Below are 241,515 nucleotides of genomic sequence, written 5' to 3'. Positions count from 1 at the left end.
TTTCAATGAGTCAGCCCAGGGCTAGGCCCTGGGGACATAGTCACAGCCCTTGCTCTTGTGGGGAGCACAGATGCTAAATAAATAGTCCTACAGATAAATATGCAACCATAAGTGTCACTTGTGCTCTAAGCACAAGTATGGAGAGTCAGGAAGACATTTTCGAGAGGAAACATTTGGTTTGAATAGATAGGGACTTCCCTGGTGGTCCAGTGGGTAAGACTCCTCCACGCTCCCAATGCAGGGGGTCTGGGTTCGATCCCTGGTCGGGGGAACTAGATCCCACATGCATGCCACAACTAAGAAGTCCACATGCCGCAATTAAAGATCCTGTGTGCCACAACTAAGACCCGGCACAGCCTAAATAAATAAATAAATATTTTAAAAAATAGGTAGGAGTTAATTGAGCATAGGATGAAGAGGCAGAGAGAGACTGAGGGATTGGTCTCTTTGGAATCAAGGTTCCTTGGCAAAATAAAAGACTCTAAAAGACTCAGTCCTGGGAATCCAAGCTCATGGGATGGGAGAGGCTCCAGGACATGACTGAGTTTGTGTGTCTATGGTAAAGGGTACTAGAAGTAGAACTGCTGGATCAAAGAACATCCATGTTTTAAATGTGAAATTGCCAAATTACTCTAAAAATGGAGTACTGACTTATGTTCTCTGGAATGGTGTCAGGAAGGCCCTTGTCGCCTTTTTCTATTGACCCCCTCCCCATCATCTGTACAGGGTAAATCATTTTCATTTTTACCTACCGATGGAATATTATGTAGCAGTAAAATGAAATGAACTATCAAACCATGAAAAGACATTCAGGAGGGAACCTGAGTGAAAGAAGCCAATCCGAAGAAGCTACATTTAGTATGATTCCAACTATATGACATTCTGGAAAAGGCAAAACTATTCAGACAGTAAAAAGATTAGTGGTTGTGAGAAATGGAATATTTCCTGCCATATCAGTAAACAAAGGATGTCACAGCCACCAGCGATTGCAGCAGAGCTGGTGAGCCCTGAGGGAACTCAGGAAGGAAAGAGTACCCGCCATCTAGCAGCCGTCAGACTGCAGCCACTCCCCGTGGTGCACCCTGAGGAAACCCAGGATGTGAAAATGCAGGACACTGGCCCCAGACAGCTGAGGTGCACATCAAAGGAATGATTTCAGTGAGCCCAGGCTCTTTCATCTTCCCATACATAGAAAAGCGCTAAATTCCTTAACTTGACATATCTGGTTTCCCTAATCAACAGTAATCTTTTGATGTTCCCGACTACCTGCCCCTTGTTGCAAAACTCCTGTGTATTCTAGCTCCCCACTCGCCTCGTTGGAGCAGTTTCTCAGAGCTATCTGAAATGCTGTCTCCTGGGTTGCAGTCCTCATTTTGCCCTGAATAAAACTTAACTCGCAGCTCTCACGTTGTGCATTTTTTTTTAAGTCAACAGTTGCCAGGGGTTGTGGGTGGGAGGGGAGGGATAAATAGATGGAGGATAGAGGATTTTTAGGGCAGTGAAAATACGCTGTATGGTGCTCTAATGATGGATATATGCCATGGGTGACATGTACATATAATGATGGATATACATTTGTCCAAACCCATGGAATGTGCAACACCAAAACTGAACTCTAAGGTAAACTATGGACTTTGGCCGATTATGATGTGTCATTGTAGGTTCATCCTTGGTAACAAATGTACCATTCTGGTGGGAGATGTTCTATGAACTGTGTGAGCGCAGAAGGTATATGAGAAATCTCTGTAGTTCCCTTTCAATTTTGTTGTAAACCCGAAGCTGTTCTAAAACATAAAGTCTTTAAAAAACAAAACAAAACTAGAGCAAAAGCCTTAGTAGCCTCAGGAGGGTACAGGAATGCTGCTGAAATGAGAGGAGTTGGCCAAGAACACAGAGCCCACCACAGCCCGGACTTTGAATTTTCCCAGGGTGGCAAGCCCTTAGGGCCAGCTGAGTATTTTCTCCCTTGGGGTTAAATCTGGAGAACCTGGATGGCCATGCAATTCTGGTGCTGTCCTGATCCCCGTCTTCAAATCCTCCACATCTCCATTCATTCATTCAACACACATTATGGATTGAGCACCAACCAGTTCTAAAGGGAAGGATCCTGGGGATTAGGAATGTCTGTGTGCAGGGGTGTGAGTTGCAATTTTTAATGGCGTGCTCAGTGTAGGTCTCATTGTGGAAGTGACATTTGAGCAAAGTCTTGAAGGAGGTAAAGCAGTTAATTTAGGGATAACTATGGGTAAATCGTCCTGTAGAAAGAAATAGGTAATACAAAAATCCTAAGGAGGGAACATATCTGGAGTATTGGAAGAACAGCAAGGGGCTAGTGAGTTTGGTGTGGTAGGCCAAAGGAAGAATTCTAGAAGATGGGGAGAGAGGGGGTCAGATTATGTACGACCTTGCAGGCCTTGTGAGGACTTTGGCCTTTATTTGGAGTGAGATGAAGGGTGTCCAAAACCACTTTTGTTCTATGGCCCTACTTAGTTGAATAAATAAATATAAATATAATGTCATATATATGTGACATAATATATATTTATAATGTCATAGATATTAAAAAAAATAGAACAAGTACCCAAAATATTTCATTATCATTTTACTGCCTATGTTAATATCCTGAATTAGTATATTGTTAGTTTTGCAAGTTTTTGAACTGGATTTAAATTGAATCACACTGTGGCCTTCTTTTCTCTGCAACTTAGATTTTCCCCTCAAGTTTACATTCCTGGGATTCATCATGTTGTTGTTTGCAGCTTTAGGTCATTTCTTTCCACTACTGAATAGTATTTTATTGAAAATAATACAATTTTATTTATCCATCTCAGTGAATACTTGGCTTGTTTTTAGTTATGTACTGTTACAGTGCTACTAGGAACAATCTTGTCTGTATCTCCTGGTATGAATGCTATAGGATATTTACCTGGGAGTGAAATTGCTAGATCATGAACATCTTCATTCAACATTATTCCAGATGGTTATATCTGTTTACACCTCCAGAGTTCCAGCTGCCCTGCAACCTCAGTAACAATCAGATTCTCAGACTTTTAAATTTTTGGGTGTTGGGTGGTTGACAAATGATACCTCATTGTGATTCATTCTGTGTTTCACTGATTAATGAGGTTAAGCATGTTTTCCTGGTTTTTTTGGCCATTTGTATTTCTCTTTGATGAAGTACCTATTCAGGTCTTTTGTCTCTTCATCATTTTCTTATTGATTTTTAGGAGTGCTAAATGCTATTCCTATGTCAGTTATACGCATTGCAAATATCTTCTTCCAGTTTGTGGCTTGTCTTTATACTTTCTTTGTGGTAACTCTTGAATAACACAAGGTCTTAATTTAAAGTAATTAAATTTATCCATCCTTTCCTTCATGGTCTTCGCTTTTTGTATCTAGTTTAAGAACTCTTTCACCATCATGAGACATAAGGATATTCAACATTGCCTTCTAAAAGTTTTATAGTTTTGCATCTCACTATAAGTGAAACAAGGAGGGTGTGGATGTCTAAAAAACAAACAAAAACACCTAGTTTTTGTTTGCTTTATATTTGCTTCATAATTTTCTTGCAGGTTTGTGTGTTTCCTGGAGTTTGTATTGTTTTTCAGTGTTTTCCCATTGAGAGAAGAAACAGGTACCTTCTTCACCCTGTCCTTAAAATTTTGTGATTAATGATTTTGTCTATAGCTGAAATCAATTCCATTATTTTTCCTGAGGATACTCTTTCTTCTGTTTTAATCTGGTTAGTTGGCTGCTAAGACTTGCACAGAAGTCAATCTAACACTCCTGGTTAAATCCACCATTCCTTGTATTGCCCATCTTTCTCTTTCTTAGTCATCACTCTTTTACTTCACTGGAGTACATACTCAGCTTCCTTAGAAAGAGCACATATGGGACTTCCCTGGTGGCGCAGTGGATAAGACTCTGTGCTCCCAGTGCAGGAGGCCCGGGTTTGATCCCTGATCAGGGAACTAGATCCCACATGCACACCGCAACTAGGAGTTCACATGCTGCAACTAAGGAGCCCACCTGCTGCAACTAAGACTCAGCACAACCAAATAAATAAGTAAATATATATTTTTAAAAAAGGACACATGAAACATACATTCTCTGAGTCCTGCAAGTCTAAATGGCTTTTCAGAAATTTCTCAGTTCACAATCGGACTGAGGATAGAATTCTAAATTCAAAATAATGTTTCCTAATGTGATACATTATTGATTGTTATATAAGCTAAAAATAATTGGTTTTTCCACTTCTTATACACTCTGCTAGTCTGGGAATTGTACCAAAAGACAGCATTGTTAAATATTTCATGACTTTTGGAAATACTATTTTTGTTTTAGAAAAGTTTCTTGGTTGATGCAAAATCCCAGTTGTAGGGTTAGAGAACTGGCATTAGAAAGCTTCCAAAACAAAGACTTTCAAAAGGGAACTCTAATAAACAATGTTGCTAATGTTCTTGAATTCAAAGGAAATATTACAGGGCTTCCCTGATGGCTCAGTGGTTGAGAGTCTGCCTGCCAGTGCAGGGGACACGGGTTCGAGCCGTGGTCTGGGAGGATCCCACATGCCGCGGAGCAACTAGGCCCGTGAGCCACAGCTACTGAGCCTGCGCGTCTGAAGCCTGTGCTCCGCAACAAGAGAGGCCGCGATAGTGAGAGGCCCGCGTACCACGATGAAGAGTGGCCCCCGCTTGCCGCAACTAGGGAAAGCCCTCGCACAGAAACGAAGACCCAACACAGCCAAAAATAAATAAATAAGTAATAAAAATAAAGGAATTCCTTTTAAAAAAAGGAAATATTACATATTTTGTGCACGATGCTTTTTTTAAAAAATAAATTTATTTATTTATTTATTTTTGGCTGTATTGGGTCTTCGTTGCTGCGTGGGGGGCTTTCTCTAGTTGCGGCGAGCGGGGGCTACTCTTCCTTGCGGTGCATGGATTTCTCATTGCGGTGGCTTCTCTTGTTGCAGAGCACGGGCTATAGGTGTGCGGGCTTCAGCAGTTGCGACACGCAGGCTCAGTAGTTGTGGCTCGTGGGCTCTATAGCGCAGGCTCAGTAGTTGTGGCGCACGGGCTTAGTTGCTCCACGGCATGTGGGATCTTCCCGGACCAGGGCACGAACCTGTGTCCCCTGCACTGGTAGGCAGATTCTTAACCACTGCACCACCAGGGAAGTCCCACGATGCTTTTTACTTAATTATTTTTTAATTGAAATATAGTTGACCTACAATATTACATCAGTTTCAGGTGTACTACATAGTTATTTGACATTTGCATATGTTACAAAATGATCACCACTGTAAGTGTAGTAACCATCTGTCCCCAGTTATTACAATATTATTGACTATATTCCTTATGTCCTTATATTCCTTTTTTGTTTAAAGTGAAGTTTTCCCCCAAAATCATTTCCTTCCAAATATTGAAGGTATTGCTGCATTGTCTTCCAGCTTCTTTCACCTGACTGCTGCACCATCTGATTCTCATTACCAGATGCATATGTATGTACGTATTTATTTATCTTCCTACCTACTACCTACCTACCTACCTACCTGTCTACTTGCATACCTACCGCTGTCTGTCTACCTATCTACCCACCCACCCACTCACCCACCCGTCTATCTATCTCTCCCTCCCTCCCTATCTGTACCTAAATTCCTTTACTTTCCTATAGGTGGCGCTGCAGAGGAGGGCAGAGCAGAGCACGCCCCACTGTAGCAGGAGAGACTTCCCCAGTAGGGGGCGTAGCCCATTGGTGCTGGGTCTCGGAGAGTCGTACGCAACGTCAGGGGCGGGAACAACTCTCGCCCCGCCCCTGCCATCTGAGGCGCCCTATGATTGGAGGGAGGAGCCATCACTTGGCAGTGCCGTTGGGGTGGGAGGAAGAGGGTTTCGGCCGAAGGTGACGCTGAGGCGACGGAGGTGCGGAGAGCAGAGTGGGCCGTGAGTGAGAGCGAGCCACGGCAGCACCTTAGGCGCTCTCCCCCACCTCTCTGCGGTGAATGGCGGCGGGATGGAGCACGAGGGGAGCGGCGACAGCGGGGGGTCGGCCGGGCTCCTGCAGCAGATCCTCAGCCTGAAGCTCGTGCCGCGCGTGGGCAACGGGACCTTGTGCCCTAACTCCACTTCTCTCTGCTCCTTCCCAGGTACCGGCCCCACCCCGCGCCTGCGCACTGCGTGCCACGCCGCGGCCGCCCGGCTGCGCGGCGGCGCCCCTTTCCCGGCGAGCAGACTGGCACCCCGCCGTCCCGCCCGCTGGGGGCTGTTTTCCTCTTGGAAGAAGGTTCCCTCTCCCTCGGCCGAGAGCTGGGGGCCTTAACCCCTCCCCCCGTCGCTTCCTTGCCGGCCCCTCGGGCCAGGCCACCCCGAGCCCGCGCTGGGGACCCGTCAGTGAAGGGAGCTCAGTCACCGCCCGAACTGATCTTGCTCTTAGGAGTTTCCAGACGCCCCAGGTTCAGACATGAACTCGGCAGAGCCCTGTAGGCGGCCGTCCCTCCTTGTATGGGGCACTGGAGGCGGTCATCCCCGCCCAGCCCCTTTCGTCCGCGCCGGCCTCTCGGCTTTCCCAGCTCGGACAGCGCATGGTCCCGGCCGGGCTGAGGGCCGTCAGTCAGAACTCACACACCCTTTGTTTCTAGTGTAGCCCAACCCCTTTACGAGGGGAGGAGGTCTGCCGATCGCTACCACCCAAGTTCAAATCCACCCCCTCCACCAGCTTCTCTTTCTAGGAATCACTTTCTGAGACCTGTTGCCGAACCTCCCACTCATGCGTTCGAGGTCTTTGATGCAGCTTCTTTTTGATTCTTACACCCACTGGAGATTCTGCTGGGCCTGGGAGCAGGGTTTTTAAAAATTAGAAATCGAGATAGAAAGCTATCGTGTTCAGAAAACTGAGAGGAGGAGAAATTACTTGGGAAGGCCGAAAATAAAGCCTTTGACGGGAGAGCATGGTTGTGTGTTGGCCCTTTAAAGGCAAGAAGGCTGAGTTAGGGGTGATTGAAGGGTGAGGTTGGGCTCTCCCGCATAGCTGGCAGATACCTTGACTCAGTAAACAATGCGAGAACCGGCCTGAGACCTGCAAAGGAAGGAGGGTTGGATTACTGACTGCAGTTGTAAACAAGGCACCTGTGATTTCTCTTTCGCTGGGCAGCGACTGCCAGGCGCCATTCAGCGGACACCAGGGACTTGATGTGTATTACCTTCCTAGTATTTTCCCGGACAGGTTTGTGAAATAGTTAATAAGAAAACCGTGTTGGGGCAGATGCAGATGTTAGCTTGAAATCATGCCTAAAACGATAATCTGGCAAAAGGTATCAAAAGGTACTAAGATCACATTTGACAGTGACAACAGAAATATATGGCATTCTGGAGACACTGTCCAAAAAATGAAATGTTCATGCAGTCTGGAGGCAGTACTGAGCTGGATCGGTCTGCTTTCATTGTTTCCTTACTTTTCCCACAACTCTTTATTTGGAAAATTTTCAAACCTACTGAAAAATTGAAATGATAGTATAACCAATATCTATATGCCCTTTACTTAGATTCATTATTAACATTTTGATTCTTTCACTTCCTCTCTAAATATATATATGCATACCCATAACATTTTTACTTTCTGCGAGCCTTTTGAAAGGAAGTTACAGAAGTGACAACGCTTGACGCCTAATATTTCAGCACGTATCATTTAGAATGAAGACATTTTCTGCCACAACAAAAAAAACACATCACACCCAAGAAATTTAACATTGATAGAATATTATCTAATATATTGGCCTTATTTAGATTTTCCCAATTTTCCCAGTTGTTCAAATAATGCCATTTTTAGCTTTTTTCCTTTTTTTTTTTAATTTATTTTTTAATTTTGGTTGCGCCAGATCTTCATTGCAGTACGTGGGACTTCTTAGTTGCGGCATACAAACTCTTAGTTGCAGCATGCATGTGGGATCTAGTTCCCTGACCAGGGATCAAACCTGGGCTCTCTGCATTAGGAGCATGGAGTCTTACCCACTGGACCACCAGAGAAGTCCCTCCTTTGTTTTTTTTTAAATTCCAGGATCTAATCAAGGGTCCCACATTGCATTTAGTTGTCATGTCTCTTTAGTCTTGTTGAATCTAGAACAGTTCCTCCATCCTTGTTTCAGTTTCTTGGGACAGACATTTTTGAAGTCCAGGCTAATTGTTTCATAGAATATTCCATAATCTAAATTATCTCATTTTTTTCTTCGTGATTAGATTCAGATTAAATATTTTTGTTCAGAATGCTGCCTACACAGGTGATGTTGTCCACTTCCCAGGGCACCTCATCAGGAGACATTTAGTGTCAGTTTGTACCTTTATTGATAACACTAGGTTTAATCATTTGGTGAAGATGGTGTTTATCAGATCTGTCCACTGTAAGGGTACCTTAATCCTTTTGTAATAAATCATGTGAGGTGATACTTTGAAACTGAATATTCTGTTCAATCTGTCTCGCTTTTAGTTGCCTTTTCTTTCTCTAAGAAAAGATTGAGATAAGTGGATTTGGAACAATAGTTTTAACATGTCATAGGAGAGAATCTGTAGCTAAGTGAATTGTTTTGCTTTCAGCAATTGTTCTGAAATATTAAACTGCAGTATGTATTTGAGTTTATGGGAACTTCTTTGAATATATGACTTGGGGGTGGTGATCACCAGGGATCATTCATTTAGCAGGTATACGTTGGTCAAGTGCAGGCTCTGGGCTGGGGGTATAAACATGCATGAGATAAAGCCCTTGACCGCAAGCTGATCAGAATGTGATGGGTAAACACATTGGGTAAACACACAGCCTCCCTGCTATATCTCTTCTTTAGCTGGAATGGACAGTAAGTGCATGAACTGTAATCCCTTTGGAGGCACCAAAGCCTGCTGACAGTGAATGTCGTTCACTGCCCTGATTCTGGAATTGTTTCTATTTTGGCCCCACAGAAAAGGTTCCTTGCATTTTATGCCAACTCGATATGGCAAAATCATTGCTCTGAAATAGTCTGCGGTTTATCACTGTTAGGAAGCTTTGAATTGATTTTTTTTTAAACCTGCATTTGCAATTTAGCTATTTAGGTTCCTGCCTAACCCTCCTTATTGCAAGTTGTTCAGATTTCTTTTGTTGTTGGTGGTGTCATTTTTAACAAATCTGAGTGCTATGAAAGGCAGATTTTTTTTTTTCCTGTATCAGGAATAACATTCACTTTCTGAAGGTGTGAATTTCATTATACCTTCAGTGTCAAAGTGTATCTTCTGATAAACTAAAACTCACTAATGTTTTGGTTGTGCTGTTGTTGGAATCAAGAATAGGTCACACTTGGATCAGTCATTTACTCATTCAGTCAACAAATATTTACTCAGTGTCTATTGTGTGTCTGTTGTTTTCTAGGCACCAAGTAAAGGTGTGTTAGTAAACAAAACAAAAGAACTTTCTTTCTAAAGGGGAAAGAGAAAACAAAATTTAAAAGTATGGAAAAGACCAACATAACATTGTGAAGCAACTATACTCCAATAAAAAATTTTTTTTTAAAGTATGGAAAGGAACAGATGGTGGTGAGTGTAAGACAGGGTAGGGGGATAGTAAGTGGCAGGTGTTGTGTGTCAAGTGGAATGCTGTTTTACTTAAGGTCACAAGGAGGCCCTCTATCATGGTGCCATTGGAGAAGAAATCTGAAGGGAATGAGGAACAAGCCCCGCAGCCGTTGGGAGAAGAGCCTTGTGGGCGAGGGGCAGCAGGTTCAGAGGCCCTGGGACCGGAGCTTGTTAAGCAACATGAAGGAGGCCAGTGCAGTGGGTGGAACAGGGTGGGCAAGGCAGGGAGAGGAAGTGAGGTCAGATCCCAGAAAGCCATATTAGAGGGTTTTGAGCAGAGGAAGGATGATCTGACTTACTTTTTTTTTTTTTAAAGTATACAATTTAATGATTTTTTGCAGAGTTTGCAACCATCACAAAAAGCAACTTTAGAATATTTTCATCACCCCAACAAGAAACCTTGTTCCCATTAGCACTGACTTTCTGGCTTTGTGTGGAGAATAGATGGAAGGCCAGATCAGGACAGATAAGATCTAGCCAGGCTAGGCCCAAGAGACCGCTGGGATTGAGGCAGGCCAGAGGGGCACACAGAAACAAGGGATGAGTGGGCAGTTAGGCAATGGCCTCAGGAGAGAGGTGGCAGCCCACTGCTGGTAGTCCTGGGGGGCAAGTCGTCATTGTTAGGAGAGGAAGAGTGTCTAGGAAAAACTCGCTGTTTTCCTTTACTCTCACACTGCTGCTACACTCAAACACTTCTGGCGCCAGATGTGTGGTTTTTCCATGCATCAAGCAATTCTGGGACACCAGTTGGGTGTCCTACAATTCGATTCAGTTCTGACACTGGCTACCTGGAGTCAGCATCCAATCCCACAGGTTAAAGGCTCAGTTCCACAAGACTGCCCCAACCCCGAACTTCAGATGCCAGTCAAAAGTCCAGGTTGTCCCATGTGCTTCTGACCAGCTGAGGTTCCCATGTCCTCCTTCTCGTTCAATTATTTTGCTAGAGCAGCTCATAGAATTCAGGAAAACAGTTTACTTATTAGGTTACTGGTATATCACCAAGGATATTAAAGGTTGGAAATGAACACCAGATAGAGAGGTACATAGGGTGAAGTCGGGAAGGGTCCCCGAGCACAGGCGCTTCTGTCCCTCTGGAGCTGGGGGGGGCCACCCTCCCAGCACATAGATGTTTTCACCAACCCAGAAGCTCTCTGAACTCTGTACCTTTGGAATTTTTACGGAGGCTTCATCACCTAGGTATGACCGATTATTAACTCCCTTCTAGCCTCTGTCCCCTCTCCAGAGCATGGAGGGTGGTGCTGAAAGTTGCAAGCTTATGGTCATGGCTTGGTCTTTCTGTTGACCACCCAGGAGCCCACCAAGAGTTGCCTCATGAGAACAAAAGACACTCCTGGAAATTCCAAGGGATTTAGGAGCTCTGCATCAGGAACCAGGGTCAAAGACGAAGTGTTAGAACAAAAGATTTTCCTAGCACCATTATCTACAAGGGTTTTAGGAGCTCTGCGTCGGGAATCAGGAGTAGAGACCAGTATATATATGTTAGTATTTCACAGGGGAACAGACGGATCCCCTGGCAGGTAGGTGGGGTTGGGTAAGAGAGGGCTCTCACAGCGGGCAGTGTGGACAGGTGCAGGCTGATGGCAGTTAGCATCTAGGCGGTCCGGCACCGAGTCGCAGGACTGAGTAGGACTGCAGTTCCCAGGACCGAGGCGGTTTACTTAGAACCCTGGCCTCAGAGGCACTGGCTGTGCTCATACAGTTGTTCGACCTGGAACATAAGGCAGAGTGGGGCCAGCTGAAAGGATGGCTGGGTGCCAAGCCTCACGAGTCCCATTTCCATTTCTGCTGATTGGGGCCAGGTTGGTCTTGAGGCCTTGCTTGGAAATGAGGTGACTCAGCTGTGGAGGCTAGAGGGCTGGGGAGCCAGCCGTTACAAACCCCTTTTGTTAACACAGGACTCACCTAGAGGATTCTGAAATCTGTGTGGCTTTTCTCTTTAACTCAAATATCTGTCTGAAAAATATTCTTAAAGATACAAACACCCTGTGGGCGGGGATCTGTGTCTTTTTTAAATTTTTGTTTTTGTTGTTCACTGACGTGCCCGGCATATGGAATGGGCTCAGTAAGTATTATATTTGCTGAATGAATGAACTCCCAGTGCTTGTGTTAGTTTGCTGTTGCTACTGAAACAACTTAGGACAAATTTAGTGGCTTGTCATCCTACGGTCCTGGAGGTCAGAAGTCCAAAGTGGGTCAGCAGAGCTGCCTTCCTTCTGAAGGCTCTAGGGAGAATTTGTTTTCTTGTCTTTTCCAGCTTCTAGAGGTCACCTGCATCCTTTGGCCTATGGCTCCTTCCTCTATCTTTAAAGCCAGCAGCATAGCATCTTCAAATCTCTCTGACTCTGACGCTCTTACAAGAACCCTTGATTACATTAGGCCCACCTATAAAATCCAGGCTAACCCCCACCATCCCAAGATGCTTAATCTAATCACACCTGCACACTCCCTTTTGTTATGTAAGGTCGCATTTTCATAGGCTCGGGGGTTGAGGATGTGGGCATCTTTGGGGCCTCTTCTGTCACCAGTGCTTAGTCTGATTTCCCCTTATAATCTTTTTTTTTTTTTAATGAAACCACTTCGATGGCAGTTTCTCTTTTTTTAAATTTATTTATTTACTTTTGGCTGTGTTGGGTCTTCGTTGCTACGTGCGGGCTTTCTCTAGTTGCGGCGAGGGGGGGCTGCTTTTCATTGCGGTGCGTGGGCTTCTCATCGCGGTGGCTTCTCTTGTGCGCTCTAGGTGCGCGGGCTCAGTAGTTGTGGCATGTGGGCTCAGTAGTTGTGGCACACGGGCTTTGTTGCTCCGTGGCATGTGTGATCTTCCCAGACCAGGGCTCGAACCTGTGTCCCCTGCATTGGCAGGCAGATTCTTAACCACTGCTCCACCAGGGAAGTCCCTCTCCTTATAATCTTTTATTTCAGATTAATAACCTGATTTATTCTTCAACATGGGGAAATGATGTGACTTTAGCTGCCAGAGTAAACAAAGCTGAAGATAATGCACTTTATTTGAAACAGTGAACAAGGAAATACTGTAAGATATGTAGACAAAGATTTTTGACCGTGTGTTGACCCAGGGGAATGAAAAGTACTATATGATAATCAATAAATAGCTATTAAATAGATGGCAAATTAAGGCGCAGTAGATTAAAGGGAAATCACTTAGTTTTTAAAAAATGTTTTATTGATTGAGGTTTGCCTTAGCTGTTACAGTCCTGTAATAATCCCATCCATCTGAAAAGTGTTTTATAAATTGTACTACTCATCTAATGTAATACAGCCTTTTTTTCCTACTTAGAGTGACTTAAGTGATGCGATATAAAATATGTAGGCACTGAGCTAGCTGATGGATGTAGCTCAGGGTTATAGGAAGGTGCATGGTGCTTCTCCTTCTCAGAGACTCAGGGAGGAGCGGACCTGCTGTGCCAGATCTTGTTTGCAAACAGATTCCTTTCAGCTTTCAGGAAAATCGAGATATGAGTTGATAGCCCAGCAGGCCTCCTTGGGCAGGTGCTGTGCTCCAGAGAAGTGGGAACAGCTGAGTGATGTCTGCTAGGGCTGCTAGAACAAAATACCACAGACTGAGTGGCTTAAACAACAGAAGTATATTTTCTCACAGTTCTGGAGACTGGAAGTCCAAGATGAGGGTGCCGGCATGGTCAGGTTGTGGTGAGGCCCCTCTTGGGCCACCTTCTTGATATGTCCTCACATGATGGGGAGAGAAAGAGAACAAGAGACAGAGAGAGAGATCAGAGTCTTCCTCTTATAAGGCCACAGTCCTGTCGGATTAGGGCTGCCGCACATGAATTCAGTCCATAGCAGTTGAGTAGAACACCCGAGTGTCCAGACCCACTTTTACTGAAGTTACCAACTTAGTGTGTCTCTGGCAGATCAAGGCCTCACCTGCCAGTTCACTGCCCCGATGGTTCTGTGGCAGCCAGTAAGAAGCCAAGCTCCAGTAGTGCCTTGAGTTGCTGCGGAAAGCAGTGCTTGTCTCTCAAATTTGGGGCGCTCCAGCAGAAGCCCCGTGACAGCTAGGCCCAGGAGTGGTCTCATGTCATTGGTGGCAGACAGCAGCCAAGACGGCAGCTGCTCTGGGGTCTTGGAGGCAGGTTTGTATCCCGTTTGTCCACCCCTGGGTAGTGGCATTCCTGGTGTCCTTATAGAGTTCTGTGCACACTGGGTGGTGTAATGGAGTTCAGAGTCTCTTAAGTGATTTGGGGAGGAGCTGGGAAGGACTGTGGGATTGAAGACGGGGTTACTGCTTTAGCAGGGAACTGCATGACGCTGTCCTGTGGCTTGGGGATGAGCTGGCAGTGGGTGGTACACAAGGGGGCCTTGGGCGGGGGAGGCCAGGGTGCAACAGCAGCGGCCCAGGCAGGAGGGATTTATCAGGGAGGGGCAGTACCTGAACACCAGACTCTGCAGCCTCTGGAGCTGCTGCCAAGAAGAGAGGGCAAGTCTCCTGGGCTGTGGAAGCAAGAAGGGCTGGTGCCCGAGGCTGGAAAGTAGGCTGCAGTGGTATCTGGTAGAGTAAGTCCCCTACGTATGAGTTCCGTTCCGAGAGCACGTTCGTAAATCTAATTTGTTCGTAAGTCCAACAAAGTTAGCCTAGGTACCCAACTAACACAATCGGCTATGTAGTACTGTACTGTAATAGGTTTCATACAAATAATACATAAACACAAAAAATAGAGACAACATTTTTAATCTTACAGTACAGTACCTTGAAAAGTACAGTAGTGCAGTACAACAGCTGGCATACAGGGGCTGGCATCGAGGGAACAGGCAAGAAGAGTCACTGACTGGAGGAGGGAGAGGAGGTGGGAGATGGTAGAGCTGAAGGATCGCCAGCAACAGGAGACGGAGGGCAAGCTGCAATTTCACTCACGCCTGATGTTGATGGAACGCATGTTCGCATCTTTGAAAGTTTTCAACTTCAAGGTTCGTGTGTAGGGGACTAACCATACAGGTTTGTTCCTGAAGACGATGGGGACCCAAACCCTGAGGATTGAGAATCCTGCCCACAATTTCTGATAGACACTATTGACTGGAAAGGGTTTTTTTGTTTATGTGTGTGTGTGTTTGTGTGTGTGTGTGTGTGTATGTGTGTGTGATTCTTTTGGTGGAGGAAGAGCAGTACTTAGTATACATATATTATTTTACATATTATACATATATTCGTTTTTTTATTTTATATATATTTAAGTTTTAAGCTTGGGACATTACTGTTTAATCACTTTATACTCCATATTACATGATTTAGACTTGGTTTAACAATTTGCTAAACACCATCAAACAGAATAGACAAGTTTCGACAGTATTATAAAATTATTCTGAAGATGTATCTTGTTCAGCAGAAAGAAAAAGAAAACTCATACCAGTGGTTTGAAACCTTTTGTAGCTATCTGATAATTTGTCACCAGAACAGAAGTACCAAAACACCCTCAGTCGTTTGTTATTTTTAATAAGCATTGAGCCCTAGATGAGGTGTCCCTGATGCTTTTATTGAGAGCCTTCCATCCAAAACAAGAGCGAGGGACTTCCCTGTGGTCTAGCAGTTAAGACTTTGCACTCCCAATGCAGGGGACCTGGGTTCGATCCCTGGTCAGGGAACTAGATCCCACATACTGCAACTAAGAGTTTGCATGCCACAACTAAAGATCCCGCACGCCGCAACGAAGATCCCACATGCTGCAACTAAGACCTGGAGCAGCCAAATAAATAAATATTAAAAAAAAAAAAAAAGGACTTCCCTGGTGGCGCAGTGGTTGAGAATCTGCCTGCCAATGCAGGGGACACGGGTTCGAGCCCTGGTCCGGGAAGATCCCACATGCCACGGAGCAGCTAAGCCCATGCGCCACTACTGAGCCTGCTCTCTAGAGCCCACAAGCCACAACTACTGAAGCCCACATGCCTAGAGCCCGTGCTCCGCAACAAGAGAAGCCACCACAATGAGAAGCCCGCGCACCCCAACAAAGAGTAGCCCCTGCTCGCCACAACTAGAGAAAGCCCGTGCGCAGCAACAAAGACCCAATGCAGTAAAAAAAAAAAAAAAATTAATTAAAAACAACAACAGCAACCAAGAGCGAGACATCCTAATCTAGGTGTATGTAGAATATGGTATTAATTGAAACTTTGACTTAATATGTGCAGAGAATTAGTGCAGCCATCAGTGAGAGTGTGGAGGGTGCCTGGTGGGGATTTGGCCCCACCTCTAATCACCCCTGGCTCTCTAACCCCTCCTCCCCTCCTCCCAACAAGAGTAAAAATAAATTGATTTGGGAAAAACCACACACAACAATGTGCTTACAACTCAGACGCAGCTTCAAGAAAAGCCCCTGGCCCTCCCCTTTGCCACTCTCCCCTCTCCCCTCTCCCCTCTCCCCTCTCCCCTCTCCCCCAGCCCACTGATGCTCCTCACTGGTCGCTCTTTTTTTTTTTCCCCCGTTTTTTGGCTGCGCCCCATGGCACGTGGGATCTTAGTTCCCTGACCAGGGATTGAACGTGCGCCCCCTGCATTGGGAACGTGGAGTCTTATTCACTGCGCCACCAGAGAATTCCCAAGCTTTTTTTTTTAAATTTAATTTAATTTAATTTTATTATTTATTTTTGGCCACATTGGGTCTTTGTTGCTGTGTGCAGGCTTTTTCTAGTTGCAGCGAGCAGGGGCTACTCTTCATTGCGGTGCGCAGGCTTCTCTCTCATTGCGTTGGCTTCTCTTGTTGAGGAGCACAGGCTCTAGGCATGTGGGCTTCAGTAGTTGTGGCACACAGGCTCAGTAGTTGTGGCTCGCGGGCTCTAGAGCGCAGGCTCAGTAGTTGTGGCACACGGGCTTAGTTGCTCCGCAGGATGTGGGATCTTCCCGGACCAGGGCTCGAACCCGTGTCCCCTGCATTGGCAGGCGGATTCTTAACCACTGCGCCACCAGGGAAGCCCCCGCTTTGTTTGTTTTATCAAAGTAAAAAGTGAATGGTCATAAACCCTCCCCCAGCCCATCCTATTCTCCAGAAATAACAATTTTCTATATCTTAATATACAGTAAGAGGTGGCACAGAGGGTGAGGGCGTTGCTTCCAGCGTGGGTCAACCTGGGCTCTGCCTCGTGCTGCAGTGTGGACTCCAGCAAGTTTCCTCACCTCCCTCTGCTTCTGTTTCCTCATCCAAGAGTCAGAGATATTAATATGTGCTTCATAGAGCTACTTTGAGAATTACACGAGTTAATATTTGTCAAACACTTAAAACAGTGCCTGTGCATGTTGTAAATATTTATTAAATAAACATATGTCCAGATTTTTCTGAGTAGACAGAAGCATTTACACACATTTGTTTCTTTTGTTTTTTGTTTTCACAAAAACAGGATCTTATTCTACATACTATTCTGAAACTTATGTTTTTTTACTTCCCAATGTGGCTTGGGCATCTTACCCCATCAGTATTTAAAGAGCTGCTCCTATTTTTATTGATTGTGTAACGTTTCATTATGCGGATGCACCATAACATGTTTCACAAGTCCTCCATCGACAGACATGCAGTTGGTGTCTAGTTTTTGCCAGTACAGACAGTGCTGTCAGGAACCTCGTGACCTTGTCCTTGCCCTTGTGTATTCCTGGAAGTAAAATCACTGTGGCAAAGGGTATGCACAGTTGACTATTTTGGATACACACTTCCAATTTACCCTCCAGAGATGGCTTTCTAGTTTGTGTTCCTACTGGGAGTGTAAGGTGCCACCTGTGAAATACTGTGCTGACAACCCTTTACTGCTCAAAAAACCTTTGATGGTACCTTCTAGGGCTTACATGTTGAAGTCCTTAGTTTGGCCTTCAAAGCCCACCGTAATGTGACCCCATCTATCTTTGCGTCCTTAACTACTGTTACTCTTATAAACTCTTTGCTTCAGTCAGGTCAGCAGTTTTTAACCAGGGTAATTACGCCCACAGGGGTCGTGTGACAATGTCAGGATATTGTGGTTGTCACAACGGGAGAGCGTGCTACCAGCATCCAGAGGGTAGAGGCCAGGGGTGTTGCTCCACATTCCTGCAGTCGACAGCCTCCCACAACAAAGAGTTAAATGGTTCAGACGTCAGTAGTGCTGTGGTGCAGAAACCCCAGTTGAGCTGTTGACTGATTTTTAAAATTGCCTGTTACTTACCTGCCTCAAGTGCAGGGATGGACAACAGATTTCATCTAGTGTGACACCTTCATTATATCCATATATGGGTAAAGAGCTCTCTTGAGAATTCTGAAGCCATGCCTGGGCGCACTGGGGGAAAATGTTATGTCTGCCATTTGCTAAATCGTAAAGTCATAAGGGCAGGATGGTATCTCTTCCTTTTTTTGTATTTTCCAAGATATCTCATGCATAGGTTTGTATACATAGTTGTTGGACAAATATTTTAATGTTTCCTGAGTTACTGTCACCCTAAGAGGGACAGAACCAGCTCCTCTTCTAACCTGCCCTCTCACTTGCCATTTGGCCTTAAGCGAAACATTTACATATTCTGGTATTTATTTCATGTCTTAAAGAGCTTTGATACCCTAATAGGAGATGATGGGTTGATATTTACTGCATTGTCTTGAAAATGATTGTTGAATGAATGTAATTGTATGTAGAGCTTTTCCTTTTGAGATGACTGAATAATCAAGAAGGCAGGGATGGTCGTCAGGCATTGACTGCATAGCACCCTATCAGTGGTACTTACATTTGTCCTTATGGGAGGGAAATCATTTAAGTGAATTTTCAAATCTGAGTGAACCTTTTCTTCAGTGTTTGGGAGTACAGGTAGCTTGTCAGGGGTTGGCCAACCTTTTCTGTAAAGGGCCAGATTGTAAATATTTTAGGCTTTGCAGGTCATATGGTCTCTGTCACTGTTTTAGCCCTGCTCTTGTAGCTTGAAAACAGCCATAGACAAGACTTAAATGAATGGGCATGGCTGTGTTCCAGTAAGAGTTTATGTATACAAACAGGTGGTGGCCATAGTTTACTTATCCCTCCAAAACCATCAATGTTTGGATATTTGACTGATGAACCTTCATTGCAACTGAATGGTTTTAAAAATGAAATAACTGGGCATAGTGGCTACCCCTTTGTAATGACTGCACTGGGAAAGGCGGTGATGTACGACCTTTCTTTGCTTTCCCTTGTAGAGATGTGGTATGGTGTGTTCCTGTGGGCACTGGTGTCCTCTCTCTTCTTTCATGTCCCTGCTGGATTACTGGCCCTCTTCACCCTCAGACATCACAAATATGGTAGGTTCATGTCTGTAAGCATCCTGTTGATGGGCATCGTGGGACCAATTACTGCTGGAATCTTGACAAGTATGTTAGACATTAAAATACAGTCAAAATGTTTCATTTGACTAGTTAGTTAATTTTAGGAACCGCTTTAGAAACATGTCTCAGTGAGATGAAGAAGAAAGAGTGATCTTTAACCACAGATCCTGTTTTTTTTATGTATTGTTTTTTTCTCACCCCAGTGCCCCCCTTATTTGGCTAACATCGTTGACTTACTGAGTCAGACTTTGTCTCGCTGGCTTCGGGGAAGCCATGTTAAGCTTTGTGAGACAGATCTTGTGAAATAGGTCACTAGCAAAAGAAGATATTTGTCTTTTTGGAAGCTACTCCTCCTTTCTCTTCAGCTGTCACTTCACTGATTTGTGACCTTGCAAGCTGGTTGACAAATTACTTCCACTCATCCAGGTGTAGTTATTTTAAGGATGGAAGAATAATTCTAATGACAAGAATTATTATTTAGAAAAGTACCTGGTTGTTTTTTCCTCTCAGGACTTTCTGAATAAGAATTGGAGTAACATTCATAATTATAAATTATTTTTACCTGTCTGGTGTTTTTTTGGGGGAAGGTGTGGCTTTTGCTCATGTCGAAGGGATGAGAGTAAGTTTAAATCATTTTTAAGCTCATAATGAAATATAAATAACATGTATATTCTATATAAATTAAAAATTATAAGAAAGCAAAACTAAAAATCCTCCATTACTGCATTCCTAAGTGGTATCCACAGTTTGCATTTTGGTGTATGCTTTCAGACTTTTTTCTAGGTATACATGTAAACATAAATTTTTTTCACTGTGAATTTAAACCTTGAGCTTCAAGCAGAAATCTCCCTCTCTGACTTGAGGGATTTTTTGGGGGGACAAGGTGGCCTAGTTTCTCTGTGTTCCATAGATGATGAAACCTTTGTGATAACACGGGGGAGGAGGCCAGTTTTCTCCTGTTTGCATTAAGGAGTTTCCATAACTGGCCTTAAAAAATATTTTTAACTATATCACCTACTGCTATCTTTAGAGACCCTCTGCTCCAGTTTCCTTGCTGGATTACTGTTCCCCAGGACCTGTTTCAGATTTCTCATCAGTAAAATAGGGATGCTGTGTGATGACTAATTGAAAAAATGTGAATATAAAATACTTAACCAGAATATCTACCACATAGTAATTGTGCAGTAAATGTCGTGTTCATGTCCTTCTTCGACTCTAGTGCATACAATCTATTCCCTTCCCATTTGCTGCTCCTTCTGGTTTGCTTTTTCCTGTCTTCCCTTAATCATCCAAATCCCACTTTGGGACCCAGTTCAACTTCTTTAAGCTTCTTCCGACTCAACCCACTTTTTTTGGAGACAAATTACAAAGGGGCCCAATGGAACATGTGCCTTTCAGATGTTAGTAGCACAGTGTTTGTGCATTGCCTCTGGCGGTGGGCATTTCAAAGTCACAAATGTTCCTGGCAACCAACACAGGTATTGATTAGTATTGTTCTTTCTTCTCCTTAAAATATGTCAATATACCATCACATCACATTTGTAAAAGATGTAGACACTTGATTGAAACACTATATTTCATCTTGCATTACTCAGAATCTGCTTCATGTTTGTGTTTCTGTCTTGTGTCTCCAGCTAGCTTCTGTGATCAAGGAGAATTCCGTTTGGAGCATTTTGAGGTGGGGCGGGGGGCGGTTGGGCAGTCATCTGAGATGTTTGGATCTGTTATTTTCAAACTATTGAAATCTTGACTTTCTTTGTACAACGCTGAGTCCCTGTGAGCAATTCAGGGTACCTGGGTAGAGAGAGATGTTTGTTTTGTTTTGTTTACTCAATTTCTAGGAAGTTACAGTGACTAACATAATAAAAACGATTAATGATGTGGGTAACAGAAAGGACTCCCCAAGTATCCCTCACCTCTCGCCCTTTGAATGAATAGCAACTTGATAGGCTTAGGGTCCCCCTCTTTTCCTTTTCCCACCCCTTTCTCCATCCATTTCTTGAGGGGAACTCTGAGTATAGTACAAAGTAGAGTGGGGTTTCCCTGTGGCTGCTCCTGAAATATTTCTTGCTCAGTCCCACAGGGAAGATTCTTTGTCATTTATTGCCAAGAATTTGTTAGGTACCTGTTAAATGCATGCGGAATAAGAGATGTTTTTGAGTTTGTAATCAGGTTACGTGGAAATTGCCGTCTTTGTGATTTCGGCTATGACTTCCAGGTGATTTTATTCAATAAATCTAGGAGACTCTCAGTTTAAAGGATTCACTTTTCAACACCTAAAATCACTTGTCAGTGATTTGCAAACCATATAAGGAATACTTAAAACCTAGAGTAGTCAGCAAAAAGAATAGACAAAACAAAACATTTCTGTAATGTCTAAATTTTAATGTAAAAAATTTAGAACATTCTACTGGTAGAATTTTAAGTGCTATATTTTCCTGATTATATTAACCTTTTTTTTTTTAAACATTCTTGAATTTTTGAACAGGTGCAGCAATTGCCGGAGTGTACCGAGCAGCAGGAAAGGAAATGATTCCATTTGAAGCCCTCACCTTGGGCACTGGACAGACGTTTTGTGTAGTGGTGGTCTCCTTTTTACGGATTTTAGCTACTCTATAGCACATACCCTTGTGCTATGATGGCGAACCTAAGTTTCATAGAATCCTCAAAAAGAATACAGTATGGAATGTGTTTTCTTAGTTCTTCAAACGGGAAGCAACTTGGATGAAAAGGTATATGAAGAACATTTCAGTCCTTTCTTCAATTTGAAGCTCCAGGAATTAAAGATCTCTTTGGACTCATTGTTCTCAACGAAAACAAATCAAGTTTCTTTTCTTTCTTTCTGATGAAGGTTGGCATCCTTCACACTGAAATTTATAATGTTCTGTGAGAAAATGCAACGTTGCATATTTCAGAGAAACTATGGATCATATTAGTTTATTTCTGAGCAGAGTATACTGTACTAAAATCTAACTTGATCTAATCTTGATTAAAATTTGGCAAACTCATCTCTTGCTACATCTTCATGACAGTAAGTGCCAAGTAGGTTTTGGTTGAATATAGTGTTGTGAACAAATTTGGTGAAATTTGTTGCACACACAAAAAATCTATAACTCAAGTAGTGGCTTCGATTCCACTGTTTAAAGAAAAAGGAGCTAACTACTGAATGATGTGACATTTTTATGGATAACTATCTTGACCTCTGATTATTTAATATATTTTAAGAGATGTGAATTTGTTTTTTTGTACATTTTATCAAAATAAGCTAGATAATTGAGACTTTTTCCCCCAAAGCTCCTGTACTACCTCTTCCTATAACTTTTATTCTATTGCTTTTATTTAGTTTAATTGGAAACATACCCTATTAAATAGTTGGGAGTTGAAAATTTTCACCCAGATTGTTTAGGACACTCTTTGAACATTGAGGCACATGCACAAAAAGATACTTTAAACATTCTGTTACTGTTTTTCTTAGTGACTTTGGTTTACTCATGGCTCTTGAAAAATTGTATAAGTGCAGCTTAAACTAGAGTTAGTGGTTATGGATTTCCTAGTCTTAATGTGGTTACCTAGTGGTGGGTCTTCAGCTCACTTTTACAGTATTGGGTATCACTCCCAGAAAGTGCCTAAAGTTTAATTTTCAGATATGCCTTCCACTGTGCCCTTTACATTTTCCTTCAAGAGAATTTATATCCTTAAAGAGAATTAAATATCAGAGTTTTTTAAAACCCAATTTTAGCTATTTTAATTTTTCTTCTAATGCCTAACTTACTTTTTCATTTAAAGGCCTGAAAACTGTAACCTTCAAAAGAAAAAGGATTGCAAAAATTATCTAACTTTATCCTTACCACCTAAACTGTTCTGTATGAAATACAATCGATGTTATCTGTTTTCAAAATAGTTTCTGGTAATTAAATCTGACATTTTTAAAGGAAGGTTTTCATTGTGAGTGTAAGGCTAACTGCCCATGAGGTCGTGTGCAATTCTATTTGATTTAAAGCAATATGCACTCTGGCTTCTGATTAAAAACAGCCAGGAGTACCAATTTACCAGGGATAGTCAAAGAGAAAAATTACAAAGGATCACAAAAAGTAACTGGACATTTTCTTTTAACTAATCGTCCATTAGACCACTTATCAAAATTATAGTGTTATATACACATAGACTAGGTGGAAAATTACAGGAGTTGGAATGTAGGCAAATGTCTTTACAAATTCCCCAACAAGATTACTCTCCAATGCTCAAATCTTTCTTTCAAGCAAATTTTTAAGTCTTTAGTTGAAGACTCCATTTTTCAGTTCAGTGAGCTGGATTTGGAAAAGTAGCCCTTCAGTTTAAGAAATTTGTTGTAGGAAATTATTTTAATTATCTCTATTGAAGGATGCCTCTTAGCATTCTCACCTAAAACATTCCTTTGGATAGAATTTCACAAATTGAACATGGGCCAGTGGTCAGTGGGCTCCTCCCCCTAAATACTAATTTTTGAACATACTGATCCATGATTTATTTGGTTTATTTTTCTTTTAGAGCCAAGACACAAAAATTAATGCATTTTGAAAGTTGTCTTTGTTTTCATCTGTTTCTTGTTTGATTATCCACTCTTTTTAAAAACTTCAAATATAAAGTGTATCTTCAAATTATTGAATGTTTCATCCATCCCAGTCTGTGAACATTCTCCTGTGAATAAATGTATATAGACTTTATATAGCTTGAGATTTGTGGCTTGAAATATTTTCAGGGAGAAACTATTTGAATGATAAGGAATGTCTATTCCCCCTTAGAGTTTATTTTTCTTTTTAATTTCTCATCTCAAATACACAATTAGTTGGGGGTGGTGGCCCAGATGAAAAAATATTGGCATTTGTGTTGAACATTTTATCTTATCACATATAGCTTCTGAGAAGTTTTGCCAACTACTGACTTTCCTAGAGACACGTGCAACCACCCCTCCCTTAGCTGTGCATCACTTTTCCTTTTTTCTATGAGTGGGAAGGAGGCAGCCCCAACCATAAAAAGCTGATTTCTGGATTCTTTAATATTGAGGTTTTAGGGTAAAGGCGTTTCACGTAAACTTAAATCCGTATACAAATGAGTAATGAATATTCCAAGATAAAGATGTCTCTTTGTGCTGTTAACTCATTTTTTTTTTTCAGCAAAACATTACCTAGGATATGTCTAAACTAGGTGAGAAAAAGTTCATGCAAATAATTATCTTTAAGCCCTTATGTTTTCTAAGTCTTTAAATTGTATGTTAGCTTTTGATTCCAAAAGCTGCTCTGGTTTGAATTAAGTTCTTATTACAACTGCAGTGCATACCAACCTTCCCTAGGAGACCATTTCCTGGAATGTGAAGTCCTGGTGCCATTAGCTGTCCACATGCAGAAGGTTCTGTGTACGTGCATTTCTTTTTTGTGCACTCTGTCAGGCTGGTTGTGGCTAAAATCAGCTCAGCTTTTTGTATTAGATTATTTCACCAAATGCTACAGTCAAAATGATCTAATCTTTGTACCATAGAAAATTATTTAAATTTTATTTTTCTACTGACATTTCTAATTCTGGTATATATGTTTATCAATAAAGAGTTACTTTTAATTCTGTGAACTAGAACTGTTATTTCTTTTTCAGTGGCCAATGAGTTTAATCTTTCGTAATAAGGTTTTCCAACTTAAGTTTTTTTTTAGTACTTAACATATATGCTTAACTGTATTTCTTTTATGTTCAGCTCACTAGTTTATGGTAAAATTTTTGTCCAAAGATCTGATTAAACTGTACTTACATGTGAACTTGAGTCTCATTAACTCCACTTTGTGAGCTATATATTACCATCAAGAAGCTTTTGTATGATTACACACTGGAATGGCTGAAAGCTGATATAGTTTGTGAAAAACATGTATTATTTCAGTAGTAAGTCCACATGAAGAGAGGCTCCGAGGTTGGTTTAGTATTCTGTGACATCATAAATCTTTTTCTGCTCTGCCATTTTCAGTAAATTGGATTGTCTGATTTGGGTAGCTTACCCCCCTGTTCACAAGATAACTGCTGCAGTTCCAGGCATTGCAGACAGACATACAATGTCTGGTAGGAGACTACCCATCCATTCTCTCTCTAATTTTTTTTTAAATTGAGGTGTAACATACAGTAAAGTGCACAAATCTTAAATGTATAGCTTGATGAATTTTTATGTATTTATACACTTAATGCGGAGTGGTAGCACTTCGATCAAGATACAGAATGTTTCTAGCACCCCTGAAGGATACATGCAAGAGTTCAGCCAGAAGCCCCCAAGATACGTATCCAGGACCGAACAGAGGAGGATCTCTTCTAAAAAGGTGATAACCCAAGACAGTGGAAAGAGACTATGGTGGATGAGGGGCTAAAGATGCTGAGTTTGGCAGGAAGGATCCCATAAATTATTACCAAGACAACACGGCAATAGTGAACCAGGAAACTTGTAGGGAGTTGGGATTTGTACTGTGGCCAGCTGGAGAGATTTGTCTAAAGGCTTTGCTCAGTTCCAGCCTATTTCTGTTGATATTTTGTGGGATTATGTGCCCAGTGTTGCCGGATTCTCCAGTTTTTCAGAGGAATTGGAAATTAGATTATTTGAAATCTCTTAATTTTTAAGTGCTGTTATATTGGGAGTTCCCCAAACCAACAAACAATTCTTGGACACCAAAAGTGTGTCCAACAATTCAACTCAATTCTGACACTACCCAGAGATAGCACCAGATTCTACAGGTTAAGGGCTCAATCCTACAAGACCGACTCCCACTGCACCCCCTGATTCGAGAGGCTGGTTGCAAGTCAAGGCTGTTACCTGTGCTTCTGACCAACTGGCTATAAATTGGGTTCAATTAATTTGTTAAAGTGGCTTACAGAACTCAAACATTTTACATACTAGATCACTGGTTTATCATGAGGATATAACTCAGGAACAGCCGGATGGAAGAGATGTACAGGGCAAGGTATAAGGAAGGTGAGTGGAGCTTCCATGCCCCCTCCAAGGGAGCCACTCTCCCCGAATTTCCACGTGTTCAACTGGGAAGCTCTCAACCCTGTCCTTTTGGGGTTTTATGGAGACTTCATCACGTATGCATGATTCGTTAAATCACTGGCCATTGGGAACTGATTCAACTTGTCGCCCCTCCCCCCCTCTCCCCAGAGGTGGGGCAGGGGAGGGCTGTGCGGGGATGTGGGGACTGAGTTCAATCCTCTAATCACACGGTTAGCTGTCCTGGCAACCAGCCCCATCCCTAGGTGCTTCTAAAAGCCATTCATACAACACAAGACACCTTTACCACTCTCAACACTTAGGAAATTCCAGGGGCTTTGGGAGCTGTGAGCCAGGAACTGTGGATGAAGACCAAATATATATGAGAAACACATTTTGGTCATCTGAGTGACCAAATGTATATTTCTTCGAAATCATAATATCACAGCTGGCCGCTAATTTAACTTCATGTAAAATGCTTTTCAGGTCGAACAATGCATGTCTTTATGCTGGATTTGGCCGGCTAACCAATTTTTGACCTCTTTACTAAACTATTTGACACAACAGAAAATAGTTCCCTGGTTACCCATAAAGTGGTCAGAAACTTTGTAAATTTGAACCAATGTGTGGAGTGCTAGTAAGCTGTAAAGAGGAGAGTGGGAGAAGTAGGGTAATGGAGGAGAGAGTCTGCTGAAGAACTCTGGGGTATCCTTTTCCCCAGACTCAGACCCCAGGGATGGGGCAAAAGGCTACATCCCAGTTTGTCACTGTAGGGTTTATTTATGCTGTCCAAGGAAAACGAGGCTGAGAATGGTGAAGTCCCAAATACTGGGTCCTAATTTCACATCTATTTTTCTGTTATTCTCACATAAGAAAGATTTACTGAAATGGGTCATAGACCTAAATGTAAGAACTGAAACTGTAAAACTCTTAGAAGAACACAGGAGTAAATTTTGTGATCTTGGGTTAGGCAAAGCCTTCTTAGATACAACCCCCAAAGCAAGAGGGACATTAGACTAAAACTAGATAAACTGGACTTCATCAAAATTAAAAATTTTTATGCTTCAAAGGATGCCATCAAGAAAGTGAAAAGACACCCACAGAATAGGAGGAAATATTTTCAAATCATATACTTTATAAGAGACTTGCGTTTATAATATATAAAGAACTCTCTCTTAGAACTCAATAACAGAAAGACAACCCAATTTAAAAATGGGCAGAGGGGGACTTCCTTGGTGATCCAGTGGCTAAGATTCTGCACTTCCAATGCAGGGGGTACGGGTTCAATCCCTGCTCGGGGAGCTAAGATCCCACATGCCTCACCGCCAAAAAACCAAAACAAAACAGAAGCAATATTGTAACAAATTCAATAAAGACTTTAAAAATGGTCCATATCAAAAAAGTCTTTAAAAAAAATGGGCAAAGGATTTGAGTAGACATTTTTCCAAAAGAACATATACCATGACCAATAAAGACATGAATAGATGCTTAACATCATTAGTCATCAGGGAAGTGCAAATCAAAACTATAATGAAATGCCATTTCACACCCACTAGTATGGTTATAATCAAAAAGATAGAGTGTTGGCAAGGGTGTGGAGAAATTGGAGACTTCAGAAATTGCTGGTGAGGGTATAAAATGGTTGCTTGTTAAAACAGTTTGACAGTTTCTTGAAAGGTGAAGCACAGAGTTACTATGCGGTACAGCAGTTCCACAGGTATATACCTAAGACGAATGAACTTTGAAAATGTGCTAAGTGAAAGAAGACAGTCACAAAAGACCACATCTTGTATAATTCCATTTATATGAAATGTCTGAAATAAGAAAATATAGAGAGACAGAAAGATTAGCCTAAAGCTGGGGATTGGGGAGAAATGGGGAGTGACTGCTAATTGGTCAGAGGTTCCTTCTTGGGGTGATGAAAATCTTCCAAAATTGACTGTGGTGATGGTTGCACACGTCTGTGAATATACTAAAATGATTGAACTATGCACTTTAAATGAGTAAATTTTGTGGTGTGTGAACTATGTTGCAATCAGGCTGTTTTAAAAAGCTTGTTGGCATAAAGGCACCATAATGTCCTTTTAATCACAGACATGTTTCATCTATTCCTTGATTTAGATAACACTAAACTGGGTGACACAGACCCTAGTCCAGAGTATCAACAGGGAGCAATTATCAGCTGAAAAAACCCAAACCTGAACAAATAGGATGTTAGTCGATGATATCTCATTTGCATCTGATTACTGCCTCCCAGAGTTGGATTATAATTAAAAATTTTTAATCTGACAAAATGACAAGCATTATATATGGTTGTATTTCCACATGGATTAACTTGAAGGAAGGACTGGTGTGGATGATGTCTGAATTCTAGAATAGAGCTGATCCTTGTCGTTCGCAGAACTTATATCTGTAAGGTCACCGTGCACACTCAATTAGCAGAAATACAGGGTTGAGTTTCTGTGGGTCTCTGCTTGTACCATTTTTGTCAACTGATCAGTACATAACCTTGCTTTATGTGTGTTTCTGTTCAAAGACACTGAATTTAATCTCTTTCTTACAAATAATGATACGCAGTGTTGATAACGAAACAATTATTTCAATGACAGCATGTTTGTGTAATGTACAACACTGAGATTGTACTACTTTAACTTTCCCCCTCAGTCATACACACACACAGACACACACTACACATATAGTACTCATGTACAGTAAATGCATACAGCACTGTAAACACATACTATATAGTGTGCAGTAATGCAAATAAAGTCCCCCAAAAATGAAAGATTTAGCGTTTAAAGTTTTATAAAAACGTTAACTAAAATCTTACTGTTGATAGAGCTGCAGGCTGCGTGATGGCACAATGCACGGTGTGGTTAAACCTCTCGACCTTGGCTTGCCCCACAAAAAGCAAGGGAGATGTTGGTGGAACTCATTCTGCAGAAGAGGAAGAGGGTGGCAGGTTGACATCTGTCAGTTCAACCTCAGAGGTTTGGCTCTCACCACTTGTTGATGGAGTCGGCAATTTTCCCTCCCAAACTGGCTCCAAAAATTGGGTCAGCCCCGTCTGCCTGGCTTTTTGCCTCAAATCTTTAAGCATCTCGGCATAGGGGGCAAACGCACAGGAGGTTAAGCGCTTAAATTTGAGGCTGCGATCAAGCATAGGGTCACACTCTTCCATGTCACTGAAAATTTTTTCCAAGGCAGAGTTCCATTCTGATATTTTGGCCGCTGTAAGAGGGACAATTCCTGGACTCTTAGGCTGACTTTCATCACCATCTTCATCATCACTGACTCCAACGCCTTGTTTTGCCATCTCGTCCAAGTCTTCGTTGGTGGGTTCTACTGCTTTCTCTGCCAAAATTTCCTCCACATCTTCTTCTCTCATGTCATCAAAGCCTTCTCCACTTATCTGCCATGCGATATGCATTATGTTTTTGACATTGTTCTTTATACTTTCTGTAACACCTTCAAAGCCTTCAAAATTTTCTACGCAGTCCGGCCAAACATTTTTCCAACAATTATTGATAGTAGCCTGCTTGATGTTGTCCCACGCTGTGCCAACATAATCAATAACGTTGCGTATAGTGACTGACTTCCAATAGTCCATCATGGTAGTTTCCTTGTTGGCTCTGAGAGCCTCAAAAGCCTTGCTATAAAGCTCCCTAGTATAGTGCGCCTTGAAGGCTTTTATTATGCCCTGATCCAGGGGTTGGATGAGAGACGTAGTATTTGGGGGCATGAAAAGAACTTCTACGTTGGGGTGGGCATTTCTGAGTTCTTCACAGCAATGGACTGGGGCATTATCCAAAATTAACAAAATCTTGAAGGCAAGGTTTCTGCCGTGAAGATAGTATTCAACTTCTGGTATGAAGCAGCTGTGGAACCAATCAGAAGTCATCCATGCTTTTTTGTTCCACCTCCAATGCACCGGCATATGATTCACGCTTTTCCCTTTAAGTGCTTGTGAACTTGGAGCTCTGTACACCATTAGGGGTTTGCATTTAAAGTCGCCCTTGGCATTGGCGCACAGAAGCAGGGTTGCATAATCCTGGAATGATTTAAAGCCAGGGGCTTTGGAGGCCATTTGCGTTATATAGGTTCTTTTGCCAACGTCTTTGTAAAATAGGCCAGTCTCATCAGCGTTGAAAACCTGCTCTTCCACGTACCCCTTTTCCTGTATAACACTTAGCAGGTATTTTTTAAATTCTTCCGCAGCCTCCTGATCTGCAGAACTTGCCTCACCTGCAAGCTTAACATTACTCACACCATATCGTCTTTTGAAACGTGCAAGCCAGCCAGCGCTAGCCGAGAAGGGTTTCACGTTTTTCTGACCCTGGGTAACGTGACCGTAAATTTCTTTGGCTTTCAGCCTCACAACAATGCTGTCCACCACACCTTTTTTATCGGTTGTCATCTCATGAATCCACAAATTGAGCCGCTTTTCCATCTTTTCCATAGCTTCCTCACGCACTATAGATGTCACTTTAGCACTTTCCGGAGCAGCCTCACGTACAGATCGGCGAATTTCCTTTTCCTTTTTCTTGATGTACCGGATTGTTGACTCATTAACGTTGAACTCACGGCCAACAGCACTACAACTCATGCCTGAACGAAGCTTATCTAACACACGTATTTTCTCCATAAGGCACATCACAGCCTTCTTGCGCTTAGGAACACTAGGCAGCACCGCAGCACTACGCTCAGGGGTCATTTTAAACAGCGAAATCACCAACAAAAAGCACAAAAAATGCAAAAAACGCGGCACTAAACAGATTGCGAAGAGGACACTTATTTAGAGTACGAGAGCCGAAGCAAGATAGCGGATCATCTGCCTCCAACGTCGGTACAAGCCACCACTGGTTGACTCAGAATTTTCACTCTCTGCGCATGTCCGCGAATAACCCCAGAAAGCACCGCGAATACTGATTTTTGGGGTGACAGTAAATTTTAACAAGTAAGCGAATACAAAAATAGCAACCTGTTAATAACGAAGGTCACCTGTATTCCCGTGGACAAAACAAATTTCGTTTAAGCATATTTACTAAATCAAAGCGTCTGGTAGCGCTGGAGACTACAAGTTCCAGCATGCACCGCTTCAGCACGGAGCCCGTGTTCCGCCAATCGCCACAGTAGTGTCAAGCCCGAGGCTTTGGCCCGGAAGTGTCGCATTTGGATCACGTAGCACTCTTTGCGCCTGTGCAGACGCTGCGGGGGCCGCCCCAGCTACCGCCGCCCCTGCAGCAGCTCTATCTATGGTCTCTCCCTAGAGCTTTGCCGTTGGGGGTAGCTGCTGCGGGCTCTGTTCGCCCCGCGCGGCAGCGACATGGAGGAATTCGACTCCGAAGACTTCTCCACCTCAGAGGAGGACGAAGACTACGTGCCATCCGGTGAGCGATTCCACTTGGGGCGAGAGGCGGCTTGTCCCGCCCTGCGCCTCACGTGAGGCGCACTTTGCCCGGCGAGCGTGGGCCCAGTGGCCGCGTGGCGCGGGTCTCAAGCGTCCCCGCCCCGCGCCCTCGCCCGCCTCCTCGCGCCGTGCGGCCCCCGTGGCCCAGGAAGTGTGCACGGGGACGTCTCGCGCAGCTGCTCCTCACGGCCTGGCTTCGGCCGCCGCCCCCTCTCGGAGCGCGGGAACCGGCACGTGAACTCCGCCCTGCCTCTGGTGAAGCTGGCGGTGGTCGGTCATCGCGTACCCTCACCAGCCCTGAAATCTTCTGAAAGGCAGTCTTATCGCCAGGCCTTCCGTTCCCAGAGAATTGCCAGCTAGCATCACGTTCCAGATAGGTCTCTTCACTTTCTGTCCTCAAAAGGGATCTGGTTGTTTAAAAGTTCACATAATGATGCCCTTTGCCTCTTTGCAACGTCTATACCCATTGCTCTCTGATCAGACCTTTGATTTTTTTGTTTTTGTATAGGCTTCTAAAACCGAACCGGGCCAAAATAGATGTCACCCAAACCTACCCCTTCCGCGCTCCTGCACCTTCCGCACGCTTCCCCATCTCATTTAGAGGTATCTGCCCGTACAATAGCTCAGGTTAAAAACAAAACCAAACCTTGGGAGTTGTCGTTATTCTCACTGTTTTTGGTCTAACCAATCATTAAGTTCTGTTTGTGTCTGCGTAGAAGGTTAATTTCTGATCAGTTCCTCACCAATCTCGCTCTTACTGAACTACCATTGACACTAAGACTCGCCATAGCTTCCCAGTTGGTTTCCCGGGTTCCATTCTTATCCACCAACATTGGTCTTTCGGTATCGGCCAGTGTGATCATTTGAAAACTAGTTTTCATTTTAATCAGAGTTATGCATGCGCCTGTTTCAAAATAGTCAAATATTTTTGAAAGGCTTATTTTTGAAACTGAACCGTTTCCCTCACCCCTCATACCTGTCAATCCTCCCCAGAAGAAACTGCTTTCTACTTTTAAAATTTGGTACTTCCATTGTCTGTTGACTTAACCCATCCATGTTAGGTGTTATTTTAACACCCTCTTTAGTCTCACCGTTTCACCTTCAGACCCTCTCCAACTCCCCAGCCTGCCAATGTTCCTATGTCTAATTTGGGTTAGATTGGTATTGTGTTTCCTTTTTTTGTCATTACTTTGTGGACATCTTGTTCAGGCCTGACCATGTGGTATATACAGTTATTGCTTTTCCTGCACTAGTTTTCTCTGGAGTTAATAATTGCCATTTTGTTGTTGTTGCTTAGTCTATGTACTTACTACTGATTTGATCCGGAACTTTCAAAATTGTCTAAATCATCTCCCAAGATATTTAGATCCATTAGATAATCTTTCACTTTTTGAAGTCCATCTTTGCCGTCTGACCTGCTCCAATTTGTCGTGGTTTTACCACTTTGGAACCTAAGATTCTCCATCATCACCACCACTCTGGATGTTCCTTTTACCTCCATTTTCTCTTGGATTCCCTGTTCCTTGGGTCCCATGATGTCTTCTTTCTTGGTGTGTTCCACCAAAATGAGAATAAATCCTCAAATAACTTCTTGAGGAAAGATGCATTTTTTTAGAAACATTTTTTTTGAGACCTCGACTATCTAAAAATAGTGAAATATTGACCCTCAGGCATGATTACTAATTTAGTATAGAATTATGTGTTCTATAATAGTAATTCTGCATCCTATAATAATTTTCTATCTGAATTTTAAAGGTATTCCTCCATTATTTTCTAAGTTTCCAGTGTTTTTATTAAAAAGTCTCTTTTGTCACTAATTTTTCCTCATTTATATAAAATTTGTCTCTGGAAGTTGATAGAATCGTCTCTTTGTTTCTGATATTTTCTGATATTTCACAGTGATATACTGTACCTTGGTATGAGTCTATTTTCATCCATTCTGCTGGGCCTTCTGGAACTTTTTTTTTTTTTTTTGGCTGCGTTGGGTCATTGTTGCCACGCGGGTGCTACTCTTTGTTGCAGAGCACAGGCCCTAGAGCACGCAGGCTTCAGTAGTTGCGGCGTGTGGGCTCAGTAGTTGTGGCTTGCATGCTCTAGAGCGCAGGCTCAGTAGTTGTGGCACCCCGGCTTAGTTGCTCCGCGGCATGAGGGATCTTCCCGGACCAGGGATCGCACCCGTGTCCCCTGCATTGGCAGGCGGATTCTTAACCACTGCGCCACCAGGGAAGACACTGCTGGAACTTTTTAAATTTGGGGGGGACAGTTTTCTCCATTTTATTTTTTTGGAATCATCATTATTTATGTGTTGAATCTTATGTTAGACCTTATGGACTGGTTTTACTTTCCTGTACTTTTTTTTTTTTATAAACTTAAAAAAATTTTATTTATTTATGTATGTATGAATGTATGTATGTATGTATTTATTTAGCTGCGCCGGGTCTTAGCTACAGCACGTGAGATCTTCGTCTCCGGGTGCGGGATCTTTTAGTTGTGGCACGCGGAATCTTTCAGTTGCAGCATGCGGGGTCTTTAGTTGTGGCATGTGTGATCTAGTTCCCTGACCAGGGATCGAACCTGGGCCCCCTGCATTGGGAGTGGGGAGTCTTAACCACTGGACCACCAGGGAAGTCCCTTCCTCTATTTTTATCCTCTATTTTCTAACCCTTTGACTTCTTTTTCACTTTATGGGAATATTTCAGTATTTTACCATCCAACTCTTCTGTTGAGTTTTTTTTCTCTTTACATATTTTTTCCCGAGTTTTATGGCTTTTATTAACACAAATGCAATGTGTACACGAGCTGTCTGTTCATTTTCTTTGCTGTGCAGCCTGGCATTGGGATTGGGGACTCAGATGGCCAGGTGGGCTGCTCTTTCCGCAGTGACTTTGGGGTTCTTGGAAGAGATATTGGGAGTAGTCTCAGCACCGTAAGATTTGTTGCCCATCAGCCGCACTTCAAGCTCTTTGACATAGTGGACCAGGAACTTCCAGAAGCCACTGGGCAACATGTGCTTTGTTTTCTTGTATCAGTGTTGGATCTGGCCCTTGGATATTTTTAATTTTGAGTAACTTTTTTGTTTTTTCACAAATTTTAAATAGCATCATGTTCTTGTTTCATGTGTGCAGTATCTTATTGCTCTGTGGATATTAATAATGCTTTAAGGCCTCTTGCCTTCTCAGATGGCCCACACTCTGTGGAGTGTGTTTCTCCCATGACTGCTCTCACTTTCCAAGATGACCCCATGCCCTGGGACCGCTCTTGCCTTTAGAGATGGTCTGCATTCTTCCTATGGAATGTGTATCTCTCTAAATAAATCCATTTCTTACCTATCAAATAATAATAATAATAATGCTTTAAATTTTTTTACTTTTAACTTATGCACGGTAAAATTCATTCTTCATTATACTGTTCTATGAATTTTTGACAAATGCTTAGAGTTATGTAACCACCGCTAAAATTAACAGTTCCAAGGCCACCTTTACCCTCCCCTCCCCCCCAAATTAGATCATATTGTCTGTGTATAGAAACAGTTTTATTTCCTCTCTTCCAATAGGCATACCTTTTATTTCTTTTGCTTGCCTTATTGTACTTGGTATAGACTTCCAATGTAATATTGAATAGGAGAGGTGAGAGTGGATATCCTTTCCTTGTTCCCAATTTTAAGGAGAAAGCATCAGTGTTTCACCATTTGGTATAATGTTAGCTATAGGTTTTTCATAGATGCCTTTTGTGTGTGTTTTAAGCACTTTACATTGTCTAACTCATTACTAACTCAATCACATAACATTATCAAGTATGTGCTATTGTGCTCTCCACACATGAAGAAACTGAGGAACCCAAAGTCACTCAGCTAGATAGTAGATGGGCTGGGATTTGAATCCTGGCAGTCTGCATATACTGCCCCTAATGTGTTTTATTAGGTTAAAGAAATTGCCTCTATTCTTAATCTGCTGAGAGGTGAATTTTGTCAAATGTTTTTTCTCCATCTATTGATTGTGTGGTTTTTCTTCTCTTATCTGTTAATGTGATGAATTACAGTGATTGATTTAAAATTTTTGAACAGCCTTTTATTTCTGGGATAAAACTTACTTGGTCATGATGTATTATTCTTCTTCTACGTTACTGAATTTTGTTGAGGAGTTTTGCATCTGTTTATGAGGGATGTTGGTCTGTAGTTTTCTTGTAATTTCCTTGCCTGGTTTTAGTATCAAATAATGCTAGCCTGATAGAATGAGGAAACAATCTCTTTCCGCTAAGGTGATTTTTATTCACCCTGTACATTTGTGTTGGGCATTATTATGTTAGACACTTTCTCAGATTTTTTTGGTGACTCTTAGTTGTTTGACTCATATTTAAATTAAGCATGGGGGACTGAAAAGGTGATGGAAGCTCTGAGTCTTTGGAGCTTCAATTAAAAAAAGATTTGTTAGATAGCTAGTGGGAAGCAGCCGCATAGCACAGGGAGGTCAGCTCGGTGCTTTGTGACCACCTAGAGGGGTGGGATAGGGAGGGTGGGAGGGAGACGCAAGAGGGACGGGATATGGGGATATATGTATAGCTGATTCACTTTGTTATAAAGCAGAAAGTAACACACCACTGTAAAGCAATTATACTCCAATAAAGATGTTAAAACAAAACAAAAAAAAAAAGATTTGTTCATTTTGTGCTTTCTTTGTCTATAGGGTTGTTATTCTGTTTCTTACTCTTATAGTAACTGCATGATTTTTGTGGTTGTTTGTGTAATTTAAAATTTGCTTTTCTCTTATCAGTGATATTGAGCATCTTTTTTCATGTTTAAGATCCAGAGCCATATGCATCTCTTTGTCTGAACTGTCTGCAACATTCACCCATTTTTATGAAGAAAAATAACTTTATATTATTACAAAAGCAGTGCATGAACTTCGTAGAAAATTAGAAAATGCAGGCAATTAAACATAAAAAATCAGAATCATTACATTCCTACCACCCAGAGATTATCAGTATTGATCCCTTATTGAAACCCACTCTGATCTTTTTTCTATACCCAGGTGTAGTTATTTGTATTTTTCCCCAACCTGAAATCGTAGTTTTTTCATGTTACTTTGTAACCTGCTCTTTTCAGTGAACATTCTGTCCCTGTCCATTTCAGTAAACTTTCAGCTCGTCTAATATACAAACCATATTCAAGTTTTCCCTTTTGACTCAAAAATGGCTTTAGCTTTTTTGTTTAAATCACCGTTGAGTTCAGGACTACATGTATCATCCAGTTGTTCCATCCCTGAAATATGTTTTAATATAGCACACTCCTGTTTCTGTGACTTAGATTGGCTTAGGAGATCAGGCTGTATGTCCTGCAGAATGTCTCACCTTCTGATTTTGTTTGGTTGCTCCCTCATGGTATTAGGTTGTTCCTTCGTCCCTTGAATTTTCGTTAAATTGGAAGTTAGATCTAAATGCTTGGTGGATTCAAATGAAATAATTTTACCTAAAATAAATTATAGACAACTTGAGTGTTTCATAATGCATAACATCAGAAAACACAAAATACCTGGTTAATTCCCATGGTTGTGACTTCTGGATCAGAATGATGAGAGTTTGATCCTTCTATTGTGTAATTATTTTTTCTCTTAGAACTGGAAAGTATTCTGTGTGGTAATATACTTAATTGTTAAAACTTAAATTGTTTTTAACATTACTTGATAATCCTTGCCTAGATTACTACTATCATTACAGTGTGAGAGTGATGGTTTTCTAATTTTGTGGTTCTTCTACATTTATTGTTTGATGTTCTTCTGAAAGTGTAGCTTTTCCTCGTCAGTGGGGCAGGATAAATGTTTAATTCGTTTCCCTTAATTTCCAATTTTCAAAGTAGGGAGTAATCTTAATAGTAACCTGAAATGGTACAAATATTTTTTTTAATTAATCTATTTAATTTATTTATATTTGACTGTGTTGGGTCTTCGTTGCTGTGTGTGGGCTTTCTCTAGTTGCATCCAGCGGGGGCTACCCTTCACTGAGGTACACAGGCTTCTCAGTGCGGTGGCTTCTCTTGTTGAGGAGCACAGGCTCTAGGTGCACGGGCTTCAGTAGTTGTGGCATGTGGGCTCAGTAGTTGTGGCTCACGGGCTCTAGAGCGCAGGCTCAGTAGTTGTGGCGCACGGGCTTTGTTGCTCCACAGCATGTGGGATCTTCCCGGACCAGGGCTCAAACCCGTGTCCCCTGCATTTGCAGGCAGATTCTTAACCACTGCACCACCAGGGAAGCCCTGGTACAAATAATTTTTTCTGTCTTTTTTTTTTTTTTTTTCACACACACACACACACACACACACACACACACACACTGTATTTTATTTTTACAAGAGATAAATAGACTGACACCAAGCATTGTACATGGATGACCACAACAAAAGCAACAATGATTGCAATTACCAAACATGAAACACACTCATACTATGTCATAATATTGACATTCAGTCCAGTAATCCTCCACTGTAACAGCTCCTTTACTTTGCAGTGAAAATTGATTTGTATATTCTTTGCCTCTGAGTCCTTGTGGGATTTTTTTTTTTTTTAATTCAAACAGAAAGTCACAAAAATTATACTCATCCTCATCAGTTCACTCAGTCCCATGTAATTAATTTTTTTTTTCATCTTGATCTTTTGTTAGCACTTTTATGAGTTCATCAGTTTTTCATTAGAGTTATGAAAATGCTTATTCATTCAGTTCAGCAGTACAGTTACCAGAAACCTGTACTTGTCAGAGTCTTTTCCATGAATTTCTTGAAGATGAAACCCTTTTATAGGAACATATTTGCAAAAGCATCAGAGTACACCCAGAACTGTCTGTAAATGACAAAAGACTTAAAAATGACCACGGTTAAAGATTTGATGAAAGTTCATAATAATGCAGTTGACAAGAAAATTAGTTATTTCTGAGATATACATTTTAAAGTAATAACTAGGATTATGACTTATAACATTATACCAGAACATATAAGATTTTTAGAAATTTCATGTAATGTCTGAAACATTTATATTAACATATTTCCATACAAATAACCCAATGAAAGTTTAGTATTAGTTGTTTTGTTTGTTTTTTTATACTGCAGGTTCTTATTAGTCATCAAAATATCATAAAGTTGTCACAGTTTTTTATCGATTCAGTGTGTTTCAGTCTAACAGTTATTCGTTTTAATGGTCAGGTCATCACTTTTGGACAATAAAAGTTCTTTCAGGCTGGATCTTATATCCTTTTAACGTGACCCATTATTCTTAAATAACTTCCTTGCTTTCTGGCACAGCAAAATGTCCCCATTTCACCTTGTGCTTTCCTTCCCTCAGACTTGAAATTAGCTGGCCTTTTCAGGGAGCCATTTTTGTGTTGAGTCATATCAAAGAATACAATCTGAACTTTAAAGAAATGCTCATTGCTACTAGAGTGACATTGATTCTATGCCATTTCAGTGAACAGAGCTAGAAAATATTCATCTTAAAAAGAGTTGACTGCTGAATTTTAAGTTCAGTTTTAACATTTGTTTTCATTTAATTTCTTAATTTCTTTGGTTTTATAATTGTGTGTCATTTCTTACTCTGATGTTCTGGATTCCTAACATGATTAGTAGAACTACTGAACTTTCTTTTACCTATAATAAAAAGAATAGTTTCAAAATACCAACACCGATGTTACTACTAGGAATAGAACTTTCTTGGTCTTTAGAATGCATCTTGCTAAGGATGAACAGTCAAAATACTGTTTCTAAAGTTCTTGGAGGGGCTTCCCTGGTGGCGCAGTGGTTGAGAATCCGCCTGCCAATGCAGGGGACACAGGTTTGATCCCTGGTCTGGGAAGATCCCACATGCCATAGAGCAACTAAGCCCGTGTGCCACAACTACTGAGCCTGTGCTCTAGAGCCTGTGAGCCACAACTACTGAGCCTGCATGCTGCAACTACTGAAGCCCGCGTGGCTAGAGCCCATGCTCTCCAACAAGAGAAGCCACCGTGATGAGAAGCCCGAGCACTGCAACTAGAGAAAGCCCGCACACAGCAACGAAGACCCAACACAGCCAAAAATAAATAAATTAAATAAATAAATTTATTAAAAATAAATAAATAAAGTCCTTGGAGTAAATCCTTTCTTTGTGGCTTGTGTTATCAGTTTGGTTATGTTTATATGTTTATTTAAACTTTGCTCAATTTAAGGGATTTTCAGAATTCTGCGGAGCAATAAACACAGAGAACTCTTGCTTTTGCTACCCCTGCTTACCCCACTGCCTTCTGCCCTGACCCTTACAGATAGCGATTTTCATTAGTTTTCTGTTTTTCCTTGTAATTTTGCCTTTTTATATTCTATTTGTATAAACAACTACAGTACAGCTGGGTAGCCACCACTGTGGGTTTGTCTTTTAAAAGTCCTTTTGTTGTAGTGATTTTACTCAGGTTTCAGGAGGAAGCAAAATTACATTTGTGTGTTCAGTATCTTCATGAAACACTTTCACTTACCACTTGGTGTCTAAGATGCCAAGTTTGCTTCCATTTTGGAACCCTTATATTTACTATTCCGACAGCCTCAAATGCTTATTCTCCAGATTTTAGTAGAGCTGGCTCATTCTCATCATCTTTGTTCTTTTTCTTTTCCTAATTTCTGCTATCATATTTGTAGTTTTCAAGAGTTTTATAATGATATTTTTCATTTTCTGAAAATTATTGAGTCATCTTATTCTTGTTTTGTGGATGTCTCTTTGAGGATATAAATTATAAAGGTTTTTTTTTTTCTAATTTTGTTTCCTCTTAATTCCTTTCTGTTTGTTTTCAGTCTTGCCTTTGATATTGGACGCTTTCCTCAATGTTTGGTGGTCCTAGTTCATTGTGAGTGAAATATTTAAAAACTAATTTGATGTGCAAGAATATTCAAAATAGCCCTGTTTGTAATGGCCCCAAACCAAATGTCCATCAACAGAGGAATGGATAAATAAATTGTGGTATAGTCATATGATGAAATAATATTAGGGATGAGAATGAATAAGCTACAGCTACATGGAAGGAACTGGGTGACTTAAAAATAGAATGTTGAGTGAAAGAAGCTGGACGCAAGAGTACATATTGTAGGCTTCTGTTTAAGGCTCAAAAACAGATGAAACTAATTTATGATGTTAGAATTCAGGATAGTGGTTACCTGTGGGATGTGGGTGGTGGCTCTTGATTGAAACGGGGCCTTCTGCAATGCTGGTCATGTTCTGCTTTTTCAGCTGGGTCGTATTTATACAAGTGTGTTCACTTTGCATAATTTCGTTGACCTGTACATTAGTTTGTGTGCTTTTTGGTGTGTTATACTTCAAATAAAAGCTATGTGAAGTAAAAAAGAAAAACACAACTGGTTGAATCTCTGTGTGTACAGGATTTATTGACTGGTACCCATAGAATGTGGTCAGACTGGGCATTCAAGCAACACTTTTGTTGGGGACCCCAGAATGTCAGTGTCTGAAGATGGGAAGCAGATGTGTTTGTTTTTTTCTGCTATGTCTAACTTGAAGTCTTTAAGCCTCTTTCTAAACGTCTTTTATTGATAAGACAAGGTATCCTTTGCTTACTTTTGAAAGATATCCAAGATGAGGTGGAAACATGAATTTCTTTTTTGAAAAGTACAGTGGTCAGTTTGCAATTTCTGTTCATTCATTCAGCATATACTTCTAAAGACATGCGGATCCATGTCCTCATGGTGTGTGGAGCATAGCAGAAATTGCAGACATTAAATATAAGTGGGGTGCGTTAAGGAGGGAAATATGGACTGCCCTGGAGGCCTAGAATAGGAGAACTTAGCCTAGTCTTCAGGAATAGGGAAGATGTCCCTCAGGAAATGATATTTTAGTCCGGTGAAGAACAGAGGAAAGTACTAGATTTTTTTCCTTAACGAAAATGTCTCATCTTGATGTGAAAATCTTTATTCCTGTCTGTCTGACCACCCTGTTATGTGATTTCAGGTGGAGAGTATAGTGAAGATGATGTAAATGAATTAGTGAAGGAAGATGAAGTGGATGGTGAAGAGCAGACACAGAAAACCAAAGGGAGAAAAAGAAAGGCTCAGAGCGTTCCGGCCAGGTGATGCTGCCCTCAAGGCCCTTAGGAGTCAGGGGCTGTTGTCATAACCTTCCAGATTGCTGGGATTGGTCTGATGATAGATTTCTTACTGCCAGGGTTTCTAACCTTTTTCTCATTGAGGGAAATATTTGGTGACATTTTAGGATTAAATTCTTATTCTCTGGCAAGCTTTAAAATTTTTTGAGCTTTAATTTTAAAAAGTTAATAGGTAATATGTGCACCTGGTTTAAAATTGAAAACCTGGGAGTTCCCTGGCAGTCCAGGGGTTAGAACTCTGCCTTTCCAATGCCAGGGCCTGCGTTCAGTCCCTGGTCAGGGAACTAAGATCCCACAAGCTGCGTGGTTTGACCAAAAGAAAAGAAAAATGCAATTGCTTCAAAAAATATGTACCCCATCTCTAGCCCTTGTTGCTTTGTTTCAGAAGAATTATGTTACCAGAGATAATTCTGTGTATGTACAATCATGTATATATGTATTTCCTACTTTTTTTTTTTTGGCCATGTGGCTTGCGGGATCTTACTTCCCTGACCAGGGATCGAACCCACGCCCCCTGCAGTGGAAGCATGGGAAGTCCTAACAACTGGACCGCCAGGAATTCCCTATATTCCCTACTCTTAAAAAAAAAAAAACGAATAGTAGCATACTCTGCATATCATTTCTCACTTTCCTTATTTCACATCTTGGAGATGATACTATGGCCGTATATTTAGCTATACCTTTTTCTTTTCAGTGACTGCATAGTGTTACATTACTGGACAGACGTTACTTTATTTAAGCATTCCTTTATTGAGAGACCTTTAGATTGTCCTCATCTTTACTACAGCAAATAAGACTGCAGTGAATATTCTTCGTATGTGTCTTTGTACACATGTATATTTGTAAATTAGATCTGTAGAAGTAGAATTGTTTGACCCAAGGTTATATGTAGTAAGAAATAAAATAAAATTTATAGGTATAGACAAATTATCTTCTATAAGCCTGGTACTGAATTGCACTCCTACCAAAAATTATGAAAATTCTGACAAGTTATTTAACTCAAAAAGGGAGTCTTTCAATGCAAGTCTTTTATTCTCTTTGATTGGTGTTTCTGTCTTCCTGGACATTGAAGCAAAAAGCAGAGTGTAGAAAGAGAATTTTGAGTATTAGATGATTCACTTGAAGTCAGAATAGTCTTAAGAAGCAGTTTACTCTTTTAAGTCTTGGACCCAATTCTTTTATCCTTGGCTTTTGTATATTCCAGCTTTCATATCTTCAGAAGGTGGGAAGAAACATGGATTCCCCGCTCCCCACCCCCTCAGAACTCTGGGAAGAAACAGTGCAAATAAATCTGAGGCTCTCTTCAGTCTCTGTTCCCCAAATGGAGTGACTTTTAAAAAGTCAAAAATACCGGGCATATGTATGTTATTAGGACCCTCTTTCTGAACAGATTGATTCTGTGAGGTGATTTTGGGTATTTTCTTGGTGAAAACAGCTGGTCCTAACTTAGAAGTAGAACACTGTATTTTGATTCTAAATGCTTTGGGAAAATGCTAACTGTAAGAGCTCAGTTCTTTTTTTCTTCCACAAAATCTCAGCTTACCTCTCCCACTTCCCCTATCAGGCGTGTTAACCAGTAGTCCCCAGATTTAAAAGTTTTCTGATATTTGCAACATTATGTTTGGAATTCAGGAAGGGATAACTGAAATTATTTTGCCTGTTTGTCTTGTCTTTCCTTTTCCTTGTGACTGTTGGTGATTAGGAAGAGAAAACAAGGTGGCCTCTCGTTAGAAGAAGAGGACGAGGAGGATGCCAACGAGGAATCTGGAGGAAGTAGTAGTGAGGGGGAAGATGCAGCTGCAGAGCCAGGAAAAGGCATTGAGTCAGAGGATGCAAGGAAAAAGAAGGAAGATGAACTGTGGGCCAGCTTCCTCAATGACGTAGGACCAAAATCAAAAGTGCCTCCGCGTACACAAGTTAAAGTAAGTTAATAGATGAATGGGATGAATGCTTCCCCAGAAATGCCGGAGGGTCCCCAGATAGATTTTTTAAATTTACAAACTGAGATTTGAGGCTTACAACAGAAATCAGACTAGATGCCTTTGAATAGTAACTCTACTAAGTGAAAAGCAAAGCATTCCCTATGGTAGGAAACACAAGCCTTTCTAATTAAATAAATTTTCAATAAGCATTTAACTGTTTAGAGATGAAATATTTAAGAATAGTTGGAGACAACATGTTTGGATGGATCTTTTAGTTTTCATCCTTAAATGAAACTGATTACACTTCTTTTTTCATAGAGAGGAGAGGAGGCTGAAGAGACAAGTTCAAGTAAATTGTTGGTCAAAGCAGAAGAGCTAGAGAAACCTAAAGAAACAGAAAAAGTTAAAATCACCAAGGTGTTTGATTTTGCTGGTGAAGAAGTCAGGTAAGATGACATTAACAAACTTCAAAACTAGTACTTTTAAAAAGGAGCATCTTTCTAAATGGTGTTAGACATCTGTCCTCATTCCAACCCATCTTAATATTTTGGAAGATTTATATTTGAACTCAAGGAAAGCAGTGGTTCCATTGATTATCAGGGAATATGAGAAAGGTCCTTTTACATATGGTAATGTAGTTGGGGGCATTATGAAGTGGTTGGCTGAACAGAAACAAGAAAACGTAAGAGTTAAGTATTTGGTTTCACTTACTCATGCCGTGCTTTGTGACTTTGGCTATTTCTCCCTTTATTACTTCCCTTAACTTTGACGTATAAGCCCCAGTGAAACCTTTGAAATCAGGTGAGAATTGAAAGTACTAGGAGAGAAATTTGATTCTGATATTATTTCCTCATCTTAATATTATTTTTTTAATTGATTCATAGGTTTGTTACTAGTTTAGAAAAACATTATAGGCTTAATACTCTTGGCCGTTCTAGATGAGAGCCACATGCCCAGAATTTCTTCTTCCCATTTATTTAAAATTTTAATATGAAAACAGCAGATCTGTAATTTAGAGCTGGACAAGAACAGATGAAGTGCCTGCCAATCAGTAATTTTATAGATGGTCACATTTATTTTCCTTGACAGTAATTAATTAGACTTGTTTACTCTCTGTAAATATAATTTCCCCTAAAGTTGATACTCTTTAAAATAATTTCTAGTTTCCAACAATTATTTCATCTAGTGAAAATATATCTTAGAAAAAAGTTTGGCATTATTAGTTTTTGTTTGTTTGTTTTTAACATTTATTTATTTATTTATTTGGCTGCGCCGGCTCTTAGTTGCGGCATGCGGGATCTTCATTGCAGCGTGCGGGATCTTTGGTTGCAGCGTGTGGGAACTTTATAGTTGCAGCATGCGGGATCTAGTTCCCTGTCCAGGGATCGAACCTGGGCCCCCCTGCATTGGGAGCACAGAGTCTTAACTGCTGGACCACCAGGGAAGTCCCGGCATTATTAGTTTTATAAATGATGTGAAGCAAAACTTTTTATTATTGTTATTATTTGTTGTTGTTGTTGGTGGTGGTGGCTCTTTTTATTTTTTACTTTTTTTTTTTATTGGAGTAGAGTTGATTTACAGTGTTGCGTTACTTTCTGCTCTACAGCACAGTGAATCGGTTATAGATATACATATTTCCACTCTTTTAGTATTACTTTTTTTCTCCCCAAATTTTTTTTCTGAAAAATTTTACACTTATAAAAATGTTGCAAGAATAGTATTACAGTGAACACCCATATACCTATCATACTGATTCACCACTTGTAAATGTTTTGCCCCTCTCTCCACCATCTGTTTCCGTATTTCTCTCTTTTTGTTTTGGCTGAACCATTTGAGAATTGTAGACATCATGACACTTCACTCTTAAATACTTAATCATTGTTTCCTAAGAACAAGGATCTTCTCCTTTGTGACGCAATATAACTCTCACATTCGGTAGATTACACATTAATGCAGATTGTTATCTAAATTCTCTGTAGTGAAGGACCCTGATTTTAAATTTTCAACCTGTTGCAGACCAATACTTTTGTAAAACACAATAAATAGGAATTATTAGAGAAGTAAATTAAGAAGAGATACAAAATACAAGCGCAAACTTTTTAAAAAATATTTATTTAGGCTGTGCTGGGTCTTAGTTGGTGGCTCGTGGGATCTTCGTTGCGGCATGCTGGCTCTTTGTTGTGGCATGCGGACTTCTTTTTCTTTTTCTTTTTTTTTTAAAATAAATTTATTTATTTTTATTTTTATTTATTTTTGGCTGCGTTGGGTCCTCGTTGCTGTGTGCAGGCTTTCTCTAGTTGCGGCGAGCAGGGGCAACTCTTCGTTGCGGTGCGCGGGCTTCTCATTGCGGTGGCTTCTCTTTGTTGCAGAGCACGGGCTCTAGGCACATGGGCTTCAGTAGTTGCAGCACGTGGGCTTCAGTAGTTGTGGCTCGCAGGCTCTAGAGCGCAGGCTCAGTAGTTGTGGCACACGGGCTTAGTTGCTCCACGGCATGTGGGATCTTCCTGGACCAGGGCTCGAACCTGTGTTCCCTGCATTGGCAGGCGGATTCTTAACCACTGCGCCACCAGGGAAGTCCTGTACCTCTTTTTAATTTATTTTTCTAATAATTTCTTTTTATTGTGTTTTAAAAAAGTATTGGTCTGCAACAGGTTGAAATTTTTAAATCATGGTCCTTCACTACAGATAATTTAGACAATGATCTGCAATAATGTGAAAGTAATGAGGATGGAAGTGTGGATTTTAAAGCAGTTTCATTAAGTTCAGGATTTTCATTTTTACTTTTTCCAAACAAAGCCAGTAATAACTATATTTTCTTTTTTTTCCCTCCAGTTTTATTGAGAAATAATTGACATACAGCACTGTATAAGTTTAAGGTGTACAGCATAATGATTTGACCTAGGTACCTCATGAAATTATTAGTAGTAACTGTATTTTCAGAGTTCATCTTCAGTGCTTCATAAGTAGTCAGTTCCAGTAATTTATCCTGTCAAGTTATAATTAAATTTAAGTTATATTTCAGTGGGAAAAAGGAATTCTGGATGCATGAATTTCCTATGTGTGGATTTTTTTAATGGAAAATATAATTCAAAACATTCTGTGAAACATGTTAACCTATAGGAACTGTTCTTCAGGCTTTTAACTTTCATTTTTACTCTTAGAGTTTATTTGTTTCTGAAAAATATGTTGAATTACTTCCTTGTGTGAAAGTACTAAGATTATTAAAAACACCAAACTGGGAATTCCCTGGCAGTCCAGTGGTTAGGACTCCACAGTTACACTGCTGAAGGCCTGGGTTCAATTCGTGGTTGGGGAACTAAGATCCTGCAAGCTGCTCAGCACGGCCAAAAAAAACACCAAAAAAATACCAAACAAAGCAGGCAAATAAGCATGTTTTACTGTCTAATTGAGATCTTTAAAATTGGGGACCATATGGTTATTGTTTTTCTTTTAGAAGTACTAAGTTTATTTTGTAGTTCATCATTCTCAAGGCACTTTCTTCTTCATAACCATTGTACTTCAGCATGCATTATAACATATGCATATTTATGATCAACTTTCAGTTGATCAAAAATAGAGTCATTTAAATTTAATGCATTAGCTTTACATAATTCACAGTTTTTACTACTGTACTAAGAACAGTGGGGGGTTTTTTATGTGGTAAGAGTTTTCTCAATGAAGGAAGCAGTGTATTAATTTATGTTCTAGCACAAACTCCTTAATCTAAACTGTTTCCCTGTCTTGCAGCTGTGCCATTGGAAGATATTCTTCTAAACACTTAAACTTCATATCTCATCTGTTGACATGTGATCCTACTTTTATTATACAGATCAGTGTCAGTTAATGTTTGTCAGCAAAAAACTGATAAAAAAGAATCCTTTATATCACCCTCATGATTAAATCACATATACTAAAATAATTTTCATATTAGCAATAATCTGTTGTTCTTCAAATTGCATTGAAGAAACACTTTGCTAACTTTGTTAATAGTTTCTCTATCATAAGCCAGATCCTGAATACTTTTAAGCCATGGTATCATTGGAAAGTTGTACTTGAACTACCTTCTTTGTCAAGATTTCCAAGCAGACACCTTTGATATAGTCTTTTACTAATGTCCTGGGAATGGTATATGTTTTTCTTAGTTAGCAACCAAAAGTACTCCTTTCTCAGAAGGCCACAATGCTAACGTAGGGAATTTTGTATCTTTTTATTGACTTTTTAATTCAGTACTCTTTCTTTCAAAAAATTATTTTGATTTTGAACTTATTTCTTCATGTTTTATATGTAAATGCTGCAGAAGTTTTGGTGGATTTGTTGCTTTATTAGCCAAAACATCTCTGCAAAGAACTCACTGTGGTTTTAGTGCTGCATGATCAAAACCCAAGCCCAGTGTATGAGGGCTCATAGAGTAAAAGCAGTTTGACCTTGGTTGTCCTTCATTTCTTCAGAGTCACTTCCGTCATCATCATGTGGTTTACTACTACTGCTGCATTCAGGAAACGTGGGCTTTTTTGCAGAAGCGTACAGTGTAGGTTGTTTTGCCATCAGTAAATGAGGATTAAAAAATAATACCAAATTTCCTTTCTTAATTTAGTTATTAAACTATAAATTTTAAAAGTCACACTTGGTCAAAAATTAAAATGATTGTAAAAATTTATAAAAAGAAATGCTTATATTTTATCACATTTTTGGGTTTTAATTGATAAAATAACCCTAAACTTTCATACACACTGTAATGTGGTCTTACTGCACAAGACTAATATCACATGTGACCATCTTGCAAGTTTGACAGTACCTGAATTGGTCTATGTTCTGTTTAATGCAATGAGTCCATCATTCATGTCTTGAATATTGTGACATTGTTAAATTGCTAAGCAAGTTTCTAAATACTCAAAATTTTTGTACCTATCTTGTCTTAGACCAATAACAGGTAGTTTTGCAGGCCACATTTTTGGTAGCTCTATATACAGTTCTACACAAATCTTTCCCTAGTTATTCTAAAATGTTCTTTTTTTAAAAAATAAATTTATTTATTTTTATTTTTATTTTTGGCTGCATTGGGTCTTTGTTGCTGTGCATGGGCTTTCTTTCGTTGTGGCGAGCGGGGGCTACTCTTTGTTGAGGTGCGCGGGCTTCTCGCTGCAGTGGCCTCTCCTGTTGCGGAGCACGGGCTCTAGGTGTGCAGGCCTCAGTAGTTGTGGCACGCAGGCTCAGCAGTTGTGGCACGCGAGCTCTAGAGCGCAGGCTCAATAGTTGTGACACTCGGGCTTAGTTGCTCCGTGGCATGTGGGATCTTCCCGGACCAGGACTCGAACCCATGTCCCCTGCGTTGGCAGGCGGATTCTTAACCACTGTGCCACCAGGGAAGCCCCAGAATGTTCTTAATAGCTATATTTCTTGTTCAGTCCAACCTCCAATCCAAGATTACACTCTGCGTTTAGTCTTTTATTTATTTATTTATTATTTTAATAAATTTATTTACTTTATTTTATTTATTTTTGGCTGCGTTTGGTCTTCATTGCTGCGCCCGGGCTTTCTCTAGTTGTAGCAAGCAGGGGCTACTCTTCGTTGTGGTGCGCAGGCTTCTCATTGCAGTGGTTTCTCTTGTTGCAGAGCACGGGCTCTAGATGTGCGGGTTTCAGTAGTTGTGGCTCGAGGGCTCTAGAGCACAGGCTCAATAGTTATGGCACACGGGCTTAGTTGCTCCACGGCATGTGGGATCTTCCCAGACCAGGGATCAAACCCGTGTCCCCTGCATTGGCAGGCAGATTCTTAACTACTCTGCCACCAGGGAAGTCCCTGCATTTAGTCTTTTTTTTTTTTTTTTAATGGACTTTATTATGTTGAGGTAGGTTCCCTCTATGCCCACTTTCTGGAGAGTTTTTATCATAAATGGGTGTTGAATTTTGTCAAAAGCTTTTTCTGCATCTATTGAGATGATCATATGGTTTTTATTCATCAATTTGATAATATGGTGTATCACATTGATTGATTTGCGTATATTAAAGAATCCTTGCATCCCTGGGATAAATCCCACTTGATCATGATGTATAATCCTTTTAATGTGTTGTTGGATTCTGTTTGCTAGTATTTTGTTGAGGATTTTTGCATCTATATTCATCAGTGATATTGGTCTATAATTTTCTTTTTTTGTAGTATCTTTGTCAGGTTTTGGTATCAGGGTGATTTTGGCCTCATAGAATCAATTTGGGAGTGTTCCTTCCTCTGCAATTTTTTGGAAGAGTTTAAGAAGGATGGGTGTTAACTCTTCTCTAAATGTTTGATAGAATTCACCTGTGAAGCCATCTGGTCCTGGACTTTTGTTTGTTGGAAGATTTTTAATCACGGTTTCAATTTCATGACTTGTGATTGGTCTGTTCATATTTTCTATTTCTTCCTGGTTCAGTCTTGGAAGGTTATACCTTTCTAAGAATTTGTCCATTTCTTCCAGGTTGTCCATTTTATTGGCATAGAGTTGCTTGTAGTAGTCTCTTAGGATGCTTTGTATTTCTGCGGTGTCTGTTGTAATTTCTCCTTTTTCATTTCTAATTTTATTGATTTGAGTCCTCTCCCTCTTTTTCTTGATGAGTCTGGCTAAGGGTTTATCAATTTTGTTTATCTTCTCAAAGAACCAGCTTTTAGTTTTATTGATCTTTGCTATTGTTTTCTTTGTTTCTATTTCATTTATTTCTTCTCTGATCTTTATGATTTCTTTCCTTCTGCTAACTTTGGGTTTTGTTTGTTCTTCTTTCTCTAGTTCCTTTAGGTGTAAGGTTAGATTGTTTATTTGAGATTTTTCTTATTTCTTGAGGTAGGCTTGTATAGCTATAAACTTCCCTCTTAGAGCTGCTTATGCTGAATCCCATAGGGTTTGGATCGTTGTGTTTTCATTGTCATTTGTCTCTAGGTATTTTTTGATTTCCTCTGATTTCTTCAGTGATCTCTTGGTTATTTAGTAACGTATTGTTTAGCCTCCATGTGTTTGTGTTTTTTACGTTTTTTTTCCCTGCAATTCATTTCTAATCTCATAGCGTTGTGGTCAGAAAAGATGCTTGATATGATTTCAGTTTTCCTAAATTTACTGAGGATTGATTTGTGTCCCAAGATGTGATCTATCCTGGAGAATGTTCCATATGCACTTGAGAAGAAAGTGTAATCTGCTGCTTTTGGATGGAATGTCCTATAAATATCAACTAAATCTATCTGGTCTATTGTGTCATTTAAAGCTTCTGTTTCCTTATTTATTTTCATTTTAGATGATCTGTCCATTGGTGTAAGTGATGTGTTAAAGTCCCCCACTATTATTGTGTTACAGTTTATTTCCTCTTTTATAGCTGTTAGCAGTTGCCTTATGTATTGAGGTGCTCCTATGTTGGGTGCATATATATTTATAATTGTTATATCTTCTTCTTGGATTGATCCCTTGATCATTATGTAGTGTCCTTCCTTGTCTCTTGTAACATTCTTTATTTTAAAGTCTATTTTATCTGATATGAGTGTTGCTACTCCAGCTTTCTTTTGATTTCCATTTGCATGGAATATCTTTTTCCATCCTGTCACTTTCAGTCTGTATGTGTCCCTAGGTCTGAAGTGGGTCTCTTGTAGACAGCATATAGATGGGTCTTGTTTTGTATCCATTCAGCAAGCCTGTGTCTTTTGGTTGGAGCATTTAATCCGTTCACGTTTAAGGTAATTATCGATATGTATGTTCCTATGACCATTTTCTTAATTGTTTTGGGTTTGTTTTTGTAGGTTCTTTTCTTCTCTTGTGTTTCCCACTTAGAGAAGTTCCTTTAGCATTTGTTGTGGAGCTTGTTTGGTGGTGCTGAATTCTCTTAGCTTTTGCTTGTCTGGTAAAGCTTTTGATTTCTCCATCAAATCTGAATGAGATCCTTGCTGGGTAGAGTAATCTTGGTTGTAGGTTCTTCCCTTTCATCACTTTAAGTATATCATGCCACTCCCTTCTGGCTTGTAGAGTTTCTGCTGAGAAATCATCTGTTAACCTTATGGGAGTTCCCTTGTATGTTATTTGTCGTTTTTCCCTTGCTGCTTTCAATAATTTGTCTTTGTCTTTAATTTTTGCCAGTTTGATTACTATGTGTCTCGGCATTTTTCTCCTTGGATTTATCCTGTATGGGACTCGATGCGCTTCCTGGACTTGGGTGGCTATTTCCTTTCCCATGTTAGGGAAGTTTTCGGCTATAATCTCTTCAAATATTTTCTCTGGTCCTTTCTCTCTCTCTTCTCCTTCTGGGACCCCTATAATGCGAATGTTGTTGCGTTTAATGTTGTCCCAGGGGTCTCTTAGGCTGTCTTCATTTCTTTTCATTCTTTTTTCTTTATTCTTTTCTGCAGCAGTGAATTCCACCATTCTGTCTTCCAGGTCACTTATCCATTCTTCTGCCTCAGTTATTCTGCTATTGATTCTTTCTAGTGTAGTTTTCATTTCAGTTATTGTATTGTTCATCTCTATTTGTTTGTTCTTTAATTCTTCTAGGTGTTTGTTCTTTAATTGTTGTAGGTCTTTGTTAAACATTTCTTGCATCTTCTTGATCTTTGCCTCCATTCTTTTTCCGAGGTCCTGGATCATCTTCACTATCATTATTCTGAATTCTTTTCCTGGAAGGTTGCCTATCTCCACTTCATTTAGTTGTTTTTCTGGGGTTTTATCTTGTTCCTTCATCTGGTACATAGCCCTCTGCCTTTTCATCTTGTCTGTCTTTCTGTGAATGTGGTTTTTGTTCCACAGGCTGCAGGATTGTAGTTTTTCTTGCTTCTGCTGTCTGCCCTCTGGTGGATGAAGCTGTCTAAGAGGCTTGTGTAAGTTTCCTGATGGGAGGGACTGGTGGTGGGTAGAGCTGACTCTGCATTTAGTCTTAAGAGTCCCTCTGTGTTGTAGAGTGTCTCTCAGTTTGGGTTGTTGCATTGTTTCCTCATGGTTAACTTCATATTAATCACTTTAGACAAAAATACTACATTGATGATGTTTTGTCCTCCTCAGTACATCTCATCATTGACACCGATTATTGGTGGCAATAAGTTAGACTACTTAGGCAATATGTGTCAGAATTCTCCATTGCAAAGACACCCTTTTCCCATATAATCATTTTAGGGATCCATTAAATAAATCTTGATGATGTGAATTAAGAATGTATTTTGCTGGGCTTCCCTGGTGGTGCAGTGGTTAAGAATCCGCCTGCCAATGCAGGGGACACGGGTTCGAGCCCTGGTCTGGGAAGATCCCACATGCCGCGGAGCAACTAAGCCCGTGCGCCACAACTACTGAGCCTGAGCTCTAGAGCCTTCGAGCCACAGCTACTGAAGCCCACGTGCCTAGAGCCTGTGCTCCGCAGCAAGAGAAGCCACCGCAGTGAGAAGCCTGCACACAGCAACAAAGACCCAATGCAGCCATTATTTAATTAATTAGTTAATTAATTAATTAATTATAAAAAATAAACAGGGAACTCTCTTTAAAAAAAAAAAAAAAAAAAAAAGAATGTATTTTGCTGCCAGAAATCATACTGGGAACTATTGAGCTATCCAACAGAGGTTAGTAGAACACTGATAGTGAACCAAAGTCCTACAGAAATAATACAGAAAGTGTTTAATATATCGTTGGGAATATAGGTTTTAAATTTTTGGAAATTTTTCTTGGCTCGCATTATTTCCCATGTGTCATATAGGATATCTAAGAAAGATTTATTATAACTTCACCATTGACTTTACATAGAGAGTAATGAGAAAAGCTGGTGAATAACTGTCGTTATGAGAAATCATTAAATTTCCTGATCAAATTAAATTTTGTGGATTTATTAATATTTATAAATATAGTTGACTGACACAAATTTTCTATTTCTTTTTTTCTTTTAAAAAATTTTTTTTTTCTTTCATTTTTTAAAGCAAATGGATGATGATTTTAAATACTGGATGAGTATTCAGAGAACCTGCTGTTTCCATCATTTGTCAGAAGAGGGCAGCACCATATCTATCAAAAAAACAGCAGTATGAATAAGGAAACACTTTTTTTTCCGTAAATATGCACACTCTCACGCACATATATTTTATACTCAAAAGTAATATATGCTTATTACTTTAAACACATACGTGCAGAGATATATAACATGACAAGTGAAAGTTCTGTGTAACGCCTTCCTCCTAAAAAAACCCAAAAATTCTGTTAATAATTGTCATGTTGGCAGGATTTTTTTAAAAACTTCAATTATTTATACTTAAATTTAGGTATTATAAGGAACCCTCATGTAGGAACTTGGAGGGCCTGAATTTTGACAACCAGATGCAAAGTTGGTAAATGGATTTGAGCATGTCTTTTAATCTCTTGATGTCATTATTCTGCTTTTCCTTTTTGTCTTTGTATCAAGTTAAGAAATGTGAGAAAGAGCTACTGATGACTGGGAGGAATTTGTAAGTGTAAGCATAAGGTAGTGTTAGCACAAAGTTAGTCTTTTGGGTTTTTTCTAATTATGTTTTACTTGTTAAATTTAGGATTTTTACCTTTTTGTTTCGGTTTTCTCCCACTTGAAAAATGTGTAGCTTATTAACCTTGGTGAATGAGGAAATACAGTATTTTTTATCCTTCCCTATCATATAACCAGCTGAGCCAGTTAGCTCAGAATTTCCTAAATGATTCACCTTTTGGAAGAGGCCAGTCATGGAAAGTTTCTGCCTAAATAAAGACTTCTCAGGAAGTTCTGATTAAGTGAAAATGAAGTTAAGATGGAATTCCTTCTGCTAGCACTTGAATTAACTGTTGCTAATGATGGGCCTTTTCCTGTCAGGGTTCCCTCTTGTACATTAGGAGTGGTCTATAATTTAACTGTTCTCCTACTTGAAGATATTTTGATAGCGAATCCTGCCCCCCCTCCCCCCGTCTGCATCTAGGTCAACGCCTGACTTGCAGGATCTTAGTTGCCTGAACAGGGATTGAACCCAGGCCCCGGCAGTGAAAGCACCGAGTCCTAACCACTGGACCGCCAGGGAATTCCTGCGAATCTGTTCTTATTGCTTGTTAAAAGTGGAGTTCTTCTAGGCATATTCTCAGTATACAGTAATCTGCTTATTATTACTTTGTGTCATTTATCAAAGTCCCTGAGAGAAATATTCCAGTTTAAAGAACTTGTTTCCTAGTGAATATGAATAAGACTTTTTTTAAAAAGATAAATTTATTTATTTTATTTTTGGCTGCATTGGGTCTTCGTTGCTGCGCATGGGGTTCCTCTGGTCGCGGCGAGCAGGGGCTACTCTTCGTTGTGGTGCGCAGGCTTCTCACTGCGATGGCTTCTCTTGTTGCGGAGCACGGGCTCTAGGCTCGCGGGCTTCAGTAGTTGCAGCATGCAGGCTCAGTAGTTGTGGCTCGTGGGCTCTAGAGCGCAGGCTCAGTAGTTGTGGCGCTTGGGCTTAGTTGCTCTGCGGCATGTGGGATCTTCCTGGACCAGGGCTTGAACCCGTGTCCCCTGCATTGGCAGGAGGATTCTTAACCACTGTGCCACCAGGGAAGTCCATGAATAAGACTTTGACAGTAAGAAATTAATAGAGATATTCCCACAACTTATACTTTTTTCCATGCTTCCTTTATGCCACTTACTATATATCATGTTTTGTTATGATTTGTTTTCATGGTTGGCTGTCCTGATGGACTGTGAGCCAGTCAGGGCAGAGACCATGTCATATCTTTTTATATGTCTCATGTTAAACACAGTGCCTGCATCTAGGTCGCTTTTCAGAAAATGTCCACTGAATTGTCTTAGGTTGCTGGTAGAAAAGTTTTGTTAGTACTGTGGTAAAACAAGTAAACAAAACATACTTTGCATAGTCTTCTTTTACTTTCCCTATGATTTGGGCCACTTGATCTTTAACTTCTCTCATCACCAGCATTCTAAAGTTTCATAATGATGTGCCTTTATGTAGATCTTTTTAAATTGCTGGGTCATGGCAGTTCCCCGGTGGCCTAGTGGTTAGGATTCAGCACTGTCACTGCTGTGGCCCGCATTCGATCCCTGGTCGGGGAACTGAGATCCCACAAGCTGCGTGGTATGGCCAAAATATTTTTAAAAATAAATAAATAAAATAAATTGCTGGGTCAAATATTCTGTGGAACAATCATTTTGTGGAAACTTCTAGGAAATTTTTCTTTTTGTTCATAACTTCCCATATTTTCTTATTCTGAAATTCCTATTGGTTAAATTGATGTAATAGTAAGGCTCTGCTAGGCTATGCTGGGGTAACAAATAAACCCAGAAAGTCCGTAGCATAACACATATTTATTTCTTACTGGTACAAAGTCCAACACAGGTTGGGTAGCACTACATCTTACAACTCAGCCGTCCGAAACACGTAGGAAACACATAGCCTTTGAGGTTGCTGTGGCAAAGGAAGAGCGAATAGATACATCTTCATTTAATTTGTCTGTTTTGAGAATGAGACTTCAGCCCTGCCATCTGAATCTGGAACTTATGTGATTTTCATTTCTCCAACGAGTAATGGGTTCTGGGTTGGGTAGGGGTCAGTAGCCTGTGGTATAAGGTAGAGAAGGGGATCTGGGACCTAGACGCTCCTGATACAAACTTTCAACTAGTTTTAGCCCCACTCCTCTCCCCGACCTTCAAAGTTTCCTGGTATCTCAATTTACTGAGCCTTTCTAGGATACTGCTTGCTTGTTGGCCATTTCACATGGTTACCAACTTGAGAGATTAGAGCAAAGACTTAAGTCAACTATTACTTGTGTGTTTGCTTTCTACCGTCAAAAAATTTGATTGACATCTTTCTCCTATTATACCTGTTCTTATCCTTGTGTAGTTTTGCCTTTGTAAATTTGTTTACCACTGTTTGGCAGGGTTTTGGTAGGGAGTAGAGTTCAAACCACCATTTCCAAGTGGAAGTTTCCACTTGTTCTTCATAAGCCATCTCAGGTCTGCCCCAGATTCTACCCAGGGCAAGGAGATTTAAAGCAACTTTCTAGGCCAGTACTCTGGGACTCTGCATTAAGCCTCAGGTTTGGATGTAGGTTTATTTTGGTTGTCTCTATAGCAGTGTAAGTAATCACCCCAGAATTTAGCAGCTTAAAACAGTTGTTTTATTGTAATTTCTTGTAGTTCCGGGGTGGCTGGACTCAGCTAGATGGTTCTTGTGCAGAACCTCTCATGCAGTTGTAGTTAGTGGCTGGGTCTGGGGCCATCTTGAAAGTTTATTTACTCGCATGTGTGGTGCCTGGGCCAGGAAGAAACACCTGGGGTCTGGAACGGGCTCCTTAGGTATCTCTCTCTCAGTGGTATTCCCATGTGTTCTCTCCAGCATGGCGGCTTCAGGGCAGCCAGACTTCTTGTGTGGTAACTTGGGGTTTCAGAGGTGCATTCTTGAGAGAGAGCCACCTGGAAGCTCTATCACCTTTTCTCAGTGAGCCTTACAAGTCATGTAGTGCCCCTTCCACTGAACGTTGTGAGTCGAGGCAGCCACAAAGGCCCACCCAGTTTCAAGGGGGGTGACATATACTCTCCCTTTCACTGGGGTAGTGTCAGGTTCTGGAAGAGCATGGGGGTTGGGAAATTTGTGGCAACCATCTTTGGGAAATATTTACTGAAGGGTTCTCTCTAGCATTGCTACTTAATCTCTAGATGAGAAAAAGTAACTTAACCCCTTAGATATCAGTGTTCTCGCTCACGAAATGTAAATGTGTTAGCTGCTGCTACAGAAATGCTACAGACCATCCCAAAACACAGTGGTGTACACCAATAAGAATTTATTTGTTGAACATGTGTTTCTGGATATCTGGGGTTCAGCTAATCTAGGCTGGTCTCCAAGCTGCTTGTTGGGTTCAGATCTGCAGCATGTGTCTTTCAGCCATCTTGGACCAGCAGCTCCCTGAGGCATACTGTTCTTATGGCTAAAGGGAGGAACTCAAGGGGCAAGTGAAACAGCACAAATACATTTAAAGCTTCTTTTTCTGTCAAATCAGCTAACATCTCATTGACTGTTGAAGCAAGTCATGTATCCAAGCTCAGCATCGGTAGGGTAGGGGAGTATCTTCTTGGTCCACAGGGAAGGAGTGAATATTTGCTGAATGGTGGTCTAAGCTATCATATAAATTCTTCTCTTGTTTTTGACTCTTGACTCTTAGTACTGAGAGGTTTACCTAGGAGAATAGAGGGACACACAAATTAAGCCCAATACAGAGTAGGAGCAGATTTGGGGGGGACCTTGATTTGGGGGGTTCAGCAGTTTATATTTGATCCTCTGAGTAACAGTGAGCCATCATAAGAACTTGAGTAGGGGAGTAACAGAGTGCTCGTTTGTTTGTTTGTTTGTTTGAAGTCATCCTTCAAGATTAAGGCAGTCTTTGCCAGTGAAGATTCTTAATGTAAAACTCTCAACCTCTTATTTTGTGCCACTTGTGTGGGTGACACAGTACTGAGTGCAGGAGTGAGATGGTTCTTAACGAGAAAATTTGGTTCTGGTCCTAAGAAGCCTAGAAGGAAGAAGAGAAAAGACAGAGACTTCTATTCCTGCAAATCTAGAATTTATAGGATTCGTCTGTCATTATGCTGAATGACCTGTTTGAACACTAATGGTAACACAGTGACCATAATCTTGGACCCTCCGACAGACAGATTGGCATTTAAACAAAATTCCTCAGATGTTTTTATTGACTTGTCAAACCCAGGCCAGCATTAGGCATTTCGCTTCTTTATCTGAAATTTCAGGCACCATTAATACTTTTATTTGATTCTTTAGGACTCAGTTTTGTTTGTTTTGTTTTTTTTTTGGAGAATTACGTTTATTTGACAGACTTGATGAGGACTTAAGCCTGGAAGACAGCCTCTCAGATGACTCTGAGGGACTGCTCTGAAGAGGTCAGGGAGGAGCCAGGATATATAGGAGATTTTGCAAACCAGGTAGTAGGAACATCAAAAGATTATTGTTAATTAAAGAAAAACAGGGACTTCCCTGGTGAGGACTCAGTTTTATTGAGAGCATTTTTTCCAGATTTGAAATTGGACAGGATTCTCAATCGTGTCGCTTTCTTCCACTCCTAAATCACTGCCTGTTTGGCCGGTTTTAAGGAATTTTGTTCCATCATTGGGTTGTTAGGTATAGAACAGGAGCCTTCTTTAGAGTATTCCCAATTGTTTATACGGTTGCTTTTCTCCTTGAAATCATGCCAGTGTTTTTCTCCCAAATACTCCATCTCCCCATTCCAACTTTTACTTAAGTGTGACCACTAATCTGCGTGTGAGGTGCAGTGGAAGAGCCCTTTTCAGCCTTCACATTGGTGACCCACATGGGCTGTGATTCAGTGGTGACTATCACGCTGACAGAAGTAATGGAGGGGATTTGAGAGACATCAGACTTACATATGCTGTTGTTTCATTTGTTAACTTAATAAGGGGACAATGTCTTTATCTAGAACTGTTACAGTACACTTTAATCATAAAGCTCAGCAGCCAGAATTTATAGAAAGCCCAGTGGGTTTTTCCTTGTTGTTATTTATGTCCTTTTCTTAGATTTTGTTTCTTTCTTTTTATTCCTCTTGTAAACTTGGTGTCTCCTTCCTTGGTACAGGGTGACTAAGGAAGTGGATGCTACATCTAAAGAAGCCAAATCCTTCTTCAAGCAAAATGAGAAAGAAAAACCCAGGCTAATGTCCCTTCAGCTCTGCCGTCACTTCCTGCCGGGTCAGGGTGAGTATTCTAGTCTCAGGTCCAGGTGTACCTGGCACGTTGGAGAAGCTGTTTTCAGTGCAAGGACACCCTTCACCTGTAGCTCTCGTGACTCCTTTCCTGAGAGAAGGAATTCTGCTGCTGTTGTGCCTTTGCTGAAATATTTGCCAAAATGGGGGAGGCAGAGGAAAATTAGCCATAGGCTTCTTGTTTGATTCTGAAAAAAGTCCTGATACACAGTGTTGGCCACAGAGCTGAAGACATAGTAGACTTTACATTTAAAAAATAATTTTTTTTTAAAGCATGACATTTATTTATTTGTTTGTTTATTTATTTATTTTTGGTTGCGATGGGTCTTCGTTGCTGCGCACGGGCTTTCTCTAGGTGCGGCGAGCGGGGGCTGCTCTTCATTGCGGTGCTCGGGGCTTCTCATCGCGGTGGCTTCTGTTGTTGCAGAGCATGGGCTCTAGGCGCATGGGCTTCAGTAGTTGTGGCACATGGGCTCTGTAGTTGTGGCTCGCGGGCTCTAGAGCTCAGGCTCAGTAGTTGTGGCGCATGGGCTTAGTTGCTCTGCAGCATGTGGGATCCTCCCAGACCAGGGCTTGAACCCGTGTCCCCTGCATTGGCAGGTGGATTCTTAACCACTGTGCCACCAGGGAAGTCCCTAAAAAATAATTTTTGAATGAAAATATCAGCAGATCATCAGAACTTGTAATAAAGATTTGGGTTGAGTACTTGCTTCCACCCCCAAAGACCTCGTAGGAACAGAAAAAGGTCAAAGCTGACTTACAAATAATTTTGTTAACACATCATCAAGAACTTAATAGTTTTTCTCCCTTCATATTTTCCATACTACATGGGCTATTTTTAGCTGAAGACTAGAATTCTTTCTTTGGAGGAAATAAAAATTCCTTTCTTCTTAACCTGTATGTAAGATGGAAAGCATCACAGTAAGTATGAGGAACCAGGGCACTAGCCTACAGAGAAGTGAACATGGACCACACCCGTTGTAACACTGATCACCTGCTGACTCCTGAGGGGGAGCTCTCTGTCCTTGAGGTGTTTGGGGTAGAACAAGTCATCTGTAGGGGCTTCGCTGATCCTTAAGTCAGTTTGTTGCTTCATCCTTCCCTCCCAAAACACCGTTTTGTTTTGTGTTTTTACATTAAAAAAAAAAAATCATTGGTTTTCCTGTCAGGTTACGAGCTTTTATAGGACAGGCCTTTCTCATCTTTGCAGCCCTGGCTCCAAACAACACTGTGTTACACTGGTGTGCATTTACCCAAAAGCAAACCCTGAGACAAAGGTTTGAATGCAACTCATTCGTGTGGGAGGTGATTCCAGGAAGCCCGAGCAGGGAAGTGAAGAGGCGTGGGAAGGCAGCCAGTGCGGGGTGTACTTTCCAGCCGCTGCTGGTGGTGGCTGCTCCTCAGTCCTGCTGGTAGACTTGGCAAGGGCGAGGAGGCTGGGATGTTTACCCTCCAGCTCCCGTCCGTGCTGGCTCAGCTGCTTCCTCGGCGCTCAGGCCACGAGCTGCAGGTGTTTGCAGTGACGCTGCTCTCAGGGTGCCATGGCGGTGAGTGCAGGGGCGTGTGGATGGCCTGTGTCCACATCGGCTCCATACTTTTTATCTGCTTCTTAATCCAAGCATTTCTCTCCCACTGGAGCAACTAGGTGGCAGAAGTCGTGTAGTAGTTACACAGGAACCTGAGAAGGAAAAGGGTTTGAGTGCTTGCTACCACAGTGGAAATTAGGCAAACACCGAGGAAGGCATCTGTGAGAGGAGCAGAGTAATGCGAACAGAGTTCTCCAGACTGACCCTCTTAATACTCTAGGCCAGTACTTTTCAAGCTGTGGTTTGCAATCATCATTTAAGAGAAATGAAATAGAATAAATGTCATAGTACATCATGTGGTAAGAATAAATATTGTTTTCACAAAATTTTTATTTCAGTGTGGGTTTTGTTTGTTTGTTTGTTTTCGGTTGTGCCCGCGGCTTGCAGTATCTTAGTTCCCTGACCAGGGATCGAACCCAGGCCGTCAGCAGTGAAAGCACCGAGTCCTGACCACTGGACTGCCAGGGAATTCCCTATTTGGTTATAAATGTGCTTGTACAGGGTGACGAAATAAACTATATTTTTATGAGGGCTGATATAAAAAATATGAGGCTCTTGCTGAAGCAACATGCTTTTAGCCTTCTAATCATTATATTGTTTGACAGGGATTTCTTCATACCAGTGACTTTCAAACTTTATTGACTGCAACTCAAAATAAGGAGTACATTTTACATTATGACTTAGTATACCCATAAATATAGGTATGTTAAAAAGTGAAATAAAAATTTGGTGAAATTATATTTACCTTTACTATGTATGGTGAACTCTTCTATTTTCTTTCCGTTAGTATGTAATTATTATGTGTAGTATGTGTCATTTAAAAAAATGTTATGACCCATTGAATTGATTTCACAGTCTGTTACAACCTGAATGTGACAAATACTGCTCTAGACTACTTATAGAAGTAGCCTTCTGCAGGCTTGTCTTTGGGTTACCAGGCTTTTATCTGGTATTATTAAACAGCGTCTCTTGGCATTTATTGAAAGTGTTACTGTAAATTAAGTACTAGATTAAGTACTAGATAGAAATAAAGGCAGAGTTTCTTCTGCCTTAGGTTTCTAGCATAGTTAGTTTCAACTAGCATAATTTTTACTTCTGTCTTCCTTGTGTGTTCTTAAAATAATCCGTATTAATGCTTAGAGATTTCTACTTGGAAACAATGTGTTTCAGAAAACACTGTTACCATAGTTATGGAGATAACCAGAGGAGGAGAAGTGGTAGCTTGTCAAGGTCACCTTGTTTAAGTCACTAAGTCACTCATGGAAATCTCACTGTATTCTGTATTCATGCCTTCTTTTCTTTTTTTTTTTTTTTTTGGTATTTTTTTTTTTTTTCTAAGTAAGCACTACCTACAAATACAACCCTGTTTTGTTTTTTAAAAATTTACTTATTTATTTATTTATTTATTTATGGCTGTGTTGGGTCTTCGTTTCTGTGCGAGGGCTTTCTCTAGTTGTGGCAAGCGGGGGCCACTCTTCATCGCGGTGCGCGGGCCTCTCACTATTGCGGCCTCTCTTGTTGCGGAGCACAGGCTCCAGACACGCAGGCTCAGTACTTGTGGCTCACGGACCTAGCTGCCCTGCAGCATGTGGGATCTTCCCAGACCAGGGCTTGAACCCGTGTCCCCTGCATTAGCAGGCAGATTCTCAACCACTGCGCCACCAGGGAAGCCCCATGCCTTCTTTTCTTAGAAAGAGCTAATAGCCTTTGGAAGATAAGAAATCTGCTATGATGATATCTGTATTAGGGGAACCCAGCAGGAAACAGATGGCATCCTCAAATTAGGATACCTTGAGGAGAGTTTAATAACTCACAAAATAATGAAAAACCACAGGGAGAGGGACAGTATGGTGTCTCTGGGCCTAGTAATAATGAGGCTCCATCACCACCCCTAGACCTGAAGGGGCAAGACAGGGAGCAGTTTATGGCAGTGAAGATAGGGTGGGCCTCCTGTCAGGAGCTGAGAACTTCACTTGACTGATGGACCATCTAGGGGGAAGCCAGGGGAATAAATATCCAAATATTCCGTTCCTCCCTCCATCCCATCTCTTGCTAGGGCACTCCATTGGCCACTGAGGCTTATGAAAGAAAAAATTATCCTGGTACTTGTTAAAATGGTAAGGAAGACCTATTCAGGATTATTGCAGTAGTTGTTAATGACTATCACAACAGGGGGGAAAGATCAGACTTAACTTTGAATACAGCAAAGACAGCTGGGGATTTATAGCCAGGGAACAGAATTGGGGGTGGGAGGATGATCAGTGGATGGAACAGTGCTGAGGGGAGACATGAGAAGTAGGGGGATTCTTGCTGAGCTGACCTAACAGGGTTCTTGCTGAAGGCAGGCCAAGGACTTATACATCAGAGGTGGCAAATGAGGAACTTGATCATATGTCGAGAGTGATCAGATATGAGTAGGCAGTTCTGTTTAAACTGATTTAGCAGGATTCTTGCCAAAACTGAGCTATGCAAGCCCGTCAAGGATGGGGCCAAGATTGAGGCTTAGTCGAGAAAGAGGCCTCAAAGGAGCCTGACTAAGGTTGGATAAAGGAGAGAGTCTTTTGTCCATACAGGACAGCATCTGGGGCAGAGAGCAGCGTGAGAAGGACGTAGAGGAATCTAGAGGGGTCAACCAATGACATATTCTTTTAGTAGATTAATGAACGACTGACTCCTTTATAAAGGGGTAAGTGAAATTTGAGCAAAATCAGTTTCTTTGAAAGCTATAATGGCACATAACAGATTACAAGGATATGTCTGCTCAGTAAAAGAAGTCCTCACAGTTTGTACATGCAAATGGGGACAACATTTAATTATGATACATGTACCTTGAATTTCTGAATAAATCCAGAAGATGACCTTCAAGGTTGGCATGATCATTTTTCTGATATTCATCTCAAAAAGCTTCCACAGTTGTAGTTGTGCTTGGGAAAAGACAGGCTCAAGAGGAATTCATTTGATCTGGGGTGTCTAAGTGCACACATTTATCAGTGCAGACATTAGTATGTGCTGCAGGCTGCACATGCGTGGTATGCAAAGTTTTCAGGGGAAGACTCTACAGGAAATATCTAATTTATTAAAAGAAATTATTTTAATGCAGTAAAATATTTTTTCCACAGACTCTTTTCATTTTCATTTTTGGAGTTGCGTTAGTTTATAGAAATTGCCCAGCAGAAACACTTTGTTTATTTTTCTTCTCTAAACAGATTTAAGCAATACAGGAAAACCAGAGCAGGAGAGTAAAACATCCTGTCCCACGTCCTTTGCTAGCAAATAAGAATCACAGGAGCAAATGTTTGTAACTGACAATGCATTTCTGCACATGTTTTAAAATAGCACACTGCTTTGGCTATAAAAAGCCAAAAGTTTATGCTTTGGGATGGAGTAAACAAAACACCCAATCATTAGAGGCTGGAGTCAGAAATGACAAGAACTCTACGATTGGTAGAAAAAAGCACCGTGCTCAGCCTAATGTGTCTGAATTCCTCTAGTTCTGTTAGTCTAAGCTCTCGATCCACTTCTCACCCTCCACTCCCCTCCAGCCTTGCTACCAATACTGTTGGCCACTTGAATCCAGCTTCTACCAGTGTTTGTGGGTGTCTGGCTGGTACATTTTACTGCTTGCCTTCAACCCAACATTTATTACTTACTTTATTCCAACAGTGGGCAGCCGTTAGTTCCACTCAAGTTTATATCTTACCCATAAGCGTTAACTTGTTTAATGAAGGGCTTTACTATTTAGTTGCCTCCTTGTAGATTGAGAGTGACCTAAAGCAATAAAACATAAGGGTGAAAAACATCATTTTCCCATGTAACTTTGTCTTGTCTTCTCGGTCTATTGAGCAAAAAAAAAAAAGAGGCTTTATTGTTGAGTCTCAGACAACATCCTGGGTGGTGTCAGTTTAGCAATGTTTGCCCCAAAGATAGAAGAGATAGAATTCCTCACAGTGTCACACTGAAGGTAGAAGACCTGTTGGTACTCAGTGTATTTGAGCAGTCAGTCCCCAGGACCTTTAATTTGTACAACAGTCTTGCTGTCTGAGCAGTTGATCTGATGTCTCCCAAGCTCCTCGGACGTGAGTTAATATGACTTTGTTGGCTTTTAAGTTTCAAAATATAGTCTTTTTTATACAGAGATCATTGAGCATTTCACTTAAAGTAACAGAAACCAGGGCTTCCCTGGTGGCGCAGTGGTTAAGAATCCGCCTGCTAATGCAGGGGACACGGGTTCGAGCCCTGGTCCAGGAAGATCCTACATGCTGCGGAGCAACTAAGCCTGTGCGCCACAACTACTGAGCCTGTGCTCTAGAGCCCACAAGCCATAACTACTGAAGCCCACATGCCTAGATCCCATGCTCCGCAACAAGAGGAGCCACTGCAATGAGAAGCCCGCGTACTGCAACGAAGAGTAGCCCCTGCTCGCCGCAACTAGAGAAAGCCCACGCACAGCAATGAAGACCCAATGCAGCCAAAACTAAATAAATAAATTCATTAATTAAAAAAAATTAAAAAATAAAAACACTGACGAGCATTGCATACACAGCAGCCCTTAAAAAAAAAAAAGTAACAAAAACCAGACATAGCCACAGTACTGGGTGGAAATGTTTCTAATTTTTTATCAGAATCTCTTGTTATGAAGATCAGTTAGACCTCCGACCTATGTTGACTTATTTTTTAGGCCCTTTTACTTTTAAAGGAGTTGCATTCCCCTTGAGAGGAGCATTTCAAAGCTAGATCCAATTATATTTCAAGTGTTTTGACTGACAGGGAAGAAAGGACCCTCAGCTTATTCACAGAAAATATATTTACATCAACAACAAAAAAGACAGGCCACCTCAAAAATCTGACTTCACCTCCTGGTTTGATGCTCTTGTGAAATGCCTGGTCAGGTGGTATGTGCCTATGAGTAGATATACATGGTGAGGTTACTGAATGCCTAAAATGGCCATTTCAGGAAGAGGAGAATCAGCTTGTTTCAAAACCATGAGTATCATGAGTAAGTGCTTATTGGTAATTATTATAATTAAGATCATTAGAAGAAAGTGGGCATTCTAGACATGATCTGTGATATTGTTTGGATTGTCTTTAAGAGAACAAATGGTATTAGTCTATTTAATAATTTTAAATTGGATGTGCTTTTTTCCTCACTTTTAAAAAATAGCTTTACTGAGCTGTTTTTATTTATTCACCTATTAAATTATATAGTTCATTTATTTTTTAGGTGTATTCAGAGCTGTGCATCACTCCCCCCAAAATGCAGTCACTCTCCATCTTTATCCCCATTTCTCTCCCCCACCCCCAGGAAAACCACTAGTCAATCATCTGTGTCTAGGTTTGCCTATTTGGACATTTCATATAAATGGAATCATACAATATTGTCCTTTTGGCTCTGGCTTCTGTGACTAGCATAATGTTTTCAAGGTTCATTCTTGTGTCTGTACTTCATTCCTTTTTATGGCTGAATAATATTCCATTGTATGGATGTACCACATTTTATTTATCCATTCATTAGTTGATGGGCATAGGATTGTTACCACTTTTTTTGACTATTACAAATAATTCTTCTATAATCATTCATATACAAGTTTTTGTGGAGGACATGTCTTTTCATTTCACTTGGGTGTGTACCTGGGTGTGGAATGCTGGGTCATATGGTAACTTGGACATGCTCTTGGAATGGGACAGTGAGCCATAAGGGAAAAATCCAGGAGTGTTACCAAGGGGTTCCTTCCACCGTGATTTCTTTTAAAGCATGTATAGTTCTATATGTAAGCTCCTGCTGTAGGAAAAAAGAGATTGGTGGAAAACTGTAATGTCCAGTAACACTATAAAAGAAATGGCTAGAAAAAAGATAACGGCAGTTTCCTTTTGTCATAATTAATGTTAGAAGTAAGGAGAGGGAGTTAAGCCTTTTGATTTGTTCCCACAGCCAGCTCTAAGCTTTCTACTTAGTGATATTTCCTGTTTGATGATAATTTGGGGTTTTAGTTTAGTTGACTCAGGGCTGGCCCTGTCCTTATTTTGTTACTGTTTGTAAATAGATGTTCATGACTCTCATTAACTTTTTTTTTTTTTTTAAAGTGGTACACTTTTATTTATTTATTTATTATTGGTTGGGTTGGGTCTCATTGCTGCGCATGGGCTTTTTCCCTAGTTGTGGCGAACGGGGGCTACTCTTCGTTGCAGAGCACAGGCTTAGGTGCACGGGCTTCAGTAGTTGTGACTCATGGGCTCTAGAGCGCTGGCTCAGTAGTTGTGGCGCACGGGCTTAGTTGCTCTGCGGCATGTGGGATCTTCCCGGGCCAGGGCTCGAACCCGTGTCCCCTGCATTGGCAGGTGGATTCTTAACCACTGAGCCACCAGGGAAGTCCTCCTCATTAACTTTTTTTTTTTTTTTTAATTATTATTTTTTAATGCTATTCTTGTCTGCTTACATTCTTTTTATTTATGTATGTATGTATGGCTGTGTTGGGTCTTCGTTTCTGTGCGAGGGCTTTCTCTAGTTGTGGCAAGCGGGGGCCACTCTTCATCGTGGTGCGCGGGCCTCTCACTATTTCGGCCTCTCCTGTCGCGGAGCACAGGCTCCAGACGCGCAGGCTCAGCAGTTGTGGCTCACGGGCCGAGTTGCTCCGCGGCATGTGGGATCTTCCCATACCAGGGCTCGAACCCGCGTCCCCTGCATTGGCAGGCAGATTCTCAACCACTGCGCCACCAAGGAAGCCCCTCATTAACTTTTGAATTTAACTTTGTTACTCTTAGTGAATGTGGTGCTGCCAGTAGGAGGTGTTCAGAAACGTGTGGTGAGATATTTTGGTGTCACATGACTTGAGACCATTGGTACTTAGTGGGTGGGTTTCAGGGATACTAAATATCCTGCAGTGCTTAGGACAGTTTGTACAGAGAATTTTCTTTTCCAGAATGCCAGCTTTGTGACATGCTGTTTTAGGGAGCTGGGGTCCTTCAGTTTCCAGATTGAGACTCTGCTCCAGGTTAGACATTCACAAACTGGCAGTTGATGGATCAGATCTGTCCTTGTATGTTTTTATTTGGTCAGTATTTAAAAATCAGGAGAGTTGACATAAAACTCTGGATTACTGGTTTTTCTTCAGAAATGAGAAGTTGTGCCACTGCCCTCCCTCTTTCCTTACAGCAGCAGGGAGCTGGAGCAGAGTAGATGGGTTGCGCCTGTTCCTGTCCCTGCTCCTCATTTATGCTACCCGCTTGGTTCCTGTAGTCAGGTGTTTCTCACATGCTAGAATGCCATGTTTCCCTTTAATGACCAGGTTAATTTCCTTTTGGAACCAGTTTGTTCTCTAGATTAAGTATGACATACTATCTTCTCATGCTGTAGGTTAAATGTTTCTCTATCCGTTTTAAAAGAATAGTTTCTGTTTATTGACAGTTTACCAAATTTAAGGCACCGTGCTAAGTGTTTTACATGTATTATTTCATTTATTCTACATAAACATTTCAAGAGATAGGTGCTAACTTTGTGCCCATTTCACAGATCAGGAAACTGAGGCTCAGGGAGGAGCCCTTAATTTGTTAGAATTGTATAGTTGATGGATGGTGGAACCTGGATTCCAGTCCAGTTCTATTTGAGACTAAAGTCTGGGCTCTCAGCCCCTGTGCCTTACAACCACTCTTTCTTACCCTCCTAATTGGCCTTTTTTGTTAAAAGTATCTCTTCAGCTTTATAACTTATGAAGGACTCTTTGAAAGCTATTTTGTGTTTTGTTATTTTTGAAGGAAGTGAGATGACTATTTACTCCCATTTCCTTTGTAAGCCTTTTCCTCATTAACCATGGCTACTCTGGGTTTCCTGTACTATATTTTAATCTCATCCTTATCTCATGAAATTGAAGGAGCTAGCACATTTTTTTTAGTTTTTTTTTTTTTTACTTTTTGAGAAATTAATTTGAGTTGAGATATTTTTGAAATACAAAAATTGGTTGTGTTTTTTAAAGGTATAATTCTTGTAGACATCTGTGGTTAAAAATTTGACTCTGCTTTTTAAAAATGGTCGTCTATGTTTTGCACTTGAGATTTGTGAAAAATAAAGTTTCTGTGGGAAGGTGACCTCTGGTTTCCTGATCATGGGAGGGAGGTGGTTGTCTGGCGCTCGGCAGCTCGGGACTAGGTTTCCGGGCCACCTGCCCGCCCCGGGCTGGGGGAAGGGGACCTCGTCTCCCACCTGTCCAGGTGCTGAGAGCGGGACTCCCACCGAGCTGGGTGGCACCTGAATAGACTCGTCTCACTTGTCATTCTGATTGAAAGCACAGCAGAAGCACCAGCACGCTCCCTTCTCATTTGTGAAGGTCATAACTGAATCCTCCTTTGGCGCCTACCAGGGAACAGATAGCAATGGGCAGCTCTTCCAAGCTCAAACTTGGGTACTTCTGTCTGCCGCAGCAAGTCGGGGAAGCCCAGGTACTCTTAAGAGCAGAGTAAAATTACTGGCATCCTCCCTGTAGCCCTGCCCTCCACCAGTCTGGATAATTAGGGCTGAATAGCTAAATTGTATTTCATTTTTCCAGAATAACTGTATATGTAGCCGCGAGAAAGTGAGGCTCAGATTTAAACTCCTTAATAACTTGTCCCAGAATGACTAACATGGAGCCTTAAATAAATGTTGATTTGTGAAGAAGGTTAAAAAAGTAGCAAAATCCAAAAATAGCACATTTTAAAAATGAGTTGGAGGTGTGTTTGTACTTTGATAATCTGCCAGCAGTCAACAGTGAAGCTGTGGACAAGATGTGATACTGGGGAGTAATGGCTGTTACCGTTTCTATCTGGCAATGGACTCTCTTTTTTTTTTTTTAACATCTTTATTGGAGTATGGCAATGGACTCTTACTGAGGTCTGAATTCTACGTTGTAGAAAGCTTATGTGAGGGTGTTGCCAGGGGACTCAAGTAGGAAATATCCTTGCCCAGCTTGTTTTAAGGTCATTTCTTCTAGCAGCCATTTGTTCCAGAATAGGACTAGCTAGAAATAGCTTTTAAGAGGAAATGATTGATTCTGGCAGCCTCAGTGGTACTGCTGTTACTTTACTTATCAGCTCCAGAATGATGCTGTGTGTTGGGGCAAGAAAACCCTGTACTGACTTTCACCTTCATGTTCTTCAATGGATGCTTATACTCTGCCTCATTTGGTTTTAGCTTATTCTTTTTATTTTTTTACTTTTGGCCACGTTGGTCTTCGTTGCTGTGTGCGGCCTTTCTCTAGCTGCGGCCAGCGGGGGCTACTCTTTGTTGCGGTGCTCGGGCTTCTCATTGCAGTGGCTTCTCTTGTTGCAGAACACAGGCTCTGGGCACGTGGGCTCAGTAGTTGTGGCTCGTGGGCTCTAGAGCGCAGGCTCAGTAGTTATGGTGCACGAACTTAGTTGCTCCGCAGCACGTGGGATCTTCCTGGACCAGGGCTCGAACCCATGTCCCCTGCATTGGCAGGCGGATTCTTAACCACTGCGCCACCAGGGAAGTCCCTTAATTTATTCTTCAATTGTTTTTTAAGTATACCTCTACCGGTGTTGCAGGTACAGAGTAAGTGGATTTGAAATTGAAATTAAATAATTCTTTAAAGATTTCCCCATGAATACTTGGAATATTTTGAATTTATTAAAGGTGATCTCATCTCATTCATTCTTTTTTTTAAATTAATTAATTAATTATTTTTGGCTGCATTGGGTCTTTGTTGCTGCACGCGGGCTTCCTCTAGTTGCGGCGAGCGGGGGCTACTCTTCGTTGCGGTGCACAGGCTTCTCACTGTGGTGGCTTCTCTTGTTGCGGAGCCCAGGCTCTAGGCATACAGGCTTCAGTAGTTGTGGCTCCCGGGCTCAGTAGTTGTGGCTCCCGGGCTCAGTAGTTGTGGCGCATGGGCTTAGTTGCTCCGCGGCATGTGGGATCTTCCCGGACCAGGGCTCGAACCCGTGTCCCCTGCATTGGCAGGCGGATTCTTAACCACTGCGTCACCACGGAAGTCCCTCATTCACATTCTTGATTTGAAGAGATTGTTCCAGGCCAAGCTAGAAAGTGAAAGAATTATGAATGGAGAGATTAGTGATTATTCTCCGCCCCCGCCCGCCCCCCATCCCCCCTGTTCCGCTTTTTTTTGGAGACTCTTTGACATTTGGATCAAGCAATATAAGTGTCTAAATGAGATCCCAAACATAGAAAAGCTTTCAAAGTAAGAACATTTTTCATTTGCGGTCACCAGGATGGGATTGAATACCTACAGCAAATACTGTGAATCTAGGAAATGTCCCTTTTGGTTTTCAGTGTTGCCCAGAGTTGAACAAATTCTAGTCTTCTTAGAAAATCCTGTGAGGAGTTGAACTTTATTACACAGAGCAGCCTTCTTTTTTCCTTTGCCCTTACCCTTGAGTTAAAGTGCCAACAAGTTCCAACAATCTATGAGTTTAAGAGCCAGGTGCCTGTATGTGTTATAAAATTTTAAACTTTTATTTTGCTATATTCCTATACCCTTGGTTGTGCCAACTTTTTCTTGGTGTGAAATAGGTGTCAGGGAAGTGCTTTGGGTGCTTCTTGGTAGTGTAGGGAAGAATGGAAAGAATAGGTAGCTGAAGCTATGACTTTCATAAAGTTTACTCAGTACGATAATAGGAAATTGATTTGTAAATAAGGATACGGAGACATTCATTTAAGGAGAGGATTGTGATGCTCTAGGAATGAAGTGGAAATATTTTGGTTATAACACGAATTTATTGATTTACTTTGAGTGCTTTAGCTTCTTTTAGTGTACACTAGAGGGCAGAGTCCCCCTGAAAAGATAGCTTGTCTTTGGCAAGATCCCAGGAACATGAAGCATCCCTAAGATTTGGTATATAAGTGCTATACATTTTTCTCGAATTAGATTATTCTCTTAGTATGAGATTTCTATGTGTTATACAATTTCTTCCATCTTTCTCTTATTAGAATTTGTTTTGTTTTAAACTTCACCATTGTGCTTAGGAAAGTGGAAGATGATTTTCTTCTCTCATTTTTTTCCTTGAGATCCAAAAGCTTTTACTGTTGTTTTTTGAATTACAAATAAGAAAGTAAAAATGACCTGTAGTCCTGCCACTTAAATTTTTTTCAGAAAGAAGGAAGTGAAATTTCCTTGCTACCTGCCTGTTCTCTTCATTCCCAGCCCCAGAGGCTAAGAATTTTAGCTGGTTATCAGTTATGTCCAGTCCTTCCCTTACTATGCTAGTATATTGTAATCATATAACATTAAAACAAAAATGTACTCACTCTTCTCCATTAATCTGCAACTTGTATTTTTACTTAAACAGTCTATCTTGGGCATCTTTCTAGGTCCAGTATAAACATCTACATTTTTTTATGCCTGCATGATATTCTGTTGTGTGAATATTCTATAATTTGAATAACCATTCCCTTATTGGTGAACATTTAGTTTTCCAAATTTTACAGTTATGAATAGTTCCATAATAATCCTTGCATATATTTTTTTATGATCTCATGCTGTTATTTCTGGAGGACAGATTCTTAGAAGTGGGATTGCTGGCTCATCAAATGTGTGCACCTTAAATCATAATAGACAAGAACAATTTGAAATCTCTCCAGTGTTACATGAGAGGGAGGGCCCATTTCCACACAGCATTACTAGTAATCAGGGTTTCTCCACAATCATTATGTTAACTGAATCTTCATAACCTGCTGGTTTGCATTGTGGCTTAAAATTTCCCCTCCTTTGAAAACCTTTACCAAAAACAGATTTTTTTTTTCAAGAATTAATCTAGTGCTACATTTTTGTGCATTTGTCAAATGTTAAAGAATAAATTAAGGTTTGGGTATCACCTATAGGTAGTCTCCATATTGTATCAAATCATGAAAGTTAATTCTCAGTCATTTAAGAGTTCAGGTAAAAATCTGAGTTTTATAAACACTGAGAGCAATCGTGAGCCAATCTAGGGACTGTATATTATAGATTATTTAAAATGCTGTGTGTTATTTCTCTCTTTATGTCCATAGTGTTGGAAGTTACTATCCCCCAATTTTTTTTTTTTAAACATCTTTATTGGAGTATAACTGCTTTACAATGGTGTGTTAGTTTCTGCTTTATAACAAAGTGAATCAGCTATACATATACATATATCCCCATATCCGAAATGTTTTAATGTCAGTAAAGAATGTCATTTGTCCTAAGTATAGCAGTCAGTGATTCTTTTTTTTTTTTTTTTTTTTTTTTAGCAGTCAGTGATTCTTATGTTCTGATCACGTTTTGATACAGGTATCTTGCTGCTGTTTGGTGGAAGGTTATGATTATATAGAAAGATGCATATTTGATAAATATTTTAATTTGGATTGGGGGATTTTTCTTATGGGAGAGGCTGAGAAGCTGTGTTCTGATTATTTTGGTCAGGGATTGAAAATCAGGCTGATGTGAGGTGCAGCACTTACTATATTCAGTTACTAGCTCTGGATTCTTGCCAAAACCCAGTTATCCAAGGGAACCTATGATAAATTTCAGCTGAAAGAACTTAAAATTTCTAACCTAGGCTAATATTTCTGTATCATTAAGAAAATGGAAGATTCTGAACAATCATTAATCTTTAGATATAGTAATTCTGGATGCTTATGACCATAAAAAAAGTCACAACCTTTTGAATGTTAGACTTTCCTTGAATTTGAAATATTTACAATTAGTAGCTGCTTATTGAGAATGAGCAGGAAAAACCCACACTTTGCATTGGCTTTTGCTTTAAACCGGGATCATTTAGCCCCAGCTGCGTGCAGAATGGTGAACTGTAGGAGGCAGGAACCAAAAGAGAAGAGTGTGACATAACTTATTTGGACCAGAAGTGAGAGGAAGGATCTAAGGGATCCCATGTACAAAACATTCTTGATCTTGGGCTCTTGTCTAGTGTAACTAGTTTCAAAGAAAAGATGTGAGGAAGTTCCCTTTGGAGCACAGTAACCACAAGCATCATGTCTCCTTCCCAGCCATGTGTCTGTATGTGCTGTGGGTGAGCTAAATCCAAGTTTTTGATAGCATTTCAGAAAGTCATTCTGATGTAGCTTACATTGGACCTGTTTGGACCTCAATTCTCAGTCTTGTTGTGGTGAAGCCAACTTTCCTATTGACTAACGTGGATTAGCTATGTGTTTTATAGTATCATTCAAGAATGAGCCAGACAGAATTTCAGCATGAAGCCTTAGATTATGAGGTATCTGTCTTTATAAATTGGAGTTATATATTTTTAAAACTCCTTTGAAGTAGGACTTTGGTTAGCACCATAATGAAAGCAAAGGATCTGTGCTTCCCAGATATAGTAGGGAAAGTTCATGATAAGGCTTTTTTTCCCTTACATTTTATCAGTCCTTGGGGAATTGATTAGCAATGGAAAATGGCACACAACTTCTTTCTCCCAGTATGGTATGTCATGTAATTATGATACACTATCTCAGGACACCCCTTCCTGATAAGACTCTAAGCTTATCCACTGCCACCTTTTCTGCATTTGTGTAGGGTTTTCTCAAGATTCACAGGCCTCTGCTCTTTATGCATTTAAATAATGTCATTCATCTACTCCAACAGCTTTAACCATCTCTTCTATGTTGGTGGTTCTCTGTCCTTCCAGAACTGCCTTTCTCCTGAGCTCCAGACCCTCACTGCATATTTCTCACTGCTTGCTGGAAGTTTATTCTGAATACCCTTGACACCACAGTGGTCCAACATTTAATTCATTTTCTCTTACTTGTTCCATTTTACAATGCTGGAGAAACGGAGCCTGTGTAGTTAAGTAGCTTGTCAGAGAGAGTACCTAAATTAAAGCTTCTTTCTATTCCAGTGTTCTTATCTGCTGGGTCACACTGCCGGTCTGTCTCTGGAGAAAAAATATACCACCACTATTTCCTGAATCACTCAGTCCCAACCTCAGTGCTGTCTTCTTCCCTTTCTTTTTCTTGCCCGCCCCCCCCCCGCCCACTGCCCAATCCATTAAGTCCTTTTAATTCCACCTTCAAAATGTCTATAAATATTCATTTATATTCTTTCCCTCCCTCTCCTCCCCCTCTTCTCTCTATATTTCATCTTCATTCCCATTGCCTTTTTTCTGGGTCTTTCTTTCTGCAGATTCTCTCTGTGGTAATTGGAATATTTTCTAAAGTCTTTTGAAAAGCTTGGACTATTAGAATTGTTTCCTAAGTTTACTTAAAGGCAACAGTCCTTCTTCCTATATGCACCCGGGGTGCCGCTGCTGGGTAAGAGATTTTTGGCAGAAATTCAGTTTAGATCCTATCACTTGCTCAAAAATTGATCCTTGTTACCTACTATTAAGTTCAAATTCTTTAGCCTAATATTAGTGAACAACATACTACTTTAGTTCCAGCCAACCACACTTTTTTCTGTTACTCTGTTTGACAACCAGAAAGAAGTCCTTCCCTTTGCCCCATATTTTCCTCCCTCAGCTTATTCAGACTCCCCACTCCCACCCCCAGGTGCCCTCATCTCTCCCCATCTATGGGAATCCTGCCCATTTTCAAGTCCAGCTCTGCCCTCCCACACTCTTTCCTGATACAGGTCCTCTCTCTCTACTGCTGTTGTGCTCATGACCCTTTAAACATTGGAGCATGAAGTATAGTTATTTTATCTTTCTTATCATGCCTTAAAAAGAATAAAGCTCTTTTAAGATCTTTCTTTGACTTTGGATTTCTGCAGTTTCAATACAATGGAGATGGTATGGATTTAGTTTTGTTTCTTAAATCTGAGGCTTCATGCCTTTTGAAAGTTCTGAAAATTTCTCAGGCATTATCTCTTTTTTTTTTCTTTTTCTTTTTTTTTTTTCATTATCTCTTTGAATATCGTCTGTTTGCATTTTATTATCTCCTTTTAGAACTCCTGTATGTCAGATCTTTTCATTTTGTCCTCAGTATCACTTCACTTTCTTCGGTATTTTTCACCTCACTATTTCTCTGAGTTGCCTTCTGGCTGTCTCCTGTGTTCTAGTTCTTTACTTTTTCTTCAGCTGTGTCTAATCTGTTTTAACTTGTTCATTGAGTTTCATCCAGTGACTATGTTTTTTTTTTTTTTTTGTGACTACGTTTTTTATTTTTAGAATTTTTATTTGATTTGTTTTCAAATCTGCCTGTTCTTTTTCATAGGATCTCATTCATATGGTTTTTAGGTTTTCTTTTATATTCATAATCATTTTAAGTATACTTCCTTTATAGTGTCCGTCTGATGGTTCTTTTATCAGAAGTTCTTGGAGTTCTAAAGCTGTCTTTATTTCATTTGTTGTCTCTCCTTACAGTGGATTATTTCCTTTTGTGTTTAGTATTCTTTACTCATCTTTAGTAAGGTTTTGTCTTGGAGTGATCTCATATGGCCTAGTGAAGCTGTATTTCTCAAAAGTGGAGATGAATTCTCTACTAGGTGCCCTGGCGGGGGCTACTATTTATGTTAATTTTTTTGCTTTGAAGTTTCTAGAAACACTCAGCTATTACAATTGAAGTAATTGTGAACCCCAACTCCATGTGATTGAAGGCCCAGGGTTCCAGTTCTCAGGAGATACTTTTTTCCCCCTTTTCCCTACTGTCCAAGCAGAGAAAAGTTTTCTTGTCTGCTCCATGGGCTGTTAGGTGAATTTTTCCTAGTCTGTCCTCTCCCTGAAGATAAAGTAGCTTCTACTTTATTTGAAGTTTTAGTTCTAGTGTTCCAACTTTTATAAGTCCAAGACCAGTCCTGTTATCATGTGGATAACAAAACCCAGGGCGGAAGTTATTGAAACTTCTTCCCCACCCCATTCACCCCCTTGTAGCCACTATATCAACTTCTATGCTACCACTGTGGTTTTCAGTTCCTTCTTTGATCCAGGCACTCTGGGGGTTTCCCTTTCTTTCTTGTGGGTTCAGCTATACATTTAAAATAATTTTTGGTATATTTTAATCTAGCATTTCTAGGTCTTTATCTGGAAAATGTTTAGGTTATATTAAACATTCATCTTGCCTGAACTGGAGTGAGTTCTTTAAGGTCAGATACCCTGTATTCCTCTTTTAAAAGTGTTTCCCTGCAACTAGTACGAAGTTGTTCATTACAAGTGGTGAATTTGAGTAACTCAAAGGAAATATTTCTGATCACTCTGAGCATAGGAGGAAATACCCAATACTCTTTAAAAATACATTTGATGACTTATCTTTCATATCAGATATGAACTGATGCTTCTCCTAAAACCTATTGATTTTCACCATTAAAATACTTTGTATCTTAAATATCTGATGCTTTTCTTTTCTCTTTTGAGGTATTATTACATTGTTCCCATTGTTGGTTTCCCTGTTCTGTTCAGAAACAAATATCTGGGAATATTTTTTGATACAATTTCTAAAGCATCCATGAATTTTCTTATGTGAAATTCCCTCATATCTGTATCAGTCTATTTGTAACTCCCCCTTTTAGCTCCGTCTTTTTTTTTTTTTTTTTGGTTGCGTTGGGTCTTCGTTGCTGCGCGCGGGCTTTCTCTAGTCGTGGCGAGTGGGGTCTACTCTTTGTTGCGGTGTGCGGGCTTCTCATTGCGGTGGCTTCTCTTGTTGTGGAGCACGGGCTCTAGGTGCACGGGATTCAGTAGTTGCAGCACGCGGGCTCAGTAGTTGTGGCTCGCGGGCTCTAGAGTGCAGGCTCAGTAGTTGTGGCACATGGGCTTAGTTGCTCCGCGGCATGTGGGATCTTCCCGGACCAGGGCTCGAACCCGTGTCCCCTGCATTGGCAGGCTTATTTATTTTTGGCTGTGTTGGGTCTTCGTTTCTGTGCGAGGGCTTTCTCTAGTTGCGGCAAGCGGGGGCCACTCTTCATCGCGGTGCGCGGGCCTCTCACTATCGCGGCCTCTCTTGTTGCGGAGCACAGGCTCCAGATGCGCAGGCTCAGTAGCTGTGGCTCACGGGCCCAGTTGCTCCGCGGCATGTGGGATCCTCCCAGACCAGGGCTCGAACCCGTGTCCCCTGCATTGGCAGGCGGATTCTCAACCACTGCGCCACCAGGAAAGCCCTGGCAGGCGGATTCTTAACCATTGCACCGCCAGGGAAGTCCCTGGACCTTCTTTTTGTCTGTCTGGTCTCACCTCCTTAGAGATCTGCAAGAAATTTCATAAATGCCACCCTTCATGGGAGGCAAGGAGCTGAATATTCAAAACTCTTGATTTCCCAGCACCCTTTGTAGCTAGTTTTCAGTCAGGAACCTTGGCTTCATGAATCAGCTGTGTGCCCAGCATTTTGAGTCCAGGCCTAGTGAGGCAGAGGCAGGGAACCCCAAAAATCTTCTTGGGCCTACGTCAGGGTGCCAGCTGCAGTATGTGGATGGTGTCCATGACAGCAGCATCCTCATCAGTCTAGGTCTGCAGTGTGATTTGGGGGCATTGTTTCTGGCCTCTGAACTTGGTTCTTGAATCCTCCTGGATTTTGATGAGTAACCCAATACCTTTTTTTTTAATTAAACTTTTTATTTTGAGAGATTGTAGACTCACATGCAGTTGTATAAAATAACACAGTTTTCTTGACTCCTTGACCCAGATTCCCCTTATGGTAACATCTTACAGTATCACAAATAAAGTTTTACAAATATTTGTGTACAGGTTTTTGTGTGAATGTAAGTGTGTGAGTTTGTGTGGGTTTTTTTGGGGGGGCGGGGGTGGGCCTCGTCACGCATCTTGCAGGATCTTAGTTCCCCAACCAGGGATTGAACCCGGTCCACAGCAATGAACGCACTGAGTCCTAACCACTGGACCACCAGGGAATTCCCATAAGTGTGTCATTTTTGTGTGAACAAGTTTTCTATTGCTACTATAACAAATTACTACAAATGTAGCTGCTTACATAGCACAAGTTTATTGTCTTAAAATTTTGCAGACTGGAAGTCCAACACTGTGGTCTCACCATGCTAAAATCAAAGCAGGTTCCTAGTGAGTGTAGGACTAAGGTCCTCATTTTCTTGCTTTCAGCTATGGACCTTCCCAGCTTCTAGAGATCATCCACATTCCTTGGCTTATGCCCCCTACTGTTTTCAAAGCCAGCAGCAACTGGTTGATTCCCTCTCAAACTGTGAATGTCTACTCCTTCCTTCATCTCATCTCTAACCCAGCTGAGAAAAGGTTCTCCACTTTTAAGGACTCCTTGATTAGATTGGGCCCAGATTGGTAATCGAGGATAATCTCCCTGTCTCAAGGTCCATACCCTTAATCACATCTGCAAAGTCCTTTTTGCATGTAAGGTGAGATAACTAATTCACCAGATTCCAGGAGGGTAGGAAGTAAATATTTTTTTGGAGGGGTGGTAGTCATTATTCTGCTCACCACAATAAAAATTTCATTTCTCAGAGGTAAATGTTCGGAGAGGGGTCAGTGCTGGGTCATGTGGTTATTGAATGTATAGTTTTATAAGAAATTGCCAAACTTTTCCAAAGGGGCTGTACCATTTTACATTTCCAGCAGCAGTGTGTAAGGGATTTTAGTTTCTCTGCATCCTTGTCAACATTTGGCATGGTCATTATTTTTTATTTTAGCCACTCCAGTAGGTGTGTAGTGATACTTCATTATGATTTTAATTTATATTTCCCTAATGGCATGTAAATATATTTCCCTAAGGTGTTAAATACCTTTTCATGTGTTCTTCTGCCATATATATATCCTCTTTGGTGAAATGACTGTTCATGTCTTTTGCCCATTTTCTAACCGGATTGTTTGGACTTTTGAGTTTTAAGAGTTGTCTGTAAATTCTAGATATTTGTCCTTTATCAGATATGTGGTTTGCAAATCCTTTCTTCCAGTGTGCAGCTTGTCTTATCCTTTTAAGAGGATCTTTCACAGGGCATATATTTTTAATTTTGATGAAGTCCAATTATCAATTTCTCCTTTTATGGATTTTACTTCCAGCGTCAAGTCTAAGAATTTTTGTATAAGGCATGATTTTAATTTTTTAATTTAATTTAATTTATTTTTGGCCTATGCTGTCCTATTTCTAGCGCCATTTGTTGAAAAGGCTGTCTTTGAATTGCTTTTGCCCTTTTGTCAAAATCAGTTTGGCTTTTGGTTCTATCTATTTCTGGGTTCTCTGTTCCATTGACATGTGTCTATCCCACAATCTTGATTACTGACCTATAAAGTAAATCTTGAAATCTGGTAGGCTGATTCCTCCCACTTTATTATTTCTTTCAGTAGTATTTTTTTTAAACAATTTTAGTTCCTTTGCCTTTTCTTATAAATTTTAGAATAATTTTGTCTGTATCTACAAAAACTCTGGGATTTTGATGGGAATTGCATTAAACCTTATTATGGACTGAATTGTGTCCCCCTCGCCCCCAAAATTTATATTTTGAAGCCTTAACTCCCAGTGTGACTGTATTTTGGGATAAGGTATTACGGAGGTAACTAAGGTTAAATGAGGTCATAAGGGTGGGTCCTAATCCAGTAGGACGCTGTCTCTTTATAAGAAGAGGAAGAGGGACTTCCCTGGTGGTCCAGTGGTTAAGACTCCGGCTCCCAGTGCAGGGGGCCTGGGTTCAATCCCTGGTCAGGGAACTAGATCCTGCATGCTGCAACTAAGATCCTGCGTGCCGTGCAGCTAGGACCTGGTGCAGTCAAATAAATAAATAACTATTAAAAAAAAAAAAGAAGAAGAGAAAGAGACACCAGAAACCTCTCTTTCCAAACATTCACAGAGAAGAGGCCATGTGAAGACACAGTAAGAAGGTACCTGTTTGCCAGCCAGGAAGAGAGGTCTTACCTTGATCTTGGATTTGCAGCCTCCAGAACTGTGAGGAAATGCATTTCTGTTGTTTAAGTCACCTGTCTATGGTATTCTGTTATGGCAGCCCAAGCAGACTAATACAAACCTGTATGTCAATCCAAGGGGAATCGATATCTTTACTGTACTGAGTCTTCCAATCAGTGAACATTGTATGTATCTCCATTTATTTAGATCTTCTTTGTTTTTTTATCAGCATTTTGCAGTTTTTAGCATTTAAGTCCTATACGTGTTTGTTAGATTGTACCTAATATTTCATTTCTTTTGAATGATTATAAATGGTATTGTATTTTTTTAATTTTTTTAAATTTAAAATTTTTTTTTAAATTTATGGCTGTGTGGGTCTTCGTTTCTTTTTTTTTTTGGGTCTTCGTTTCTGTGCGAGGGCTCTCTCTAGTTGCGGCAAGTGGGGGCCATTCTTCATCGCGGTGCGCAGGCCTCTCACTATCGCGGCCTCTCTTGTTGCGGAGCACAGGCTCCAGACGCGCAGGCTCAACAATTGTGGCTCACGGGCCCAGTCGCTCCGCGGCACGTGGGATCCTCCCAGACCAGGGCTCAAACCCATGTCCCCTGCATTGGCAGGCAGATTCTCAACCGCTGCGCCACCAGGAAAGCCTGGTATTGTATTTTTTTAATCAATCTTTATCTTCAGTAACATTTTTCTGTTCGACAGTCTATGTTGTCTGATAACAGTATAGCCACTCCAGCTCTCTCTCTCTTTTTAATTGACTTTATTTATTATTTTTAAAAATTCGGCCATGCTGCGCAGCTTGCAGGATCTTAGTTCCCCAACCAGGGATTGAACCTGTCCCCTCAGCAGTGAAAGTATGGAGTTCTAATCACTGGACCGCCCGGGAATTCCCTGGTATTGTGTTTTTGTTTTTTTTTTAAATATTTATTTATTTTTTTATATCTGGCTGCATCGGGTCTTAGTTGCGGCACACGCGATCTTACATTGCAGCACTCAGGCTCTTCGTTGAGGCATGTGGGTATCTCTCTAGTTGTGGCATGCAGGCTCCAGAGCATGCAGGCTCAGTAGTTGCGGCGCAGGGGCTCTCTAGTTGTGGCATTCGGGCTCCAGAACGCATGGGCTCTGTAGTTGTGGTGCGTGGGCTCAGTAATTGTGGTGTGCAGGCTTAGGTGCCCCGTGGCATGTGGGATCCTAGCTCCCCTATCAGGGATGGAACCTGCGTCCCCTGCATTAGAAGGTGGATTCTTAACCACTGGACCACCAGGAAAGTCCACTGGTATTGTGTTTTTAATTTCAGTGTCCACATGTTCATTGCTAGTATATAGAAATATAATTGATTTTTGTGTGTTTATCTTATATCCTGCAACCTGTCTGAACTCACATATTACTTCTAGGATTTTTAAAAATAGACTCCTTGGGGTTTTTAGGTAGTTAGTCATTATTGCAAATAGGGACAGTTTTATCCTTTATTCTATCTGTATGCTTTTTCCTTTTCTTGCCTTATTACTCTGACTCAAACTTACAGCGCTGTGTTGAATAAGAGCAATGAGGGCAGACATCCTTGCTTTGTTCCCAGTCTTAGGGAGAAACATTCAGTCTTTCACTATAATGTATAAGTTAGCTGTAGGCTTTTTGTAGATGCTTTTAATCAAGTTGAGTAAGTGCCCCGTCTGTTTCTGATTTTTTTCAGGGTTTTTATCATGGGTGGGTGTTAAATTTTGTCAAGTGCTTTTTCTGTATGTATTGATATAGTCAAGTGATTTGTTTTCCTTTAGCTTGTTAATATGGATTATGTTGATTTATTTTTTTTATTGAGCCTTATTGTCATGCAATTCACATACCATACACTTCACCCATTTAAAGTGTACACATCAGTGGTTTTTAGTAGAGTCACAGAGTTTTGCAAACATCACTGTGACCAATTTGAGACAATTTTCATCTCCCCAGAAAGAAATCCTGTACCCGTTAGCTGTCTCTTCCCATTTCCTCCCCATTCCTTCCACTTCCAGCTTAGGCAACCACCAGTCTGTTTCTTTCTCTATGGATTTGCCTATTCTGAACATTTCATGTAAGTGGAATGTATAATACATGGTCTTTTGTTTCTGGCTTTTTCACTTAGCATAATATTTTCAAGTTTCATTCATTTTGTAGCATATTTCAGGATTTCATTTCTTTTTATTGCCACATAATAGTCCATTGTATGGATATCCATTCATCAGTTGATGGACATTCAAGTCAGTTTCCACTTTTTGGCAATTGTATTTGCGTACAGGTTTTTCTGTGGACGTGTGTTTTCATTTCTCTTGGGTGGGAGTGAGTGGGATCATATGGTAACTGTGTTTAACTATTTGAGGAGCTTCCAGACTGTTTTCCAAAGTAACTGCATTGTTTTACATTTCCACAACGGTTCTATTTTCTACATCCTCATCAGCTCTGTCTTTTTGATCATAGCCATCTTTGGGGGTGTGAAGTGCTGTCTTATTGTAATTTTGATTTGCAATTCCCAGGTGGCTAATAATGTTGATCATCTTCATGTGCTTATTAGCCATTTGTATATCTTTTTTTTGAGAAGAGTCTATTCAAATCTGTTCCCCATTTTTTAAAAAATAAATTTATTTATTTATTTATTAAATAAATTTATTTATTTTATTTATTTTAGTTTTGGCTGTGTTGGGTCTTTGTTGCTGCGCACGGGCTTTCTCTAGTTGCGGCGAGTGGGGGCTACTCTTCGTTGTGGTGCGCAGGCTTCTCATTGTGGTGGCTTCTCTTGTTGCGGAGCATGGGCTCTAGGCTCGCGGGCTTCAGTAGTTGTGGCACGCGGGCTCAGTAGTTGTGGCTCGCGGGCTCTAGAGCACAGGCTTAGTAGTTGTGGTGCATGGGCTTAGTTGCTCTGCGGCATGTGGGATCTTCCTGGATGAGGGCTAGAACCCGTGTCCCCTGCATTGGCAGGCAGACTCCTAACAACTGCGCCACCAGAGCAGCCCCTAATAAATTTATTTTATTTATTTTATTTTGGGCTGCATTGGGTCTTCATTGCTGCGCGCGGTCTTTCTCTAGTTGCAGTGAGCGGGGGCTACTCTTTGTTGCGGTATGCTGGCTTCTCATTGCGGTGGCTTCTCTTGTTGCAGAGCATGGACTCTAGGTGCACAGGCTTCATTAGTTGTGGCTCGCGGGTTCTAGAGCGCGGGCTCAGTAGTTGTGGCGCGTGAACTTAGTTGCTTGCGGCATGTGGGATCTTCCCGGACCAGGGCTCGAACCCGTGTCCCCTGCATTGGCAGGCAGATTCTTAACCACTGCGCCACCAGGGAAGCCCCATTCCCCATTTTTTTTTTTTTAAATTTATTTATTTATTTTTGGCTGTGTTGGGTCTTCGTTTCTGTGCGAGGGCTTTCTCTAGTTGCGGCAAGCGGGGGCCACTCTTCATCGCGGTGCGTGGGCCTCTCACTATCGCGGCCTCTCCTGTTGGGAGCACAGGCTCCAGACACGCAGGCTCAGCAGTTGTGGCCCACGGGCCCAGTCGCTCCGCGGCATGTGGGATCTTCCCAGACCAGGGCTCGAACCCGTGTCCCCTGCATTGGCAGGCAGATTCTCAACCACTGCGCCACCAGGGAAGCCCTCATTCCCCATTTTTAATTGGGTTGTCTTTTTATTATGGAGTTGTAAGAGTTCTTTATATATTCTAAATACAGGCTTCTTATCAGGTATATTATTTATAGATATTTTCCCTCGTTCTGTGGGTTATCTTTTCACTTTCATGTCCTTCGCAGCATAGTTGTGTGGTTTTTTGTTTGTTTTTTTTTTAATGAAATCCTTAGTCTTTGTTATTTTTTTGTCACTTGTGCTTTTGGTGTCTTAGCTAAGAAACTGTTGCCTAACCCAAGATCACAAATATTAATGCTTAAGTTTTCTTCTAAAAGTTTTATAGCTTTAGTGCTTACATTTAGGTTTTGCATAATTTTGAGTTAATTTTTGTGTATGGTATGATGTAGGAGTCCAGCTTCCTTCTTTTGCATGTGGATATCTAGTTGTTTCAGCACCATTTTTTTTTAAAATTAATTTATTTATTTAATTTATTTATTTTTGGCTGCATTGGGTCTTCCTTGCTGCGTGCGTGCTTTCTCCAGTTGCGGTGAGCGGGGGCTACTCTTCGTTGCGGTGCGTGGGCTTCTCATCGTGGTGGCTTCTCTTGTTGCGGAGCACGGGCTCTGGGCGCACAGGCTTCGGTAGTTGGGGCACGAGGACTCAGTAGTTGTGGCTTTTGGGCTCTAGAGCGCAGGCCAGTAGTTGTGGTGCATGGGCTTCATTGCTCCGCGGCGTGTGGGAACTTCCCGGACCAGGGCTTGAACCCTTGTCCCCTGCATTGGCAGGCGGATTCTTAACCACTGCGCCACCAGGGAAGCCCTCAGCACCATTTTTGAAAAAAGGTATTTTCCTATTGAATTGTATTGGTACTTTTGTCAAAAATTAATTGACCTTAATTAGGTTTATCTCTGGGTTCTGTTCTGTTGATCTATATATCTGTCCTTATGCTAGTATACATTGATTAATTTTCAAATGTTGAGCTTTTATCCCTGGAATAAACCCCACTTGGTCATGGTGTATAATTCTTTTTATATATATTGTTGAATTCTATTGGCTAATATTTTGTTAAGGATTTATGAGGGAATGTTGGTATTTGTTTTCTCTTCTTTACTCTCTTTATCTGGTTTTGGTATCATAAAATGAATTTGAGAAGTGTTCCCTTCTTTTCTGTTTTCTAGAAGAGATTGTGTAAAACTGATGTTAATTCTTGTTTAAATGTTTGTTAGATTCTCCAGTGAAACCATCTGGGCCTAGAGATTTTCTTTTAAGTTCTATTTCCTTAATATTTACAGAGCTTATCAAATTATCTCTTTCATAGTGGGTGAGTTGTGGTAGTTTGTGTTTTTAGAGGAATTGGCCCATTTTGTCTAAGTTGTTAAATTTATGTGGGTAGGGTTCTTTGTGGCATTGTCTTATTATTCCTTTGATGTATGTGGGGTTTGTAGTGATAAGGGATTTCATTCCTGGTATTGTAATTTGTGTCTTCTGTTTTTGTTAATCTTGCTAGAGATTTGTCGATTTTTATGGCTCCTTTCAAAGAAGTAGCTCTTTGCTTCCTTGATTTTTTTTCTCTGTTGTCTTTCTGTCTTCAATTTCATTGACTTCTGCTCATTATTATTTCCTTACTTCTTCTTGCTTTGCATATATATTACTCTTTTTTTTTTGGCCACACTGCACCCCTTGTGGGATCTTAGTTTCCCCACCATGGATTGAACCGAGGCCCTCAGCAGTGAGAGCACAGAGTCCTAACCACTGGACTGCCAGGCAAGTCCCTATATTACTCTTCTTTTACTAGATTTTTGAGGTGAGAGCTTTAGATTGATGATTTAGACTTTCCCTCTTTATAATGTATGTATTCAGTACTACAAGTTTCCCTCCTGCACTGCTTTAGCTGTACCCCATGAATTTTGTCATGCTGTATTCTGATTTTCATTCAGTTCAGTATATTTTTAAATTTCCCTTGAGACCTCCTGTTTGACGCATGCATTATTTAGAAGTGTATTGTTTCGTTTCCATGTGTTTGGAGGTTTTCCTGTTGTCTTTCTGTTGTTGATTTCTCATTTGATTCCATTGTTGTTAAGGAACACACTCCTTATTATTTCACGTCTTTTATTGATTGATTGATTGATTGCTATTCTGATCTGTCTATCTACGTATCTATCTATGTATCTATCTATCTATGTATTTAGGCCACGTCATGTGGCACATGGGATCTTACCTCCCTGACCAGGGATCGAACCCATGCCGCCTGCAGTGGAAGCACAGAGCCTTAACCACTGGACCGCCAGAGAAGTCCGTCCCCCTCACCTCTTTTAAATTTGTTGACATTAGCTTTATGGCCCTGGATATGGCCTAGCTTGGTATGTGTCCTGTGGACACTTGTAAAGCCCGGTATCTTTTTTTTTTTTTTAATTTAATTTATTTATTTTTGGCTGCATTGGGTCTTTGTTGCTGTGCGTGGGCTTTCTCTAGTTGTGGTGAGCTAGGGCTACTCCTTGACGCGGTGCGCAGGCTTCTCATTGTGGTGTCTTCTTTTGTTGCAGAGCACGGGCTTTAGGTGCATGGGCTTCAGTAGTTGTGGCATGTGGGCTCAGTAGTTGTGGCACACAGGCTTAGTTGCTCCATGGCATGTGGGATCTTCCCAGACCGGGGCTTGAACCTATGTCCCCTGCATTGGCAGGAGGACTCTTAACCACTGCGCCACCAGGGAAGCCCCCCGTATCTTTTCTTTTCCCCCAGTATCTTTTAAATAAATTCCTTTTCTGTCACTTTCAGCCAGAGTCAGTGTCTGTGTCTTTCATCTAAAAACTTTAACTAATATCCCTTTCCAATGCTTCTGTTAAAAGCCTTTATTGCAGCACTTGCTGTACTGTACTCTGTCAGTTTACATGTTGGTGTGTACCACTACACTGTGAGCTTGAAGGCATAGGCCTTGTGTCTTTTTTTTTTTTTTTTAATGTCCACTCTGGTACATGGAAAATAATTTATAGGCATTTATTGGATGCATTAATAAATAGCTTTTATTAATGATCACCATTTTTTAAAAGCCTTAGGTAAACTTAGATCTAAGGAGATTTCATTCTTATCTTTTTGGTTATTTGTATTCTCCTATCAGTCTTAATCTTAAAAGGAGAGTGTTTTTGGTTCCACACCTTGTGTTCAGCAAGTAACTAACCCCGGAAACAGACTGTAATGTCTATTATGTGATTAGAATGACATTTCATTTCAGCTTAATCATGCCATACTTCAAGCATAGACATGTGGGAAGTTCCTCACTCATTACACAAGACTTATTTCACCACTCCTGCTATTTCCTTTATTTGAGGTTGACTTGTCCTCTTGTTGTAGAAGTGTTGTTTCCACAGCAATACATTTCACAATGCACATCTTAAGGGAATATACTTTTTTTGGGCTGCGTTGGGTCTTTGTTTCTGATGTGGGCTTTCTCTAGCTGTGGCGAGCGGGGGCTACTCTTCACTGCGGTGCACGGGCTTCTCATTGTGGTGGCTTCTCTTGTTGCAGAGCACGGGCTGTAGGCGTGCAGGCTTCAGTAGTTGTGGCACGTGAGCTCATTAGTTGTGGCTCACGGGCTCTAGAGCGCAGGCTCAGTAGTTGTGGCACACGGGGCTTAGTTGCTCCACGGCTTTTGGGATCTTCCTAGACCAGGGCTCAAACCCATGTCCCCTGCATTAGCAGGCAGACTCTAACCACTGCTCCATCAGGGAAGTCCAACACAACGCACATCTTTGCAGAGTGAGCAAAAGCTCTGATATGTGCCTGGAAGCCTTGTTTTCTAGTCAGGAAGTACATGGTATTCCCTCAGCCTTTCCTGCACTTAACTTTGTGTTTCCTTTTGGATAACTGTTTGGTTGTTTTCTCCATTTAGTATAGGTGCTGGGTTAAAATGTACCTAAGGGATTTTGCTGTATAATATGCACCATTATTAAAGTATTCAGGCTGTGGCTGGTGACCGCCAGCAAAGTTGCTGTGTGCTGCAGTAAATGGAGTAGATATAGGAGATGTTATAGAGACCTGAGCTAAACATTCTGCCACTTGGCACGATATCCAATTTATTGCTAAGGCAATTTGGGGTGACTACCTCTTTGTTGCTTTCAGGGATTTTCTTACAGCTTTTACTGCAAGAAAAAAAAAAGAACTGAATGAACTGGGGATGGCCAGTGGGGAAAAGACTTTTTGAAAGATTTCCCTGACTTTCAATTATGAGCATATTTAAAGGCTTCATGTTTTTCCTTCTTTCGAACTAAATTGACTAGATTGTACTTGAATACAGGAAGTCCTTCATCTTTGCTCATATTTAGTTTCTTCACTTCTTTGCCATCTTTTTTCTTTTCTTTTTTTTGTTATTTCAGCTAGATGCCTTATTATATGGATATACATTGAAAATATTCAAGAAAGGGGTGAGATATAAATAAGGCAGGATTGCAGAGAGAGAGGATATCATTTTAGTTGTGGTTAGCATGCCTTCATCTCATTTATAAATAATAAAACTAGAAGAAAATACGTTGAAGAGATTCGTGTGGACTCACATCAAGAATGATAGAGAGCATTTTAGTGATAATTCCCCATATTCCAAGCTTCGTTATTTTCTCAGTCTTCATCTATTCTGAACATGTATTAAATAGCATCCACTGAGTGCTTTTTGGTTCCCCATAACATTTGACTTTCTTGACAGGGAATAGGTTAGTTATCACAGGAGCTTTAGTGTCAGTTCAGTGAGTTTTAACGATTGTATATATCCATGTAGCCACCACCTGAAATAAGGTGTAGTATGATTCCATCACCCCAGAAAGCTTCCTCATGCCTTTTTCTAGTTGGTTCTCTTCCCCAGCCCCCTCGCACCCTCTGCCCCAGGCAACCACTCATTTTTATTATGATAGATTAGTTTTCCTACTCCAGAACTTAATGTAAATCAAATACGTTGTGTAACTCTTTTGTACTTGGCTTCTTTTACTCAGCATAATGTTTTTTAGACTCACCTAAGCTGCTGTGTCATATTCATTCCTGTTTATTTCCATTGTATGAGAATATACCAGGTTATCCATCCTGTTGATGGGTTGTTTCCAAATCTTTTTGAAGACATATGTTTTTATTTCTCTTGGGTAAATAAATACCTAGGAATAGGATTTCTAGGTCATAGGGTAGATGTGTGTTTAATGTAAAAACAGACTGCCAAACAGTTCTCCAAAATGATTGTATTATTTTATATTCCTGCCAGCAGTTTATGAGAGTTCCACTTGGTACATATCCTATACGTGTTTGGTTTTGTCAGTCTTTTTTTATTTTAGTGGGTGTGAAATGGTATCTCCTTCAGTTTTCATTTGCATTGCTCTGAAGACTGATAATACTGACGTCTTTCCATGTGCTTATTGGCCATTTGTATATCTTCTTTTATGAAATGTCTCCTCCAGTCTCATTTTTTATTCGGTTGTTCATCAGTCTGTTGTTGAATTGTAGGAGTTCGTTATATATTCTGGATATGTGTACTTTGTCAGATATAAATGCTATTATTGAGTATTTCTTTTTATGGTGTGTTTTGATGAGCAGAAATTTTAAATTTTGTTCAAATTTATCTCTTATTTTTTCTTTTATGATTAGTGCTTTTTGTGTCCTAAGAAGTCTATCTATCCTGAGGTTGAGATGATTTCTCCTTTTCTTTCTTTCCTTTTTTTTTTTTAAAGAACCCGTATCGTTCTGGCTTGTATGTTTAGGTTTTTGATCTGTCTTGATTATTTTTATATTTAAACATATGCTTAAAAAATTCAAACAATGCAGAAAAATATAGAAAACAAAATGCAAGTTAATAGTTTGATGTTTCTCTTTCTAGGCCTCCTCTGTCCAGTACAGTCCTCACTAACCGTATGTGGCTGCGGAGCATTAAAATGTGGCTAGTCTAAATTGAGATGTGTTGTAAGTGTAATGTATGCACTAATTTTTGAACAGTTAGTAAGAAAAAAATAAGCAAACTCTCTCAATTTTTGTACCAATTTCATTATTGAAATGGTAACATTTTTAATTTACTGGGTTAAGTAGAATAAATGATTAAAATTCACTTCACCTTTACATTTTTAATATGGATACTATAAAATTTTAAATTATATATGTGACTCTCATTTGTTGTTTCCATTATATTTCAGTTGAATAGCTCTGTTCTAGACCTTTCCCTAAGCATTTAGTAATCTTTGTATATGTATCTGTGCTGGGAATTTTTTTTCCACATATAAAAGGTGGTTTTACTTACAAAAATGGAGTCATACAAGCCTGTTTTCCTGAAATTTGTCATTTTTGCTTAAAAACACAAATACCCACTGACACATATCATGATAGTGCCTGTATTGATAGATTTATCTGATATTCCTGTTAATGGCTGCATAGTGTTCTGTATTGGATGTTCTGTAATTTATACAACCATTTCCCTATAGGGACATTTAGTTTATTTACTGTTTTGCTTTTTGGTAAACAGTGTGTTTGTAGACACTGCTTCATATTTAGAAAGGTGATAAAAACTCATTAGAGTTTTCTTCTCAAATAGAAATGGTTATCGCAGCTAGGATGGGTGAATTGTGTAGAGGAAGTCAAGGTTCCCTTGTAAAGGACAAAATGGCTTCATAGCTCTAATCAGAACAGTCTTAGGGGAGCAGACCCTTTAAATATAGTGTATTTCTCCTGCTGGAGTTCAAACTGCCTCTCTTTTGTTCATGATCAGTTAGTTACACAGCAAGTTTAGGCTGGATGGAAGGTTACAAAGAAAAAGAAGCCAGAATTCTGTGCCTTGGCTTAGGAGAGTTTTTAATGCCCACTGTGTAAAAGTTCTTTTGAAAAGCTCTTCTCTTCTGCAATTATTTTCCTTTTTTTCTGAGCAAAACAACTTTCCTAATATTTATAAAACTTATTATATGGCCAGTCATTTTGTGGGAAGAAAGTCCCGTAAGAGAACCAATTAGTAAGCATTAGCAAGAACGAGTGAGATGAGATTATTTAAATATACTTTGGTCAGTTTAACATCTGTTTGTGAGTGTTGAAATGGGCCAGCATGTTATTTCCATAAATGTGGCCTGGGAAATGTGCCTTCTTTTCAATTAGCACATGTAACTAACTGATAAATCCAGACCTTGAAGTAGCTTCTAGAGGAAGGGAGGGAAGTGGACGGATGGGAGCAGCTGCTCCAGCAGAGGTGTGTCAAGCAATTCATCACCGTTTTATCTCCAGGCCAGAATTGTTTCAGTTCCTAAACTGGGAATTGAGTCTATGATCTGACTCCATGCCTAGGAATTCCTTTAAAACAACAAGGTCATGAACTTTATCTGAAGACTGGTAAAGTTAATTTCCCTTTTCAGTTAGCAGTTTGCCTTTATAAAGAATTTTGGAACTAAAATGTTTCCTTGCTGAGGCTTTTATTTTCCCCTTCCCTGACACATCTTCTGGCTTATTTAGGATTCAAAAAGGCTTTTGAAGGGTGTTTGAATGTGTGTGTTCTTTTAAATTTGTGGGGTACAGAGGTGCCAGCAATAAAAGTTAGCACTCCCTTGTGTTAAAATATGATGATTTTATTGTATTTTTCCATGAAACAAAACCTGGAAGGAAGTTTTTGTTTTGTTTTGTTTTTTTAATTTCTTGGTTGCGCCGCACAGTGTGTGGGATCGTAGTTCCCTGACCAGGGTTCAAATCTGCCCCCCTGCAGTGAAGCGTGGAGTCTTAACCACTGGACCGCCAGGGAAGTCCCTGGAAGGAAAAGTTGAATGAACTTTGCAAGCAGTTTAAAAAGTAGAGTTATTTCCAGACCTTAAACCCTGGATTGAGGCACAACTAGTGTGCTTCTATTAGATTTTCTGTTGATTCTTTCATGAAGGTATTTGATGCTCAGAGCCTGGTCTGAGTCTTTTTTAAATTTCTAGTTCTGATTGGATTTTGGAACCATTTTGCAGGCAACTATATATCGCTTCCTTAGAGAACTGGAAAGTTCCACTGATCTGGATCCTTTGGCAGTAAGTTGACACTTTGTTGAGGCTAGTCAGCACTCCTGGCTGGAGTCTTGAAATTGTGGGTGTGTGCCTCCTGCCCAGTGTTGAGTTATTCGTGAACAAATAAAAACCATATACATCTGAATTTTGTTACCACTAGATTGTATTCACTTTTCTTTTTATTTATTTGAGGATTCTTAGCTCTTGGTCAGACTCTTCTTATAGCTTTTTTTTTTTGGCTGTGTTGTGCCTTCGTTGCTGTGCACGGGCTTTCTCTATTTGCGGCGAGCGGGGGCTACTCTTTGTTGCGGTGTGCAGGCTTCTCATTGCAGTGGCTTCTCTTGTTGCAGAGCACGGGCTCTAGGTGCGCGGGCTTCAATAGTTGTGGCACGTGGGCTCAGTAGTTGGGGCTCGCGGGCTCTAGAGCTCAGGCTCAGTAGTTGCGGCGCACGGGGCTTAGTTGCTCCACGGCTTGTGGGATCTTCCCGGACCAGGGCTCGAATCCGTGTCCCCTGCATTGGCAGGCGGATTCTTAACCACTGTGCCACCGGGGAAGCCCTATAGCTGTTATTTTGAGCATCTTGTATTTATAATAGAGAGAAGAAAATACTGTCATGAATATTCCTGTTGCTGGCTCCTTCTTTGCAAGTAGGTAGAGTATAATCATGTGCTTTTGACTTGGGCAGTTCTGCCATGAAAATGCAGTTTTCAGCTTGAGTTGTAGCCACTCCATGCCACAGGGACTCTGGCGCGTGCCCACAGGCAAAGCAATATAACTGGGCTCTCTCAGCCGCCTCCCTTCTGGCATTTGACTCCACTCCAATGTCTGCCTGGTTTTTGTTGCTCTTTAGTGCCTTTAAATACTTGTTTTTCATGTTTTGTCCAGAGTTTATCATTGTTATCTGACTGTGGGAGGGTTAGTCCAAAAAAGACACTCCACTATTACTGTGTTATTTCATTTAAAAATAGCTTCTCTCTTTACTGTCCCACCACAGGTATGTGTTTAACCTTGCCATTCAACTTCATCTATGACAGGGACTTCCCAGGCGGTCCAGTGGTTAAGACTCCGTGCTTCCAATGCAAGGGGCGCGGGTTCGATCCCTAGTTGGGGAACTAAGATCCCACCTGCCACGTGGTGTGGCCAAAAAAAACAAAAACAAAAGCAAAAAAAAACCTTCAGCTGTGACATATACATTATAATTACTTTCTGAAAACTCTTTATGGGCTTTGAGTAGTACTGCATACTAATACATTAAATGTTTAAGGTGCTGTAGAAAAACAACTAGCCAGTCACCATGGTGAAATTTGTGTTGTGTTGATGGCCAAATAACCCACAGCACATTGTAGCCACAAATAAGTAACTTGGTTTCCATCTCATTGCCAATATACTCCAAACACACTGTAAAACATTTACAAAAATGATTAAAAAAAAAAAAAGATGGTACTGATGAACCTAGTGGCAGGGCAGGAATAAAGACGTAGACATAGAGAATGGACTTGAGGACACGGGTGGTGGGGAAGGGGAAGCTGGGGCAAAGGGAGAGTGGCATGGACATACAGACACTACCAGATGTAAAATAGATAGCTAGTGGGAAGCAGCCACATGGCACAGGGAGATCAGCTCGGTGCTTTGTGCCCACCTAGAGGGGTGGGATAGGGAGGGTGGGAGGGAGACGCAAGAGGGAAGAGATATGGGGGTATATGTATATGTATAGCTGATTCACTTTGTAATAAAGCAGAAACTAACACACCATTGTAAAGCAATTATACTCCAATAAAGATGTATTTAAGAAAAATGATGCAACAGATGACCAGGGTTTAGTAGGGTTAAAAGTGAACAATTGACGTACATTTATAAATGCCTAGATTAGTGGTTCTCAAACTATTTGGTTTTAGGACTTCTTTACATTCCTAAAAATTACTGAGGACCCAAGGAGCTTTTGATATCTGTTACTGTATTCGAAATTAAAACTAAGAAATTTAAAACATTTATTTTCAAGTAGTAATAAACTCATTACATGTTAGTAAAACTAGCATTTTTATGGAAAATAAGTATATTTCCAAAACAAAAAAAAAGAATTCAGAAGAATGGCCTTGTTTTACATTTAGTTTAGTATTATCTCTAGAAAGATACTTAGGCAACTAATAACAGTATTTGTCTCAGGGGAGACAGGATTTGGTAACTGGAAGACAGGAGAGAGAAGGGAGACATATTTTCAAATACTTTTTGAATGTTGTGCCTTGTACATTGATTACCATTTTTTAAAAAGTAAATTATTAAATAAAGCCCTTATCTTCTGGCAGAAAGGTGCTTAAAATAATAGATTTTAAAAAATTATCTTGGGCTTCCCTGGTGGCGCAGTGGTTGGGAGTCTGCCTGCCAGTGCAGGGGACACGGGTTCGAGCCCTGGTCTGGGAAGATCCCACATGCCGCGGAGCGACTAGGCCCGTGAGCCACAATTGCTGAGCCTGTGCGTCTGGAGCCTGTGCTCCGCAACAAGAGAGGCCAATAGTGAAAGGCCCGCGCACCGCGATGAAGAGTGGCCCCCGCTTGCCGCAACTGGAGAGAGCCCTCGCGCAGAAGCGAAGACCCAACACAGCCATAAATAAATAAATAAATAAAATTAAAAAAAAAAAAAATTATCTTATTTTAGGATATATTTATTTAGAGGGGAGAAGAGCCTCAGGAGACACTTCTTGGATCTAAATTCGGTTCCCACTGTCTTTATCTCTCATAGCCCCTTTTCTAACAAAAGAATCTTACAAAATATTCTTTTCTTTTGTAGCACTTACCTCAATTTGTAATTACATGGATTTTCTTGTATATTTTATTTTTTCACCTCTCTGCTCCCTCACTAGACTGTTAGCTCCCTGAGGGCATGAATCAAATCTGTTCACTATTCTCAATCTAGTACTTGGTTTATAATGGTTTGTCAGTATATATTTATAAAATGAATGAATGAGGATCTGTGAGAAACTCACATCAGTTTCCCATTTGTCAATGCTGAGCATTTCGGGACAGTTGCCAGAATATAGATATCCTGCCCAAATACCATTTTTGTGCGGATAAAAAGCTTCCTGCATTTGTTCAGGCTCCCCATAGATTGTACACTAGATGAGCAGTAAGTATTTAGTAAGCATTTTAAAAGGTGAGTGTCACAAGAGGGGGCCACAAAAAGGTTTTGTGCTCAGACTTTCATACGTGAAGCCATTTTGCTATTTTAAAGATTTTCTTCTCCATCTCATTCTTTGATTTGTTATGTTTTTCTCTAAATAAAATAAACATTTAAAAAAAAAAGACCAAATCTAACTCTAATGCGGAATAAAGAGCATTACACCATACGTTTCTTCATGCCTAGATGAAGTTGGCCAAACGTTTCATCTGTTTCCTTGTGGTGGTTCTTTTAGTATTCTCAGCTCATTCGCCGCTGAGTTGTCGGAGGCAAGCAGCTGGATTTCAAAGCCAGCAGTTTGTTCATACAGCTACAAGACCCTCCATTGCCGCAAGATCTCCCACTGCCACAGTAATAAGAGCTAGTGCTTTTGCTGTAGCCATTGAGGTCCACTCCTGCCCTTGCCTCAGGTTCCATGTAATTTCATTATTTATAAAAAGAATTATCGCCTCTTCTATGCAAAACAGTGGAGCAGAAGGTTTATAATCATTAGTAGGAAGATGCACAGTGAACGGTAGTTTCATAGTAAAGTAATTTGTTTCCCTTTTATAAACAGATCTTTAACTGAGGTTTGCTTAATAAGTATAGGAATGAAGAGCAGAGTGTACTCTTCTGGAAGGTACCTCAGCTCATAGCTTGTTTTATAGATTGTGCCAAACTTTTTTTTTTGAGCTATGGTGAGCATATTTTCCAAACCAAAAATCAGCATACCTGCTCCGACATTATTTTTTTTTTAATTTGTAGATTTACTTACCAGAAGAGTTGTACAGTGGTATAAAAAATAAGTCAACAACATGGATGAACCTGAAAGGCATTATGCTATGTGAAATAAGCTTCGTGGGTTTTTGTTTTCTTTTTTTTCCTAAATGAACACCTTTGCCCAAAAAGAAAAAAAGAAAGTCAAATGTAGTTATACTTTAAGGAGTAAAGTAAAAAAGTTGGGATGGGATTGTCCACGAAAATCCAGGACATAGGGATGCCTTTCCTAGAAGGAAGACGGGAGGTTGACTCTTCAAAAGAGTGGAAAGCTGTATTTTAATTTCCACTTTACTGATCTTTCAGCACAATGTTGGCATGAACACTCCTAGAGCTGCAGCCTGGCCCCACCTCTCTCCCCAAAGTAGGATGCTACACCACAGACTAGGCAAAACCATTGGTCCAGATAGAGACTTGCTTTCTGTTATGAAGAACATTTTTGCCTTGAAGGCTGTAGGGCAGACAAGTAAAAATAGAGTATAGTAGTGACCCAGGACTGTCCCACAGCTGTCATCACCTAATTTGTAACGATCATACACTCTAGGAAATAGCAAGTGTTTGATGGCGGCAAAAGCACCTCTGGGAAAGAATAACTTCGTTGAATACTTGGGTTTTTCTGAGTTTCTTCATCTTATACAAATAACTTCCTGTAGGTATGGGAATTATTGGTCAAGACAGGCTCTTTTGCTTGTTTTTCTAGGCCTTACTTCCAGTCCCTGCCATAGTTGCACATTGCAGAATAGGAGAAGGAAGAGGGCAACGAAGTAACAAAAGTTCTGAAAACAAATACAAGGAAACTCGGGGAACCAAAGAGGAAACAGACATGAGAAATTCAGAAAGAACCCAGACTAGTAGAGAACATACCCATGTGTTATTTTCCATGGTATATTTATGGAGGCTACAGGTGCCTTGGGAGTTCTATTGTCTATTGTAAATGTTTCATTCTCTGAGCTTTTCTAATCATTATCCCTTTCTAAGTCTTTGTAATATCTGACCTAACATTCTGTTTGAGATGGGATTTTTAGTTCCTCCTGGACCTCTTCTTGTCCCAAAGTAGCGAAGTCTAACGCTGATAGCAATATCACTCTGGGATCATTTATGGGGACCTGAATCTATGACTTAAACCCAGAATTTCACCTGTGAAAGTTCTCATTACTGGGTAGTGGTTGGGTATTGTCATTGTGCACAGGGCCATGTTTATATGATGAGGTCATAAGCCCCAAGACAGTGGGAACCCAGTCTGCTTGGTTTACTTACCTCTGTATCAGCAGCACCCAGAAGAATTTATGTTAGAAATAGGCACTCAATAAATATTAGTTGAATTAATGAATGATTTTAGGAAGGAGATTAGGGAATGGGTGGTAGGATATTTGAAAGGACAGCCAAAAATGCATCTTAGCACTAAAGAATTTGGATTAATATTACTGGAAACCATGTGGACAATCAACTGCTATTTCTTACTTTTTAAAAAAGAAGTCTTAGGACTTCCCTGGTGGCGCAGTGGTTAAGAATCTGCCTACCAATGTAGGGGACACAGGTTCGAGCCCTGGTCCGGGAAGATCCCACGTGCCTCAGAGCAACTAAGCCTGTGTGCCACAACTACTGAGCCTGTGCTGTAGAGCCCGTGAGCCACAACTACTGAAGCCCACACACCTAGAGCCTGTGCTCTGCAACAAGAGAAGCCACCGCAGTGAGAAGCCCGTGCACCGCAACGCAGAGCAGCCCCTGCTCGCCGCAACTAGAGAAAGCCCGTGCACAGCAATGAAGACCCAACACAGCCAAAAGTAAATAAATAAATTTATTTAAAAAAAAAAAACTGTCATCTCTAGATCCTCTTAAAAAAAAAAGTCTTATATGTGACATTTTAACTATTTTACCTGTAATATTTCTGTGGTTTCATAGTAAATTATTTAATTTCTCTATTGACAATGTTGTTTAAATATTAAACGTTAACTAAAATTTAATGTGGCTTGTTCTTTTAAACACTTTAAACAACTTAACATAAAATATATTATAAATGTGATCATTATAAAACTTACTGAGACTTCCCTGGTGGTCCAGTGGTAAAGAATCTGCCTTCCAATGCAGAAGACGTGGGTTTGATCCCTGGTTGGGGAACTAAGATTCCACTTGCTGCGGGGCAGCTAAGCCTGCATGCCACAACTACTGAGCTCGACCGCCTCAACTAGAGAGCCTGCATGCCGCAAACTACAGAGCCCACGTGCCCTGGAGCCCGCACGCCACAACTAGAGAGAAGCCCGTGTGCTGCAGCTAAGACCCAACGCAGCCAAATAAATAAATAAATAAAAACACCAAGATTTAAAAAAAACAACAACAACTTATTACTATCTGGTTTGGAGTAAACTGCTGGCTAATTTCCAGTTATCTTGATTTTTTTGCAATTAATAGAAAACTAAGAAAGGGGGATTTTAATCAGCCACAGAAAAGTTATTGTCATATCTGCTATTTTTGTCTTTACCTTATGCTCCCTATGGGTGTTGCTGAGAAGAAGGAAAGGGGTTACTACTATTCCTTTCCACGTACAGAAACCCATTTTAGACCCTCTGGACGTTCCATTTGTAATGCTAAATTATTTTTACAAAATTAGTTTGATTTATGCAGTGTCGCAGTCTGGCTAACAGCATAGTCTTTAAGCTGACTGTTTAATCCTTTCAGCACAACTCTGACAGACTTAAAAATATCCTTGCTTTCTGGCAGTGCTAGAAAGTACCAGAACAGTATTGACTGTGTTCTTGCCCCAGGACATGGAGTCATCTCCCATTCAGTCCTGTTTCTTTTTAGTGGAGAGTAATAGTAGAGATCAAAACCTGGGCTTATGAATGGTGGTGACCAGCAAAAGTACTGCTGTTGCTGTTACACTAATTTTAGTGACAGAGCTTTGTTTTCCTATTCATTGTAAGATATTGCCTGCATACAAAAAACATATACGTAATGTATACCTAAGAAATACAAACAAAACAAACATCCGTACACTCATTACCCAGCTTAAGAAAGGATGCATTATTAAACTTCAGAAATTCCCTGTGTATCCTTCTGTTTTGCATCCCCTTTCAACCCCAAAGAGGTAACTACCATCTTAATTTTTATTTTTGTCATTCTCTTACTTTTCTTTAGTTTTTTTTGTTACCATGTATGTACCCTGAAACATTTATTATTTAGTTTTGCTCATCTTTGAACTGGAAATATGTTGTCTTACAGTATGTATTCTTCTTTGACTGATTTTTTTTTTCCGTTAACCTTACTTTGAGATCCACATTGATGTGGTAGCGTTAGTTCAGTCATATTCACTGCTTTATTATATTCCATAGTATGCCACAATTTTTGCATTTTCCTCTATTGTTTCCCATTTTTTGCTCTTGGAAAAATATTGCTGTGAACATTCCCATACACGTTACCTTATGCACGTGTGTAGGTGTTTCTCCAGGTCATTGTTTTGGGACATGTTTTTAACCATGACCCCATAGTAAGAAATATAATAAGGCAAAATGCACTATTTATGTGTAATGAGGTAAAAATATAACATTTTATTCCATTCACTTTCATTAAAATAAAATACTGGTTGTGACCCACTAAATTGATTCATGATCCATTGGGTTAAAACCAGCAGTTTGAGAACTGCCTGCCCTAAGAGTGAATTTGCTGGGTCTAGAATATGTTTAAATGTTAACCTAAGAAGATCATGTCTTTGTTTTTCAAAGTGGTTGAACCCATCTAGCAGCAAGTGAGAGTTCCTATTGCTCCAATCCTTGGCATTGGCAAACTTCGGAATTGCCAGTTTCATGAGTGTGAAATGGTATATCCTGTAGCTTTAATTTGCATTTCCCCATTACTGATTGAATTATCTAGTGGGGAGACAATTTTGTTTACTATTAGAGTGCACTTTGATGTTCATCTAAATGTAAAGTACGTCTTAACCGTTCTTGGATCTTGAGGTTTTTGAAAATCTGATGAAAGTTAAGGACCTACCTCCTAGAAAAATTACACATATACAATTATACGTAAATTTGACATACAATATCAGAGAGTTCTTGACCATTTTAGGACCTTTAGAGGAAGAGATAGCTGGTAAAAAGTTCCCAGGGACTCCCAGCAACACAGATGGCTGATTTCTCTGTTCCATCTGAGTCATTTACTGTTCTGGGTTGAGGCTTCCCTCCTCCACACCAACACCCTCACCTCCATCCTGAGGCTTTCTGGAGAAGTGTGATATGGCCTGCAGCTTTGCATTGGTGGCAGAATTTGTTGTTGTCTATCATGGGGTACCAGCATACGTAACACTGTGTGTATAGACTGTGTGCTAAAGATGAGTGACAGAGCAGAGGCTATAAATTCAACACAGCCCAAAAAATTGAAGCTGAAAGCAACAAATAAAAGACTCTAAGAATATCCAGAAGAGAGTGGGCGGGATACATGTTTTTTCTATATGAGATGATAGACTGAACCAATTTTATTTACATCTTAATAGGATAGTCCAGTAGCCTTGAGGCTTTGGTGATGCCTTGGTAACTGATAAGAGTTACATGGACCCCACTTATAGTTAAAATTATTTGTATTATGACACAGTTAATAAGTGGATATAATTCTACATGTGTAAATTGATCTTCAGAGAAAAATGGTTTTGCTTTCCTTATCTTCCAGTACCGTAGATATTTTTCTGCTTGATTTTCCCTAGGGCTTTTCTTACTCATTTAATGCAGGATTTAGAATTTATCCCACTACTTTGGCTCCAAGGAACTTTATTCACTCACTACCCAGCCAGGTGACTCAACACCCAGTCAGTGGTTAAGACTAATTAGATGCATTATTCTCTTCAGAGACACCTCCAGCTCTTCCCTGACTTCCACTCCAAAGTCCCCAAGTCTGTGAAATAAAGCTGTCTTGTAGTATAAGGACACTTGTGTTTACTTTCAGAAGGGACCTCCTTCCAGAAGACATTTTTTATTTGATTGGATAAGAGGTATGTGTGGGTAAGTCACAAAATGGCTATTCCAAGCTCTTTTGGGAGACCAGCATCTGAAAAGGTAGAAAGTACACAAGATTCAGCCAAATAGAAAACTAGTTGTCTCTCTGGCAGATCATTTTCAGCTTTCTTTGGAGTGTATCCATTAGCAATGCAAACGTGGGGTTTGATAGCACAATAAACAAAACATTGAAAACCTTAGATGGTACTAATGAAATTGACTCTAGTCAAGTAGACAGTGAAGCACATCCCTATTGGGCCAGAGGTAGTTATCCCTTTATTCTGAATTCAAAACCAGTTACTTTTAATGGTCCTGAATATGTCTCCCAATTTGCTTAGGACTGTTATCCCCGGGGAAAAGATAGGCGAATCTGATAGAAGGCAAGCCACTTGCCTTATTACTAGGTGGAGGTGGTGATGGTCAGAGAAACTAACAGGCTGCAAAGGCATGGAGTCTCAGGAAAGACTGGCTTCATGGTTTGGCAAATCCAAGGCATGAGATTTGGTGGTTTTGTTGTTTTGTCTTACTTTTTTGCTCGTTAAGATTAAGAGTCTTTGGGTGGGGGTGGGGGGTACTTCCCTGGTGGCGCAGTGGTTAAGAATCCACCTGCCAGTGCAGGGGACACGGGTTCGAGCCCTGGTCCAGGAAGATCCCACATGCTGCGGAGCAACTAAGCCCAGGCGCCACAACTACTGAGCCTGCGCTCTAGAGCCCACAAGCCACAACTACGGAGCCCGAGTGCCACAAGTACTGAAGCCCATGCACGTAGAGCCTGTGCTCCACAACAAAGAGAAGCCACCACAATGAGAAGACCGCGCACCACAATGAAGAGTAGCCTCCGCTCGCAGCAACTAGAGAAAACCCATGCGCAGCAACAAAGACCCAACTCAGCCAAAAATAAAAATAAAGAAATAAAGAAATAAAATTTTTCAAAAATAGTCTTTTGGGAGAAAAATTAAATGCACGGACTAACTAAAACTTCAACACTTGATTCACTACACAGGATATCAGCCTCTGCAGAGCTTTGCTATTTTGGAGCCAGTGGTGTGAATGATTCCCTGTTAATAAGAATCTGGCTTTTTTTTTTTCCCTATTGGAGAAAAATAGCTTGTATGCATGTTACCCTACCTCGGCAGTTCTCAAGCTTTTTGTTCTCAGGACCTCTTAGCACTCTTCAAAATTATTGGGTGCTAGTGGGGGGCGGGGGATGAATTGGGAGATTGGAATTGACATATAAACACTGATGATACTATGTGTAAAATAGATAACTAATGAGAACCTACTGTATAGCATAGGGAACTCTACTCAATGCTGTGTGATGACCTAAATGGGAAGGAAATCCAAAAAAGAGGGGATATATGTATACGTATAGCTGATTCACTTTGCTGTGCAGTAGAAACTAACACAGCATTGTAAAGCAAAAAAAAAAAAAAAAATTTATTGAGTTGGTTATAACTGCCATTTATAGTATAAAAAGTTAAAACTGAGAACAATTTTAAGTACTTATTAATTCATTTTCAAATAACAATAATGAACTCTGATACATGTTAACATAATATAAACAAGTAACTACATACTACTACTAAAAATTGTTTTTATTGTGGTAAAAGACATAATATATAACATACTATTTTAACCTTATTTAGCTGTACAGTTAAGTGGCACTAAGTACATTCACATTGTTTGGCAACTCTCACCATCATCCATCTCCTGAATTTTTCACCTTCCTAAACTGAAACTCTGTCCCCGTTAAACACTAACTCCCCATTCCCCGTCCCCAGGGGGCACCTTCCAACATACTTTCTGACTCTGAATTTGACTATTCTAGGTACCTTGTATAAGTGGAATCAAACAGTATTTGTCTGCACCTAATGTATATGGGAATGCGTTTTTAAGGTTAACTTAATATATGTCTTGCAAACAGATTGTACCTTCTTTTTTTTTCCCCCTATACAGTAGGCCCTCACCAACCGTCTACTTTGTGCACAGTAGTGTACGTACGTCAATCCCAATCTCCCAGTCCATGCCACCCACCCCCCTCCTTGGTGTTCATACGTTTGTTCTCTACGTCTCTGTCTCTGTTTCTGCTTTGCAAATAGGTTTGTCTGTACCATTTTTTTAAATTACACATATGTGTTAATATACGATATTTGTTTTTCTCTTTCTGACTTATTTCGCTCTGTATGACAGTCTCTCGGTTCATCCACGTCTCTGCAAATGTCACAGTTTCGTTCCTTTTTATTGCTGAGTAATATTCCATTGTATATATGTACCACATCTTCTTTATCCATTCCTCTGTTGATGGGCATTTAGGTTGCTTAGTAAGTAACTATATTTACCAAAAGATTAGAGTCATGGTGTGATTTTGTCTCTTTAATGTCTGGTTTAATAGAAGATAGCTGGATTCTCAGGTCTGCTGCTCCTTTCAGTCTTTTTTTTTTTTTGGCTGCGTTGGGTCTTCATTGCTGTGCGCGGGCTTTCTCTGGTTGTGGCGAGCGGGGGCTACTCTTCCTTGCAGTGCGCGGGCTTCTCATCGCAGTGGCTTCTCTTGTTGCAGAGCACGGGCTCTAGGCGCGCGGACTTCAGTCGTTGTGGCACGTGGGCTCAGTAGTTGTGGCTCGCGGGCTCTAGAGCGCAGGCTCAGTAGTTGTGGCGCATGGGCTTCGTTGCTCCGTGGCATGTGGGATCTTCCCAGACCAGGGCTCGAACCCGTGTCCCCTGCATTGGCAGGTGGATTCTAAACCACTGCCCCACCAGGGAAGCCCTGTTCAGTCTGTTTTAATATGTTATTTTGGTTGAATGATATGAAGAAAAGCCAGCCTCATACAGATACATAGTTGGAAAAGGAAGGAGTATTTTAATAGCTGTTTAGATAATTTTGGATATCATTTTGTGGTACTACACCAAAATATGAATGATGGTAGTTTCTTTTCTGTAAGAAAGTTTATTACAACTTTTTTTTGTTTTGTTATAGCAAAACTGAAGGGTCTAAATACCCATCAATATGTGACCAATGAAATATAGTATATATACACAATAGAATATAATGCAGCTATTAAACATTGAGGTCAGTATGTACTTATGGGGAAAGCCTCTGAAGTACATAATTTAAAAAAATACAGGAGACTAGAAGTGGCAGTTTAGTGAGAGGTTAAGCCAGCAGGAGCCTAGCTTCTTGGCTTCAAAGTCCAGATCTGCTACTTCCTAGTTATAGACTACTGAGAAATGTCTTAACTTCTCTGTGCCTCTCCTACTATCCTTTGCTTTGAATGAACTCTCTAGCTGACCCTTATTTTTCTGAGATCTGTAACTCTAAATAATGGTCTCAATTCAGTAATTAAAATGTCCAGAACTCCCACATTCCCAGTACCTACAACAAAAGAAAGAGGGAGAGAAGGTTCTTTTGCCTTTGGTAACTAGGACATCATTGGTGACCTCCACCAGGTGGTTTCAGAGGAGGAGTAAGACAGAGCCCAAATGCAGTGGGAAAAGGAAGGAGTGAGGGCTGTGGAAGGGGTGGAGCAAGTGAGGGCAGACTTTTGGAGCAGCTACAGAGGGAAAAGCTAAAATAGTGGAAAGAGGTGTATTTAAAGAAGTGAGGTTGCTGAGGAGGTGGGAAAAGATGGATGGAATTCTCAGCTCAGGGGCGTGCATTAGTTTTGGAATAGAAGCTATGAGAATACACACTTAGAGCCTCCATGTAGGGAAAATGACCTGGAAGTTAAGAGGGTTCCTGCTTGATAGCTCCTATTTACTCCTTACAGGAAAGAGGAGATGATGTTAGGGACTCAAGGAGTGTGGTGGTGGTTGGGACGGTCTCTGGGAAATGGGAAAGGGGAGCTTCCTAGAGAGTCACTCCCTAGGATTTCTGAGCAGCTTTAAGAGCAAACAGGTCTGAGTTTGGAAATTATAGGTTTGTGGGATCTGTGTAGCTCTGTGATTTTCCCTGGAAGCCTCAGAAGCAGGGTTGCAGGCATAGAGCATGCCTTCAGGGACATGCTGCAGGCTGTCTCAGAGGAACTCCAACACCAAAAGGGCCAAAGACAACATCAGCCCTTCCTCATTATTTTGCTGCAGGCAAGCTTCATTAGGCAGCACAATCCATCAAATAAAGAGAATATTTTATATAACTCCCCTCTTGAAAAAGCAGCACCTTGATTTCTATATTTAAAAACGTAATACTAAACATCGACTAGCTTAACAAAACACAGCCACTGTGGGTGGCTTTATGCATTAGCACCTAACTCATCAGCACACCGAATTCAGACACTTGAGTGTCTTTATTTAATACGTGAAGTTCTCCAGTGGTAGTTTATTTTTTTTCCTAAGGTTGATTTGTTTTGTTTTTTTAATTTATTTTTTTGGCTGCGCTTGGTCTTCATTGCTGAGCACAGGCTTTCTCTAGTTGCAGCGAGCAGGGGCTACTCTTCGTTGAGGTGCACGAGCTTCTCATTGCCGTGGCTTCTCTTGTTGTGGAGCACAGACTCTAGGCGCACGGGCTTCAGTAGTTGCAGCACGTGGGCTCCTAGAGTGCGGGCTCAGTAGTTGTGGTGCACGGGCTTAGTTGCTCCGCAGCATGTGGGATCTTCCCAGACCAGGACTGGAACCCGTGTCCCCTGCATTGGCAGGCAGACTCTTTTTTTTTTTTTTTTTTTTTTTTTTGATTTATTTTCGGCCGCGTTGGGTCTTCGTTGCTGCGTGCAGGCTTTCTCTAGTTGCAGTGAGTGGGGGCTACTCTTCATTGCAGTGCACAGGATTCTCATTGCGGTGGCTTCTCTTGTTGCGGAGCACAGGCTCTAGGCGCGTGGGCTTCAGTAGTTGTGGCACGCGGGCTCAGTAGTTGTGGCTCGCAGGCTCTAGAGCACAGGCTCAGTAGTTGTGGCACACGGGCTTAGTTGCTCCGTGGCACGTGGGATCTTCCCGGACCAGGGCTTGAACCCATGTCACCTGCATTGGCAGGCAGATTCTTAACCACTGTGCCACGAGAGAAGTCCTGGCAGGTGGATTTTTAACCACTGGACCACCAGGGAAATCCCTCCAATGGTAGTGTCTTAAAGTTTAGTTGCAATGTGGAATCTGAAAACTGATCAGATTTTGTACTATTACATTAAAATCTTTGGTCTTGCATTTTGAATGATTTTTTTTTTTTTACCAATATGCATGATTTGTAACACCATGCATTTAGTTTTTTGGAAAATACTAGTTCACTGGGTTATACAGATCTAATGTTGACTAATTTCATTAACAAGTTACATTCATTAATAGCACCACCAATCTCATCAGAAAGTCTTTAAGTACCGAGAAGCTGTCCAGCTCACAGTGGTAGATACAAGTTTTCCAGAATTTTAAAGCTCAAAATTATCATTGGCAACAAATACTGTCAGTTGTTCTCCTTCAAATGACAGACTTCTTTCATTTTTTAGAAATGAGAAAATGTCTGCCAAGTACCCAAGTATGAATAACCATAGTTTATCTGGGAAAGCAGATTTAGCTTGCAACTCAGTTGCACAAATGCTTTTCCTGGAGACCACCACTCTTGGCAGGAGAGTTTTATGCTTACTTCCCATTTCATAAAATAGAATATTAAAAAGATATCTAAGAATTAAGATTTAATAAATTAACCTCATTTTTAATAAAATTGTATGTATTTCATTACAAATACAATTATAAATATGGTATATAGAATATTTACTTCACTTAATTTTTATTTATTTATTTATTTTTGGCTGTGTTGGGTCTTTGTTCCTGCACATGGGCTTTCTCTAGTTGCAGCAAGCAGGGGCTACTCTTTGTTGGAGTGCGTGGGCTTCTCATTGCAGTGGCTTCTCTTGTTGCGGAACATGGGTTCTAGACACATGAGCTTCAGTAGTTGCAGCACATGGGCTCAGTAGTTGTGGCACGTGGGCCCTAGAGCACACGGGCTTTAGTAGTTGTGACGCAAGGGCTCTAGGGCGCGCGGACTTCAGTAGTTGTGGCTCGCAGGCTCTAGAGTGCAGGCTCAGTAGTTGTGGCACACAGGCTTAGTTGCTTCGTGGATGTGGGATCTTCCTGGACCAGGGATCGAACCTGTGTCCCCTGCATTGGCAGGCAGATTCTTAACCACTGCACCACCAGGGAAGTCCTCACTTAATTTTTACTGCTTTGGGTTTTTTTAATAAAAGCAAGGGTCTTATTTTAGAATAATTTTATAGTGAATAACCTGAATAGTTTATTTCAGACAAGTTGCTAAAATGATAGAGTGCTCATGTATTTTTCATCCAGCTTCCCCTAATTTTAACATCGTACATGACCATGGAACATTTGTCAAAATTAAGATATCAACAGTGGGACAGAACTCTTTACCAAACTCTAAACTTTATTCCAGTTTTCCCATGAGTGTCCTTTTGCTCTTCCAGGATCCAATCCAGACTATCCCATTGCATTTAGGCAGCAATTTTTTAAATAATACTTTCTCCTTTTCTCTACCACATTTAAGGAAATAAATAAACGTAAGATTTATGGAAGAGTTGCAGAGATAGAACAGAGAATACCATGTACCCTCCACCCAGCTTCCCCTAATGTGAACATCTTGCATAATGACTGTGCGTTTGTCCAAAACTAATAGACCAACAAGGCCGCCATGTTTTTATACCATCATGGGGACACCTCCCCTGTAGATATGTCTTAGATTTGGGGGGACCTTCACATCTGTGAGCTTCTCACTCTCATGACTTCAAGCTTGGAGTCAGGCAGACCAGGGCTTTGCACCCCACCCCAGCCATGTCCTGGAGTGTGACCGCCCTAATTTCAGCTTCCTCCTCCACAAATGGGCAAATGTAGTGCTCGTGGCAGACACTCAGCAAACTGCTGCTTTGTTCTTAAGTGAAACTGCCTTTTTTTTCTTTTTTCTTTTCCTTCCTTCCTTCCTTTCTTTTCTTCCTTCCTTGCTTTCTTTTTTTTTATTCTTTTTTTTTGAATTTTATTTTATTTATTTTTTATACAGCAGGTTCTTATTAGTTATCTGTTTTATACATATAGTGTATATATGTCGGTCCCAATCTCCCAGTTCATCCCACCACCACCACCCCCCTCCCGTCGCTTTCCCCCCTTGGTGTCCATACGATTGTTCTCTACATCTGTGTCTCAATTTCTGCCCTGCAAACCGGTTTATCTGTACCATTTTTCTAGGTTCCACATATATACGTTAATATATGATATTTGTTTTTCTTTTTCTGACTTACTTCACTCTGTATGACAGTCTCTAGATCCATCCATGTCTCTACAAATGACCCAATTTCGTTCCTTTTTATGGCCGAGTAATATTCCATTGTATATATGTACCACATCTTCTTCATCCATTCATCTGTCGATGGGCATTTAGGTTGCTTCCGTGACCTGGCTATTGTAAATAGTGCTGCAATGAACATTGTGGTACATGACTCTTTGAATTATGGTTTTCTCAGGGTATATGCCCAGTAGTGGGATTGCTGGGTCATATGGTAGTTGTTTTTAGTTTTTTAAGGAGCCTCCATACTGTTCTCCTTAGTGGCTGTATCAATTTACATTCCCACCAACAGTGCAAGAGGGTTCCCTTTTCTCCACACCCTCTCCAGCATTTGTTGTTTGTAGATATTCTGATGATGCCCATTCTAACTGGTGTGAGGTGATACCTCATTGTAGTTTTGATTTGCATTTCTCTAATAATTAGTGATGTTCAGCTTTTCATGTGCTTCTTGGCCATCTGTATGTCTTCTTTGGAGAAATGTCTATTTAGGTCTTCTGCCCATTTTTGGATTGGGTTGTTTGTTTTTTTAATATTGAGCTGCATGAGCTGTTTATATATTTTGGAGATTAATCCTTTGTCCGTTGATTCATTTGCAAATATTTTCTCCCATTCTGAGGGTTGTCTTTTCGTCTTGTTTGTAGTTTCCTTTACTGTGCAAAAACTTTTAAGTTTCATTAGGTCCCATTTGTTTATTTTTGTTTTTATTTCCATTTCTCTAGGAGGTGGGTCAAAAACATCTTGCTGTGACTTATGTCAAAGAGTGTTCTTCCTTTGTTTTCCTCTAAGTTTTATAGTGTCCGGTCTTATATTTAGGTCTCTAATCCATTTTGAGTTTATTTTTGAGTATGGTGTTAGGGAGTGTTCTAATTTCATTCTTTTACATGTAGCTGTCCAGTTTTCCCAGCACTACTTATTGAAAAAACTGTCTTTTCTCCATTGTATATCCTTGCCTCCTTTGTCATAGATTAGTTGACCATAGATGTGTGGGTTTACCTCTGGGTTTTCTATCCTGTTCCATTGATCTATATTTCTGTTTTTGTGCCAGTCCCATATTGTCTTGATTACCGTAGCTTTGTAGTATAGTCTGAAGTCTGGGAGCCTGATTCCTTCAGCTCCATTTTTTTCCCTCAAGACTGCTTTGGCTATTCGGGGTCTTTTGTGTCTCCATACAGATTTTAAGATTTTTTGTTCTGGTTCTGTAAAAAATGCCACTGGTAATTTGATAGGGATTGCATTGAATCTGTAGATTGCTTTGGGTTGTATAGTCATCTTTAGAATATTGATTCTTCCAATCCAAGAACATGTTATATCTCTCCATCTTTTTGTGTCATCTTTGATTTCTTTCATCAATGTCATATAGTTTTCTGAGTACAGGTCTTTTACCTCCTTCGGTAGGTTTATTCCTGGGTATTTTATTCTTTTTGTTGCAATGGTGAATGGGATTGTTTCCTTAATTTCTCTTTCTTATCTTTTGTTGTTGGTGTGTAGGAATGCAAGAGATTTCTGTGCATTAATTTTGTATCCTGCAACTTTACCAAATTCACTGATTAGCTCTAGTAGTTTTCTGGTGACATTTTTAGGATTCTTTATGTATAGTATGTCCTCTGCAAACAGTGACAGTTCTACTTCTTTTCCAATTTGGATTCCTTTTATTTCTTCTTCTTCTCTGATTGCTGTGGCGAGGACTTCCAAAACTATGTTGAATAAGAGTGGCGAGAGTGGACATCCTTGTCTTGTTCCTGATCTTAGAGGAAATGCTTTCAGTTTTTCACCATTGAGAATGATGTTTGCTGTGGGTTTGTTGTATATGGCCTTTATTATGTTGAGGTAGGTTCCCTCTATTACCACTTTCTGGAGAGTTTTTATCATAAATGGGTGTTGAATTTTGTCAAAAGCTTTTTCTGCATCTATTGAGATGATCATATGGTTTTTCTTCTTCAATTTGTTAATATGGTGTATCACGTTGATTGATTTGTGTATATTGAAGAATCCTTGCATCCTTGGGATAAATCCCACTTGATCATGGTGTATGATCCTTTTAATGTGTTGTTGGATTGTGTTTGCTAGTATTTTGTTGAGGATTTTTGTATCTATATTCATCAGTGATATTGGTCCGTAATTTTCTTTTCTTTTTTTTTTTTTTATCAGTCATCAGTTTTATACACATCAGTGTATACATGTCAATCCCAATCGCCCAATTCAGCACACCACCATCCCCACCCCACCGTGGTTTTTTTTGTTGTATCTTTGTCTTGTTTTGGTATCAGGGTGATGGTGGCCTCATAGAATGAGTTTGGGAGTGTTCCTTCCTCTGCAGTTTTTTGGAAGAGTTTGAGAAGGATGGGTGTTCGTGCTTCTCTAAATGTTTGATAGAATTCATCTGTGAAGCCATCTGGTCCTGGACTTTTGTTTGTTGGAAAATTTTTAATCACGGTTTCAATTTCATTACTTGTGATTGGTCTGTTCATATTTTCTATTTCTTCCTGGTTCCGTCTTAGAAGGTTATACCTGTCTAAGAATTTGTCTGTTTCTTCCGGGTTGTCCATTTTATTGGCATAGAGTTGCTTGTAGTAGTTTCTTAGGATGCTTTGTATTTCTACGGTGTCTGTTGTAACTTCTCCTTTTTCATTTCTAATTTTATTCATTTGAGTCCTCTCCCTCTTTTTCTTTTTTCTTTTTTTTTTTTTTTAACTTTTTTTAAAATTTATTTATTTATTTATTTATTTATGGCTGTGCTGGGTCTTCGTTTCTGTGCGAGGGCTTTCTCTAGTTGTGGCGAGCGGGGGCCACTCTTAATCGCGGTGCGCGGGCCTCTCACTGTCGTGGCCTCTCTTGTTGCGGAGCACAGGCTCCAGACGCGCAGGCTCAGTAATTGTGGCTCACGGGCCTTGTTGCTCCGAGGCATGTGGGATCTTCCCAGACCAGGGCTCGAACCCGTGTCCCCTGCATTGGCAGGCAGATTCTCAACCACTGCGCCACCAGGGAAGCCCTCCCTCTTTTTCTTGATGAGTCTGGCTAAAGGTTTATCAATTTTGTTTATCTTCTCAAAGAACCAGCTTTTAGTTTTATTGATCTTTGCTATTGTTTTCTTTGTTTCTATGTCATTTATTTCTGCTCTGATCTTTATGATTTCTTTCCTTCTGCTAACTTTGGGTTTTGTTTGTTCTTCTTTCTCTAGTTCCTTTAGGTAGGTGTAAGGTTAGATTGTTTATTTGAGATGTTTCTTGTTTCTTGAGGTAGGCTTGTACTGCTATTAACTTCCCTCTTAGAACTGCTTTTGCACATCCCACAGGTTTGGGATCGTCGTGTTTTCATTGTCATCTGTCTCTAGGTAGTTTTTGATTTTTCTCTTTGATTTCTTCAGTGATCTCTTGGTTATTTAGTAATGTATTGTTTAGCCTCCATGTGTTGCGTTTTTTTATGTTTTTTTCCCTGTAATTGATTTCTAATCTCATAGCATTGTGGTCGGAAAAGATGCTTGATATGATTTCAATTTTCTTAAATTTACTGAGGCTTGATTTGTGATCCAAGATGTAATGTATCCTGGAGAATGTTCTGTGTGCAGTTGAGATAGTGTAATTTGCTGTTTTTGGATGGCATGTCCTATAAATATCAATTAAATATATCTGGTCTATTGTGTCATTTAAAGCTTGTGTTTCCTTATTAATTTTCTGTCTGGATGATCTGTCCATTGATGTAAGTGATGAGTTAAAGTCCCCCACTATTACTGTGTTACTGTCAATTTCTTCTTTTATAGCTGTTAGCAGTTGTCGTATGTATTACTGAGGTGCTCCTGTGTTGGGTGCATATATATTTATAATTGTTATATCTTCTTCTTGGATTGATCCCTTGATCATTATGTAGTGTCTTTCCTCGTCTCTTGTAACATTCTTTATTTTAAAGTCTATTTTATCTGATATCAGTATTGCTACTCCAGCTTTCTTTTGATTTCCATTTGCATGGAATATCTTTTTCCATCCTGTCACTTTCAGTCTGTATGTGTCCCTAGGTCTGAAGTGGGTCTCTTGTAGACAGCATATATATGGGTCTTGTTTTTGTATCCATTCAGCGAGCCTGTGTCTTTTGTTTGGAGCATTTAATCCATTCACATTTAAGGTAATTATCGATATGTATGTTCCTATGACCATTTTCTTAATTGTTTTGGGTTTGTTTTTGTAGGTCCTTTTCTTCTCTTGTGTTTCCCACTTAGAGAAGTTCCTTTAGCATTTGTTGTAGAGCTGGTTTGGTGGTGGTGAATTCTCTTAGCTTTTGCTTGTCTGGTAAAGCTTTTGATTTCTCCATCGAATCTGAATGAGATCCTTGCTGGGTAGAGTAATCTTGGTTGTAGGTTCTTCCCTTTTATCACTTTAAGTATATCATGCCACTCCCTTCTGGCTTGTAGAATTTCTGCTGAGAAATCATCTGTTAACCTTATGGGAGTTCCCTTGTATGTTATTTGTTGTTTTTTCCCTTGCTGCTTTCAGTAATTTTTTTTTGTCTTTAATTTTTGCCAGTTTGATTACTATGTGTCTCAGTGTGTTTCTCCTTGGGTTTATCCTGTATGGGCCTCTCTGTGCTTCCTGGACTTGGGTGGCTATTTCCTTTCCCATGTTAGGGAAGTTTTTGACTATAATCTCTTCAGATATTTTCTCTGGTCCTTTCTCTCTCTCTTCTCCTTCTGGGACCCCTATAATGCGAATGTTGTTGCGTTTAATGTTGTCCCAGAGGTCTCTTAGGCTGTCTTCATTTCTTTTCATTCTTTTTTCTTTATTCTGTTCCACAGCAGTGAATTCCACCATTCTGTCTTCCAGGTCACTTATCCGTTCTTCTGCCTCAGTTATTCTGCTATTGATTCCTTCTAGTGTAGTTTTCATTTCAGTTATTGTATTGTTCATCTCTGTTTGTTTTTTCTTTAATTCTTCTAGGTCTTTGTTAAACATTTCTTGCATCTTCTCGATCTTTGCCTCCATTCTTTTTCTGAGGTCCTGGATCATCTTCACTATCATTATTCTGAATTCTTTTTCTGGAAGGTTGCCTATCTCCACTTCATTTAGTTGTTTTTCTGGGGTTTTATCTTGTTCCTTTATCTGGTACATAGCCCTCTGCCTTTTCATCTTGTCTGTCTTTCTGTGAATGTGGTTTTTGTTCCACAGGCTGCAGGATTGTAGTTCTTCTTGCTTCTGTTGTCTGCCCTCTGGTGGATGAGGCTATCTAAGAGGCTTGTGCAATTTCCCTGATGGGAGGGACTGGTGGTGGGTAGAGTTGGCTGTTCCTCTGGTAGGCAGAGCTCAGTAAAAGTTTATCCACTTGCCTGCTGATGGGTGGGGCTGGGTTCCCTCCCTGTTGGTTGTTTGGCCTGAGGCAACAACAGCACTGGACCCTATGCGGCTCTTTGGTGGGGCCATTGGTGGACTCTGGGAGGGCTCACGCCAAGGAGTACTTCCCAGAACTTCTGCTGCCAGTGTCCTTGTCCCCACGGTGAGCTACAGCCACCCCCCATCTCTGCAGGAGACCCTCCAACACTAGCAGGTAGGTCTGGTTCAGTCTCCTGTGGGGTCACTGCTCCTTTCCCTGGGTCCCGATATGCATGCTACTTTGTGTGTGCCCTCCAAGAGTGGAGTCTGTTTCCCCTAGTCCTGTCGAAGTCCTGCAGTCAAATCCCACTAGCCTTCTAAGTCTGATTCTCTAGGAATTCCTCCTCCTATTGCCTGACCCCCAGGTTGGGAAGCCTGACGTGGGGCTCAGAACCTTCACTCCAGTGGGTGGACTTCTGTGGTAAAAGTGTTCTCCAGTTTGTGAGTCACCCACCCAGTGGTCATGGGATTTGATTTTATTGTGATTGCGCCCCCCCCCCCCACCGTCTCATTGCAGCTTCTCCTTTGTCTTTGGATGTGGGGCATCTTTTTTGGTGAGTTCCGGTGTTTTCCTGTCAATGATTGTTCAGCAGTTAGTTGTGATTCCGGTGCTCTTGCAAGAGGGCGTGAGCGCACCTCCTTCTACTCCACCATCTTGAACCAGTCAGTGTCAATATTCCCTTTCCAGTCAGTGTCAATATTCCCTTTCCTTCCTTCCTTCCTTCCATCCATCCATCCTTCCTGCCTCCCTCCTTCTCTCCCTTTCTTTCTTTCTCTTTCTCTTTCTTTCTCTCTCTCTCTCTCTTTCCCTTTTAACTGCCTGGCAGTGAAGAATATTTTTGGCAAAGTGTTATGCTAGGGATACAGAGAAGGAAGAAAAGGGTATCTGCCCTCAAAAGACTGAAATCCTAGTGGGGAAAGAGAAGTACCCCTACAACTAACTCTGTAACAAGTTATTCTTAGTTGTAAATCTGGAGCAGTCATCTCTAGCCCAGTTAAAGAGTGATTTGGCTTGTGTACACCCCTATCTGCTCTTTCGTCACAGGTCACCACAGTTCATAGCAGAGCTTCGTCATATTACTCCTCCATAGGATTGCCTCTTAAAGGCAATAGTTTACTATTTCTTTGTGGGCCAGTATGCCTTTCTCCAGCTCTAGTAGACATTCTGCCACCCCTCAGGTACTGGAAGCAGTAACGGCTTTATATCCTGTATTCCTTCAGCAAGCCTCAGGAGAGGGTGGTAATGATAGTTATCATTTGGTGAACCCCCACCATGGCTGCTTCATGTATATCGTCTCTAATCCTAGGGAATTGTTTTATTTTACAGATAAAGAAACAGGTTTAGATAGGTTTGTTCATTTGCCCAAAGTAATAAGAGGCAGAAACCAGATTCCCACCCAGGTTTGTCTGAGTCCAAGGTCTGAGCTCCTTCCACTCTATCATGATGCTTTTCCAAGGAGATGGAAGCGAAGAAGGAAAAGATAAACAAGGGTGGCAAATAGGTTTCCTGACACCTAATAATACTAATCTGGTTATCATATTGCCATGAAGCTCTGTGGAGATTCAGAAGGAAAGAAGGAAAGAAGTGATTGATTACTGATGTCTGCTGTGGTTGCGGGAGGAGGGACCATGGACATGTTGTGAGGTGCCTGCTGTTCCCACTATAGGCAGTAATTTTCCCTTTGTATATTTGCTCTGGCAGTTTTCTAAATGAAGGTTTTCGTTCTGTCTGGACTTTAAATATTCTTTGAGAAACAGGAATTACATGAAGGCTGAGATCCACATTTAACTCTTCTTATACAGTTGGCTCTCAGTATCCACAGGTTTGAAAATATGCAGAAAAAAAGATTCCAGAACGTTCCAATAAACAAAACTTGAATTTGCTTAGGGCCAGCAACTATTTACATAGCATTTACATTGTATTAGGTATTAAGTAATCTAGAGATGACTTAAAGTATTCAGGAGGATGTGTATAGGTTGTATACATATACTCTGCCATTTTATATAAGGGACTTGATCATCCACGGATTTTGGTATCCAAAGAAGGTCCTGGAACCATTCCCCCTTATACTGAAGGACAACTGTATATTTAAATAGTTAACCTTTTATATTACTTAGAGTAAAAAAAAAAATTTTTTTTTATAATATTGGTATAAGGTAAATACCTGTTTCATTGGAGACATGATTGGTATAATTAAGATTCTTTAGAGTGGGTTTTTATGGTAGTTTCTGTGGATATTCTTCTTTTAGATGTAAAAATTAGTTATAGTAGAGGGTATAAGCATTCTACTTCAATTACAAATAGTCTCTTCTGTTCCCAGAAAGAGGCATAGGACAGAGATCCAGTAAAATGATAAAAATCTTTAAAACTGAAAAAAGAAAGAAAGAAAGGTTTAAGAACTTTGTTGGTAAGGAATTTTTAAATTATTATCTCTCTAATAGCATGGTCCATTTTTTTTCTTTTTTTAGCCCAGCTTCAATAATTAACCATTAGTACCCAGTCTTACTTCGTCTGTACCCCTGTCTAGGCTCATCATATTATTTTGAAGCATATCTCAGATATATGAGTTTACTCATAAATATTATTATATATATCTCTAAAAGAAAAATAAAAATATTTACCAATAAATATTTCAATATGTTTCTCTTCTTTTTAAACAGAATCATAATACCATGTCACACCTGAAAAAAGTAAGTGTTTTCATAATATTACCAAATATTCAATCATTGTTTAAATATCCAATTTGTCTCATATGTTTTAGTTTGTTTGAATCAGGATTCAGTAAGGTTCAGGCATGATAATTGGCTGATATATCTCTTAGTCCCTTTTATTTTATTTTATTTTTTTAATAAATTTATTTGTTTTTAATTTGTGGCTGCGTTGGGTCTTCGTTGCTGTGTGCGGGCTTTCTCTAGTTGCGGCAGGCGGGGGCTGCTTTTTGTTACGGTGCACGGGCTTCTCATTGCGGTGGCTTCTCTTGTTGCGGAGCACAGGCTCTAGGCGTGCGGGCTTCAGTAGTTGTGGCACATGGGCTCAGTAGTTGCGGCATGTGGGCTGTAGAGCACAGACTCAGTAGTTGTGGCGCACAGGCTTAGTGGCTCCGTGGCATGTGGGATCTTCCCGGACCAGGGCTCAAACCCATGTCCCCTGCATTGGCAGGCGGATTCTTAACCACTGCGCTTCTTAGTCCCTTTTAATCTTTAGGTCTCCATTCCATCTATTTTTCTTATGTTTTTGTTGAAGAAACTAGTTTGTCCTGTAGAGTTTCCCACATCCTGTTTTATATTCAAGACTGTATCAGAGTGATGTTGTATTAGGAGACAGACACATAATGTCTGGTTTTCTCTTTTTATGGTGTTATGATCCTAGATCCTAGATCCATTCACGATTGCAAACTGGAAACTGTTTTAGTCCATTCAGGCTGCTGTGACAGATTACTATACACTGGGTGGCTTATAAACATTTCTGGAGGCTGGGAATCCTAAGACGAAGACTCGGGCAGGTTCAGTATCTGGTGAGAACCCGCTTCCTGGCTCATGGACAGATGTCTTCTCACTGTCCTCTCACAGTGGAAGAGGTAAGGGAGTTCCCTAGGGCCTCTTTTTTTAAGTATACTAATAATCCCACTCGTGAGGGCTTCACCCTCATGACCTAATCATCTCCCAAAAGCCCCACCTCCAAATACCAACACACTGGGATTGTTTCAGTGTGCACTGGAGAGAGCAGGGAGACAAACTCAACCTATAGCAGTGACAGTGTCATTCTCTCTTCATTTATTAGCTGTAATACTCATATACATATCAACTCTTCCTCATCTGTTTGGTCCCAATTCGTATAGGAAAGACAGGATAAGTGCTTGTTTCTTTTTTATGTACCCATTTTCAGTATGAGTTGATTCACTGACATCCTCCAGTTAAATACAAATTAGTATTTTTTATTATGAACTCATGAATTTAAACATTTGATATTATTTCAAATCAATCAAGGGTATTGCAGTCATTACCCTTATTGATTCCCAAATTGTTTCATCTGGTCAGTGAGTACTTCTTCAAGTAAGGTCACAAGTCCTTTTGACAGTAACCCTAATACTCTTTGATAGCTTCCGGGTTATCTGGTATGACAAAATATCCCAGGCTCATTTTGTACATTTGCCCCAGACCTGGTGTAAGTTATCTAACCTAGGACCCCTGTTGCCTTTTAGTGGGAAGCATTATTTCAAGACACTAGGGATAAGGAATGTTAGCTGCTAGTGTTACAAAACAAAACCCAACAGAGTAAATTTGAAGATCTTAATGACTTTATTAAGCAATTCATGAATCGAGCAGCATCCCATCTACCAAATATTGATAGAAAGGTGCTCCTTACAAAATGGAAAGTTTTTATAGGCAGAAAGAGGGTGGAACAAGGAAATTTAAAAAGTGGATTATTTCAGGTAAGGTACCTTCCTTTAGGGGAAGGCAGGGCATTTTAGGTAGATTACCTCTCTAGTGCTGACTAAGAAATTTCAGACTGGTTGGTTTATAATTCCACTCCTGGGAGAGGTGAAACTGCAGTTAGGTTAGTAGTATTAAGTTTTTGTGGGGCTTAGCATAAGTGACTCCATTTTGGGCCTGTTGTTTCTTTTTAGCACTACTGAGTTGGTTGTTGTCCCAAGGACTTTTCAGTACACAAAGAGTTTTGTTTTGTTTTATTTTTGTTTCCTTTCTCTAAAAGCAGTACTGCTCCTTCTGAAACAAATTTAGGACTCTCGGGTTATCTTAAATCTGAAACTTTTATCGTCCTAAACTGAGAACAAACAGCAGGATTGATAGAATATCACACAAATACCCATTTGCTTTATTTCACAATATACACATAATAGTCTCAGTACCACCACCAAGTAGGATCAGTACAAATAGTTTAAGTTACGTTTTTTGTTTTGTTTTTGCAGTTTTTTTTTTTGTCCTTAGGGTATATTTCACTAGAAATGTATAGCTAAATTACTGTGATCTAAAGTCACCTGGAATAGTATTTCTTTTTGTGATGCTACCAGCTAGATACATATTAAGTTCATTTGTTTTATTTCATTTTTAATTTTTAGAGATTGCTTTTGTTTCTACTTAAATTTTATTTTGTACTTAATGCAAAATCTATAAAAGCAAATTTTCAAATAAGTTCAATTTCTGTCTCTATTCCCTCTACCTATTCTCTCTTTATACTATAAGTAATCCTTTTTTAATGATTTATCCTTCCATTGACAAAAAAAGATACATTTATTTCTTTTTACTTAGATTAACAGTAGTATCCTATATACAGTTTTCTCTGCCTTGCGTTCTTACTTAATACGTTCTGGAGGTCACTTGATAGTAGTACTTAGAGAGTTTCCTCTTTCATTTTTTTCAGATGCAAGGTATTTCATTGTATGAATGTACCAGAGTTTATTCAGTTAATTTTGTTCATTAAACATTTGGGTTGTTTCTAGTCTTCTGGGTTTTTTGCTTGTTTGTTTTAATCTTTTTATTTGGCTTCATTGGGTCTCAGTTGGGACGCATGGGCTTCTCTGTAGTTGTGACGAGAAGGTTCTAGAACGTGCAGGCTTAGTTGCCCCATGGCATGTGGGATCCTAGTTCCCCGACCAGGAATTGAACACACGTCCCCTGCACTGGAAGGCGGACTCTTAACCACTGGACCACCAGGGAAGTCCCTGTAGTCTTCTGTTATTATAAAAGAGTCCCGCAAGGAATAGTTTTATGCATATGTGTTTTCGTGGTTTCTGGCAAGGATTTCTACATGATTTAAGGCTATCCTTGCTTAAGTTGCGTCCAATTAAATGTCTGCAATAATTTTAAAATAACATTTAATTAAAAACTTGCAGTGCATAATTATTCATTGGGGACATGGAAATCAAACCACAGTGAAGGGGCTTCCCTGGTGGCGCAGTGGTTAAGAATCTGCCTGCCACTGCAGGGGACACGGGTTCGAGCCCTGGTCTGGGAAGATCCCACATGCCATGGAGCAACTAGGCCCGTGAGCCACAACTACTGAGCCTGCGCGTCTGGAGCCTGTGCTCCGCAACAAGAGAGGCCGCGATAGTGAGAGGCCCATGCACCGCGATGAAGAGTGGCCCCCGCTTGCCGCAACTAGAGGAAGCCCTCGCACAGAAACGAAGACCCAACACAGCCAAAAATAATTAATTAATTAATTAATTTTAAAAAAAGATGGAAATAAATGTTGGTGAGGGTGTGGAGAAATTGAAACCCTTGTATGTTACTGGTGGGATACAGCATGCTATAACTGCTTTGGAAAAGATTTTGACAGTTCCTCAAAAAGTTAAACATAGATTTACCGTTTAAACCTACAGTTCTATTCCTAAGTATATACTCAAGAAAGCTGAAAACAATATGTCCACACAAAAACGTACACAAATGTTCATAGCAGCATTATCATGGTACCCAAAAAGTGGAAACAACCCAATGTCCATCAACTGATGAACAGATAAACAAAACGTACATCCATTCTGGGGTGTCTTCCAACACCAACCAATACTGTGATTCTCCAGACACCACCTAAGTGTTCATCAATTCAGTTCAGTTCTGACACTGCCCAGAGTTAATGTACACCTCATAGCATAAGGGCTCAGTCCCATAAGAATACCCCCCACTTGAGACACCAAGTGCAAAACCTGGGCTATCCATGCTTCTGACTAAATAATTATAAATCAGGGACTTCCCTGGTGGCACAGTGGTTAAGAATCCGTCTGCCAGTGCAGGGGATACGGGTTCGAGCCCTGGTCCGGAAAGATCCCACATGCCGCGGAGCAACTAAGCCCGTGTGCAACTACTACTGAGCCTGCGCTCTAGAGCCCGCGAGCCACAACTACTGAAGCCCGAGCGCCTAGAGCCCGTGCTCTGCAGCAAGAGAAGCCACCGCCGTGAGAAGCCCGCACACCACAACAAAGAGTAGCCGTCACTCGCCGCAACTAGAGAAAGCCCGTGCGCAACAACGAAGACCCAACTCAGCCAAAAATAAATAAATAAATTTATTTTTTAAAAAAGAAGATTAAATAAATTATAAATCAGGGGTTACACGATCCCCTCCTAAAGTTCAGTAATTGGCTAGGATGGCTCACAGAACACAGGAAAGCATTTTACTTATGTTGACCAGTTTATTATAAAGAGTACAACTCAGAAACAGCCAAATGGAAGAGATGCATAGGGTAAGGTATTGGGAGCACTTGCCCAACACCTCAGTGTGTTTACTAACCCAGAAGCTCATCACATTTTGCTCTTTAGAGGTTTTTATAGAGCTTAATCTCTGTCCCTCCTCCCCTTCCCAGAGGTCGATGGCCTGTAACCATTTGGTCTTTCTTGTGACCAGCTCTGTCCTGAAGCTATCTATGGGCACTATCCTAAGTCACCTCATTTAGCATAAACTCCAGTGTGATCATAAGGAGCTCTTGCTATGAATACAAAAGATGCTGTTAGCACTCAGGAAATTCCAAGGGTTTTGGGAGCTGTGTTCCAGGAAACTGGGGCCAAATACATTTCTTATTATATTGTATCTATACAGTGGAATATTAATCACTTGTGAAAAACATTAAAGGAGTGAAGTACACTCAACAAACTAAGAATAGAAGGGAACTTCCTCAACCCAATAAAAGGGCATCTATGAAAAACCAAACCACAGCTAACATCATACTTAATCATGAAAGACTGGCTGTTTTCCCCCTAAGATAGGAAGAAGTCAAGGATGTCCCCTCATGCTATTTCTATTTGGCATTGTGCTGGAGGTTCTAGCCAGGGCACTTCAATAAGAAAATGAAGTAAGAGGCATCCAGATTGGAAAGAAAGAAGTTAAATCTCTATTCACAAATGACATGATTTTTATATAGAAAATCCTCATTAATCATCTAAAACTATGAGAAGTAGTAGACAGATTCAGCAAGGTTGCAGGATACAAATCAGTATACTACAAAAATCAATTGTATTTCAATAAATTAGCAATGGACAATCCAGAAACAAAATGAAGAAGACAATTCTACTTACAAAAGCATCTAAAAGAATAAAATACTTAGGAATAAATTTAACAAAAGATGTTTAAGACTTGTACACTGAAATCTATAAAATATTATTGAAAGAAATTAAAGATCTAAATAAATGGAAAGACATCCATTTTCACTGATTGGGAGACTTCATATTGTTAAGGTGGCTGTACTCCCAAAATTGATCTACAGATTCAGTGCAACTCCTATCAGAATCCCAGCTGGCTTCTTTATAGAAATTGATAAGCTGGTTCTAAAAACCATATGGAAACTTAAGGGACCCACAATAGCCAAAACAGTTTTGAAAAAGAACAACAAAGTTTAAGGACTCACATTTCCCAACTTCAAAACTTAGTACAGGGACTTCCCTGGTGGTCCAGTGGTTAAGAATCCTCCTTCCAATGCAGGGTACATGGGTTTGATCCCTGGTCAGGAAACTAGGATCCCGCATGCCACGGAACAACTAAGCCTGCATGCCGCAACTACTGAGCCCGCGTGCTCTGAGGCCTGTGCGCCGCAACTACTGAGCCTGTGTGCACTGGAGCTCGTGTGCCGCAACTATTGAGCCCGTGCACTCTAGAGCCCAAGTGCCACAACTAGAGAGAAGCCCACATGCTGCAACAAAAGATTCCGCATGCTGCAGTGAAGATCCTGTGTGCCGCAACTAAGACCCAACACAGCCAAATAAATAAATACATAAATAAATTTTTTTAAAAACTTACTACAGAGCTACAATAGTCAAGACAGTGTGGTACTGGCATAAGGACAGATGTATAGATCAGTGGAATTGAATTGAGAGTTCAGAAATACACCCTCACATTTATAGTCAGTTGATTTTTAGCCAGAATGCCAAGACAGCTACATGGGGAAGGTGTAATCACTTCGACAGATGGTACTGGGGCAACTGGATATCTCTTGTCCACACAAGTACATATTCATAGCAGCCAAAGGGTGGAAACAACCCAAATGTCTATCAACTGATGAATGGATAAATAAAGTGTGTAAAACCCATACAATGGAATATTATTTGGCCTTGAAAATGAGTACAGTACTGATTTGGGCTACAACGTTGATGAATCTTGAAAACTTTGTGCTAAATGAAAGAAGCCAAACACAAAAGGCCACATATTGTATGGTTCTACTTATATGAAATGTCCAGAATAAGCAGTTATAGAAACAGAAAGTAGGTTAAAGGTTGTCAGCGGCTGGACAGGATAAGGAAGGGCGGGTGACTGCTAATGGGTACAGGGTTTTGTTTGCGTTTCTTTTTTGGCAGGGTGAGGGTCAATGGAAATGTTCTAGAATTAGATAGTGATGGTTATATAGCTTTGTGTCTTTACTAATAACCACAGAAAGGTACACTTTAAAAGAGTACATCTTTTGACATACACATTATATCTCAATACCAAAAAAAGAGCTTGCAGTAAATTATTACCTCGGTAAAGGTTTTTTGTTTGGTTTTTTTTTGTTTGTTTGTTTTTGGCTGTGTTGGATCTTCGTTGCTGCACACAGGCTTTTTCTCTAGTTGCGGTGAGCGGGGGCTACTCTTTGTTGCGGTCTGCGGGCTTCTCACTGCAGTGGCTTCTCTTGTTGCGGAGCACGAGCTCTAGGCACACAGGCTTCAGTAGTTGCAGCACGTGGGCTCAGCAGTTGTGGCTCGCAGGCTCTAGAATGCAGGTTCAGTAGTTGTGGCTCACGAGCTTGGTTGCTCTACGGCATGTGGGATCTTCCCGGACCAGGGCTCGAACCTGTGTCCCCTGCATTGGCAGGCAGATTCTTAACCACTGTGCCACCAGGGAAGTCCCCTCAGTAAAGCTTTTTTTTATATGTAAATTTATTTATTTTATTTATGGCTGCATTGGGTCTTCGTTGCTGCGTGCGGGCTCTCTCTAGTTGCAGCAAGCGGGGGCTACTCTTCGTTGTGGTGTGCGGGCTTCTCATTGTGGTGGCTTCTCTTGCTGCAGAGCATGGGCTCTAGGCACGTGGGCTTCAGTAGTTGTGGCATGTGGGCTCAGTAGCTGTGGCTCGTGGGCTCTAGAGAGCACAGGCTCAGTTGTTGTGCCGCACGGGCTTAGTTGCTCCACGGCATGTGGGATCTTCCCGGACCAGGGCTCAAACTCGTGTCCTCTGCATTGGCAGGCGGATTCTTAACTGCTGTGCCACCAGGCAAGTCCCACGCTCAGTAAAGTTTTAATGAAGGTAAGCCAAAATGGAAAAAACAACGTGCAGTTTACTCCAGTCTTCGACTTGTTCATGTTAGATGAACATTTCTTTCCCATTTAAGACAAGACAGTGACCACCAAAGCAGAGTTCAAGAAATTTTAGGCTTTGGGCTTAAATTGTTGTTGTTATTTAATTTTTATTTTGAAATAATTTTAGATTTACAGAAGAGTTGTAAAGACAGTACAGAGTTTCCCTGAACCCTTCATCCAGCTTCCTCTAATATTAAAACATCTTACATAATGCTGATTCATTTATCAAAATTAAGAAATTAACCAAAAGTGAATGCTAATGAGTCAAAACATTTCTGGAAAGATAAACAATAACAGATCATAAACTCAGTGTCATGTGAGTTTAGGGAAGTGGGAGAGTGAAGGAGAAAAGAATCATTTATGTATATCCATATGTATCTGTTCAAATATTTCTTAGGAAAAAAATAGAAGGGTTTATACCAATTGAAAAATTTAGGAAATCACTGGTAAAATTTAAAACATAGAGACTTCCCTGGTGTTGCAGTGTTTAAGACTCCGCACTCCCAATGCAGGGGGCCTGGGTTCAGTCCCTGGTTGGGGAGCCAAATATCACATGCGTGCTGCAACTAAAAGTTCGCATGCCACAACTAAGGAGCCCATGTGCCGCAACTAAGTAGCCCACATGCCGCAACTAAGGAGCCCTCGGGCCACAACTGAGGAGCCAGTGAGCCGCAACTAAGACCCGGCATAACCAAATAAATAAATAAATAAGTTTAACACACACACACACACACAGAGACACACACATTAGAAATTGATTAACAAATACAAATAAGAGAAAGAAATATGAGGATTGCCCATGAATTAAAAAAAAAAAAAGAAAGAAAGAAAAAAAAACCTTAAGAACTTAACATTGGGGGCTTCCCTGGTGGCGCAGTGGTTGAGAATCCACCTGCTAATGCAGGGGACACGGGTTGGAGCCCTGGTCCGGGAAGATCCCACATGCTGCCGAGCAACTAAGCCCGTGCGCCACAACTACTGAGCCTGCATGCCACAACTACTGAAGCCTGCGCTCCTAGAGTCCGTGCTCCACAACAAGAGAAGCCACCTAAATGAGAAGACCACACACCGCGACAAAGAGTAGCCCCCGCTCGCTGCAACTAGAGAAAGCCTGCACAGAGCAACAAAGACCCAATGCAGCCAAAAAATAAAAAAGTAAATTTATAGAGGAAAAAGGAAAGACGTTAACATTGGTATACGATTAACTAAGAAACAGACATTATTTGGATTTCACCAGTTTTCCCACTAATGTCCCTTCTTTGTTCCAGAATCCAAACCTTGATTCCACCTTGCAGTTAGTTGCCATCTCTACATTGTCTCCTCTAATCTGTGACAGCTTCTAAGTCTTTATTTTTCTTGACCTTGATACTTCTGAAGAGTACTGATCAGGTATTTTGTAGAGTGTCGCTCCATTTGAGTTCTCTTCATGATGAGACTGGGATTATGGGTGTTTGGAAAGACTGCCAGAGAGGTAATGTGCCCTTCTTATCACACATGATATCAACTTGTTGCTAGTGATGTTAACTTTGATCATTTGGTTAAAGGGGAGTCTGCCAGGTTTCTCGACTGTAGTTACTATTTTTTTCTCTTTATCTTTTTTTTATTGCTTTGTTCTTTTCAGTTTTTCCAAGTCACTTTGGATTTGTGTTCTATTGATTAACAAAGGAATACTGACACCTGTTACTGAACTTGAGCTCCCAAAATGCATTGTGGCACCAACTACTTGCTGTTACTCAGGAAGGGTAGATGAGACCATCAGCATTTTTTCAAGGAAAGCTCTTTCACTTTTCGGGGGTGGGGTGGGGAAGTCCTGATGACTGACTGGATTTTCAAGTCTTTATTAGGCAGCAAAATACTACCTCAGAAGAGAGGAATGGAGCAGGGTTATTTCCAGAGTTTGGATGGCATACCAATCTCTTTCATAGGGAGTGTTGACTTTTTTTTTGAGTGGAAGTTTTTAGAGTTATCTTGGAAAACCAAAGCATGCACCGTGTAGAATATCTAGAAATCTTGTAGTTTATTCTTACTTCCTTCATCCTATCTGTACATCTGCTACTATGCGCAGTAGGGCATGTACTCCGAGAGAACTTTGGCAAATTAAAAGTCCTGGTCCTTGGGCTACTTAAGTTACATTTCACCAGGAGCTTTCATGTCACAATCCAGGGCATAATCTCACTACCGTTCTGTTCTTAACACTAGACGGGTACTAGTAAGCACTGTGTACAGCGGAATTTAAGCAAGGCGGGTCCTCATGGGAGATGCATTGTGAACACTGAACCTTTACATTGGAGCTGTCATTCAGTGTTGCTCACACTATCATCCATTTCTGTTATTTTTCTCTTAATGGACATTTCCGCTTTCTTCTTGGGTGGGAACCCAGAAGCCTCCAGACCTCATCACAAGAAGGCCTTGATTATTCCCTGGTGCAGCTTCAGTGCAGTCACTGATTACTTGACCAGGTCTTGTGGCAGCTGGACACCAGCTTAGAACCAAATAACCTGTGTCTTAAAGAGATCTAACAGTTCCCAAGATTTTAAAGTTCACTCTGGCACATTCCTTATATTCCTACTTCCACATTAGTCTACCTCAAACCAGTCACAAGAGGGACAAATGATTTTAATCTCCTATTACCAAACTCTCTCACAGCTTTTAGGGACATTCTTTGTAAATTATATTGCTCCTGGGCTCTTCTTAAAGATCATTATTTTCATTCAGAGATGTATTTTGAGTAGTCTTTCATTCAGCTTTCCTTCTTTTGTTGCTATTCTTCTCATGTGAATATATGTCTACTATAAAACGTCATCTGTACACGAGCTATAATATGATTGTTTGGTTCTGAATTGTATCATTAATGTTACAGGTATTTTTCTAATAGGGATTCTCTCCATGATTTTGTTTTCTAAAGTAATTAAAGTGGTTTAAGTCCTGATTCCTCTGTTTTCTTATTGAGGTGAAATTCATGTAACATAAAATGAGACATCTTAGAGCATACAATTCAGTGGTATTTAGTACATTCTCATTTTTGTGCAGTCATCACCCTGATTCCTTTTTATGTTTGTGTATAACAATGAAAAACCTTATATAGGCCCCAAAAGCCTTGTATATGCTGACAGGGCAAGCTTTTCATTGGCTTCAGAATTTGTGCGCCACTGCTGGAGGTTAGTTAGTTTCCTCCAACAGCGAAGCAATGGTCCATTGGGTTTTAAGTAACTATGGCTTATTACGGCACATTGTCCTACCATAATTACACTAAATAAGAGCGCTAAAATTATTCATGCTGCTTTAATTTGGGGATAAGGGGGAAATTGTTTGTTACTCAGATTCTTTTTTAATAAACTTATTTATTTTATTTATTTTTGGCTGCATTGGGTCTTCATTGTTGTGCATGGGCTTTCTCTAGTTGCGATGAGAGGGGGCTACTCTTCGTTGCGGTGCGCGGGCTTCTCATTGCGGTGGCCTCTCTTGTTGTGGAGCACAGGCTCTAGGCGTGCAGGCTTCAGTAGTTGTGGCACGTGGGCTCAATAGTTGTGGCTCACAGGCTCTAGAGCACAGCCTCAGTAGTTGTGGCGCACGGGCTTAGTTGCTCTGTGGCATGTGGGATCTTCCCAGACCAGGGTTCGAACCTGTGTCCCCTGCATTGGCAGGCGGATTCTTAGCCACTGCGCCACCAGGGAAGCCCCCTTACTGAGATTCTTGAAATGTCCTTATAATTAAACAAATGCTTTTTTAAAATTCTGCAGAAAATGTCACACACTCATCTGTTGCCCAGTCTATACAAATATCAAATCATCCACCGAATTACTCCCTTTTCTTTGCCTCCTTAGGAAATTAACCTTGCACGAGCTGATCTTTCATTGATTAACTGATTTAAAGTGATATAGCAGGAAATAGTAGGGTTAGTCAATATTAGGATATTGATGATTTTTAGCTCATCAGGCCACCTTTGAGAATTCTACTTAGTGTATGTACTAGCTAAGGCAGTTCCAAAGCTTATTGCTTAGTGTCTATTTGGAAACTTTTAAAATAATTGAACTAGTGATGAAGTCATGAACTCCCTCCCAGGCTTTCCTCATGTGCTCTGGGGCCTCATGCTTCCCTATAGACTGCGGGAATTGCCCCAGCTGTTTTGTCATATACATATATTTTCTCTAAAATTCCTTTCCTTCTTGGAACAGTTCCATTAGCATTTGCTTCCCATCTACATGATGCGGATCAGCGCCTTTTTTGCTGGAGAAGAATGGAGTCAGCACATTAGTGTGAAGGAATTGTAGCCAGGCTGTACCCAGGCCACTTGAGGACTGCTCAAAGGTAGAATCCTCAACGAAGGAACTGCCATGAAACAAGAGAGAACATGTGCACACAGAGAAAACTGGCTACCTAGTGCCACCCTCGTTTTGTTCTCTAGCCAGCTAAAATGTGAAAGGGTTTTGCTGAATGTTATTTAGAAATGTTTAGTATCATGCAGTAGAGTCTAAATTCAGTCTAGAGACTTTTTTGTTCTCCCAAGCCAGTCTCCATCTTCCCAAGAACAGCCAGAAGTTGGAGCTCATAGGGATTGTTCACTGATGGACCAGATGTTAAATCTTGTATGTTTCCAAGGAGCTCAGTGCGCCGTGTCAGGGAGACTGCTGTCGTCATTGCAGCAGAGCTGCTTCCTGGGATGGAAGGAGTGCTGTTTCGCCTCTGGCAGGGCTTCTCAGCCCCTGCCCCCCTCACATTTGGGCTGGATATTCCTTTGTTGTGGAGAACTGTCCTGTACATGGCAGGCTGTTCAGCAGCACCTCCAGCCTCTGCCCCCTGGGTGCCAGTCATGCCTCTTCCCCTCTCCCCAGGTTATGACTACCCCGATGTCTCTGCACATTGCTAAATGTTCCCTGGGGGCAAAATTGCCCATGATTGAGACTCACTGATCTTAGGTTTCTTCCAAAGGCAAGATGAGGTTCCTGACTCTTAACCGAACCACCTAACCTCAAAGTACTTTTTCTTCTTCTCCCAAGTAAGAGCCAAGAAAAAGAATTCTTCTGCTGCTTTCATGTGCAGATAGAGAAACAGGTACTCTGATACACAGGAATCTGTCAGAACCTGAACTGCATTTGGCTTTGGCAACCACTGGGGATGGGAAGTGATGAGCCAGCAGTGACCTCCTTACTACCTGCCCCTCTTGTTCTAATTAAACAAACTTTTACCGTCTTTCTGTGAATGAGTCAGCTGGTAAAGAAAACACTCTTCTTTTGCCAAAGCTTTTAGGAAGCAGAGACATAGCAGAGTTTTGTACACATAAGTTCCTGTTGTACTGACTTTTTCCACCTGGGGAGTGGGGAAGGATATCAGTGAAAATAGAAGTGCCAACATGGATTTGTAGCTATAGTGAGTAATGGTTTTTCAAAAATCGAAGATTTTCTTCCCAAAAATAACAATTAGAAAGCACCACTATTCTCTACATTTTATAATAAAAAGTAAATTCTGATGTCAACAGAGGATTATAAAACCTCTAGTGCAGCAAACTCCACAAATTGGTCCTGGCAGTGGATTTTGTGGCAGCGTGCTAGCAACTGGGAACATCCTTGGCATGGCCTGTGATATGCAGGCACCTGAGGTGCGTATCTGAAGTGTTTAGCTTGGAATGTGTGTGCTGTACAAGTATTAGCAATTAAGAAAACGCCAGTAGAGCTTTAGAAATGAAAAAGACCATGGGAAAGGGAGTTCAGAGAGGCTAAGAACCAGAGCAAAGTCCGAAGACCTAGAGCTTTTGATGCCTCCAGCCAGGTCTTTTCAGTTGTACCATACTGCCTCCCAGACTAGCTGCTGGAGAAGAGCAATAGAATGAACACAGACAGGGAGCCTTAGAAATGGTGGCAGATGCAAAACAATAGAGGTGGAGAGAAAGCACAACAGCTTTAACTCCTCCAGAAATGCTGTGGCTGCCTTTTCTTGGAGCTGTGGAAGGTATGTCAGCATTGCTGGTTCAGGGCTGTGAGGGGAGGGTGAGAAATCGGGTCTTTTTTTTTTTTCCCCCTCTTCCCTGCTGCAACCTGCTGTTTGCAGCAAGCCTTCCCAAAGCTTAATTGCCAGAGCAATGCCAAGTGCACGGGAGCTCCACTTACAATTCCCCCACTGAGGGATTTTACTTTGGAGTTTTGCTTTAAGCTCTCTGCTAATCCAACCAGTCACGTATTTTGGAGAGAAACTACCAGTCTTCTTTTGACAGCACAATGATTGCTCAGTTTTTCATGGTTTTCTTCCTCAAGGTAGATGCCAACCTCAACATTACAGAAGAAAGCCTTTCTGAACATTATAGCAAAGCTAGTTGGGTTTCCATAGGGTTATTAATAGCTTTGACTCCATTGTGGACTGTGAACAGTGGGCCGCAGGCAAGAACAGCAGCCGCCGGAGAGAACTGTAGCTGACGGTGTGTGGGCAGGTGGACGGGCAGGCGGCTACTGCTAACACATGCCTAGTTTACAGATAGTAACATGTACATAAAAATTCATTTAAAAACCAGTGCCTCGTTGGCGAAACCCAGTGAGGTTATACATAGCATCATTGCAACATAATTAAGTGGGAACAAAAAAGCATTAGAAAGTGCTCTGGGAGTAGAAGCCCCACGCTTGCCCATTGTGCCTTTGAGCCAAATGTAACACCAGCCTGAGAAAAGAATCGTCATCATGAAAATATTTTCTTTCCTTCCAAGTCAGGAAACAGACTCACAATGGAGTCTACTTCTCCATTCTGAATTTTGAGATGTGCAGGAAACAACCAGCCATTACCAGCTGAGGTTTTCCTGCTGATAAATGAACCCTGAGGCCACAGTGACCTGTCTTGTTAATGAGTTAATGAAGAATCTGGTCCTTGCATTGACCCTCTCCTTAAAAGCTTTCTTTGGAGCTGAAACAACATTCCTCTAATTTATGAGTTAACTCTTTCTTACTTAGCAAATGAGAAACAGAAGGGGAGGAAAGAACCACGTGGCAGAGAAGTGGAGAATCCACCAGGGGGCTTTGATTTCTGAAATTTTTTAATTTGAACATTAACTTCACTTGCAGATAGAAATATCATTCAAAGAAATATTTTCCTCTTATTGAAGAACCTTAATAAAAGTGGTCTTATATTTTTTATGTTGCATTTTACCCCAAGGCAATGACATTTTATTGAAGGAATTCCCCACCCATTACTCTGACAAGAAAGTGCTTTGAATTGAGCAACGGAAGTATTTGATTTTTGTGTAAACATTTCAGTACAGAAAAAAGCAAAGGAATGTTTACTTCTGTAAGTAAATGTTATGAACCCAGCACTTATTAATGGAGGCAGATCCTCTCTTCAGCTTATTGGAGAAAGAATAGTCTCCTTTAAGTTAGGTTATCTTTAAGAGCCAGACATTATTTCTTCCTCCAAATTATTTTTTCTTTTAGCGATTGATTGTGATGTTCTATGATTCGAAGGTTGTTGTAGATACCTCTGTTACAGGATCATTGCTCAGCTTTGCAGTTCTAGAAATGTGATTTTACTAGTTGATTAGATTCTGATGAACTGATTCATGACTCATTAGGCTAGTGTTACATTTGGTTTAGAAAACCAAAGTGCTTGTTTATTAACTTACAGTTATTATTTCATTAACCAGAAGAATTTGTCCTATTGAGGCATCCCCAAACCAGTACCTGGAAAATCATAAAAAGTGATAGGAGGTTTTGTAAGGAGGTAAGCAAAGAAAAGAAAATAGATCAATCATCTTCTCCATATGCCACTTGGAGACTTCTAAGGAGTCTCTCTCCTACTGTAAGGCATTTATCTGTCAGGCACTTGGTATTGGTGGTTCGTATTTAAACACTCTCTCCCTGGTCAGGGCTAAATGGCCACTGCTAAGACGGCTCGAGATGGTGAATTGAACACATGCCGCCACACACTTGCCCCAAGTTCCTAAATATATCAGAAAGATACTTGTTTTTAACAATGTTGGAAAAAAAGAATGTTCTGGATAATCTAGAAGTTTGAGGAATTCCTGAAGGACAGAAGGCAGATGGAATCATATTAAAGGTAGAAACCGGAATCCAAAAGCCCTGAATGTCCCACCCCTCCCATGTAATTACTGGACACGGCTGTGGTGAGTGGTTGCAGCATTTACACACTGGGGAGCTAGAACATCACTTGAACTAGCACAAATCAAACCACAAGAAAACCAGAGTCATGAGAGAAGCTCCAAACTCAAGAAATTGAAAAGCTAACATTGGAGGCTCCAAACACGGTAAATAGAACGTAAAGGAGACTTAAAGGGAAGTGTGTTTATACCCTGAAAGGAATAAAAAGAAAATATTTCATTCATGAAACGAGAACAGACTCTTATGGGAAAGAATGAATTTTATTTCCTAGATCTTGGAAATAAAACATGATTGTTTAGCTAGAACCTCATTAAAGGGACTCCATACAGCTAAAGGGAATTAGTAGTGAGCAGAGGAAAGAGCCAAAGAATTTTCCTAGGTTATAAAATAATAAAGAGATAGGCTGACAGAAAAGTAACTATAACAAAGGGAGTCATTTCAGAAGTTTTGGGGTTCATAGAATATGAGTTCTGGGGGGTAAGAGAGAAGAAATGGAGGCGGGAACAAATACCCACAGAAACAACGGAAGAAAATTTCCCAAACAGAAGAAAATAAGACCCTTAGAATGAAAGGGCCCACTGTGAATATATCAAGTTAAGAGGGCTTACTTATATGTTTTACATATATAATGGAAGTCTCAGAAGACTAGTATAAGGAAAAATCCTAAAAGCTTCCAGATAGAGAAAACAGTCCAGCCTATAAAGAAGCAAGAATCATGTTGGTATCAGAGTCTTATTGGCAACTCTGGATGCAAGAGGATGATGGAACAACATATTCATAGTTCTGAGAGAAAATACTGTAGAACCTAAGAGTCCCTACCCAGGGAAGCTATCCCTCAGGTATTAAGGGCCAGTGAAGGCATTTTTCACATGTGCAAGAACTCAGTTTCCCACTCATGATTCCTATTTTATAGAATTACCAGAGGGATGTTGTCCAGAAAAATTAAAGGGGGAAACAAAAGAAGCATTGATAAAGGGGGAAAAAAACTCAGCAGAAAATGCCTTAGGTCAGTAATCTGGAACTTGAGCAGCTGTATGCTCCTGACAGCAATGACATCTGTAGACCTTGGCAAAAGCAGCCGCCCAGAGGTCCTCAGTCACGGTCTACTCTGACATCCACTGTGGATACCACCACAAGTCCAGGCCTCCAGATCGTGCTCATCTTTGAGATGCTTATCCCCACCATGTCCCTCCCTATCCTTTCATACCCGCATGTAGTTTGAGCTCAGTGACCTCCCTTCAGTTTTGTAGGAGTGGAAAAAATCTCCCTTCTTCCCTCCTAGATCCTTTGGCTAGTCTAATAATTAAATTGACATAAGACTGATTAACAGGAGAAAAACAAATTTAATTTTGTATGTACCAGTGCCCCACAAAAATATGAGACTCAAAGAAGTGACCAAAACAGGAAGCTTTTATACCTTTTAGATAAAGAAACAATAAATTTGTGAAGAACTGACAAGACAAAGGGGTTTGGGCTTGGGGTAGTAAATTGGTGAAGAAGTAACAAGGTTTGTTTATTCAGCATTCTCGGCCCTAGATTCCCTATATCTGGTGATAAGGATGCCCTCTACCCCTCTGGTACCTTTCCCGTGGGAGGTTATCTCCTGCTGATTACCGGGACAAAGGAGGATCAGTGTCCTTCTTTTACTGGCTATTTCTCAAGTACCTTTAATTCAACATATCAATAGGCCAAAGTGGCATATTTTGGGGAGACACATTCTGAGCCCCTGCTGATTCAGCTTCCTTGATGAATAATCCCTTTACCTTATGCCTTCACTGAAACTGGGCCAAGTGGTCCCCTGGAAACACTGCTTCCCCTACAGCAACCTCAGGTGGCTGCTGTTTTTTCTCCTACACTTTTCATTTCCCAAGACCTGGAGTTGAAATAAATATCTTCCTTGTACCCCATCACTGCTTCCACATTCTCTTTCCTCCTTCTTCCTGGATTTGCCATTGAAGTTAGTGGAAGTACTAAAGTATTTGAGCCAAGAACGGTAAGAGGAAATGATCAGAGAGTAGAACCGTTGAAGTAAAGGTTGTGGAGGTTTGTTGGATTATCAGAGAAAGCCTATGCGAATAGGTGGCTGAGTTGGACTAAAGAGAAAGTTACCTGACTCTGAGAAATTTGAAAAATTGAGAGAACAAGTTTGGATCATCTGTGGATATTGAAATCATCTGATAGAGGCTAAGAACAAACAAGCTGTCAGTGACAAGGGAGTGATTGGAGAAGGCAGTAGCTGGTGACAATAAGGAGGGACAACGGGCAGTAAAGCCTCAGGACCCGTGCTTCAAAGTAGGACAGTTTACCCCGCACCCCCCCCCAAAAAAAAAGTAGAAAGTTTAGAAGCAGCAGCTCCACCATCCGTCCAGCGCCTGTACCTGTGGATCCTGCCCTTCCAAGTACCGTATTCGTCCCCCGTCCACGGCGTGCCCTGCTCCTCTCGGTGACCTTGCCCGTTCCTGCATTTATCCCCTTAATCCCACACCGTCGTCTTCTCACTTCAGCTGGATCATTCCCCTCGGCAAACAGACCGTTCTGATTTCACCTGCCTTAGTAGGGAAGTCCATTTTAACTAAGACACAGCACAGTTGAAGTTTTATTTTATTTTATTTTATTTTATTTTTATTGAGGTATAGTTGATTTACAATGTTGTGTTAGTTTCATGTGTAGAGCAAAGTGATTCAGTTATACATATATATATATTCTTTTTCAGATTCTTTTCCCTTGTAGGTTATTACAAAATATTGAGTATTGTTCCCTGTGCTATACAGTAGGTCCTTGTTGTTTATCTGTCTTATATATAGTAGTGTATATCTGCTAATCCCAAACTCCTAATTTATCCCTCCTCCCCTTTCCCCTTTGGTAACTGTAAGTTTGTTTTCTATGTCTGTGGGTCTGTTTCTGTTTTGTATGTAAGTTCATTTGTGTCAAATTTTAGATTCTATATATAAGCCGTACCATATGATAGTTGTCTTTCTCTGTCTGTCTTACTCCACTTAGTATGATAATCTCTAGGTCCATCCATGTTGCTGCAAATAGCATTATTTCATTCTTTTTTATGGCTGAGTAATATTCTACTATACACATACACACACACACACCACATCTTTATCCATTCATCTGTTGATGGACATTTAGTCTGATTGAAACCTTTTTAAAAGAATGCTGATACATTCCTTAAAAAAAAGCCAAGAAAAACCTGTGGCAAAGACCACCATAAACAAGGACAAATAACAAACTAGGAGAAAGCCATTTGCAACTAAATCCAAACAAGGTACAAATTTCCCTAGTAAGAGCCTCTACAAATCAACAAGAAACATATCAACCACCCAGTTTTTAAAACTCAACCAGAACGGAAATATAAATGGCTCTTACACATTAGAAAAGATGCCGAGTTTCCCTAATAAAAAGAGAAACAAATTTAAATGACAAGGAGATGCTATTTTTCACCAGATTGGCAGAGATCCCAAAGTTTGATAATAGTGCCTTCACAAGGATGTGGCTGTCCGTGTTTGTAATGGTAAAAGATTGTCATTGAAGTTCATAGTAGTGACTGCCTGATAAATTATGGTTCTTCCATACAATAGAACAATATGCAGCTTGGAAAAGAAAGAGGAAGTGCTCTATGTACTGATACACAATGATCCCTGGAATACATAAATAAGTGAAAAAAGCCAGGAGCAGAATAGTGTAGAGGTATACAATCATTTATGTGCAGGATGGGGAGAGAATATATACAAATATACGTTGCTTGGATATGCATGAAATAGCTCTGGCAGGAAGAAGCAGATTTAAAAACTATGACTTGCAGAGGTTTATTTCCAGACCCCAATAAAAACTAAATATATGGAGATTTAAGTGCTCAGATAGGAAATTAGGTCCTACCTACAGCTCTAGGAAATCAGCTTCTGGAGAAGATAGCCTGTGGACTGTCAGTGATTGCATATGCAGAGAACACTGCACAAGGACACCAGGAACTGGTAAACAGTTGTTGCTTCAGAGAAAAAGAATCGGTGGTTAGGGGATTATTTTGGTCATTTTGTATTTTGACCATATGCATAAACTAAATTAAGGCTTTTCCACCCCAAACGGCAAAGAGTCACTGGCAAGACTTATGGCAAATACGTACTTCATGTTCTGATAGTTAATGTTTCATTGTAAGTCAAGAGAGCTACGAGTATTTGAAACCTGACTAGGGGGCAGGTTACAGCATTTTTAAGATGGGAGGCCAACATGAAATAGATGGCTGGCTCCAGAAGGATCACTGAATTAGTTGAGTCCATGGAATGTATTCACAGGGAGGCTAATTTTAGGGCCAGCTGAGCCATTTCTCGTCCTCCATACGCATTCCCTTAGCCCATCAGCTGACCTGCTGAATAGGAGGTCTTCTTTTCTCCAGACTTTGTTCAGTTTGGTAGGGTTTAGATTGTGCTGGGAGTGTTCCACCTTTTGTTTTTGTTTTTGTTTTTTAGCCTTATTTTTGACAGTTTAGTAAGAGTAATTAAAAAGTGGGTCAGGAAGCTTCTTACTGTGCTTTACCTGACCTTTCCTCCCTCTCTCTCCTTCGTTCTGGTGGAAACCTCCTCCACCCACTGCACCACTTCCAGCCGACGGTTTCTCCTTTACAACACCAGGCTAGGCCTGCTGGCCAGCAAGCAGCCTTTTCCTGGTATTTACATCCCGGGGAAATACAGAGAGATGTTTTTCAGAGCATTTCAGGCTTGGCAAGGTTGGCTGGACAGGTGGGATTGTTGCAACAGTTTGTCCTTCTTATTATCCTCTTTCCTGTTCCTTTTCACATGTTTCTGTTGTTTTAAAGGGTTTTGTTTGGATTAATTAATCACAGGAGGAGAAAACGCAAACCTTTCCACAGCTATGGTGGGCCAGGTGCTTTACGAGGAGGCAAGTCCTGGATGAGTGTTGGCCTTTCCAGATGATCATGAGTAACTGATGCTGCAGTACCTCTCTTCCACAGAGGCTCTTGCAGAGTATTTGTGATTAACGATGTTCACGGCCTCTCACAGAGTTAAACTGGTCTCTCTACGTCTCAGTCACTGAAGTAAAAAATGTGTCAGAGTGATTTATCCAGGGTGGGGCAAGCCCACACAGCAGGTGAATTAGGAGTGCAGCCCAGAAGTCAGACCATCTTATTAACGCCCTGCTCTAACCACCATAACTTCCTTCCTTATTTTTTTAATCAGCTTGTGGAGAGAGCGAAAGAAGGAATGGGCTGTATTAATTAACGGCTATATTCTACCAGAATATAGAATGAAAGGCTTTAAAGACTTCCTTTCATCGCCTTTTTTACTTCCCTCCCGCCATTTAAAACAAACTTTCTGGCTTGATGACAATCTCAGTGGCATTTCAGACTTCCCTTCCTAATTCTCGTTTGACAGAGGCATGTCCCTTTTTAGCCATTTCCCCTGATTTTCTTTGACTCTGCAGCACAGCATATATCTGAAGGGGCAGGCATCTAAGATTTTTGTCTTTCTAAAATTTAACAGCGTACAAAACCTGCTGAGAAATAAATATGATCCTGCAAAACCTTTTCTATTAAGTGCGGGAAGAGTGTTCTAGCTTTCATCTCTTTCATCATTTCAGCAGTGCACTCACTGGGGAACAGATCATTTCACCAGCTTTTCCAATGGAGAAATAGCCAGACTGATGACTCCTCAGAAAAATTCCTTTCTTTTCTTTTTCTGCTAAAAGGCACATTAAGATTTAGTAACCCAGGTTGGTTATCAGTTCAAAGTCATACAGATGCATAGTGTGAAAAGTCAAAATGTATTAGGGCTTCCCTGGTGGCCCAGTGGTTAAGAATCTGCCTGCCAATGCGGGGGACACAGGTTCGAGCCCTGGTCCGAGAAGATCCCACATGCTGCAGAGCAACTAAGCCCGTGCGCCACAACTACTGAGCCTGCGCACCACAACTACTGAGCCCTTGCGCCTAGAGCCCGTGCTCTGCAACAAGAGAAGCCACCGCAATGAGAAGCCCACGCACCACAACAAAGAGTAGCCCCCTCTCGCCGCAACTAGAGAAAGCCCACGTGCAGCAACGGAGACCCAACACAGCCAAAGATAAAATAAATAAAATAAATTTTAAAAAATCTATAAAAAAAAAAATGTATTATGCAGTCTCCTGGCCCAGGCCTGGGTCCTGCTTTCCAGAGGCAACCACTTTAAACTCTTTTAGCTAGTTCTTCTGGTATTATTTTGTTTGTAATTTAAACTACTGTGTTTAGTATACTGTTATTTATTTTTTCAATATTAGACATTTTTTAAAAGACATTATTTATTAACTTCCTGTTAATTCTAGTCTCTAAGAAGCACCGACTCCTGTTTTGGAAGAGGAGGAATTAACACTCTTGTACTGCCCCTCCCCTGAGCCCGGGTGTGGACTACCCTTGTATTTCCTTTCATGTATGTATGTTATTTGTTAGTTTGCTTCATTTTCTGTGTCCCTATCACATTTTCCCCAAACTCTCCAACAGGGCTGTGAAATCCGTCTCAGTATTTTTGTCCACTATGTCAGATAATCTGTCATTTACATCCCATCCCCAGTCCCTTCTGGAGCCTTCCATCCTCCTGCTCAGGTCTGGGCTCCTTGTTCTCTAGGCTTCCTGTGCAGCTGTTGTTCTGGGCCTGCCTTTCATCCCTCTTTGTGTGGCTCCCCTGTTTCTTGGATCCCTTGTCTTACTCTTCCTAGGTTTATTCCCTCGTTTTTTTTTTTTTTTTTTTTTAATAAATTTATTTATTTATTCATTTATTTAATTTTTGGCTGCATTGGGTCTTTGCTGCTGCACGCGGGTTTTCTCTAGTTGCTGAGAGCAGGGGCTACTCTTTGTTGTGGTGCGCAGGCTTCTCATCGCGGTGGCTTCTCTTGCTGCGGAGCATGGGCTCTAGCCGCGCGGGCTTCAGTAGTTGCGGCTTGTGGGCTCTAGAGCGCAGGCTCAGTAGTTGTGGTGCACGGGCTTAGTTGCTCCGCGGCATGTGGGATCTTCCCGGACCAGGGCTCGAACCCGTGTCCCCTGCATTGGCAGGCGGATTCTTAACCACTGCGCCACCAGGGAAGCCCCTATTCCCTCGTTTTGATAGGGCTCATCCTCCAGTTACATCCTGAGGAAATGATTTATGGGAGATAAATTTTTGAAACTTGGAGTGTCTGAAAATGACTTTGTTCTGTCTTCACATTTTACTAATGGTTTTGCTGGGTATAACATTATAGGTGGAAAATGATTTTCCTTCAGAATTGTGAGGACATTGCTCCACGGTCAGAAGCCATTTGGAAGTCTTGAATCTTTGTATATGACCTCATCCTCCCCGCCCCCTTCTGCCCCCTGCCTTGGAAGTTTTTAGGATCTTCTCTTCTCACCAGGCACCCAGACCCCCAGCAGTGAGAAGAACCCACTCCTTTTTGCATCTTTTTCTAGGTGCTCTTCACCATCTTATCCCTTCCACTGGGTACACCAACTCAGTTGCCCACTGAACAAGCGAGAAAGTTCGTATCTGCATAACTCTCTTACCTTGACATAGTTGGTTGTGACAGCTGGAGGGAGTGGTCATCTTTGCTGCAGCTCAGTTTGCTGCCTGTAGCAAATCTGTACACCTGAATAATTCTTTCTGGCAGCTTCTGACAAGAAGTTGTTCAGTTGGCTGAGTATTAAGTTAGCTAATTGCTCCGATTACATCCATCCAGTGTTGGTTTTAGCTTCAAGGCTGGACTCAGGCATTGCTTCTGGCTCATAATGTAGTAGAGTATATGACTTTAAAACTAGCCCCCAAGAGCAAACAGACAAACGTAGCCTGGCTGTGAGGTAGCCAGGGGCAAGAGAAAAAGACTCATTTGCCACCCTCAGCTAAGTCCATCCTTAGGTCTCTTGACCTGGTTGTTCCAGGGCTTCATTAGCACAAAATATGAATGCAAATATCACTTTTTAAAAATTTTATTTATTTTATTTATTTATTTTTGGCTGCGTTGGGTCTTTGCTGCTGCGTGCAGGGTTTCTCTAGTTGCTGCGAGCAGGGGGCTACTCTTCGTTGTGGTGCGCAGGCTTCTCATTGCGGTGGCTTCTCTTGTTGCAGAGCACGGGCTCTAGGTGCGTGGGTCTCAGTAGTTGTGGCTTGAGGGCTCTAGAGCGCAGGCTCAGTAGTTATGGTGTACAGGCTTAGTTGCTCCGCGGCACGTGGGATCTTCCTGGACCAGGGCTTGAATCCGTGCCCGCTGCCTTGGCAGGCGGATTCTTAACCACTGCGCCACCAGGGAACCCCACTTTTTTTTTTTTTTTTTGCAAATTCTATTGTCATAGACCAAAAAAAGCAAAGATTCATCCAGCACTCCCCTTAATTCTGTCCCTTATTTGTGTTTCAATTAGGATAGATTACAGTTTATGACAAGGATGTTGAGCATTCTTCAGGCTCTCATCCAGTGGTGCTGAGGCCAGCCTAAGACAAATTCCAGGCTCCTGACAGCCATTCAGGGAGGGGTCCGCCATCTGCTGCAATGAACAAATGCATTTCCTGTGCCTGCTCTGAAGTACTTACGTCTCCTGTAGAAGAAAACCTAGTGAAGGATGGACAGCAGCTATGAGATTAGCCAACATCGAGAATTGTTACTTTAGTAGATATCATTATTGGAATCTATTTATAATATACCAAGTTGATACGTTTTCCCAATATTCATACATTCTTATAACAGATGTTTATTGAGTGCCTAACAAGTGCCAGGCACTGTGCCGGGTGTTTGAGTTATATCAGTGATCAAAACAGACGTTGGCTCAAGCCTTTGTGGAGTTTCCATTCCAGCAGGGAGATAGACATTAAACGTAATAAATAAATTATGTGGTGTGTTAGAAAATGCTGAATGTTACAAAGAAAAGAAAATCCGAGCAGGGTGGGGAAATCGGGACTGTGGGGTGAGAGTTAAGTTTAGAGTATTGAATAGGATGGTAAGCGTTAAGTGTCAATGAGAAGTTTTGAGATTTGAGCACAGACTTGAAGGAGGTAAGGAAGTTAACAAGATGTTATGTGGGAAGAGAGTATTTCAGGTGGAAGGAATGGCTTGAGGCAAGGCCTACAAGGGTGGGTGCACGCCTGAAGAGGAATGAGTCGGGGGTTAGTTATGAGAGGAGATCTGAGAGGTGAGTACCTGGTGGGTGCTGTTGCTCTCTATGAAGGTGTGGACAGCTGCTGCAGGTGAGGTCTACTGGGCATCCAAGTGGAGATGCCCACTGGGCAGTTGAGTGAAATTCTGGAGTTAGGGAGAGAGGTCTGGGCTGAAAATAAGACATTTGGAGGTCAGAGGCAAATAAATGGTATTTAAGCTTTGGGACTGGGTGAAATCACTCAGGAAGTGAGTGTACATGGAGAAAAGGATCGAGTGCCAGAAGACTCCCAGATACCCTCAAAGAAGCCAACATTAACAATCAGACAAGTCCAAATAGTGGGCCATTCTGTAGGCAAGGGGAGTGTTCTAGACAAGGGAGATCAACTTTTCTTGGTTTGAAACTTTTCAAAATTAAAAGTTTGTGGGGGGAAAATGTCAAAATTTTAAATATACTTTGCTGCCAGAGATGAATTAGCCTCAGGAAAAGATAGAACAAGCAACTCCTAAAGTCTCAGATCAATCATTTTCCTCTAGCAGCAGCAAGATTTTAATTTCTTTCTGTATTCTAGAGAAGCATCTTTTCAAGGACATGAGAGGGTAAGAGTAGGAACAACAGGAAGTATTGATTTTCTGCTGTGTGCCAGGTATTATGCTGCTCAGTGCTTTCACATACGTTGAGCATGTTATTATCTCTTTCTGGACTTCCTATCCCACGTTGTCCCCTTGGCAGATTCCTTCTCATCCTTCACGTTTCAGACACCTACCCCTCCCTTTCTACAGCCTTCCGCAATTCACACTCTTAGGCTCCTACTGCACTTGCTGTGTAGCGGTTTTCTCATAATCTAATTCTTGTTTGCATATCTGTCTCAAGCAAGTGAATTAAATGAGGATAAGAAATTTGTGTTTCTATCTTCAGTGGCCAGCAGAGTCTGGCACACTGAAGGCACTCAATAAACAAAGGCTGAGTTGATGAATATCTCATTTAATCATCATGCTTCAAGGTAGTTATTATTATCCTCATTTTATTAATTGGTTACTTGAGGCTCAGATAAATTTACTCACCCAGGGTTTTAAAAGAAAAAAAACCTTAAGTGGCAGGGGCAGGTTTCTGCACTGACTGCTAAGCCACTATGTCTCACTGCTTTAAAAACACAGCTCCAAAGTAGTACTGTTGATATGTGGGACTTCGCTATATAAGCAGTGTTCAGATATTCCAGTATTCCTGTCTGAAGTCTAGATTTCTGATTTTCCTCACCCTTATGAAACTTACATATGACTATCAACATAGGGGGCAAGTTGAAAGTTTAAATGTATTTCTCATAGGAAGCTACAACAGATACCAACTATATAATCTTAAACTTAAGATTTAAAAGTATTAGCTGTCTGGGACTTCCCTGGCAGTCCAGTGGCTAAGACTCAGTGCTTCCACTGCAGGGGTCACAGGTTCGATCCCTGGTCTGGGAACTAAGATCGTGCATGCCACGCGGAGTGGCCAAAAAAATAATTTAAGAAAATAAAAATAATAATAAAATAAAACTATTAATATTAGAATAGGCAGATCTGTAGAGACAGAAAATAGATTAGTGGTTGCCTGGAGCTAGAGGAATGGGGGTGACTGCTAATGGGTATGAGGGGTTTTGTTTTTTTGTTTTTTTTTTTTTGAGAGGGTGATAAAATGTTCTAAAATTAGATTGTGGTAATGGCTGTACAACTGAATATACTAAAAACCATTGACTTGCATGCTTTAAATGAGTGAATTCTTTAGTATATGAACTATACCTTCGTAAAGCTGTTTTTAAAAGTATTAACTGAGAATAAAAAATGATGTGTCATCAGATTTTCCAGCATTCTTCTGGAATACAAATCATTTCAGTCGCTTATATATTGGGTTATCGTCTCTATTATCTTCACTCTTAGAGAAAAAAGCTCTTCCTCGTTACAACTAGGTAAATTTTCGTTTTGTGTTTTTTTGCGTGAGTGCCCTTTTAGTTTTAGTTATATCGTTCAGATGAGACCATCAGTGTTGACACCCCTAGCTCCGAACCTCCTTCCTTCGTCTGGGCAATGAGAATGGTCAACATGCTCACGCAGTCTTTGCTGAATTGCCAGCTGGGCCTCACAGTGATGGGAACAGCATCATGAAGCCACTTGCCCCCAAGGAGAGGGCCACAGACTCTCCCAGGCTGCTCCTGGCTTCTGGGCAAGGAGCCACAGGTCAGAGGCCTTGCTCTCACAGCAGGGAGAGAGTGATGCCAAGTTTCCCAGGACAAATGGTTAACATACAAGGATGAATCAGAGAACTGAACAGTCCACCCTTCTCATCTTTAGTTGATGGCATTTGCTTTGATTTGTTTTCATTTTCTTGAACCATCTGTGCGTGGCAACATTGGCCAGCTTTGTTTCAGCACACCTTCATCTCCCAGCCAGTAGTCGCTAAAGCTCCTTTTTCAAACTTATTGATTGTGATCCATAGTCATACATTTACGTTATGACCCATTGTGGATCATGGTCATAAAGGCTCTGAGGGGATCCCAGCGTGCAAAGAAACTGGATTTGTTCAAGGTTCATCCATCACTCAGCAGTAGGGTTGGATGACAGGAACCTCATAGAACAATCTACATTTCTGAATGAAAAAGCTCCTTTAGCAACCCCTGGCTGGCAGATTAAGGAAAGGGACTCTACTTGTCATTTTTTTCTTGCCTTAGAGATGGAGGGTGGGAATTCTTTTTGGTAGTCAGTGATGCAGTGGGTAAAAATCTTCCGTTTATTAAAGAGAAACTATGTTGTGGTTATACAGATTACCCAGCTGTGGTTAACATCTATGAAAACCATTTCCTGAGTGCAGTAAAAAGAAAGTTTTCTGCTTTCTCTACCAGACTCCGTGGGAACAGATATTTTTCTTTGTTGAAATCCATTGCATTGCTTTAGCAAAGTGACACCTAGGGCTCAGGCTTGAAACAACCCCCTTCTTTTGATCACCCTTGTGCAGGTAATTGCTTCCCAAGGACTCTTTAAATCCTAGATTGTAAAGGGGTGCTGTGACAAGGGGAAAACTGTGGATAATGGTGTGTCCTGGCTTTTTGAGGGTAGATGGGAGCTGCCCTGGAGTGGGGCAGGTTGGGGTCTGGGCCTCGTTGAGTTGCCCACTGAGTTACCAGGATAGTGGCTTCTAGGAGGCCAGGGAAGATGCCCTGGCAAGTGAGCGAGCGACTGGCAGTGCAGATGCCGCCCTGAGAGGGATTTGGAGTCAGGACCCCAGCAGGAGTGTCACGCGCTGGAAATGACCTTTCTTACTATTCAGCCCCATCTAATGAAAGGACCATAAAGTGCAAACGCACGCACACACGCACCCACACACACCCCCGCCCCCCCAGGCAGAACTGTGAGGTGTTGGGAATCACTGCGTGCTTATTTAGTAGTGGTAAGAAGTTGAGGCATGGAGGTGAGTAATTTTGCAAAATGTGTGCTAGCTAACTCCGATGTGTTCAAAGCCTTGTGGTTAATGTGCCTACCCATTTCTAGAAAGGAGCGCAGGCAGGACTCGTTTTCAGTGAGGTCTGTCTGGTCTGACTGAGGACAGCCCCCACATCCTGAAACTTCGACCTGATCTCAGCCTGGGAGGTGGCCAAGAATTTAAAAATGTGTTTTATGTTGACATCCTCAGACATTTTCAGGAGGAGATGGAGACCTGCCTGAGAAAAAGCAAGCCGAGAGTCAAACAACAGAATGAGGTCTGAGAAAACATGCCAACTCCTGAATCAGCAATTAGCCAAAACAACCCAGTCGGAGCACATTTATCTTCTGTGCTTTGCTTCTCATGTTGGCTGGTGTCTCTGACAGATGTGCTCTTTTCCTGATGAGATCGATCAGGGTGAGTGTGGCTCCTGCCCTCAGACCAGGCAGGTAGTCCGCAAAGCCGCCCTGGCCTGGCGTAGTCACAGGACGAAACCAACAGAGCTCTCCTTCGGAAGGGCCTTGATGTGTTAGCCGCCAGATCCTGATTCTGCCTCATCTCTCCTTTGCCTCTGTGGCTGTGATTGGCTGGAGCCCATATGGAAGCAGTATCAGGAAAAACAAGCTGTGCCTTCCTCAGTTGAGCTCCCAGGGTTCTGCATAAAGAAAAATGTCATTATGGGCTTTGTTAGAAGCTGTATTTAATAATTCCTTTAAAATTCTGTCTCAGAAATGTAAATGGCCTCTTTGTGTTGGTCAGTACATTATTCTCCCCAACTCTGCCTGATCATACAAATTAAAGCAACAGCAGTTTGCACCTCAAGGGGAAAGTGTCCCTTCCCTCCCCAGGCATAACCCTCATTCCCAATAAACTAAACATTTCCTCCTTGGAGAGCCCCCAGGCCTCCTTCACTCCCCAACTGCTGTGAAATGGTGGAGGCCCTTCCCTACTTTGCCCTGAGGCCCCACCATGGGAATGGTGTGAGGAAGGAAATTGCTGGAGCAGAGGCAGGAAGGGATGTGGCATTATCTCTTTCCCAGGGAATGAGATGCAACCACAGGGGAGTGGGACAAAGGAGAAGGGAAATTCAGAAGTATCATTTCCTAGAGGTCTGGTGGGTGGGCCAGAGGGTTTTGCTTTGCCACTGACTTCGTGTCACTTAACCCTACGCACACCGGGCGTCCAGCCCTTGAGAAGAGTGTCCAGGTATCGAGGTGAATGCTTCCGTGTTGGCCAGAGACCTCTGTGCTCACCATTGGCAGATCTAGTCTAGGACTCTGCTGATGATCTCATAACCATTGGCCTTTCTCCAGTTACTGCTTTTTCCCTTTTTAGAGACTTTCTTACAGCCAGAACTTTATGATCCCTTTGGGATTTTCTGCATATTTATCCTTCAAATAGGGTCCTTCACTATTCATTCACCCCAGTCTGTCCTTAGACATGGCCAAGGCATTATAGGTGAGGTATGAAATAAGCAGTCAGAACTTCCTGAAGGTATTATTCTACATATTACACATTAATTACAAATTAATCACAGAGAAGAGACTGTACCTTTACAAATGAGAGCTCTAGCAGTCACCACATTACCCAAGGGGCCACACTTAGCATCATGAGTCCTGGGCTGACCTGACACTATGTGTCCATTACTATGTGATGGTGCAGTAAGAAGTACCCTACCTCATCTACATGGCATATTTGGCATAGGAAAGAGACAAATCCTAAACGAGCAATATTCTGTAAAACAACCAACCTAGACTCAAAAGACTATCAAAGACCAGAAAACAAACAAAACAAAAGACAGAAGACTGTTCTAGATTAAAGGAGGCTAAGGGAACCCCAGATGTGGTGCCTGATAGGAGGCAGTGGAGAACAAATGTGAAGGCCGTTGGGGAGGCATTGAGGGAAATGTGAATATGAACTTTTAAGTTAGATTACACCATTCTATCAATGTGAGATTTCTTGGGTATAATATAAGGTGTTGTTTATGTAGAAGAATCTCCTTAGGAGACACACACAAAGTATTTAGAGGTGAAGGAGCATGAATCACCACCCCCCCCAAAAAAGATAAGCAGATGTGGCAAAATGTTAATAATTGGTGAATCTAAGTGAAGAGTGTTTAGGTAATAGTCGTTCTCTGCTTTCAACTTTTCTGTCAGTTTGACATTTTTCAAACTGGAAAGTTGAGGGAAGTTTCTCAGTAGACCACACAGGTGTTCTTGTGCCATCACGTTCCATACCGCAGAAGCAGGAGTGCAGGGGATGCTCGCATACCCTAAAGCTCACCCACCCACCTGGCAACGCAAGCCCTTTTGCATCTTCTACAGCATTTTTCTCTGCGTTAAGTGTGTGAACCAAGCATTGCAGAGGCCTCACGTGCACCAAGGAATGGTGTGGGAAAGGACCCATTCTTTCCTAATGCTTGTCTAAATTTGACCCTCTCTGAAAGGTCTGAACTAGGCAGATTAATAAAAACAAACAACAATAAAAACAAAACAATTGCCTTCTGTGGCAAGGGGCGCAAGCCCACTGAGCTGGTTTCAGCAGAACAATAGACCAGTGGAGGACTGTTCTTCACAAAGAGGGGCATTAACTTTCTCTTGGCATATGATGCAAATAAACTACTGCCCAGCAGATCAGTTAGCTTGTCTCAGAGAAAAAGTCCATTTCAGTGTCACTTGAGAGTCCTTAACCCCAAGTTACTTGTCTCAAAAATAAATGACCTTTATCGCAAGAGAGACCAGAAACTGTGCAGTTAGAGGACCCCTACTGCTCTGGGGAGAACTGACTGTGAATGAGTGTCTTCTATAGGAAGAGCTATCCATTTAAATAGAACCGAGTCAGCTAGAATAGTCCTCCCAGCAGCAGCTCAAAGGCCAAAGCAGGCAAACTAGACCTCTGTGCTTAACAGGTAGGAAAGGAAGAGTTGAAAAGGGCTTTCTATAATACAATGTTTTAGAAGCTTAGAATTCAGGGCTTTTGCAACCAGAATCATCAGGTATGTTTCATAGACATGCTATAAAGATGCAGAGCAGCGGAAATCAAATCAGACAAACTTACGTTCCCTTTACTTTTTTTTTTTAATTTATTTACTTATTTATTTATTTATATTTGGCTGCGTTGGGTCTTTGTTGCTGCACGTGCGCTTTCTCTAGTTGCAGTGAGTGGGGGCTACTCATTGCGGTGCGCGGGCTTCTCATTACGGTGGCTTCTCTTGTTGTGGAGCACAGGCTCTAGACATGCGGGCTTCAGTAGTTGTGGCACGTGGGCTCAGTAGTTGTGGCTCGCGGGCTCTAGAGCGCAGGCTCAGTAGTTGTGGCACACGGGCTTAGTTGCTCTGCGGCATGTGGGATCTTCCCGGACCAGGGCGCGAACCTGTGTCCCCTGCATTGGCAGACGGATTCTTAACCACTGCGCCACCAGGGAAGTCCCTCCCTTTACTCTTGGATTGGCATAAGATCAATAAAACTGAGTAGCAGATCGTTTTCTATTTGTACAAAAACTGAAGCTGCTGCTATTTGCCAGCTTTTATTTCACCTTTTGCTGATAGATGCCTTTTTTTTTTTTTGGCTGGCAGTGTATCAATGTCAATATTTCTGGTTTTCCACTTTGCTGAGTCCCGATGTCCCATAGAATACTGTCAGTACAATGCTGGGAAGCGAATGGGATTTAAGCTCTTTTCCTAACGTACCACTGGCTTCCAGTCCATTTCCTTGAGTCATCTTGCCTTAGGCTTTGCGGAGATTGCTTAGAGACTTACACAGGTGGGGAGTGAAATTGGCCCAGGGACTAGGGCTTTACATTTCATTCTTCGGGATTTCAGCTTAATCCAAAGACGATCTGAAAGAAAATAGTGGTTTCAATCAGACAGCTCTCACTGAAGAATTTCATCATAAACTTTCTTCCCATTTCTCAGGAAGTACCATGCCAGTTCCAGACCCTTGTATGGCTCTGGAAAATAGTCCATGGCTAAGCTACAAATAAGTCCACTCCTGCCTTGTAAACAGATGACAAATACTAAGGAAACTGCATATCTCTGCCAAAGAATCTTTGTTCCAAATAATTTGCATATTAGTGGTTAAGCAGGTTGTGAGAGAGAACGCGTAGACTTGAGCTGTATGTTGAAGTTCTAAGTAAAGGTCAGTAGTGCTTCCGTGCACATGTGTTGACCCTATCCTTGCTGGTCCAATTTTGGCGTTTCCTTTTCTTTCCTGTTGGTTCAAGTGCAGTGTTAAATCCTTCTGTTATAAGAGAAGATTCACTTGGATAAGTCCATTATCGAATCATATTAGACATGTAGTGGTCACATACCATGGCAAGGCTTTGTACTATGCTGGGTGAGCCAAGAATGAGTAAGACATGGGCCCTGTGTACAGTAAGCTCCAGGACAACAGGGAAAATAAGAATATCCTCCCCAACCCCAAAATCAGCAGTGAAATTGGTGTGTGGAAGGGATCTCCAAAGGTTATCTGTCCTCAACTCTAGTATCAGCAAGATGGAGAAGACAGGCCGGGTGTCAGAAGCACTGAGTACTAGATCCAAGTCTCCCACGGTGAACTTGGGCAGATTTCTTAACCTTCTTAGATTTTAGTTAACTCATCTCTAAAATAAAGAGGTTGCATTAAACAGCCTCTCAGCTGCTCCCTGTTTTGTGTCCTAATAGTATTTGGTCACAGTTTTTTTGGATGATGATCTCCTCTACTAGATTTTCTCCTTGAAGCCAAAGATTATGCTTTATATATTTTTGTATCCCCAGTTCCAAGCACATTGTCTGGTGTACAGTAATTTCTGATTAATCTCTGTTAGATGAGTCCAATGAACGAATGACTCTAAATTCATTCCCAAACCTCAAATTCTATTCTGTGAGACAGCTGGGTGTCTGGGGCTGATTTTAAAGATTATGGGAAAGATGTTCCCACCTTTTCTTCACAACCAGTTGTTGTGTCCTGTCATCCTTTCTGTTTGTGTTTAAGAAGTTATTTTCCCAGCTCCTTTCCAGCACCTCTCATAAATAAACAGCAGGACCCAGAGCATCACTGAGCATGGCCAGATAAAGCAGTGCTTTTGCTACGAAACAAGTCATTTGGGTGAATCTATGTCCATGCTCATGGGACTGGAGCAAAGAAAACATGTTACTTTAATATCTTTATAATAGACTCAACAGGATGGAGTTTATCATTTAGTTGCATTTTGTTAAACTTACATTCTGGGGGCTAAAAGGCAGCATAATTTCTAGCAAATTATCATTGTAAACTTTGAATTCAGAAAGGAACCAGACAATGGTCATTTTGCCCTTTTTGTCCCTTTTACTTTTCTGAGATTCTGAATATTTTTTTGTGAGGTCTCGGTTGGTGTCTGGTGTTGGAACACGTCATCGGGCTTGGTACGGTGGGAAGGGAATTGCGATAATTGCTGATTGATGGAGAACAGGACAGAAAGCACAAGAAAAAAAGCTTAGTAAGAGGCTCTTTCACAAGTGTGTTGTGCACTCAGCCATACCCTCTGATGGCACGGAAGCCAGCTGCTCAGAGTGAAGGCCGTGCTCCTCAGACAGGATTAGTCCTCACACGAACTTGCGGTAGTAAGGTCAGAGTAGGAGGAGGCGGTTGAAATGCCATCGTTACATTGAAAACATCTTGGCGGCAGTAGTCTGGACATGCCTGAGTATAACGTTCTGGATGCAGTCTGTGAGGGAGCACGTGCAGGGTGCCTTCCTGTGAACTGTGACCTCTAACAGGTGGGTGAAGGTTCTCCTGAATGTGGTTTCTGTGACACAGCTCATCCCACTTTAGAACCAAGACTGGAAAATCTGCGGCTGGGGGAGGGGTTGGGCTGTCAAAGCCGACTTCCTGGTAGTCCCTTACCATTATGGCTTAGGATCCAGAACAAAGAGAAGTCAGTGTTGCTGTTGCTCTGATGCCTGAAACTGCACTGGTTCCTGCTGACAGCACAGAGGTCTCCAGGGGAATTCGGACCTTCCCCTTTCCCCGGTTTTCCAGTGTACACACCTGCTAAATGCCTGTGGGATGCCTCCCTCCTGGCAGTGCTGAGTTGCTCCCTCCTGGCCTAGCTGCACTTCTGAGATGGGGAGCCGTAGGCTGAGGCGCTCTCTGCAGTTTCCTTCACAGCAGAATAGAGACAGCCAGCAGCCACTGCCCAGAATCTGACTCTTTCCTGCCTGCCTCAGCTTTCCCGAAAGCCTGATTGATGAACTTTAACAGCAGAGATGGGTCCAAGGTCAGGGTAAATCTGCCTTCCTGAAAATTGCAATGGAATGATGCCAGGAGTATACCACTAAAGCCCCATTTCAAGGTGGGGAGTGAGTGTGAGACCCCACATTCCAGGCTCCAGGAACCAGGTGCTGGTCTCTCAGTGATGACGAGCCTCCGCATGTTTTGGCTGCTACTATAAATGTGTCGTTCACTTGATTTAGCCTCAAATACAAGATGGGTAATTTTGCTTTTGAGGCCATCAAAGTAGGAAATCATACACCGTGTTAATGATCCAATGCAAGCAGACATAGAAGCTTTGTCCTAAAGCATAATAGCACAGGTGACATTTTGCTGATATTCATTTAAAGGGGGATTATGACTTTTTTCTTTTTCTAGAACCTTTTTCACTGCTATGCGGCAAAAATCATTTTACCATAGACTTCTCGAAGTGACTTGTTGAAAAGATGGTATATTCTGGTAATAACTGTCAGAGCTGTAGGCTGTAGGGGAGAGGTGGTGTACAGAGAGCCGTGGTGCTGCCCAGATAAGATGGGGAACCCTGGGTTGCAGAGAGCTGATGGGCAAATATAAGTGGAAATTCCTCCCCTTAGAATTTCCCAATTTAGAAGTGTTCTGAACACCTTTATTCTACAAAAATCTGATTCTTTCCCACTAATTGGTTCTGTGATCCAGGTGACATTGTTGAGTTTATCGAGTGTCCACTGTTTACAGAACTATATCCATGTGCTAGAGAGAGATTTGGAGACCCAGAACTTAAGTATCCACACGATATAGAGCCTGCAAAGGGAAAGTCATGTTTCTCCTCAACATCTTTGTTAGATTCCCCCAAAGCAGAACCTTAGGTAAGGCTTTGAGTGCAGGTGGTTTATTTGGGGAGGTGTCCCAAGAAGCAAGAGTTGAGGGGGTGGGAAAAGTGAGGCAGAGAAGGCAGAAAAGCCAATAGAAGAGTGCACGCATTTCCAAGGCCACGAGCCGTCAGGACTTCTGAGAAGCATTCAGTGTACCTCCCAGGACTGCCTATGTGAGGACAAGAGATTGGGCCATTTAGCCACCAGCTCCTGTCCGCCACAGCCACTCCACCAAGTGCTTCTGGCATGTAGGCAGGGTCAAAGGACACCCCGCGGCCAGAAATGGAAAACCTCCAGGTGTGTGGTTTTGGTGAGATGTTGTCCGCAGTGGCTCTGAGCTTCCTCAGAGCTGACCAGTGCGGCAGCAACTGAACGTAGAGCCCTCAAGCACCTGTTACGGAGAGGAGCAGTGCCGTAATGGGAAAAGAACAGGGGTGCGGTAAAAACACCAGCAGGAGGTATCTAATTCAGAGATTGGGGGAAGGGTCTGGGAAAGCCTCCTGCAGGAAGCGGTTTCTAAGCTAAGGCAAGACCAGATGAATGGGAGGGGGACAGGGAGAGGTGAACTGCAGGTGTGGCTGGAGTGTAGGTTGCAAGGGGAGATGTGGCGGGAGAAGGTCAGGAAGAACTCTGCGAGTGAAGGAGTTTAGACTTTGTTGTAAGAGTAATTAGGGGTCAAGGAGGAGACATTAACCAGAAAGACGTGATAAGCTTCATATTTTCAAAAATTCACTGTGAAGACAGTGTGTAGGATAGATGCCAGGATGGAGCAGGTGAGTGATGGTGGGACAAGACAAAAGTCAGGGAGACAAGTGAAGAGCCTGCTTAATCATCCAGGTGAGAATATAAAAATGAGAACCAGGATAGTGGCAGTGAAGCAGGTGAGAAGGGGAAGGATTTGAGCCATATTAAGTTTCTGCCTCCCCACTTATGCTCTGTTCCTGGTAAAATATAGTCTGTGTGTGTTGATGGAGAGATTGTTGTAGGGACTGTTATCCAGAAAAGAATTAGAAGATATGAATCGAAAGCTCATACAGAGCTCTTTGGAAAATCCTTAAGCAAATTGGGAATAAAATAGCTGTCAGAAAATCTCTCAAGTAAATTCTCACGTTAGAAGTGAGACAGGGCTTCCCTGGTGTCGCAGTGGTTGAGAATCTGCCTGCCAGTGCAGGGGACACGGGTTCGAGCCCTGGTCTGGGAAGATCCCACATGCCACGGAGCAACTAGGCCCGTGAGCCACAATTACTGAGCTTGCGCGTCTGGAGCCTGTGCTCTGCAACAAGAGAGGCCGCGACAGCGAGAGGCCCGCGCACCGCGATGAAGAGTGGCCCCCGCTCGCCGCAACTAGAGAAAGCCCTCGCACAGAAACGAAGACCCAACACAGCCAAAAAATGAATAAATAAATAAATAAATTAAAAAAAAAAAAAAAAGAAGTGAGACAGCACAGTGCACCACACTGAGGGTCAGAAAAGCCTTGTTTTGCCCTGGATCTGCATCTTCTATTGGTTTGACCTTTGTTGTATCATTTAACCCCTCTGCACTTTATTTGTCCAGCTCGAAATGAGGACAGTGACGCCTGCCCAGCCTCGTCTGAGTTGATCTTAAGCTGACAGCCTCTAGTAGGGTATGACCGCAGCAGGGAAGCTAATGAGAGTGTGGAGGGTCATTGTTCAGCCCCAAGAGTCTCGTGTTCAGTGTGGACACGCCTGTCGGCTCATTCCAGGGCAGAGGTAGTGAGCCATCCCTCACTGGCACTGTGCTGCAGGAAGGTGGGATTTCAGAATGGTTGGTGAGACACAAGATCATGTTGAAGTTCCTCCTCCAACTCTGAGACTCAGTGGTCCTCTTTCACGGGCACTAGGGAGAGTAAGATGAGAAATGGCTATGAAACACTTGGATAATTAGCCTTCTAGGCAAGTGAGAGGTATTATTGTTGATGTTATCAGTAGGCCTTGTGATATTAGCTCAGAGAGTTTTTAAATGTTTTAACCCTCTTGCATATCCCAGTAAAGCAGAAAATGACTTCTAGCTTCCTGTATGCTGGTATATAACTTGTTTTACTTTCTAAAGAGACCAAAAGCCATGTTCCTTCCATACTTCCTTCCCCTAGTACCACCTTCTTACTAGCTGCATTCTGTCTTGCTTATTTTATCTCATACATTTAACATTGACTGGAAACATTTGACCTGCCAGGACTTGAACTTGGGCATATGGGGTTTCTCCCACCGTCCACGACAGCATAACCAGCAAGTAGAGCACAGGCTGTACATTCCCTGCTTTCAGGATGAGGAATGTTCTCCACCTCCTGGGAAAAACCAGGGTCCTGACTCACAGGAGTTGAAAGGAAACTGATCTTAGAGTCTTTTTAAGATACTGTAACTCTTGCTCATCAGTGTTGGGATCTGGTTCTCTTTCTCTTGAAAGGATTCCCTGGGGCTTTAGCGCACAGATGATGACAGTGATTCAGGATGGATAACATTTATTGCACCTTTGCTCTGTGCCAGCTGCTGTTTTAAGCACTTTATATAGAGGATACACTACAGCCCTGTGAGTAAGCATTCGCTTTGTAGATTAGGAAACCAAGGCAGATGTAGTTAAATACCTAGCCTAAAGTCACATGGTTCGAGCTGGACTATGAAACAAGGCATGTGATTGTAAAACCATGTCTGAATCATGCTGCACTTCTCCCTCCTTGCGAGCAGAGACCTGTCTGTCATACAGAGCAGACAGAGGTCTTCAGGATTTCCTATCCCCAGGTCGTTAGAGTGGTCAGAGGTATTGAGCAGGAAAAGTGCATTAGAATTCTGGTCTCCTTACTGTGCTCCCCACACCAGACAGGAAGTACCCTGGATGCAAACATGGCTCGCATTAAGATAAATAGCTTGAATCTAGGGAGGCCTGTGCCAATCAGAAAAACCATTAATCAAGAGGTTAGAGTTTTTACCTGCTACATGTTTCATGTTTTTGCTTTCCCTAGGTTAAAAAGATCAAGTGGCATGAGCAGCCTTTTGGGGAAACTAGGAGCCAAGAAGCAGAAGATGAGCACGCTAGAGAAGTCCAAGCTGGACTGGGAGAGCTTCAAGGAGGAGGAGGGCATTGGCGAAGAACTAGCCACCCACAACCGAGGGAAGGAGGGGTAAGAAGCAGTGCCTTCTACTCTCTCAAAATCCTCAGAACCCTGCGATCGTTCATTGCACACGCGCTACCCAATTTAAGTAGGCAGGAGCTTTTCATGGTAAAACAGAAAACATGAGTTCTTTGGTGTGTTGTTGAAGCTCTGTTCTAATGTGGGCAGGTCCTGTCGGTGAGGAAAACATTGGGGTGGGAGGGCACGTGAGCAGCACTTCTCTCGGGGAGAGGCACGTCTGCCAAGCTGAATTTGCTGAATTGCAGCTCCCATGAACTGTAAGTCACCTCGTTTGTTCATGTGGTCAGATCTGGCTCACCGTATCAGCCTCAGCCTCATCTGAATTATTTGGCCTTCTGAGAAGTCAGACAAGCTCAGTGCATCAAACGCAGAGTCAACAGGGCGCCTAGATGTTGTCGGGTATTGTGGGATTTTTTTTGTCCGTGTCATTATGGCCCGGGGTGGGGCTTCACCTTTGGCTTCAACCTATGTGACACACCAGCCCTCAGACAGCATCCGGGCCATCACGTGCACCCTCTTCCTCTTCACTTTGGAATACAAAGAGGATGTCCATAAACTGTGTACAGGAATGTCCTGAGAGAAATGGTGTTCATTGAGTACTTAGGAACCTCAGAAGGAGCCAAGAACAAAGTTACTACAGAAGTGGGTCCATGGCTCAAGGTCCACACTCCCCGCCCCTAACAGTGAAAGGAAGTGTGCGTGGCGCATCAGACAGCCCTGGTGCTCCCCATGCCTGCCCCTCTCCAGCAGGGGCTCTCCCTGCAGTCGCCGTGCATCCCTGAGGCTCAGCTCCTTCACCAGTAAAACTGAGATAATAATACCACCCTTAGGGTGGTTGTGAGGCTCTCGTGAGACAAAACATGTGATATATGTATCATGCATATATGTATATAGCACAGGCAGACCTCAGAGATATTGCGGGTTCTGTTCCAGACCACCGCAATGAAGCAAATATCGCAGTAAAGTGAGTCATGCGAATTTCTTGGTTTCCCAGTGCATATAAAAGTTATGTTTATACGATACTGTAGTCTATTAAGGATGCAAGCATTATATCTAAAACACAATGTACAAGCCTTAATTAAAAAATACTTTATTGCTAAAAAATGCTGACAATCATCTGACAACACAAGATTGCCACAGTCCTTCAATTTGTTAAAAAACACAGTATCTGCAAAGTGCACTAAAGTGGAGCGCAATAAGAAAGGCATAAAGCCCTGTCCACAAAAGCCCTTTGCAGAGCGCCTGTCACTGTCACTTAAAGGTGTGTATTAAGTGGTAGTCATTCAGGTTATTTATAAGCTAAATTATAATAAAGACAGGTGAGGGATTTGTTTGGGGGGTCATTTTTCTAGATTAGGTTTCACGAGTATTTGAATGAACGTAGAAGCTGATCAGTATATTAAAAAAAAAAAATGTCTTTAATGACTTTATGAGCTTGTTTAACTACCAGACTTCTAAGTCCATCTGTCAAAGATGGTTTGCCACAGGACAGAGGCAGAAGTACCGAAGCCATCTGGGGAAGGGCCCACAAGAAAGCACAAGCGGGAGTCAGTGTTATCTGCAGAAGACCTCTGATGCATGCCCTGACCCTCCCCACGCTGACTCAGCTCTAGTAACTCAGCCCCGCCGCTTCTCCATGTTCGCCTGGTGATCTCAGGCAGCAGAGGAACTGCCAGTGTGTGCCACACTTTACTGCTTCTCTGAGGATTGATTATATGGGTTAGACAGTGTTCGTTCTGTTAATAGAGGTCTTATAAAAGTAAGGAGTGGTGCTGTTGACGATAAGGGAGAGATAAGAAAATGTAGGCTGGAAGAGAAAACAAGATTAAAAAGGACATCTGCCCAATGAGGACTTTTCAGGCAATGGAAAATCACATAACTGGGTTAGGGAACAACTAATAGCATACAACTTTTAAGCTCTTTGCTTTTCCCTCTGTCTCTGAGCCTCTTCCGCCTGGCCAGATGATTCCACGGATCTGATTGTATTTTTCCAGTGCAGATCTGATGACTTCTGTGCTCTGCCTTTGGCTCTTCTCACCTGCCCTCTCTCGTGCCCACCCCATACCTCCACTCACTGCCTTTCCTAGCTCCTGGCAGATAAAAGGGCCCAACCCCTAGTCCAGGGAAGGAACTATTGCTCTGGTTCTTACCTTGGCTAAGCATGAGAATCTTCTGGGGGTTTTTTCAGAGTTACATGACAAGGGCACACCTGTGCACCGCTGAATCGAGTCACAGATATCTGTGTGGTGTGTATATGTATACACACACACACACACACACACACACACAATGGAATATTACTCAGCCATAAAAAAGAATGAAATTTTGCCGTTTGCAACAACATGGATGGACTTGGAGGGTATATGCTTAGTGAAATAAGTCAGAGAAAGACAAATACTATATGATATCACTTACATGTGGAATCTAAAAAATACAACAAACGAGTGAATAAAACAAAAAAGAACTTACAGATATAGAGAACAAACTTAGTAGTTACCAATGGGGAGAAGGAAAGGAGAAGGGGCAAGATAGGGGTAGGGGATTAAGAGGTACAAACTACTATGTATAAAACAAATAAGCTATATGGGAATATAGCCAGTATTTTATAACTATGGAGTATAACCTTTAAAAATTGTGAATTACTTGGGAATTCTCTGGCGGTCCAGTGGTTAGGAACTCCGCACTTCCATTGCAGGGGGCATGGGTTCACTTCTTGGTCAGGGAACTAAGATCCCACAAGCTGTGCGGCTGGGCCAAAAAAAAAAAAATTACGAATTACTACGTTGTACACCTGAAACTGATATAATATTGTACAGCAACTATACCTCAATTTTTAAAAAAAGAGTCACAGATACCTGTATCTTTAAATCACTCCTCAGGTGCTTCTCGTGCACAGCCTGGATTGAGACTCACTAGACCACAGCAACTAAATTCTAGAAATGAGAGCAAGACAGTCAGCTGCTGGGTGAGCCTATCCAGCACGTATGTAACTTAGAGAGCTGACTTCAAAACAGGGACTGTCGAGAAGGGCAAGAAGATTTCTACTGAGAAGTGTGCCCTGTGCCACAGTGTCAGAGGGTGGGAAGCACAAGCCAAACCTGAAAGGTCTGTTTGGTCAGGCCCCCAAATTCTCTTACACAGATGCCAACGAGAGCAAAGGCCACCTGGGGAGAGTCTGCTCTGAGGGAATATGTGGAGAATCCCAAGAAGTATTACCATGGAACAAAAGTGATCTCTGCTGAAACTAAGGGGGAAAGGTCCTATTTGATAACATCTCAAAAAAGCTACTTATGAGTAATGATTGGCCTCTACCGTATTTATTATGAGACTGTGACATTTTTTACAGATGCCATATTTAAATTGTTCTCCTATAGGAGAATCCAGATCATGGATAGTGATAAAAAATATTCCCGTAATACAGTCCTGATTAAAATAAGATGGAATTGAGATTGAAAGATTATGTTGTGCTTTTTGTGTTTTGATAGTAATTCTACTTCAGTAAGTGCTATCCCATCTTTCCCCTTGTAAAGCTTTAATAGAATTTGAAGCTACAATGGTCAATATTGGATTATTATTGTCCAATTTTTAAATTTTATTTATTTATTTATTTATGGCTGCGTTGGGTCTTCGTTGCTGCGCGCAGGCCTTCTCTAGTTGCGACGAGCGGGGGCTACTCTTCATTGTGGTGCGCGGTCTTCTCATTGCGGTGGCTTCTCTTGTTGCGGAGCACGGGCTCTAGGCACATGGGCTTCAGTAGTTGCAGTATGTGGGCTCAGTAGTTGCAGCACGCGGGCCCTAGAACATGCGGGCTTCAGTAGTTGTGGCATACAGGCTCAGTAGTTGTGGTGCACGGGCTTAGTTGCTCCGCGGCATGTGGGATCTTCCCAGACCAGGGCTGCATTAGCAGGCGGATTCTTAACCACTGTGCCACCAGGGAAGCCCTACTGTCCAATTTTTTAAAAGCAATTTTGCTGTCTGAAAATATTGACATAAAGAAGCAAAGCACCTTGAGAAACAGCAGTCACAGGACCAGATCTGCAAGGAATTTAGACAATGGAAATATCAGAGACAGGTTTTAATACAATTATACCTACTGTATTTAAAGAAGTAGACAAACTTGAAAATATTTGCAAGAAGAAGAAACTATAAATAGTGGCCTAAAAGACCCAAACAAAATTTCTAGAAATGAAAAATTTAATAACCATAATTAAAAATGAGAGGGATAGATTTAATAGTAGTTAGACCAGCAGAAAAGAGAAATACATGCACTGGAAAAGAGCCAGAAGAAATCATCCAGAATATTGTTCAGAGAGACAAAAAGACAAAAAATATGGAAGAGGGAAGTTAAGCCTCCTGGAGGACAGTGTGGGACGAGATGAGAGACACCTCTTTACAGACTTTTCAAAACTCAAAGATCCCAAGATAAATAAAATAGAAATCCACACTGCAGAGTGAAGTTGCAGGAAACCAGTGACAAAGAGAAAAATCTTAAGAGCAGCCAGAAACAAGAGATTTCTTTGAAAGGAGGGGCAGTTAGACTGACAGGTAGCTTCTCAATTAACAGTACTTTTCATAACATCCCCAAATTGGAAACAATTCCGATGTCTATTTGTAATAGACAAATAAAGTGTGATGTGTTCACACACTGGGATACTCTACCGATTGGAATGAACATGGGTAAATTTCAGTAACATAATAACACAAAGAAGTTCATGCAGTATGGTTCCATGTATTATATTTATTTGTTTTAATTCCATTTATATGAAGGTCAAAAATGGGCAAAAACAATGTGTCCGTTAGGTCAATTTGTGAAGAAGCAAGCCACAAAAGAACGCACACAGTATATGTCTATTTATGTCGAGTTCACAGTTAGGCCGTCACCAGGTCAAGGAGCCGAATGCTGCCAGCCTTCAGGAGGCACGTTCATAACTTTCACCCAACACCCGCACCGAACACCCAAGCCCAGCCAGGTGTGAGCCTGCCCACATTTCCACTTCCCTTTCAAGTTTCTGTTCCTCTGACATTACCATCTAGTTGTGCCTAATTGTGAATCATTATAAAGCAAGCTCTCCCAGTACAGCTTGGACTTCTCTAGGGTGCTCATCTTCTGCTTCTTGGCTTGCTACATAATGATTCATCTGCCTTGCCCATTTTATACTCTGTGTGTGTGCGTGTTTGTTATATTTTACAATAAACTGAAGTGCAATTGAATTCAAATCCTGGCTCTTCTACCAGCCTGCCATGTGCTCTAGCCCCAGTTTCTTCATCTGTGAAGTAGAAACTCTTCAGTATACTCCCAGGTTTATAATGGGAATTAAATAAGTAGGGGAAATGTCTGGCATGTTTATAGATAGGATTCCCCCCCACCCCAGCTCTCCGCCCCCTCTTCTTTCTCCTGTCTGCCATTACTGACCACGCCAAGCTTAGGGCCTTACTGGAAGGCTAGGTGCTTTATTCCTCTAGATCCCTTCCTGGTGTATTCCTGCCAAGCCTTCAGGAACACTTCCCACAACTGTGGCCAGCACAGCTTGGGGGCATCTCCTCTCTGTCTCCCAGGCTGGCCTCTCTTCCTTCTCTGGGCTTTTAAAGTAGGGAAGTCCCAGGGCTGAGTGATGGGCAGCCGTCGTTCCTCATATTCTCTCCCCCAGGAAAGCTAATTCCATGGCTTAAGTACTATTTTCTGCTGACGACTCCCAAAAAAGCTCTCCCCTGCCTGACCATCCCACTGAGCTGCAGGCTCCCGTAGCAGCTGTTTAGTTGACACCTCCATTTGCATGTCCAAGACGTTACATCAAACTTAACATCCAAAACCAAATACAGATATCCCCCACTTTTCAAAAGCTTGCTTTACACCACTTTGCTTTTGCGAAAGACCTCTACATTTTCTCCCTAACTGAAAGAAATCTGAAGAGGATTTTCGTTTTCACCAAAAGGCAATTGCTTCTTCGCTTCACGCCATTTCAGCTAAGAGAGGTGTTATAGGGGCGCTCTACTTTCAGATAGCTTGAGATACCTCTGCTTGCTTTCTTTCCATAAGCAGACTCCTTCCTCAGACCTCTCAGAAAATGGCACCATCACCGTCCACCCAGCTGATGAAAGAAAGCCCTAGCAGCATCCTCTTTCCACTCGGTCCTGAAAGTCCAGTAGACAATTCCGTCATGAAGTATTTTGGTCCATCCTTCTGTCCATCCCAGCTGCCTGCAGTCCGGTACAAGCCACAGGCATCTGCTCTGCTCCCTGCTTCTGTATCTGTACCTTTCCTCCATTCTTCTCTACATCACAGCCAAAATGGTTCTTTGAAAGTACAAACCATTTTTCCTCTCTTCCCTGCTGTTTAAGTAGCACTTAAAATGAGTGTTCACCTCCTTACCCTGGCGTTTCCAGGCCTCCCTGAGCCGTCCCCTGCCCACCTCTGACCCTCTTCGCCCCTGCTCACGGCAGCCCAGCCTCCGCACTGCTCCTCCAGATCCTCCTCCACGGTGGGCTCTTGTTTTGTCACTCAGATGCCACTCTTCACTCTCTCAGAGTAGCCCCACCTTAGGAACCCTCCATCACATCACCCTCTTTGACCTTCTTCATCACACTTATTGTCAGTTGATACACGTTGTCGTGTTTTGTTTCATGTATGGTAAACCCCGAAGGCAGGGTCTGGTTCACCACCCCGCCACCAGTGGGGTGCTAGAAGAGCACCTGTCCCAGAGCAGGCGCTGAGCCATTGCACTGCCTAAATGCACATCCCACTAGCTGTCAGGCAGCCATGGCTTTGTTTTGGAACCTAGTAGGATTGGAATTAACCACCCAGAAAGGAAGGGCATGACAAGTCAGAATGACATCTCCACCTAGGCATCATTTTCAGACAGCAAAGTTGGTTAAAATGCCTGTACCAAAGAGGTCAGCTGCACAGCAAAGAATCACTGCTTTTCCTCTGAGCCGTGGACTCCAGGGCACAGTCCAGCATTTCAGGATCAGTGTCACCAGTCAGCACTCAGGGCCTTTAACATTGCTTCCCTCTATTCCTATAACCGATCGCACTAGGTTCCCTGGCAGTGTTCGCCATCAGCAGTGCGTCTCTCCAACACTGCTGAGGTAGAGGCCAGCAGGTTTGGGGGGAGGGATCAATGCAGAGAAAATGAGAGGAATACGGGCTTGGTCTCGGCTGCTGCTGGCAATCAAATTGAAGGTCATGGAGCTCGATGATTGGAGACCAGGTGTGTTTGTGATTTGGAGAGGCGTGAAGGAGAGAGAAAATAATTTTCTTTCTCCAAAGAATCTATCTCCATGACCCCCAAGAGTCACTCTTTCAGAACGAGCACAATCTTGAGGTGAGATGGGAGGAAAGCAGTGGACAAGAAAATTAAAATCACCACCCTTTCACTTTGGCCCTCGAGGTGTTTGCGAGTCACCCTCTTGCACAGGGCTTGTGTGATGTTGAGCAGATTGCTTCTTTCACTTGCACTCCTCAGGGCAAAGAAGTGCACCTCTTAGTACTTCCATCACAGAGCTTTATTCCAGCCTCCGAGGGCCTGCGCCGCCTGTTGCTTTCCGGTGTTGGTCCACTTTCCTTCTCAGGATTACGCTGCACAGAACGCCTGCTGGCTGTGCTGGCAGCATAGTGATGGCGCAGCCCTGAAACATCCTCCGTTATGTGCCTGCTTCGGATTTCCCTGCACCTCCCTGTGCTCTTTCTTTTCCTGACCAGTGGGCAGGACCCTCTCGTGGGCGGATGTGACTGTGTGGCGGAGCTTTTGGGGATCAGCACACTCACCTGCCCCACAGAACTCTGCCTTCTTGTGGGGGTGGATGGGCGTCCTTTCACTTGCAGCCTGGTTTCCCAGAAGTAGGTACCAACATGTTCTCTGGAAGCATTTTCTACCCTTCTCGTCCTCTTCTTCTATTTTTCCTTCCCTCCACGTTGGCCTAGATCTCAAGAAAATTGGTGGCAGAAAAGTAATTTGGGTTGCAGGATCAAAAAGATGACCGAGCCTATTGTGTCTAACCTGGTTCTGAAAGGGAAAGCTTAGAAAATCCCTTAGGTTTTGGTGCTATTAGCATATTTTATTAATGACAGTGAAGAGCTGCGGCCTCTTAAATGGGCCACATAAGGCAGTAGTGGTGGGAAGGGATGGTCCCCTCTGCCCTTCCCAGTAGACTGGGCTGAATCAGGCTGGGTCCCCAGGAGTGCTGGGCACAGACCAGAAAAGAAGCCTTGCGCGTGTCAGCTGGTGGTCCTCTTCTGGGACTGCAACCCGCTTAAGGTGCCTGAGAACTTTCTGAGGCTCAGTTTAAATAGGTCGTCCGCTCTGGCCGCCTTGGAGGAGGCAGCCTTCCCCACAAGCCCTTCCTCTTTCTGGGGCATTTGGTCTCTTGGTCCCTGTTCCAGCTGTCCCAGTTTCTGAGGCTTTATAGTGATACAGTCAGGTCAGAAATGGGAGGCAAGAACCGCACAACACTCATAGCCATTTTTGGTTTTATTGTTTACAAAGTACTTCTCACAGTTGTACTGTCAGAGGGGTGTTGTAATTTTTTTTCCTGTTTTACAGAGAAGAAAAATAAAGTATCTTGCCCACAGTCACACACATAGTAAATGTCAGAGCCACCCTCATCCTTGGCACCTTTTCTGTCTTGAGGGTGGGAGGAGGATGTCGAGTAGAAGTGTTGTTCCTGGTCAGCTCTTGGCCGCAAACCAAAGCCATCAAAGGATCCTGTTAGCAGCTGCAGATGCTGTGAATGGGGGAATGAAGTCGCCAAACCTGCCTTGATGGCCTTTGTCTGGGTTGCCCTTGAGAATTGCATTCTGCATATGTGCCCCTCTTTGCTGCCTGAGGCGTTCCCTAAACCTGAACTCTGCCTGCACCTGCTTGTTTAGCACCCAGCCTGGCTTCGCTCTTGATAGTCTCAAGGTCAGCCGGACCCGGCACCGGCACTGCTTCCGGGAACCTGCAAGGCATTATTCATGCTCAGTGAGCATCTTAATTTAAGTATCACTTCCTCTTCTTTAAAGGAAAGTCAAGAAGAAAGACCACAAATGCTCAAAGCCACATACTTCCTCTTCTTTCCGCCCCCAGGCCCGCTCTCTCAGGTGTCCCTGGGTAATGGCTCTCTTGAAACATGCCCTAAAGTCTTCTTGAACCAGGACTCCCGCATTTCTTCTGTGGGAACTTCGAGAGAGGCAGTTAAAGCACACCGCTGTCAAAACCCTGATCCCCATTGTGATACTCACCCAGGGCCTGTGGGCTGGGGTGGGGAGGGGTGGCGGTTGTAGTGTGACAAAGCCCGTCCGTCGACTTCGGTTAACAGTCCCCACTGGGGAGTCATGGGTCCCTTGGTGGTAGACAGAAGATGAATTTGTTCTGTCATGTGTCTACTTACCGGCCGCGGTCTCTCCTGCTTTCACACTTTATCAAAAGGGGTCCACAGTGTCTGTGGCTTCCCCATCTGCCGGGGAATCTGAAATTGAAATTTAACCAGGCATCCTGTATTTCACTTGCTAAATTTGATGACCTGACCTTGAGGGCTTATGTCAAGCCTACAAGCAGGCCCTGCCCTTGTGTTTCCAGCCATGCTGGCCCCTCCTTGGCGATTTTGACACGACAGCTGAGTTCCTGATCCCAGACCAGGTGGTAGTTACTAGTTGCTGGTAACGTGCGTCAAGAGAGCTGACTGTTCCCCTTGGATTGATTGTCCTCAAAGCCCTGACAGAAGCTGGCTTCCCGAAATGACGGTGACAGCTCTGCCATTTTATTGAGCACCTGCTCTGTGCTAGGCATAACATGTACACTATTTCATTTAATCCCCACAACAGCCCTTCAGAGTAGGAATGATTAAGGATGATTACCTTTTTTTGGGGGGGGCGCAAATTAGGAAACAGAATTAGCAAGGTTACGCGGCTTACCCAGAGACACAGCCAGCAAGCCACAGGGTCGGGATTCAAGCCGAGAGCTGCCACCCTGTCCGTAGTGAGGTGTAGGGTTAGTGGCCGCAGGCCTGGCTGGAGAGCGGATGGGCCGGGCTGGGTTGCTCCTCACAGGGTGCTGTGGGCAGGCAAGCGAGGCCCTGAACTCAGCAAAGGAACACAGGGTCCTGAACCTGGTAACGTTCTCACCCTAAACGTAACGACCTTGTAATGACAGATGCACATGTTCCACAGTGCAACAAAGGAAAGATTAGTGCAGAGATTCAATTCTGCCTCCCATTTTCAGTGGCAGTTTTGCTCTCTCAACAGATTAATTAGCAGCAGAGATCCCCTCCCCCCAGGCAAGCGGCAGCACAGTTCATGGCCAGAAGGTGCACGAAAATGCAGCTGTGTCTCACTCAGCGGCCAGCCTGCTCCTCGCAGTGAGTGCCTGCTGCTTCAGCCCTGTGCTTCCTTCCCACCCTGCCTGGGGGCCCGGCGGAAGCCTTGTCTGCTGAGCCTGGCCAAGATGAGGCGCAAACCACCAGCTTTTAGGGGACCCTGTGTGTGAGCCGTGGATGGCAGAGGTGCTTGACCTCGTTCCCTTGGAGGAATTTAAGGAAAGGCCTCTTCTGTCGTCCTCGCAGAAGCACCCTGGCTGCATCTGGGTGGAGGACACAAGGAGAGGTGGGAAGGGTGAGGGGAAGGAAGGAGCTGCAGGCAGGTAAATACCTTCGACGGTGAGCGCTCTGCGCACCTCAGCCCGCTTCACCTTCCCTGCAGCCCCAGGAGGTAGTTCTTACTGGGTTTCTTCCATTTGCAGAGGCACCTTTTCCCAAATTTTGATGCATATGTGCAGGGAACATAGCTTTCCCTCCCCACCGACTCAGCGCACCGCCAAGGCCAGGAAATGTGGTGTCACTATTTTGCTGCTGAGAAAAACGATGCTCCTTGACCAGCATGGTCCGCTAATGTGTAACCAGGCCAGGCTCTGAACCTGGGCTTGAGGGAGCCCCTGTTCTTTCCCTAAAACCTGGTTACAAAATTGCAACATTTTCTTGCCTTCAGCCTCTGATGTACTTCCCCTTGATAAGTTGTTGGTTTCTCTTTTTCATTCTCTTTTCACTCACATTTGAACCAGAAACATCCTTGTTTAGACTAAATGGGAGTGGTCTGGATGTTCCTGAAATAGTCGTGTTGTCCACTCTGGGCACCACCTGTGGTCATCCGTTTGTGTTTGCTGTAACCCGATGATCCCACAGGCCAAGTGGACCCCTTCACACCGAGGTGAGGGGTGTGGGGGGACAGGACAGGACAGTGCAGGGGAGGCATTTTCTTTTACTGCATCTGCTGACAGATATCTTCATTTTCTTCCAGGTACATTGAACGGAAAGCTTTTCTAGACCGAGTGGATCACAGGCAGTTTGAAATCGAGCGAGATCTCAGGCTGAGCAAAATGAAACCCTGATGTGATGAGGAACCTACAGCAGCTTAATCCTGTTTACAACGTGAGCTTTTTGTGCGTCTTTGAAATGTTTCCCGTGTTTTCCATTGACTGTTTCCCAGCAAGGTCTTTTTTTCTACATTGAATTTCTGTCTTTGTATCTTGATCTCATGTGATTTCATTCATTTTACTTTTAATAGTTTGTCTTTTAAAAAATAAAAATAAAAAAGTACAGGTTGGTCCTGTGAGAGGCCGGTGAAGATGACAGCACTCACCTTTCCTTTGTTCTGCTATGAAGTCCACCAGGCCAAGCCAGCACCTCTCAGGCCTGTCCTGGCCGCCGTGGTGGAGAGAGTGACCAGCCTGCAGGCACTTGAGCCCCCAGAGGCTGTAGGGCTCTCTCTGAAGAGGCTCGCCAGTGTTGGTGGAACACAAAGTCCCCGGGCAGCTCTGTTCTCAGTTCCACTCCTGCTTCTCTCCTGATCTCTTTTCTCTCCTGAATGGGATTCCTATTTGCTGGTATAATGTGAGGCTGAAAATAAGGATATACGATTGCTGCATTAGGGATTTTTCTTTTCCTTCAGCCATTTTCCTGTTCTCAAAGTCAACTTCACGTGTGCTCTCACCTCAGTAATTCTTTAATTTTTGGTTTGTCAAAGAAGACTCCAAAGGACTTTTTTTTTTTTTTTTTTACTCTTTAGGAAAATTTAAATTCCAAACTTCATATTAATAAAGCAGTAAACACCACATCCTGCCCCTGTGGGCGGGCGGTGGGGATGTCCTGAGTAACACGGACAGGTTTGGAGGTAGGTAGGGTTCCAAAGACTGGAATTCAGAATCCTGCCTGGACATCTACGAGCTCTGTGACCTTGAGCACAGTTCAGCTTTCTGAACCTTCATTTTCTGGTCTGTAAGTGGCCTGAGTAATACCAGAACCTCACAGGGTCGAGATGAGCCAGTGACATGTGCAGGGAACACGCATAGGTCTCCCCCTCCAGTCCTCTAATATGTGGGCAGAACCTCATGCAACCAAGACCTGATTGTCAGCCCTGCACGGCTGTGAGGTTATGACCCTCACTACTCACTGAGGCCAGGCTGGGTGGTCGGGCTGACTGAGCTGTGTGCATCTTCAATTGAGAATCATCTTTTCCGTCAGAGTCTTCTTTGAACCATAGCCCATAGTTTTTAAGAACAGGTGGATAATATTTTATCTAGCTCTTCACGTCCACACTTAGTGAAAACTAATCTGCCTGACTCCCAAGGGAAGTGACATCTCTTAATCTAGGAGTCGGGAATTGCCAAGGAAAATGTTTGCAGGAAGTGGGGGCCTGAGTCAGCGCTGGGAGGCAGCTCAGTAGCCCTTTGCCAGGCACGGTGCGCCTCCCTTGTCCGTGGCATGGATGACTGAGGAGGGCAGCCAAGGATACTTCCTGCTGGTCTGTGGAGTCCAGAGAATCCCTGAGAGATGAGTTTCCTGGCCTTGCTCTTGCCATCAGTCTTTGTCTTCTTGTCCCAGATAAACGCATCAGATTTCCAGAGCATCTGTTACCTTCCCGTTACTGAAAAAAAACTGCCCTAAAACAGCATACGGTCAAAGAATAAAAACAGCCTTCTCTATGTGTTCTGTTCACCTATTTCCCAAGGAACGCAGTCCTCTAATTAGGAACTCTGCGTGAGGTCCCCAGGGGAGAAGGGCCGCATTAAGAACTAAGTCTTGAGGGAGCCGTGCACCATTGGAGCTGAGGAGGGGAACTGGACTAAGAGCCCAGGGCCCGATTTCATGAGAACTGACAGCTGGTAGCTGGCACTGCAGAAGGATGCAGAAAACCTCCCTAGAAAAGAGTGGCGTGATGGTGCTGCTGGCAGCCAGGCAGGGACCAGGAAGGCCAGGTGACAGGGCTCTCCAGGTGCTGTGCTGCCTCTTGGCCTCAGCAGGACGGAGAAGGTGTGTGCGGCGTGGCTCTCTGGAGTGCGGTCTTCTTCTGGTATTTGGTATCAGTCTTTAGCCAGAACTGGAATTGCTCAGGCATGTTGGGTAAGAGTCCATGACTCTTTTTTTTTTTTTAATTACCAAAAAACCAATAAACAAATAGGAATTGGTATAAGATGGTGGACTCCTGGGGAAGGATTCAGAAGCTCTTAGCTTCATCAATAAATGATGCAGTGGTGCCATGTGCCTGGTGCTTCCTCACAAGTTATCTGACCAGAAGAGGAAACTTGCCTGAGATCAGACTGTGAAACTGCCAGCGATCACACCTGTGTCTTATGCCTAGAGGGCAGAAGGCGGAGGGCCCTGCAGGCAAGATGAAACAGCCTCTCATGCCTTCTGGATCCCAGCTCCTAGTTGGAGGATTCACGTTGGAAAGGAAAGATTTGAGTGCAAGGGGACAGAGCAGCCAAAGATGAAGAGATGCTTCCAGTTGAGAAGAGTGGCAGCTGGCACACGCCGGTGCCAGAAGCTTGTGTCAGAAGTACACCAGCGGCTTGGGCACGCTGGCTTCAGCTTCCAGTCGTCTGTGCCCTGGGGCGGCATCTGAACCTCTCTTTGGGGAAGAGTGTGCTGCCTCACCTAGACACCCTCAGGTCCTGGGCAGACAAGCCGGTGGGGAGGCCTAAGCCCTGCCCCGGAACCAAGTTCCTGTGCTACACGGTGTAGGCAGTGTCGCCCTCTCCTCTTTGGGATGCTGCCTGGTTTCAGCGAGTGAGGGGAGGAGGGGCTGGTGTCCAGGTGACAGTACCTTGGAGAGTCAAGGCATCCCAAATGCCATCCCACTGCACCTCCTTCCCTGGGCACACAGGTGTACCCAGGGTTCCTGCTTCAGGCTTTCCTGCAAAGTCTTTTCTTTTTTTCTGCAGCTTTTCTTTCATGCCCTCTTAAGGCAACTTAGATCCAACAGGACCACCAGATACAATCTTTGTGCACACGAAGTTGACCACAGAGGGAAAGTGGGCTGTGGAAGTCTGGAAGATTCCACCCTGGTTCCCTGCAGCCTGGAATTGCCCAGTCCACAGAGACTCTCCTTTCCAGGGCCCCTCTCCATGGTCTGCCGGTGAGCTTTCATTGTTGTACCCTCAGAAAGCTGATGGTGTAGACAGATCTACGCTCAAGTAAGGGACAAGGTGGCTGTGTCAGGGAGGGAAGGGAGAAATGTAACATGAGGAGAACACTGTCAACATCGGACAGTGGGTTTGGCGTCCTGCCTCTAACCTTAGATTGTAGCCCTGCCATCCGGGTTGAGTCCCTCCCTCTGTGTCTCAGATGCCTTGTCTTCAAAAGGTTTCTGAGAATGCTTAATAACCCTGCTCTGCCTACCTCACAGCATTTTATTAAATGAAATACATTATCCAGGTGTTAAGTTACTCTAATTAAATTTCACACTAAAGGCTCCCAGCTCCCCAAGACAGCCAGGCTTCTGTGAGTATAAATTAGCACCGCCTTGAAGAACACTTTGGGGATATCTCATGAATCTGGAGCTGCGCTCAGCCTGTGACACAGCAGCTCTGCTCTTGGCTTGACATCCTAGAGAAGCACCAGCATGTGCACAGGAGGCAGGCTCATCGGTGACAGTAAAAACCTGGAAACCACCCAGTGCCCATCAGGAGAAGGGGCCAGTTGTGAAATAGCCACACAGTGGAATACAGTACCGCAGTGAAACGACTGGGCTAGGGCTACATGCCTCAGCACAGATGAACCTCTTAAGCAGCATTGATGCAAAACACCTAGCGTACAATCCCAGTTATACAAGTTCAAAAGCATGCGAACATAGAGGTGATGGTTGCCCAACATTGTGAATGCACTAAATGCCACTGAATTGTACACTTTAAAATGGTTAATTTTATGTTATGTGAATTTCACCTCAATAAAATTTTTAAAACATGAGAAAGATATTGTCCTTTGACTCAGAATAATATATATACTATATAATTATATATATTCCTATATTCATTCAATATAAATATATATGAACAAATGGGTGATAAACACTAAATTCAGCATAGTGGTTACCTCTCATGGGATTGGGAAGGTTATACAATAAAAGAAAGATAACAGAGGAGCTTCGTTTAATGATGTGGGTTTATATCTTCAGTTGGGAGTTGGGAACACAGATATTTCTTACATTATTCATTATACGTTTCTACCCTATTTATCTGTAATATTTCAAGATAAATTTTTTTGAAAGAAAGACAAGCCCACATTTAAATTTGCATCACCTCTGTCAGTCTCCTTAGGGAGAGATAGCCAAGGGATGGGCAGTTCAGGGATGGAGGGTTGCCATGGTGATGAGCTTGCTGGGTGTCGAGGAGCTTTTTCTGCCTCCTCTTCTGGGCCAGCAGGCATTCCAGAATGATCCCTCCAAGCCGCTTTTGGAACATTCTCCAGGAGGTGAGTGATTCACATAGGTGAACTACCACATGCCCCACCCGCCCCGCCCCAGCTTCCCTTTCTCTGAAAAGCAGGTTGGGTGGTTGGGGGAGCTGAGGGGTCTGTACCAGGCCACGTGCCCCATCCCAGCACAGCTGATGGTGTGATCCCTGCCGATCAGCCTTCCCCTCGCCCACAAGGCTGCACAGGTGCACACAAACAGGCCATATGTTAGAAAGATGCTACCGCAGGCCTTGACTTGTTAGATGCAAACAAATGGTTCCTGACCTGGATAAATGAGCTTGAAATTTAAAGACACCAAAATGAATTACAGTCAATGTCTTGAGTTTTCTAGTGGAAGTTATGGAGCTGCCTGTTTTCAAACTCTGCCCAGCATCCTGAGCTCACCCCCAGGCCCTGGGCCACAGCTGTGACATGAGGCCGCTGTGGAGGTGGGGCCAGCTCCTCAGGGTGCGGAGGAGTGTTGCTGGGCCCCTGCAGGGAGGGAGGGAGCTATCCTCTGACTAGCCCCACTAATCTCTGGTAATGATGTAATGCCTTACTTCTTCCAGTTAACACCTCTACATTAATAACCGAAGCCTGCCCGAGTTTGAGGCACCCTGACTGACAAATAAGAGACTTCTTTTTAAAAATAAATTTATTTATTTGCTTATTTATTTTTGGCTGCGATGGGTCTTCGTTGCTGTGCTTGGGCTTTCTCTACTTTCGGTCCATGGGCTTCTCACTGCAGTGGCTTCTCTTGTTGCAGAGCACGGGCTCTAGGCGTGCAGGCTTCAGTAGTTGTGGCATGTGGGCTCAGTAGTTGTGGCTCGCCGGCTCTAGAATGCAGGTTCAGTAGTTGTGGCTCACGGGCTTGGTTGCTCTACGGCATGTGGGATCTTCCCGGATCAAATCCGTGTACCCTGCACTTGCAGGCGGATTCTTAACCACTGCGCCACCAGGGAAGTCCCTGGGAGACATTTTTTTTAAGTCTGGAAGCTCTTTGGGTGCCTGAGGTTGCATCTGTGGCAGGGTGGACCCTCTCTGTCCCAGACACCTCATCAGATTGCCTCATCTTTGCTGTTGTCTCTAGCTGGACCTCACAGTTCTGTTACAGCCCTGCCATTGAGCTCCATTACAGGGCCTTTGAATTTGAGGTTGGGATCCTGGGACACAGGGAGGGGAGCCTGCCCATCCCCCAATCACACACCCACACCCAGCCCTCCTGCACCAACAGTGTCTGGTGTGACCTGTGTGTGCCCTTGAGACCACTATAGACAACTCGGGGTAGAAATGATGTGAATAAGCATCATTGTAGAGGCCTATTTTGTCTTTGCGATACAACTGTATTTTTTTAAAAATTGCAAATACCCCACATGGTACAATAAATACGTATTTTGTTTTTTGTGCAGTTCCTGGCACAAAACCCCTAAAACCCTTGGAATTTACTCCGTGTGTGCTAATGAGAGGACTCCTGGGGGAGCCCAAGTGTGGGGCTGGCCGAAAAGTTCGTTCGGGTTTTTCTGTAAGATGTTACAGGATAGCTTCCAACCCAATAGCTTCAGGATGGGATCTGGTCACCAGGAAAACCACACCTTTGACTTAGAACCATCCCTTTGACCCCTTAGAACTTCCAGCCCCACCCACCCCCACCCCCCACCCCCCACCCACCCCCCTGCCTGATCTGGGGAGGAGAGGGAGGCCAGAGATCAATCAATCACCAATGGCTAGGGACTTCCCTGGTGGCGCAGTGGTTAGGAATCTGCCTGCCAGTGCAGGGAACACGGGTTCGAGCCCTGGTCCGGGAAGATCCCACATGCCGTGGAGCAACTAAGCCCGTGCGCCACCACTACTGAGCCTGCACTCTAGAGCCCACGTGCCACAACTACTGAAGCCCGCGCTCCACAAGAGAAGCCACCACAATGAGAAGCCTGTGCACTGCAACGATGAGTGGCCCCTACTCACTGCAACTAGAGAAAGCCCGTGCATAGCAACGAAGACCCAACGCAGCCAAAAATAAATAAATTAATTTTTTAAAAAAATCACCAATGGCTAATGATTTAATCAATCATGCCAACATAATGGAACCTAAATAAAAACCCTGTAAGCAGAGTTTGGGGAGCTTCTAAGTTGCTGACCACATCCACTTGCTGGGCACAGAGGCTCCTGCTCAGGACCCCTCTGGACCATTTTCATTTGACTGTAGCCTTTATAACATATTTTTCGTAAGGAGAGCGTCTTCCTGAGTCGGTGAGTTGTTCTAGCAAATGATCACACCTGATGGGGTGGTGTGAGCTGGGCAGCAGCATGGGCCACCTTGGCAGCCCGTTTGCAGCTGGCATCTGAAGGGGGGGCAGTCTTGTGTGACTGAGCCCGTACTGTGGGGTCTGCGCTAACTCTGGGCAGTTAGTGACAGAACTGGACTGAGTTGTTGGACATCTCGTTGGTGAGAATTGGTTGGACCCCACATTTGTCTAACTCTTCCCTTAACGCCAAGCATCTGCCACAGGTGACTGAGACGCAGCGCGATATAGTCAAGAGACCCTTGCTGGAGAATCAGGACACCCTAATCCCAGCTCTGCGACCAGCTGGTGCCCTCAGGCATGTGGCTTGGCCTCCTCTGCCCCCATTTCTGCATCTGTAAAAGGAGGGGGGTTAATAACCCTGGGCATTTAACCCTAGGAATCTGCATTTTGAACAGGCAACCCCGTGATTCTTATGCACTCTGAAGTTTGAGAACCACTGCTTATGGCCTCCCTACCTAGAAAAAATTTTAAAGCCTCCAGCTCTGTATTTAGGAAAATTCCATTTCCTTTATTCTTGCCACTTCAAATAATTCAAACTCCTAAATTCCTGACGCACCAGCAAACCATAATGAGTAAGCCCAGGTTTCCTCCCTGGCGTCTGCTGAGACCCACCTGCAGGAACTTTCTCCTACCTTCAAAGGCCTTTGGAGGGAAGCTCCTTAAAGTTATCAGTAACTTGGAGAAGCAGCTGAAGTAAGGCCTGGGAAACAAGCGAGAAATTCAAACAACAAAATCCACCCAATTCCCAGCAAACACGGCTGAAGAGGCAACACTCAGCTGCCAGGTTGGCAACAGATGGCAGGACCCATGTGCGCGCGCACACACGCTCACCCCGGCTAAGCCGAGCGTCTAGTGTGTCAGCGAGGTTGCCTGGCAGCTTGGAGAAGACCCAAGTCACCAGAGGCACAACACTTCTGTCAAAACAGCCCTGCACGAGGCAGGTGGCCCCAGCTCCCAGGCCAACTTGGCCAGCGCCTGGCCTTCCTGCCAGTGGGAGCTTTGTCTGCACTGGGCTTGACCTCTCTCTTCCCCCTCCTGATGTACCTCTTTTTTCTTCTGATTATCGAAGGCAACCATTCATTGTTGGAAAATCTGGAAGCAGAAAAATTAAAACTTAAATCTCCCATAGTCTTAACAGAGAAAACTGCTGTGTACATTTCGGGATACTTTCAGTCTATTTCCCTATGTTTTTACATAGCTTTTCTTAACACAGCTGGAATTATACTCTACCCGTGAAGCTCAGTACAGAAGCTAGTAACCACATGTGGATATTTTGATTTAAATTTTAAATTCATTAGAATTCATAATTCAGTTCTTTGGTCACACTAGCCAAAGATTTCAACTGCTCAGCAGTCACGTGACCAGGGGCTACACTATTGGAAAGTGCAGGTATCGAACGTTTCCATCAGCACAGAATTCTGTTGGACCGCACTGGTGTATGTAGTTTTGTATTCTTTTTTTAACCTATGGTGTGTACTATGAGCACGTCCCCATTTATTCAAACATTCTTTGAGAAAACGATTTTTAACGGCTGCATAATATACCATTACATGCTTGTACCACAATTTGTTTCATCAGTCCTCAACCATCGGCCACTGAGGTTACCCACTTTTTGTCATTATACATGATGCTGTGGTGAACTGCCTAGTCCTGAGATCTGGACCTGCATCCCTGATCATTTCCAGATCACTGCTAGAAGTGGAATTGTCATGTCAGGGAAGGTGACACTTTCAAGGCCTTGAAATATAATGCCCAGTTACCTCCCAAAAGGGTCTTCCTCCCTCCAGCAGGGCGGTTGTGCCCCTCTCTTCCTATGTAAACCCCCTGAGAAGACAAGATTCAGCAAGGAAGCCCTGTCTGCCTGTCTCTGAACACAGAGCCCAGTGCTTTGGAGGAGACATGTCCGGAACTAGGAGGAGAACGGCCATCCATGGAGAAGACTGGACTAGGTCGTCCCTGAGAACTACTAGCATCTTCTGTGGTACCAGCCCAGGGCTCTGTCTCTGGAAGAAGCATTTGGACTGGGCAGGTGTGATGGTTAATTTTTTGTGCAAACTTGACTGGGCTAAGGGATGCCCAGGTAGCTGGTAAAACATGTCTGTAAGGGGTTTTCTAGAAACAATTAGCATTCGAAGGGGTAGACTGAGAAGAAGATCATAGTCACCAATGTCGATAGGCATCATCCAACCCACTGAGGGCCTGAATAGAACAAAAGTTGGAGGAAGGGCGAATCTGCTCTCTCCTTAAGCTCAGACACCCATTTCCTCCTGTCCATCTGCGCTCAAGCCTGCAGGCTTGGACTAGGACTTAGACCGTCAGCTCCCCAGGGTCTCCAGCCTGCAGACAGCAGAACCCTCAGCCTGTCTATGTCCTACTGGTTCTTCTTCTCTGGAGAACCCTAATGCAGCAGGAATATGCCCCAATGACCCTTGATTCATCTAAACCTGGATTAATCTGTTTTGTATTCTTTTTTTAACCTATGGTATTTAACCTATGTGATTAACATCACATTAATCTGTGAGTTGCTCTAAATGTTTTCTGAATCCATTTATCCTCTCCCTGCTCAGGGTGAGTTTTGTTCAGTTAAGAGGTGGGGCTTCACTCCACTTCTCTCATGCTTCCCAGGTCGTTCTGAGGTTTGGTGAGCAGGTCTACATTCGTCTTAAATTATCATTCACAACCACGTAGCCTCCCATCTCATCCCCTCTCGGTCGGTCTTTATCTTTCCTAACAAGGGCTCCTCTTCTAAGCCTTTCCATGGCTTGCCCGTCCCCTTTCTCGTGTCAGTTGCCCCTTTGTGTGTCCTCCAGGCCTCCCACGTCAGTCCTGACTCGGACAGTCAGACCTGCTCACGGGATTCCAGACTTGTGGTTCAGACCTCAAGCATCAATTCTGGCACCCCTCTCTCTTTTGTAATTTGGGCTGCTTCTTGCGGCCTCACTTTTGCTCTCTGTAAGATGGGGCTTGACAGGTATGAAGCAGCACAACCAGACTGGACTTGTGGCATCTGCTCCATTCAGTGCATCCTTAGACAAAGGGGAGCCGTCAAGGATGGAACCGTGTGAGAGCCAGAGCTGGCCTGGCTTCTGTGCTTGCAGATGGAGAACTGGCCCCTGCTGTCAGTTACAGCAAGACCCCGGACCTCCTGGGATGAGCTGGGCTTAGGTCACCATAGGCCTCAGGGTTGGTGAAGACTCCTACCGTGGAGATGGGTGAAGGGATTATCTACGAGGAAACCACTTAAGGCCAAAAGTTACATCCTTCTCGAGAGCCTGAGACGCTGGCCGCAAGAACAACACCCCACGACGTTCAAAGCCTCTGGGGCAGCTGCCCTGGCCTCTTTCCAAGCCGAGTCATGGCATTTAGTGTATTCAACAACCACGCTAAACCAATAGGCCCAGAGGCCAGAGAATAAAGAAGTGAGCCTGCCTCTGCTCACAGAGGGAGCTTTCCCACCCTCACCCCTCTTTACAGGACGTTCTGTCATGGGCTCTCTCAGAAGACTGAGGTCCTAGCTGCAACTCTGTGGTGCCTTCGTGAAGCCTCTTCCTCTCCCCTGGGGCTCCTTGCTGAACAGGGAAGGGTTTGGGCCTCCAGGGAGGAGTGGCAGCTCCTGCCTCAGGGGAGCCTGAGAAGTAGAAAGCTGGGGCCCAGCAAGGCAAGCTGGTAGGTGGAGGGTGGAGAGACTCGAGTCCCCGATTCTGACGGCAACAGCGTGTAACTGCTGTAGCTGGGAGCCACACCAGCCCTTCTAGCCCAGCCTGACATCCCAGTCCTTCCAGGACTTTTGAATCAAGGCCACGGCACTGCATGACTCTGGTGGGGAGAGGGGGTGGTCACAAGAATAAAATAGGGATGGAGCTCTGCTTTATTAATCCCCATTTGACAGATTGGGATGAAAACATGCTTAGAGAGTATAAATACTGTGCTGAAGTTCACACAGCCAGCCTGGTACCCAGTCCCGGCCGCCCCGCCCTGCTGCTGGAGGTCAAAGGTGACAGGGAGTCCAGTTCTGGCCAAAGTACAGACCTCCCTCCCTACAGTGAGTCCCTTCTGTTTCCATGAGAGTCAGCCTCGCTCCCCGGGAGCAGGGAGACTTTCTCAGCGCCCATGGTGCAAAACCCTTGGCCTCCGGACAGCACAGCAGTGATGGGGGTGGGGGCCTGGTGTGCCTGCTGCGCTGAGAACCGAGCTGCTGCTCTGGGGACTCGCACTGGTGACCCCAGTGTGGCAGCAGCTGTTTAATAATTTAGAGAATGTATACTGTTCAGCCGGGCGGCTTCATCCCTGGGTTCAGAAACACAATGCCCTGGGGATTGTTCCCAGTGGAGAGTGAAATTCCACTTGTCACGGGCACTGAGAACACAGGCCTGTTCCTGGAAGGGGCTCTGGTCCCTGGGTGTTTACAAACATCCTAGGAGACCAGGAAGCCAGCAGCCGGGGCCCTGGGGCTGGGGTGGGGCTGCGGGTCTCCCAGCTCAGCTGTCCGCTGCTGGGGACCTGCGAGTCCCTTCGCCTCTGTCTCCTGCCTGCTCAGAGGCGACGGGACTGCATGGGAACCTGTTCAGGGTGGCTTTGTATTTCCTAGAACTCGGCGATTGCATTTTCCCCTCAAAAGGTGTTTTTATATTTAAAAAAAAGAAACAACTTAACGCTTGAAAACATTTTGCTAAGTGCAATAAGCCAGACACAGAAGGATCAATATTGTATGATTGCACTTACGTGAGGGACTAGAACAGGCAAATTCATAGAGACAGAAAGCATGGTAGTTGCTGCGGCTGGGAGGAGGGCAGGGGAGTTATTGTTTAATGGGTGCAGAGCTGCTTGGGATGATGAGAAAGTTCTGGAAATAGGTAGTGGTAACGGTTACAGGTCACTGAGAATGTACTTCATGCCACTGAATTGTACACTTAAAAACAGTTAAAACAGTAAATTTAATGTTATGTATATTTTACCACAATCTTAAAAAGTGTTTACTGTAAAAAAAAAAAAAAAGGTTGCACAAATAATGAATGTTCACTCAAGAAACATTAGAAAATAGAGGAAATAATTTTAGTTACACCAAAACCCCCTCTTTTCCTCCAAAAAGCAAACAAACCTAGTCTCCTGTGAAATTTTAATCTGTAAAGACAGAAAAAGCTCTACTTATTAATCCGTAGAGTACTAAGCACTGAATAGGCCTTCCCTAAATACGACACAATAGTGAAAAAAATCCTACCCCTACCCCAAGATAACCACAGCTGATATTTGGTATCTATCCTTCCACACTTTTCCCAGTGCAAATATATGACATAAATACAAATATGCAAATTTTTATGAAAATAGGAACCACTGTACCTATTATTTGGAAGCCTATTTTTCCTTGCTTTACAGTATATTGTAAACATGTTTTCATGTCATTCTGTATCATTTGTGGTGGAGCCCAGGATTGAATTCTGTCCTGGGAATGTTCCGTGAATTGTTTCATTAGTGCCTATTACTGAACTTGTAAGTTGTTCCCGTGTTTTCCTGATCATAAGGAAAGCTACAAGTTACATCCTTGCACATATATCTTTGGCTACTTGTGAGTGCATTTTTTTAGGATAAGTTCGTGGCATTTCTGAGTCAAAGGGTCCCTGCCTGTTAGGGGTTTTTGCCAGACTGTATGCTGGAGCCACACATCACCTGCAGCTGTTCCCATGAACAATGAGAGGTGTCTCTTAAACTGAGTGAGAGGATTCCCGGGCTGGCCAAGTGCAGCTATGGTGGAAGTTTAGGCTGTAGTGCCCAGTTGGGGAGCAGCTTTGAGGGGCCCAGGGTCCCCCCCATACACATCTGAATCTCCAGAATATATGACTAGGTTACCTTACAAGGCAAAAGGTGCTTTGCAGGTGTGATTAAATTAATGATCTTGAGATGTGGAGATTTTCCTGGATTACTTGAGTGGGCCCAACATAATCACAAGCTTCTTATAAGAGGGAGTCAGGAGGGCCAGAAACAGAGAAGGAGATGTGATGTGATGATGGAAGCAGAGGTTGGAGTGATGCAGGGCCACAAGCCAAGGAATGCAGGTGGCCTCGAGAAGGCGAAAAAGGCAAGGAAGCGATTCTCCTCAGAGCCTCCAGAGGGAATGCAGCCCTGCCAACCCATTTTGGACTTCTGACCTCAAGAACTATAGGGTAATAAATTCGTGTTGTTTAGCCACTACGTTTGGGGTAATTTTTTTTTTTTTTTTAATGGCTGTGTTGGGTCTTCGTTGCTGTGCGTGGGCTCTCTCTCTAGTTGTGGAGAGCAGGGGCTAGTCTTCGTTGTGGTGCGCGGGCTTCTCATTGTGGTGGCTTCTCTTGTTGTGGAGCACGGGTTCTAGGCACGCGGGCTCAGTAGTTGTGGCTCACGGGCTCTAGAGCGCAGGCTCAGTAGTTGTGGTGCACGGGCTTAGTCGCTCTGCGGCATGTGGGATCTTCCTGGACCAGGGGTCGAACCCATGACCCCTGCACTGGCAGGCAGATTCTCAACCACTGCGCCACCAGGGAAGTCCTGGGGTAATTTGTTACAGCAGCAATAAGAAACTAATACATCTCCCTCCTGCTACCAGGCCTTGAAACCTCATTGTCTAAGGGATGAGGGTCTCCCTCTGCGCCTAGCAGCCTGATGACCTGAACATCACCGTCTCCCTTAACCAGAGGCCCTCCAGGCAAAGCATACCCAAGGTTCTGTGCATGGGGGACAGACACGGAGGTGCCCCAGCCCCCAGGGCCCACCCTTGACCAGACTGTGAAATTACCCTCAAGGATGTTGGAAACTGGACTTGCTTAAGGTCATAGGGTAAGTGTGAAGTGGTGCCAGGACTGAACCCCAGGGTCTTGCCTGGCAGGCCAGTGAGGTCCCCATCCACTCCACTAAGCTGAGCCTCTCTTTCTTTGCCAGTCTGACTTGCCTTCCTGGAGAGAGGTAGTCATTCACACTTTAGCATGAGTAAGATAGGACAGCTGGCTGTGCGTACACCACCTGTCTGTATTACTACAGAGTAGCAGAGTTCAATTCTCATGTTGAAAACCAGGCTTGGGGTGGGTAGTTTCCCTTCTCATCCACTCCAGGGCTCACAGGGTCCTGCTGGCCACCTCCGACCCTGAAGTCTCCTTCTAGGCCTCCCCAAAACAAACTCAGTTCTTGTCCTCCACAGGGAGTTGCTCATGCCTGTGGTCATGATGGTCCCTGCTGTTTAATAAGAATTCTGTGTCAGGTCCAGTGCCCTGAACTTTACCTGAGCCATTCAACAGAGTCCTCTCAACCACCCAGAGGATATTATCCTCCCATTTCACAGATAAGGAAACTGAGCCCCAGGCAGGTTAACTCACATGAACAAGATCATTCAGCTGCAAGCAGAGGAGCAGGGTTCAAAGCAGGTAGTCTGACCCCAGGGCCTAGAGCTGCCAGGGTTGGCCTGTAGAAGCACTGGCTTACACAGTCAATGTTTCAAAACCTAGAGATTTTATAAAAAATCTTGATTTCTAGATTCACTTGAAAAATCTGATTCACCAACTGAAAGAACCCAAACAGCCAAGGCAGGGACTGTTTGAGCAAGAAAATAAAGTAATATAATCCAAATTATAAAATAAATATCCATGAGTTCATACTGATATAAATGATTGAATAAATAAATAAATGAAGGAGAAGAGACAAATTTCCCATACAGAATAAATCCAAATAATTGATGTAGATACTCTATCCTCAAGGAGGTGGAACATAACTCCTCACTTCTTCAAAAGGTACATTGTAGAAAGCTGGCGGAAAAACCAGTCACTTTATAGCAGAGTAACCTGACAAACACTATTTCAGCCAGGTCATCAAGGTCAGCATCACACCGGCAAACAGTCACAGTCCAGAGGAGCCTAAGAAGACATGGCGACTACATGTAATGTGGGATTCAGGATGGGACCCTGGAACAGGAAAAGGACAGTAGGGAAAACTAAGGATATCTGAATAGAGTGTGGGCAGTAGTTAATAAGGATGTATCAATGTTGGTTCATCAATAGTGACCGAAGCAACATGCTAATGTAGGATTATTACACATTGCCTGCAGGCGCCTCCAAAGGCTCACTGCACTCTCCTAGGCCAGGGGCTCCTTTGGCAAAGCCCAGGGGATAGAGGCTGGGTTTGGGTGTCTGGAGAACTGGGTATGAAGCTTGTCTCCGCCTAGATTTACTCTGTGGCCATGTCCAAATTCCCTTCCCTTCCAGTGCCAGGTGCAACAATAACCCCTGTCTCCCTGGGGCTCTGGTAGCCCTCCAGGACCCTCTCAGGGTGCTGGTGCCTGCTCAGGCAGCCCAGCTGTTGCTTGTGGTGTAATTGCTAGTCCTGAGGTGCCCAGAGCCTGTTTTTCGCAGGACTGAGTGAGTAATCCTGGGATCATTTGCCTGCTGGGCAGGGGGGGATGTTTGGTGGTGGCGAGGGAGGAGCATCTGCTGTTTTTTCACAGACACCTGGTCGTGCTGGGGAGGACGCTCAGTGCCCTGAGGGGGCTCCTCTGGCTGCCCCCGACCCCACGCCCAAGGCCCTGGGTCCCTGCCTCAGAGTGAGTGGGGGTCTGGCCGAGCCATCCCCCCTCCTGCGCTAAGGGATGAGTCAGTTATGGCCTTCCCGAGTAAGCGGTCGTTGGGGGTCAGTTGGAGGCAAGGACTAGAGATGGTTTGGAGGTTGTGGCCCCAGCCGCACCCCTCTGTTGGGTTCCCATTTCCCTGTATCCAGGAGTGTGGAAGGAGTCGTTCCCCACTGCTCACCCAGCTCTGGCCTGGGCACTGAGAGATGGGGCTGATGGGAGAGAAGACAGGAGCAGTGGGCGATAAGAATCCAGAGGAAGTAGGAGAGAAAGGAGGGATGGAGCCTGGGCTCCAGGAGGAAGGCTCAGTGTGGTGGGTGGGGGAGAGGGTGGCAGAGGGGGAACGACTGAGACAGCGGGCGTGTGTGGCCTGGAGCCCGGGCACCAGGCTAAACTGCTGCTCCCAGCTCAGGAGACCCTGTGCCAGCTGGATGCAGGCAAGTGGGCACGGGCAGGGCTGCCTGCCAGACAAACACAGAGAGCCCTTTGAGGGGGTGGCAGCTGTCACCCCAGACTCCCCTCTGTTTGCTGTGGCCCTGCCTGCCCCCTCTAGCCCAGGAAAGGCCCCCAGGAAGCAGGGACAGTTTGTATGTGATGGGCAGCAGAACAAAGTGGTCAGACCCTTGGTACTGCCTCCTGGTAGCCGAGGGGTCTCAGAGCCTCAATCTGTCCGATGTAACATGGGAACAGCAAGGCCTACCTGGCAGGGGGCGGGACAATTAGGATGCACAGGTATGTGCACAGTGCTTGGACACCATGTCAGATGTGGAACAGCTTAAGAAATCGGGGGTTTAACCCGGAGAAAGGAAGGCTCAGGCCCTAGAATGCCTGTCTTCCAGTGTCTGAAGGCTGGTCTCTGGTGCAGGGACGGCCTGGCTGTGGGTGGCCCTTGAGTGGGGGTTACCGGGAGACAGGATCCTCCCTAAAAGACAGTCCAGCTCTGTCAGGGTGACCTGACGATCAGCCAGGCTGTTCCCGGGGAGGGGCAGTCAGGGGAACGCAGAGCAGGCGGAGGAGCTCTGGGCAGAGCTGCGAGTGGGGTTTTGTGGGGGTTGGAGGCGGGGGTGTCTCTGGGTTTTCAGCTGGGTGAGTGGGAAGGGTTTCTAGGAGCCCTGCTCCGCTGACTTGCAATCACCCTCAGACAGAGATTGGGAACCCAGCCAGACCACCGGGCAGGCGCCCAGCACCCTGGGCTGGGCAACGTGGGGGTGGGGGTGGGGGGGTTCTGGCCTCCAGACCGGGCGGGCGCGCAGGAGATGGTGCGACTCGAGGTGGCCGCTGAAGGACGGGTAAAGGGTGGAGGCCGAGCCTCGTCGCCGCGTTGGGCCGACAGAAAAATGCCGGGGTCCGGGGTCCTCGCCTTTAACGCGGCCCCGGGCGGAGGAGACGGGAGGGGGAGGGGCGGCACGGGGCGGCGCATGCGCGGCGTGGGCTGGAGCGGCTGGACAGTCCGGCCGCCGGGAGATCGCAGGAGCCCGTCGGGAGCCCCGAGAGCGCCGGGACCCCGCGCGGGGGGCTCTGAGCGGCGCGGCAGACCGGCGCCCGCAGCCTGCCGGCGCTGCTGCCCGCCCGGGCCCTGGGAGCGGCGGCCAAGATGTCCGTGCCGGTGAGTACTGACCGCCGGCCGGGACCGCGACCTCGCGCCGCCCGCTGCAGGCCTAATGCCGCCGGGGCTCCGGGCTGGGGGTCGCCCCACCTGGGCCTTCTTGCGTCGGGGGATGGGAGCAGCCTGGGGTGTCTCCGCGAAGCCGGCCTCTCCGCCCCCGCCTTTCTTTCCGTCCTCTCCCTGGAGAGCCGGGTCGGGCTGGGGTCGTGCTGTCCCCCAGGAATCCTTCCACCACCAGGACGGCTAGGCCTAGTGGGGAGAGGTCTCTGCCGCTCGTTGGGAACCCTCCTCCAGGATGGCTGGGCCGGGTGAGCGGGCGGGGTCTGCGTAGTCCCCCTGGAAACCACCTAGGACAGCTGCCCTGTTGTGCTCAGGGACCTCACCGGGATGGCCAGGCCCGGAGCCCGGTCTGTACCTCTCCCGAGACTGAGACACCCTTCCCCCGGGACAGCTTGTCGGGGTGGGGATCTGCGCCTACCCCCCAGAACCGGCGGATGCACTCACTTTCCCGGGAAGTTTACCTCTGCGGCTGAACCCCCCAAGGGTTCAGGGCCCATCCTTTTCTCCCCTCCTAGCCATGCGGGCTTCTCTTCTCACCTGACACCCACTCCTCCTAGCCCAGCAGGCAGGCTTGGGCAGACCCCCAGGGCTCCACACTTCGGCCGGCAACTGGAGGCATCTGAGTCCCACCTCCTCAGGGTGGCAAGCGATCCTGGCCACTGCTGGTCACCAAGCCTCAGGCGCAGGCCTCAGCCCGCTTTACAGATGCACAGACTGAGGTGGGGGCTGACACCCTGCTTCCTTCCCGGAAGGGGCACCTTCTGCTGGAAAGCTGTGGCCTCCAGCCATTGTTTGTCTGCTGCATTAGAGGCTTTCCCTCTGACAGGAAGGGGCAGTGGCCCAGAGCGCCTGTCCCCCTGGCCTGTTTCTGGGACTGCTTGTCACTTGGGGGACCCCGTCCTTACGGTGAAGCAGACAGTTGGCGCTTCCTGGCAGGGCAAGCGGACTTTTAATTACCCACCACAGAGTGTATGGAGATTACTGGAGGAGAGATGCTGTGTAAGTGCAAAGCATTGTTATTATGGAATTAAAGATTCCAGCTCCTGCCCGCCTCCAGAAGCAGTAATGCAGAGTTACAGAAGAAAAATTAGGGCTTCCAGACGGTGCTGATGTGAAGTCCCCACCCCCATCTGTTCTGGTTCACAGCTTAATTGCCTCATCTTTAGAAAGAAAGAAGACAGAAAATGCCTGCCAAGCCCTTCTCCTGCCCTGCTTTCCTGCAAAGCTCTGGGTCTTTTCTGGCTCGGGGCATCGGGGGACCTGCCCTGATCCTATGGGGACTGACCAGAGAGATGAGGTGGGCCACCTGAGCCTGCTTGAGGGCCTGAGTCACCAGGGCAGTAGTGAACGGGGCATGTGACTCCGGCCACATAAAAGGCTGGACAGCCTAAGTTTGGGACATCTGTGCTTGATTTGGTGTGGCCTCCACAATCACAGCAGAGGTGCGGATCTGGAGTCTGGGATGGCACCCAGACCCCTTGCCTTACAGCACTTTGGGCAGCCTTCCTGGGCTCTGTGCCTCAGTGGCCCCATCTGTAACAAGAGAGGGATGGTGGGAGGGCCAGGCTCAGGGTGTGATTTGGACAGACAGGCACTGCTGTGGACACCTGCTGTGGAGACCTGCAGTCCAGCTCTGCTCCGTCTCTACACGCCATTGCCGGCTCCGCGTCGCTTCCCACCCTCCCATCCGCAGCCACAGCCCTCGGAGATTCTGCAGAGGGGAGTGGGGGGGGTCTTGCTCTCTGGCCCCTACATGCTGGGCTGTCAGATCACCCTGGCTCTCTCCTGGGACCTTGAGCAATGTGTGAACTGGTGGCACTGGGAGAGGAAGTTCATTCGGGGAGCAGCCATGAAATGTTCAGAAAATTGCTTTCATGTGCTGATGAGCAGTGAGGCCAGCCTCCTGCCCAAGCCCTGCTTTGTGAACCCAGAATGGTGACCGCCCATGTGGTGCTCACGGACACGTTTGGGTTTTAAGCATACCCGTTCATTTGGGCAGTCTTTTTCTGGATGGGGCTGACGCAGGCACTTTGGCCCACAGCAATTATCAAACGCTTCAGAATGGGATGGGAGGTGATGGCGGCGAGAGAAGAGGTTGGGGCGAGCCAGGTTGGGACAGGAGTGACCTCCTGAGTGTTAGAGCTGGGGGACCCTGCAGGTATCAGCTTGTCTCACTCTGTCATTTGATCCACGTGGGGTCTGGGGCCCAGAGAGGGGAAGGCGCACGGGGTCCTCCTGACTCCCTGCTTCGTGCTTCTTTCTCTGCCCAGAGCTGAGGGCACAGTTCACACGGCGCCTGGAGGTGCACTTCCTGGCTGCTGTCTGACCTCTGCCTTCCTCTTGGGCATGGCTCTTCAGCGCCCAGCACTGTCTCTTCTCTCTGGGCAGGCAGGAAGCGTTTGGAAGGAAGATGGCTGTGCCACCCCCTTCAGACCCCTGGTGGGCATTGGCATCATCCGTATTTAGGAGTGACACTGCCCCCCGGCACTGTCAGGCAGGAAGCCAGCTTCCAGCTTGTAGAGAAGCTGCCTGCTCTCTGTTCCTGCCTCTTGTTTCCTGTCTGGGAAATGGGCACAGCCATTCCAGCCCCTCCTCTGCTCCTTTATTAAGTGAGGAATGGGTCCTTTCAAGGAGCTAAGTGCTGACGTGTGTTGAGTGCATTCTGTGTGCCAGGCGCTGGGCTCGGGGAGGACCTGTAGTCTTGCCAGGGTCGCCTGGCCACTGAGAGACGGAGCCAGGGTGGGAACCAAGTCTGGCAGGATCCAAAGCCAGAAAGTGAGTGTGGCCTCTCTAATTGTAGGGGCTGTGGCCTGTTGAGCCATCCACAGAGGCCAAGGCTGCCGAGAGAGCGACCCTCTGCTCGTGGCTTTCTGAGCATGCGTTTGGGTAACCCCTTCGGCACCGCTGGGCATGAGGCAGCTGGGCCTCTGGGCGGCCAGGCAGCTCGCCCGGGGCTGTGCAGCAGGGCGGCTGTAGCCCTGCGGGCCCCAGCAGCAGTCAGTGGAGATCAGCGGAGCAGGAGTGGCACCTGGTTGAACCTCTGCCAGCGGTCCCAGGGTGCCCTTTGTGCCTGGCCACCACTGTGACTGGAGAGCTGGCCAGGGAGCTGGGAGGCTCTGCCCTGGGCTCACCACTGGCCTGGGCAGCCAGGCCGTGGACAGCTGGGGCCTGGTAGAACAGGCTCAAAAGAGGACAGTGGGAAGAGGCAGTGTCCAAGTCCAAGGTCCTCAGTTCAGTCTCCGAAGCACCTGGCACGCCCCTCCTGCCACTCTCCTCCCGCTGGCCTTGGACTCTGCCTGGCCCTCCCTCTGCAGGAAGTGATCTTCAACCGCTGCCTCGCTCACCTCGTCACTCCTGCTCGCTCAGGCAGAGGGCAGCGTGCCAGGAAGCCATCCAGGATTCCCATCTGTGATAGTGCATTTATCGCTGGGGTTATCTGGTTGCGGTCAGGCTCCTCAGGGCAGGACCCAGGCCTGCTTGGTTCCTCTCTCTCCAGCCAACCCTGGCCACCTGCCAAGGAAGTGGCCCTGGGAGCACCGAGGAGCCCACCGCCATAAAGGAGTCTGTGTCCCTGTGCAGAGAGCCTGCATCCCAGCCCCTGTCCTGGAAGCCTTGTTGGGGGCTGAGTGGGTTCCCAGAGAGGCTAATTCTGGGTGGGGAGGATATCTGGTGGGTCGAGGGCAAGGGCTCCGGAATGAATGGTGCCGGCTCGTCTGAGCGAATTACTGAACCTCTCTGAGCCTGTGTCCTCTGTATGATGGGGATGTTAACAGCACTGAGCTCTTGGGGTTTTATGAGAACTTGGTGAGGTTTGCAGAAAGCTTTTACTAAGAGGCTAGTGAGTCATAGCAGCTACTGCTGTTGAGGTTATTATCTTTATCCTGCCACTGTTGACTGGTGCAGTGGCCGAGACCCACTCCTGGCACCGGCACGACCAGCTTGGGAAGGGGAGATCAGCTCCCTGCCCCCATAATGTTCCGTGCTGCCCAGTCTGCCTCCAGTAGCTTTCTCTTTATGGTAGGTTCCTGCCAGGGCCTTAGCAGTGGAATGACCCCGGCCCCTCCCCTGCCCCTGCCTGCCTTCGGGACCCCTGCCTCTTGAGCCTTGGATGGACAGGTACTTGTCCTCACCCCACAGATAGAGTGGCCTCCAGTGGGGCCACCATCTGGTCAACTGTGCCTCAGGCCAGCTGGATGCCCTGCCCTGAGGGCCCCCAGGAGTGGGTGCAGTGTTGCCGGCTTTGGAAGCTATTGGATCGGTGGGTACAAGCCTGACTTCAGATGTGGTCAGCAGCAGCCTGGCCAGCATGGAACAGGCAGGATCCTGGGTGGGAAGGAGAGCACGCCGGAGGTGGGTCCTGGCACTTTAAGGGAGGGGACTCAAGCTTGTGGGTGAGGCAGGTGGGCTGCAAGGTTGTGAGGGTGGCACCTCGTGACCCCCCGCCTCCCATGCCCCGGCATGAGGCATGAGCTGCACCTGCCCTCCCGTCTCCTGCCCTCTCTGTGCTCATCTTTGCCTCCCCAGCCTCTGACTTGGCTTCATCACAACCGCTTGCTTTGATTGCATCCAAGTCTAACCCTATTGTTTCTTTGGCTTTCTTCAGTTTGCTGGGCCATTGTCTCCCTCTCTTCAAGAAAAAGACCTGGGTGAGGGACTTCCCTGGCAGTCCAGTGGTTAGGACTCTGCGCTCCCACTGCAGGGGGCTCAGGGTTTGATCCCTGGTCGGGGTAAGATCCTGCATGCTGCTCAGCCCGGCCAAAAAAGAAAAAAAGAAAAAGACCTGGGGACAGGTTGGGGGCCTTGGAGGTGGTGATGCATGCCCGCTCTGCCAGGAGAGGTGGTCACAAGTTGTGGCTCTAAAGTTAATCCCTTCTCTAACGGGAATTAGAGGCTGAGGGAACTTTTTAGTAATTTTAATTTATTATTTAAACCCTGCTGAGTTCCAGTAAGGAGTTGAAGCAGATTATAACATGGATTTTTATTTATTTATGGCTGTGTTGGGTCTTCGTTTCTGTGCGAGGGCTTTCTCTAGTTGGGACAAGCGGGGGCCACTCTTCATCGCGGTGCGCGGGCCTCTCACTATCGCGGCCTCTCTTGTTGCGGAGCACAGGCTCCAGACGTGCAGGCTCAGTAATTGTGGCTCACGGGTCCAGCTGCTCCGCGGCATGTGGGATCTTCCCAGACCAGGGCTCGAACCCATGTCCCCTGCATTGGCAGGCAGATTCTCAACCACTGCGCCACCAGGGAAGCCCCGAAGCAGATTATAGTGAAAGACACAAACAGTCTGGGATCATCAAAAGATCCAGAACTATGTACTGTATGGGGAAGGTAGGCATGCAGATTTAACTTGAAGCTCCCTGACAGCCAGGGCAAAAAGGGTAACATGGTGGGTTTAGGACTGCAGTACCTATTTTTTGGTATTCCTAATGCTATGTATTGTTTCCTCTGTGCTTTGTTTTATTTTTACCAGTTGAGACTCTCTTATTGAGGTAGATTTTCTTTTTTTTTTTAAATTTTATTTATTTTTGGCTGTGTTGGGTCTTCATTGCTGCATGCGGGCTTTCTCTAGTTGTGGCGAGCGGGGGCTACTCTTCGTTGCGGTGCGCAGGCTTCTCATTGCAGTGGCTTCTCTTGTTGCGAAGCACGGGTTCTAGGGCACGCAGGCTCAGTATTTGTGGCACGCGGGCTCAGTAGTTGTGGCACACGGGCTTGGTTGCCCCGCGGCATGTGGGATCTTTCCGGACCAGGGATTGAACCCGTGTCCCCAGCACTGGCAGGCGGATTCTTAACCACTGCGCCACCAGGGAAGTCCCTGAGGTAGATTTTCTATGTAGTGAAATTGAAAGATGTTAAGTATACAGTTGGATAAGTTTTGACTAATGTAGACCCCATGTAACCATCAATCAAATCAAGATAATGAACCTCTCCATCATCTCAGAAAGTTCACAAGTACCCCCTTCACAGTCAAGTGTGCCCTACCCCCTGTAAGGTGGTCAACATTCTTTTTTCTTTTTTAAAAGGAAAAACTGTGATTATCCTGTGATCTCTTTTTTTAATTAATTTTTATTGGCGTATAGTTGATTTACAATGTTGTGTTAGTTTCTAAGGTGGCCAGCATTCTGATTTCTCTCATCATGGCATGGTTTCACCTGTCCTTGAACTTGAACTTGATGTAAGTGGAAGCATATAGTATATACTCTTTGGGGTCTGGCTTTTTTCATTCAGCAAAATGATTTTGAGATTTTCATCCACATGGTGTGTATCAGTAGTTCTCTTTTCGTTGCTGTGCTGAGTGTTCCACTTTTGACTATGAATTTATCTACTTATCTATTCTCTTGCTGATGGATATCTGTCTCTAGTCTTTCTGTGCTGTGTATTTTTAATACTGGAACATACTAGTGTTAGTGGTGGTGTAATACCCTATTTCAGTATTTTATAAAACCTGATATCCAATCATGTGTGCGTTGAGGCATGCCCAGAGAGTCGTCTGTGCCCCCAAATCCTGGATTCCCCAAAGTTGCACGATTGTCAGAGTGGTGTGACCACATGCCTTCTTGTTCACAGCCCTCCCCAGGTATCCAGGGTTTGAATTCCCTCTTCCCAGGTTGGCCATGAGGTGAAGCATCTTAGGTTTTTGGGTCACCTGTGTTTCTCCCAGGCCTCTGTGCCCACCAGAGGTCCTAGTGGGGAGAGGCTTCTAGGAGAGGATGGAGCCTGTCTTGGGAGCTGACCCTATCCCTCCACCCTCCCTGGTCGGGACAGATTCCTGGTCTCCCCGCTTTGTCCCTGGCTGCCCGCCAAGACACCCCACCAGGCAGACACTCCTGGCTGCTCCCAGTTAACTCTGGATGCCCCCAGCCTGCAGGACACCGCACCACTCAAGAAGCTAAGAGCAGGGAGGGGTTGCCTGGGAGCCAGTCCCTGCGTCCCTAACACCTCTGTGCTCCGCTCTTCACACTGAGGGAATTGGCATGCCTGTGCTATTCTTACAAACCTTTACTGTTATTTTTTTCTGCATAATGAACCTTAGCAAAAGATTCACACATCTGCTCATCAGAGAGGAGCCCCCAGGCACCTTGTATAAAGTAGCCCCTGCCACCAGTCTGCTCTCTGCTGTCTGCTTGGTTCTCCCACAGGCGTTCCCATGTTTATCTGTTTGTCCCCCTCACACGCCCTGGAGTGTAAGTTCCTTGAGGACAGGACTTGTTTTCCTGGCAGCCGTATCCCAGCAGGGAGTGGGTGCTGTAGTATGTGCAGTGATAGGCCCGACAACCAGCCACTCCCCTCTCCCCCGGCTGAGGGGAGACCCTGCCCGCCTCTCAGTGTTGGCTGGTGGAGCTGGGGGCAACAGAGCTTCACAGAACGATTTTTGCTGCAGAATCTCAGACGAGGTTGAGGTTTTGTTCCTCGTGTGGTTCAGGGGCTAGGGAAGCTCAGGGCACTTGAGCAGTGGCTGGGAGGACAGGGAGGGCTTACTGGAGTGCACTTGTGCATGAGCTGTGGGCCCAAGGGAGTGTGCTTGGCAGGGCAGGGCTGGTGTGTGATGGGGAGGTACGTGAGTGTGCCGCTGACACCAGGGTGCCGCCGTGCACTGCGCCTGCACGTGCCTGCTATCTCATGGCCTGGTGGTGGGCAGGGCTCCTGGCGGTGGTTACATTTAACAGACGCACTAACCAAGGCTCTGAAAGATGCAGTGACCACTGAGGTCCCATGCCAGGTGGAATCTTTAATGGGCTCTACTCCTGTCCTTGTAGGCTACACCTGGGTGAGGGTTGGGCCTGGGTCTCCTGGGGCACATGGAGCCTTTCTCTGTAGGTTGGAGCAGGCTCAGGTGGGAGGCCCCCAGTGCGGTTCAAGGAGGGAGAAAAAGCCACACTTCCTCGGTGGCTGCTGTAGCTGTGTTCTCTTTGTGTTCACGCCTTCCTGAACTCCCACCCCACTGCCCCCAGAGCTCCCAGGGTCCCTCCTGTGACTCCACTGGCCCCCTGACCCCAGCTGATGTCTGGCCAACACTGCTGCCCCTCTGGGGGTCTCTGTGGGTGTGGGCACCTGTGCTGCTATGGAAGCAGGCTCGGGGGGGCAGCAGATGGCATGTAAGTCGCCCCCTCTCCCTGCCCTGATATACTGGAGCTGGCTGCCATGGGGAGAGGCAGGTGCAGACGGAGGGCTGGGACTACTTGACCACACCCCGGGCCCTGCCCACCCAGGCTGTCAGCCTGAGCTGGGCCTCCAGCGGCTAAGCTTTCTCTCTGAGGACAGGGTCTTGTCCCCAGCCCTTCCTTCCCCCACCCCCGTGTCCTCCCTGGCTGCGGCAGGGTGAGGCCCCAGGGAGTGGTGTCCCAGTGCCATCAGGGAGGGCAGCCTTCTCATTATGCACACGTGGGGCCTGGTTTTTGCTTCTCTGAGGCACATGGGGAGGGGGCTTCGAAGAGAAGGGAGGACTCAGGCCACGGGGTCAGCACCCTGGGCTGGGGCAAAGAGCCCCTGGGAAGTGCCCCAGCCGCGTGAGCAGAGCCGCTCGCTCGCTAGCTCGATGAAGCAGGCACCTCCCCGCAGGTGCCTCTGCTGCTGTTTAATTTCCAAATTAGAAAAGCAGTTAAAAGAATCAGGAGACTGTGTCGCTCCTTCCAGTTCCCAGTCCTTGAAAGAGCTGGAGCGGGAGGGGAGGGAGCTGTGGGAGGGTGGGGGGCACTGGGTTTGCTGGGATCCAGGCCCGTCTACCCCCCTCCGCCACCCCTAGGCTCTGTCCCCACACCTTTGGTCCTGGTCCTGCCCCTGTACACCGGTGTCTGGGGACTGGCCTGGGACGATGCTAAAGGGACTCGAAGGCTGGGGACTAGAGCCCACCCCCCCACAGTCCGAGTCACCACTGCAGTGACAAACGACTGCCCCATGGTTACTCCGCCCTTGGAGAGCAGGGGAGGATGGGAGAGCTCTTTATGGCTCCGACACCCGCCCTAAGCGTGCAGGCTCTGCTCTGTCTGAGATCACCCGGGGTGCTGTTCTGTGGGCACACCCCTGGGTAGCCAGGTACGGTTACATTTTTAGTTTGTAGCTTTGTCGCTTCCTGGAGGTGTGACCTGGGCAAGGCACTGCCCCTCTCTGAGCCTCTGGGTGGTGGTAGTTCTGTCCTGGTCCCCAGGAGGGCAGTGAGGACTGACTGACACGGGGTGTGTGGGGTGTCCGGCCTGTGTGACAGTGGTTCTTGCTGCAGCGGGCTGGCCTCTTCTCCAGGCCATCCACAGGGGTCCCTCCACCCTTGCCCAGGCAGGGCTGGCTCCGGCTTGCAGGCTGGCTTTGAGCTTGCCAGTGTGCGTGGCCAGCCCAGGGGCAAGGCGTCAACACCCGTAGCCCTACAGATACATCATTTCTTCCTGTGCCTGGGGCTGGCAGCACTCACCTCCGGCCTCAGGAAGCCCTTTCCTGCTGCCGCTCCCAGAGCCGGCCATCAGCTGACCCACCCAGCCACCCTCTGTGCTGCTGGGAAGACCAAGGCTCCAGGAGGGGAAGGGGGCTGTCTGAGCCACACTGTGCCAGCCATTTCAGCCCACTCTTTTCACTTGTCATCAGCATTTTCTTGCATGATTTTAGTCTTTGCAAGTGGCCATCTTAAGAGCTGCACAATCTTCCATTGAGAGGCTCTGGTTGCCCAACCAGTCCCCTATAGTTGGGCATTTAGGTTATGCCCCCTCTTTGTTTGCTGTTATAAATGCTGCCACAGACATTGTTGGGGCTAAAGCAAGAATAGTTCTTGGTGCTGTGGCTCTGACCTAGAGAATAAGACCCCGAAAGCCCAGAGAGCCGGAGCCGGGTCTCCCCACTTAGGGTCTAGGATCAGCAGCAGCCCTCACCCCAGGGGACACTTTAATGGACAGACGAGAACCAACGTCCCTGTGTGAGTCTTAACCACTGGACCAGCAGGGAAGTCCCTGGGCCCCAGTTCTGAACTCAGTTGTGTGTGAGGGTGGTGCTTGGGTCTCAGATGCCTGTCCTTTGGGGTCTCTGAGTGCGGCAGGGTCCTTGGCTTTCCTGCGTGTCCCTGCCCCTTGATTCCCTTTCTGCCCTGTCCTGAAGTTGCCTGCCGCAGGGGAGTCAGGGCGGACTGCACTCTAGGATCCCCACCGTCCCTTCTGTGGCCACCAGTTCTTTCCCTTCTGTGGCTGAAGTCTGTGGGATGCGGCAAGGGGCAGTAAACTGGGTCTCAACCTCTTCCTCTGGAAGACGGGGCTAATCGTGAAGCCTGTTTTGCAGGATCACTGCGGGCATGAAATGAGCACGTGGTCATAGAGACCTTGGCCCAGGGCCAGCCTGGATGCTGTCCTGGGGGCTGTGTCACTTGGCAGTCGGCCCGGGGGGTCTGCTCCCCCATACACCCCAGCCAGAGCCTGCCCAGTGGGTGCCCCTCCCCCACTCCCCTTTGGCAGGCCTGAGAGGGGGCATTCCTCTCCCCCTCCAGCTACTCCCCTTGCAGCACATTGGGGCACAGATCCTGGGGCCTTGATTCCAAAGCGGAAATGCCATTCTGGGAGGCACAGTCTTGGGTGGGGGGGGGGGGCGGGGAGTTTAAGTGGAAAAGGAGCAAATTTTTGAAATGCCTGGGCCAGAGCTGGGTTCTCCTCCCCCGCCTGCCCGCCCACAGGAGCAACCCCGCCCCCAGCACTGCTTTAATCCAGCCCCAGAGAGGGAGAGTCTCCCGTCCTCCTCCTCCCAGGCAGCCTCCTCCTGTCTCCCAAGGCCAGCTAGGACAGAGTAAGGCCAGCCCTTTTGTGTCCCTGCCCATCCCTGCAGAGACCTCCTGCTGTCTGGCTGTGAAGCCTGGTCCCCACCCGACTCCCCACCGGAGTGGAGACCCGGGGAAAACCTAGGGACTCCCTCCAGCTCCCAGCATGGACAGATGTTCACACACAGCCCAGCTGGTTCTGATCTGATTCCTTGGAACCTGGAATGCCAGCCAGGCTGAGGGCAGGGGCAGGGGCAGGGGCAGGGTTTCGGAGGGGCTGAGCCCACAGTTTCCTTTCTGACTTTGGGGCACAGCTTTGGGAACAAGCAGGAGAGGATACCCTAGATAGTGTTCCCCTGAGAGCTGGCTCTTCTGTGGGAGAACTGGGCTGTTTTGAAGGTTACAGGAGGTCCAGTCTTGAGGAGGGCAGAGGGTAGCAACTAGTTGTCCCATTGCTTCTTGAGGACTCTGGGTCACACTGAGTCCAAATCCCATTGCTCCTTACCCACACCCTATGCTGGGAGTTCTGTCCAGTGGTTCCCCGAGAAACTTTGGGGGAAATGCAGATGTCCAGATTCCCCCCACACCCGGGATTTCTGGAGGAGGGGACTTGTGGGAGGGGTTTTTTAGGAGGGGATTCCTAAAAAAAAGGAATCTTTTTTAACAAGCTCTCCAGGGGACCTGTGACCAGCCAGACTTGGGGTGCCCTAGCCCAGCTCCTTCCTTTTACAGATGGGAGAGGGCCTGGCCAAGGTAGCACACCTGGCGAGAGGCTGAGTCGGCCAGCCCTGGGTGTCAGGTGGAGGGGCACCTGTCGGTGCACCGTGGGCTTGTATGTATTTTATAGGCCGTGCCTGAGGGTTCTCTGCACGGTGTGCCCCACTGCTTCCCTGGAATTTCGAGCTGCCTGATGGTGTCCACACACTCAGCAAATGGGACAGTCTAGTTCTGGAGAGGCCCCATCCTAGATCTCTGCAGACCACTGTGCAACCCTGGACTGTACTCAGGGACTCTGGCTGGCTACGTAGGGTGACAGTCATCAACTTGCCCCCTAGGGAGGGGGAGCTCAGGAGAACCAAGGCGCCCTCCACTCAGTTTCTCTGTCGTGCTTCTTCCCTCCCCCTCATTCTCATCAGCATCCCTCCCACCCCCTGTTGCTGAAACAGGAGTCGTTGGGGCACAGGGGTTAGCCCTGGACAGCGCTGACTGAGGGATTGGGGTAGGGGCACATCTCCTAGAGCAGCACCGAGACAGTGGGGGACACTTCGAGGAGACTGAATTCAATTCAGAGGAGAAGGTGGGAGATCGCAAGCTTCTCGTCCCTGGGTGCACTGGAGCCTCCCGCGCACGGCTGGTAGAACATGATGCGCTCCGGTTCTACTCTCCCTAGATTACAGGGACAGCCCTCTCTCTAGATTACAGGGACAGCCCTCTCTCTAGATTACAGGGACAGCCGTAGTCCCCAGCTTCCCTGCTGTGTCTTCATATCCTGGGGCTCTTACACCGAAGGCCTGACCAGAGTCGGTGCGGTGGTCGTATTATTAGTTTTCTGCCAGCTGGGCCATGCCCCTCTAGATGCAGATCTGACTCGGACTGCCGGATGGACACGCGTGAAATGCCCCAGGTTGGTGGGCGGGAAAGGCAGACTTGAAGCTGGTGCCTCCGGGGCTGCAACGGCCACGGGGGAAGTAGGGCAATCCCGGCAGTCTTCCCAGAAGAAGGCTTAGGCCTTTGAGGAGGGTCGCGTTCTCGCCCATGGTGGAGGGGAGGGACGGGTGTGCGGAGAAAAGGCGATATCCCGCGTATCCGGCAGGCGCTTGGAGCTTAGCGCGGGTGCAAGGGTGCGGGGTGGGGGACGGTCCCACTGGGCGGCGCGTGCCCGCGCGCTCCCGCAGCCACCCGCGCCCCCGAGCCAGCGGCTCATTTGCATGGGGAGCCCGAGCGGCCAATGGGCGCGCGCGGCCGGGCATGCCGGGAGCCGGGCTGGGCCCGCCGGCCTCGGCGGCGGTGGCGGGCGGGGCGAGATGGGACCGGCTCTGTACGGCGACGGCGGCGGCGGCGGCGGCGGCAGTGGCCGGCGAGGTGGCTGAGGCGGCCGGACCAGGACCCGGGCGGCTTCGGGGCTCTCGGGAATCCGAGAGCGCGCGGCGCGGGCAGTTCTCTGTGCGCCCTGCGGGGAGCCGGGGCCCCAGGCCGACCCGACACGATGAACTACCTGGTGAGTGCGGTCAGCGCGGCCAGTGCGGCCGGAGTCCGCTCGCAGTGGCCTGGGCGGGGTCCGCGCGCCAGGGAGCGTCGGCCGAGGTCGGCGTACCGGCTTGGAGGCGACCCAGCTCTACCCGCGCCCGGGGCGGTCCCAGGCGGGAAAGAGTTAACTGAGTGGCATTTCCTGCCGGACCTGCGGGTCCTGGGAACTACGGGCCGCTGGAGCCTCCGCGGGGGCGTGACCGGGCCGGGGTCCGAGGTCCTGGAAAACCCCCCTTCTGCCCTGGCAGGGGCTCCCGGAGGCCAGGACTGCGGAGGATCCCAGAGCTTGCGCGCCCCGGGGGCGGCTGGAAGGACCGGACTCGGGGGCCGCGGGCCGGTAGGAGAGTTCCTGGATCCGGGAAAGTTGCTGGCCGGAGGCCCGCTCTCCCCCTGCCGGCCGCTGCCTGCTGGGTGACCTTGGGCCTGTGAGCCCTGTCTCCGAGCCTCACTTTCATCGCTACGAGGAGCGGTCCGAGGTCCCTTGGACCATGAACTTTCCAGGGGCGTGAAGTTCCAAGAAGCAGGGTGGCGGTCCGTGTGTTTTGGAGTGAGGGCTGCCCATGCCCCCAGGTTAGGGGTTGAGGGCTGGGTGAGCAAGCGCGGGTGTCCACGGAGAAGTTAATAATTAATCCCCGGCCCGCCCGCGCTGGATTCCGGGACCCAGGGCGGGAGCTTCTCGGTTATTACCTACCGTGGTTGCAAAAACGGTTGTAGGAGCCGGGTCTTGGCAGGGGAGTCCAGGGCCACGCCGCGATCCCGGGGTCCTAGCCTCCGCGGGTAGAGCGTGGGAGCTGGGAGGGGCGGGGCCGCTGCTCGGGTGGCCGCAGCCCGGGCGCCCAGCCCCTCATTGCTGCTGCAGAGCCCAGGGCGGTGTTGAAGGATTCGGGGAAGCTGAGATTTGCTGAGGGCCGGGCGTGGTCAGGGGATGTGAGGGGGTTAGAGTCTGGAGAGATGTTGGGGTCTCCCATCCCTTAGTAGGAGCAGTGGCTCCCTAACTGGTCTTGAGAACAGGGAGTCTATTTCCTTGGCACTCTTAGCATCAGGAAGAGTCTAAGCTGGGAGGTACTCTCTGGGTTTGCTGTGCAGATTTCAGCCAGGCCGGGAGATGTTCCTCATCCCCCCGGGCTGGGGGACACGCCCCCCACCCATGACTCTTTCCTTTCCAGGGTGGAGAGCTGATGGTGGGAGTGGAGGGATGGCAGGGCTAACAGGCTTAGAAAAGCAGGAGAAGGGCCCAGGTGCAGGTGGAGACTGGCAGGAAGGGAGGTCTGGGAGGACCTGCCGGCAAGCTCTCCTGGCACTAGCACCCACCACCCGCTTGCCATGGGCAAGGAAAGAGTCCTGTAGGTGCTGGGTGGAGGCAGGGCAGGGCAGCCCCAGCTTCTGCCAAGGCAGTCACCCTCAGCTCCCGGTGACTTTTAAAAGACGGTGACTTTTACGCTTGTGCTGAACAGAGGCGTTAGCGTTGTGGGCTGGCATCATCTCCCCAGGCTTGGGCAAGGGATTGAAGTAAGGGCAGTGCCACTAGGGAATCCTTCCTAATCAGGAAGGGCCCCTAAGACACCTGCTCTCCCCGTGAGTCATACAGATGGTACCAATGGGGAGACTGAGGCACAGAGAGGGGCAGTTACTTGTCCTCACAGAACCGTATCCAGAACACAGTCTCCTGGTATGGCCCCATGCTCTAGCCATGTGCTCCCCCTGCTCTGGGGTTGGGGGTGCTCTGGCCCTTGGGGTGCTGCTATGCTCTACTGGGGCTGCCAACTTGGTGGGGTCTCTCTGGCTCCTTAGTAGCCCCCTCCTGGCCTCCATTATTCTTTTAGGAGATCCCACCACCCTTTGTCTCTCAGGCCTGGAGAACTCCCTCCACCATCCCCCAGGAGCCCACAGCCAGTTGGGGCAGCCAGAACCAGCCAGCAGGTGGAAGGGGGAGGAGCAGTGTTAGCGTCATGCGTGGAGGACAGGGTGTAGGGTAGGGCGGGACAGGGTCGTTCTCCAGCAGAGACACTGGCCAGATTCCTCCTCCTCTGGATCCTTAAGGCCCCCAAATAAGGGGCTACAGAGTGGCCTCCCTCCAGGGGGCAGGCTGGGCCCTCTAGCACTGGGGAGAGGCCCTGACTCCATCTCCGTCTCGTTGTGCTAACTTCCTCCCACCTCTGAGTGAGGAGTGGGGCAGAGTACCAGCCTGCCGTGGAAGGAGCTCAGAGGGTGGAGGGGCAGGGCCCCGTCTCAGTCCCCCATTTCCATTGCGCATCCTGAAGTCAGGGGCTTGGTACTTTTTTCTGGGCTGGAGAACCCTGCTTTTTGTGCCGGTGTGTCCTCCATCCCTGCGGAAGCAGATGGTGCTGCTCTAAGGGCTGCTGAAAGTTATCATTTAGGGCTGGAGAGGGGCAGAGCTGAGGAGGCTTTAGATGTCCAGGTGGGGAAACTAAGGCTTCGTAAGGAGTGAAGTCCCTGCTGTCCCACCCGGGCTTCTGCCTCTAGCCCCTCCAGTGGCATATCTGGGGCTGGCCACGGTGGGTCACCAGGGCCTGGTGCTGTCCCTGAAGCGAAGGTCAACCTCATGCTGGGCCCTCTGCTGAGAGACCAAATCCCAAGACTGAACAAGCCGGTCTACTCAAACATGTCTGGGGTCTGCCAGCCTGGGTCGGTTCCCTGGGCTGGGTGGCAGTGGTGAGGGTTCTAATTGGTTGAGGACCACTCCCAAGCTGTCAGAAGTTGGGGTGGGCTGGAGGGCGGAGGGCTCCGCTCTCGTGCCACCCACATGGGCTCCTTGGTGCCCTGGCCCCAGGCCCACCTGTTCCCACCATCCGAGGTGCGCTGGGGGCTGCAGATGCCCTGTCCTGCAGTAGGAGGGCCCTCCCCATGACACCTCTCTTCCTCTGCCCAGCCTCACTGGGACAGTGCCCGGTATGCCCTGGCAGGAGTGGGGCCAGGGGCCTGCTTCGACCCAAGAGCTGGGCACAAAGCCATCTGCTTTTGCCACTGTAGCCAAGGCCAGCTCGGGGCTCCTGATTGTCTGAGGGGGCTGCTGGCGGTGGCCACCCACAGGTGGGTTTTTAGTCCTTTGTTCTGTAGACCTGTCCTCTGGGTGCTGAGTGTCAGGCATGGGGCTGAGGACCCACACACGGCCCCTTCTCTGTCCTCTGAGCCTCAGGCACTGCCAAGGCAGGCAGGGAAGGAGCCGTGCTCCCCTTGTCCTCTTGGGGTGGCTCTGGAATGGGGGGCTCATCCACGCTTGTCACGCTGAGCACTGAGGACTTGAGCCCAGACCCTGGTCACTCAGTTGTCCTGGGAGAACTAAGGGGAGGGTGATGCCAAGGCCGGCTGTTGCGGAGTTCCGCCCAGGATGAGGGTGTGGGGCCGTCTGGGAAGGGAAGAGGCACTGCCCTCCCAGCCCCATCGCAGCCGGGAGGCGGAGCAGAGGATTGTCAGGACCCTGGCCAGTGGGCCCGTAGCCGCTGCCCCTCCGGCGGGATTCCCAGGGCACAAGTGAGCAGTGGTTGTGGGTGTAGACCGCCACTTGGGCACACGTACGTTGGGCCTGTATCCAGTGGTCACGGGGGCTCCTTGGGACAAGCAACCAGAATACCCCAGAAATAAACTTGGCCCAGGTTTGAGATGGTTCTTTGTACGAAGAGAACTAGAGTTTCCCTAGTGACTGCTGTGTGGGGGGCTCTGTGCCTGGGGCTGGGGTGTGTGTCGGGGTGGGGGGCAGGGAGGGATGGAAAAGCCCTGTGAGATTTCCACTCCTGGCTTCCATGGACCTAAGCAGTACCCCGGGAGCCACCCAGCTGCACTCTGTCATACAGCCCAGATCTGCCTCTGCCACTTCCTGACCATGACCCTGGCGAGTCAGGTGACTGTTGTGCACCTCAGTTTCTCCATCCGTAGGTGGAGGCAATCACAGTGTCTCACAGGGTTGAAAGAGATAATTGAGGTACGCCAAAGAGCCCTGCCTCTCACTGCCGGCATTATTGTCATAACTGTGAACCTGTCAGTCTCTCCACCACCAGGTAGCACCGTCCCCCAGAATCGGGGTTTGGGGATACCCAGAGCACATCCAGGGCTCTCCGGGGCAGCAGGCCGAGGTAAAGCCCGTCAGATGGCCGCTGACACGTGCCCGTTGGCGGCCAAGGCCCAGCTGCTCCGTGTCTGCGGGCCCGGGTGGGTCTGGCACACACAATGAGGGCCATTCTCAGACCAGGCAGGGCCGGTGGGGCAGCCCTCTCAGCTCCCATGTTCAACAAGCAGGGTGTTGTTCTGGGCGGGCCCAACTGGCAGGCCACTGCCTGGGCAGTGTTGGCATCGGGCAGGGGGCTCTCCTCTGTCCCCTCCCTCTGGGGTGAGTGAGCCCCAAAGGGCCTTCCTGGCTTTCTCAGGCGTGGCCGCGTGGCTCCCAGGGAGGGCAGGGCACCACCTTCTGCAAGGGGGGCTTTTGCCTGAAGCCGCCCGTCCAGCAGCCCCATGCTCAGCCCTGCTCTGGGCCAGGCCTGGCGTGCGTGTGCGGTGGAGGGGCGTTCCATGCTGAAGCAGACAGGCCCCTCCCATTCTGGGCGCCCGGCTTGGGGGCACGAAGTGGGCAGTAACAGAGGTGTTGATCAGCACTTCGAGGTGAGGGCAGTGAGGTGTGGGTGCCCGGGGAGGGGCGTGGGAGCTTTCCTGGGTGGGGGACGTGTGACACCTAAGTCACGTCCTGAAGGAGGCGTAGGACACAGCGAGAGGTTTCCTAGGGTCGCGGATGAGGTGGCCAGAGACTCGGGCGAGTCAGCAGCAGTCTCCGTGGTGCCTTGGGCCCAGCCGGCTGGCAGAGTTGGCCTGGACTGTGATGGTGCCCTGGTGGTGTGCCCCTCCCAGAGGTCACAGCTGTGTCCTCTTGTGAGCTTGGGGGAAGCACTTGATTGGCCCAACAGTGAGGAAGCCTGGAAAGCCAGGTTCTGGGTAGACTGGCCCCCCTCTTCCAAGCCGGGACAAGGCACTGGGTCCTGGGGAGCATGTCCAGAGCAGGAATGCTCAGGTGGTGTGGGTTTTGCCTTATTCTGCCATGGGATGCCACCATTTGGAGGGCATTGACTGAGCTCTCCCTGCAGCATCCCAAGGCATCCTGCAGTGTGACTGGCCCCAGCCTGCCTGCCAGTCCAGGGCCACAATCCTGTCTCCCCTCCAGCTTTTCCCTATTTTGGTGTCTTGGCTCATGCCTGCCCTCTGCCCACATGCCCTTCCCTGGCTGGTTCACGGTCGCCTAGTTTTTGTTCTTCATGAGTCACCTGAAATGTCCTCCTTGGGGGAGGCCACCTCTGACCATCCTATGTGTAGTGGCCCTGTTGCACGTGCCACATTTCCCCCTGTCCTGGCAAATCGTTTTGTGTCTGCCTGCCCTGCTTGGACGCAAGCCCCGTGCAGACAAGGGCCTGGTCGACCTAGGCTTGCACCGTCTTGCAGGGCCTGGCCCAGCACCTGGCAGAGGGCAGATGCCAGATGCCAGGTGAATCTTTTATTACACAAAAGAACTTCCCTATGAAACCAGGATTGTCACCTTAACACAAGGGGTCTGGGTGCTCAGAGAGGCTAAGGGACTTGCCCAAGGTCCCCAGCAGTGGGAGGGAGAGCCAGGCCCAGGTCTGGTCTCAGCTGCTGCTCTGCCCTGGAGGGAGGTGGAGGAGTGTGTCAGGAGCAGCTGGAGAGGCTTAGGGGCCCAAAGGGGCGGGTGCTTGGCCAGCTGGAGCGCTGCGGCGCCAGCAGTGCCCAGGACTGCGGAGAGCCTGCCTCTGGGGCTCGGCGGGGGGAGGGGGGCACCAGCTGACGCAGGCAGAGGAGCTCCTGGTGCCAGGCGCCTGGTGCCACGTGCCCACTCTGAGAGGTGCTTCCCAGCCTGGCTCTGGCCGCCCCAGACTATATACAGTTGCAGTCGGAATTGGCCTTGACTGCTCATCGAGCTCATGCCCAGGAGGTGAGAGCGGGCCACCCTGGGTGCAGGAGGCCCCGGTAGCTCCCTGGGCAGCTCTCCTGGGTCCAGGGGACCCTCCCTCCTCCCCCTTCCCCCTCCCGCTGGAGCTTGCCCTTGGCAGAGCTCTCCAGCCTCCCTGAGAGCCCAGCCCTGCCCAGCAGGGCCTGGCCGAAGCCCCTCTGCCAGCCTTCCCTGGGCTGCCCTCCTCTAAGAGGTGAGGGGCCTCTGAGGGGCATTCCCCTCTGTCTGCACCCCACCCCCTTTGACTGGGCTGGAGGGGAATTTTCCTGTGACTCACTCTGCTGGCACTTCCTGTGGTCACCAGGGCAGGGGCTGAGGGGACCCAGCGGGGTGGCTCTTGTGTTCTGGGGTCATTGGGGGAGGGTGGGTTGGGTGTCCCGCCCCCCTGACGGGGTGTGATTCCCTGAGCAGGCTGCAGACCATATTTGGGAAACTTGCTTTTCCTGCAGGCAGCCTGGGGATGGGACCCATGAGTCCAGTGGGCAGCAGGGCAGCCCCCGCCCCATCTGCTCCTCCTGGGGCCTTGGCCTCTGACCTGCTTCGGCCTTGCCCGCCCCATCCTGCCCTTGGAGCCTAGGAGGTAGTCCACTGTTTTCTTTTTCAGGGTATCTATTTTTTTCAACCCCCAAACCAAGAAATGCTCATTAAATACAAATTGAAAATTTCTGAAAAGCATCCCCCATTGGTCTCAAACATTATCCTCTCCCCATTTTTAAGTTGAAGTGACATTTTATTGAGGGACTCATTTATGCCTCAGTGCACTGCTAACCGTCCTAACTGTGGTGTGGACAGTGTTGGCGCCGCCAGCAGTTCCGAGGGCCCTTGCCCTGGCGCTCACCTTGGTGCAGGGCGAATTCGCTTGCTCTGCTCTCTGTGCGCTGCCTGCCTGGGCTGGCTTCTCCCCTGGGCCTTGTCCCTCTTGGCTCCCAGCTTTCTGGCCTCTGGCTCCTCCTGAGCTGCTCTGGAGGAGTGGGCTCCCCGCCAGTGCTCCCCCGAGTCTGGGCGTGCAGTCCTGGGCCTGGAGCACGCACTGCCTGCCCCGGCTTCCCCCGTGGGCTGCCGTCCCCCTTGATGGTGTTCCGTCCTCTTCCCTAATCCTCACTGTGACGGGCAGGGGAGACGGAGCTCAGAGGGGCTCCTTCTGGCCCCTGATGCTGGTGTGGAGGTGGGCCCTCCTAGACTTGTGTGAGGCCTCACCCCGACTTCTCTCTGCCCCCAGTTGGAATCCAGGGGATGAGACCCAGGCCCACGTGGGGAAGGGCGGTCCGAACCCAGGTCCCATTTCTGAGTCAGATCTAGACCAGGCTCTGCATCTTCAGTCCCCAGGAGACTCAGGGGAGGGCGACCAGAGCTAAGGCCTGGCTGGTGGGGCCGGTGCCCAGCTGGCCTGGCACCGTCCTCTCCACAGGCCTGGCCTTCCCACCCAGGCGCCTGCTTCGCTCCTGCCCTCTGCTGGACTGACCTTGGCCCTCTGGCTGGGGCCCCTCTGTGATATCTCTGGGCCCAGCCTGAGCCCTCACCCGCGCAAGCAGCAGAGGCCAAGGACTGAAAACGTGGGGCCCCTCCACCCGGTTCTCTGTCCCTGGTGAGGTTCTGGGCCTGCCGGCACAGTGCCTGCCAATGCTGGGGTCCTCCTGTCTGTCCCCACAGCCTTGCCAAGGCCTGCACAGGCTGCTGGGCTACTGGGCCTCTGCACGGAGCGTGTGTCCCAGCTCCAGGAGGGTTTGCCGACTCACGGAGCCCATAGCAGCAGTTCTGGGGTGCCTGTGAGAATTAACAGGAGAATTACAGGAGTAAAGAGCTGGGCTGGGCGTGGGGTGCTGTCCTTCTGTGGCCGTCCTCAGTCTGTATGGGACTGCTTCCTTGTTTTGCTTTATCCTCCCCATTTATTCCTGGTGCCTGTCTCATTCCCGTCCCTCTTCCAGAAGCACCCATGCAAATGTAATGAGTCTGGAATCTGTCCTTGGACAAGTGTCTGTGAAAAATACGTAGAGTTCTTTTGTAGGTGTTTGTAACGTTTACGTAAAGCGGTCTGGGCTGTAGATCTCCTGTTTGCTCCTCTGACTCGGGAGGGTGTGGCTGGTGCCCCTCACCAGGCGCCTGGGCACCTGCTGGAGCACAGAGCAGCCGCAGGCCTGTCCCGCTTTGCTGGCTGGATCCCTGACCGTCCTTTGTGGCCATCTTGGCCATTCTGGTTTCCCCTTCAGAAAACTCTTCATATTTCATTGGTTTTCTGTTGGTGTTCTTGTCTTTTCCTTGCTTGTTTGTAGGAGAACCTCCAGATTCTAGATCAGTGACTCTTGTCGTTTGGTGGCCTGTCACCCTGTCAGCTTTCTGCTGTTCCCCCACCCAACTGAAACCGTTCACTTTGATGAGGTTGAATCCATCTCTTTGTTTCTGTTGTTGTTACCTTATGTTTTGTGCTTTTTGTGGTCTTTTTTTCAAGGGTTTGGTTTATAATTTTTTTCCACCTCAAGGTCACAGAGATATTCTCCCACAGTTCTTTTCTTTTATCAGCTCTACAGTTATAGCTTTCACATTTAGGTGTTTGATTGCCTTTGTTTATAACATGAGGCAAGCGTCCAGATTGCCTTTTCTTCCTGCGGTGAGCGAGTTTTCCCAGCAGCGTCTCGGTCACGGTCCTGCCCTCCTCATCGCTGCGTGTTCCCAGCCGCTGCTCCCTGCCCGCTTACGGACTGGAGTTGTGGCCTGTCCTCACGGCAGGAAGGAAGTGCCTCTTTGCATTTCATTTTCAGAATTGACCTGCTTATTTGTGGACCTCTATTCCTCCACTTAATTCTAGAAGGATTTTTTTCCTTTGGTTGAATTCCTCCAAAAAATAAAAAAGTTCGGCTGGCATTTTTATTGCAGTTGTAACTTATTAAGTAAGCTTGGCCCAGTTGTTACATTTTCTCCTCTGGAGTCTTTGCTTGATTAACTCCTGGATAACTTGTAGTTTCTGTTATCTGGTGACGTCTTTTCTGTGAGGGTCCCTCTTCAGCACTGTTGATTCTTCTCGTTTGTTGGAATCTGTACGTAGATGACATATGGTCTGCAGATGATGACTGTTCTGTCCCTGGGTGTCCCCTCCCCACTCTCTGGTCTTTTCCTCCTGGCTGATTGCACTGGCGGGGCAGCAGGGAGTTGAGTTGAAGGGAGGGCGTGCATCCTGTTTTCTCCCCAGGACGTGGTGGCCATTATTGTCATTATCGCTGCCCTCCCCAGCGTTAGGTCCAGCTTATAGCGTGACTCCGGGAGTATTTTTTAGAGTATCTTGAGTGCCATCCTGGAGTGCAGGTGATGGCTGTGGTCAAGAGGATTTTGAGACACTATCCAGACTCATTTGAAAAACTGCCAGGATCAGCTGGGCCTTTTCGCCAGGGGCAGTGGGGGCAGAGGCGCGGGGATCTCGCCAAACCCTACTTAGTTCCTTTCTCGGTGCCAAGGCCAGGTGCCTCCCCAGTCCTGGAGGGGGTGGGAGCTGGGCGGGACGCCGAGCCCCAGCGCATGTCCTCCTGCCCTCACGCCCACCTGTGTCCTCTTCCCCCAGAACGTGCTGGCCAAAGCCCTCTACGACAATGTGGCCGAGTCCCCAGATGAGCTCTCCTTCCGCAAGGGCGACATCATGACGGTGCTGGAGCGGGACACGCAGGGCCTAGATGGCTGGTGGCTCTGCTCGCTGCACGGGCGCCAAGGCATCGTGCCCGGGAACCGCCTCAAGATCCTCGTGGGCATGCATGACAAGAAGCCCGTGGGGCCCGGCCCCGGCCCGCCCGCCGGCTCGGCCCTGCCTCAGCCCAGCCTCCACCCCCCGGCAGCCCAGTACACACCCATGCTGCCTGCCACGTACCAGCCCCAGCCGGACAGTGTCTACCTGGTGCCCACCCCCAGCAAGACTCAGCAAGGCCTCTACCAAGCCCCTGGGCCCAGCCCACAGTTCCAGTCTCCCCCGGCCAAACAGACAGCCACGTTCTCCAAGCAGATGCCCCATCACCCGTTTCCCAGCCCAGCCCCAGACCTTTACCAGGTGCCCCCGGGGCCTGGCAGCCCTGCCCAGGACATCTACCAGGTGCCGCCTTCCGCTGGGATAGGACACGACATCTACCAGGTCCCCCCATCCATGGATGCACGGAGCTGGGAGGGGGCGAAGCCACCAGCCAAGGTAAGGCCTCCCTGGGTGGCCAGGCAGCCCTCCGGGTGGGTTTCAGCCGGGCCCAATTTTTGGATGCAGCAGGGCCCAGCCAGGCACCCTTGGGGACCTCTGGGACTCCAGCAGCGGCTCCGCGTTTGGTCTGGGGTCGAGGTGGGAGGTGAGTGTCTGGGGAATGTGTTTATATGTCTGCTGACGTGCGTGTGAGCAGCCCGAGAAGAGACATCAAGCTGGCCTTGGACCATGAGGTGGCCTTTAGCTGACAAGCCCCAGTGGAAGGGTGTCGGCAGCAGAGGACACAGCCTGTCAAAGACTGTTGTGGCAGGTGGGGCCTGACCAAGGAGGCCTGAGCAGCAGCTGGGAATGGACCCCCAGGGGCCTGGAACCTTCCTGAGGGCGGAGGGTGTTGGGTAGGAGTGACCTGCCCAACCATGTCCTGGTGAAGCCGTTCTGCCCAGAGGGGAGGGTGCAGGGAGCCCAGGAAAGGGGAGCTGTGAGGCATTTGAAGGGGAGAAATGGAGTATGGAGCACAGGGCCGCAGTTGGGCCAGAGTGGCTGGAAACCCAGAAGAATGGACTCGATGACAGAGTTGTTTCTCTCTCACGTAGCATGGTTGGGGGTGAGCGGTGTGGCGCTGGCGGGCACCTCCGAGACTGTCAGAGCCTGTGGCTCCTCCTGGAGCGCAGGTGGTGGAGGGCAGGTCCTCTGTCTTGTTGCTCTGCCACCTCGTCACGGGGCTCGCGGGCCAGGACAGTGGCCGCATGAGTTCCAGCCAGCAGAGAAGGGAGGAAGGGACAAAGGGGAGAGGCCAGCCAACACGTGCCCAGGGGCTCCCACGGTCCCCCTGTGGGTGCAGCTCATCTAGATCCACACGCACCCAACCCTCTCCTCTCCTGGGCCGTGTTGGTGGGTTGTGGGCACCTGCAGGGCGGCCTGCTCGTGACTCCTAGACCGCGGGGAGGACACTGCCTGCGGGATTGTAGGTTCACCGTGAAAGGGGCTCTTGTTCAAGTCCCTGGTGGGCTGTTGCCAGTGGGAGGCTGGGCGGGGGGCAAGGCTCTGAGCCCAGCACGTCAGCTCCACACAGACCTGCGTATGTGCCCTCACAGCCAGGGCTGTCTGCCTAGGAAGGAGGCAGGACTGGAGAGTGCCATGTCTAGTGTAGAGCAGCCAGTGTCTGAGGACACTCACCGCGCGGCGCTGAGCCTCTCCTCAGAGCCGGCCCAGGGCTCAGATGCCAGCTGGGCAGCGGTTCAGCAGGCAGTGTTGCCCTGCCCCGCCACAGGCAGAGCTTGGAGCGGGAGACCTGGACCCAGGTCATTGGCTGGCTCAGGGTAGGGCTCCGTGGACACTGGCCACCAGGGGACTCTGGGTCACTGGCTCCACTTCCCTACCTGCTCCTTCAACCGCTTGGCCAGAGACAGGCCAGTGGCAGAAGTGAGCCATGCTGGACTGGGGTAGCCCAGACTGGGCTGCTCCCAAGATGGCTTTGGGGGAGGAGGGGTGACTGGGGGTAAGCCTTGGGGCAGGCCGCAGGCCATTCCTCTGCACCCGTGCCCACACACAGCTCACATTCCGCACACTCCCCACGGAGGCATGCCCTTCCCCTTTCCATCCTCTCCTTTCCCGAGTCCAGGCAAGCTTGTTTTGGCGCAGCTCCAAGGCCAGGACAGGCAGTGGAAACCCTGTGGCCCAGGAAGCAGCAGTGAGGCCTTTACTCCGGGCTGTGGATTTGAGCTCACGTTTTGGCCATTGGTACTGTTTCCCTCCCATACGAGGGGCTTGCTCTCAGACTGCTTCTGGGCTCACCTGGCTGGTGAGTGCTCTGCACATGCCCACTGGTGGGGTTGCCCAGGCCCTGTGTCCCTGAGGACCCAGACCGGGCTGATGGCCCCAGGAGGAAAGCTCTGTGTGCTGGGACCTGGTTGCCCTCCCCTGAGAAGCCTCATGGCTCCTGGCCTGGGCAGTCTCGATTGCGGCTGCTTTTATTTTATGGTCCATGAAAGTGTGCTTGCTTTGCTTGTCACAGGAATGTGTAATGTATGAGAAGGCCTGGAGATGAGCTTTCCCAGTCAAGAGGGGATCGCTGGGGGATTTCAGCATGTTTTGTCTAGCGTGTTCTCTATTCATCTTTTACAGATTTGTACACATACTTTTGCATTTTGAGGTTGTAAATCCAGCATCAGATATCAGAAGCATTTTGGGTCCCTAAGCGTGATCATGACGACCACCCCCGGTTTTGCTGGGTCGCCCCTTCTGCTGGGGGCAGGCCTCCAGGCGGTTCTAACGGCAGTAAGGCCGTAAACGTCTTGGAGCACGCATGTGTGCCTGCGTTTCAGGCTGTGCTTTCAGAAGCCCGGGCAACTGAGGCCCCTGGTTCCAGGGCTGGAGGTCGGCTCTGCTGAGGGGAAACCCTGCCAAGACTGTGGGGTGGGTGGGTGGGGCCTTGGGTCCAGGAAAGCAGAGGGCGAGTGACAAGGCTGGTGGCCAGGAGGGGTCAGCCTCCTGGAGCCTGGAGCAGGGTGGCCCGCGTGGCTGCCGGGGGGAGGTCAGGGCCACACCGGGTGTCAGCACCCTTTGGGGCTGGGCCACGCTTTTAGGGAGCTGAGGGCAGAAGCACGTGGGGCCCCCGGAGGAGGAGGTGTCTTGTGAGGTCCCTCTTGGGGGAGCTCTGGGTCAGGGCTGCAGCTGTGCCTGAGGGAGCAGCTGTGGCACTGGGTCAGGCTGGGGGAGACACAGCTCCACGCAGCCTTGTTCCTTCTGGGAGGACAGGAGCTTGGGAGGGAGGGGACCCACATCAGGTGTGTGCCTCCGTCCCCCAGGACCCCCAGCGGTGCTCCGTTTTCCAGAGCAGGAACCCAAGGCTCTCAGATGGGGGGCGGGGGGGTGGTGACAGAGCGAGCCGGCCTGGGTCACGAGGGGAGATGCCCATTTCGCAGAAGGGGGACAGGCAGCAGGCGGCCCGGAGGTGGCCAGGGGCCCAGGCAGAAGGCAGCAGGCGGCCCGCCCCGTCCCTGGGGTCTTGGGAGCCTTCAGCCTCCCTTCTCACTGCTGCAGGCGCCCTTACGAGCCTGGGTCTGTGGTCTGGGTGCGCGTCCGGCAGCGGGCATTGTGTGCGTTTTCTCTGCCTCTGCGTGTCTGTCTTCTGTGCCCTTGAGATGTGTGTGTGAGAGAGCTTGTGGGTCTCGGGCTGGGCTCTGTGTCTCCTCCCAGACTCTGGCTTTGTCCGCCAGCCCCAGGGGGCTCCAGGTTCTGCTAATGGGGCCCCAGGTGTGGAGCAGGGCGGCCTGGGATTAGCGGGCTCCGCGGCTCTCTGGGGAGCTGGTTTCCCTAACAAGCCTTCCCCCGCTGGTGGCTGCCTGCCTTGTTTTCTAACAGAAAACATTTGTTGGCCAGTATGGCTGCTAACTGTCACTGACTCAGCCGCGTGAGTGGCCAGCTGCCCGCGGCCCAGGCCTGGGGTCCGGCCCCAGCGCCCCTCCGCCTGCGCCCCGCCCTCTCTCACCAGCGTCGGGGCGTGGAGAGGGCGGCACACACCCCTCGTCCTGGGCTGGGTCCCCACCTGCCTTCCGAGGCCGGCAGGGCCTGGAGACACCTCAGGCCTCGCCTCAAGGCCCCGCCAACCTGCCACGTCCCGCCAGCTCCCGCCAGCCACCGCCCCCCACCCTGCTGTTGGCAGGTTCCAGGGTCTAAAAATAGCTCTGGAGGAGACTCAAGTCTGGGGCTTGAGGAGAGAAATGAGTCTGGGAAGGGCCGCCAACACCACTCCCAGACACGCCGGGGGTGGGGTGCAGTGGGCCTGGAACACCCCCTGGCGGCGCTCACCCCAGCAGCTAACAGGGCTGCCCGGGAGGCGACCAGGGGCTGCATCAGCAGGAGGCTCTGCCGAGCCCTGGGCTGATCAGAAAGTGGTGGTGCCTGCACTTCAGTGGGGTCGTTGCTGCTCCTGGGGTGCCCGGTGCGTGCACACAGCCTGTGCCCTCCAGGGCCCATGGGCCCGCAGAGCTGGCTGTTGGTGTCCTGGGGGCTGGGCAAAGCACGGGATGCAGGATTCTGGGGGCGTGAGCCCCAGGGCGGGCCCTGCCTCCGCCTTGCTGTCCCCAGGGATGTGTGTGGGGAGTGCCTGAGTCACCACTGTCCCAGACCCCCATTTGATTAGGGAACAAAAGGCCTTTTTGTCAGAGAAGAGCTGAGCCAGGAGCCTTGTGGAGGAGGTGTGCCCTGAGCTGGGTTAGAGGATCCTGGCAGCCCCTCCTACAGGGCTGACCCCTCCCACAGGGCCGGGTGCCCACAGGGAAGGAGGCTGCCCATCCAACACTGCCTGCGAGCTGTGCCAGCTCTCGCCCTGCACCTCGGGACAGGGGAGGGGCACCGGGGAGGGAAGGGGCTGGCCTCCTCTCTGGGCCAACATCCCCCCACGAAGGCCTTACCCTGTTAGGTGAGGGGTGGTCCCCGTGGCCCCAAGGGTGTGGTGCGGTGGGGAATACAGGTCTTGGTTCTGGTCTTGGTCAGTCCCTCACACCCACACACAACTTGCCAAAACACCTTCCATCCTTCCATTTGCAGGAGAGCTGGCCCTGAGGGGCTGGGGGTTCTTGGTGGCCCCGTTCTCAGGAATCTCCCCAAGAGTGCTGGGGGGACGAGGAGGGCAGGGCTTGGAGCCCCCAGGCCCTGACTGTCAGGGTCTCCTGCAGGCCACCTCCTCTGGGTCCAGCCCGAGGAGGGCACAGCCCATCACTGCCACCTACATCTGTCCTGGAGCCTGAAGGTGGCTGCTGGGTCCTATGGTAGGGACAACTCCTTGCTGGGCAGGCCTCTCGAAGGAGGGTGCAGCTGGGAGGTGCCATCCAGCAGGGGCACCTCAGTCAAGGGTGGCCCCTCCTCCATCAGCCCACATGTTCTCTCCTCTGGAACCTTCTGGGTCATTCAGCTGTAGAGACCACTTCTGTTTCCTGCCAGAACCAGACGGCTCTAAACAAATAGTGGGGGTCCTTGTATTCGCCATGTGCTGTATTCCATTGAAGAGAGAGAGGGCAGGGAATACGAAGGGATGCGGACACCCTTGCCTCTGAGCCCACCCTTGGGGAGCCCCCTTACGTATGTCCTGCTCACCTCACGGGGCGGTGGAATCTCTCCAGGGCCGGTGGTGACGGTTGGCTGTCTGTCCCCAGGTGGCGGTGTCCACCCGCGTGGGGCAAGGCTATGTGTTCGAGGCCCCCCAGCCCGAGCAGGACGAGTACGACATCCCACGCCACCTGCTGGCCCCGGGGCCCCAGGACATCTACGACGTGCCCCCTGTTCGGGGGCTGCTTCCCAGCCAGTACGGCCAGGAGGTAGGTGTCGGGGCCGGTGGGCACGGGGGGGCCTCAGCCTGGCCCTGCATGGAGAGTTGGGCTTTCTTGGCCCCAGCCTGGGTGGTCCTGGGGTAGAGCTGTGGGTTTCTGCTCTTTCTGTCCCCTCAGGTGGCCCTGGCACTTGTATTACTGCACCTTTTCTGCCCTCAGGTATATGACACGCCCCCCATGGCTGTCAAGGGTCCCAATGGCCGGGACCCATCGCTGGACGTGTATGATGTGCCCCCCAGTGTGGAGAAGGGCCTGCCGCCATCCAACCATCATGCGGTAAGCACTTAGGGGATGCTGGGCCCTCACAGGCTGAGGCCCGATCTGTGCATGGGGTTCTGGGTGTGAGTGTGTGTGCGTGCCCTGGGGTGGGGACTCAGGTCTGCAGAGCTGGGGGCATTGAGAGACCTGCCTCCAAACCCCAGCTCTGCCCATCACTCGCTCTGTGACAAGTGGAAACTGAGCCCCTCTGAGACTCAGCTTCCTCATCTGTAAAAGGGTCCCTTGTAAGGCCTTCTTCAGGAGGTTCTTGAGAGGATCACACAGGATATCAGCAAGGTGACCACAGGATTTATCATCCAAACCAGGATACCTCTGAGAGTGAAAGGAGAATGACAAGATAGTTATGAGGGGGCATCAGGCACAAACCAGGACTGTCCTGGGCGAACCAGGGTGTTGTTACCCTGAATACAACCTGCACGTAGCTCAGCCAGGTACCTGCCACAGAATAGAGAATACGCACGTGGTGGTGATGGTGATGCTGGTGGTCACGTGGGTGGTGATGGTGGTGACGGTGGTGCTGATGGCGGCGGCGGTAGTGGTATGATAGCTGACCTCTCACTGAGCGTTTGCAGGTACGCAGTGAATTAGCTCATGTAATCCTCACAACAAACCTGTGAGGGAGTTTTCCCATCTTATAGGTGAGCAAACAGGCACAGAGAGGTGGAGTCACTTGCCTTAGGTCACACAGGTAGTAAGCAGTGGAGCCAGGATTTCGAACTCTGGTCTGGCCCCAGAGTCGGGCTCTCAACCGTAACCTGCATGAGTAAGAATCATGACAAATGTGCACGCTGGGCCGTGTCTGTGTGTGTGACTGGGTCCTGCCCGTAGGCTCCCGGGTGGGCAGATGGGCCAGCAGCCTTGACCACTTCTTGCCCCCAGGTGTACGATGTTCCTCCATCGGTGAGCAAAGACGTGCCCGACGGCCCACTGCTGCGTGAGGAGACCTATGACGTGCCCCCCGCCTTCGCCAAGGCCAAGCCCTTTGACCCGACCCGCCACCCGCTGGTGCTCGCCGCACCCCCTCCGGACTCGCCACCAGCTGAGGACGTGTACGACGTGCCGCCCCCGGCTCCTGACCTCTACGACGTGCCCCCCGGTTTGCGGCGGCCTGGCCCGGGCACCCTCTACGACGTGCCCCGAGAGCGGGTCCTTCCTCCCGAGGCAGCCAACGGCAGCGTGGCCGACGACGGTGTATACGCGGTGCCCCCCCCCGCCGAGCGAGAGGCCCCGGCCGACGCCAAGCGCCTGTCGGCCTCCAGCACGGGCAGCACACGCAGCAGCCAGTCGGCCTCCTCCCTGGAGGCGGCGGTGCCGGGCCGTGAGCCCCTGGAGCTGGAGGTGGCCGTGGAGGCCCTGGCACGGCTGCAGCAGGGCGTGAGCGCCACCGTGGCCCACCTCTTGGACCTGGCGGGCAGTGCGGGTGGGTGTGGGGGCTGGCGCAGCACCTCCGAGCCTCAGGAGCCTCCGGCACAGGACCTGCGGGCTGCCGTGGCCGCCGTCCACGGGGCCGTCCACGAGCTGCTGGAGTTTGCCCGCAGCGCCGTGGGCAATGCCGCCCACACTTCCGACCGCACGCTGCACGCCAAGCTTAGCCGGCAACTGCAGAAGATGGAGGACGTGTACCAGACGCTGGTGGCCCACGGTCAGACCCTTGACAGTAGCCGGGAGGCCTGGGGGCCACTCCCGAAGACCGGACCGCCTGGTGGCCTGCTCGCGGGCTGTGCCCGAGGATGTCAAGCAGCTGGCCTCCTTCTTGCATGGCAACGCCTCGCTGCTCTTCAGACGGACCAAAGCCTCTGTCCCAGGGCCTGAGGGGGGTGGCCCCCTGCACCCCAACCCCACCGACAAGGCCAGCAGCATCCAGTCCCGGCCCCTGCCCTCACCCCCCAGGTTCACCTCCCAGGACTCGCCTGATGGGCAGTACGAGAACAGTGAGGGGGGCTGGATGGAGGATTACGACTACGTCCACCTGCAGGTGGGTGCCCGCTCTGCCCAGGTCCCCTGGTCCTCTCGGGGTTCTGACTTGGCCACCCTGTCGTGGGCACCCTGATTCCCCCCCCACAGAGGGCTCTTGTGGCCAAAGGAAGATGTGGTCCCCAGCAAGGCCTTGGTGAGTCCCTGTGCCCTCCTCACTTGGACCTTCCAGGCCAGATGGGTCCCTGGAAGCCCACCCTCAGCCTATCTCAGGCCTGTGGACCCATGTGGCCCCGACATCAGGGATCCTGCAGTGCCAGCCAGGGAGGGCCCCTGAACACCTGCAAGGGCTGGGCCTCTCGTGACCAGGCCAGAGGTTAGGGATTTGGAGAGGTGAATTCTGAAGTACAAGCAAAGACAGAGATAGTAGCAGGCGTGGGGGAAACAAACAAGGTGATCGGAAGGTGGGGTGGGGTGGGCCTCTGAGCAGAGGCCAGGGTGCCAGCCGATTGGGCATCCCGGTGAGTGGCATTCCGGGCTGAGAGCCGGCAGGTGCCAAGGCCCAGTGGTCAGGGATGGGTGGGCAGACCCTGTATGCCAAGGGGAGGGGCCTGGATGTGATTCCTGCCGTGGGAGCTGGGGCAGGGAAGATCGACATGGCCGTGTGGAGTGTGCCTAGCCCCTTCCTGGGGGCAGGAGGTGAAGGAGGCCCGGGAGAGCCGCTTCCTCCGGAAGCTGCCCCCACCCTGGGCCTGAGGCCGCAGTGTGAGCCTGGGTGCAGCTGCAGCGCCACCTGGTGGCCGCTGGTCTCACTGCACCCCGCTGGGCCTCAGGGGGCTTCTGGCTCAGCTGCATCCTTGTGTCTACCCTCCAGGGGAAGGAAGAGTTTGAGAAGACCCAGAAGGAGTTGCTGGAAAAGGGCAACATAATGCGGCAGGGGAAGGGCCAGCTGGAGCTGCAGCAGGTGAGGACACTCAGGTTCCCCAGCCTCTCCCAGCACAGGCGTCCCTAAGAATCTGTCTCCTAAGCTGAGCCTCCCAGGGCCCTCCCTGCTCAGCCCGTCCCCACTCAACTGCATGACTGTCTCCGTGTGTTCGTTGGATTTATGCTTAGGTTATTATGGTTAGGTATCTCAGCGCACACAGAAAACTGTGAAGACAGAAAAGAAGCCACTCACCCTCAGGGGTGGTCACCGTGCTCTGGGGCTGGTTTCCGGTCTTGCTCCTGCCTCGGAAGGGGCCTCTGTCCGTGTTTGAGATGCTACTTTGTGAACAGTTACATCTGCTTTTATCTCAAGATGTTTCCATGGCATTAAATATTCGTCATAAGTTGTTTTTAAAGTCAACCTACGTCTATTATGGTTGAATGTTTACGTTGTACCCAGTTTTTCTTATTGTAAATAATACTACTGTGTTTATCTGAGGACATTGGATTTTCTTCATATTTTGGCTTGTTTCCATAGAGTAGGAGAGGGATTTTTTAAAAAATTATTTATTTACTTATTTTTGGCTGCGTTGGGTCTTCGTTGCTGTGCGCGGGCTCTCTTTAGTTGCGGCGAGCGGGGGCTACTCTTTGTTGCAGTGTGCGGGCTTCTCATTGCGGTGGCCTCTCTTGTTGTGGAGCACGGGCTTTAGTAGTTGTGGCACGTGGGCTCAGTAGTTGTGGCTCGCGGGCTTTAGTAGTTGTGATACATGGGCTCAGTAGTTGTGGCTCGTGGGCTGTAGAGCGCAGGCTCAGTAGTTGTGGCGCACAGGCTTAGTTGCTCCGCGGCATGTGGGATCTTCCCGGACCAGGGCTCGAACCCATGTCCCCTGCATTGGCAGGCGGATTCTTAACCACTGCGCCACCAGGGGAGTCCGGGATTTTCTTTTTTTAAGGGAGTTTTATTTTGATTATGAAGATTTAAAAAATTAAAATATAGTCTAGTACAAAATAAACACAGAAATATCACCCGGAAAGTTTTCCTCACCCCACCTTCCCTGGGCATGGGGAAGGATGGTGTAGGAGAGAGCCCACCAGGTTCACCCTGAGACCTGGGCCATGGTGTGTGTTTTTCAAAGCCACGTTTCCCCAGCTGTCAAGCGGGAAGTGTAGTTGCATCCGTCTTGGGGTCGATGTGAGAATTATATGAGTAAACAATATGTAATGCTTAGGAGGTGCTGGGCACATAGAACATGTTCAGTAAAGGTACAGATGTTAATAATTATATATGTATGGAATCTCCACTGACTTAGGAAATGGGCATGTGCTTTATCTTCTTTGTCTTTCTCTGGACTGTTGCAGCATTTATTTAACCAGTCCCGTGTTGGTGGACATTTAGTTTGTTCCCAGAGCTACTTTTGTAAACAAAGCTGTGCTGACTATAAATCTCTTCACATATCTGGTCAGTCACTTAGATAAATTACTAGAAGCTGGGATAAAAGGAATGTGAGTGAGAAACTAAAGATCTAGAGTTCCTAAGCGAGGGACATCAAGTACAAATAAAATACAGGAACATAAAATACCCTGACAGGGAAGTTTGTCGCTCCCTTTCTGCATCAGTGAAAAATCTGGAAACAGCCCCTGCCTGCCACCACCAAATACCTCACAGTAGAGTACTGGTTGAATAAAGTGTGAGCATTCGTACAGTAGAATATTGTGTAGCTACCAAGAGTTTGTCAAAGAATGAAAAAGACCCACCGAAGGTAAAACAGAACAAAAAGAGTGTATTCTCCCGCTGGACGGAAGAGCCAAGCAAGTTTCACCAGGTAGCCTACGAGGGAAAGAAAGAGGGTTTCACGTGCTAGGAAGGGACAGTTTCACGCTGGTTTGCTAATTAAAGTAAAGCCTGAAACCTTGGTTAGACAAGTACCTGAGTCCCTGAGTCTGTGTTCATGGCTGGTCCCAACGACCCAGTCAGAACCAGCTTGTGGTGAGGACGTGTTAGTCCACACTGCTGCCGCCTAGGCAAGGCTGCTGCTGGTGGAAACTTTTACCATGTGCTTTATACGTTCTCACTGATAGGAAGTGAATGACCCGTTGCTGGTTGCTAAAGGTAGCCTATAAAATATTATATATTGTGTGTTTCCGGTTTTCTAATTATAAAGGAAATGGGAATATTCCTGTTTAAAGGAAGACGTCTTTGAGGAATGTTCACCGGTTTTTCCTGTGAATATTTGTTTTCTGAAATTTGCAAATACCATGACCTTTTTGCTTTTGTTTAAAAGTCTTATTATGGGAAATTTAATACATGTATAAAATTGAAGAAAATAGTCCCCCAGGTACCCCCTGGAGAAAAGGAACCCTGGGTACCATTCACCCAGCCCCAGCCATTCTCAGCACCACTAATCCAGTGTATGTAGACCCCTTTCCCACCCGTGCCCACCCCTGCCGCCCGATCATTTTGAAGATGTTACATCATTTCATCTGCAAATACGTCAATGTATATTTCTAAAAGACGATTTACCAGAGATTTAACAGATTTCTGGATGCATGGGATTCCAGTTGATAACTATCTTTCTTTCTGCTTGGTGTCTTTGAATCTTTTTACACTGCATATGTTAAGGAGAAAAAAATTTTTTTAACTTTTCATTTTGAAATATTTGTAGATTCATAGAAAGTTTGAAGGAAAGTACAAAGCAGTCCTGTGTCCCCTTCTCCCAGTTTCTCCCAGTGATCGCATCTGAAGTCACTAGATAACAGCACCCAAACCAATAGACTGACATCCCTCACCCCTGCCGCTGCTCATCTGTTCCCATTTCTAACATTTTGTCATTTCAAAAATGTTATATAAAAAAAAAAAAAAAAAATGTTATATAAACGGAATTATTTGAGATTGGTGGGAAAGTTATTTGGAGACTGTCCAGAAGGCAGGCAGGGATATGTGCTCGGCCAGTAGGACAGAGGTGGCCTGTTCCCCTGCCCACTGACTCTGAGCTTTGTCACTTTCCAGAAGGGCCCCCTCTCTGCCCCTTTTGCTCTGTGGCTGTGGTTTTCACTCTGTTCTCCCTCTTCCCCAGCTGAAGCAGTTTGAACGGCTGGAGCAGGAGGTGTCACGGCCCATAGACCACGACCTGGCCAACTGGATGCCAGCCCAGCCCCTGGCCCCGGGGCGGACGGGCGGCTTGGGGCCCTCGGACCGGCAACTGCTGCTCTTCTACCTGGAGCAGTGCGAGGCGAACCTGACCACGCTCACCAACGCGGTGGATGCCTTCTTCACCGCCGTGGCCACCAACCAGCCCCCCAAAATCTTCGTGGCACACAGCAAGTTTGTCATCCTCAGCGCCCACAAGCTGGTATTCATCGGGGACACACTGTCACGGCAGGCGAAGGCGGCCGACGTCCGCAGCCAGGTGACCCACTACAGCAACCTGCTGTGTGACCTGCTGCGCGGCATCGTGGCCACCACCAAGGCCGCTGCCCTCCAGTACCCGTCGCCTGCCGCCGCCCAGGACATGGTGGACAGGGTCAAGGAGCTGGGCCACAGCACCCAGCAGTTCCGCCGGGTCCTGGGCCAGCTGGCAGCTGCCTGAGAGCCGTCAGCCAGAGGGACGGAGGGCAGGGGAGGAGGGTGGCAATGGGCCCCAGAGAGCCACCGTGCCGCGGGCGTGGGGACAGGCGACCCCAGCTCCACCCGGGCCTGGTGCCCCAGACTGTACAGGGATTTGTGTATATTTATGGCGGGGCAGGATGTGGGACGGTGCCTCCTTAAAGGAGCCCAAGCAGAGCTGGGCCCCGGAGCCCAGGCCAGGAGTGGCTGGCCGTCTTTCCTGAGCGTGCTGAGGGCCCAGGAGGGCCCAACATTCGGGGCCGGGCGGGGGGCTCGCAGACCGCTTGACCCACGTAGCCTCAGGTGACCCCTCGGGCTGACCAGCCCCATGAGGGTGCCGTGTCCCCCTGGCAGGGCAAGCGTGGCTGTGGTGTATTCTCTCTGCACCAGGAGAAAACCCTAAAAAACTATTTTTCATTATTGATTTTCCAATCATTTGACTAATAGTCTACATTTAAATAAAATTTAAAAAATGAAAAGCATTCTCCTGAGGTGTGAGAGGCAAGAGGACCTGTGAGTGGGAGGGCAGGTGTTTGCCACTCTGGATGCCACAGGTGGAGTCACGGGTTGAAGAGATCTGTGGTGAGGCTGTGGGCAGCGCCTCGGGAGGGTGAGGAGAAGGTGGGTCCCTTCAGAAGAAAACGAAGGCTTGGGGAAGCGGGGCTGGGCCAGGAGCTGAGGTGGGGGAGCCTGGGCAGCTGGAGGGAGGCTGAAGAGCAGCCGTCAGAATCCAGGGCCTGAGGCCAGAAAGGCTCAGCGTGAGTGCAGTGGCCAAGGGCGCAGCCGCTGCTGAGGTTTGGTGAAAATCCAGCATGGTCCCTGGGCAGGCGGCCGAGGCGAAGGCAGATGCAGGGTGATGTGCGGGGGGGAGCAGCTCCTGGAGCTGCTCCAGGGCCCCTGCATCCCAAGGCAGAGAGCGCCCCGCTAGGGGCACCGCTGGGAGATACACTATTCCACGGAGAGAAACTTGCTTTCACAGGCCTTATCCAGAACTTAGCTCTTAGAAAGCAGCTCTTAACTTCAGCTTGTGGAACTTCTCCACAAGTGTCCCCTTTGAATTACACATGGACTTGGACTCCCAGTTGGGAGGTAGGAGACAAGAGGGTCCCTCACCCTGGGTCAGGGGCCCCCTTCCCGGAAGTCTGGGGTATGTCTGGCAGCCCAAGTAAGGTGAGAGCTCTGGGGACCAGTGGTCCTGCTCCCAGCTCTCGCCATTCTGCCTGTGAACTTGAGTCTCATTTCCCCCGTCTCTGTGAAGAAGGGAGTAGGGCTGGGTATCTGCCAGCTCTCTCAGCTCTGAGCTCCAGAGGGGACCTCAGTGAAGGCAGCCATCCTCCCGCCCCGGCGAAGGCACAGAAGTGAAGATGCAAGCAGTTTTATTTGGGTTTTACACACATGGGGGCTGGGGCAGGGCAGAGGCTCAGTTGGCCTCTAGAACTCCGAGAACCCAGGGAATAAACTTGGTGACCCGGGTGTACACGCCTGGTGAGAACGGGCCACACCGGCCGCTGCCCCAGGACACGATGCCCACCAGGGTCCAGGCTCCATCCTTCTGGCAGACCAGGGGGCCACCAGAGTCACCCTGCAGGAGGAGATAGGACTTGTGTTCAAGCCTGAAAGGGAGTACCAGGGCCCTGGTGTGCCCGGACCTGGCAAGTCCAGGGGGTGCAGACAAAGCACAAGTGGGGACCCAGTGGTTGTGCACAAGAGACTCAGATCTGCTCAAATGGCAGCCCCAGCTCGGCCACCTACTCCTGGAGGGCCTGGGGCAGGTGGCTTATCCTCTCAGCCTCCCCATCATCTGTAAAATAGGCTGAAGTGTCCAGCTCGTGGGGTTGGTGTAAGATTAAATACCCCTGGGAAGCCCCACACCACACCTGGCCAGAGCCGGACCTCACCAGGGGCATCTGATAGGGCTGGTCCAGCCCTTCACTGGGGCACTGGGCAGGGCATGAAGTTAGACAGGTCATGGCAGAGAGGAGTGGGCCTCCTGGCCTGGCCAGGGGAGGCACGGTCAGTGAGGGCGGGCAGGGTGGCGGAGCCAGGCCGTACCATGCAGGAGGAGATGCCGCTGGCGCCCGCACAGATCATCATGTCGGTGACCTTGCTGCCCCAGTACCTCCTGCAGTCGGCGTTGGACACGATGGGCAGGGTCGCCTGCTGCAGCTTGTCGGGGGTCTCGAGAGCTGCAAGGACAGAGGGCATGGGGTCAGGGCCCCTCATCCCACCAGCCCGCCCCTGGGGAGAAGAGACGAGGGGCCGCCTGAGCCCTGCCCTCCCCCTGCACGGTGCTCGTCTTCCTCCGTCACGATGATCGTGGACACCGAGCTTCGAGCCTTCCCTGACACCTTCAAAGAGTCTGGGACGCGGCTCCTCTGCGATTCCACACCAGACAGCGGGGACTGTGCTTCCAGCAGTTGTTGCAACAAGTCCTGCCTCGGAGCCCCGTGTGCTCTGGGCCCTGCCGGCCACTGTGTGTGGGCGGAGGGGCCGGCCTTCCTCCCCAGGGAAGGGGATGGACGTCCTTCTGACTGGGGACACTGGAGGGGACCCCCGAGGGAGCACTTCCCTCCTGCTGCCCTTTCCCGGCTGCTTCTGTCCTGTTACGGGACCAGCCGGTGGGCCGTGGCCGGGGCAGAAGAACTCAGGACGCCGAGGAAGAACCTGCGGAGGGGGGGCACCTGGGCGCTCAGGCCCGAACCCGACCAGGACATTGGACTCCGGGCCCAGACTTCAGGGGCGCTGGACGCACCGCCCTCCTCAGTCTGGAGGGAAATCCGGGCTGTCCATCTCCTTGCAGGTTAGAGGGGGCGAGACTTGCTGGTACTTAAGTGTTTCTTCAGAAACTGTTTACGTATATATTATTAACCCTCATTTTTATTCATGTTTGGTAGGGTTTTCATTAAGAGGGTTTTAAGTAAAGAAATGGAAGATTTATTGACTGTTGCAATTTATGATTGTGTTTGGAATTTAGACCAAAAAACAGAATGAGTCTCAGTCCTGAAAAGTCCTCAGGGCACTCACCGTTGTACCGGGTCTTGCCCCAGCCCGTGGTGGCGCACAGGGAGCCTGCAGGGAAGCTGGCGTTGGCGCTGGGCAGGCACACGGCGGACACAGTCCCAGAGAGGCTCGCGGGCGTGGCCAGCTTCAGCAGGGCGATGTCGTTTCGGACCGTGCGCAGGTCCCACAGGGGGTGTTCAAAGACCTGTGTGGAAAGGGTGGGGGCTGGGTGGGCCGCAGAGGGAGGACTTGGGAGATTTTAGGGGCACACAGACCTGCACACTGGGAGGGGCCGGCGGTGCCGAAGGGGCAGAGTGTTGAGAAGGGAACCCAGATGAGACTGAACAGACCAAATCCCTGGGGTGCTGGGGAGATGGCATGTGACATATTTTGCGTTTTTCTACCATGAGCAAAACTTATAATCAGAAACAACCTTCAGTGTTTGTAAAGGAGCTTTATTATTTGGGAAAGAGAAGAAAGCTCAGACTGGAGCAGTGCCAGTGGGGTGAGGCCTGAGCCGCCGGCCGGGGTCATCTGCCCCCTCTCCCCCTGCCCTCCTGCTCCTCTGCGCCCCAGGGGCCCACCCTCCTGGCTGCCCGCCCGGCCGTCTGTACCTCAGCGACCCTCAGCACCTGGACTGCCTCCTCCTCGGAGCCGTGATCAGACACCCCGGCCACCACGAGGTGACTCTTCCTGGAGAGAAAGGAGGTGGCAGACGGAGCTCAGGCTCACGGCCACCTCCTCAGAGGAGCGCCCGGAGAGCGTGCCAGGCAGGGTGAGCCCCGGCTGGGCTACTGAATCGCGTGGTGACCTTGGGGCCTCAGTTTCCCCATCTGTACAGTGAAGGCAGAGGCCCAGACCAGCTGTCTTGGACCAAGCTGGGGTCTGGGGAGGTGGGGCGCTAGGGCTGGGGTCTTCTGCAGCCTGGGGACAGAGCAGCTTCTGCCAGACTCTTTCCCACTTGCCGGCAGCGCCCGGTCGGGGTTAGGAGCGAGTGAAGGTGGTCTCTTCAGGCAGGTGAAGTGGGGGCCCCTCCTGCCCCAGCCCAGGCCTCACCTGACCCCGCAGTGGGCGGCGGTGACCACCCAGCCCTCGCTGATGAGGGAGCCCCCGCAGAAGTGGAAGCCGGAGCTGGTCTGCGGAGACGGGGGGAGGGGGAGTCAGCCTTGCCTCTCCTGCCTGACCCCTCCCTGTCTAACCTGCCCCTCCTCAGCCTCCCCCTCACCTGCAGGGACACCTGCCAGGGCCAGGAGCCGGGGACAGCGTCCTCCCCGTTGACGATCCTGGACAGGCCGCTCAGCACAGGGTCGATGGTGGGGACCCCGCAGCCTGAGGGGCAAGGACAGTGCGGCTGGTCAGTGGGTTGTGCCCCAAGGGGGTCAGGGGAAGACTCAGCACTTCCAGGTCTCTGTGGCACCCTGGCACCCAGAGTTTTGTCCGCTGCAAGGAATTCAGCCCCCCACCGGTCCAGCTGACAGCTGCCCTTAGAAGGTGCCCTTGTGGACGGTCCCCGAGGCTGAGGGTATCTGGAGTTGGGGCCCAGGCACCCCAGCCTGCTCTGTGCCCTGAGGGGAGTGTCCAACCCACTCTGAGCCCAGGATTCTGTCCTGAGGGCTGGGATGTCCTGCTTGAGTCCTGGGGGCTCTCATGGCCTCTGAGTCTGCAGGGGGAGCAGGTTTGGGTGAAGTTGTTACCCCAGTTGGGGTGGCACACACGCAGGAGGCTGTCCAGATCCAGAGGGTGGAGGTGCAGGGCAAGATGGATGGACCTGGGGGACATTCTCGAGGCAGCATTCACACAGCCTGGTGGCACATTTGGAGGGTGGAGGAGCCCAGACCACCCCAGCTTCTGAGTGAATGGAGGAGACCAAATTAGGCAGGGCCCAAGGGACCTCCAGGCAGTGGAGGGGGCTCCAGGAGCGCCCAGTGGAGGAGTGGGGAGCTGGGCAGAGCAGCCCAAGGAGGCTCAGGGGGCAGCTGGAGGGGCAGGTGGCAGGGGTAGTTAGAGGTACGAGGACTAGGGCCCTCCTGTTCCCTGCCTCTGGGTGGGGGGTCAGGGGGTGGGCGAGGCTCGGCCTGGGGCTGCCAGGCCTGCCTGAGCCTTGCACTTACCGAAGCTGCTGCCAAAGAGGAAGAAGCCAAGGACAACCCAGAGAAGGGCCATGGTATGTGACTCAGCAGGTGAGATGGGGTCTGCCTGAGGGACCGCCCAATATATTCCCTCAACCCACCAATCTTAGCCTGCCTCGCCATCCCCTCCTTATCATGAGACCTTGGGCTGAGAAGCACCTGGCTCCAACGTGGGCCTGAGCCCTTGGGGGCCACTCCTGGGAAGGTTTCCTGGAATCACAGGTGTGCGGGCAGGCCCTGGGCACACTGAGCCGGGGGTGGATGGTGAGGACCCCGAAGTTGGAGTTGGGAGCATGAGGTGAGAGGTGGGGGCCAAGGTTCCCCTTTATCTGCCTGTGCCCTTCCTGGCCACTCTTGGGAGGTGGACTAAGGAGGGGCCCTCCCGGACACCTGGTTCAGTGAAGGTCCAAATTCAGGAGCAGAGTGAACTCTCAGAAGCCCCAAAACAGGTCACAGACACCATCAGCATATCTTCCACTGGTTTATTGAGGCTTTGTGGAAGCAAGGTCAGCAGGGAGGCCAGGGTGAAGCCTGGTCGTCAGTTGGCTGCCAGGATCTGCTGCACCCAGGGGATGAGTGCAGTGACGCGGGCATACACGCCGGGGCTGGAGGTGGAGCAGGTGCCGCTGCCCCAGGACACAATGCCCACCAGGGTCCAGGCTCCCTTCTTCCGGCAGACCAGGGGGCCACCAGAGTCGCCCTGCAGGACAGGGAGGAGGGGGCTTGGATCTGGCAGCCCAGGTGGCCTGGCCCAGAGGCCCCTGAACGTTGTTCCCAGAGCCCAGTCCCAGGCCCGATAGCCAGCAGAAGCTCAAAACATGCATATGAGAAGGATTATAAAAGAAACTTCAGCAGCTCCTGTGGTTTGTGCCCCTGGAAGTCTGGGCCACCCCCTGGGGTGGGGTCCTATAACAGAGGCTCAATGGAGCAGGTTTGATTGATAGGAGGAAAGCATGGGTGGTGCTGGCCGTGGGGCTACTGTGAGGGAGGAAGGGCTGCCAGACCCCTTCTGGAGCCCTTCTGGGCCACCATGCTCTGCTCCCCAGGCTGTGCACTGCACAATTCCAGGAGGTGCCATTACTCAGACTTTGCTATTAGTGGAATCTTGCCGTATGGCAGCTCTGAGAACAGAGCCCCTTGCTCTGGCACCTCTCTGCTGAGGTCACTGATGACCCTCCAGGAGCCCTGTCTTCCCAACCACTCAGGCAGGAATGCCCAGGGAGAGAGTGGCAGGCCCTAGAAAGAGGTCGGCCTGCTACTTGCATTTCCTCTCTCTTTGCCCCAGCCCTTGGCCTGGGCTTTAGCCTGAACCCACCCCAGGCTGGGAGGGAAGGGAGCCTGGGAGGCCATACCATGCAGGAGGAGACGCCGCTGGCGCCGGCGCAGACCATGCTGTTGGTGATCTTGCTGCCCCAGTATTTCTTGCAGCTGGCGTTGGACAGGAGGGGCAGAGTCGCCTGCTGCAGCCTGTCGGGGGTGTTGGCATCTGGAAGGGCAGGGTGGGGGGTTAGTGACTGCTGCCCCCACCTCCCACCTGGCCAGCCACTGGTCTCTCATCACTCACTGGTGTGTTTGGTCAGGCCCCAGCCGGTCGTGACGCACAGCATCCCGGCGGGGAAGTTATCGTTAGCTCTGGGCAGGCACACGGCGGACACGGTCTTGGAGAAGCGCGCAGGCGTGGCCAGCTTCAGCAGGGTGATGTCGTTGTTGTTGCTGAACATGTTGTACCTGGGGTTCTTGAAAACCTGTGGGGCAGGGCCAGACAGCTGCCTTTGGGGTCTGGGAAGAAGCCGACCGGGGCAGAACCTGGCGCCAGGCTACCCCTCACGGCCTCAGTGCTCCTCCGTGGACAATGGCCTGTTCAACTCGGCAGCTCCTTCCATGGCCCCAGGAGCCCGAGGCCCAGGCCCAGGGTGCAGACCTTCCCCTCATGGAGCCTTGCACACCCTGCTTTCTGCTTTGCCCCATCATGACGGGGTATTGGGGTGACTGGGAGGAGCTGGGGCCCTGGGGGTTAGCCTGGGATGCACACTCCCGAGGGCCCACCCTGCCTGGGGTCACACCTGGACCCCGGGGGCTGCCATACCTTGGCAATCTTCAACACCTGGATGTCCTCGGCGTCTGAGCCCTGGTCAAACTCCCCGGCCACGACCAGATGGGAGGTTCTGGAGAGGGCCAGAGAAAGGAGTGGTTCCTGCCGTGACGGGGGCATTTGGGGTGCAGGGTGCTTATGTGTGTGAGTGCACGCGTGTGCAGGCGTAATGTGCATGCGTGTCTTTGTGTGTCTGCACACACGGCTGTGGTGTCGATCAGAGATGGAAGCTCAGAATCTCATCTGGGCCTACAGCCCGCCATGTGTTTTCCCAGGGACCCCTAGGACACTGGAAGGACCTGGGTTTGCTACACATTTCCAAATAAGAAACTGGGAAATGAAGGCGTTAAAGGGCAAGTCCTCAGTGCTGGAGGAAACCACCCCAAGGGGTTTCTTGGGGACCCCGGGCTCTCACTTGACCCCGCAGTGGGAGGCGGTGACCACCCAGTCCTCGCTGATGAGGGAGCCCCCGCAGAAGTGGAAGCCGGTGCTGTCCTGGAGGAAGATGGGGAGGGTCAGCCCCGCCCAGACACCAGCAAAACCGATCCGGGCAGCAGCCCCCAGCTGGGCTGATACCCCAGTGCATCCCCCTACTCGTGTGCAGAATTCCCCCCTCACCTGCAGGGACACCTGCCAGGGCCAGGAGCCGGGGACAGCGTCCTCCCCATTGACGATCTTGGACAGGCCGCTCAGCACAGGGTCGATGGCAGGGACCCCGCAGCCTGAGGGTGGAAGTATGGAGTGAGGGAGGGGTGGAGGCCAGGGTACCACCCAGGACTCACCGCCCCAGGAATACTCCAGGGACACTTTAGGCTGACATGTGCTCCAGCCCAGACAAGCCCCACAGGCTGAGCTTGAGGTGGTGGCAGGGCCAAAGCCTGGGCTGGGAGGCCCTATCACTGCCTACCTTCACCACTCTGAGTCTCAATTTTCCCACCAGCAAAATGGGGATCTTACAGTCGCTAACCTCACAGAGTTGGTATAATAAGGATGAAAGATGCTTTGCCTTAGCAGACAAAGCAGGCAAAGCAGGAACTCGCTCAGTTCCTGGCACACAGTGAACAAAAGTTTAAAAGTTTAAGAGGGCTGGTTCAAGGGCATGCAAGGGCTGATGGGGGCCAAGCCACACTTGCTCATCATCTGAGCCTGCTTGGGAGCCACCAACCATTCACAGAGCCTTCTGTCCCTCTGGAATTGCTCCCCCTCCTTGCACATGATGCGAGGCCCCAGGAAAGTCTACCTCCGCCCCGGGGGCCTCACGCTGGCTGGTCTGGTCCAGTCCTCCCAGCATCCTCATCGTAGAGATGGAGCTGGTGAGGCTCAGAGAGGGCGAAAGACTCGCTCAGGCTCACACCACCACGCACAACTGAACTGGGAGCAGGGACCCCGCTGTTCCTTGCTGGCCTTGGCGTTGGTGGGGCCAGCACCCCTTCCAGCAGTTGGTGGAAGGGTAGACAGCCTTCCCGGCCTCTGCCTGCCCTGGTGCTCACCAAAGGCCGTGCCCAGGAGGGCGCAGCAGGAGAGAAGCCAGAGGAAGGTCATGGTGCCGCAGTCAGGGAGGTGTAGGACGCCTGCCTGGAGGGCTCCCCATTATATCCTTGTGCGCCAGGCTGTTATCTGAAGACCTTGAGGTGATAATCCCTTTCCTGGGCATGTGTCCCAGTGGGCAGGATATGCCCGAGCAGGGCTGGCATCAGGGCCTGGGATGGCAGCAGCTGGGGCCAGGATCTAGGGCAAAGTTGGTGCCAAACAAGGTGGCCCTCCACCCACAGCTAAGGGGAAGGGGACATTCAGGTTTCCTCCTCCAGGCCCTACCTCTAGAGGGGCCCTGCGGGCAGCAGCCAGGCCTGGGCCGGATTTGAGCCCCAGCCAAGTCTCTCATGGTCTGGAGGACCTTGGACAAGTAATTTAGTTGGTCTGCAGTTGTTCAAAACCCCATGGGCAGTGTGGTCAAGTAGGGGGAGGGGCAGGGACCAAAGCATGGTGAGGGCACAGGTGACCAGTGGGCTGAGGATGCTCCCCTAGTCTTAGGATGGCCAAGAAGGCTCAATGGCTCAGTTCAGTATCAGTGGCAGTCACGTGGGCTGGTTCAGAGGGCAAGCCGCCCACTGCCCGTTCACGTGGAGCCAGGCCCCTCCACCCAGGCGTCCTGCCCTTGGAATTGAGTACATGGCATTCAGGTGCAGGACTGGGCCCAGGGCCAGCCAGGGGGCCTCTGCTATCATCCCAGCAAGAGCTTCTGGACGCTACACCAGGCGGGAAAGCAGGGGGCAAGGAGGCCTCTTTCGGGTGGGCAGCCGGGCCCTTTCCCAGCAACTGGGAAACTGGGGAGGGAGAAATTTGAAGGTGAGACTGCCAGGCACAGGGCAAGTACCCCAAAACACATAGGTAAAACGATATCTTATGGCTATTTTTAATTTCCATTGCATTGATGATTGTAGTGTGGTGGGTAACAGGTTTCAGCACAAAACAGCTGTGGGGCCTCGGGCAAGTTACCCTCTCTCATCCCATTTCTAAATATGTAAAATGGGGATCCTTAGAGCAAGGGTCCCGCTTTATGAAAGGGCACAGTCCATACTGAGTGTGCTGGGACCAGACCTAACACAGTCCACGCTGGTCGGACCTGGTACTTCTTCTTGACTCGCCTGTGGGGTCCCTTTGTGCGTTCTAGAAGACTGCCAATGACAAGGAGGGATGGCCACAGTGCACCAGGTGGGAAAGCAGGCCACGAAACAGGATGCAGAGTGTGGCCCCATCTGTATGAAACCCACCACTTGTGCAATTCCATCCATCCTATCAACCAGCGCTTACCAGGCCCCTGCTGGAACAGAACAAACGAAAGAAAGAAACACAAATTCCTGCCTTACAAGCTTAGGTGGGAAAGGGGTAGGGAGTTTATGGAAAAGAGTTAAAAAAAAAAAAAAAAAGTAAAATATACATTACTACCAGCTAAGGAGTTATCATTATCATTGTTATTATTATTATTATTATTAATACCGAGGCAGGAGGGCCTCACTCCGAAGGGGACATTAAGTTGCGACCTAAGAGTCTGCCAAACTATCTGGGTGGAGACGGTGTCCAGGGAGAGGGAACAGGGAGGGCAAAGGCCTGGTGGAGGGAGCTTGGGTGGCACCAAGAGCCGAAAGGCCACGAGGCAGGGCGGAGAGGCCAAGGGGCCGACTGAGGAAGGCCCTGGTGAAGGTACAGGGCTGTCCCGAGTGGCTGCCAAGATGCGAGGTGGCAGCCGCCGGGCCTGAGTGGGGGAGGGGCGTGGCCGGTGAGGGAGGGCACGCGGCGGCTCGAACCCACCCGTGGTTGTGGCCTTGGGAGCCGACAGCTGGCCCGGGTCCTGCCCGCCCAGCGCCCCCTGCTCACGGTTGCCAGAGACCTGGGAACTCGCGCAGCTGCGGGTGGGGGGGGGGGGAAGGCGGCCCCCGCAGGTGCTCGACTCCTGCTGGGGGCGGGGCCAAAGCTGGCGGCCGCCGGGCGCGCGGACCTCCACCCGCCCCGCCCCCTCGCCTGGCGTATCGACCCGAGAGACTGCGCACTCCGCAGACCCCCGGCCCCGAGGAAAAACGCGTAAGCGCAGAGTGTTAGGTGCCCCCCATTCTCCAAAACGCCGGGCCCTGAACTTCCTGCCTCTAGGCCTTTGCGCTCTCTGTTCCCTCCCTTTAGAAGGCCCACCGCCCTTCCGGCCCCGGCCCTGGCCGTGAGCGCCTCCTTGTAGGCAGCAGTTCAGCCTTGACTATGACTGGCCAGCGGCAAAGCAGGCATCAATCAGAGGCCATGGATGAGTCGATGGATCTCTGGACCCAGAAGTTGTTTAGCCAATCAGGTTTACAGTAAAGAACATTTTCCTGGGTTCACTTTGTCGCTGATACTTTTCTCTCCCATCCTCGGGTTCGGAACCCTGCCTCATCTCTAGAACCCTGGAGCCCAGCCATCTCTGCTCATGCAAACTCCCAGGGAGCAGGTACAGCCTTGTTCGCGGGTTGTCTGCCACGTCAGAAAACCTTCACTCTGCACCTGTTACCTCGTTGCAGGTATGTGGCGTCTAGTGTGTTTAATGGGCAGTGCTGAAAGCAGCCCACGAACAGGTGTAGCTCAAAGAAAGTCACTCAGGAGATGACCCAATGCACGGGGACCCTCATGGGGGCGGCTCTCTCCCAGGCAGCCTGGGTTTGGGGAAAGAGCTTTGCTGGGGGCAGGGGGCCCTAATCCAATCCCTGCCCAGCCACCTCCTGGGATTTGGCCTTGGGGGTGGTGTTGTGTCAGGGTTCCAGGTCCTGACTGGGCGGCGGGACAGTGCGCATGCGTCCCTCCAGGACCCGCATCTCTGAGACTGCCATCTTCCTCGAGGCAGGAACTCAGAAGTCAGTTTTCTTAGATGAAGGAGCTACTCCTCTTGAAGTCGTGCCACTGAGGGGGTCAAATCCCAACCCTCTGTTTTACTAAAATAAGATATATTGAAGTATAATTTACACATGGTGAAATGCACAGATCTTAAGTGAAGAGACGGATAAATTTTGACATATACATACCATAGTGTAACAAACGCCATAACCAAGATATAAAATATTATCACCCCCACCATACAGTATGCTGTCTTTGTGTCTGGATTCTTTCACTCCACCAAATGGTTTTGCGATTCACTTGTGTTCCTCTGTGTATCAGCAGTGTGTTCCTTCTTATTGCTGAGTGGCGTTTCACTTCATAAGCACACCACACTTTATGCACCCATTCTCCGGCTAGGACGTTTGGGCTGTTACCCCTCCCCCACCCCACTCCCTTTTTGCTCCTTGTAATGAACTGATTCTCAGCCCTAAACATAGGCAGGCAAGAAATGTAGGTTTCTTTATTTTTCTATTAGAGAATGAAATTTGAATTTCGATCCTGTATTCTGCCAGGAGTCTCACTGGAGAGTCTTAACAAAGAGACTGTTTCTAAAGGTGTGGCCAGGGCTTAGGGAAACCATAAGGAGGTGCAGGTCAGCTTAGGGCTAGGGTCAGTGGGCCTGGAAACGCAAGAGTGGTTACCCGGCCCCTGGGGAGGGCGATATGCAAGGGGGAGGCCGCCAACAGGAGCTTGGCCTTTGTGGAAATCAGTGAAGACCACCCAAATGAGAACGAGTAGAGGCTGTTTATTCAGAGCTTGCTATAGCCTGGGAGTCAGGCAGCATCACTTGCAGCATCGTTTTTCCATTCCCACCAGTAATGTATGAGGATTCCAGTTTCTCCACAACCTTGCCAAAACTTATTTTCCATTTAAAAAATTATAGGTGTGAAGGGATATCTCACTGTTTTTTTTTCAATTTTCAAAATTGTGCTAAAATACATATCATATATAATTTACCATCTTAATCATTTTTAAGTGGACAGCTCGGAATGTACTAAGTGCATTCATATTGTTGTGCAACCATCACCGCCATCCATCTCCAGAGCTCTTTTTTAATTGAAGTTCAGTTGATGTACAATATTGTATGTTACAGGTGTACAATATAGTGATTCACAATTTTTAAAGGTTATACTCCATTTATAGTTATTGTAAAATATTGGTTGTATTTCTCATGTTGTACAATGTGTCCTTGTAGCTTTTTTGTTTTCTCCCCCCCCAACCACAGCATGGGGGGAGGGTCTTAGTTCCCCTGACCAAGGATTGAACCTGTGCCCCCTGCAGTGGGAGCGAGGAGTCTTAACCACTGGACCACCAGGGAAATCCCCCATGGAACTTATTTTATACATAATAGTTTGTACCTCTTAATCCTCTACCCCTATATTGCCCCTCCCCCCAGAACTCTTCTCATCTTGCAAAACTGAAACTCTATATCCATTTAATCTATAACTCTCCTACCCCCAGCCCCAGGCAACTAGCGTTGAATTGACTATCCTCAGTACCTGGTATAAGTGGGACCATACAGTATTTGTCTTTTTGTGATTAGCTTATTTCACTTGGCATAATGTCCTCCAGGTTCATCCATGATGTAGCATATGTCAGAATTTTCTTCCTTTTTGGGTCTGAATAATACTCCATTGTTTATATATATACCACATTTGGTTTATTCATTCATTGGTCAGTGGATACTTGGGTTGCTTCCTCATTTTAGCTACTGTAAATAATACTGCTATAAATATGGGTGTACAAATATCTTTTTTTAATATTTATTTTTTTAAGTGAAGTAGATTTGATTTACAATGTTGTGTTAATTTTGCTGTATAGCAAAGCGACTCAGTTATACACATATGTGCATTCTTTTTAAAAAATAATTAATTAATTAATTAATTTATGGCCGTGTTGGGTCTTCGTTGCTGCACACGGGCTTTCTCTAGTTGTGGCGAGCTGTGGCTGCTCTTTGTTGTGGTGCGTGGGCTTCTCATTGTGGTGGCTTCTCTTGTTGCAGAGCATGGGCTCTAGGCGCGCGGGCTTCAGTAGTTGTGGCATGCGGGCTCAGTAGCTGTGGCTCGTGGGCTCTATAGCGCAGGCTCAGTAGTTGTGGCGCACGGGCTTAGTTGCTCCACGGCATGTGGGATCTTCCCGGACCAGGGCTCGAACCTGTGTCCCCTGCACTGGCAGGCGGATTCTTAACCACTGTGCCACCAGGGAAATCCCTATACATTCTTTTTTTATATTCTTTCCATTATGGTTTATCCCAGGATACTGAATATAGTTCCCTGTGTTATACAGTAGGACCTTGTTGTTTATCCATTCTATATGTAATAGTTTGCATTTACTAACCCCAAACTCCCACTCCATCCCTCCCGCCCTCCCCCTTGGCGACCACAAGTCTGTTCTCTATGTCTGTGAGTCTGCTTCTGTTTTGTAGATAGGTTCATTTGCAGCATATTTTAGATTCCACATATAAGTGATAGCATACGGTAGTTATTTGTCTTTTTCTTTCTGACTTATTTCACTTAGTATGATAATCTCTAGCTGCATCCATGTTGCTGCAAATGGCATTATTTTGTTCTTTTTTATGGCTGAGTAATATTCCATTGTGTATATGTACCACATCTTCTTTACCCATTCATCTGTCAGTGGACATTTAGGTTGTTTCCATGTCTTGGCTATTGTGAATAGTGCTGCTATAAACATAGAGGTGCATATATCGTTTTGAATTATAGTTTTGTCCGGATATATGCCCAGGAGTGGGATTGCTGGATCATATGGAAATTCTATCTTTAGTTTTCTGAGGAACCTCCATACTGTTTTTCATAGTGGCTGCACCAATTTACATTCTCACCAACAGTGTAGGAGGGTTCCCTTTTCTCTACACCCTCTCCAGCATTTGTTATTTGTAGACTTTTTAATGATGGCCTTTCTGACCAGTGTGAGGTGGTACCTCATTGTAGTTTTGACTTGCATTTCTCTAATAATTATCGATGTTGTGCATCTTTTCATATGCCTATTGGCCATGTGGATGTCTTCTTTGGAGAAATGTCTCCCCCCAGCCCCAGGCAACTAGCACTGAATTCGGCTATTCTAAGTACCTGATGTAAGTGGGATCATACAGTATTTGTTTTTTTGTGATTAGCTTATTTCACTTGGCATAATGTCCTCCAGGTTCATCCATGATGTAGTATATGTCAGAATTTTCTTTCTTTTTGGGTCTGAATAATATTCCATTGTGTGTGTGTGTGTGTGTGTGTGTATATATATATATATATATATATATATATATATATATATATATATATATACCACATTTTGTTTATTCATTCTTCAGTCAATGGACACTTGGGTTGCTTCCATGTTTTAGCTACTGTAAATAGTGTTGCTATGAACATGGGGGTACAAATATCATTTTGAGACCCTGCTTTCAATTCTTTTGAATATATACCCAGAAGTGGAATTGTGGGATCATACGGTAAATCTATTTTTAATTTTTTGAGGAATTACCGTATTGTTTTCCACAGTGGCTGCACCATTTTACATTCTCATCAACAGTGCACAAGTGTTCCAATATCTCCACATCCTCTCCAATTCTTATTAATTTCTGTTTTTTTTGTTGTTTATATTAACCAAACTAATGAGTGTGAAGTGATACCTCGCTGTGGTTTTGATTTGCATTTCCCTAAAGACTGGTGATTTTGATCACTTTTTTATGTGCTCATTGGCCATCTGTGTGACTCCTCAATACTTATGATCACCACTGATGCTGTAGGAACTTAGTGCCCCAGCCACGTGACCGCCAGGGCCTGTTTCCACCTGCATTTCTGCCTCTGCCGCCTCCCATGTTAATTTGAGTGATTGTGATGCCACTGCGTGCCATGGGCCACCAGGTCTCATCTTCCCCGGCAAAGTTGTCCATGGACCGCTCCAGTGGGTGAGTTAACCAATCCCAGAATCCCGTGTTCAGTGGTCCTCGGGCCACAGTTACTGTATCAGTCATGGTCGTGCCTGAGAAAAGGTGGCACGTTCAAACTGGGTTATTTGAGGAAAGTTTGAATAAAGGGAGTTTTTACAAAGGTGTGGGCAGGGTTTAGGGAACCAAGAAAGGATAGTGAGGTGCACAGGGTTCTAGCAACAATGGGGACACACCTAGAGCTGAAGGGACACGGCGGGAGCAGTTGTGGAACCCAGCAAGGGTGGCTGTGCAGACAGGGCCACCTGAAATGAGCCGAGGCGTCCGTGGCCTCTGCGGAGGGAGACAGCCAGCCCCCGGCAGCCTCCCAGGGAGGGAGCCCAGAGAAGAAATACCCGACTTCTCTCTCCTGCCCCGTCTCCGGCTCTGACCCCAACAGGAAGCCTGAGAGCCTGGGAAGCTGTTCTGCAGTCTCGTCCCTGAGGGTCAGTCTTGCTGGAGGCCAGCAAGGTGGAGAAGGATGGAGAGTGGATCTGAAGGGGAAAACGGAAGACATCCACAGCCATTCTTACAGCTATTCTGTATCACTTAAGATGCTGTTTGTAATAGAACACGTGGCTAACAGTGGCTAAACAACAGTGGTTTGCTTTTCTCACACGGCAGGGATCTGGAGGTGCGCAGTTGTAGGCTTTCGCGCAGCACCGGGCGATGGTGTGGTTCTGGTCAGGGTCTTTCTTCTCTGGTCTCAAGATGGCAGCCAAGGCGCCAAGCGCCGCATCCCCTGAGGACTCAGCCAAAGCGCAGGAGGAGAAGCACTGGCTTTCTCCTCACCTCTTTGCCTCCACGGGATTATGTTCATCAGCGCTCTCCCCCCACTCGCCCCCAGAGCTGGGGTGGGGTGACCCTCCAGGGGAACCCTCCACGAGGACAAGAAGGGGGAGATGGCTTTAGGTGAGTGGCAAAGGCTGTCCCTCCTTGTGACAGGATGGTCACCCTGCTCCCAGGGAGTACTCACCTCGTGGTCTGGTTTGAATGAGGGGATGGGTGGGGCAAAAAGGAATCGTTCAAAGTAAAAAACACACCAGCAAATGTGCACCAATCTCTGTGGGCCAGGGAAACGCTCCCTCCCCTGTGATATACCCTCCAAGGCCATATCCCTCCTGTACTCTACTCGCCCAGAGTTTACTTTCCCAACAGACCTCAAGAGCCAGTGACCTCAGGCTGCTTCCGTTTTCTGCTCTGGAAAAGTCCCCGAGGCAAGGAAAATACAAATGTCTTTGCTACCTGCTTGGAATGAGTGAAGGAAAAACAAAACAAAACAGCAAATGTTAATATTTACATAAATTACCTTGGCCTGGAATTCAATATGGATTCCTTATGCTCAAAGCCAGGGCTAACGTCCCTGGCCTGAATCCAGTCTGTTAAAATATCAAAAAGCTTCAGACCCACTTACCAAGCAGCTGCTGGCCCCAGTCTGTTTGCCCCCTGAAATTTGGCTGTCTCCGCCCTTCCCCAGAGAACAGGGCTCAGGGCCTCCGCGGGCCAGTCCCTGCCGAAGCCACTGTTCTCCCTGGTCAGAGCTTCCGCTCACCAGCGGTTAAATAGTTTGAACATCCCCCTGCAGAGAACGCATGACTCTAAAACAAAACTAAATTTACAACTCAAAAACAAAACTAAAGTTACAACTCAGAGACAAAACTTCAAAGCTAATCAAGTCCAAATCAAGACCTGTGACACTGTCCTGCTTGCTCTGACCCACTTCTGCCTAGATGACCATGGCCCTGTGACCACAGAGCCCCGGAGGCCTTGGAAGTAGATGCAGTTCACCCAGTCAGCACATTTTCCTTCTCAAACTGGCTCAGCGGTGAGGCCCAGGCTGGATTGTCCAGAGCAGCAGCTTTCCGGACCCTCTCCAGGTTTCTCAGACTCGCTGTGTTCTTTTCTTGTTTGTTTCGTGTCTGTGTCTCTCACTGGGGTCTTGGACCCACGAGGGCAGGGGTGCCCTGTGCTCTGTTCCTGTGGGTGCTCTGGTGTCCAGATAGGCGCTGTCCCAGGGGAGAGAAGGAACTTGTGCCCATGGTGCTGAGAAGTCTTCTGGCCTCCACTTACGGCAAATGCATCACCGGTGTATTACCTACATCTGTCCTCTTATTGTTCTGTGACAATTAAAATCGTTTTTCTGTTTTCTCCATGTGTCATTTGATGGTGTGAAATCAAAGCCCCATTTTGTATGAAACTCAAGCGTTATGCAATGACCAGTTCCTTAAGTTGAGAATTATCACAGGAGAAGAGAATTTGGTTGAGCTCAGCGGCAGATAAGGGACAGCCAGTCAGCATATTTGCCAGCCTGTGACCCACCCACGGCCACCCATGGGGGCGATTCCTTCATGCCTCATGTGTCCTCATGCAGGCTCTGAAGCTGCTTGGTTGGGCTGGTTTCGAGGTGACCCTCTGGATGACACAGCATCTCTGTATGATACTGCACTTAAAAAAAAAATTATTTATTTGCCGTGCCGCGAGGCATGTAGGATCACAGCGTGTGGGATCTTAGCTCCCCGACCAGGGATCGAACCCGTGCCCCCTGCAGTGGAAGCACGGAGTCCTAACCACTGGGCCGCCAGGGAAGTCCCATCCCGATACTGTACTTTTAGATGAGTCTCACATTGAAAACCCTCTTCGCTGAGAACGCGAGGCCCCCAGTGATGACCAGCTGGGATTCTTTGGACCCCACGGTGGGATTGCCTGTACTGAGGAGCTGGGAATCCTCCCTGGTGCACTGGGAGTGGCAGAGCCCCCGGCCCTGCATTCTGGTTGCAGAGCTGGGCTATGCAGGGCCTGAGCTCCCAGCCTGGATGCTGGCCTGGCCCGCGGTGTCCTGGAGATGCCGGGCGTTGCCAGGGTTCCTGGGTGACATTGTGCCAGGGCAGCTGCCCTTTTCCCAGGGGCTAGATGTCCCCGGCTGAGAGCCAGTACAGGCTTCGAGGGGGGCTCGGTTCCCCCCCACCGGCCCCGCTTATCGCCCGAGGTTCCTGGGTAACAGGAGGGTGGCTCTCAGGCCTCTCTGGCTGGGCTGGGCCTGTGGGATCCCAGGGGAGGTAAAAGGAGCCGCTGGGGCAGGTGCCCCATGTCTCCCTGACGGCAGCAGCATGGCCTTTCTCTGGCTCCTCTCCTGCTTCGCCCTCGTGGGGGCCGCCTTCGGTGAGTGCTGGGGCTGGGAGCGCCAGCCAGGTCTGGGAGGGGGCTGAGGAGTAGTTCCCTGAGCCCCTAAGGGCACCGCAGCCAGGCCCCCATCAGAGGCTTGAGGGGCTCTGTCCGGAGCAACCTGGGGGCCTGGCCAAGAGGGAGATCTGAGCCCCCTTCCCTGCTCCCTTGGGCCTCACACCCCGACAGGCAATCTAGCCTGCAGGGAGGAGAGGGGTCCTTCTGGAGCTTTCTGAGCCCTCACACCCTGCACTGGAAGGGTGGAAAAGGCCAGTCTGGGCTGCACGGAGATCTGAGGCCCCAGAAGTGGCTCAAGTTGGGGAGCTGTGGGCCCAGAAGGGTGTGGTAGCAGGAGCCCTCCTACGACCTCCACCTGGGGTTTTTATTTACCGTCCTGGGCACTTGCTAAGCATTTCATTTTCTGTTAAAAAAAGAAGAAGAAATAGTGAAAAATACAAAAAATATGACATCCACGTACCTTCCATTGGGATTTAGCAAATGTTATCTTTTTCCAGATTTGCTTCAGGTATTTCTTTTTAAAACATAAAACAGATGCGGCTGAAGTCCCCTCTCCTCCTCGGAAGGTGATCCCTATTCTGAGCTCACTGTGTATCATTTCTGTGTGGGATTTTACAAATTTACTACACATTCATAAATCCATAAACACAGTATATAACATTTGTAAAAACTTACATGAACTGTATTATCCGCTACATCAGGTTTATAACCTGCCTTTTCCCACCTGGGTAGTTTTAGATTTATCCCTGTTAATATGAAGACCCAGCTCGTTCACTTTAATCACTGTAAAACACTCAGCTGTGTGAATACATCACAGCTGATATTCTAATCTTCTTGCTATTACAAAAAAGTGGATTATGTTGATGACATATGTTTTGGTGGTAACAACCTCCAGTGAGTGGCTGGTGCACACCCCTGTCCCCATGGGCAGGATGCCCATCTGGGCATGCAGCAAGGCCTGCATGACCCCCGGGTGGCCTGGCTGGTCGTAAGGGCTGTACCTGCCCAACTTTCCTTACTGTGGCCAAATTGTAAAACCTGTATACAGGTGCCGAGAACTCACCTGGTCCTGACACAGCAAATGCGTCATGGACACATTAAGTACACCTGACTTTTCTCATTGTTTTGTGACAATTCAGGTCCTTTGTTTTCGGTTTCCTCAATGTGTCCTTTTACAGCGTGGAATCAAAGTCCCGTTTTATTAAATAATTAACTAAAACTTTATACAATGAAGAGTTCCTGAAATCTCTGGGAATAGAGAATTCAGTGTAAATAATACTCGCATCGGCTACCAGAATTCTGGGTTCCCCAGGGTCTGGGGTTATCAGATTTTAATTCCATACCCCCAGGCCCCACCAATCTAATGGGTGAGCTTTGACTTGTGAGGTGAGATTGTTTGCTCCCCAGTTTACTGAGGAAAATGAGCATCAGGGATTCAGTGACGGGTCTGAGGCTTCACCGCAAGGAAGGGTGGGCCTAGGAGTCCAGGCAGGACAGTCTGATTACTCAGCCTGTTTTCTGCTCTTTCAGGCAGGGTGGCCCTGGGTGGGAGCAGCCCTGTTCCTCTGCATCCCTGGATGGGACACTGGGGTCAGCAGGCTGTATGTGGGGATCCTTGAGCCCACAGGTGGGAGGCACCAGGAGAAGTTTTTTGGAGGACGGGGGAGTGTGGCAGAGGGTCCTGAGTCAGCCTGGGCAGCTGAGCTACAAACCAGGGTTTCTGCAGACTGGCTCCGGGTCTCAAACCTTCTTCCCCGTCCCGTCGCCCTCCTCAGGCTGCGGGGTCCCTGCCATCGACCCTGTGCTGAGCGGCCTGTCCAGGATCGTCAATGGGGAGGACGCTGTCCCCGGCTCCTGGCCCTGGCAGGTGTCCCTGCAGGTGAGAGGGGATTCTGCGCACGTGTGGGAGAATGCACTGGGGTATCAGCCCAGCTGGGGGCTGCTGCCCAGATCGGTTTTGCTGGTGTCCGGGCGGGGCTGACCCTCCCCATCTTCCTCCAGGACAGCACCGGCTTCCACTTCTGCGGGGGCTCCCTCATCAGCGAGGACTGGGTGGTCACCGCCGCCCACTGCGGAGTCAAGTGAGGCCCCGGGCTCAGGGTTCTGCTTCGGGCTCCAGTCTGGGGTGGGGGAGGGGAGTAGGGTACATCCTCAGTCCTCAACCCCCATGTGATTCCCCCAGAACCTCTGACCTGGTGGTGGCCGGGGAGTTTGACCAGGGCTCAGACGCCGAGAACATCCAGGTCCTGAAGATCGCCAAGGTACGCCCAGGCCCTGCTGGGCCGGCCCGGGATCAGCCGCGGGGCTGCAGGCAGGGGCAGGGGGACGAAGACCCTTCGGCCGCTTGAGAGACAGGAGCCAAGTGCAGATGAGGCCGGTCTCAGGAGTCTCATTCCGGGCTCCAATGGGTCTGTTTCCGCTGAATGGATCGCCAGGAAAGGAGCTGGTCTCCTTGAAACCTGCAGATCCCCGACTTAACCCAGGGCCTCACCTCGTCTTTCTGGGCCCCACCCGCAGGTTTTCAAGAACCCCAAGTTCAACATGCTCACCGTCCGTAACGACATCACCCTGCTGAAGCTGGCCACGCCCGCGCGCTTCTCCGAGACCGTGTCCCCCGTGTGCCTGCCCAGCGCCAACGATGACTTCCCTGTCGGGATGCTGTGCGTCACCACGGGCTGGGGCAAGACCCGGTACAACGGTGAGTGGGCCGTGGCCTTTCCACCCACGAGGCGTGTCCGGGGTAGGGGCTGCCTGAGCCGCAGGAGTCTCCAGGTGGGACAGGTATGGCTCTTTTTTAAATGTTTTGGTCTAAATTCCTATACAGTCATCAATATTTCCATTTCTTTATTTAAAACCCTCTTAATGAAAACCCTACCAGACATGAATAAAAATGAGGGTTAGTAATATATATGTAAACAGTTTCTGAAGAAACACCTAAGTACCAGCAAGTCTCGCCCCCTCTAACCTGCAAGGAGATGGACAGCCCGGATTTCCCTCCAGACTGAGGAGGGCGGTGCGTCCAGCGCCCCTGAAGTCTGGGCCCGGAGTCCAATGTCCTGGTCGGGTTCGGGCCTGAGCGCCCAGGTGCCCCCCCTCCGCAGGTTCTTCCTCGGCGTCCTGAGTTCTTCTGCCCCGGCCACGGCCCACCGGCTGGTCCCGTAACAGGACAGAAGCAGCCGGGAAAGGGCAGCAGGAGGGAAGTGCTCCCTCGGGGGTCCCCTCCAGTGTCCCCAGTCAGAAGGACGTCCATCCCCTTCCCTGGGGAGGAAGGCCGGCCCCTCCGCCCACACACAGTGGCCGGCAGGGCCCAGAGCACACGGGGCTCCGAGGCAGGACTTGTTGCAACAACTGCTGGAAGCACAGTCCCCGCTGCCTGGTGTGGAATCGCAGAGGAGCCGCGTCCCAGACTCTTTGAAGGTGTCAGGGAAGGCTCGAAGCTCGGTGTCCACGATCATCGTGACGGAGGAAGACGAGCACCGTGCAGGGGGAGGGCAGGGCTCAGGCGGCCCCTCGTCTCTTCTCCCCAGGGGCGGGCTGGTGGGATGAGGGGCCCTGACCCCATGCCCTCTGTCCTTGCAGCTCCCAAGACCCCCGACAAGCTGCAGCAGGCGACCCTGCCCATTCTGTCCAACGCCGACTGCAGGAAGTACTGGGGCAACAAGATCACCAACGTGATGATCTGTGCGGGCGCCAGCGGCGTCTCCTCCTGCATGGTACGGCCTGGCTCCGCCACCCTGCCCGCCCTCACTGACCGTGCCTCCCCTGGCCAGGCCAGGAGGCCCACTCCTCTCTGCCATGACCTGTCTAACTTCATGCCCTGCCCAGTGCCCCAGTGAAGGGCTGGACCAGCCCTATCAGATGCCCCTGGTGAGGTCCGGCTCTGGCCAGGTGTGGTGTGGGGCTTCCCAGGGGTATTTAATCTCACACCAACCCCACGAGCTGGACGCTTCAGCCTATTTCACAGATGATGAGGAGGCTGAGAGGATAAGCCACCTGCCCCAGGCCCTCCAGGAGTAGGTGGCCGAGCTGGGGCTGCCATTTGAGCAGATCTGAGTCTCTTGTGCACAACCACTGGGTCCCCACTTGTGCTTTGTCTGCACCCCCTGGACTTGCCAGGTCCGGGCACACCAGGGCCCTGGTACTCCCTTTCAGGCTTGAACACAAGTCCTATCTCCTCCTGCAGGGTGACTCTGGTGGCCCCCTGGTCTGCCAGAAGGATGGAGCCTGGACCCTGGTGGGCATCGTGTCCTGGGGCAGTGGCACCTGTTCCACATCAACTCCTGCTGTGTACGCCCGTGTTACTGCACTCATCCCCTGGGTGCAAAAGATCCTGGCCGCCAACTGAGCCCAGGGCTCCTGCCATCCCAACCCTGAGAGTCCCCAATAAAAGTATCTGTCTGCACATGTCTCCCTGTGTGGCCTGGGTGACGTGGGGCTGCAGTGGTCCCCGTCACCCACCAAGGGGAGGTGTTCCTGCTCCCTTTCCAGGCCGCCAGCACCCCAGCAAACCCCCTCTCAGGAAGCTGAGTCTTTGTATCTCATCCTCCCTGCTCAGGACTCCATCCTGGAGTAGAACCCAGGGACTAATTGCTGGAGCCAGCTTGGCCCATGGAGCTTTCTGGAAGGCAGGAGTCTCGGCCAGGCTGTGCAGTCCCCGGAGATGGGCATTGGGAAGGCAGGGTGGGACTGTGGAGATGGTCTTTCTATCCTCCTTGGTTCTTCACCTGCACATTTCTGCAAGACCCGTTTATCCCGACGATTCCTGTACTCTCTGTCATAGATGGGCCTGGAGCAGGCATCTATTGCCC

At 46.2% G+C, this 241,515-nt stretch overlaps 6 protein-coding genes and 1 pseudogene across 7 annotated transcripts; 5 read left to right on the top strand and 2 right to left on the bottom strand.

The window, feature by feature from the left end:
* Window positions 1–5,889: 5,889 nt before the first annotated feature.
* TMEM170A (transmembrane protein 170A) lies at window positions 5,890–23,589 on the top strand. 2 transcript variants are annotated; one of them, XM_036834838.1, is made up of 3 exons: window positions 5,890–6,148; window positions 18,761–18,862; window positions 21,375–23,589. In XM_036834838.1, the coding sequence occupies exons 1-3, from the start codon at window positions 6,016–6,018 to the stop codon at window positions 21,503–21,505; spliced, it is 366 nt and encodes a 121-aa protein (XP_036690733.1). In that variant the 5' UTR covers window positions 5,890–6,015; the 3' UTR covers window positions 21,506–23,589. The 2 variants fall into 2 exon arrangements, with proteins under 2 accessions (XP_036690733.1, XP_036690732.1); XM_036834837.1 differs by having other exon boundaries at window positions 18,761–18,931.
* Window positions 23,590–31,056: 7,467 nt separating this feature from the next.
* CFDP1 (craniofacial development protein 1) lies at window positions 31,057–169,472 on the top strand. The gene is given in 9 exon segments (XM_036833772.1): window positions 31,057–31,267; window positions 41,247–41,364; window positions 43,103–43,322; window positions 43,641–43,768; window positions 58,896–58,966; window positions 58,969–59,014; window positions 154,398–154,556; window positions 165,838–165,968; window positions 168,761–169,472. Coding segments are annotated over 8 exon segments (897 nt in total). The 5' UTR covers window positions 31,057–31,203; the 3' UTR covers window positions 165,929–165,968; window positions 168,761–169,472.
* On the top strand, window positions 154,958–157,866 carry LOC118885336 (annotated as a pseudogene).
* A 26,076-nt stretch (window positions 169,473–195,548) lies between the features above and the next one.
* Window positions 195,549–219,349, top strand: BCAR1 (BCAR1 scaffold protein, Cas family member). Its single transcript, XM_036833624.1, is given in 9 exon segments — window positions 195,549–195,755; window positions 205,303–205,914; window positions 211,074–211,235; window positions 211,407–211,523; window positions 212,406–213,186; window positions 213,189–213,215; window positions 213,218–213,501; window positions 214,315–214,404; window positions 217,439–219,349. Coding segments are annotated over 9 exon segments (2,598 nt in total). The 5' UTR covers window positions 195,549–195,743; the 3' UTR covers window positions 217,952–219,349.
* On the bottom strand, window positions 219,328–223,146 carry LOC118885186 (chymotrypsinogen B-like). Its single transcript, XM_036833625.1, has 7 exons — window positions 223,080–223,146; window positions 222,194–222,297; window positions 222,025–222,104; window positions 221,583–221,661; window positions 220,993–221,173; window positions 220,021–220,154; window positions 219,328–219,550 (listed from the first exon to the last, which is right to left on the bottom strand). Exons 1-7 carry the CDS (start codon window positions 223,129–223,131, stop codon window positions 219,389–219,391), a joined length of 792 nt encoding a protein of 263 aa, XP_036689520.1. The 5' UTR covers window positions 223,132–223,146; the 3' UTR covers window positions 219,328–219,388.
* Window positions 223,147–223,635: 489 nt separating this feature from the next.
* LOC118885609 (chymotrypsinogen 2) lies at window positions 223,636–226,739 on the bottom strand. The gene is made up of 7 exons (XM_036834414.1): window positions 226,680–226,739; window positions 225,808–225,911; window positions 225,605–225,684; window positions 225,184–225,262; window positions 224,662–224,842; window positions 224,450–224,583; window positions 223,636–223,797 (listed from the first exon to the last, which is right to left on the bottom strand). Exons 1-7 carry the CDS (start codon window positions 226,729–226,731, stop codon window positions 223,636–223,638), a joined length of 792 nt encoding a protein of 263 aa, XP_036690309.1. The 5' UTR covers window positions 226,732–226,739.
* Window positions 226,740–236,624: 9,885 nt separating this feature from the next.
* Window positions 236,625–241,112, top strand: LOC118885308 (chymotrypsinogen B). Its single transcript, XM_036833929.1, has 7 exons — window positions 236,625–236,686; window positions 238,483–238,586; window positions 238,709–238,788; window positions 238,890–238,968; window positions 239,225–239,405; window positions 240,287–240,420; window positions 240,891–241,112. The coding sequence occupies exons 1-7, from the start codon at window positions 236,635–236,637 to the stop codon at window positions 241,050–241,052; spliced, it is 792 nt and encodes a 263-aa protein (XP_036689824.1). The 5' UTR covers window positions 236,625–236,634; the 3' UTR covers window positions 241,053–241,112.
* The last annotated feature ends 403 nt before the right edge of the window (window positions 241,113–241,515 follow it).

The sequence above is a fragment of the Balaenoptera musculus genome, chromosome 19, assembly GCF_009873245.2.
Source record: "Balaenoptera musculus isolate JJ_BM4_2016_0621 chromosome 19, mBalMus1.pri.v3, whole genome shotgun sequence".
Classification (NCBI taxonomy): Eukaryota; Metazoa; Chordata; class Mammalia; order Artiodactyla; family Balaenopteridae; genus Balaenoptera; species Balaenoptera musculus.
The sequence above is the reverse complement of the archived record's forward strand: the minus strand, read 5'-3'. Positions and strand labels throughout refer to the sequence as shown.

Bases quoted from the DNA above. Each gene is read 5' to 3' on its own strand.
- TMEM170A (XM_036834837.1), top strand. From the start codon at position 6,016: ATGGAGCACGAGGGGAGCGGCGACAGCGGGGGGTCGGCCGGGCTCCTG. The intron at 6,149-18,760 runs GTACCGGCCCCA...TTTCCCTTGTAG, and splicing joins TTCTCTCTGCTCCTTCCCAG to AGATGTGGTATGGTGTGTTC. The intron at 18,932-21,374 runs GTATGTTAGACA...ATTTTTGAACAG, and splicing joins TACTGCTGGAATCTTGACAA to GTGCAGCAATTGCCGGAGTG.
- LOC118885186 (XM_036833625.1), bottom strand. From the start codon at position 223,131: ATGGCCCTTCTCTGGGTTGTCCTTGGCTTCTTCCTCTTTGGCAGCAGC. The intron at 222,298-223,079 runs GTAAGTGCAAGG...CTTGCCCCTCAG, and splicing joins CCTCTTTGGCAGCAGCTTCG to GCTGCGGGGTCCCCACCATC. The intron at 221,662-222,024 runs GTGAGGCCTGGG...CTTTCTCTCCAG, and splicing joins GCCGCCCACTGCGGGGTCAG to GAAGAGTCACCTCGTGGTGG.
- LOC118885609 (XM_036834414.1), bottom strand. From the start codon at position 226,731: ATGACCTTCCTCTGGCTTCTCTCCTGCTGCGCCCTCCTGGGCACGGCC. The intron at 225,912-226,679 runs GTGAGCACCAGG...TTCCACCCTCAG, and splicing joins CCTCCTGGGCACGGCCTTTG to GCTGCGGGGTCCCTGCCATC. The intron at 224,584-224,661 runs GTGAGTGATGAG...CTGCCCTTCCAG, and splicing joins GGGCCTGACCAAACACACCA to ATGCCAACACCCCCGACAGG.
- LOC118885308 (XM_036833929.1), top strand. From the start codon at position 236,635: ATGGCCTTTCTCTGGCTCCTCTCCTGCTTCGCCCTCGTGGGGGCCGCC. The intron at 236,687-238,482 runs GTGAGTGCTGGG...CGCCCTCCTCAG, and splicing joins CCTCGTGGGGGCCGCCTTCG to GCTGCGGGGTCCCTGCCATC. The intron at 240,421-240,890 runs GTACGGCCTGGC...CTCCTCCTGCAG, and splicing joins GCGGCGTCTCCTCCTGCATG to GGTGACTCTGGTGGCCCCCT.